This window comes from Oreochromis aureus, linkage group 6 (assembly GCF_013358895.1).
Source record: "Oreochromis aureus strain Israel breed Guangdong linkage group 6, ZZ_aureus, whole genome shotgun sequence".
NCBI classification, from domain to species: Eukaryota; Metazoa; Chordata; class Actinopteri; order Cichliformes; family Cichlidae; genus Oreochromis; species Oreochromis aureus.
Genome location: NC_052947.1, coordinates 11,069,667 through 11,356,846, shown reverse-complemented (window position 1 = coordinate 11,356,846; position 287,180 = coordinate 11,069,667). Strand labels below are relative to the sequence as shown.

The following is a 287,180-nucleotide window of genomic DNA, read 5'->3' as shown; positions in this document are numbered from 1 at the left end:
TGTCACTGCAGTGGTACAGACTTGTATTTGAGGGTACGCCCACAAGTCCTGCACTGATGAGGACATCAGTGGGGATGGAAAAATTAAACAACATAAGATTTGGACATACAGCAGTTCTGTGTTTGATCGTTCAGGTTAGTGACTGAGTGGGTTTCCTCCCACAGTCTAAAGATATGCATGTTAGATTAATTGGCATTTCTCAATTGGCTATAGGCTTAAGTGCATAAAATAAACTGGTGTATGATTGTGGTTTGTAATGTTAAGTGCTTAGAGTGCTTAGAAAGACTAGAAAAGCTCTATCTAAAAAGCAGTCCATTTCATTTGGTGAAAAGACATCCTTTGTGTCCAAATTTGTTTGAAAAGAGTTATTTCTCTTTGTCCTCGATACATCTGGAAACTCTTCAGACAGCAAACAGATGTGGACCCAGCCCTGGAGGTATTAATACCACTGTGCTACTCATAGATGTAAATGTGTTTTATATATATATTTTGTTAATTCAGTAATACTTGTCTGTTTACTTGGAGTACGCAGACAAGTAGGGATATTGATCTGCTCAGTTAAGTAGCCGAGGGGGATGTTAATCAGTTTCAGCTGCTTTGGTGTTAATGAAATTAACAACAGGTGCACTAGAGGGGCAACAATGGGACAACCACCAAAACAGGAATGGTTTTACAGGTGGAGGACCCTGATATGTTTCCCTCCTCATCTTTTAACTGTTCTTTCACTATTTTTGCATTTGGCGAGGGTCAGTGTGACTACTGGTAGCATGAGTCCAACCACCCTACAGAGGTTGCACAGTACTCTAATTCCTCCAGGGTGGCACATAAATACATGTCGTTACTAGAAGGCTTTCTGTGTCTCCAGCACAGTCTTAAGAGGATGGAGGAGATTCCAGAAGACAGGGAGTTACTCTAGGAAATCTGGACAGGGCTGTAGAAGGTCCTCAACTCATCAGCCAGAACAGCATCTGCTTCTTTGTGCAAGCAGGGTGATGGGTGAATGAGCACTGCCAGAACTATAAAATGACCTTCAGCAGGACACTAGTGTGAATTTCACTGCCCAAACAATCACAAACAGACTTCGTAACATGACTTTTGTAAAAAACAAACAAAAAACCCTGCAGCATAATTATTTCCACAGTGATTTTCAGGCTCTCTTTGAATTCAGCCCTCATTCATTTCCATCAAACAATGTGCTCCTTTCGTCACTAACACACTGGGGACACTATATGAGTACACAAAGAGGAATGCTGACCCACATCCACCCATCCACATTAAGGGGACGGCTGTGGAGCGTGTGAGCAGCTTCAAGTTCCTGGGAGTCCACATCTCCGAGGATCTCACCTGGACGACCAACTGCTCCAAGCTGGTCAAGAAGGCTCACCAGCGCCTCTTCTTCTTGAGGACTCTGAGGAAGAACCACCTGTCCTCAGACATCCTGGTGAACTTCTATCGCTGCACCATCGAGAGCATCCTGACCAACTGTATAACAGTCTGGTACGGGAACTGCTCTGCCTCGGACCGAAGGCGTTGCAGAGGGTCGTGAAAACTGCCCAGCGCATCGCCGGAGCACCACTTCCTGCCATAAAGGACATCTACAGGAAGCGGTGTCTGAAAAGGGCTGGGAAAATCATCAGAGACCCCAGTCACCCATCACATAGACTCTTCACCCTCCTGCCCTCTGGGAGGCGCTACAGGAGCCTCCGGACTAAGACCACCAGGTACCGGAACAGCTTCTTCCCCACAGCTGTCAGACTCCTGAACTCTGCCTTCTGACATCTGACCCACGTTAAACTCATGGACTGAACATACACACACCCACAACCACTAGCACTTTACCACTACTGTATAGTTCTGTGTAGATAATCATTCTGTACATACGATAATTTTTAATCCCACAACTGTTTATAACTTACATAGTTCACATTCTGTATAACTGTATATCTCAGATTTCTGTATAGTTTTTATTTCATATTTATATCCTGTTCATAGCCTGTACATAGCTTGTACTCACTACAGCCTGTACATACCTATAGTTATAGAATATTCATAACATACTTCACACTGTGTACATTATAACATACCATAATAGACCCATTTCTGTAATATACTTACACATCTCTATTATTGCTAATTTATATTGTAATATATCTATATCACGACTAAAGCACTTTCTGGATGGATGCAAACTGCATTTCGTTGCCCTGTACCTGTGACATGTGCAATGACAATAAAGTTGAATTCTATTCTATTCTAAAGATGTTTTTATTTATTATTAAGGTCTTGTGTGTTTTCAAAGTGTTCCTTTAATTTTTTGAGCAGTGATTAATGTCAGTAAAGTTAAAATGGTGGCTAGTTGTGAGCTAGATCTCTGCTAAATGTTCTCTCTTGAATCAATTTAATCAGCACTAACATTTTTACCTCTAATCAACAGAAACGTGCTCAGTAGGTAGAATGCCCAGCTGTGATGGCCGAGTGGTTAAGGCGTTGGATTTGAAATCCAATGGGGTTTCCCCGCGCAGGTTCAAATCCTGCTCACAGCGTTAACAACCTCATTGGAGCAACTGTAGCCCACATAGTTTCCTTATGTATTAAAGTATTCTGAACTCAGTCTAAGGAGCTTGTAAAGAAAAGCATCTGGATGCTTTTTTTCCCAAGCTCCTTAGACTACAATGACCTGGATGACTGAGAACCTTCACATACATATTCTGAACTCACCGTTAAAAAGGTTACAATGTTCAGGTCTTTGCAAAAGCCTGAAAAGCAGTTAAAGACTGCACAATTTGTCCACATTTAGACATAGAGGGGTTTCTTTTTAAAGGCCAACCGTGACGGGACGACCACATCTAGCACAGCAAACAATGTCCATGGATGTGTGATGCTCAGTGAGTGTACTTGTTGTTGACCATTTGAATCTGAGGAGCTCCTCTAAGCATTCCCCCCTCTCTCCATCATGTCCATACAGTTTATGTTGACCTCTCAAATGCTGCATAAAGCCAACATGCCCTGCCTGATAGGATTACAGCAGTAAGCACTTGTATTTGTTGCTGTCTATGACTGCCTCTGTGTCCTTCTCTCCCTCCCTTCCTCGCAGAGTGTTTCTAACTGAGCAGCGACCATTGTTGAGTAATAGAAATCTACTTGAACGTGCTGACAGATGGAGAGATGAAAATGAAAGAGGAAGAGAATGATTGTGTACCACTTGCTGCTCTCCAGGTGAAGAGCTCCCAGACCACTTTACGTCGAGCGCCCCAAATAGTTCCGTATTTGATCACGGACCCCTCTTTGATAAGTTTGTGTCCTTACCTCACGTCCATAATGTCAGCAGAGCTGATTGATGGGCTGCTCTTTTCTGACCAGATGGAGCCTGTATGAGAGGCTCTGATGGTCTAGTACAGTTCAGTGTTTTTTTTCAGTGCTTTTCATGAGCAAGCTGTAAAAGACTAAGTGTCATAATGTTGTGTGGATACATACAATGGGGAACATTAACTGTATAACCCAGACAGGCAGAACTATTATTTCTAAAATCAAGTGACAGAAACAACAAAGCGTGGAAATCTGGCTGGCTGATGCCCAGAGACTACAAAACTTTTCTCTGTTGACAAGCTTGTTAACCTCCTGACCTTGCACGCTTCAGTCACTCAGCTCAACTGGAAATTAATGGACTTGTAGTGACTTGTTGGTGGTGATGTTTGCAGCATTAACGTGTGGTCAGGAACCAAATCAGATAAGTATTTGACGTATTTATGCTACAGATTAAGTATTAAGAAGTAGATTAAAGAACTTTCTAAGGGAGTGAAGGTCAAGTACTGCAGGCCTCAGTAGCCATGTAATGGATAATGCCACCACAGTCCACATTGCCATCATGTCATTTTTAAAAAATGTCTTTTTCCTCGATCACATAACTTGGATGCATCTTTGCTTTGTGCTAAAACCGTTCTCAGCAGAACATCGTTTAATACTTTGTTAAAACTACCCATTCTCCTCTTTGAAGGCAGATCAGACTTAATATCAGCTGAGTCGCACAAAGTCTTGAAATCAAAAGCTGCATTTCAAAAACAGCCCCTTAAACAGGCAACAAGACAGATCTTTATGCTGATTTTTATTGCTCAGGGTATTGGTTATGTAATATTAGCACCATCTGTGATGAGATTGGCTTTCTATAAGCGTTCAACCTGTGACCTGTGACTGGTACATGATCTCTATGGAAAATATAGACTTGGCCGTGAAACTCAAACAGGAAGAGGATAGTGCTTGTGTTTCCCTCCGTAGTGCTCGGTGGCAAGTAGTTGAATTGTGGATGCTTGGAACATTAAGAGTAACACCGGAAACCAAGAGTTAAAAGTGGCTTATTAGACAGGCAATGTCACTCAATTGTGAGACCTCTGGGACTTCAAAAGGTTCGAAAACGACATTTAGTTGAAATATTTTCCACTAGATCAGCAAGAACTAAATCTGCCTTCTTGTTAACTTAATTCAATCAGGTGTTTTAAAACAGAAAGGGGTGTAATGCTCCTTTAAATTGCCATTACGCTGAGGTAAATCTACAGTAGTGTTTCCACATCCATCCATCCATCCATCTGTCCATCCGTCCGTCCATCAGTCCTTCTGTCTGTCCATCCGTCCATCCATCCATATGTCCATCCATCCATATGTCCATCCATCCATCTGTCCATCCATCCATCCATCCTGTTGTTCCAGAGCAGCACCAAATTGATCCCAAGCCAGTATGTAATCTATCCAGCAGGTCCTGGGTCTGCCTCCTCCTGGCATGACATTTCTGAAACAGCCTTCCAAGGAAGCGTCCCGGAGGCATCCTTGTCAGATGTCTGAACTACCTGAGTCCTTTTGATATAGTGAAGAATTGGCTCTATTGTTAGCCCCTTCTGAATGACCTCCAGATTCAGTTGTCAGCAAAAAGCACAAACGGAGGTTTGAACACATTGCATGATCAGTTTTTTGTATTTCCATAATACAGCATGGAACTATAACACTATTATTTGACAAAAGAAACATTTAAATACAGTTGTAATACACTGATGTTGGGTCTTGATGGTCTTCAGTTATTAGGTATTGGTTTCAAGTCAGATGTATTGATCTCTGTTCCCAGTCAGTCTTGAATACAGTGCTTGGGAGTGAGAGGTTGCTGACGTAGCTTAGATTTTCATTATGTAAAAAAAACAAAGACGGAAGAGTAATGTGATGCAAAGTTTTCACACTGGGCCTTCACAATTGCCAAGCAACTGTCTGAAGTGGTACAACCAGCGTGACACATACTGCACACATGTACCAATGCAAAAAAGTGCTTTATACTAGACATGATGTGATGGAAAAATGTTGTAGCTGTTACATTCTCTGTGTGTTGCAGAGTAGCCTTAATAATGAGGTTACAGCATCTGGGTTCAGCAAAGTGTCTTCTTTTACTTTCTTCCACTGCTGTAATATTAGTCACACTTAAGGAGTACTTGGCTAACTGCAGTGAAAAGGATCATAGTGGGTTTCTGGTGGAAAGTACACTACTCTAATTGCCTTAAACCCGTTTCTCCCTTCAACCAGTCGATATGCCTGCAGTGTGTGTGTGTGTGTGTAAATGTGTGTGTGTTCCACTGGTCAATAAAGTGTGTGCTAAGAGGCAATTGGTTGTTTTTCCTCAATTTGACACGTTAAATGCAGTCACATTTCAGGTAAACACACACATTTTCAAGCTCGCAAATGCACAGTGCACACACACGCACGCACACACACACATGCTACGATGCTATTGGGTAAACGGTATTGATTCTGTCCTGTTTTCAACTTATTTTCTCTCATAACCCCTCAGAGCTCAATCGCACTCACTAGCTGACGAGAATGGAGAGTCTCTCGAATCTTGCCCACATGCAAACACCAGCATTTATTCATAAGTGCAAACACGCCGACAGAAAGACAAAGCACTGTTGTAAATGCCATTTGTTGACCCAAATGAAAAATAGATGATGGAAAATATCCACTGATCACTTGAATTATTTATTTTTAAAGCAACTCTTCTCGAGTCCGGGTATTGTGTTTTGCCTTCACTCGATTAGCGTTAGTGTCGACTGGGTTTAATTGGTTTAAGTTTGAGCTGCTTGAATCCCACGCACTCCAGTGGTGTTCGTGTCAGTTGACAGAGGTGGTTGTGCAGTATGTGCTGGTGTGGCATTCACAAAAACTCCACCAGTGTTTAGATTACTTTTATTTTAAATTAAAACAAACATAAGAATGTATTTTTAAACCAGGTTTGTTTGTTTGTTTCTGTACAGCCAGAAAAATTTGCACATCATACATCAACTTTACAATGACAAATATTTTTCAGGAGGAACAGAAGCTATCCAGTTTAAAAATTAATTTTTTTGTCTTACTAATTTCATTCCACTTTCTGTACATCATTTTCTTGATTAAGGTTTTCTTGAAAGAGGTTGCATTAGACTTTGTCATCGTCTGTAGTTTTGATAGATCTTGTCAAATAAATCCCGACATATTCAATGGTGTTACCGTTTTAAAGAAACAGTGTGTAAAATCTCACCACTAGATATCAGTAGACTGCAGATTGCAGTCAACTCTGTTTTTACTTCTGTTTTCCAGATTGAAGGGCATAATAATAGCTACCGTGGCCTCTGATGGACAAAACAACTCTGGCCCTGTTCATCTGCGGAGAGTGGAGGTTATCAGTATGTGTTCATGTCTATTTACTCTAGAGGAGGCTGGAAAACTTTGTTAAAGGAGGCCAATATGAGTCGCTGAGTCATGTGTGAAGCTCACTTCTGTCTGAAGACAGCGATACTGAGGTGAGATGTTGGATATTCTGAACATTTCTGTCAACAAGCGCTGCTATTTTTGCCACTGTTAGCTACAGTTAGCCTCTGTTAGCTACTATTAGCCAACATTAGTGCACTGTGGAGCTTCGTTTGACTTGGACACTTATTGAATAAACATCATATGATGTAAGAATTTAATCAAACTGTTCATCAAACAGAAAGTGACATTTTTAGGATACTTGAGCCTAACATTAGCTTGTGTAATGTTAGTTTCATTGAGGGAGGGGAGGGTTGTTGTCTGATCTCTCTTATATCCTCTCCTGTGTATTTTTAATGGATTAATTCTACATTTATGAGAATGTATCAGTTTATTGGAAGATTACACACTAATTATTGTATATTTATGAGTATAATATTGTTTTTTTCTATTAAATAAACTGAAAAAAATGACTGACTGCACCTTTAAAGACAACTTGCAGAGAACTTGCTCAGAAATTAAGAAAGTGTAATCAAATGAATGAACTGGGATGATGCAGAAGAAATACTTTGCTTTATGTTTTTTGCAGGTCAATATATTTGATTTTCTTTCATTTTCAATACCAACCCCACCCCAGTGTGGATTATATCTTATTTTTTGTGTAATCTGAGCTAGATACTGTCCTACCCTAGTTGTATAACTATTTATGGGGGTGTAGCTCATAGTCTGACTTCAATAACCATTCAAAATTTTAACTGTTGAATGAATTTGTATCATTTTTACCCTGTAAAGGTTCCTCACTGCTTTATCCATTTTGTGATGTGAGTATTTGGACCTTGAGGTGGCTATTATGTCGGATCAAACAAATGGATATCCCTGCTATACTTGTACAGTTCTTCAAGACATTTGGCAGGTAGATAGTTCCAAGTAACAGTCACAGATTGACTGGTTTTCTTTTCTGCTCTGAGCACCTGACTTTTCTTTACTATAGTCCACATTCAGACATTTACACACATTCACAGAGCAATTTATTTTATGCCTTTCAGCACTTTGTAGCTATCACCCACTTGTCCTGCTCTGACGGATGCATCGGAAGAAATTTAGAGTACCAATTTCATCTGGGATCCGACCACCAGGTAGTCTCCCAACCCACAACAAACTCCACCTCCTGACCCACAGTCTTCCTTGGATTTCGTTGCTCACTGTGCCTTTTTGGCCTCATGTAATCTCAGAGTGACTCCATGTTTTTGTTCGCAGGGCTCTAGTAGAACTTGTTCTAGATCTCGTTGTTCTTTCTCTCTCTAATGATAGACCTCATCACTCTGTCTCTGTATTTGTCATGTAATGATGCAGAATGAATCACAGATCAGCCACTGTGTGGATTTAAGTCTTATCCAAATGTATCATTCTTGGCTAACTGAGAAAAAGTGCTTTTGTAATTAAAGATGGCGTGTTAGCAGAAATATCTTTACTAATGAAACAACAACTATAAGGAAACAATACTACTGCTAACTGGCAGTAAAGCAGCCGGCACCAAAACAGGGAGGGGAACACTGTTTGAGATGCAGGAGCTTTGACACCCTCACAGCTTCCAAGAATAAATAATTAGTGGAGCTGGCACCACAGAAGACGGGGGACAGAGATGTCATTATTTACGCCAGATTATGGACACACACACACACACACACTGGCTCACACTTTTGTGCATGTACATGTTCACACACATATGCTTGCAATGGGTCATCATCAGCTTTTTATCCAGCATTTGCCTTTAGATGAATATAGATCTGCTTTGCAGAAAACATATGGCCTCATCTCGTGCTGTGCATTTGTATTGAGGCTTATTCCTTACGTTTTATAGTCATCTTTAGCCATCCTACAGTTGAATTTTTTTCCTATAATATTTGTGCCGCCCCACTTTACTTTCACGTCACCGGCAGTTCCACTTGTCTGCATGAGAGTAAAATATCGCAGCAATATTTGATCGATTGCTGTAAAACTTGCTCACCCTATTCATCCATCCTGTTCTCTTTCAGACTTTCAGAATGTTTTTCAAACCCTCGTTTATTTCTCACACTATACCCTTTCATCGCCGTTCTGTCCTCCTGTTCACCCCACCTCACCCCAAAACTGCTCCGCGGCTCCGTCTCTAACTCACGTCAAGTGGACATCCAGACGTTTGCACAGTCACATCTGGAAACAGCGTTAAGCCCGGCTGACTTTCAGGAAGTTTTCACACTTCATGACTCATTAACCTGCAGAATCCTGCAGGCCTCCCAAGCAAGAGAATAGGCAGCAGGGGAAGTGAACGGCAGAGGAGGAGGAGGGGGAGGCGGAATAGGAGAAGGAAGAATCAGCACAGATAGAGAGATGATGGGTTGGATACAGGAAGCTGAAGGAGCGTTTGAAGAATGATCTGAAAGCAAGGAAAATTAAACACAGGAGCACTCGAGCTTGGCTTAAGTGAGAGTTGAATTACTACGTTAGATACCAGTCGGGGCGGGGCCAAAGGGCCTCCCAGTACAACCGGTGATGGAGCTTGTTAAACAGGACGGCATGTTTGTGTCTGTTTGCGTAAGTATTCAGCATGCAGCCTATACAAGCAGACGTGCTTGCATGCAGTAATCCAAAAAGGAAATAAAAAAGTGCTTATGAGTACAGCTAGCTGTGCACAGGTCTAATGGTGATTGGTTGAAAAGTGCGACAACAAAGTTCAGCATGAAGGAGCAAAAAGCATGTATCACTTAAGCTGTTGTTATTTTTGTGTTGGCAGAAGGACTAATAGCAGTTTAAGTAAACGCAGCCCTTTGACACTGCCCCCTGGTGACAGCGAACAGCTACAACATGTAGTTGCTGAGCCGACCTTGTCGTAGTATGTATGTAGCTTACCCATGTACTCATAAATCTGGAGTTACTTATCTTACTTAACTTTATTAAGAAAAAAGGGGGGGGGGGGTCTTTGCGTTAAAGAAGTTAACAATGAAGAATGTGCAGAATATGACAAACAGAAAGAGAAGTCCAGAAAAATAAATCATGAAACAGAGGACGGGATTGAAGGGTGATGAATAGAGAATGGGTTGTGTGCGGTTTGTGTGTGTGTGTGTGTGTGTGTGTGTGTGTGTGTGTGTGTGTGTGTGTGTGTGTGTGTGTGTGTGTGTGTGAGAGTTGTCCAGGGTGTCTGTGTCCAGCCCTCTGTGAGTAATGTGTCTGAGAGAGGAGCTTTCCTAATGAAACACTTTTCTTGGAGTGATAATTACACCAGTAGAAAGCAAGGACACCTCCAGTCAATGTGTGAAACTTAGCTTACTAAAACACAAAGTTTCTCCCTGGCTACTCTCCCTCTCACTCTCTCTGTGTGTGTGTGTGTGTGTGTGTGTGTGTGTGTGTGTGTGTGTGTGTGTGTGTGTGTATACACACTTTCATAGTGTGTAAATGGGAGGCTGACATTATAAGCTTTGCTTAATAATCAGCCCAATAAGTGAGAGTAGACCTTCTCCCAGATGTGTTTGTGTTTTTCTTTGGCGGGGATACACGAGCTGACATTTACATGAGCTGAAGAAGCCGATTTAATGCATTCACTTTCTATAAGCTTACTGTATATCAAGGCAGCTTTCTGTCACGGAAGGGTCAAAAATGAAATTATATTAAGTTTGCCTCCTCCCCCCCTTCATGCCTTTGGTTCCTTCTTCCCTTTTCCCTCTCTGATTTCAATCTTTTTGGCCCAGTTGACTGACAGCCTCTGCTTTCACTGCATGTCACAGTGGTTGAAATCTCACTGAGGGGCTTGATGCAGATAAGCAGTGGAGATGTGGATAAGCAGTGACAGAGCTGGGGCTTAGATAGGGAGAAGAGAGGAAAGGAGAGATAAAACTCGATAAAAATGTATTGGAGATGCACAAATACACAAAAGATACCTGTGTCTGTAATGGATTTTGCAGGAAATCTTGTATCACACTTCAACAGCCAAAGAATTTAGTTAAACAAATCAGACCAGCAGAACAATTCAATTATTCTGCGTGGCTTTAATAAATGTTTGATATGCATTACATGGGAACTTTCTAATTCAAATTTTACGATTTAACAGTTAGGGCTTTTCCCATTAATTCTCGACACACAAAGTTACAATTTGAATTTCGAGCGTTTATTAAATAAATATGAAAAAGTCTAACAGAATTATAGCGGGAGCAGGATAGGGTGGAGATTAGCGCACATGAGTAAAACAAAAGTTTCAACTACCGGTGCGTTTATAATACAAAACTCCTGGCATGTGCGCGCTGGGATCTGGCAGATGAACTATTTAATTCTGCGCTTTAATAGATTTTTCCGGCTTCTTGGAAATGTGGAAATGCCTCTGCTCCTTTAGCGCATGTACACTTTTCCACAAAGTGCAAGTAAATCTCTTTGTTTGTCCTGCTCTCTCTGCTGATGAGATTTTGAGTCGCTCTAATTTCTATACGTGTCCATAAGGCTTTACAGATTTACAAACAGTCGCATCTGGAGGCTCGCCTTTCGCCGCCTGTTCAAAACTCCTCAGAAACTTGAGAATTACTTCCCCTTTGGGACTGACTGTCAGAGAAAGCACTTCTCCTCCAAAAATGTCTTGTGTGTCATACAAAAAGAAGAATTTAATTTTGCTAAACTCATAGCTTAAGCGCAAATACACGAACACATAACGGTCAGATCAAACTTTTCTGTTTTTATTTTTGTCCATTTCTCTTATTCGATTGAATAAGGAACTCATAACTTTCCTTTTTATTTACTGTGGCTTACTTTTACCTTCACATCCAAGAAAAAGACAAACTGTACTAGAAAGCATTTTATAAACGATAACTCGACGTGTGTGCTGAAAATTCTGCCACTCTAAAAATTGGTGTGAATCACTGATATAATTTTGGGTGGGGGATGGTTAACCTGGACATGTCACCAGTCTTTCACATGGTGTGGGTCAATCAGAGACATGAGTAGAGTGTTTATTTACTCAACAACTGTACTGTAGGTATACACCCACCGGTCACTTTATTAGTGACACCTTGGCATTAACAGGTTGCACCGACTTTTACCTTAAGACCTGATTTAATTCTTTGTGGTCCAAATTCAACAACGTGCTGGAAACATTCAAATTCAACTGCGGACAGGCTGCAGACATAGCCGCGCCACTCCAGGGCTGGTTTTTAGCATGGGGAGTCTAGCCAGGACCCTTACTGGATACCAGGTGGGACTCAAACTTGCGACCCCCACTCCAGAGGTGTGTAGTCTTACCAATACACTATGCAGCTGCAAAGACCGTCCCTCCGAGATTCCTCAGAGAGTTTGGTCCATATTGGCATGACAGCATCACACAGCTGCTGCAGATTTGTCGGCTGCACAACCATGACGCAAATCTCCCGTTCCACCCCAAAGGTGCTCTGCTGGATTCAGATCTGATGACTGCGGAGGCTGTTTGAGTTCAGTGAACTCATTGGCTGGTTCAAGTAACCAGTGTGAGATGGTTTGTGAAGATGGGTCTCTCTTGTAAATGAGAGTTTCAATGGATTACTCGTATAAGATAACGGTTAAATCAAATTAAAAAGAGCAACATACTCAGGTAGGCTGCGACATTTTAAGAATATCAAGGAGCCCAAAGTGTGGCAAGAAAATATCCCTCACACCGTTACACCATCACCAGCTTAAATTGTTCATAAAAGTCAGGATGGCTCCATGCTTTCATTTTGTTTAAATCAAACACCCCACCATCTAAAAGTCACAACAGAAACTGAGACCCAAAAGACCCAGTAATTTTTTTTTCTAGGCTTCGATTGACTCATTTTGCTGAGCCTGTGTGAATTTCCTCTTCTTATCTAACAGCTGTGGTCTTCTTCAGAGATGCTCTTCTGCATACCTTATTTGATTTACTGTTACCTTCCTGTCACCTCGAAGCAATCTGGTTATTCTCCTCTGACCTCTGGCATCAGCAAGATGTTTACACCCAGAGAGCTGCTGCTCACCTGACATTTACTCTTTTCCAGACTTACTTTCAGAGATGTCTGCGTGGGGAAATCCCAGAAGATCAGCGTTTTTTTGAAATACTCAGACTAGCCTGTCATGCACCAACAATCATGCCAGGTTCAAAGTCACTTAAATCACATTTTTCCTCATTCTGGTGTTGATGTGAGCTTCAGCAGGTCATTATCACCATCCCTATATGGAAAACTGCAATTAGATGCTGCCGTGTGATTGGCTGATAACTACCTCCTTTAACGAGCAGTTATATAATTGGAACTAGTGTAGTGCTTGAGAGTATATTTTAGATACTTTACAGTACTGTTCTCAATTTGAGAGGAAAATATTTTCCTTTAATTTTCCTGTAACTTTTCACAGAAAAGTTTATAATTATGATTGATGACATTAAAGTGTGCACCCAAAACAGACCATTTGCTGTGAAGAGCAACGAAGGAGCCTTGATCAGAGCTTTAAAATACAGATATGGTCTACAGATGGTGCAAAATGCAGCTGCTCGCATTTTAACAAGAACTGGGAAATTTGAGCACATTGCCCCTGTACTGAGATCTCTTCATTGGCTACCTTGTCAGGTTCGAGCAGATTTTAAGGTCCTGCTGCTCACCTACAAGGCTTTAAATGGATTGGCACCTTCATACCTCTCTGACCTTTTACACCTTTATGTATCATCCCATGGTCTACGATCTCAGGGTACTGGCCTTCTAAAGGTTCCTAGAGCCAGAAAAAAGACAATTGGAGAGCGTGCTTTTTCTTTTCATGCCCCATTCTTGTGGAACAACCTCCCTCAAGATATTAGGCAGGCATGCTCTGTGGAGGTTTTTAAAACTAAGTTGAAGACACATTTGTTCACCCTGTCCTACATGTCTTAATTCTATGCCTTCAGTTTTTAAATTCTTACTGTTTTTAACTTGTATTGTGTTTTTACAATACACTTTGTTTGAAAGCACCTTATAAATAAAGTTATTATTATCATTATTATTATTCTTCAGGTGTGAGTCTTCTGTCTCTACTGACAGTGATTGTTGTCAGTAGATGATTGAGTGAAACCTGAGATGGTTCATTTAATTTAGTCTTGCAGTACGTTTGAGTTATGTTAACTCAAATTATAGTAGTTACACACTGAATGATGCAATTTTTGTTTAGAGCAATCTGTCAGCCTGTCTTTATTCTGTCATATAAAAATGAATCCCAGTTAAAGTAGATTCCTCAGACTCTCACTGCTCGCCTCACTGCACATCCATATTGTTAACCACAGTGATTGTAAATCAGCGTACATCCTGTAAAGTAAACATGATTTTAATAAGGGGGAGCAGGCAGTATCGTATATTTTTGGTTAAACTACCAAACAGCACAAGACTCTGTCAATTTCCTGTAACACTGTAGTATTTTTACTATAAAACCTTTGTTTCCTTTAAATGTAGGACGGTAGCTTTGCTGCCACCCTACGTAAAGCAGTTAAAATGCTTACTACTTCTACCAGTGGGAGGTATATGTTGTTCATTTTAAACTGCAAGAAAGGCAAATGAAAGGCCACATATTATCTTGCCAATTAATTGCATGATGGCTTTCAAGTGTAATTGGCTCATCCACTGTGGTGGAGTGCAGGTTAGACAGCAGCAGCCACTGAATGAAGAGCGATACCATATTTCAAGTCTCCTTTGTATTTGCTTGAAATTCAAATACTTCCTGTGGGTCATGTTACTGTAACTGCGCATATTTTAAATAGTAAAATATTTGCATGAACTTGGAGTTATTTCTACCAGAGAATTTGCATGTACACCCTCATTTTAGTTTTTTAAACAACTGTACTGTGTACACAAATACAGACATCTCTTTTGTTGTTGATTTAAAATATTTATTTTGGCTAAAAGATAAAAGATTTTATTAAAAAAAAAAATGTATTTAAATTGATACTATTTTGATTTACTGGACAAATTTGTGTAAATAACGTACATATTGGTAGATGCCACACAGTCACTCGCTAACGTGCTTACATTTCCTCTTACAATACAAAAAAAAATGTTGAAAAATTTATAATTTATAATGAAATCTTAACTGTGTGATAAAAGTTTTGTACAGCTCTCTTTTTAAACCTACATCATATGTAGGCAAAATATAAGAACATAATATATTTAAGACCTCTTTGGCAACTCTGTCACACAATCTGAATTAAGATATTTGATCACTCTGCTTACATTACCGACGTCTCCGCTGAAGTACAACTCAGCAAATTTAGTTATACATTTATATGCAATTAGATGACTGTTTTGATATTAAATCTGACATCAAACTCAGCTCCATACTCAGAACCTGTAAAGCCCTACAGGGAGAAAATATAACATAAAATATAAAGACAATCTATACAAGAACGGTTGGGCAGCTCCATTATAGAAAACATTGTCACTGCTCTGCACAGTGTGATACTTATACCAGCACATTAAAGTACACCCAGTTACTTCAATGTATTAATAAGATAACACACAGTAACTTTATATATTAAAGACAAATACCTGTGTCTTTGAAAATGACATTTATTGATTTGCAAAGAAGTAGATTTCTGTCTTCTTACAGAAACTCTTGAAAAATCTTGGCACGACATATGTACATATTTGGGGGGGGTTCTGGTGGTATGACTGGAATATTAAATGTTCCACTCCTATAATTGTTGTTTTTTAAAGAAATACAGGAGTCTACATTAGGAGGCCCCCAGGCTCAGAGGAGGAACATGTTTATTAGGTAGTAATTTAAAATTTACTGAAATGTCTGGAGTTTGATTTATCTGATTCTGGAGTAACTGAAAACATTAGTCCAGATTGTCATTTGACATACTGAACAAAAATATTGACTTAATAGTTGAGGAATGATATACTGTTTTTATACAGTCCCATTTTTCTGGCCCTCAAATGTGGCAGGAGAATGCAATCCAACTTTTTTGGCATGAGTGTGGGGCATTTTTGTCATTATTGCTCCTTTTAAGCAGATAAAAGGTCTGGAAACGACTCCAAGCATGGTATTGGCATTTGCTATGGGGCTATGAAGTCACAGTTTGCAGTTAGATGAGATTGTAATGCAAGTGTAAGTTGCCATATTTGCAATACAAAACAAATCCATCAGAGAAATGGTATAAAAATGTTAGTGAAGAAATAAAACTGGTAAATTCAGCAGCAAGCATTGGACGTCAGTGGATGATAGTGGAAGACGTTTGCAGGAACTTCTCCATGTTAAAGAAATAATCCTTCAGAACATCCAGTAAGGAGTCTTCAGAAAGTAGCCATGTAAATATCACAAACAGAGCACTTTAACTGAGCAGATATAGAGGGTTCCCCATTATTCTTTAAACAGATAAGATTAAAACAAACCAAAAGACGCAAGTATTAGAAACGTATAAAGGTTAGAACTGCTCTGTAAGACTCTACATAACCTCTGAAAAAACGATCGAGGCAGCGAAATTCATCTTTATGTGTTTGTTTCCATTGGTGCTGTTATACTTTCAGTCAAATGTAAAGCTGACTGGGTGGCAATTCATAATATAGAGATGCACAATAACTCAAAAGATCCTGAGAAACTGGCTCATTTTTGAATATTCAGCCTCTGGTTTTCCTTGTACTTGACTGTTTGGTTCCCAACACATGAAAATAAGGCACTTTTTACTTGTATATTTTTCTGGCAGCTGTTACCATGCAGATATTTATTTTAATCATAAAACATTAAAAAAGCACTCTGTGGTAAAGCTAAACTTTAAGTTAAGCTAACATATACTGAAGCTGAAGTAGTAGAAACTCCTAACTACCACTTGCAGAAGTTTTTTTCACCTGAATAAATAAAGTAGCTGCGCTGCATTCAGTAAATGGAATGCCACTAAGTAAGAAATATATATACTTCTATTTAATGCCAACCACTAATGCAACTGCCAGTCTTTCAGTCTTGTTTGGCAATCAACTGTTGTTTCAATAACAGCAACTACTTTTCGTGCCTGTATTTGTAAGCCTGTAATTATCCTGCCTACAGTATTAGTAAGTGAAATTATCAAAACAAATCATTTGTCAATTTGTTAATTTGTCATTTAATTTTGGCGTCAGCACCAATTGTTGAACTAAAACAGCCAACTGTTTCTTCACAGAAAAAAAAAAGATTTCTGTTGGGTAAAGTTGATGCTGTCAAAACTCTGCCTCTGGATTTCAGGGAGGTATTTGCCACTGTCACAGGGATCTCACATCTAAGTAATCTCATTTCTTGTTTTCCTCATTTCTTTGGATAAGATCCATTCATCCATCTCTCCATTCTTTTCTGCTTATCCTTATCAGGGATGGATAAGATGAATTAATCAGCTCTTCTCCATTTGTCTTTGGGTGCTCCACAAGGCTCTGCCCTGGGCCCACCTCTGTTTATATTATTTATCAATAATCTTCCATCTGCCTGTCCTTTTGCCAATATCTAATGTATATAATAATTATGTGTATAATATAACAAAAGTCATTAATAAACACAGTTTGGAGGTTAGAAATTGTAACTTGGTATGGTAGAAAAAGCTGTTTTCTATTTAAAGATTAGACATTTTTTGAGTTTATGAACAGAGAAACAATGGCACTTCACGGGAGCTGTAACAGGAGAAGAGTGCATTTTTCCACTCAAAAAACTCACTTTTAGTGAGTCTAAATTGTCTTTTAAAGCTGCACTACAATGGAATTAGTATTTGCTGGGAGCAACCATGCAACTGCACACATATTAACTGTCCTTTAAAGAAAGGGTTAATTAATATTTGTCTGTCAGCAATAAAACTCAGTGGCATATTATTTTGTCAGCACATTTGTGTTCAAGTCATCTGTTCTGTCTTATTGCCACTCTATCATCATATACCTTCATGCTTGTCTATTTTCAGTTTCCTTTTATTGTATTATGTGGATTTATGTATTTTATATACTGTGAATGCTTTTTATGTCTGTGCTTCTGCTTTGCACGTTTTGTTAGTTTACAACAGCAGAGAACAACTGGATCTTATTTTGTCCATATATCTTGTGTGTCTTGTATTCTGAGACTCTTGGATGTTTTATAGTTAGCCTCCTAGCTAACTACAGTGTATTTACAACATGTTTAAATTTGATTGTCCATCCATCAATCCATCTATTTTCTTAACCAGTTATTAGGGTATTGGGGATACTGAAACCTATCCCATTGTCATAGGTTAGATATACAGGGTTTAAACAAACAAAATAATAGATTGCAAACGTTCCGCCCTGCAAAAATAAAATACAATTTATACAATAAATAATATAAACGTTGTTGCAAAGTAAGTACATTTTCTCAAAAGCTGTACTATTTTGTAGGGCTAGTTTTAATGTATTCTACTCGTTACCTTAGGTGTATTTTTTTCCTGGATTTTTGAGGCTTTTAAATACTTTTATTCACAGATATGATTTTCTTGATCTGAATAGCGCAACACCTAAACACTTTTCTGCATTGCTGATCCTTCTACATTTTGTCAGTGACTTACTTAAACATCATTTTTGGTCCCATGTCAACAATGTGACATTGCCACATTTCCTCAAGGATTTAACTACTTCCTCCATCACTGTACACCAGAGCATGTTTAAAGGTTATTGCAGGAAGCTATAGACAAGAAAAATAGTGCTGGCGATCAATATCTGATGAAATTGTTTTATGTGTTTAAATCTTTTGTCAGGACAAGTCTCTGTCACTTCTATGCTTCAGTTAACCCCAATCAGCTGGTGCCAGACTCTTATTGAACCATTTGTCTCTTGGATACTGCAGATAAATAACACACTATCTTTCTGTGTGCATGTGTGGGGGTAACTCTCTGATGCTGAATCAATGCGACACCTCAGGGATGGCACAGTGGAGGGGGGATGTTGGGTGAGGGAGGGAGGGTCGTATGCCAGGCTCGTTCTTCACACTTTTTTTTTTTTTTTTTTTGTAAGGAAGGGTGTGTGCGAAATAATACCCGCTCATTAGGAGCGCGCTGGCTGCTGGTTAATTCATCCTGGACTGTCATGGGCTTGTGTACGACCCCCGGGTAACACATAAATCACACGCAGAACCAACCGGTCGACCGGCAAGCTTCATGCCCCTAACGCCGCTGATTTATCAACCAAATTACTGCGAGTCCTGCTCGGCCTCAACACTTTGCCGAGGAAATCACCGACTAACCCCTGAGCGAACCGATTTATTGAAAAGCTGTCCCCCTCCACTTTCATCTCCCCGCCCTGCCCCGCTTTCTGTGTCACTCCACTCATCTCTCACTGACTTAATTAAAATCTATCCCGTTGGCTCGCTGGCATTTATTACAACCACTGGGCTAATGAAACAAAGAATACGACAAAACCAAAGCTGCTCTGTGCCCATAAACGTTCATTACATCGCAACAAACACCCAGTCCTCCCTGCACCCACTGGCACCTGAAACAAGGTGGGCTTGTTGGGAGTGTGTGCGTCTCAGTCAGCATCCAGATGCTCCAATAAGGGGCGAGCAGAAACTATGGAGCGAAATTCAGCCCTTATATTTATTGACACTGGCTTTGAGTCTTCGTTGTTTGATGTTGCTTATGTTCAATTCAGCATTTCACCTGTTTAGCTTACATTTTAAAAGTAAATGATTCTAAATTTGTAGGCGATTTTTTCTGACATCCACAAAGGCTTGCGCCACTTAAAGACAGTACAGCGCGCTTTATAAAGCTTAGAGACACAGTTAATGAAGTGTGCCATCTCAGCCACACTGTAGAGGCAGAAGGTAAGGCCTCCTGGTTAACTGTTTGAACACTTTAGAGAATTAAAACATTTAGGTCTGTTTAGGATTTGGAGGGGCGTGAAAGGAAAACTTGATCACAAAGCAGCCTTCTGTTAAGAAATATAGAAAAGAAAGAAAGAAGTTCATAACCAGAGAAACACATATTTGGCCACTGAAGAGATTCGACATGTTTTAAGCTGTTTTTATTTGGTTGTAAATTATAATTGGGTTATATCTAAATGATAAAACCAATGTTAAGTGTGTTTTCTCTTTATCCAAAGCCCACAGACAGCATAATGATTACTGAGTGATTTAAGCCCTGAACTCTGCTCCAGGGGCTGCTATTCACAAGTATTCAGTAGAACAATAAAATAAACATAATGATTAACTTAACTAAGATCTCCTTTAATATAAAGGATAGATCATTTATTTGAGAAAGGATTGGTGATTATATTTTTAAAAATGAGTGATTCAAAAATAATAAGTGATGATGATTATGTTAATTTTTTTGATTTTTGATTTTTCCCAAATCTGCCACAGGGGTTACGTCATGATTGAATACGAAAAGTTGATCCTAAACCTGGAAACAGAACTCAAGCCTAGAAATCTCTTTGGTCTACTCTCCATCACATCTCAGTTTCTTTCTTTGTTAATAGTGCATATTCATACAGCAAACTTTCAGTTATCAAGTGCTTAACTTGAGGATGACATGTGGAAAACCGTAAACCACCACACTAGTCTGGAATAACCCAAACCTTTGACATGAAACAGACCTTGAGGCCTATGACTTTTTCTTTCACCATACATCTTCCACACTAAGACTAAACGCTCAGAACTTGCTTGTTTGCTGATATAAACCAGTTTTCTGTTAGATGGGATTCAAACCTATATTGGGCACCACACCAGGTTCTAGTTGGTCACAGATGTTGGCTGTAGGCCCATTTAGAGCGGATCAAAGATGCCCGAAAGCTAATGACAAAAGCTGCTAATATAGTCCGTGCTGGAGCATGGGGAGGTGATGGAGAGACAGAGAAGGGATATGTGGAGAGGGGAGGGGAGTGTAATAGGTTCTTGAAATTACGCACATAATTAATTGCGCAAATTTGTTTCTATTAAATAAAAATAACAAGAATTGAAGAACTCAATTAGTGTTAATTAATCCTGCTCGTAAATTGAACAAGAAAAAAAACGCGTGGATTGGAAGCCCCTCTCTTCTTCTCTCGCAATATTTCTGTGATTCTTTCTAACCTCAGGGTTTTTCTTCACTGGTGGAGGTTATGCAGCCATCGGACTCTCCTCTTTCCTCTCCTTTCCTGGGCGCGCGTGTGTGTGTTTTCTTGCCTCTTGAGAATTGGAAATGGGGGGATGGAGACGGGGAATGTGGAAGGTGCTAAATTAGCTGGCTGATCCGCGCTCATTGCCGCATACACATCCCCCTATTACTGCGCCCCAGCGCCGCTTAATATTCCGGGCATGGCGGGCGCGTCTAGATAGCAGATTTATCAAATGGGAAAATGAATGTATGATGATCAGTTAAATTGAAAATCAGCGCCGGGGTGACAGGCCGCGCTGACACCTCGGTAATTAGAAAGAAAAATGATGGCGTCCGAATGCATAATAGAGCAAAAACAATTTACGCTATCCCCCTACGCCGTAATGATCGCGCGTTCAAATTGAAAATTTCTCCCGGTTGAAATTGAATTCATAAAGTGTGATGCATGAGCGGCACGGACACAGCGGGAGGCCCTGCCCGGTCGAGGCTCGGCTTGATCGATTGGTCGTTTGTGTCGGTGCCACCAAAACATCTCTCTCTCTCCCTCTCTCTGGCTTTCTCTCTTTGGCTCTCTCCCCGTACAGATAGATAGATAGATAGATAGATAGATAGATAGATAGATAGATAGATAGATAGATAGATAGATAGATAGATAGATAGATAGATAGATAGATAGATAGATAGATAGATAGATAGATAGATAGATAGATAGATAGGGCCTTTGCAAACTTTTCACAAAACGCGCTGCCAGAAAACAGTGGGAAATCACGCAAAAATAGACTAATATATGGGAGCTGAATGGAGGTCCATGTCTTGAGCTGATTTCCGCTGTGCCTTGTTACATTGTTACGTCTGCAAATAAAGGTTAAGATCATCACTTCCAAAATGTATTAAGGCCAGGCTATTCGAGACGCTTTGGTTCGTTTATTTGTGGCTCTCAAAGCTGCTCGTGAGGAGGCACGTGTGTTGGCCTGGGTTATTATGGACGCCTGTTTTCTACCCATAGGTTTATAGGTTTAATCTATTTTTCAGTTTATTCCTTTAATTATTTGGGAGGGGGAGAGGGGTCCAATTTTATAGTCTACCAAAGACTCATTTGTGGTTCGTTATGTCTCGCAGCACACTTTCCACACACACAAGGCCCTGCTGAAGGGAGATCAGACCTATATTTTCTAATTAATCGCTCTCTCGAAACTAACCGATTATAATAAAGCGGTTTCACCCGCCAAATAAAAAAAAGAAAAGAAAAGAAAAGAAAGAGAGAGAGAGAGAGAGAGTATAAAAGTCGGAATTTCACACAGCGCACGCGGAATGAACAATTTAATGTGATTGTTTCGGTCGAAGGGGACGTTTCCCGAGGCCTTATGGGAAAATAATGTCCTTATGAATTAAATAATAGGGTTATTACTTTCATTGATTTTAGCTGTCTGGGAATTTAGTGTTCGGCTTCGGTCTTAACCCATCCTCCTCCTCCTCCTCCTCCTCCTGCTGTTTCTTCCACTCTCGCTCCCCTCCTCGTCCTCTTGTCTAATTATTTTCCTGTAAAGCCCCCCCCCCCCCACCACCACCACCACCAGCTTCCTGCCGCGCAAATAGCAGAGTCACCGAGCGAAAATTATGTAAATATTATTAAAGGGACTCAGGCACGGAAATTCATTTTAGGTCGGCGCAGCAAAGTAAAGCTCCGTCCCTCGGATCCCCCTCAATTTATTTGCAAATAAAGGCGAGGTGACCGGGAGGGATCAGGGATATTTAGCCGGGCTGTCAACACAGCTCCTCTGCGCACTGCGCTCTGGAATTGATGGTTTTAATAATTGGGATTTCAGTTTCCAGGGAATTGGTGGCGTTTACACTTCATAAGCTAAACACACTCTTTTCTAAACGGGGCGCACGCCCAGTAAGCGCGAGCGGGCACACACCTGACACATTTTTACGGAGGGGTGGCGTTGGTGGGGTCTTCTAAATATCTTTAATACGCCCATTCTTCACTTTCCTTCACTTTTTCTTTCTGCTCAGACAACAATTGGTCAAAAAAAAAAAAATTATTAATGCAAGCCCCGCACATCACTCGCCTCCCCTCTCTCTCTTCTCTCTCCCCTCTCCTATATCTTTATCTGTCTCCCCTCCAGGGACTCGCGGTCCTATTAGAACAAATGACGAGGGGCCCGGGCGCTTTTGTAAAAAGGAGCAGGCAGGCGGGCGCGCGCCTGTCCTATTATGTGCGACACATGATCAATAGGGCGATAACGCTGCAACATCAATATAAGCGACAGAACAATGAGGGATATCATCGAACATCTATCTTAATATAGCCGACTACAAGGGCCGTCTGACAACCGCGGCAGCTCATGAAAATTCCGCCCCACGAATCTACCACCATCTCCTCCTCCTCCTCCTCCTCGCGCTCAATAGACTATGCGCTCTCACGCACACACGGGCACACGCACGCACACATTTGCGGTGCAGCTGGCGCGGCTATTATTTTCCCATTTCAATTTGACACCCCTGCCTTTCATGCTAATTCTATTATTGTAGGAAGTTTATGTGATTCCGTATCACTAGAAATCGGTAATGTCTAATAACCCTTTGGGCTGAAAGGAGGGGGCGGCGGCGGCGGTGGTGGCGGTGGGGGAAACTGCCTCGAGACCCGCGGCAGCCAGTGGGAAAATAATTACTTTCATATCAAAACTCAGCAGGAGGCGCAGGGTCCTATAGCCCGCGGCCACTAACCTCATTCCAGCTCGGCCTTTCAAATGAATAAATTTGTTAAAGCAATAAATACAAACAGCCAGACGGACTTGAGCCCCAGCTCCGGCTCACTACGCAGAGGGGGGAAAAAGGGGGGATTTATCTGCTGTAACACGACAAAACTCCAGCCGCCATGATCCGAGGTTCTGCCACACAGCAGCACTCCCCTACACCCGAATCTCACCTCCTTCCCCTCCCCTGCTCCTCCCTTTTCAATATGGCCCTGGAAAGACAGTGATTCAATTTAAACAATAACTTTATTTATCAAAATGTTTACATATAAATATCATTTTCTCGTTTTTTTGTTGTTTTTTTTTTACAATATCTGAGGATTTTTGTTGTGTGTAAGATGTTTATTGTAGCCTACTTTTTGTTACAAGTTGTTCACCAAAAAAAAGGAAGAAAACAAAAGAATAAAAGGAGGGCAAAAAGAATGAACCTGCTTCTAAAGGTGTTTGAGGCCTAAAGCCCAAATATAAGGACAGCCACAGCTTTGAGGGGGGCCATCTGGATTGATCACACCTTCTGATTCAAAAATAGATGAGGATTAAGTCTCCTGATTCCTGATATGTTTTAGAGCGTCTCAGCAGAGCTTTGGGAATGTTTGAATAGTCTGAGCAGTGTTCCTGGTCCTTTGTTTATGTTTGCTCCTTGAAAGTGTTAGTCCATATCGACATCCTCTCCATCTGTTCCGGGTGTTTCTTGACAGTCTGTGTTTGCCTTGAGACACTCAGAGAGGTCTGGAGACGCTTGCTCCTCTCTTGCACCCTTCTCTTTTGCACACAGCTCAGCAGATTGGCAGCCATTGGTCGCCGCCTCCAATTGAACTCTGGGACTCCTCTCCTCGCCGCTGTCGCTGGACTGCGTGGAGCTCAGTCTGACCCGAGCTGTCTGAGTTGCACTGTTTGGTGGAGGAGAAACAGGGAATCTTCCATCCCCGCAGTCACCACCACAGTCCTCCACGCTGGCTCCATCCGCTCTGCTGCTAACGTGATTGTGGTGATGCTGCGTGTCATGCTGTATATGATCCGAGTTCAGCGGCTTGGTGACGCTGCCAAAGCTGCAGAGGTCAGAGGGAGCAGGGCTCCCTTCACTTGGCACACACCTCTGTCCCAGGCTGAGCCTGTTAATGCTGTCCTGACATGGTGTGGCCTTCAGGGCCGCTTGGGGCACTAGAAAACCCAAAGGCTGATGGGTAACTGGGTAAAGCAAGAAGTGACCTTTTCCCACCAGTGTCCTCTGATTAGGCAGCGAGGGGAAGTCCAGCTGAGCTTTCCGTCGAGGCATGGTGTCAGAGAGGAGGCTCTCCACGCTGAAAGGGTTTCGTTTCTGCAGGGCGGAGGACCTCGGGCCTCCAGGGCTGGAGCTGTGCGTGCTGCCTGGCGAAACCTGCTCCGAGTCTGCTGTGGTTCTTTGGTTTTGGTGGTTTTGTAGTTGGCTGAAATCGTGCCGCGTTTGGTCACAGCTGGATTCAGTTTGGTGTCCTCCCGTACCCTTCGATGCTGGCAGTTCTATGTGAAGAGTAAGGTTAGAAGACTGCTGCTCGCTGTCAGTGAACTGGGAGACCCCGCTGTCGCTCTCCGAACCTCCGGGTGTGTGGAAGCTGTCACCTGCGAGGAGTTTATTCTGGGATTTGAGCAGCTTCCTCTCCTGTTTCCTCTTCTTCTTCTCCTCCCGCTCGCGCTCCCTTCGTGCAATCTCCTCCGGGTCCATGGGCTCGCCGCTGCAGGTGGTCGGGTGGGAGTTGTGAGCAGGTCGGCCCGGCCCTTTCTTTGTGTTCTCCTTTTTTCTCCATTTAGCGCGTCGGTTTTGGAACCAAACCTATGCACATGTACACACAAATATACACATGAAAATGCATGCACAGGTGGAACACTGGCACACAAGGTGAATTTTGCAGGAGAGTGGTCATTTTTTCACAACAACATATAACAAAAAGGACTTTTAAGCAAATGTCATTTTATACATCATATTGCTTTGGTGAATTTTGACTGAATTAAACTGAATTTTGTTTTAATAGTTTATCAAATATTAAAGTTTTTTTTTTTTTTTTAGGCGAATCTCCCAAAGATGCTGAGAGGATTTGCTCCTTTTCCTTTATAATTTTTTTGACCTGCTGTTGAAAACTCATCCAAGACTCAATTTGCATTTTTATCAATTTGCTAACATATTACAGCCTATCAGAAAATAAATACAATCCATGTATCTGTTAAATAACTGTGTAAATAATTGGTTTGTTCGTAGTGGAATTACAGAATATCTTAAATTAACATGGATATCTCCAATCAAAAATATCTTCTGAATTCAGAAAGATTCCCTTTGTAACAAGCATCAAAAACAAAGAAAAAAAAAGAATAAACTCTGTATTAATTTTTAAGGATTCATATTTTTCTTCTTTTTTTATTATCCCAACCATAAAAACCAATATATGACTTCACTGAGTGGGGCTGCATTAGACAAAAGGTTTTTTAAATAGAGTGTCTGACAGCCTTATGGCAACAGCAGACCTCTCGTCTGCCAGGATAAACTGATAAAGCAGTGTCTGACCAAAAGGTAAGCACAAAACCAAAAACTGCCTGTAAATCCACCCAAATCCCACAAAGCCTCGAAACAAGTGAAATCACTGCTTTCGTTCTCCTTGTTTCTTTGTTTACTGCAGCTTTACACGTGTGCGCAGCACATTAGGTTAATAGGTCACAGCGGTGGAACCTGCAGATGCGCAGATGTGCAGGTGTTAATTATGAACGAGCGTGTGCGATGAGCACCTCCGTCGATTACATTTGACTGCACACTGGCTTAAATCGGCCATATCCCGTCCGCTTCTGTGGGTCGGAAGGACTGTGGCACTTGCACGGCAATCCCTGGCTCTCCTCCCTCCGCAGCGAGCCAAGAAAGAGAGCCTCCCCCGCCCAGGAGCGCTCCACACCCGGCCTCTGGGCGCGCTCGTGCCCGCGTGTTCGGCACTGATAAGGTCTGGAGTGGTAAAAAGATCCGCGAATATTGCATAATAAGGAGGCGAGACCAGCATCGCACGCGACAAAGGCGCTTCTTATGAATTGTTAATGTTGGTTATATCTTTCCCCCGCAAACCTGCTGATAAAGGAGCGTTAAGAAGCTTGAGGGAACAATAATCTGCGGTTTAGGAGCGAAATCCCCAAAACAACATCAACGGAGAGCTGTGCTTCGTTCCCGCTTTCACTCATCCAGCCATGTGAAAGCTATACATGGCAAATATACATGAACAGCCTCTACGGTAAATTATACAGAATATTATTTTAAAACGGCCACACAGCGAATTAATTACAAGCAACAAACTAGATCACGTATTAAGTTATTATTATTTTTGTTGCTGTTATTGTTATTAAGTCAAATTAAACCACCAATTTAACAAGTGATGCTCCAGAGCCTCAAAAAATAAATATTTACCTTAAAGTATTTTTATATTACAGGAATGTTGTTAATAGGGTTTTATTATTATCATTATTATTATTATTATTATTATTATTATTATTATTATTATCAGATATACTGTAAAATTAATCGTTTTATTAATAGCTCACCAGTATTCATTATTGTTGCACTTAATAGTACTACTACTACTAATAATAGCCTAAAAGTTTTAATAAAAATGCAATAACTCAGCTTTTAAATATATATAGTAAAAATAAAATCTAACTGTAAATTGTTTACAAACTGTAATTATTAATTATTTATTATTATTATTATTATTATTATTATTATTATTATTATTATTATTATAGCTTGGGTGTTAAAACAAAAAATGAAAGGTGAAGGAAGAATTCTATTAACTATATCCCCCCTTGGTTTGCTCAGTAAATAGCCATGTTTTTTATTAACCCATAAATCAATAGGTTGCCTACATGCATAATTCAAAGGAGACTCTTTATTGACGCTTTGATAACTGGCAAACAGCTACCTGAATATTGGCCAGGCTAAGTCTCCACGGACCATGACAAAACTATATTGTTGTAGAGAAAATTCAGAGAAGCAGCAAAATCACTCTGGGGTCTGGTGTTGGCTACGTCCATCTCAAGGGGAAAAAAAGAAATAAAAATGCTCCTCAGTGTCCCCACATCTTGTGTCTAGTTTGCTGTGTGTCTTTACCTGAACCCGTGACTCCACGAGGTCAAGCCTGAGCGCGAGCGCCTCCCGCATGAACACATCCGGATAGTGACTCTCGTTGAAAGCCTTCTCGAGCTCCTCCAGCTGCCACCCGGTGAAATTCGTCCTCGTGCGCCTCCGTTTACAACCGGGACTGTCCTTATCCGGGTCCCCAGAATCTGAAGTCGTGTGTGTATGTGTGTGTATGTGTGTGTTTGCGTGTGTAGAAGTGTGTGTATGTGAGCGCACGTGTGAGTGAGGGAGAGAGAGAGAGAGAGAGAGACGTTCATGCTACGAGGTTCACGGCAAAGTTAGCTTGTACATTAAAACCAGTTTGTTGTAAAACTGACAACTATCACTTTTCTTTTTGCTGTTCGACATAAACCACGTCCCGATAAATAAACAAATAATTAATGCATGATTTTATTTGATATAAGAGACAATTTTCTGTTCATTAGGCCTTTAACGTTTAATTTTGGCCGAATGAATTAGCACCCTGCAATGACAAGTTTTTATCTTAGCCTCTTCTTCGCCCTGTACCGCAAAATTACTAAAACTCTGTTTCATCTTCTTCTTCTTTTTGAAAAAAAAAAAAAACAGGTTAAAAACTTTTAAAGACTATGTTTGTTCTGTAGGCTGACTTCCCTGTAAAACCTGGCCCCCAGAATCATACAAAGTGGTTTATTTCCACTAAAAATGCTTCAATGTAGCGAGAAAAGCCGAGGAAACTTTGATTTACCCCACTTCCTAGTACAGTACATTGTTTTCATGCACCTCTGTGTGCCTCATAAGGCGGTAAAATAATAATTAAAAAAACAAAACAAAACAATAGCCCAGCCTACCTGAGAGTTTGAACTGCTGACTGTCGGAGGAGAGCAGCGAGTTAGAGCTGACCACCGAGGCCGAGCAGGAGCCGTTAAGTAATCCGTCTATAGAGAAGGGCACGGCGGCCGCGGACTGCAGCTGGTGTCCGCTCGCCAGCTCGTAGACGTGCTGGTGATGGTGGTGGTGGTGATGGGGGCCGAGCGCGTACGGGAAACCCACCAGCCCGCCCAAGGAGCCTCCGAACTGGGCGTGAGGATGCTCGAGTACACGGCTGTCCATGCTCGCCCGGGCTGCGGCGGGGCCGAAGTGAAGATGCAGAGGGAGGCAGTGTGGCTGAACATGCAGTCAAAACAAAAAGTCGGGGAGAGGAGGAAGAAGCGGCGAAGAGGAACCGGAGGAGGAGATACGAAGGCGGAGGTGGGGAGGGGGGGAGAGAAGGGATCCCAGGCAGACAGCCGTCTCCCACGGCCACGGTGCGGTCTGTAGTGAAACGGCGGAGACCAGGCTAGGGGAGGTATTTCACGTTTACGGTCCAGCCGATATGTCAACCCTGCTCCCTCTCTCCGCGAGCCAGCTCATTAGGACTCCTCCATCTGCTCGCGGGACCAATAAGAAACGTTAATCGCCACGTGACGTCAGAGACGCGGTTAATGGAGTAGGCTAAAGGAAGCAAAGCAAAAAGGGGGGAGAAAGAGAGAGACAGAGAGAGAGAGCGAGCTTTCCCCCCCTTTCAGATCGATCGCTAATTACACCTGGCACGGTCCTTTAATTCAGCCCTGTCAAAACAATGAGGACGAGGCTAAGCTGCCGTGTGGAAATAGCTAAGTGATTGAAAGGCCAACTCCATTAAATCCCCAGGAATAAACCCTGCGTTTTTTTCTAGAAGAAAACATTTTTTTTAATTTTAACTTTTAACGAAATAACCATGCTCCCTCTTTCCCTTCACTCTCACTTCAATTGCGCGATCGTGCATGCGTGCGCGCTCCCGTATGGTGTGTAAGTGTTTTTTACGGGGCATTCGGGTGCAGATTGATCCAATAACAGCGCCTTTATTATCAGCCTCCCCGCCTTTTCCTGAGCTGTCACATTGCATTTTAAAGTACAAGCCTCTCTCCATCTCTGTAACCCCCCCCCCCCACAGACACACACACACACAGACACACAGACACACACACACATCACCGAGCCCTCCATGACCGAGGTGTTGGTCGACTATTCATTATTTCGATTTTTTACCTCACAGCTTACACTCGTGTTTAGCTGTAAAGTGGATTGTAGCCTACACGATGTGATGTTTCCAAGAATCCAATACAGTAAGTAGTCTCCATTCAGCCTTAACTGAGCGTGCTACTGCAGGATAAAATGCTTTTCTGAGTTAGGCCATGAAGCTTTATTAGCTTTTCTGGAGCTTTTTCTTTCTTTCTTTCTTTCTTTTTTAAATGATATCACATGATATTCACCTGATGATAGGTGTTTGTCCAGCTGTGAGACTTAGTCTACAGATGTTCACAAAGGTAATCAATAATCCATGTTGTCTTCAAAGCTAAATTTTAAAGTTTGCTTGTCATTCTTGAAATGGTGACTAGTGAAATTTTACCTCACCATCTAGTTCTGGAGCTTCCTACCATATCATATGGAATTAAGTAAACTTCAACTCTTGGATAATGTGAGATGATCAAAACCCATAAAATTTAAAAGTAATACTTACACCAATATAAAAAAGTAGACCTCTGTGATGTAAGTTAAAGTTACACTGTAGTTTTTTTTAAAGTTAAACTTTATTACACTGTATGAAAGAGTATCTACTGAAGATCTGTCCTGTCTTCCTCCTGTCATCATCAAACATTGATGGCAAATAGCTGCCCCTCCCTGAGCTTGGTTCTGTTGGAAGTTTCTTCCTGTTAAAAGGGAGTTTTCCTTCCCACTGTCGCCAGATGCTTGCTCATAGGGGGTTGCTGGGGTTTTCTCTGTATTACTGTAGGGTCTATACTTTTCAATATAAAGCGCCTTGAGGTAACTGTTATAATTTGGTGCCATATAAATAAAATGTAATTTAATAAACTGTTTTAATACTGGTCAAATATGGAAAAATTCTACATTTTTAAATTCTACCCAGTAAGTATAACTGGAACAGTCACAGAGCTGTAAATACTCAGTGTTTGCTTTCCATCAAGTAAAGCAAAAGGAGGACTGTTTAGCTCCATTTACATTTGCTGTAATTTTTCAACGACTCACAAATATGTTGATTTATTCCACATTTTCATGCTGATTTGAACAGCACCTGTAAAAACAGATCCCCTCTGTACTTACCACAAAAGTTCTCAACATAAAACAACCTGAAGTTGTATTTAACTCTAGGTCAGTTACACCACAACTTAAGATTTCATTTATTATTTTACACTCTGGCTTATTTTAAGTCCTGAGCTGTGTGTACTTTAAAACTTCATGTCTTATATATTCCTAATTTGAGAACAGGCTTACTAATTAAATCAACAATGTTCATGTGGATAGATGTCATGTGTCTATGTTTAAAGGAAATGAACTTCATTGTAGACACAAAAAAGATTTTTTTTTTTTTAAACTAATAATTTTTAAAAACATTTACTTAGAAATCTGATAATCTGGTAGGAAATAGAAAAGACTGCTGCTCTTCCATTCAGTGTGTGCACTCATCTTAAGAAAAATGCTGCCGAAAAGAAAAGTATTGTTTTTTAGTTTTGACAGATACAGCAAACAATTTTAATATCAAAGCATGAAATTTCTCTTTATTTGTTTAAAGGGTTACTGACTTGAACAATCCTAATTTTCAGTCCTTGTTGAATCAGCCCATCATATTGCTTGACACACACTAACCCAAAACCCATCTTATTTATTTATTTATTTATTATTTACATAACTTCCCAGCCCCACGGGATTCCCAAAATGGAAAGTGGAAAAAAAAATAAAACGATTGATAACCCTCCTTTGAAACTGCTTGGGACAAGGCAGCCAGTTTCAAAATACTTGGCAGGTGACTGGCTGAATCCATCTGTCTACTATCATCCATCTCAGGCTAATGATCACAACCAAATGATCTAATCAGTAAAAGTTTCTAATACACACACCCGGCCCCCAACACCCTAAAAGAAATGGAACCAAGCAAAAACGGCAGCATTAAACTAAAGTGTTGTTAGGGACATGAATTGTTGGCCAAAGAGACATTGTTTCAGATGTTCAGATGCTCAAAAGTAACTGGACAAACTAAGATAATTTTAAATGTAAGGATTATTTTTAATATTTGCATGACAATCCTTTTCAGTCAGTGACTGCCTGAAGTTTGGAGCCAACAACCATCACCAAATGCTGTGAGGTGCTCGGCCTTTACTGCAGCCACCTTCAGTTTCTGCTCACTTGTGGGTCTGTCTGCCTTCAATTTTGTATTAAAAAAATTAAAAGCATGATATACTGGGTTGTGGCTAACTTGGCCGTTGAGAGACTGTTCGGTTATTTTTCCAGTATCCTGTTGGTCATTATCCATTTTTACTGTAAAGCACTGTCCAATCAGTTTTGCTGCTTTTAGCAGAATCTGAGCAGACGTATAGCCCTGTACATGTCACAGTTCATCCTGCTACTTCTGTCAGCAGTCACATCATCAATAAACACTAGTGACCTGCTTATACTGGCAGCCATACATGACCATACCATAACATTGCCTCCACCATGTGTGACAGATAATGTGTCCCATCTGGCCTTCGTGTTCTTGAGTAAAAAGGGCAGTTTGTACCTTGTTGTAAACTCTCTGTATTTTCATTTATTAAGGCGTCCCTTTACTGTAAACCTTGACAATGATACGCTCACCCCCTCCTTGACTTGGTTAGATTGCGTTTGTTTTTTGTTGTTTTTGCTAACCATGGAAATAATTCTGTGATCATGCACTCAGTTGTCTTCTGTGATCTTTTGTTGCTGAGCTGGCCAGTGCATTAATTCTTTTTAACAATGGACCAGATTGTTGATTTGACCAACCCTAAAGTTTTTGCTGTCCCTCTGGTAGGTTTATTTGGGGGTTCAGCCTAACCCTCATTTGCACTGACATCTATTTGGACCTTTAAAATTCTAGTGAAAAGATTCAAAATGTAAATGCAACGCGTATCAGTCAACTGTCCAATTGAGCAAATTTTGAGCTCCTGGAAATGCGAAACCGTGTACAAAAATGGCTGTAATACCTAAACAAATTAAAATCTCCTGTGGTAAAGAGGTAAAGCTAACCGAAACATATCTTTATCGAGTAAATGATAGAGCTAACTGTAAATGCCAGAAATGAGAATGTGCTGTTATTTAACACAATTCTAATGATATGTGTTTCATCAGTGGCATATTGGAAAATTGGTAAGGCCAATTTAAATATTCGTACATTATTAAGCTAGATTTTGCAGCTGTTTTCTTCTTTTTTGTATTTTCATTGTACCTTCTCTTTTTTCATTTTGGAAATTGGCGTCTCTTTGCTTTTTGGTCAAAACCACAACAAGAACAAGCGCATAACTTGAAGTGTGGCACAATGAATTCTGAGGTCATTTTGCAAGAATCCAGCATCATTGTGATGCAAGTGATTAAAAATGCTTTGCTGAACAGCAGGAAGTATGCACACGTTTTGAGAACAGACTCTTGGCAGAGTTCAGGAGCATGTTTGTGGTTTCATGCTAACATGTTCAAATGTTTAGCATAGAAAACAGTGCTCCATGCTGGATCATCTTCATTTGGCGTATTAGTAGTACAAAGTAAACCTTAGGATATGGGGAATGGCATTAATTTAGCTGAAATTTGATTAAAAACATTATATATATGTAGCAAAATAATACAAATATGACTGATGGAGAGAACAGTAAGTAAGATGTTCAAAGATGTGAAAATTGACCTGTGGGATGAGATGAATTTCATGGTAATCCACCCATTAATTTTCAAGATGTTTCAAATCATCACAGCTCTAAGCAGGAAAAAAATGTATATATATATATGTATATATATATATATATATATATATATCACATTTCAGATGTTGATATATTTTAATATCTTAGTACCCAACCTGCTCAGCTTTCCAAACTGAAATAAATCTCCAACACCCTTAAATTGACAAAGTGAGGCTCAATCGTTTTCCCACCCAACTTGCATTTTTTGTTCCATTTATTTACTGGAAGCAAGATATGGCCTTTTCCAGTGACCAGCAACACCATTTTAATAGCAACCAAACAGACTGAAGCAGTCTCTGGTGTCTCAGGTTAAGAAAAAAAGAGGCACGATGACTGCAATTAAAATTTCAAGTTATCCCATCAAGTTAAGGGTCTAGCCAAATGCGAGGGGAAATGGTGCTCAAATTGATGTGTGCGTTGGAAAATGGGAAATGAAAGGTGTTGAAATTTACAATCATAGCACAGGCCAGGAGCAACTGGGTGTCCAGGTGGACATCTTCGAGGAAGTGATGGAGGGAGAGGGAGAGAGAGAGAGCAAGATTATACATATAAATTGTAAACGGTGTCGCAGGGGCCAAATTTTGCCCACGGCGGTGACTGCTTCATTTTGTGTTAAATTTCTTGACAGAAAGCCACCCGCGTGCTGGTGAATACTGAATGGTAATCAGAGCTGGTTGAATAAGTGGCTCCCCCTCCCGCTTCCATTACTGTGAATTAATTCGACTTTATTTATCCAATTTCTGGAGCTGACAGAATGTTAATTTGAGTTGAGATTTCTCTCTGCTGTTCTGCCTGTGACCCGTAGCCCTGGGATTGGCGTGTTGTAATAACCTGAATCTTTCACCAGAAGCTCCGATAATTGTTACCTTATTAGCATGTAAATTGTTTAATTAATATTATTATGAAGAACCATATAATCCCTCCGTTACTTGACCCCGAGTCCACACACGAGCAGGCTTTCTGCATTTCAATGTCTAGGTTTTAAATGGACTCTTTAATGTTGGCTGGTCGTCGGGCTCTTATAAACCCCTCTTTCCTCAATCTTAGTGCAACTTTGAACAGCTTGAGAGGCCCTTTTCATGTCCCTCACTTCTCTATCTCTTGCTTTTGCTCTATTTCCTTTTTATTTCTGTGCTGTTCTTTCTGATATGTATTTATTTTCCTGCTGCCATTTTTGAACATCAAAATCCAATGCCTTCTTGTCATTTGCTTATAAAAGGTTTTTTTTCCTGAAAGCTCCCCCCCATCCAAACCCTCCCCTGTTCTTTCCCAGTGGCTGTGCGAGCCAAACACATGCAGTGCTCGATGAAAAGCAGCCCTTGACATGAGGTCCTCAGAGACCGCAGCATTTAAATTCCCTTTTCTTCCCTCCTCCTCCTCTTTTTGCTGGGCACGAGTGACATTGTCAGATGCTAGCTTTAATTAACTTGATAATAAGATGGGCAACTCACATGCAGGCCAGGGTTCGGCTTGCCTTGCCTCCAGCCCTCCTCCCCTCTCTCATCTCTCTTTGCAGGCCACGCCACTAAATCCACACTTACGCAAGGAAAAGCCTATGAAAAAAGTGACAAAAATATTTCTGATTTGATTTCAAAATACACTTCAGCCTTGGGACTGTTCGAGGGAATCCCCCCTCCATCATCATTGTGAGATGATGTCTTGGTGAAATCAGATGTTTTCTGGATAAACTACAATTAAAACCACGACCACGTTACTACTGTCCAACCATCATAACATACAACATCAAGCTGAGTGTATTTATTATGGTACAAGGTACCAGCATTATCAACTTAAGACAAAAATATATTTGCCCTAAAATCCTCAAACAAATGACATTTAATGACATAAAATGAGATCAGTTTTGTGGAAAAAGCACCTCGGGGATGGTTATTTGGTGTAAAAATGTACCAAATCTACCAAACAAATGTGGCGCTACCTGCTGTGGAAACCCCCTTAAAACTAAGGTAGAAGCAGAAAGAAACTGCATTTTAAAGTATAAATATCACCTTAAAACTGATTGGTAGCTTAGTCCTTCAAAAACATAAAATCTATAAATGGATCTTGGATGTTGCTCGAGATAAAATGACCTCAGTTGGTGTTACTTTGGAAAACGCTGCAGATTTTCCAAAATTCACTCAAAAATATCATAGTTTTACAAGTGAGGTTTGGAGAGTGAGCAGAGGTTTATTTATATGTCTGTTTGTACTTGGCTGCTGCAGTTTAGGAACAGCAAACATCGCTGTTTTGATTCCATCTCTAAAGGAGGAAAACTTTGTTTATATGTCTGCGTATGTGATCTGATCTACTACACATTTGGCCGGTGCATAGCTGTGAACCAAAGGAAACACACGATCATTTGGTTGAGTGGTCTGTTTTCTGCTACTTTCACAATGTTTTCAAAGACATCCTTGAACGAGCAGCAGCACGTTCACACAGGATTTCAATATACAAGTGAGCTCTGATCATGAAGTTTCCTTATAGCTGTGTCCAGTATTATATATCTGTGTGTGTGTTAGGTGTTCTTTGGGTGACAGCTGCAAGCAGCTATTATTTGTTCCAGTCACATTTCAAATACAAACGTATTTGTAATCCAGGCTTAGTAACAGCATTCATCAACATACGTCCTGTCCCACTGTGTATAGTCATTGTAATAAGAAAGTACAATCTCTCTCAATTCTAAGGTTTTGCATATCAGGGCATAATAAGAAAAAAAGTAATCAGGTCAATAGTAGATCTCAAAATAATGTAAATACAACCTCAGATGAAAAAAATAACATAACATATTACACCGTGTCATTATTTATTTAACAAAAATTGAGTTAAAATGCAGAGGCAGCATGTCTTTACTACTTCCACAGGAATGAAGAGGTAAGTAGCAGCCAGGCGCTGCTGATCAAATGCACGTGATTAAGTGATCACTGGCAAGTGGAACACTTGTATAAAAGAAAATAAAAGATTTAAAGTGTTGCAATAGCCTAGTCAAAATCCTAACCTCAGCCTGAGAGCTGTGCATAAACAAACATCCCCAAACATCACTGAAAGTTGTCTAAAATTCCTCCACAATGAGGTGAGAGGCTGATAAAGCCATATAGAGTTTAGTTATTGCTACTTAAGGTGGTTCTACAAGTTCTTGAATCATGGGGTGTACTTTTTCACACCCAGTTTTTGGTTTAGTTTTTGTTAATAAATAACGGCACAGTGTATAATATGTGTTGTTATTTATTTGTATTTAACTACATTAAGAACCTGATAAGGACTATATGATTTTTATCGTGTCCTGAAATGCAAAACCTTCAAACTGAAAGGGGTGTACTTTCTTTTTGATGATTCTGTAAATAGGATTCTTTATTGTGCCCATAATTAATAGCCTGCCTTAAATATACCAGTCCTACATGATGGTAAAAGTTGAATACTGAATGTTAAGAAGGGGCACTTTTTGTCTGCCTATTAAGAAAAGCAACTTCTAGCAACAGGTTTGTTGGAGACAGAAAGTCACGCTGTCATTGAGAGCCTCTGGAGATGACTATTTTGATGCATGGAGGTGTCTAAGAGGTAGCACCTTAAGAAAACCCATATAATTTTTCTGGATGTTAATTCGGAGTCTGTGATAGCAAAATTATGTCCACATTTACTGGTCATTTTATCTTATCACTTCACTGAGAATGTTATTGCAGTGAGCATGCAAGAAAACCCTGAAAAATCCTGTAATTGAAATAATTTAGCATGAAGGTGTGTGTGAATGCTCAAAAATACCTAAAAGCAGTCGCATCAAAGGACACATCGGCAAGGTAGTCTGAGTATGTTTCAAAATAAATATCATAATCTAATTAATTGTAACATGAACTCAAAGGACTCCTAAACCTTGTTTCAATACAACTAAAATTGATCCATTTTTGGAACTTGTTGTCCTAATGGGTGATCACAGCTTGTATGTATCACTTATATGTAGTAGTTTGGCAGCTGTGGTGGACTCCGCATATTAAAGAGATATGGGCCGGAAAGCTTCTGGAATGGCAGAATAAATGGGCAATGAAGCAAAAAACCAAAAAGACTTACCTTAAACTCCGTCAGCATAGCTCCATGGGTGCAAATTATATTTCCCATGATAATTTGTGTCTCTAAATTAGCATTTTAAGTAATAACTGGTAAATGACTGATAGCTGGTGAAGTGCTAAGTTATCAACTAACTCTAGTTTGCAAGCTGAATCTACAAAGTGTAAAGACACAGTTTCCTTCACCAGAACTGGAGTATGAAATTCTCACCCCACAGCAGACATATTAGTAAAAATGCTTGAAAAGGTATTCAAACATAATTAAAAGTGAGGCCTAGCAGAGGCAAGCGAAAACCGCCTTAACAAAATCCAAACTGGTAAAAGTTTTATTTTATTTTTAAATCACCAGCTGTACATTAGTTTGGAAGGGGAAGGGTAGCTTTAGAGGAAAAAAACTCTATCTAATTTTTTTACTGGCTATGTCATACTTTTGAGGGCCTACCATCTCATAAACAACTAACTAAGGAAGTAAAACTGAAAGTACAGTCATGGTCAAAATTTTATAGTAAAGCTCTTTGACTCTTATGAAATGATCATGATTGTTCAACACCTTATCGCGAGCACATGTAAACAAAAAATGTATGAAGCACAAAATTAATGCCACCTCTTACAACTTTCAGATAATAATCACTGTCAGTTTCCTCTTGGCTCTATAGTAATCTGAGACACATTCATACACAGCCTGTGAGCACTGAAGCCTCACCTTCCTGTTATCTTCTGTTTGTGAGGGGTGACCAATCAGGAGACAGTTGGCTTAGAAGAAGGTTTCAAGTACTGGATAAACCATGTGTCTACACCACGCCTCTGTGTAAGATTACAGTTAAATCCTGTGAAGCTCGTCCAGTTGAGATCAAGAACAAAAATATGGAGCAGGAAATGGTCATTTAACATCTTATATCGTTCCCATAATCACGTGACCTGTTGTCAACATTCAAATGTAGGTGCCATATCATCGAAAAGAGGAGGCTCCCATAGAGCACCTCCTCCCAGAACATTGTTTTTTGCTTGATATATAAAAAGATGACCCTGTGATCATGCAGGTTTCAAGACACAAGAATAAGAATCTCCTCTGAGCCATAAAACCATCAATATTCCTCTTGAGAGAAAGAATCAAGTCATATTAATTTTTTTAATTAGCAAAGTAAAGGTGAAGCAGTGGAGAGTTAATTACTCAATTACTGCCTGCAAGTTAATTTTTAACTATCTGAAATGAAGTCAGTCATTATTTAGTGATTGGTTGATAATTAAGAGTCTAATCTAAATTAATGGTTGCGAGACGGTTTTTTGATCCTGCTGTGCGCTTGGTGCAGCATTAAACCAGGAAAGTGGATGCCATTCCAATTAGAAGCGAAAGGATTTAATGTATTGATGTTTTGTTTTTTTTCCTCCCACAAATCTTTTCCCTGACACATAATGAAAGCTTTGATAATTTAGAAAAGGGAAAGACCCCATTTCCAGGCGAGTGCGTTTTAGCTCCTTCTCTCCATGCAATTAGGAAACTTTTTCGCCATCTAATTATGAACATAATTGTGCCTGTGACAGAATATTGGGAGGAAATGCAAATTGTGGTTAAAGTTATTTTCTTTAATTCACCTCTGGTTTGATAGATTAAACCTGATGCCTTTAAGATCTGCCTGTGTGTTTAAAATTGAGTGGATTAAATGCCAAACTTCCTCTGGAGCAACAATTCCATTTCAATTAAAACTGACTTATCACCTTTTCCTAAAACGTGCTTAATATGCCAAAAATTTTCCATGCTTGAAAGAGGCCAAAATGCCATTTTAATTGTTATCAGTGAGTCGCATCTCCCCCTCTCTCCCTCTTTTCTCTTTCTTCTGCCCACCCTCTTTTTTTTCCTTGGCTGTCTTGGCACAAGCCGCACGGAAATAGACCTAATTAACCCCCCTACCCCGCAGGGAAATCCGCTATGCAAATTAACATTTTCAAAATATAGTAATTTGAGAAATGGTGACGCCAATTTTTCATGCACGGGCTCGAAATATTTGCATATACATTTAGCAGCCCAATCAATAGAGCTACTTCTCACGTGCACGTTTGTGGAGGGGAGGGGTGAGGCGTTAAAACAAATGCCGGGATCTGATGGGCATACGGGGGAAGAATGGTTGGCCCTATTCGGCCACTGGCTAACTACTGGAGCCCAACAAAACCATCTGCTGGCAGTGAAACGGTGGAAGGGAGGAAAGAGGGAGGAGAAAGCCCCCCCACCCCACCCCAAAGGGCCCAGCTTAAAGCCACTCTGTAAACAAGGAAATATGTTTTAATTAGGAAGCAAGTTCACGCGCATCCCATTTAAATCACTTTAATGAATAGCTCTGTCAGAGTGGCCCCCGTGCGCTGACATGAAATGACTGATGCTGTTTGAAACAAAGGCCTTTTCTTCGGCGTGCTCGGTTCATGTTTTGTTTTCTCAACTCACTGAGCTCCTCATTGTCTGTTAACCCTTACAACTTCACTTTAAAGCATGAACAACTGTAGACTCAGATGCACACTTATTTATTTGACTGGCATGAGCCCAGATTTGACAAAAAGCACATTTAAAGAAATCAAAACACAATATTTACAGAATATTTTAACACAAAAGTGCCATGACACTGACAGGCAGATTCACTTTGTTTGCTAAATATATATAACTGGACAGAAAGGTGCATGGAAGGCGCACGAAGGTCTTTAACCATAGCTGTACAGAAACACAATTACACTGAAGATGTATGTGCTTTATTTACATGATCTCAATGATTTATTTTTATGTGTGCCACTGTTGCTGTGACAACTCTCGTTGATTTGCTCCATGGTAATCAACGAATGGATAATATATTGCTGAGCGACGGTTATTTAGATCTGAATACATGTGCTTTATTTTAATACATGACCCTTATGTTAAATCCCTGAATGTATACAATGTATACCACTTTACTGTTGTTTTGTTTTGAGCATCTTTCTTTGCACAGCTGTAGGTTTCACATCAGTCTATTGTCATCAGTTAAGCCTTACAACTTCTCATGTCTATAAAACAGACATAATTACCTGTGTGATAGAGTCAGTACTGTGGGAAATTAGATGTGGGATTCCTGGTGTGGTATAGGCTGTTTGGTTACATCCTGTGACCCCAGCTCACTGGTTAGCTATTACTGCAAATTTCTGGTTCAACCTTGCAAAATTAGCCCCATGTCTTACTTCAAATTTGTTGACCAGTTACCTCAATTAGCATTCACAGGTCCACATTCAAGCACTGACAGCATACAGCTTCTCTTACAGTGACCACAGCACAGGCACGTTTTGAGCCTTTACATCAATTTCAAACTCAATTTCAAGCGGGCTATTGTTAAACATGGATGGTTTTTGAGAAGTAGGAATGCTCTGAAGGCCAAGCTACAAGGTCCTACAGCTTCATGTACAGTAAGAGACTGGAAGTTATTACATGTGTTCTAAAGAGGCACAGGAAGCAAACTGACCACCACATACATATACAGTTGTGGTAAATAGAAGGTATTTATCTATCAAGTCTACGGTTTCAGGTACCAAGACATAATAAAAATAAAATCTAGCTCTTGCCAGGTCTTAGATGAACAACATGTGACCCTGTTACACTGTGTTACATTATTTAATTAATAAAAACTTAATTTAAAATCTAAGTACACACTATGGTTCAATAATGAATGCACACAAGAATGAAAACAATGCTGTATATACACATCTATATATGTATATATGTATACATATACATATACACATGTATATATGTATTGTTTTTAGAATATTATTTGTTGATTGTTTCGTGTGCCTTTGTGGTCTTTGCCTGATGTAAATTAATTCCATGACAATAATAGTATTATTAAAATAATATTTGCTTGATTCATTGTACTCTGTTTGTTTCTGCACAGTGTTGCTGTTTATAGACAATACAGATGTTAGAGGGAAGATAAAAATATCAAGATGAAACTCAGTGGCATGTTAGTATATAGTTGCTGAAGCTATAAGATCAATATATTATTTATACATAAGTAATATATCAGCTCCTCCTAAAATTAAAGCTGAGCTCTCTTGATTAAAGGGTCACTGATTTTCCTTTTTTCTGTCAGACACGACACTGAGCCTTCAATGGCACTCAGCCAAATTCACAGGACAGTTTAAGCAATTAATGCTCAGAGGTATCAGTCAGCGAGAGCAAATAATTTCACATAAACTGCCAGTGCACCAAGCACAGCCTGATGATACCCTCCGGAGCATCCCATCCTAACATATGCTTAATTGTTTACCACTGCTTGTTACATAAATAGAGATGCTGCAGGGGAGGAGGGGGAGCAGGCGGGGTGTGTGTGGGGGGGGTAGGGTTTAGAGTCAGTACACTATGAGACGGAGCTGGAGAATTAATAACAATTTGTGGCAAATAATTACTTATCAATTAAAGCTGTTATCCTGCCTAATTAGGCAGCGTTCATTAAATTCAGCCAATTTAAACCTTAATCAAAGTTAGCAGGGCCTGACAGCACTGAGTGGCTCAGTGAAGGAGCGCCCTCTGGTGGATAAGATGTATAAAATAAGTGGATTTTTTAAATCTATTCTTTTTAAAAACAAATACTGTTATTCTTATTGTATTTTTTAATAATAGAATATATATTTGCATTTGTATTGAAATGGTAGCAACATCCAAACAGTCCAGCATGAAACAATTCAGTGAAGAACATAAAGAGTAAAATGTAGCTGAAAGTTGAAAAAGGAAAAGTTAGTCATTATAAACACTGCATTTTAATACTACAGGTATTATATATACATATTATGTAAAACGTAATAATTCCTCTCCATTACTGATGTAAGCTTCTATTTTACTCACTGTATATAATGAATTTCCATTGGCAGTTACTTTTAAAATGAGTAAATAAATAAAAAATATAGTACCAGAAGTTTTATTGGGGTCCGAAACCAACTAAATCTAACTTTGTACACTACAATTCTAAAAACTAAATCAAAAAAACGAGGCTAATTACTTATTTTCCACCAATGATGATAATTGATGTAGATTAGTATTTATTATCAACAATAGTAGTAGCAGTAGTAGTACTTGAACTTAAGAGTTAAAATTATTTAGATCATTTACTGAAGTCTAAAACAGTATTTAACATTAAAAAATCTTTGCAGGCATCTTCTTGTATTGCATTGCTTATTTACTTTGCTGTATTCACCACTTTATAGATCCAATCATATCTTTTTTGTGTGAAACATCTTTATCTCCAATAATAATAATAATAATAATGATAATAATAATAATAATAATAATAATAATAATAATAATAATAATAATAATAATAATAATAATAATACAAGATAAATAAAATGAAAAATGTATTGGAAGTGCAGAGTCTAAAATTTAAAAAAAAAAAAAAAAAACATGTGCACATAAGTACACTCAACAAAGTTCATTTAAGAACAAATGCACTTGATTATTTGTCACATTTCAAATTAAAAGCATCTTCACCCTGCGGCCTGTCTCATTTTAAAGCCTTCACTTCCTATGTGGTCATTTGACAACAAAGCACGCGCTTCTCGGGGCGCCTCGCCACGAGGAACGAGTTAATTAATATTGGCTCTTGTTTGGTCTAGTTAATGAATGAGTAAATTATGCACCTCTGGGACACCGCCTCCCCAATCGGTTTAAATTATCCCACAACCCCCTCACACCCCCCTTCTTCCAACATTGTCCTCCAATTTCCCCACTCTGATCCTGCACTGATGGGGTCCCTGTCACTAACCGCACACACACACAAACACACACACACACACACACACACACGGAAACCAAGGCTATACCCCTGCCGTCTCCATCTGTCTTTCTTTGTCCTGCTTCGGTGTGTTTAGTTCATTGTCTTCTGCACAATTATTGATGCTTTTTTTCTCTTCTGTTTTTTTTTTTTTTTAATTCAGCCCTTCTGTTCGACCCCAGATCGTCAGCTCAGGGTAGCAAATAACTTCCATCCCATTAACTCGTTTTAGAGGGAAAGCTAGTCAAACAAAGCTTGGCCGCAATCTGATACACACATACTCCCAAACACACACATGTGCACACGGACACACACACACACAGTCCTGTTGGTGAGAAGATCCACATTATTTGCATTAAAAGCCTCACACCGTGAAATTCATTTATAATTACAAAGTGGGGTGCTGTGTGTGTTATGCAGATCAGACTTGTGTGGTGTGTGGAAGGAATATCACACTTGCATTGGTTATTTTGTGATATGCTAACGCTGAATGTATGGTGACAGATTGCAATTATCTCGTTATTGTAATTGTCAGAGTCAATTCACTGCAGGGCTTGTGCAGGCTGCATGAAGGATTCCAGGAGTTACACGCAAATCTACAAATGTAGCTGGGTTTTTCTGTTGTTGTTTTTTAATAGTCCAAAAAAACACACTGCAATCAGGACCTCACCTTAAACATGTGATCACAATCTGCAAATACATATTAATGTTTGTAATCTTTTATGAACTGAGCGTATGTTCTGGCACAAACAAAGGCTTAAAAGAAGAGTCTGCTGATTTCATTCCACCAAAGTTCATAATGTTGAATAAGTCCGGGCCTCCTGAAATAGGCTGTTTCAGTTTTCGCTGTAATAGTGAGCCATGCTCAGCCTTGTAGATCTCCAGCGCCCTCGTGTAGTGGAAAAGCTGCAGTGCAGCTCCTCATGTGGCTATTTTGTCTCTGTAAAGTTGGCAGCACTCTGTGTTCCTTCTCTCATCAAAGACTATTCAGTCCAAACACCAGAAGGCAGTCACTTCACTGGGGATCAAATATTCATGGTTAAGATCTGTGGATCAGCTGACTGACCTCCACAGCACATGACCTAAAGTATGTTTCAGCAGATTTTTTTTAATACCATTTTTAGGTTTGTGTGCAACCATGTCAGTATAGACCAATTCCTGCTTCATAAATAGTTCCTCTTCTTTTTGGAACTGGAATTCCGAAACCGCTGGAACCAAAGGGAGGAGTTACTGTGACCTCGTCCTGGAACAAATGCGCTAATGGCAAAGTGCAATTTGACAAAAAAAGATTTAAGACTAATTTTGGGGGATTTTACTAGTTTTATAAATAATTTAATTACAGATTAAAGAAAAATAAACTAATAAATGGAGATTACAACAAATAATACAACATCCAACAAATCTCAGTAATTTAATAATTACAGAAGAACATTTAAAAAAAAAAGCTAAAAAGGAATATTAGATAACGTAAAGAACATTAAAAAGAGAGGCATCACAATAGATTAACTACTCATTTTAACATTGAATTTATCATCTCATCCACATCTGCCACATCTGCCTCAAGTGATCATAATATCTTTGCTTTGTTTTAGTCCTACATGACCCAAAATTCACTTTTTGATAAATAAGCCAATTTTAGGAAAACTCATTAAATATAAAGTGATAAATATATAATATATAATAGATTTTACCAGAATTACATGATTTTTAAAAAGCCAAGAGGACAAAATGACTCCATTGGCTTTTCTAGTGCTTAGTTGTATGCGTTGTGTCTGCTAAATCTGTGTTGTTACGCACAGTTTCCTGGAGATTCTGAATTTCCTGGCAGTTTGTTTTTTGTTAGTTCTTTCATCAGTTCCAGTTAGAAACATCCCGTAAAACATCATGTAAAAGCTGAGCTCACTTTTCTTCGTGTTCGCTTTCTTCCTGCACTGGGTAAAGTTAATCCTCATAATACACATTAGAATGAACTAATAAAGGGTACAGCAAGCCTGATAATATCCTGATATTTTAGTAAATGTGGCTTTTTCTTGAGCTGCTCTGTCATCACACTGTTCTTTCAACCTGTTAAGTTGAATCACTAGAAGTAGAGCTTGTGGAAAAACTCCTGCCAGGGTGAAAACTTTTGTTTTTTCTTAGTTTCTGTATTTCTATGTGTGAAAAATCGCAGAATTAAAGGTGTGTGTCTTTAGCCCTTTAGCTTTTTTTTACATAGCCAATATTTCTTCATGTTGAAGTTATATTGCAACCTGTTTCTTTGGCATGCTCTTGACAGACATTAATGCCTTTATTGATCATTTTCATCTGGATTGAGATATTTTTCAAAACAAATTCAGAAAAATCCCAGTTGTAAAAAACAAATAACCCTGTACATGTGGAGCTAGCCTAATTTGCATTCCTTTTTCTCCACTACCAAAAGAGTCTCGGACATGCTGAATGGAGAAGATAATCCAGTAATTAATCCAACATCTAATAGGACAAAGAAATGGAAAGCAAAAGTCAGATTGATTTTTCAATCCAATTCCTGGATTCCAATTTTTCTTTTTTAAATTACATTTTTAAAAGATTTTTAATATTTATTTTTAATTTTGAGTTTGAAAATGTTTTTAAATTAGGTTTTAAACAGGGTTTTAATACTTTGTTTTTATTTTATTTATTTTTATATCCTTTTTGAATTTGAACTCATCACAGAAAAAGCAAGAACATAGGTGAAAAACACCACTGTGTGTGTGTAATGGAGGACTTTTCTGAAAGACTGAAGAAACGCTGGTGATTCCTCCTAATCCAGAGACATTAACTGGAATTGGGTCAAAAAGTGCCAATGTGAATATTAGCCATTAGACATCCTTAAATGTATTTATTTTTTTGTCAGTTCCCCTATGTCTGTCACGGTTTATGTCAGTTACTGTGCTACACTAGCGGTTTAATTTTGATACAATTTTGTCCCTGCATGCTGTGTTCCTCCCCTCTCTCTTTGTGGTGTGTGTCTACACCTGCTAATTCATCCAGGCTGTTCTAATCAGCCTTTGTATTTATATCCTCGATTCTTCCTTTTGTGTTTGTTGTAACATCTGTTATTTCTCCATGGCATTCCTGTTTTCATTTCCAGTTTGTATAAAAAATGTAAATAAATCATCCTTAATAGTTGAGATGCAGATGTCTTTTGGCTCGCTCACTCTATGTGTGTGCACAATTTCATCATAAGTTACTCCAAAATTCCCAAGAAAATAAAGGACAGTTACGCTTAAATTCAACAAGATTAACTGAATGTGATGACTTAATATCAAAAATAAATTAAAAGCCATCCATGATATTTGACATAAAGAAAACACATTCCTCCTCTGTGTCAGAGTTTGCAGAGCTTCATCCCTAATTTCAGAAGAATTCCTGAGAAAATAAAGACAATTGCGTTCTCGTGGTGTTCTGCTCCGTAGTGTCGTGGTTAACACGTTTACGGGCCAAGCAACAGGTTGCTCGGCTGATTACAGCCAGAGACTGGAAAGGGAGCCCAATTCCCTTTGCAGTCACAGCAAAAACCTGATTTCCTCTGTGTTTTAATCCGGACCTAGGGACAACTAGAAGCATTTGGTCCGCAGACCTCAAAGATCTTGCTGGAGTATACCAATTTAGAAGATCAGAAAGATGCAATGTTTTAAAAACAAGTGTCAAGACCTTAAAATAAATTCAAAAACTAACTGGCAGCCAGTGTAGCGAGGCAAGTATAGGGGATATGCGCTCTCGCTTGTGTGTGCAAGTCAGGAACCTTGCCGCAGCATTTTGAACCAGCTGTAGTCGGCCAATTGATGAGGAAGTAACACCAGAGTAGAGGCTGTTGCAGAAGTCAAGGCGAGATGAATTAAAGGCATGGATTGCTTTCTCAAAGTCTCTAAAACAGAGAAATGGCTTCGCCTTTGCAAGTAGGCTTAGGTGAAAGAAGTCAAAAATGTGGAGCTACCTGCTCTGGTGACCCTTTGATCTCAGACCTTTTATTGCTTTGACAAAATATACACTGTTAAAAAAGAAAATTAAAGTCCTGACCAGGACATCGCAGAGCTCCTGGACAGCGCAACCTGGTCATGTGGGATGGACCAATACAGAATGTCCCAGAGCTGTTCTATATTCCTCCTCAGTATCTCTCTTGCCCTACACAGGATTACAAGCAGCAATGTAGTGGTTCAGTACAACAGTACTCACAGACGCCCAAATCCAACTTGTCAGGTCTCTTATTGTGGTTCAGTGTCATACAAGGCACTTTCTATATCGTTGAGACATATTTGAGAAGAAGGGACAGACAAAGGATGTAAAACAGGTCATTATTTAGCATTTTACAAACAATTAAATCCCTGTTCAATTTCAAATACAGTGTGATATCTTACAGCTTAGTTTTTTCCCCACTGAATGTACAGAAGCCCTGTAAGATTTTAACTCCCTAATGCTTAATGATGGTAATACTTAACATTTCCTAATGTTAAGTCATTGGTTTCTGGGAGAAGACCATGTTAGCAGCCAGGCATGCTTTATATGCTTACAATATTTGTGTGTTGAAAGGATTATTTTAACACAATAATTGAAGTTACAGTTATTTGGATTCTATTTTAGGCACATACTTGCCTGTTAACCAACGATGAGGTTCTAATGATTTCAGCTCACTGTGCTGAAAAACAAAGTTACTGTCTTTGATCTGAGGCGGAACCACAAGTTGTTTCCCTTTTTTCTGCAGTGCTGTGGAGAAACAATAGATTTTTGTGGATTTCCAAAAAAAGGAAACATGATTAACTGCTGTGTTTGTTCTTAGCGTGTTGGGTTTTGTTAGTTCTGAGTTGCTTTCGTTTAATTCCTCCCTCAGTCTTCCTTTCTGCTTTATTTAGTTAATTCGTGTTTTCCTGTTTAACTCAATAAGATTGAAAAGTACAATTTTCACAGATGCACAGAAATCTAAAAGAAAGTAAATACATTCACATAAGTGCAGGATGTTGTCTAGAATCACAAATTTATGTAACTGTGGGGAAAATAAACTTAGTTTTTGTGTTTGTTTGTTTTGTTTTGTTTTTGAATGAATTGTAACTTAATGCTTAATTGTTGTAGTAGGATTTCTAATAAATGTAGATAAAAAGCAAAGCAACAGATAAAAGTATCAGTTCATGTAATGTACATGATGGATTTGTAGGACAAAGGGTGAAAGTATACATGACCAACAGGACACTACACTTCTGACAGTTTCTGTATGCAACTTGAGACTGAGTCCAGTTCAAAAGGGACACACTGATCTGTCCTTTCCCTCCATGGTTGATGTCGGATTTGTTGGACGGTCTTGTAGTCTGAAGGGGGAACACAGAAAACAGAAGAGATGCAGCCACATGTATTTCACAGTCAACACACACTCTGCATGTGTCAGCATAGTTTGGGAAAAAATTATTTTAAAGGACCATGGAATAAACGATTTGAGACATTTGAAGACAGGGGAAAAATGCACTTACTGAGTATTGATCTGAAATATACAATATGCAATGATGTGTGTGTCAGCTATAGAAAGGGCTTCACTTCCTGTTAAACAGCAGTGCACAAAACAAGAGGAAGTTCAACATTCAACACCATGACATTTTCACTGAATTTAACAGTCACTGAGTGGTGAGATAAATGTGTGCTAAGCCATAGTCATAGCTAAGGCTTTTTATGCACTTACACAGTGCCTGGGTTCATCTCAGCTAATGCTGAGTTCATGCAGAATCACTATGTGCTCCACTTCAGTCGACACGACTCTGCGTAGCTTTGATTAGCGGAATCAGAAATTTCTGTTTCTTAGAAGTCAATAGTAGATAGAGAATTGGTATGCAAAACATGGATAATGCAAATATATATCTGACATCAAATGGTGCAAAATGTCATGTTACATTCATTAACATGCTGATCAAACCTTAATCAAACATACTCATTTGCTGGTGTAATGGCAGTGGAGTTAAAAGACAGAAATATGAAAACTTGAGCATATAAACAATAAATGTTTCACAGAGTGGCACACTGCTCATTTTATTCTTTTCAAGCTACCTGGAGACAGAGTGCAGCTCAAAAGGGTCATCTGGTCTCAGCGTCTCTGCTGTCTGTCCTCTCTCGGTCACTCTTCTATGTGCAGATTCTCAGCTGCCAGAGAGGTCTAACTTTTTAGAGAGGCCTAAAAAGTCTAATGCAGAAAATGTGCATATGATCAATTGAGGCAGTTCACAGTAAATCAGATAAATGTGTAATGGTCATACAGTGCAAGCATTTCACTACAGAAGATGGAGGAAACCAGTGTTCTTTAACAGGTTTGAGGTCCAGAAATGTGTGTAATTCACATCTTTGCCTCCTAATTTATTGACCCAGCCACTTCTAATGAAGGGTTGCTGAACTGAAGAAAGGACTCTGTTTCCTGTTAAACTGTCGGGCACAAGGGAAGATTTTTTAATAACTATTGTTTATTAACTGTGTTTAATAACTATTAATTGTGAACAGATATTGGGAGTACTTATTAGTGGTACTTTGAGATGTAGCTTCAAACTTTACACCTGCCACATGGCAGGTGTAATTCTGCCACTAGGCTCACCGCCAGCTTGCTGTATGTCATCTGATTGAGGCTCTGCTTCCTGTAAATCACCTGATTTACTGTTAATAACTCTTAATAACTCTTTCAGCAATTTCAGGATCACTTACAGCGTCACAAAGTGTGTCAGTCTCAAACCTGTCAATTCCCCTTAAATTTTCCTTAGCGTAATCATCTCTATCCATCAGAGTCTGAACCTTCATCACTGTCTAACGTTGGGTTGCATAAGTCAGGTGTATTTCTGATTGTGTCTTTGAGTTTAAGCAAAGCCCTCACAAGCTTATTCCATGTCACAGCCTGAAACAGCTGATGCCCTTTGAGAAATGGAGCTCAAGTTATGAGCTGAAGAGACGATTATGCTACAGTCTTGGTAACTTCACTACTTCTTGTACTTCAGAGAGCACACAGACAACATTGCCATGAACAGCTCTTTTGTTGGCCTTTTGGAAAAGGGATTACTTTGGCAAATGCTATGCACTTGGCAATGAGATGCCTCTCTAATATGCACAGTTCATCTGGAATATCTGTAAGCTGTAAATTATTAGGTATTGCTAGGGGAGACGTATTACCATTTTAAGCCATCTTTGGCAAGTGTGACAGATCCACTCTCTCTTTCTGTTATTTGGAAGCATGCACTGTTCTGAATGTTGGCATTTATCATGGCAAACGCGAATAAACTTTCCCATAAGGCAAAAGTTTGTCCGAAGGGTTAGGACTGGTAAGCCCACTTTTTATTTGTGATCGAAACTGTCATTTTGGTGTCTATTTTGCATCTTCCTCTGTATGTACTGTCTATACTTTTGGCTAATGTCTATTGCAGTCTGCATTGTGTTACACATTGTTTGTCTTATTCTTAGCCGTTGTTTAAATGTAAATGCAGCATCCCTTGCATAACGAGTGGTGATATAAGCCTTTTAAGACTCTTTGAACTCAGAGTGCATGGCTATACGTAACCTCTGCTTTTGCTTAAAGCCGATGTCCTGTTGGTATCGATTTGTGATGTATGACGTTTGTTTTTGTTGGAAACTTCTGTCTTGATGTTAATGAGCTTGGTGATATGACTTTTAAACTCTCACAAATCTCACTGCCATATCTCTTTCTCTGTTGTTATTTTTTCTTAGCATATGGTAATTCTCAATTTTGTTTCCAATGTCAAAGCTCTTAAGTTTTTCCTTCATTCCTTAGAAATCTTTGTTTCTGTTTTTTGGTTATTTGGTTATGAGAAGCTACCTCTAGCAGACTGTCATGCTGAAGTTTATCTACACTTAAACCTGAGATGTGTCCCTTTTGACAGGAGAAATACAACCCTGGGCACTGACTGCTTAAGCAGGAGAATCTACATGTGGCATAGTGCTTTGCTTAAGCTCATCTAGATGCTGAAAAAGCACAGGCGTCAGTTCAAAATGAGCATCTGGACTGGTGCCTAACTTTAGGGAAAATTTTGTTAAGCTTTGTTATAAGATCATCCAAATGTGTGAAAAGAAACCCGACAGCTGTACCAGTTAGGGCTGCTCGATTATGGCAAAAATGATAATCACGATTATTTTCACTGAAATTGAGATCTCGATTATTTGACGATATTTATTTAACAATAACAATGTATTGAATAATGGCTTTAAAGATTGTCAAAAAATAATATAAAATAGTGTGCAAATACTGATTACAGTGCAAATGTTTGCAATATAAAAATAAATGAAAATGTAAACATCTATGTTTAGTGAACTTCAAAATACTGCATAATATTTAATCCACGTCTGACTCCGCAAACCCATAATGTTTCCACCAATGTTCCCTCTAATTTTTCATGTGTCTGAGCGAACACACAAACTCCCTGAGCGATCCCTTGGACCACTGTGAGCGACATCAGACGTGTGCACTGTGGTCACGCCAGCATCTAATCCATCCAAGTTACATGGTTTATTAAAATAATCAAATTACAGCATTTACATTTATGTTAGACTACTTTTAATTAACTGCTTTAGCCCACTTACAATGAAAATTTAAAAAATCTTGTTCATGACCTGTGTAGTATGTTAACACTATTGGAAGTAAAAATAACTTGAACTCCAATTTTGAAAACACAACTTTCTTTCTTTCTTTTTTTTCATAAAGCTCTGACTTGTATTATGAGTCTGTGGTCTGGGAGAGTCCTGTAACTCTCTGTCTGCCAAATACAGCATATAATGACCAATGTTGGGCAATTAATTATATAGTTACTACTTCAAAAAAGTAACTCAGTTTGGCAAACAACAAAGTTTTTTGCAGCTATTTTTTTTTTTTAATGCAGCCAAGGCGTTTTTAAATAAACATTTCAAACTATTTACAGAACAATCAGCTGTTCTGCATCAAATTTGATGCCACATAAATTATTTGTGCCACTCCAAAATATAATTTCTGTTCCCTATGAGATAAAGGAGAACAACAGCCTGATACCTGCAGGCCTGACAACAGGAGATGTATCACTGCTGTAACACCTGTAACATTCAGCAGCCGCCTCATTGTTCTGACACACACAACAAAACTATTGACTACACTACACACTAACTACACACTAACTACACAAGATTTGCGCTAAACGTCTCAAATCTCTCACATCTCAGAACACCGCCGTCACTCCTAAAACTTCCCCCCGTTTCTTAACAACTAGATGCCACGTTGCCATATCATTTTTTGATTGGTCGACATGGTACTTTTTTCGACCAATAGGAAAGGGTGGGGGGTTTTTTGGTTTTGTTTTTGCTCACAGGTGGAGAGCGCTTTCGAGCGGTTTCCTTATAAAACGCTGTTTTTACAGTTTCTTCCCGCAGTAAATATAAATAACGATAGTATTCAGGAAGAAAACCAAACATTGCAGATATTTTTATCATAACTCTGGTTTTACGTGGCCTATCAACACAATTTAAAAACTGGTATAAAGTCCACACTTTTTCGTCAATTGTTCCGTCTGTCCTGCTCACATCTCCAATGGTTGTACACGTTGTCATTAATGTGGCTTCACTGCACATCAGCCACGCAGCTTTGCTAGCTAAAACACCGGTGTCGGCACATAAGGACGCTGTCATAGCCTGTCAACCACGTTGATTGGCTGCGTTTATACGAATGTGAATCGCATTATTGGCTGGACTATAGGATAAGGTGGCATCGTTCTAATCCCATACAGGAGCAGCCAGTCACTTACTGACTAACACTGCGAAACAGAATTGTTAAAGTTTTAATTTTAATTTCAATTCAGGTTAGATTTTTTTTGTGCGCAACGCAGATTTTCTGTGCGCAGAGACCGTGCCAGCAGTGCGCAATTGCGCACGTGCGCAGCTTAGAGGTAACATTGTTGACAACAGTATAATAGAACTGGAAATTCTGGAGGCGCCACTGATAGATAAGCAGAAGAAAATGGATGGATACTTAGGATAATACAGAGCCAGTACTTGGCACTCCCAAAGCTTTATAGACGTTTTTCCAGAATCCTATTTCTCTTTCAACACTTTATTTATATTTCCACCTGGTTCTGAGAGAGTTTTATGCGTGATTTTATTTTATTTTATTTTATTTTTTGTCCGATCAATAATCAGAAACGAAAAAGAAGCACCATCTTTAAAGAAATAAACCTCGTTTTAAACAAACGGGATTGGTTGCCAAGGTAACTCAGCCGGGCACGTGCGCGCACACCTGCCGCAGTTTGAGTTTAATTAAACTCTCCTTGCCCCCCTCCTCAGTTCAAACCAAACCACTGACTCCGGTGCGCTGTCGCTGGGATGGCTGAACCCCGGAGAGTTCAGCTGTTTACTGTCAGCAGTGATGCGCCCTCTTCTAACTCGCCTTCGACCCAGAGGTGTCTGTCAGGGGTTCCGCAGATGGAAGAAACCCCCTCAGACCGACCTGCTGACACCGAAACAGTCCGGCTCGTCCTCACATTATTTGAGCCCGACGAGCGGAGCTTCCCGGAGTTCAGCTACACGCAGCTTGTTGATGACAAGGTGGGATTAAGTCACGACGTCCACCCTCCTAACCTGTAACCAGTTAAGATACAAACAGACCCGTGACTGTACTTAGTCTAGGTTAAGTAGGCTAAATATTGTTAGGCTTTTGGCTATCCACATGAATTTGTAAACCATTTAAGGTATTACACACATAAAAAGCAGTTCAGTTTTAATTCAGTTTGGACTGCATTGCTAATTCAGTAGCAGCCTTTACTCAGTTTCAACAATGGTTTAAAAAAACTAACTTTTTAAAGCCAGAGCTGGGTTTAAAAGTTAGATAATAGTCAAAATGGGACAAATATCTGCTTTAGTAACACTCACTGTGGGAGTAAATTGCTATTCTGAATGACTTGATTTGTTGACCTCATGAAAAACTAATAAACATGCTGGTTGCATTGGAGCCAGACGTGTTCAGTTTCCTGTAAAACAATGGTTGGCATGGCTTTTGATGGGTTTCAGATAAGTCAGTCAAAAGTTGAAGGACCACTGAGCAGACTAGAGGAGGAAGAAAAGAGGGAGAACGATGAAGTCGCTGCCATTGCAAGGAAGTTGGAAGAAAAATATGTGAGTAGCCTTTTACTCATGTAAATAGATTTTGTTTGTTTTTTGGTGTTTTTTTTATGAGGGTTGATGGGTACTTGTCTACGGCTGGGTGGCCCAGCAGTCGGCCTGGACATGATAACCTGAGAATCTCTTTTGATCAAGTTTTCTGAAACTCTTGTGAACACAAAGTGTGTTTAAATAGGCGCATGACAAATAACAGGCAATAATGACTGTTTGGTCATCTATACTTCATGAAAATGCAGGTAACAATCAATGTTCCCTCTAATTTTTCACGTGTCTGAGCGAACACACAAACTCCCTGAGCGATCCCTTGGACCACTGTGAGTGACATCAGACGTGTGCACTGTGGTCACGCCAGCATCTAATCCATCCAAGTTACATGGTTTATTAAAATAATCAAATTACAGCATTTACATTTATGTTAGACTACTTTTAATTAACTGCTTTAGCCCACTTACAATGAAAATTTAAAAAATCTAGTCATTGACCTGTGTAGTATGTTAACACTATTGGAAGTAAAAATAACTTGAACTCCAATTTTGAAAACACAACTTTCTTTCTTTTTTTTTCATAAAGCTCTGACTTGTATTATGAATATGAGTCTGTGGTCTGGGAGAGTCCTGTAACTCTCTGTCTGCAAAATATAGTATATAATGACCAATGCTGGGCAATTAATTATATAGTTACTACTTCAAAAAAGTAACTCAGTTTGGCAAACAACAAAGATTTTTGCAGCTATTTTTTTTTAATGCAGCCAAGGCGTTTTTAAATAAACATTTCAAACTATTTACAGAACAATCAGCTGTTCTGCATCAAATCTGATGCCACACAAATTATTTGTGCCACTCCAAAAAATAATTTCTGTCCCCTATGAGATAAAAGAGAACAACAGCCTGATACCTGCAGGCCTGACAACAGGAGATGTATCACTGCTGTAACACCTGTAACATTCAGCAGCCGCCTCATTGTTCTGACACACACAGCAAAACTACACTACACACTAACTACACAAGATTTGTGCTAAACGTCTCAAATCTCTCACATCTCAGAACACCGCCGTCACTCCTAAAACTTCCCCCCCGTTTCTTAACAACTAAATGCCACGTTGCCATATCATTTTTTGATTGGTCGACATGGTACTTTTTTGGACGAATAGGAAAGGGAGAGGGGGGTGGAGTTTGTTTTTGCTCACAGGCGGAGAGCGCTTTCGAGCCTTTTTTCATATAAAACGCCGTTTTTACCGTTTCTTCCCGCAGTAAATATAAACTATGATAGTATTCAGGAAGAAAACCAAACATTGCATATTTTTTTATCACAACTCTGGTTTTACGTGGCCTATCAACACAATTTAAAAACTGGTATAAAGTCCACACTTTTTCCGTCAATTGTTCCGTCTGTCCTGCTCACATCTCCAATGGTTGTACACGTTGTCATTAACGTGGCTTCACTGCACATCAGCCACGCCGCTTTGCTAGCTAAAACACCGGTGTCGGCACATAAGGACGCTGTCATAGCCTGTCAACCACGTTGATTAGCTGCGTATATACGAATGTAAATCGCATTATTGGCTGGACTATGGGATAAGGTGGCATCGTTCTAATCCCATACAAGAGCAGCCAGTCACTTACAGACTAACACTGCAAAACAGAATTATTAAAGTTTTAATTTTAATTGCAATTCAGGTTAATTTTTTTTGTGCGCAACACAGATTTTCTATGCGCAGAGACCGTGCCAGCAGTGCGCAATTGCGCACGTGCGCAGCTTAGAGGGAACATTGGTAACAATACATTGTGATAAAGAGAACGTTCATATATTAAGGCTTAATAAATTATGTTCGCTTGTGGTGACACAGGTTGTGCCTCCAAAAGCAGCCCCTTACTCCTTTTGTTTTTTAAAAAACAATTACCTTATTAACCTATAAGATTAAACTGATGTGTAAACAAAAGATGGTGATCACTATAATAAACATTAGTAAATGGTGCAGTAATGTTATGCTTCCTCTCAATACAGGGTGCCAAACCTAAGAAAAAAAAGGACCGCATCCAGGACTTGATCGACATCGGATATGGTTATGATGAAGAGGATTCTTTCATTGACAACTCTGAGGCTGTGAGTCGGTGTTAGAACACCTTTTGAATTCTCTCACAGCTGGTATAAACTCGTCTTTACCTGCTGTGCTACACAAAAAGACGGTTTGATTTATAGATTATGACACTGACCTCACTCACCACTGAATAAATGTTCTTTCTGCTTAAGCATTAGCTCACTGCTGCACGTGAAAGCTCTCAACAGACATCATGTGTACTGCTTGTGCTTATAGAGTCCCTCAGTAGTTTTTGTAATTGTATTACATACTGCTTTTAGTATGACGAGTTCGTGCCATGCTCCATCACCACCAAATTTGGTGGGTTCTATGTGAATTCGGGCGTGCTGCAGTTCCGTCAGGCCTCTGACAACGAAGACGATGACCTCACAGCCGAAGAGGGAACGCTTGAGATGACAAAAGTAAGCAGTAAGAGTACAAGACCGGCTGCGCTGGATATTTTGGCAAATCTGCTGAATAGATTTTAAAAGGACATTTTCTTTTATTATTTTTTTTGTCATCAACAATTTTTATTTCATTTTAAACTTTGATAACAGAACTGAAAAATAAATACATAAATAAATAATTTAAATAAAAAACAAACAAACAAAAAACACAAAGACAAAGAGAGGTTATCCTATTCTTTCTTCGCACACCAATCCCCACACCACCACTCTCTCATTACTCCTCTGTTCTTCAAGTTACAGAAAGCCAGCTTGTAAAGGGGGACCAATTACAATCATATTGATGCAATTTAACTAATAAACCATAAGTCACTTTTTCATAAGACGCCAACTTAGCCATCGTCATTAGCCACTCTTCATAGGGGGGTTCATTGGCGGGGTCTTTTTCCGCCAGTGTCTTAGCAGGACCCGTTTGGCCGTAGTAAGAGCCAGAATAATCCATCTTTTTGTATAACTGGAAAAGTCGCCATCAGAAAGTTCTGTGGTTACACCAAGTATGGACAGTTTTGGTGAGATACCAAATCTCCTTTTCAAAACACTGAAAATTACCTCCATTATGTTTTCCCACCAACCCCGAAGTGCCGAACAGTTCCATAAGAGATGTCAAATCCAAGCGTTTTGACCATCACATCTCCAACAATCGTCCGTGGGGGCCAAGTTCCATTTATACAGTTGTTGCGGTGTTCGATGCCACCTATGGATTATCTTAAGTTGGATAAGTCTACTGCCTGTTTCTTTATACATAGTGTTAACATTATGAAAACATGAATCCCATTCAACTGAAGATATGTCCAATGCCATGTCCTGGGCCCAATAGTCCTTAACTTTAAGGAGAGGGTCAGCTGACCGTTCCTGCAATAAATGATAACTCTTAGAAGTGATACCTTAAAAGGACATTTTTGATGGTCCTTGCACCCAAACTAATTTTTTTTTGCACCAATATTTTGGTTCTTTATAAAGTTTCTGAGTTGTTTAACATACCTTTGAACAATTTCTCAGAAACGTAAACTGAATGATGATCAGGAGAAGCCAGGGAAGAAGCTGTGCAGAGCAGATGGAGAGATAAAAAGCAACATGGATCATAAGTTAAGGTGAGGCTGACCAAAGTCAGACACTGATGCTGTAAAGCTGACTTAACAACACTAAACTATTCCTTTGTAAATTTCTTGTCTTGTAGCTCTTTGTCTGAAATTGGGCAGACTGATGAGATGAAGATCAAAAAGAAGAAAAAGGCCGTTAGGACTCTGAGTGTCACCAGCATGCTGAAAAAGTTTCAAAAAGAAAAGGCGAGAGAGCGACAGAAGAAAGCGAGGGACAAGGCAGCTGCAAATCTGGGTGCAACAGCAACCCCTCTGTTTCCTGCAGATGCAGGTGGGGGTGGAGGCATGGGGCTAACTGACCCTCTTCTCAGTTTAATTGGCTCAACCAATGACCACGCTCTTATCCAAGCAGCCAGCACAGTAGATTTTGATATTGATCTGGACTCTCTGTTAGAAGTCAGTGAAGAGATCTCATCCCCTAAATCACTTCCTCAACCAGCATTAGAGATGCAGCTGATCCAAAGCAAAACGGATGATCCCGTGCAACTCGACACCTTTACTGATCCCAAAACCCGAACTTCAAATTCCAAGACTAATTTTCTGGAGAAATGTGAACCAGAGCAAACCCAGCTTGTGTCAGATTCAAGTTCTACATCACAGAGCGCCCCGCTGCCAGAGGGACTTCCCCCAGCGCTGAAAGACAGCATTAGAAAACTCACAGTGGTGAGATTTTATGCATTTCTGCTGAAGGGAAAATGCCTGTGCACACTGTATAGGACGACAAACTGATTGCAATTTAATGAAGATTGTTTACACTGATTTTTAGGCTGCCAAGACATCAGAAGGAGAGTCAAAACTCAGGTTCTTCAGTCCAGATATCAACTCAATCCTGCTAGAGTGAGTTTTCCCAAGTGAACACATTTAAATGTAAAACCATTAACAGTGAACAGAACATTTTTCTCTTTGCAAGTTTTTATTAATATTATTTTAAGGAATGATGCTGAATTTAAGGGCAAAAAATAAACAACAAAAAGAAATGAGGAATAAAACTCTTGTCATGGAAATAGTGCGTTTATATAAGGCCAGGCTGAGTCTGTGTATGTATGTAGATATCTATAGATTGATAGATATACCTCAATGGCTTGTTCTTTCAGACACTACTAGTGAAGTGGTATTTATTTATATTAGGCGATCACATTTTGTGGAACTTGCATTCTCGTGTAAGAAAAAGTTGGACAGTGCCTGCTTCAAGTTTAAGTATTGATCTGTATACCTGCAAACCTTGAGGTTGACCTTAAATTTGCTACACGAGTAATTATCTGGTCAAAAATCTTGTTATACCTATGCTCATGCCTAAGATTTCAAATAATCTCCTTTGCAAATTGTAGCCGGTTTACACACTAAACTAATATGGTGAACACACAGATTAGCATGGCACACAAAGATGGTAGCTATGTAGCTGCAGCGTCACACAGCCGCTTTTATGGCTGCATGCTCAAAGGTATACAAAGCACTATATAACTCACTAACCCTCTAACTAAATGTGTACCTGTTCCACCTGAGGTATTGAGTGAGGTGTTTAAATACATGTTTCCGCTCTTGGTGTTTCGGCACAGCATTGAGTTACAGTGTCGGGAGCAGAGTGGGTCACTGCGCTCCAAGGTGTACACACACCTGTCATCTTTCCTGCCCTGTAGCAGAGATACGCTTCTCAAACGTGTAAAGAAACTGCTAATCGCACAAGTGGTGAGTGTGCTCATGTGTTCAGCTGCATTTCTGTTACAGAGTTGTAAATTATTTATACTTGTGTGACCTGCTTCTTATATGTGTTCTTGATAAGGGGGAGCCCAGTGGGGTGGAAGATCCCATGCAGAAACTTAAAGATGCCATTGGAAGATCTATGCCTGAGCAGATTTCATGTTTCAATGAAGAATGTCAGGCATATGAACAAGTCAAGACTTCAAAGTAAGTTCATTTATTCTTGGAAAATGGGGGTGAGACTATCAGCTACTAGTGTCTATAATTTTATTTAACAAAATAAAATCTACTTTCCTACTTTACCACCTTGTCTCATCTCCCATTCTTTGCCACAGTTGTGCCTGTATTTAAATATTACAACCTTTTCTTTAACTTTGAACTTGTTACCCCTCTGCTGTAAAAGGCTGATGGCTGACACAACCAAATTGTACAATTTCAAAAAGGCAGATGCGACATGAACATTACTCTAAAGCATGTACATTTACATGCTGTAGAGCAGGGGTAGGCAACTACAGGCCTGAAGGCCAGTGTACTGCAGGTTTTAGATATCACCCTGGGTCAACACACCTGAATCAAAGTTCATTACCAGGCCTCTGGAGAACTTCAACGCATGTTGAGGAGGGAATTAATTTAGCAATTTGAATCAGCTGTGTTGTATAAAGGACACATCTAAAACCTGCACAACACCGGCCTTGAGGCCTGGAGTTGCCCACCCCTGCTTTACAGCATGTCCATGCAGTTTGGTTTGCCCTCAACAAGGATGTGAATCAAAAAAAATATTTATCAAAGACCTTACATTCATGCAAATTAATTGAATGCTGTGTGGTCAAATGTTTATGCATGTTTAAGGCATTTCCCCTCTTTGTGATCAGTGTTGGGGTCATTGCTCAAAAAAGTAGTTACACACAGTACTTTTAGTGTGTGTGTGTGTGTGTGTGTGTGTGTGTGTAATGACCTGAAAATGCATCATTATCACCATTTAATAATATAAACCTATAGGGCTTACAGTCCCACACACCAAGGCAAATCTCTGTCCTAGTGAGGACACACATGATCTCTCTTAGTATTTAGGTATGAAAGACAAAGCCAACAGCACAAAGTCACTTTAAAGTGATCACCACAGTTCTGCTTTAGAAACAGGCTACAGCCTGACTGCTCATCAGTTTACCTGTTGAAGTTCAGGCTCTGGCTGCTGGGCTGGGATCAGCATTCACTCAGCTTTACCAACACTGGCTTCTAGGCTAGCTTAGTATTAGCATGTTGTCTGTGCAGGTGCTACTGGGAACCATCCCTAGCCCTCTGTGACAATGGCATTTTCTTTTTATCTAAAGGGCAACAGAGGACAATGATGAGGAGAAAACTGGGAGAAAAGCAGGTCCTAAGAAAGTGTTCAAGTGGAATGAGGAGCTCAGGTAAGCTGTAAAGATCAATAATGTGTTAACATGTTTTATTTCAGTAAGATCTTTAAAAACTGTGATTTAGTCCATGAAAACTGACACTGTGACCTGTTCTGTCATTTAGAGAGTGTTTGGGCCAAGTGTTGAAAGCAAAAGCAGACCATTATAAAAAGGAAAGGAAGGGGGAACAGGAGGTTGAAGAGCATCTCAAGATCTTTCTTGACAATGAGGTCAAACCGCTTTGGCCAAAAGGGTGGATGCAATCTAGGTAAACTATAATGGTGCAGTTTCAGTCCTGAAACTTAACTTTCATACTTTTAACTATACACATGTTACCACTTAAATGTCTTTTTTTTCTCTCTCAGGGTTCTGATGAAGGAGAGCAGGAAATTGTTAGATCTCTTTTCATTACTGTGAGTGCAGTGATGGGCGGAATTAAATGTTGTTACTTGTATGAATTTCTACATAAAATGTTTAAAATTATTTACCAAAAATGCAAGCATTGTTTCACATGTTTAGAGCAAAGAAGGCCAAGTGTGAGAAGAAGCAGTCATGCACATTCTCAGATGGTTGTAATGACGATCGAGGAAATCCACCACTGACAGAAATGTCCAGAGGAGCAGGTTCAGTCTTCACTGAAGGCTCCGATATCCTCGGTTCTGTTCACGAGGGTGCTGCCATGAAGAAGGGCGAGGTCAAAAAAGTGGAACTGGATGTCAGAGCCACCTCAAATTCAGAAACCAGAGAACCAGAGAAATCTCAGGTTGATGAGACACCCACTCCTGCTCATTCCCTCCTGGATCTCCTTGCTGAACAAGCCCTGGCTCAGGAGCAACACCTCCCAGGGCTCCAGGAGCTCCTAGCAGAAGCTGTAAAAACAAAGTGTTTTGTTCAGCACTGGAGCTTCGCAGAGACACAGAGTCCTCCCTTACTCCCTCCTCCTCCTCAGTCCAGCCCAGATGGTTTCCCAGCACAGAGTACATGTGGTGACATTTGGCCTCCGATGCTTCAGGTTGGAAGCACCAAACATGCAGATGCTGTTCAGGTGCAGAGCGTCTCTGAAGATGGTGGTGCTACAAAATGACAACCTTCAAAAAAGACATGCAGTAAGTTGTATATTTTCTTTTTGTTCTAACATTACAACGACTCTGAATTTAGAGTAGTGATTCCCATGTTCAGTTTTCTTTCTGTCTTAATAAAAGGGGACAAAAAGGGCAAACTCCAATTAAGGTGACAAAAACCAACAACCAAAGGGACATGTTTGTACCGGAAACAAAATTAATTTAAAATTCAAAAATCAAATCTCATATTTAGACACAATAAAAGATGGCTGTAGCTCCAAGGTTCAAAATTGGCTTCAAAATCCTAAAACCTGCATTCTGTCGTCGAGTGAGAGGATTATCCAGGATGTGTGTTAGCTAATGGTTTCTAAACGACGATGGCAGTAAAAACGCTGACTTCATTGTGGGACCAAACCAGTGTGTGACATCATGGTTTAGTAATCTACATTTTTATCAAACGCAACACATCAATTGCTGCAAAATGCTTTATTTATTCCAATAAGTTTCAATGTCAAAATAAAAGCTTTATAATCCACATTTTGTCAAGTGGATAAAGTGTTTTTCTTTTTAGATGGAGCAGAATCCTGAAGATGAACTGGGCACATGAGGTTCGAATGGAGTAGTTCTTATACTAGAATCAACGAAGTTTAATGTCTTAAACTATATACTTTCACTTAATACATAATAAAGAGAGCATGTCATAGGTGTTTATTTGGTGCTTTATTTTCTTAACATTTTGTACAGCAAATGAAGGTTTTAGTAGTGATTCATGTTACCGACTTGACTGAGGCTATTAACAAATGACTCAAAACAACCGAAGGTTCAACTGCCTAGTCAGCTTATTTAAGCTGAAATTTATTGTGCAATGAAAGTATTGCAAGGAGTAATGCAGGAGTGGTGAATAAGGATGTAAAAATAAAATGTCTCAACAAGCCTAAAGGGACGATGAGGAAGTCTAAAGTTACCCAACTAAAGAGCAGGCTGTTAGACAGTTAGCCTCTTGTACCATTTGGGTGCAGCCTTTTCTTTGACAGCTAACCCAGACAGTTTCCAAAAGGGGGTGGAGCAGGACACTTGGACAGTGAGTTGACACATTATGCCCAAGGATTTATTTTTTTTTTTTTTACCCCCACCCACCTCAACACATTGATCCAGTTTTCCAAATCCAAAGAGAATCCTTCCAAAAACTCTTGGATTCTTAACATGGCAGGATGGGGGCGTAACTCAGCATTTCTTCAGATATCAAATAGTAATGAAACACCATTGTGATGTTCAAAAGAAAATAAGACAACCAGATATCTTTCTGGATACCTTTGCTAGACTGCCTTGCCTTATTTCCACTTTCAGCTCTTTAAAAGTAAATTGTTTTTAACTAAATCATACTGCTTTCACATACCCATGAATACTGAGTGACTAAGGACTAAAATGTGAATTTCTTTCTAGAGAACGTTTCAGTCTGGAAGATGTGAACTTTGCCTTTTGGGCCGATTACAAAGACAGCTTAGTTACATAAGAACATGTACCTGGACAGAAGTTCAGCAACAAAACGATTTAAAAAAAACAACTAGAGCATCATCTGCTTTTAGTGAGACTCCACTTTCTTTGAAATGCACACAAAGACATTCAGATTCAAAGCTGAGCCTTGAGGGCACGAGAAATGACACAGCAATGAACATTTCTCTGCATTTTCTACAGCAGGAGCACTTTTATCCAAGTAACATGGAAAGCGGAACTTTTAAGGTTTTACACGTGAGTTATCATCTGGGTAAGAAGAACAAGCAGCAAGAAATGTCCACAACAGCTGTTTGCAGTTCCTGGAAAGCAGAAGAAACCATTTTCAGTACAAGATGACTCCAAACCTTCCGTTTAGGATTCCTCTCATGAATTTACATGATCATATATCAGAACAAAGCATTTCTCAAACTCCAGGAAGGATGATTTGGAACAATGAAAGTAGAAATGTTAACAGGGGCCATTAAGTGTATTCAGTAGTAATGCAGACAAACCTACCTGTGGCAGGAAGGATTTTTACTTCCACTGTGAAGTTTTTTGGAAATAATCCTTTAGCTTGGATTGTGTAATTTCCAGCATCCTTTTTATTTAAATGAGAGGGCGGGGCAACTATCTGCCCATTTTTGAACCAGGTCACTGATGGCTGAGGGTTTCCTGTCACCTCACATGGGAATCTCTTGCCCTCTGTCACCTTAAGTTCTACAGGACAGCTGAGCTGTGGTGCAACTGAAACGAGAAGAAAATCAGTGGAAAAAAAGACACTTAATACATTTGATCTAACGAAGGAAGCTCTGCTTCTTCACTCTTCTAGTAAGAAGAAAAAATATGGTTTAAGCAGTTCTATGTAACACTTTACAGTTGGCAGGTATATCGCTGGAGAACAAAGAGTGCAGTTTCATTTAAAGTAGTTTGAATATGTGATTTTTAAAATTGCATAAAGAAACATTACACATAACAGCTTTATATTGCCTCAGTAAAGTGCCTTTGGAGTGACAAACTGGTGCGTAGAGCAGAAAGTCTTCAGTCATGTATGTCATGAACAGTGCATATATTGTGACTATGGCAGAAGCTCTGGTGGTCATTTCCCACAGTCGATAAGTAAATATTAGGATTATCCACACCTGAACTGTGTTGATATGTTCTTTGCTGTATTTTCTACACGGTTGTCACTCCCATGTAAAAAGCAATTTTGGAAATGCTGTTGTGGCTTTACCATAATATTGCAACCCACGCACTGAGCAGAGCAGGTTACACTTATGGAGCTGTCATGCTGTTTTAAGCTTTGATAACCATATGCACATTAAACGTAGCCTGGGTAAGTAGTTGTTCAGTGATGTGCCTGTTTTGAATGGATGCTGCAGTGTTTGAAGCAAATACAGTTAAGCCCATAATTATTCATACCCCTGCCGAATTTTGACTTAAAGTTACTTTTGTTCAACAAGGAAGTTCTTTTTTGAGCAGAAATGACACAGGTGTCTCCCCAAAGATAATAAGACGATGTACAAGAGGCATCATTGTGGAAAAAAATATTTCTCAGGTTTTATTTATATTTTAGCAAAAAGTATCATGTCCAGAATTATTCATACCCTTCTCAATAGTCAATAGAAAAAAGCCTTTATTGGCTATTACAGCAATCAAACACTTCCTATAATTGCAGACCAGCTTTTTGCATGTCTCCACAGGCATTTTTGCCCATTCATCTTTAGCAATGAGTTCCAAATCTTTCAGGTTGGACGGTCTTCTTGCCATCACCCTGATCTTTAGCTCCCTCCACAGATTCTCAATTGGATTCAAGTCAGGACTCTGGCTAGGCCACTGCAAAACGTTAATGTTGTTGTCTGCTAACCATTTCTTCACCACGTTTGCTGTATGTTTTGGGTTATTGTCGTGCTAAAATGTCCACTGGTTCCCAAGGCCAAGTTTTTCTGCAGACTGCCTGATGTTGTTGTTGAGAATCTTCATGTATTGCTCTTTTTCATGGTGCTGTTTACTGTGATTAGGTTCCCTGGTCCATTGGCTAAAAAACACCCCCAAAGCATTAGGTTCCCACCACCATGTTTGACAGTGGGGATGGTGTTCTTTGGGTTGAAGGCTTCTCCATTTTTATGCCAAATGATCACAATGATGCCAACATCATTGTGACCAAATAATTCAATTTTTGTTTCATCTGACCATAACACTGAAGACCAGAAACCTTCTTCTTTGTCCAGATGAGCATTTGCAAAGGCCAAATGAGCTTTTGCATGCCTTAGAAGTGCCTGGAGAAGTGGCGTTTTCCTTGGTCTGCATCCGTGGAACCCAGCAGTGTCCGCTGGACTGTCTGCCTTGAGACATTGCCACCAGCAGAGCCCAGATTCACCAGAATGGCCTTGGTGGTGATCCTTGGATTCTTTTTCACCTCTCTCACTATTCTCCTGGCCAGCACAGGTTTCACTTTTGGCTTCCGACAATGTCCTCTGAGATTTTCCACAGTGCGGAACATCTTGTATTTTTTAATAATACTTTGCACTGTGGCCACTGGAACTTGAAAACATTTGGATATGGCCTTGTAGCCCATTCCTCACTTGTGAGCAGCCACAATGCACAGCTGCAGGTCCTCACTGAGTTCCTTTGTCTTAGCCATGAATGTCCACAGACCACCTGCAGAGAGCTGCTGTTTTTCACCTGTTGAGTTGATCAAAACAGCTATTTCCAATTAATCAGGGTAATTAGGATGCTTTAGAACAGCTTTGACTATTTGGATTGGTATGGAACTTTGGATTTTCCCAGAGACTGTGACAGTTTGTAAAGGGTATGAATAATTCTGGACATGATACTTTTTGCTCAAATGTAAATAAAAGCTGAGAAATATTTTTTTTCCACAATGATGCGTCTTGTACATCATCTTATTATCTTTTGTGAGACGCCTGTGTCATTTCCAGTCAAAAAATAACTTGCTAGTTGAATAAAAGTAACTTTAAGTCAAAATTTGCCAGGGGTATGAATAATTTTGGGCTTAACTGTAGCTTGCATGATGTAGCTTACAGAAAAAGTGAAGAGGGATCCTAAAGATGTGGAGAGGGGGGAAAAAGAACTAAAGGTGAAATTAAAAAACAGAATCCACATAAATTTCAAAAATCCGTAGCACAGATCACTGGTTTCACTTACAGAGTCTTTGTGATGCCATCACTGGAAGGTGCTGTGGTCCTTCAGGTCCCAGCTCAAGCTTGGCTTCACACCAATACTGAGCTTCAGTGTCTTCTTTACTGAATACGATGTTCAGAGTGAAGCTCTGAGTCACTGGTTTCTTCTCGCTGGATGTATTCAAGTGCATCTGAGCCAGCATTTTCTCCCCTCTGTAGAAGGTCACAAGGACGTTTTCAGCAGGCGCAACCTCTGTAACGTGGCACTGTAGAGTACCCTCAAACAGTGACTCACTGTGATTTAGAAATGTAATGGATACTCTGTCTGGAGGCTCTGTGGAGAGAGGTTGGCATATCAGCCATGTAAAGTGCTTCATGCATGTCAGAAGGATAATGCTGTTGACTTACTGTAGACTATTAGGGTGAGATTACTGTAACACGGTCCTCCCTGTTCAGATAGGGCAAAACACACAGGCTTGATGGTCCAGTCAGTCATCTTCTCAACACTCCAGACCACAAAACCTTGCCATGTAAAGTTAGGAGGGTTCTGGAGTTGCAAAGGGTAACAAACACAAAGCTATTCAGATTTTTTTTTTTTTTTTTTTTTTTTTCCCTCAAGTGAAGGCAATGAACAATAAACACAATGGATAGTACCATCTTTGTTGGAATACATCAGGTACAGAGATGTGAAAATGTTTTTGCCCCCTTCCGTGTGTGTGTGTGTGTGTGTGTGTGTGTGTGTGTGTGTGTGTGTCAGTCACACTCAAATGTTTTAGCCCATTAAACTAATCTCAATATTAACAAGTAAACAAAATGCCGTTTCTAAATGGTGTTTATTATTAAGGGGAAATTAACTGTAGTGTATCACGTCTTTGAAAAGCTGAGTTCAAGTTCTCTAGCCACACACAGGTCTGATTACTGCCACACCTGTCCTCAATCAAATCTCTTAAACAGGACCTGCTTGACAAAGTAGAGTAGACCAAAAGGTCCTCAAAACCTAGAAATCATGCTGCGATCGAAGGAAATTCAGGTACAAATGAGAAACAATGTAACAGATCTCAGTCTGGATAAGGTTATAAAGCCATTTGTAAAGCTATGGAACTCCAGCGAGCCACAGTGAGAGACATTATCCACAAATGGCAAAAACATGGAACAGTGGTGAACTTTCACTTGAATGCCTGGCCGAACAAAGTTACCCCAGGACCTCAGCAACGACTCATCCAAGAGGTCACAAAACACCCCAGAACAAAGAACAATAGGCCTCTCTTGCTTCCGTTAAGGTCAGTGTTCATGACTCCACCATAAAGTAGAGACGGGGCAAAAATGACCCAAAATGGTTCCAAGATGAAAACCACTGCTGAGCAAAAGGAACATAAAGGCTTATTTCAGTTTTGCCAGAAAACATCGTGATGATCCCCAAGCCTTGAAAAATACTCAGTAGACTGGGGTGTGTCCCATTACTTGTGGCATAAAAGCAACACAGCGTTTCAGAAAAGGAACGACATACCAACAGTAAAACGTGGCAGTAGTGTGATGGTCCAGTGCTGTTTTGTTGCCTGGGCATCTGGGAGACTTGCTCTGCTAAATGGAACCATGAATCTACCAAAACATCTTGAAGGAGAATATCCAGCCATCTGTTTGTGCCCTCAAGCTGAAGAGCACTTGGTTTTTGCAGAAGGACAATGATCCAAAACATGCCAGCAAGTCCACCTCTGACTTAAGAATAAGAGAAGGACTACTTTGGAGTGGCCTAGTCAAAGTCCTGACCTGAATCGGATTGAGATGCTGTGGCATGACCTTAAAAAAGTAATTCATGCTTGAAAACCATTGATTTTGGCTGAATTACAACAATTCTGCAAAGACAAGTGGGCCAAAATTCCTCCACAGTGCTGTAAAAGACTCATTGCCAGGGATCACAAATGTTTGATTGCAGTTGTTGCTGCTTAGGGTTGCCCAACCAGTTATTAGGTTTAGGTTTAGTCATTAGGCAATCACTTTTTCACACAGAGCAATGTAAGTTCCCCCTCTACATGGACCCCCAAAACTAGTGGTTTTGGAACTTGTGGTTCCTAGAGTATTAAAAAGTAGAATGGGACACAGTCTCCAGCTTTCGGGCTCCTCTTTGGTAGAACCAGTTCCTAGGAGTGAATTTAGGAGACAGATTCCCTCTTTACTTTTAAGTTTACTCTTAAGACTTTCCTTATTGACAATTATGCTGAAATCATGCTTCAACAGCTTCAACAATCCTTTCCCATAACTTTGTGGTTTCGCTCATCAACTTTATCCTTCTGTAGTTAAAATAGCTCTTCATGTTAAGTACAGTGAACTCACTGTCATGTGGTACCAATAACCATGCCTCATCAAAGTCACTTTAATCTCCTTTCTTCCCCACTGTGATGCTCAGTTTGGACTTCAGCAGTTGAAAAGGCGTACCTAACATAGTTGCTAGTAAGTGTATTTGCCAATACATTTCACACTTAGCATAACTCTCTTTACACTGGTTATGAAGTTGAATGAAGCCTGTGTGTGATGAAAATATACAGCTCCCTTATATAAAACTACAAAGTGAGGATATAAGCCTTATATTTAGTTTAGTTAGTGGGTGTTGTTTGGTTCTCCACATATAAAACACTGTGTATAATCAAACACTGATTAACCTACCAGTGGGACTTCCCAACCAATCCCAAAATACCCCATTCTTTGTATGGAGCAGTTAGCTTTGACTGGATCTCCAAACCTGTAAAAGGAGATACACAATTAATTGCCTCAGACACGCAGATGATTCTGTTAATTTGGTGACTGTTTCTTGATGTTGCCTCTTACATCTCAAAGTACCTGGTCAGTAAAAGTCATGACAGCAACTGAAATATTTAATAGTTGGAAATTGATCCAAGATAAAAATCAGAGTGCTGATCTTTGCACCATAGATTTCAGAAGCTCAACATAACAGGACTGCGAGGCCAAAACCTTGTGAACCTTTCTGAACAATGAAATACCACAAGGTCACCATGACTGAGTGACACCAAGCTGTCATTTTGCTGTCCAAAAAGGCTTTAAATTGCACAGATGAGTGAACAGCAAGTTAGTGCACACAGACTCTTATCACTGACCACCAACGTCATCCTGAAATAATCACTCCTTCTTTTTGCCATACCTGACTACCACAGTGGAGGGTGATATCTTTAGAGGGCAGAGGACACTTTGTGTTGATTCTCCAGGTGTGATGGGAGAAGGGACAAGGCTGACATTTGGAAAGGGAAGTGCGATTTTTGGTGGAAGAGATGGTATCTTAGTGAAAACAGGGGATGAAGTACCTGAGGTTAAGGGAGTGCGAGAAAGAGCAAGACATAAGTCATAGAAGTAAACACTGTGTAAATGTACTGTATCTTTAAGGTCTGTGCAAAATCATTTTGCACTTTTTATCAAAAATCCACAGAACAGGTTTTAACTAAGAAATTAAAAAGATCTAATTTTCCTCACTTTACTATAATAATCCAAGTCTTTAATTGCTAAAACTTTCCTTACGAATGTCAGCTTATGCAACTTTAGACTGCATGTTGTACCTTTCTGTCTAAGTTCAATATTTGGGGCAGCAATATTGTAAAACCTTGTGCTACATGTGCTTTTTTTTTTTTTAATAAACTGGAAGAAAACCTCAAAATACCATAAAATGTTTTATGCATGCTCAATCATCCAGGTCATCATCATCCATCCAAAATGCTGATTCTGTTCATCTGGATGTAGTTTTTAGTAGGAGAAACACTAGTGACTTCTTCAGTTGAGACTGAAACAAACATTTCTCCCACTGAAAACGCTACATCCAGATGAACAGAATCAACTTTTTGGGGTTCATTTATGCTGTGAAGCACTGTCTTATAAAATTTGGCTGAACTTGGGCAGAGAGCCCTGTACGCTTCAGAATTCATCCTGCTGCTTTTATCCGCAATCAATTAATAAAGACTAGTGAACTCCTTATACTGGATCCATATCGTGTTATAACAGTAAACGGCTTATGAAATGAAGCACATCACATCATCTCTAAAACATGGTGGAGACAATGCCATAAGATGGAAAAACAGAACATTAAGGAGGATACTGTACATGCAGACCTAACACACTGAGTACCTGTGATGTTAAACCCCATACTATAAATAAAAACATGAATAAAAGGATGGGTCTCCTCCTATGTTTGTCCTGGCACTGTAACCCACATGATCTCATGAGTATTTTTTTTTGCCATCTCATGAAATAATACTCATTTTAGCTGATCTATTGTGAACTATTGTTTCGTAGCATGCTGAATACACCCAGTGTGTTCCTCTGAGGAAGGAAGGACACCCTGCCCAAATCGTAAGAGATCGCTGCTCTTTTCAATTGACCATTGTTCCATCGAGTCCTGGGGTTGTTCTCCTGCCTATCAGATGATCTCACTGGCAGTAGGCGTGCCGGCTGTCAAAATTTATAGTTGTGTTTCCCATGTGCCACTCTGCAACGTGAACAATGCAGTACAACTGCCAGCTGGGTCAGCTTACAGACAGCGTAGTCTCCTGACCAAAGCAGGATCACAAGTCTCAAAACCTGAAGAATCAATGACGTCTTTTTTTTTCCTGATTTGCAGATCTTTGGGGATGGAAGCATCCATTAGGTTTAAGGAAATCTTTAAGGAAAAGTCTGCGTTCAAAATGTGAGTGGGAAGTACTGTCAGCTAAGTCTGCCTAAGAATCACAAATTCAAAGTTCTTCTGATGCAGAATGGAGCTTTACATGTGTAGATAATGTTTTGTGTTATGTTTTCAAATGTCTTATTATTGATGTGTTCATGTGTAACCACTTTGAATCCTCTCTAACAGCATATTACTTTTTTTTGTTTGTTTGTTTTTTATTTAATAGTTTCCTACAATTTTGGAAAAACCTGAGCTGAAACACTTGGATTAGATTAGCGGAGTAAAAAAAGGTAACTTTACCCTCAGAAAAGTGATCACATGTAATTTTGAACTGCAAATCAATTTGCCTCAGGGGTTCTTACAAGCGCAGCCACCACACTCTGCCCACTCATCTTCAGTCCCAGTTATCTCTGTGGATTGTCACACTCTTTAACCTTACTTTTTAACCTTATCTGCTTCTATCGCCCAATCGGCTTCTACACTGAACAGGTTCTTCTCATCAGAGCTGCCCACTGCACCCACTCAGCCATCAGTTCACTCACCTGAGTGGAAGAGCTGAAACAGCATGAGCGCGACAGCCCATCCAGGAGAAGCCATCCTTCTTCTGTCAGGTTAACAGCTGATCGATGCTGACGGTTCCACAGCCTGAGACTTATGAGGTAGCAGTGGGTTCTTTTAGTTTATGTGGAACTGTGGGGTGTGTGTGTGTTTGTGTGTGTGAGTGAGTGCGCATGTGGGTGTGGGGGGTGTGTATTTGATTTGCTTCTGTGTGTCTGAAGTTGATGACGAGGGAGTTCCTTTGCCCTGGCCTGTGAAACCCACCATGGGCGTTCTCTGTTGGTATATGAAGAGAGGAAGGAAGGGAGGGTCAAGAAAAATGCAATGTAGTGTTGCAGCGTGGAGGGCAAGAATAAGTTTGTGTGTGTGTGTGTGTGTGTGTGTGTGTGTCTATGAGAGAGAAAGAGAGAGTAGTTACATAGCAATACACTGATACAGGGCTTTTGAGAATAAAAATAATCATCCCATTGATGTGTTACATTGAAAAAAAGCACTAAAAAATCAGCTTCAATCAGCTAACGACATCTGATTGTTTTTTTTCCCTTTTTCTCTTCCACCATATAATCTATATATATGACTCCCATTTATGTTTTAATGTCAATAATAGCGCCTCTCTTTCACTCATAAGCACAGCTTTTATGCTGAAGCATATCGTTAGTATAGGAAATTCCACAAAACTTGTCACTGACTCAACAGTTTTTTGTTTTGGGGTCTTTGAGCTTGTTGTTTTTGTTTTTACAGTCTGCATTACAGTCTTCATTGTCTCGGTTCCACTGACTCAGTCACTGACCAGAATTATGCATGGCTCTAAACATGCAGGGTGAAACCGGGACAGAGCCAATTATGCACTCCTTCTGATAACATTTCCCCCACTGATTACAGCTAAACCAACGCAAGATTATCAAAACCGCATCAGTCGCAAAACAAAGCATTCTTTCACAGCGTTAAATTTAGTATAATTTGCAGGAAATTGCATGCCGGTAAATCAAGTTTGTGTGATTCATTTAAATATACTCCTCCCAGTCTGGACTTCAACTCAAAGAAGTCCAGACGCTTTTCTTTGCAAACTCCTTTGACTCCTCCCAGGAGCGTGTTTGAGAGAGAAACCATGGGGTTGACCGGGGTTGGGTATCACACTTTTTACTCCTTCATGAACTGCTGTTCATTGAAGCATCTTATAATAAGCATTCCTTTGTTAAATCAGTGCTTAAGGTTCTGGCTCAGAATGGGTATTCTTTTCATTTTTTGCAATTAATCTTAACACAAAGAAGTTAACCATCTATGATTCTGAAACTTTGACCCCACAGCTGGGTTAGCTGTCAACAGGTATGGGGTTGATTGTCCCTATAGCTAACAATGGAGTTTTAGTAGAAAACAGTGATTTTAAAGTGGGGGATAGATTAATTGGAAACATTAAATTGCCCATAGGTGTGAATGTATGAGTGAATGTGAGTGTGATTAGTTGTCTCTGTCTGTGTTAGCCCTGTGACAGACTGGCGACCTGTCCAAGGTGTACCCTGCCTCTCACCCTAAGACAGCTGGGATAGGCTCCAGCGCCCCCCGCGACCCTGAAAAGGAGAAGCGGAAGCGAATGGATGGATGGATGGATGGACAGTGATTTTAAAAAAGTATAACATTTAATTTTTTTCAAGATAAAGACACCAACATGTTTACAAATGAACACCACCTGATCCTCTTTGCATTTAAACCCTGAATTTGAACCAGTGAACTACGAACAAAGTAATTAAGAAATTTACAGCACTCTCAGAATTTAGCCTTTATTTATTAAAGCCACAAAAACAACTGAGAACATTTCCACATTCCATGGCTGTGATCAGACGTTCCCTACATCTTTTAAAAGACAAACACGCCCTTTGTGCAAGATTTTCCAACAGGTAACCTGGGCAACAGTAAGCAAGTCAGTGTAAACATGTGATAACAGAAACGAACTCCATTAATATTGAACTGACTCTGAACTGCTCTCCATTTTAAGTCTTATTGCATTCTGGATCATCTGGGTACAGGGCTGGACTGACACAGGCATATTTTGGTAATGGCGGCCCACTGTGTTTATTTATAAGATATGTGAAAGCGCATGACATACCACAGGATATATGTTCATGTGGTGTTATTTCAAAAATTAAAATAAAACACAGCAACCTACAAGGAAGAGAGTAACATGTTAAACAACTGATATGCTCTTTCACTACTCAGGGATTCATCCTGGGAGAGATGGCAACAGTATCACAAAAAGAGCTCCTCATCAAAGTGGCACCTTAAACTATGAAAAACAGAGAGAGAATGAGAGATGAAGAGGAAAGAAAGAGAAGGGATCAGTTAAGGTATAGTTTAAATGTATAGGTGAACAGGGAGATGACAGCTTATTTTGTACTTATATTTGCTCAGATGAAAGGCTGCAACGGACCTTGATGCTCTGAGGGAGGCAGAAAGCAGATCTGAGGTCAGATATGCTGGATTTATCTGATACTGTCTCTTCTAGAACTAAAACAAGCGCTATTCCGTAAACTCACAATGAAAGAGAAAGAACATAAACTCCATATCAGGGAAAGGTAAAGCTTCACTCCAAATATACTGTGAGGGGAGAGAAGGAAAGGCTAGGTGGGTCAAGAAAACAGTAAGACTGTTTCATAAAAAATGTACCTTGACAGCACTGGGGTCTTTAAAATAATGCAGTAATGAAAGGTTGCATTTGTTACATACAGTCACTCTGTAGAGGTAGTAGTAGGCTTTATGATCATCCAGGTGGACGTCAGCAACAACACAAAACAACAGTAAACTTACAAATGTGAAGAATACCTGTTAAATCCACACCAATGAAAGGCACAACCGTGGAACATCACTGGGGGAACGGGCACCTTAGAGAGAGAGTCTGGCAGACACACCACTTGTATTACAACAGATTTAATGACTAAAATAAAGAAATAGAGCTGTAGTTTTGTACACGAATAACACATAACTCTATAGGCTAATATTATTATGCATGTTTTAAGTCTGACTGAAGAAAAAAAGTCTTGTGATAATTTCCTATGTGGAGTATTTGAATACTTTGGCCCAGATACTATGTAGTGAAGATGTGTCTCTAATCATATTTTGTCATTCTTTTATATTTTCTGTTTTAATTCATTACTATCATTATTATTATTAGTATAGTAGTAATAGTATTATTATTATTATTATTATTATTGTGAGATTATTATTGTTGTGTGATCTTTTTATGCAACAACAACACACCCCGATCCATGAAAATGATAAAATACTTTGTGGGTGTTCCACAAACTGACCACTGCAAATCGACTGTCCGGTCACATGTGTGGCATCGACTGTATTCCACACATGTAACCTGCCCTCCGTGGCAGTGACAGACAGTGTGCCAATCAACCCCTCAGTCGCTCAGGCACATCTGTACAGCAGCTGTTTAATGGCAGAATAGGCCCGTGCAGAGCGCCAATCACAAGGAGGGCAAAATGTTCCGTTTATGTGACTATAGGCATAAGACGTATAAACACAACGGGCTTATATATAAACTAGTTGCATCTTGACCAAGTACGGCTGTGCACACATTAATGCATCACTGACAATACGTTCACTACGTGTTGACTAGTCACTCCTGACGTAGTCCTTTAGGTTTCACATAACTTTCCCGGTAGAGGGTTTGAAGCCGAAAGCACTCGTTTGCGCCATTTTCTTTACATCCTTTGCTTGGTGCTATATCGGCGGGTCACTGACGAGGTGAGTTCTTTGATTCATAAAGTTCCCCAAAGTTAAAATGCACATCTTTGGTGGTTTAATGACGTCTGTACGCTGCGAAACAAAAGGAAACAGGAGTTAGAAAAGATGACGGAGACGTGAACTTCACTTTGCTGTTGTTTACTTTCGGTCTGTCTGTGCAGCTGTACATCGGATGTAGTTTTAGATATATTTGGTTTATGTGAGTGTTAAAGGGGCACAGACAGATAAGAAGTAATCCTGTAAGTGAGACTTCAGCGGACTCGATGTTTTCATCCCCCTTTTTATTGCAGAGTCCGTCTATCTACATCCATAAGAAACTGCGGCGTGTAAATAAAATGTAAATGTGAACGAAAGCAGACATTGAGAGCATATTTGTGACCGATGTAAGATCCAGATGTGGCTCATTAGCAGGTTTTAGAAGTTGTATTAGCACTGCTATTGATTCATTGATGTGGTGACGCTGATTTACTTCCTCATTGTCTGCGATCCCACTAAACACAGTGACGAAAAATGAAACAACTGCACGACTAGCTTCAGTGTTTTCAACCCAGCCCTTCAACAGATTTATTATATTTTTTTGAGGAGGGGGGGATCCATGATGGTTGCCCCCCTCCCCGCCCATGCTCAAGGAAGGGAAGTCACCTGATGCAACTGGTTGGCGGGAGGAAGAGAGGACCGGAGAGACACTGGAAGAGAGTCAGAGGGTTTGGGGTTAGCATATAGCATACATATAAAAACGTGATTACACTGTTGAGTACAAATTTGGTTCCTCATAGACTTTTTCGGAACATCTTTTGTATAAAAAAAATTATAAATAACCTTTTCATTTTCATGATTATTCCATGCTCACATCAGATTTGCAAAGGATTTTCTTGGTGGACTTAATGTAGTAGTCTCACCACCTAGTCTCACACCAGAAAAGTTACACTCACATGTTTTTTCTTTATAATATTTAAAAGTTCAATATTCTGAGCTAAGCAAGCATTAACCAAGGAGTTAACTGCACCACACTTTTAAGTAGGGCTGCTCAATTAATCGAATTTTAATCTCGATTACGATCTGGGTTTTCAACGATCATTAAAAATGACTGAGCCGATTATTAGCACCTCCCTCGTGCTTTACTCTCGCGCTGCTCCGTGTGGCAAATCGAGCGCATCTCTCTTCGTTTCGAACACGCGTCACAACAATTAAGAGGACCCGAGGGAAGCTCGGAAAGCTCGGAAAGCTAAGCAGAAGTTATTTGGAGAGGAGAGGATAATGGCTGCTGAAGAAAGAATGCCGTTGGTTGAAAAGAGAGTTAAAGCGACTTCAGTGGTGTGGAAACCAATGTTCCTCTAAGCTGCGCCGTGCGCAAATTGCGCACTGCTGGCACGGTCTCTGCGACAGAAAATCTGCGTTGCGCACAAAAAAAATCTAACCTGAATTGAAATTAAAATTAAAACTTTAACAATTCTGTTTTGCAGTGTTAGTAAGTGACTGGCTGCTCCCGTATGGGATTAGAACGATGCCACCTTATCCTGTAGTCCAGCCAATAATGCGATTCACATTCGTATATACGCAGCCAATCAACGTTGTTGACAGGCTATGACAGCGTCCTTATGTGCCGACACGGAGTTTTAGCTAGCAAAGCGGCGTGGCTGATGTGCAGTGAAGCCACATTAATGACAACGTGTACAACCATTGGAGATGTGAGCAGGACAGACGGAACAATTGACGAAAAAGTGTGGACTTTATACCAGTTTTTAAATTGTGTTGATAGGCCACGTAAAACCAGAGTTATGATAAAAATATATGCAATGTTTGGTTTTCTTCCTGAATACTATCGTAGTTTATATTTACTGCGGGGAAGAAAGCGGTAAAACGCAGCGTTTTATAAGGAAAACGCTCGAAAGCACTCTCCGCCTGTGAGCAAAAACAAAACCAAACCCCTCCCCACCCTTTCCTATTGGTCGAAAAAAAGTACCGTGTTGACCAATCAAAAATGATATGGCAACGTGGCATCTAGTTGTTAAGAAACGGGGGGAAGTTTTAGGAGTGACGGCGGTGTTCTGAGATGTGAGAGATTTGAGACGTTTAGCGCAAATCTTGTGTAGTTAGTGTGTAGTTAGTGTGTAGTGTAGTCAATAGTTTTGTTGTGTGTGTCAGAACAATGAGGCGACTGCTGAATGTTACAGGTGTTACAGGAGTGATACATCTCCTGTTGTCAGGCCTGCAGGTATCAGGCTGTTGTTCTCCTTTATCTCATAGTGGACAGAAATTATTTTTTGGAGTGGCACAAATAATTTGTGTGGCATCAGATTTGATGCAGAACAGCTGATTGTTCTGTAAATAGTTTGAAATGTTTATTCAAAAACGCCTTGGCTGCATTAAAAATAAATAAATAGCTGCAAAGAACTTTGTTGTTTGCCAAACTGAGTTACTTTTTTGAAGTTGTAACTATATAATTAATTGCCCAACATTGGTCATTATATGCTGTATTTGGCAGACAGAGAGTTACAGGACTCTCCCAGACCACAGACCACAGACTCATATTCATAATACAAGTCAGAGCTTTATGAAAAAAAAAGAAAAGAAAGAAAGTTGTGTTTTCAAAATTGGAGTTCAAGTTATTTTTACTTCCAATAGTGTTAACATACTACACAGGTCATGAACAGGATTTTTTAAATTTTCATTGTAAGTGGGCTAAAGCAGTTAATTAAAAGTAGTCTAACATAAATGTAAATGCTGTAATTTGATTATTTTAATAAACCATGTAACTGGGGATGGATTAGATGCTGGCGTGACCACAGTGCACACGTCTGATGTCACTCACAGTGGTCCAAGGGATCGCTCAGGGAGTTTGTGTGTTCGCTCAGACACATGAAATATTTGAGGGAACATTGGTGGAAACATTATGGGTTTGCGGAGTCAGACGTGGATTAAATATTATGCAGTATTTTGAAGTTCACTAAACATAGATGTTTACATTTTTCATTTATTTTTTATATTGCAAACATTTGCACTGTAATCAGTATTTGCACACTATTTTATATTATTTTTTTGACAATCTTTAAAGCCATTATTCAATACATTGTTATTGTTAAATAAATATCGTCAAATAATCGAGATCTCAATTTCAGTAAAAATAATCGTGATTATCATTTTTGCCATAATCGAGCAGCCCTACTTTTAAGTATTCCTATTATTTATGATAATGGGGCAGTGACACTTAAATGTCTTGTTATTATTGTTCTATCTCCAAAAGTTGATTCTGTTCATCTGGACGTAGCGTTTTGTGGGAGAAACGTTTCGTCACTCATCCAAGTGACTTCTTCAGTCTCAGCTGACTGCAGGTTTCCCCAGTCTTATAAACAGCCATTCCCCCAACTCTCTGTGAATGGTACTCATGGCCATTGATCAGTGGGCTTTGATCAGTGGGTTTTGGTGAGTGGTTATTGATCAATGGTCATGAGAATTTGCATAATTAAGATTATGGACTGACCTCACAGCCCATTGTTCCTTCAGTGGGCTGGTTTCAGTCATTATACAAATGTACTGTTTATAAGATTGGGGAAACCTGCAGTCAGCTGAGACTGAAGAAGTCACTTGGATGAGTGACGAAACGTTTCTCCCACAAAACGCTACGTCCAGATGAACAGAATCAACTTTTGGAGATTTACTTTCCTGGACGATTGAACACGCATCAAGACATTGTTCTATAGATCATCTTGAATAAACTGAATGTGGTTTAATATACTTTAAAATAGACAGATAGTTACAGACATGAATTTTCTGATCAACTAAGCCCATAAAGAAATGGAAGAAGTATTTATTTAAAAGAAACAGAGAGCTAATTTTCTCTCTCTCCCATCTGTTCAGTGAGCAGACATGCAGGTCCCAGAGCTGCTCTTAGAAAAACTGCAAGACCTGACTAATGATGACTATAAAACATTTAAGTGGTACCTCACCATGAAGATCGTGGACAGCTGCAAACCATTTCCCAGGAGCAAACTCGAGGGCCAAGACCGTATGGACACTGTGAGTTGTATGATAGACAGCTACGGTGAAACGATGGCTGTGAAAGTCTCGGTTGCGATCCTGAGGAAAATGAATGTCAACAACATCGCAGACGACTTACAGGGCAAGTTTGAAGGTGCGGCGAATGCAGAGTTTCTTAAACTCACCTGTAACTGACAATCTGCTTGTGGTCAGCATCTGTGCAGACATTACCACTGATTCTCTGCTTCTTTGTCCTTTCAGCCGTAGAGGGCAGAACAGCTGGATCCTCTGGATCCTCTACTTTAAATCCTACCGCTGGAGCCACGATGTCGGCTCACCAGGGAGGAATGGTTATCGCCCCCACGTTCACCGGTAGCAGCACCGGACCTGTGAATATAACCATCCACCAAAAATAATCTCAATGGCGATTAGAGCGGAGGGCACAATATACGTAGTTTGTAATTATTTCTTTCCTTTACATGAAATGAAATTAATGTTAACTGGTGATTCTGAACAGGGCCGAGGTATGAGCTGTGTCGGCCCTGTGATGGATGGGATCTTTTCACACAGTCCATCTGGTGGATGTTTCCATGTAGCTTACACAGTGCAATCACATGTTCCTTTTAACACAGGAATGCCCGGCATATGTAACGTCTTTTAATGATGCCAGTAATTATTGCAGCTACATATAATGCCATGTAAAGAATATACTCTGGAATATACTCCGGAAGAGTGTACTCTGTTTACAATTTGCAGTTTTTAAAGTCTGATAAACAACCAAAAAAAAGTCAATCCTGGGAGGGAGTAGCAAAGAGAGACACTTACATGTACGGGCATATTCATCATTCAGTCGACTGTATAACAAACACACACATCAGGGTCATTTAGGGTTCTTTATCTTCCCTTATCATGAAACAGCATGGATTATATCCCAGAATCCTGAAAATAAAGCCTGTAAGTGGAATTAAGCAGCTATTCATTTTAATCTTTATTCCTTTGATTTATCTGTTGTAACATGTACAAATGTCCACCTGTGCTTTGCTGTTTCAACAGACTCTGTGAAATGTTCAAATTAAAGCAGGCCTCTTAAGCTGTGTATGTAAACGTATCAGGAGTTGCTCGTACTTTCACCTGAGGTCAGCAGGAGCTGTGTTTTTAATGTTTCTGTGTCATCCACTTCTTGATATTGTACTCATAAACATACATAGTGATTACATGTTCCAACAAACTGATGCAGTCACATAAACTTACAATCAGTCTATTAAAAATACATAAGAGTGGGTGCCGGTTTGTGGAAGCTGCCATATTTTCTCACCATATTTGTATATGGTGGCCAAGAGGGACATCTTCCTTCTGACTAGTTGGATTTCATCTGTAGCTGAAGACCGGCCACATATGTTGTAAACCAAAGGTGGAGAAGAAGAGAAGTCATGCCATTTAAATTCATGTCTGTGCCATTGGACTCAAGATATGAAGGATTATACCTTTGTTTTATTGTCAGAGGAGGAGTTCCGAAATAAAAAGCGACAACACCACCGCCGTCATAATTAAATATCATCTTCTTCCTCCTTACCTCAAACCTCGGTTGCCATGGGTTACCGTCTAAATGTAATGTTTTTAATTACTCTTGGCTGACTAAAACATGTTTTGTCCTATGTAGTCACTGAGGCTACAATTAGGTACTTGAATTGCAAATAAATCTCAGTTGACCACAGTCTCCAATCTACTGACATCTAGTGGTAAAGATTTAAAATGTCAGAATCAATAGAAAATTTCATGCTTGTGGGAAGTTTCACACTGTGGTCAGCACATGTGCTTTATCATAATTTTGTGTATATTCATAAGTGGGATTATTACAGAAATAGAAATACCAAATATTACCCTTACTTCTCCCAGAGGAACTAAGACAATGTGATAATCAGCAAGTCTCTATTGAGCATCTCTATAAATTTTGATATCTCCTGTTCACACATCACCACCCAGGAAGTGGTTTTCTTTCTCTTTGGCCTCCACACACTTCATCAAGCTGTCTGACTGCAGCAAACCTCTCACCACAGACTGCTGACTGGTGTGTGTGCACATGCTGTTGTGTGCAGAGCAGCACTTGGATCATATATAAGCACGTTTCTGCTCGTTTCGACAGTAAAACAGTGGATCAAGAAAAACTGGTGTAAGTGGCTGTAAAAAATTTATTTATTTTTTATTTAGTCAGTCAAATTATACTAAAAGATAATCAAATGACAATGTAAAAATAATTTAATGACATGCAATAAGTTATCTATATTACTGAACCATTGCACCTGCTCAGCCCCAAGCACCAGAATGACACGCGTAGCAAACAGCTGATGAGCACTGAGCCGCTAAAGACCCAGATGTTTACCTCAGGAGTTGGTGTAGACCAGGGGTGGGGAACTCCAGGCCTCAAGGCCCAGTGTCCTGCAGGTTTTAGATATCACCCTGGGTCAACACACCTGAATCAAATGATTAGTTCATTACCAAGCCTCTGGAGAACTTCAAGATATGTTGAGGAGGTAATTTAGCCATTTAAATCAGCTGTGATGGATCAAGGACACATCTAAAACCTGCAGGACACCGGCCCTCGAGGCTTGAGGTTCCCCACCCCTGATGCAGACCAATATCAGTCAAACAACAGCAACAACTAAAAGCAGGAGTCCAATACAAGTTCAACTATAATGGTGATAATACATCAGTTGTTTAGTCAGTTGTTGTAGATTTACCGTTGTGTGAAAAAGAAATTACACCCTCATTCATTTTCACAATTTTAAATATCAGGATATATTAAAAAAATATCTTAGCAGCCTCTATCCATCAATCTATAAAGGGTTATTAGTTATTTCCAAATAATTTGAAACTCATCATATTTCAGTGAGAAAGTTTATTCCCAAGTGAAAAAAATATTCAAGACAGCTGCCAAGCTTTTCATGACTGGAAGTCCCAGAAAATCCCCCAACAGTCAGACTGAGGAATGTTGAGGAAAACTGCAAAAAAAACAAAACAAAAAAAACCCCCAAGAGCTCTAACATTTAACATGCTAACTCAGTTCATGACTGAACAAGTATGGCTCATTTGTAAGGGTTGCCAGGAAAAATTCTCCTGTGTCTAAAAAGAAGCGGACAAATGTGCATCTCAATAAAACCACAAGATTTCTGGTACAGTGTCCTTTGAGCAGATGAGACCAAAGATGTTGGCCATAATGCTCAAGGTCAGGACCAATCATTTTTTATTTTGTCCTGATATCCAAAACCTTGGAACTGACAGAGGGTATACTTTCTTTCCACAATGACTCTACACAGTGGCTATGCTGGGCTTGGAGGCCTTCCCAGCAATAGATTAATTACACTTTTATTTGGTTGTGCAAGTGCTTCACTAATATTGGTTAGTTAGCTATTTGGTTTGAGGCAGTGATTCAAGCTCCGTTCTTGATATCCCTCCGTACATATCAAATGACGCCCATAAGGAATTAAACTGTATGCCATTATGAGATGAAAACAAAACTAGATTAGCTGATGCTGACTGCTCACATGTGGTGTTAGAAGACGCACCTTAATTTAGGCCTACAAAAAATGATCTTGTTTGAACAATAATCGCGATTTGTGGACAAGACAAGTAACGTGTACAGAGAATATAGAGCATTTGTTGAGTGAGACAACAAAACGTAAAATCGTAATTTGAAAGTCTGAAACAATAAAAGCTCCACGTGTCAAAAGTTCCTCTCCGCAACGCAACAACACAGAGAGACTGTATCCGATGTGGAGGGTCATTCTAATCACGTGAACTCCTTTTAGCCGGAAGCTTAGTGTCAGGGCTGAACCATGCGATCAAAATCTAGGACAACTCATACAAGGTGTAGTCAGATCCTTGAACGACAAGACAGTTTATCGTTTATCTGACACAAAAATAGTACAGAAAAGCGGGTTGTATAAAAGTTTTATAACCCACATTGCTCCGGTTGCTTGCGCAGAGTGTTGTCTATATCGCGGCTGTGGCACTGTAGCGGGTGTTAGTCCGCAGCAGCTGACGCTCTTGTCCGCACCTTAGTCAACGTTTTGTTCTTGACACCAGACCAGGAAGTCAGATCTTGACGAAGCTAGCTGTTTAAGCCAGTGGTTCCCAAACTTTTTTTGCCAGGCCCCCCTTTTTTACAAGAAAAATGTTCGCGCCCCCCCACCACCTAACCCCCCCCCGCACAAACACATCTTCCAGACACACACACCCATATTTTGTTTACAAACTCCATTGCGGTTTATTTCACACCTCAAACATTTAGTAAACAATTAAGCAAATACAAGTAAACGGCAATAAATTACAGGTAGTAATAAAATATACTACTAACTCTTTTACGCTACGTCCACACCTACACGGGTATTTTTGAAAACGCAGCTGTTTCTATGCGTGTGGGCTTTTCGTCCACACGTAAACGGCGTTGCGATTCACCGAAAACGCAGATTATTTAAAACTCCTTTTTTGCGTTTACGTGTGGACGAGGAATACAGAGTTCGTCACGCAACGTCAAAGGTATGTGCCTCTTTTCACGTCACGCTGTGCGCCACGTTATTGTTTACATGAGATGAATTGCAGAATGGCAGATAGAGACAAAATACTGTTAATCTGACTATCTTCAGGTTTTACACGCTTACATACACACGCAGTTACTGTCCCTCCATTTAGAAAGGCAGAGGCGTCACGGTGTAATTATTTTACGTGTAGTTGTTTTTTTCCCTGTGTAATAATGTTCAACATTGCTATCAATACATTTTTCAAAAAATGTCTGTCTGTGCAAAATGGGTTTAAACACATAAACAGCTGTGGGATACTGTTTGTCCGTGATTTGAAGAGCCCAGCGCTGCTCCCGACGCAGGGAAACTAATTTTGCAGGGGAGACCTACCTTAGCACTTGTGCAGGTGAAGCCAAAGGGAAGATATGCTTCACCATATTTTCCTGTCTTTGGCTTGGAAGGAAGTTGATTTGGAAACATATTTGGCGATGCTTCATCTCCTGCTTTGCGTTTATGTGCGAGCCCCGTCAAAAACCTGTCCACAGTGTCCAAGCGCTCTTTTTTTTCTTTTTTCTTTTCATACCGCGCCCCCCCTGCAATGGCTCTGCGCCCCCCCCCCCCCAGGGGGCGGGCCCCACACTTTGGGAACCTCTGCCTTAAGCGATGACAGCAGAAAAGAATTCGAAAACAAGATACATGGTTGTAGTTTGATAGTAAACGACGCCGTTTAAGAGCCGGAAAGCTAAGCTGAAAGATTCAAACTCTCGCATTTGACCTGGTTTACATTCAAGTCTGCTATCTAGCTTGTTATTTAGCCATCTGGAAGGATTGACGCTCCATAGTATTAGCAGCTAGTTACCGCTAGCGAGTCGGTGATGGCGGTGGCGCACAGAGCCTGCTTTGTGGCTGGATTTTTATTCATATTACTTCTGCCTGGGTGCGAAGCAAGAATACACAAGCTTACATTGAAGGTAAGGCGACAAATTATGACAGCGCTAGCTCGGGAGCTAACGGTGTGTTGTTTTCCTCTACTCCCGTCGAGCTTCTTACTAGCCAACTCGTATGTTGTAATTAACTCTAATGACAGAGGACGGTCCAAACATCATATCGCGTTGGGTTTTGTTATGGGCGCACGACAAAAGCTACCGAAGCTTCTTAAATCTGAGTCTTAGGAGACATGTTTACTGACTGAACCACAACAGCTGAGCTCTACTTGTTTGTTCCTACAACCAGAATGAAACTCGCCACACCATCGACCTCAACAACTTTGGCTTCTACGCCAACGGAACTCTGGATGTCCACCTGCATTCACTGCGAGTCCCGGAAACTCTAGTGGACTACAGCAAGTCCCCAGTAAGTCGTGTGTGTGTTTGGTTATATGCGGTGGTTCACTTACCTTTCTTTTCAACAGATGGCATTGTGTTCTTCAAAACGATAGGTTGTATATGAATTAGAGGGAAAAGAAAGAAAGAAAGAAAGAAAGAAAGAAACTAATAATACTACTACTACTACTACTACTACTAATAATAATAATAATAATAATAAACAGGAACAAATTCAAGCTAGAGGTAATGTTGTACCAGGCAGTGCCGTTAGATGTACGGCTTTATATATTAATATGAAATGGCACATCTATTACAAATGGGTCATTCCATTTCGAGTCATCATTTATTTGCATAAAACCTTTAAATCTGAGGCCACATTTGAATACAACTATGTCGAAATGTTCTCCAGCCTCTCCATAAATGTAAATCCACATCTGTAATTCGGGACAGGTGCATCGACAGTTGTTTGACTTTGAATATGAAAAAAATAATAAAAACAACTAGCAGTCCTGTAAAGACCCATTAAACCTATCATATGTGCTCAAACTAAAATGAAAGTTGAATGAAAAGAACATTTTCTTCATCTTTGTCACTAAGAATTTCACGTTAAAAAGTATTCCACGTGTTTTGTTTTGCATTATTGTAAAATACAACTATATATCATTGAGAAATGAGGACTAGTTGTCTGTTGCAATGTGATTTTATTTTTTTTAATTGCGTGTCTCAAATATGGCTCTCTACTTGACCAATGCAATGTTGTTGTTGTTTTCATATTTAACTAGCAATACAGAGTGGTTGTTGTTGTTGTTGTTTTTATTTATCTATCCTAAATTACAGATCGTGGTTAATTTTCATGATAAAAATTACCAGTGACTATCTCAAGCTTTTATCTTTAATAGTTTTTGTCATATTCATGTTCAAACATTAGACTGTATACCTGTACAATGGCCACTTATTTTTCTTGAGCACAAATTCACTAAGGTTGGTGTAACTTGCTCAATTTCTTACTGACACTTAATCCAAGCAGAAGACCCAAATAAAGAACAAATTCACTGGTTTTCACTCAAAATATGCCTTTTGGACAGAGACTCAAAATTAATGCATGATTGGAAATGAAGGCTCTGAGTTACTTTACCTGTGGAATTTTTCAGTTTTTGTTAATAATTGTACAGCCTCTTGGATTTTAATAAACGGGTTCACTGTAGCAGATCCATAATCAAACCCACAGTCGCTGTCCATTTGGTGTAAATGGACAGCAAATTATAATCATCAACAGATTTTTATTGTTTTTTTTAACACTGAGGCTTTGAAGGAAAAAAAAATGTAACTATATGTTTGTTAACTGCTTTTTAAAGAATTAATATCCTGACTGGATTAGGCTGCAGACAGAGTTAATGAAGTATTTTGGCCCAGCTAACATATTTGTGTTGTTAGAGTTTGTGGTTTCTCTATGTAATGTGGCAATATCTTCTTCTATTTCTGTATATTTTATACAGTGTGTAAAGTGTTTGTTAGGTTTACCCAAAAGGGTAATCTGGATGTAGTGTTTTCACTGGGAGAACTGTTTCGTCACTCATCCAAGTGACTTCTTCAGTGTCAGCTGACTCCAGGTTTCCCAACTTTATAAACAGTACATTTGCACAATGACTGAAACTAGCACCACTGATGAAGGTCAAAGATCAGTGGTTATGATAATTTGCATATTAATTATCATGAAACTGACCTCACAGCCCAGAAAATCTTTTTAGCAAAGATTTTTATTTTTCTTGGTACAGAAGCAAAAATAATGAATAGAAACAAAATAAACAGACAACAAAATTGGTCTCAGAATCAGTTATCATTTAAAACAAAAGGATTCAATCTGACCTTTTTTCAAATTTTATTTATTTATTTTGCAAGTGGCACATTCTCAGGAAAATCTGCAGATTTTACCTAATAGTTTGAACAAGGATGATGAAACTGATGCAGCACTACGGAATTCCGCAGAAGCTCATCAACATCATCCAACAGCTTTATGAAGACTCGTCCTGCCAGATCATCCACAATGGAAAACTGACCAACCCCTTTGCAGTGAAAACCGGAGTGAGGCAAGGCTGCATGCTGTCACCGACAATCTTCCTGATCGTCATGGACTGGATCATGAGAAGAACCACAGAGGGCAGCAACACCGGTATCCAGTGGACCCTCACCAAATAGCTGGAGGACCTGGATTTTGCAGACGACATCAGCCTTCTGTCCCATAAGCAGCAACTTGCACAGTCCAAGCTTACCCGGCTCGCTGAGGAGGCAGAAAAGATCAGCCTGAAGATCAACGTCAGAAAAACGAAGGTGATGCGGTTGAACAACCGACAAGAACATCCACTGCAGCTACAGGGAGAAGACTTGGTGGAAACCAACCGCTTCGTCTACCTAGGAAGCATAGTCAACAGTGATGGTGGCGCAGATGAAGACGTTAGGAGCCGGATCAACAAAGCAAGGCTTGAATTCAACACCCTGCGACCCATCTGGAACTCCAAAGCCTTATCTCAGCGCAGCAAGATCTGCACCTTCAACAGCAATGTGAAAGCAGTCCTTCTGTATGGGTCCGAGACGTGGCGGGTGACCAAGACCACTACCAGCAAGATACAGATTTTCATCAACAAGTGCTTGCGACACATCCTCAACATCAGATGGCCTGAGAAGATCTCAAACACACACTGGAAGAGAACCAGCCAGAACCCGGTCGGTCAAGACATCAAGAAGAGAAAATGGGGCTGGATAGGCCACACACTTCGAAAACCACTCGACAACGTCGCAAGGCAAGCACTGGACTGGAACCCACAAGGGAAAAGGAAAGTGGGGAGACCCAAACAGACGTGGAGAAGATCTGTCGAGAGCGAAGTGAAGGCCGCTGGAATGACGTGGACCCAGCTGAAGAGAGCAGCCCAGAACAGAGTCCGTTGGCGTGGTGTTGTTGCGGACCTATGCTCCCCCAGGAGTCAACAGGAAAATTGATTTTTGAACAAGGATGGGTAAGTAGTGTTGTAACTGTTTGTATACATGCTCATACTGGCTAATGGAGATCAGGGGTTTTTTTGTTTGTTTGTTTGTTTGCTTTTTTTTTTTTTTTTTTTTTTTTTTTTTTTCTTTCTTCCCCAATAATTCATCTGACTAAAGGACTGATGAGCTAAAACAAAAATGAATGAATCCATCCAGTTATTCACATTTCATTAGAATGGCAACTTCTCCTACAGTATTGATCAGGATTTAATCAAACCATCACGCAACGATCATCTAATGGGTCTTCACCTAAATTACTCAACTGCAAGGTCTCAACAAAATGTGCTGTTTTGTGGCGAACAGCCTGTTAATTGTGACTATTCATGGGTCAGATGAGCTACTACGTCACTGACATGGTTTTTTGTTGTTGTTGTTTTGTTTTGTTTTTTTAACTACAGGGGGAAAAACAACACACATCAACATTACCTTTAATAAGCCTCTGTTTCATAGACAGTTGTTGTTAAACATTCGAGTGCACTGTAAGCAGTGTGACCACTGAGGTAATGTAGTGGAGTGCTTGAAACAACAGTGAGTCAGGCTAACCTGACACAAAAGTCATGAAGCAGCAGCAGTGAGCTCATCAACCTTTGGTCTTGTGCTTGCGATGGTGTCAAGTGTCATGTTTTAAGAGCTGATTTGACAGTAAAAACTTGCAGATCGAGTTGGCGTGATAAAATATATGTGTTATAAAATAAATGGAGGTTTGAATCAGCTGCTTTTAACCCTACTGATTAATCTAATCCCACTTTCTTAAGGTTGGGTTCAGCCTGTCCAGATCGCGTGTTAATGGAGTCTTGTCCTACACAGTAAGTACATCATCATAAATATTTCTGTCAACATTGTACATCATTATTTTCAGACCTTTTAAAATCAGTTGTGCAATCATTCTTACAAGGACAGCCTTTTGTTGAAATGCACTTATGAAACTTTTGTTATTATGAATACAGGTGTTGAGTGTGTGTGTTTGTGTGACGTTTCCCCCTCCAGGCAGAGGAGTCGGAGACATGTCCGCTCACTCTTATAAAGTCGACCGATGATGAGCCTCTCATTCTTTTTCTCATTGATATCAAGAAACAAAGGTGTGGATGTTTCAGCACCAGTATTCAGAAATGTTTGTTATAATGCCGTTGGCAGCTCAATATGTGAAGGCTAACTGTGTAATTTGTGTTTGTGTAGCGTCAATGTGACTGCTATGGGTAAACAAGACAACATACTGATGGCGAAGGAAAAGGTTGAAGCAGATAAAGGTTAGTGTTGGCCACACAAATACCAAAATTTGGATTTTGCTTCCTTCAGTGGTATCATTTATACAAACTAAACTTTGAATTTCTATCCCCCCCCAAAAAATTCTATAATTCTATTTAAAGTGTTCTATTGAAGACTTGTCTTATTGTTTTTGATCAAGAGAAGAGTAACTCAGATGTATTCATTAAGGTTCTTCTGTTTTTGTGATAAAGGAGCAGGTCTTAATAAGTGTTTGTTTATAGTATTTACATAATATGTCAAATGTAAGATAATTTCATATAGTCTCTCATATATTTTACACAGAGTGTAAGGATTTTCATGAATGGTACTTGTAGCTCTTTTCCACTAGTACTTACTCTGCTCGACTCGACTCTGTTTTGGTCATTTTCCATTACAGTCGAGTGTCACTCAATGTGAGTGGGATTTTCATAACAACGTGGCTGAAAGTGCTGTTACGCCATTTATATGTGGCACGAACGCCACAACAATGGCGGGCGTCGAAGCGATTGTGTAGCTACTGTTCAGCGTGTGGCTTTTTGTCAGAGTCTGGGACCACAGTGTTGTTTTTTGTGTAGCTATTTCCCTCATTACTTGGTTTCAAAAATGGCAGTTTTGATTTTTGTGAACAAGACGCTCTCATGACTCAAACACTGGCATCACTGACTGACCAGTCGGTGTTATTCAGTCTGTTAACATCATATTTTCGGATCGCCTCTGATTGCGTGGAACCCCGGCTGAGTAGGCACTAAAAAAAAAGTACCTGGTACCAGGTACTACAAGCCTAAGCTGAGTCAAGTAGGTACTAGTGGAAAGGGGCTTTGCTATTATACTGTCCATTGTTTTCATTAGACTTTGCCTTTGTTTTTGTTTTCTTGATATGAAAGCATCCACCTGTGTATAGTATGCTCGGAATAAACTAAATTTCTATCTTTGTGCCTGGTGCCTGCACTTGTGCTCTGTAGGTCAGAAGAAAGTCAAACGTGCATCAGGAGAACAATCAAAAAATCCGGATAAGCCAACGGTGCTCCCGAAACAAGCGGAAAAACGGAGCGATGACAAGAAATCAGAGCAGATTGCGCAGAACCCAAAAGCTGAAGCCGTTAACGTGCCAGGGACATTCAATGTACGTTTTTCTTGTTTTGTTATTTTGGTCTATTTTTAGTGTGATTTAATCCCCAAATTAATTTCTACTCTGTATTTCATTTTAGCTGAGCAGTCGCAACCAGCTGACTTTAGATTTAGGGGAAATCCACGGCACCTACAACTTCAGTGTAAGAAAATCCTCCTTAGCCAGTATGTTCAGGCATGTTTAAGGGTGGGATTGTCTGTGACAGGAAGTGTTTTCTCTTTCTCTCAACAGTTCCGCATGGTGTTTGGCTCAGAGGCCGAGGGCCTGTACAGCTTGAAGTTCCACTACTGCCAAAACAGGGAGCCGGGAATCGACAGGGCCTACTCATTTGCAGTGAGTTGAGTATTTTTGAGTTTATAAAATGCACACTCAAGTGCGTGTGTCTGCTTACCATGTTGCGTGCATCACAGGTGGAAGTGACAGAGAAGAATCCTGATGGCTACCTCTCTGCAGCGGAAATCCCTCTGTCTCGCCTTTACCTTTATATGGCTGGAGTTTTCTTCACTGCTGCTCTGGTTTGGGTGTACAATCTCATGAAGCACAGGTACACGGGCACAATGAAAAAATAGTGAACCACACTGTTTTGCAGGATCCGGAAAAAAAAAAAAAATTCACTTGCACAGTTTGTGGCAGGGCTACTTGCATAATCTGGGAAGCTCTTGCTACAAAGTGTATGATGTAAGACTACGGTTAGGGCCACTGGCTCATATGACTCCATACTAAAGTGAACACAATTTGTAGTGTTTATTGTTATAATCACTCTAACATCAAGCATGATAATATTTGCTAATTGGCACTAATTAGATCATTAAGCATAGGATCCTGTTGTTCACACCTCAGTGGAAGACTGTGACTCAGTCACTGTTTTACAGTGGTTGTTAAGTAACTTCAAGTATTTCACACTCACTACAAGGACGTTTTAGTTTATAAAGTTAAAAAAACGACTTTGGCTTCTTTGACACATCATACTTTACAACGCAGCCCAAATAGATTTTTTTTAAGAAGATATCTGAAGTATTTGCTCCAATCATGACAGTGAAAGAGCACTAGCTACCACTGGCCTTCCTCTAGATCCCACTAGTGCCCCACAGGACTCTACAGACATGCCCATAGATGCTGCAGCCTTCCCACTAAAGGAACATAAAGCAGGTTTACAGTGAGTGATTTACTAAAACGTGTTGTCCTTTAGCCAACTTGGCAGCTATAGCTCTGACACAGTGTTCTGCTGTGGCTTACTATTGCTCTGGAAGTGTTCATAGCCCAGAAAATACAGAAGAAAGAAAGAAAATTGAGTTACAGAATAAAAAAAATGCGATCCCGTGAACTGCTGGATTTATTAAAGATGGCTGAAATGCGTTCTGTGCTGACATGGCTCGAGCTTAGCTAACAGTTTTGCATTCCAAAAAAACAAACAAAGACGGACTAACAAAACTGAGCTGCTGAGGTCACACAGTATCCTGCCCCAAAGTATTTGCCCAACGTTTTCAATTGCTTGACTAAAATATACATCATAACTAATTATTTGGATGAACCCTAAGCAGTAAGAATAAATGGATTTCCTGCAGCAGTGGTCAACATTCAGTTATATGCAATGTTTAAACATCTCTCTTCTGTGTTTGTTTGCAGTTACAGTGTGTTCAAGATCCACTGGCTGATGGCAGCGCTAGCTTTCACAAAGTCCACGTCACTGGTTTTCCACAGTGTAAGTGCATCACCACCACAGCACAGTCTCAGTTTGAATCCTCTCATAAAAAGAGACTCACTGAATTCTGCCTCTGTCCCCGTCTCTCTCAGATCAACTATTACTTCATCAACACTGAGGGGCATCCTATTGAGGGCTGGGCCGTCATGTATTATATAACACACCTGTAAGCAGAACCTCAGCAGAATCGGCTTCTTAGGTTCCTAGGTTATTTGATTTGTATTACACAAAAAAATATGTTTGTATCCTTCCCAGGCTAAAGGGGGCGCTCCTGTTCATCACACTGGCGCTGATTGGTACCGGCTGGGCTTTCGTGAAATACACCCTGTCCGACAAGGAGAAGAAGATCTTCATGATCGTCATTCCTCTGCAGGTACTGTCTCTCATTCCTCTGCAGGTGAGCACCAAATCAAATGGTGTTTGGGTGATTTTTATGTGTATTTTCTTTGATGGCTCGCCGGTCGTGCTGCAGGTCCTGGCTAACGTCGCCTACATCATCATTGAGTCTACAGAGGAGGGCTCCAGCAAGTACTACGTGTGGAAGGAGATCCTCTTTCTGGTGGACCTTATCTGCTGTGGAGCCATCCTTTTCCCTGTTGTGTGGTCAGTGCGGTATCTGTTGTTGAATTACATTTTAGTCCCAAATTAGTTTTGGTGGCTATTGTTTAAAGTTACTAAGATTTCTGAGATAAGAGGATCAGTATGGGAAAGTGGAGCATGTTTGATAGAGTAGAACGCCCAGAATAATTCAACTTCATGAAAAAAATGGGACGGGACCAAAAGCGTTGCCGTCCAGCCCTGCCTACTCGATGAAACGGTCATGAAAATTTTCAGTTTGAAGTTATAAAACAAGAGACAAGTAGTTTCTTGTAATTAGAAATGAGCTTTGTATTACATGGTGTATGCATGCAAGTTTTCCCCAAATAACAGATTCATTGTGTAACACGTGTCTGTCTTTAAAGGTCAATCCGTCACCTACAAGAGGCTTCAAGCACCAATGGCAATGGTGAGTCCTGCTGCAACTACAGGGCTTTATTAGGTGGAGAGTTTTTGTTCTGTTTAACTTGGTGCATGTTTCTTTCAGATGCCATGTATTTGGAGAAGCTCAAGCTCTTCCGCCATTATTATGTGATGGTAAGAAGGCCAGTATTTTGCTGTTGTTCTGTGACCCTTTATTCACCTGAACAATTGGACCAGTAATAGATTTACCAGTTACACTGAAAACTTGCCTCTGACAATGCTTTTTAGCAAAGCAAAATTAATCCTGAGGAAAAGGAAGATTTCAGTGTGATTGATATTTTTTTTGTTTTTCATGTTTAGCCGTGCAAATTTAAAGTCTGAGTTCTTACTGGAATGTTTTCTGTCATTTTAGATCGTGTGTTACATCTACTTTACAAGGATCATAGCCATTCTGCTCAAGATCACTATGCCTTTCCGGTGGCAGTGGTGCTATGAGGTAAGACGATGACGGTGCAGCTACAGCAGTTGTTTGTCAAACGGCGAGGACGGTCTGTGCTCTCTGAATCAACAATGACTGGCAATACTTGCCTGATGTGAGCTGGTATAAATCTGCCAGCACATTACTTATTTAAAGCCCTTTATTACTTCATTACAGTTGATAAAGAGCACTGTACTCCCCCCTGAGGCCTGATGGGATATTAGTGTAGCTTGAAGAATGTGAAACAGCACATATGTTTAAAAGGCCCTGTGCTACTTATTTGTTTGCAAAGAAATTTTCCGGATGTTGTGGACAGTGTTAAGACACTTTCTCCTGTCTGTTATTAAACGCACTGTTTCTTCTTCAGTTTCTGGTGGAGGTGTCGACTCTCCTCTTCTTTGTGTTGACGGGCTATAAGTTTCGCCCAGCATCCAATAACCCCTACCTCCAGCTTCCCCAGGATAAGGACGACGTCGAGAATGATGAAGTGTAAGCGTGACACATCTGTATGAACCCTCACCTGGCATTTAAATAACTTATCCTGTTACTGAGTTCTTACTCTACCTGATTACTTTATACTTGGAGAAGTTATAGAAAGTAGCACATCTTCAAAGTATGGTTGAAGTAGCCAAATTTCCTTATGAGTCTTTTATTCAGATTTTTTTTTGGTTAACACAAAGTGAAAACACTATGATATAGCATAGCATGTGTGCGGTGTGATCATAAATGAATATTAAAGGAAATTGGTAGAAGAAAACATTACTTTATGAGTAATAGTAGTTGATTTGTTGAGCTGAAACTATTCTAGTGGTGCTGACTGTCTATTTAGTCCCATCACATAAGGAGGAGGCTCGTGTGGGTATTGTGTAGCTAAGCGTTTGTTTTTCTGTGATTTCCATAAGATTTAATAATTACGACTGAACTAAGATGAAGGTTGAGAAAGTGTTTGCCATTAAAAGTGCTGCTGCTCTTCTGTTTGTGTCCAGAGTGACTGAGTCAGGCGCACTCGAGGGTATTTCCAAAGTCAAGAAGACGTCCAACGGACGCGAGCGCCAGAAAGAGTCCACCTTGTGAGCAGGAAGCTGCATCTTTGGGAGTGGCCAACTAAACATCCCCAGGCCAGCTGACAGAAAGGGGTACACACACACACACACACGGACCAAGGCTCCCCACTTCCAGTGACAGCGCTCCTATTGAAACTCTTTACGTGGTTGCAGTGGTTGTGCCCACTGTCTGGCTATGCAAAAAAAAAAACGGACTACCTTATTGGACGCTCTCTGTTTCCCTTAAATGCTCCACCTAAAAACTGAGGGGTTTTTGGGGAGCTACAACCACATGGACGGGTGGAGATATGGAAAGGAGCTCTGATGTTCTGTATGTTTCATTTCTCTCTCTCTCTCTCTCTCCCTCCAAAGATAATTTTTTTTAGACACTTGCTTTTGAGTGTGTTTATAGCAGCTATTTAAAACGGTACTTCTGCGAGCCTCTTAGCTGTAACTATTCCTGTGCTGTGTGTGTGTGTGTGTGTGTGTGTGTGTGTGTGTGTGTGTGAGTGTGTGTGTGAGTGAAAGTGAGACGACACAGGATTTGGCTACCCCCGCCTCCCCACCCCAGTGACAATAGCCCATACTCAGGTAAAAGGCTAATCGGTATATTTCAAATTTAAGCATCCATCTCGTGTTTCCATTGTTCACGGGTCAGAAAAATCCCACTTTATCACCACACAGTACCGTATGTTTTTGTTTTTTTTTCTTTTCCTCTTACATGTATGATTTGTATATTGAAATATATGGTTAACAAGAGGTGTTATATTTCAATATAGATTGACTTATTACTAGAGATGGCACGATACCACTTTTTAATGTCCGATACCGATATCATAAATATGGATATCTGCCGATACTGATATGAATCTGATATAGCCTATTTTGTAATCAATAAAACTGTTTTTTATAAATATCTTGCTGCATTTTGTATAAGTTCAAACTCAAGTTTTAAAAAACAAGAGACTGAAGCTATTCTGTTATACACCCCACCCAGAACATTTCATAGTTCAGCAACACAGATCAATCTAATAAATTTAAACCTACACCATCCTCCCTATTCTGGTATTTTAAAGAGTACTTAGTGGAAATATTAAGCAACCTAACTAATAGGGTTGCAAACTCCCAGCAAAAATATTACACCCCCCGCCCTTAATCGATGTAATCAACTTTAATTTAATGCAAGTGTAAAACAAATGCACAGAAATCAATTGTTTTTCTACAATATTTAAATAGATTCAACATCTTTCTTCAACAGAATTGCAGACTGCACAGATGGTACCTTCCCGAAGGAAAAAGTACTATAGCTTACTAGGGTGTATATTAGACTTTTTAGTTACTATATACAATAATAGATTTCTATACATTTAATCAGATGACCACTTTTGTTGTAAGATTCAGATAATTATTTATTCAAAGTTTTTAAATGACATAACAAAGAAAAATATTTCTTTGTGCCCCCCTTTCCCTGTTAATGCCCTACCTGGCCCCCGACAAAACTTTGCTAGACCCGCCCCTGTACAGTTACCAGCTGTCAGCTACATAGAAAAGGATCCTGGTGTTATTTGTCTCTCAGAAACAGTTCATAACTTCCCTTCAACTCATCCATGTTACCTAAAAGGTAAACCTGTTTCTCCATCACCTGTTCAGCTCTGATGATTCAGTAAGGACATCTCTTGGTTTCATCTACATGTTTCCCTCTCACCACATATCCAAACCGACATCATGACCAGCAGCTTTACAGCTGTGGCTCCAGCAAACATCAGCTGATACTAGAAAGTAATATTAAATACATTCTAACAACAGCTGATCACGCTTAAACGTGCTGCTGTTGTTTATCCGCTGGTTTCCTCTTTGTAGCGTAAAGTGGGCGATAAACAGATAAGAAAGACAGGACTTGCGGCAGAAAAGCCGATCAGCTGATCATTGATCAGTTTCATGTTTGAAGTAATAGTAGGAGAGGAAGGGGGAGTGAATGAGAGAAGTAGATGCAACTGCGCAGAATAACTCCAGCTTTGTGTCTATTTTTACTTACTTACTTACTATTTTTTAATTCTAGCTGAAGTACGGGACAAATCGCTTCCTTTTCACCTCAATATGGAACTCCGATGGCCAGTCAAGCTGTGGCTCAATATATCAGTTGTTAAGCTTAACGTGGAAATACTATGCAAACATTCAGGGATGAACTTACACATTTGCTTTACTTCTCTGGGATAGTTTTCGCCGAGATGAAATGCTGCAGTTAGGAAGCATGTAGCGAGGCTCCAAATGCTCCAACAGACCACCGGCAGGTCTCGCAGACAACAGCCGCTCTATCACGTGACACATACTGCTCCGATGCACTGAGCTGGGTTACGCCAAGTAGTGCGCTTTGTGAGGTGATTTTGTGATACTTCGGATCGGATTACATTTTTTTTATTTCTCTCCGATATCCGATCCAATAATTTAGGTCAGTATCGGACCGATACCGATATCGGATCGGTCCAGAATCAGAATCAGAAAGGGTTTTATTGCCAAATGTTGAGCAGGTTTACAACATTAGGAAATTGCTGCGGTACTTAGTGCGAACATACTGTCATATAATGCTTAAATAGACATAAAAATAAGAATTAAAAGTGCTAAGTAGTTAGATATATACATGAGTGCAGGTGGTGATCAGGTCCAAACATGGAATGATGCAGTGAACACAGTGTAGGGTCACGTGTTAGTGGTGGGAACAGTCATGTGGTTATTGTTCATGAGTCCAACAGCAGAGGGGAAGAAACTGTTCTTATGGCGAGAGGGTCCATGTCTACTTATTACATATTGAAATGTTATATTTCAGTATTATTGTTGATGTTGGAGACTTAAGCGTTCCTCCCAGCCCGTCACTCGGACTGCTGCTGTAATTTAGTGCTTTAGTGGTTTGAGGACAACTCCCATACACCTCTGTGAATACAGCCAATATGGTGACATGTGAAAATGTAGGCAGATGAACAGTTTTTTTTCTCTAAAATAGGCAGAGAAGTTTGGCCTCTGCATTTTCAATGACGACCTTGTTCTTTAACAACCCCTCCCCCCATCTCTCGTTTGGCATTGCTGTGCCAACTGGACAGAGAAGTGACCTAACAGATCATTTTTGAATTTGCCTGCTTTTGGTTTTACCTTTTTGCTCTTGATGTGAAGCTTATTTTATGAATTATTGGTTTGACATTAGGTTTTGAAAAGATCAGCAATGTGTGTGCAGCCAGACCGGGTGGATGGCCATTTGTAAATAAGACTGCTGACACAAAAGGAGGCACATAACACTTTGCTGAGCAGTGCAGAGAGGCTTTGTGGAGGGCTTTAGACAGTTCAGGTTCAATCAGATTTTTTTTTTCCTTTTTTTGGATAGACAAACAGGTGTGGCGATGAGGAAAGACTACTGAGATTTTACTACAATCACTCCAGTGCAGGGATGACCCCAGTACTCTGGAGGGAAGGATTTAGCAGTGGGCGAAGTTCACTTTAGTTTCAGTGAAAACCTTTTTTTTAAATGTTACAGAAGGCTGTTTGGTGTCTGTATCAGCTGTCACAATAAAGTTCTGCAAAGTTCTCAGATTACACTGTTATGTATATGTCATTTTTGTGGTTTTATTAAACTGCATAGCTTGCACTAAAATAATCAAAATGGGAAAAGAATTGTGCTCCAGGCATGAAGAAAAGTGGGGAACCTGCAGAAAAAGGAGTCACATTTGCCCCGAGCTTTGGCTCCTCCTGTGCCTGGTGAAGGGGCACCGACTTCTCAGACTCGACAGAGCTCCTTCAGAGGCCCACGCATTCAGCTGCTGTCTGCACACACACAGCAGTACTCTGCATGAGTCAGCTGTTTGTGATGCTTACAACATGTTGAGGGTCTGACCTGCTGTTTCTTCATTTACATGACATGTAAAGCAACTACTGAGCAGGTTTTGCATGACAGCCGCCAAACCTTTCCTGCCCAAGTTAGGAATACCTTCTTTTTCTTAACTTAGTAACATTTTTGCACTTTAGAGCAAAATTAGATACAACTAAACACTTGTTAAACACCAGACCCTGCTCTCTGACATTCTCCTGAGGTTCGTTCGAAGAATTCCTGCAGTGGGAAGTTACCTAAGTTAAGCAGATTTCTTGGGCAAAGTTGCAAAAATGAACCCATCCATGTAAAACAAACTAGTTTACATTTAGATTATTAACTAGTACGCTATTGTATATCACAAGGAGGGCAAAATGTTCCGTTTATGTGACTATAGGCATAAGACGTATAAACACAACGGGCTTATATATAAACTAGTTGTATCTTGACCAAGTACGGCTGTGCACACATTAATGCATAACTCATAATACGTTCACTACGTGTTGACTAGTCACTCCTGACGTAGTCCTTTAGGTTTCACATAACTTTCCCGGTAGAGGGTTTCAAGCCGAAAGCACTCGTTTGCGCCATTTTCTTTACATCCTTTGCTTGGTGCTATATCGGCGGGTCACTGACGAGGTGAGTTCTTTGATTCATGAAGTTCCCCAAAGTTAAAATGCACATCTTTAGTGGTTTAATGATGTCTGTACGCTGCGAAACAAAAGGAAACAGGAGAAGTTAGAAAAGATGGCGGAGACGTGAACTTGACTTTGCTGTTGTTTACTTTCGGTCTGTCTGTGCAGCTGTACATCGGATGTAGTTTTAGATATATTTGATTTCTGTGAGTGTTAAAGGGGCACAGACAGATAAGAAGTAATCCTGTAAGTGAGACTTCAGCGGACTCGATGTTTTCATCCCCCCTTTTTTATTGCAGAGTCCGTCTATCTACATCCATAAGAAACTGCGGCGTGTAAATAAAATGTAAATGTGAATGAAAGCAGACATTGAGAGCATATTTGTGACCGATGTAAGATCCAGATGTGGTTCATTAGCAGGTTTTAGAAGTTGTATTAGCACTGCTATTAATTCATTGATGTGGTGACGCTGATTTACTTCCTCATTGTCTGCGATCCCACTAAACACAGTGACGAAAAATGAAACAACGACTAGCTTCAGTGTTTTAAACTAGTCCTTCAGGTTTATTACATTCATTTGAACCTATGTTCAGGGAGGGGAAGTCACCTGATGCAACTGGTTGGCAGGAGGAAGAGAGGACCGAAGAGACACTGGAAGAGATCAGTGTTGCCAACTTGTTCTTTGTCGCTATACACTGTAAAATCTAATTAGTTCACAGAACTCAAAAAAACTATGTAAACTCGTTGCCTCAAAAAAATTGAGTAAAGTTTTACTTAAGATGATTAAGCTAGGGCAACTTACCCATTTTGAGTACACTGTACAGCCTCATTAGTTCCCAGAACTCAAAAAAAAAATGAGTAAAGTTTACTTAAGATGACTAAGTTAAGGCAACTTATTCACTTTGAGTATAGAGTAAAAACCTATGTAGTTTCCAGAACTCAAAACAAATATGCAAACTCGTTGCCTCAAAAAAACTAAGTAAAGCTTACTTAAGATGACTGTTAGGACAACTTATTAATTGCAAGTATGCAGTATTAATAACTTGATATTTCTGACTGTACAATACTAATTGTTTACCTACTGACAAACATTTTAAGTTCAACTAAATGAAAAAACAGTTTGTGGTAACCTGAATATGATTAAAAATAATTAACAACACTTTTTGTAATGATGTTAAAATGAGCCCAACTTTTATTTTCAAATGCAAAAAAGTATAACAGCCAACATACTGGACATGTTCTGCTGAACAACAAACAATTATAATCTTACAATGAAACAAAGTCTCAGATGTAATTATTCTGAAAATAAGTTTAGGCCTACCACAAGTTTGTTTTGTACTTACATTACTTATATAATCAAAATGAAATGTATTTATTGTTCTGTCACAAGTGCAGTCTCTAATTTAAACAACACATTTGTTTTCCATTTTAACACAGGAGCTGGAATGTTGTATTATTTTAAGGATGCTTGTTTCCAGTCCAGGCATTACTGCCTGAATGACTGTCATGGATCGAGGTGATCCAAATGTAGGTGCAGAAGAAAGTCTTTAACTTCCCTTAAGTACAGTGGCAGTGGATGTGGGTTGGAGATGCAATGAGCTTGAACCTGCAGGCGACCATCTTCCCTGACGACACCATCTGTGACGGAGGACTCATCTCTCCTGGTGTCCTGCAAGCAAACAATCATATTTTTTGGAACATGAACTTAATTGCTTTCTTAAAACATTTTTTTCTGCATTTGGTATAAAACAGACTCCAATTTAGACGATCTCAGGCTCCCTCCCCACCGGAGAGGTGACATTCAATGTCCCAAATTGTCAGTCTAGATAGCCCTGACCACCATGCAACACACAATAATGTCATGAAAGCATCATTTTAAAAAAGGGCTATGCAAACATGGCCAATAACTTTCATTCTAATGATGTGCAAAATGATTTGGGCACAAAACAAATTTTGCTGTTAGAAAACTTGCAGACTTCACTATATACAGTGTAGATCCTCTAAACTAAGTTTGGGGGATGTGATCTTTCAACAAATGCAGACCAAACTGTTATTTGTTTACTTACACAGCATATCTTGTAGAATTAACTGTGGTCACCAGCAACAGCATAGTGCAGTCATATCTCAAGTCTAATAACAGAAGACAGGAAAAGATCAGTAAAGAAACAACTTCCCCAAACCAAAGCACAAATAAAACAACAAGTAAAACAGGCTGATCTAAAGTATGATTAAAGTTCAGCCTGATTAATATAAATGTCACTGACAGTTGCTAATGTATTGGAAAACCAAAATACTTACCACTGAGTTGATGTCTTTCTGTCCAACAGCAGGAGTGCTGGTCCCGAGCCTCAAAGACAGTAAGAAGCCAGCAGAGGGAGAAAAAACAGAACATTTTTCAGAAACTGATTTGATCCTTAATGACTGTGCAATCATTGTAACTTACAACACAGAAGGTCAATGTAGAACCCCATACAACCAAATTAGACTAACACATATAGTATTAAAAACACCATCTACTACTGTGTGTGAATGTGTGGTATTGGCACTGTCAGTTTAAGCCTAAAGAGATATGTGTTTGAAAAAAGACCACCTAATTTAAATATAATCATTACATGCTTGTTAAAAGTTAACTTCCAATATATAAAGTTTCTAATAAGCAAAATGACCAGATCTAACATATGGCAGAGTTTATATGTAACATAATGTTTCTTATGATTCAACTGTGGAATTTAACTTAATTCTTTAGAAGGACAAGCTATATTACTTTATTCTCAAGTATAAAGCCAATCTAGACTTTAACCATTTAACAGGCCACAAATCTGGATTATAGTTTTCACAACAAAACTTGTTTTTAAACACATTTTTTAACAAAATAAATATTATTGTTATTATTATTTAAAATGTAATAAAACAGAAAAGTCGGTTAAATATAAAAGCAGTTTGCTTATGTTGTTAAAGAAAGGCTAGATTTGACATTAATAGATGCCACAGATGTTCAAAAGCTGACACAAAGCATGAAAAAAATAGACGTCTCCGAAAACGTCGGAGCATTTTTGCAAATATGTGATGTGACAACCAAATCTCACGTGTTGACTTTTTTTCAAATTGGTCGACATAGTACATTTTTCCAACGATAGGAAAGAGGTGGCTTTTTTTCCCCTTTCTTTACTGTTTTCGCACTGTCCTTAGAAAACGCTTACAACACACACACACACACACACACGTGACGACAGTATTTAGAAAAAAGCATGGCGCTTATACAGGGGCGATTTTAGCCCATTTTTGGGGGCTGCTTCAGCACCCCCAAAATGAATCAAAGCACCCCCAAAGATTTCTTACTTTTTTTGACAATATTTGTTGTTTGTGTGACACACTGCTAAAAATATAAAAAGCATACAGTACTTAATTGAGACGGAACATTTTAACAACAAAAGTATAGATAACCCCTGCCCCCTCCCAAAATGGTTTGTTCCAGCTCGCCTCTCCCCTGCTCTGGCTCTAGCGCTCTTGCTGCCAGAGCGATGGTGGCTGAGACGCAGCGGAGCGAAGGTGTGAGTGCCTGGCTTAAAACAGGACATATTAGCTGCATTTAACCTTCAGTTACTCTTTATATAGTTCGGTAGGAGTCAGGCCATGTTTCTTTTTAGCTGAAAAACATTACACCCAGGTAACCTGCAGTGTTGAAAACGTGTTTTCCGACGATGTTTGCTACCCTACAATCCGTCCTGCTCTGTAGTAAAATCAGTGACATTTGACCGTCCTGTTGCTCCCATTGAAATGTATACAGCCTATTTAAAATCTAAAACTTAACATTGTCCGTAGCCTATTGTTGTTACCACTGTCCTGTTTGAAATGGAATGAGAGAAACTGGTTATTTTGTCGTCTGTACATGTGCTGATATTGAACCCAAGGTACTAACTAGCTAACTGACTGGATGCCCATTAACCTTATAACTCCTGTTGTGTGTGTGTGTGTGTGTGTGTGTGTGTGTGTGTGTGTGTACAGAGAGACAGCCAGGTTCATAATGGATATTTTTTTCAAAAAAAGGAGCCACATTTACGTAAAAATGTAAGATCAAATGATCCATCAATAAAGGATAATGTTGGATCAGTGTTTCAATATTTATATCTTTTATTAGATGTTCATGTGGTTTGGTTATTTGCCTTTTGGTTGAAAGTACACTGAGAGAGGACTTTTTTATTAGTGCTTCTAATAGTATTTGTATTCAATTAGATTAAAAAAATCTATTTGTGTATGATTGTCAGTCCAAAGAGGGAGAGAGGAAAGAGGGGAACATGAGGAGTACAAGAGTACTATCAAGTACAAGATCAGGAAGAACCAGGTAAGAAAACAGACAGGGAACAGTGACAGCAAAACAGAAACTGTTAAACTGGCAAAGAAAAAAAACAACAACTAATTTTACTCATAAAATTAGTAAGTTGTGTTCTCCCTATATTAAAGCTGCTATACAGAATCTGCAAAACAAACTGGGTTGTCAGCCCTGGCACTGCATTACCATATTGAACTTCAGTCAGAGGAAGTCACGGTTGCCAAAAACTTTTTGAAGCTCAAGAGTGAGGCTGGTGCCATTCCAGATATGTTAACATTGTACAATCTTCTGGATAATCAAATCTTCCCCACACTGAAAACTGTTATTCAGGTTGCCCTAACAAACCCAGTTAGCAGCTGTAGCTGTGAAAGGTCTCTTAGTGTCTTGCGTCAGCTCCATACCTGGCTGAGAAGGACCATGGGTCAAAGCAGACTCCAGCACCTGGCTGTGATGTCAGTTGAGAAAGAGATGCTTCAGAGACTTGACCACCAAAATGTGATAGACAGATTTGCCAACCTCAAGGTGAGGCGACATAGGTTAAAAGAAAAGAAAAAATCTGCAGAGCCATAGTAGTATCTAAAGATCTTTTCATACACTGTATACATTGTACCATAGGCCAAGGTGTCTCCATTTTTCTAATTTTTTTATTAATATTTTGTACATATCAAGGACTCTTCTATTTTTGGAGTGTATTTTTATGTATCTGTATTATATTATACATACACATTAAAAGTGAATCTCTGTCCAAAAAATGCACTGTTTACTTTTTACTCACTATGAGCATCATTCATTATTCTCCCCCAGTAATTAAGGTTAGGATATGTATTTTTTTTTATTCCAATCCATTCTTCTTTTGCAGCATTTAAATAACCTTTATCAGATTAGATGTTTTTGTTGCAGACTTTTCAAAAAAGTGTTTTGCTTTTCTTTCACAAATGTGGGGATTAAATTGTGTTAAAATGTACAAAACAGTGATGTCATGTTTTGTGATGAGGACCCAGGCACAGAGAGACTTGATGAATTTAAGAATCTTATGATTTAATAAAGAAATTTGCAGACTTGCACAGAGATGGTAAAATTATGATGACTGATAATGGAGATGAAGACAACAGACGATGAGGACAGGGAGGAACAGGGGTTTAAATGCACCAAGGAGACAGTCAGAGGGAACTCGGGACAACTGGAGACATTTAAGGATGCAGAGACTGACAGAGACAGGGAAGAAGTCTCATCGTGACAAGTAAAGTTTACCTTGCCTGGATGGGCAGCTCTCTGGGTGCTCAGCACCCCCAAAGCTCTGATCCTAGAATCGCCCCTGCTTATATGTATTATCATAACTCTGGATTTACTGGCCTGTAATTAAAATTTAAAAACTTTGAAGTTCGAACTTTCAATGTGGGCTGAGCATAGTCATGTGATTTGGAGGTGCAGCGTGTCCGTGGACCACAGAGGGTTAATAACACTCACCTTCCTTCCATTTCCGGAGTGTAACATCCAACCACCTGTGTAAAATCCGAAATTCCCATGGTGTTGTTCAAAATGTGCTCTGGCACAATCATAAGCATCGCTTGCTACTGAAAACAAGAAAAAAGCCGGTCCTGCTATGGGCTGAACCATTTGTTAATGGTGGAGGGAGGGGGGGACACTATGCAATATATTCAGTTTTAGCATTTATATTCACTGTTGACTGTAACTACACTCAAACTGTTAATGCTATCTTATTTTAATATACAACACTGTCATATGCAAAACTGGGGTGGCAAGGGATCATTTTAGGGTGACACTTGCCACCCCTTGCCACCCTTCTAGATCCGCCCCTGACCATGTCATAAGAGGGGCTCCGTACATATCAAATGACGCCCATAAAGAATTAAACTGTATGCCATTATGAGATGAAAACAAAACTAGATTAGCTGTTGCTGACTGCTCACATGTGGTGTTAGAAGACGCACCTTAATTTAGGCCTATAAAAATGATCTTGTTTGAACAATAATCGCGATTTGTGGACAATACAAATAACGTGTACAGAGAATATAGAGCATTTGTTGAGTGAGACAACAAAACGTAAAATCGTAATTTGAAAGTCTGAAACAATAAAAGCTCCACGTGTCAAAAGTTCCTCTCCGCAACGCAACAACACAGAGAGACTGTATCCGACGTGGAGGGTCATTCTAATCACGTGAACTCCTTTTAGCCGGAAGCTTAGTGTCAGGGCTGAACCACGTGATCAAAATCTAGGACAACTCATACAAGGTGTAGTCAGATTCTTGAACGACAAGACAATTTATCGTTTATCTGACACAAAATTAGTACAGAAAAGCGGGTTGTACGGGTGGGCAATTTTAAAGCCCACATTGCTCCGGTTGCTTGCGCAGAGTGTTGTCTATATCGCGGCTGTGGCACTGTAGCGGGTGTTAGCCCGCAGCAGCTGACGCTCTTGTCCGCACCTTAGTCAACGTTTTGTTCTTGACACCAGACCAGGAAGTCAGCTCTTGACGCCTACAAGCTAGCTGTTACCTTAAGCGATGACAGCAGAAAAGAATTCGAAAACAAGATACATGGTTGTAGTTTGATAGTAAACGACGCCGTTTAAGAGCCGGAAAGCTAAGCTGAAAGATTCAAACTCTCGCATTTGACCTGGTTTACATTCAAGTCTGCTATCTAGCTTGTTATTTAGCCATCTGGAAGGATTGACGCTCCATAGTATTAGCAGCTAGTTACCGCTAGCGAGTCGGTGATGGCGGTGGCGCACAGAGCCTGCTTTGTGGCTGGATTTTTATTCATATTACTTCTGCCTGGGTGCGAAGCAAGAATACACAAGCTTACATTGAAGGTAAGGCGACAAATTATGACAGCGCTAGCTCGGGAGCTAACGGTGTGTTGTTTTCCTCTGCTCCCGTCGAGCTTCTTACTAGCCAACTCGTATGTTGTAATTAACTCTAATGACAGAGGACGGTCCAAACATAATGTCGCGTTGGGTTTTGTTATGGGCGCACGACAAAAGCTACCGAAGCTTCTTAAATCTGAGTCTTAGGAGACATGTTTACTGACTGAACCACAACAGCTGAGCTCTACTTGTTTGTTCCTACAACCAGAATGAAACTCGCCACACCATCGACCTCAACAACTTTGGCTTCTACGCTGACGGAACTCTGGATGTCCACCTGCATTCACTGCGAGTCCCGGAAACTCTAGTGGACTACAGCAAGTCCCCAGTAAGTCGTGTGTGTGTTTGGTTATATGCGGTGGTTCACTTACCTTTCTTTTCAACAGGTGGCATTGTGTTCTTCAAAACGATAGGTTGTAAATGAATTAGAGAAAAAAAGAAAGAAAGAAACTAATAATAATAATAATAAAAAACAGGAACAAATTCAAGCTAGAGGTAATGTTGTACCAGGCAGTGCCGTTAGATGTACGGTTTTATATATTAATATGAAATGGCACATCTATTACAGATGGGTCATTCCATTTCAATTCATCATTTATTTGCATAAAACCTTTAACCTCCTAAGACCCGAACTCTTCCACAGCATGCAATTTTAATTTCTCTCTGATATTTGGGGCCTGATGGGGCCTGATGAATGTAAAAACAAAGAATTACCAGATTTTTTTTTGATTTTTTTTTTTACCTTATTTTTGTTTTTAAGAAAAATAAGAGCCACATATGAGGATATTCATTTAAAATTTTGATCGAACAGTAGCAGTATAATGTCCCCGTAAGTGGGTATCAGGCCCTTGTAAAGCAAAATTCAGTATTTTGGTCTAAATAACCCAAAATGTGATGTTCACATATGTGGACGCCAGGTCCTAGGAGGTTGAATCTGAGGCCACATTTGAATACAACTATGTCGAAATCTTCTCCAGCCTCTCCATAAATGTAAATCCACATCTGTAATTCAGGTACATCAACAGTTGTTTCACTTTGAATATGAAAAAAATAATTAAAACAACTAGCAGTCCTGTAAAGACCATTAAACCTATCATATGTGCTCAAACTAAAATGAAAGTTGAATGAAAAGAACATTTTCTTCATCTTTGTCACTAAGAATTTCACGTTAAAAATAGTCCTCATTTCATTGAGAAATGTTTTTGTCTCAAATATGGCTCTCTACTTGACCAATGCTATGTTGTTGTTTTCATATTTAACTAGCCTATACAGAGTGGTGTTGGTGGTTGTTGTTGTTAGGGTTTTTTTTATGTTTCTATTTAAATTGCAGACCCTGGTTAATTTTCATGATCAGAATTACCAGTGACAATCTCAAGCTTTTATCTTTAATAGTTTTTGCCATATTCATGTTCAAACATTAGACTGTATACCTGTACAGTGGCCACTTATTTTTCTTGAGCACAAATTCACTAACGTTGGTGTGACTTGCTCAGTTTCTTACTGGCACTTAATCCAAGCAGAAGACCCAAATAAAGGACAAATTCACTGGTTTTCACTCAAAATATGCCTTTTGGACAGAGACTCAAAATTAATGCGTGGTTGGAAATGAAGGCTCTGAGTCTGTGTTACTTTACCTGTGGAATTTTTCAGTTTTTGTTAATAATTGTACAGCCTCTTGGATTTTAATAAACGGGTTCACTGTAGCAGATCTATAATCAAACGCACAGTCGCTGTCCATTTGGTGTAAATGGACAGCAAATTATAATCATCAACAGATTTTTATTTTTTTTTAACACTGAGGCTTTGAAGAAAAAAAAAATGTAACTATATGTTTGTTAACTGCTTTTTAAAGAATTAATATCCTGACTGGATTAGGCTGCAGACAGAGTTAATGAAGTATTTTGGCCCAGCTAACATATTTGTGTTGTTAGAGTTTGTGGTTTCTCTATGTAATGTGGCAATATCTTCTTCTATTTCTGTATATTTTATACAGTGTGTAAAGTGTTTGTTAGGTTTACCCAAAAGGGTAATCTGGATGTAGCGTTTTCACTGGGAGAACTGTTTCGTCACTCATCCAAGTGACTTCTTCAGTGTCAGCTGACTCCAGGTTTCCCAACTCTATAAACAGTACATTTGCACAATGACTGAAACTAGCACCACTGATGAAGGTCAAAGATCAGTGGTTGTTGATCAGTGGTTATGATAATTTGCATATTAATTATCATGAAACTGACCTCACAGCCCACAAAATCTTTTTAGCAAAGATTTTTATTTTTCTTGGTACAGAAGCAAAAATAATGAATAGAAACAAAATAAACAGACAACAAAATTGGTCTCAGAATCAGTTATCAGGCTAATAGTTCATTTAAAACAAAAGGATTCAATCTGACCTTTTTTCAAATTTTATTTATTTATTTTGCAAGTGGCACATTCTCAGGAAAATCTGCAGATTTTACCTAATAGTTTGAACAAGGATGGGTAAGTAGTGTTGTAACTGTTTGCGTAAATGCTCATGCTGGCTCATGGCGTTTAGTTTTTTGTTTGTTTGTTTGCTTTTTTTTTAGTTTTCTTTCTTCCCCAATAATTCATCTGACTAAAGGACTGATGAGCTAAAACAAAAATGAATGAATCCATCCAGTTATTCACATTTCATTAGAATGGCAACTTCTCCTACAGTATTGATCAGGATTTAATCAAACCATCACGCAACGATCATCTAATGGGTCTTCACCTAAATTACTCAACTGCAAGGTCTCAACAAAATGTGCTGTTTTGTGGCGAACAGCCTGTTAATTGTGACTATTCATGGGTCAGATGAGCTACTACGTCACTGACATGTTTTTTTGTTGTTGTTGTTTTGTTTTTTTTAACTACAGGGGGAAAAACAACACACATCAACATTACCTTTAATAAGCCTCTGTTTCATAGACAGTTGTTGTTAAACATTCGAGTGCACTGTAAGCAGTGTGACCACTGAGGTAATGTAGTGGAGTGCTTGAAACAACAGTGAGTTGGGCTAACCTGACACAAAAGTCATGAAGCAGCAGCAGTGAGCTCATCAACCTTTGGTCTTGTGCTTGCGATGGTGTCAAGTGTCATGTTTTAAGAGCTGATTTGACAGTAAAAACTTGCAGATCGAGTTGGTGTGATAAAATATATGTGTTATAAAATAAATGGAGATTTGAATCAGCTGCTTTTAACCCTACTGATTAATCTAATCCCACTTTCTTAAGGTTGGGTTCAGCCTGTCCAGATCGCGTGTTAATGGAGTCTTGTCCTACACAGTAAGTACATCATCATAAATATTTCTGTCAACATTGTACATCATTATTTTCAGACCTTTTAAAATCAGTTGTGCAATCATTCTTACAAGGACAGCCTTTTGTTGAAATGCACTTATGAAACTTTTGTTATTATGAATACAGGTGTTGAGTGTGTGTGTTTGTGTGACGTTTCCCCCTCCAGGCAGAGGAGTCGGAGACATGTCCGCTCACTCTTAAAAAGTCGACCAATGATGAGCCTCTCATTCTTTTTCTCATTGATATCAAGAAACAAAGGTGTGGATGTTTCAGCACCAGTATTCAGAAATGTTTGTTATAATGCCGTTGGCAGCTCAATATGTGAAGGCTAACTGTGTAATTTGTGTTTGTGTAGCGTCAATGTGACTGCTATGGGTAAACAAGACAACATACTGATAGCGAAGGAAAAGGTTGAAGCAGATAAAGGTTAGTGTTGGCCACACAAATACCAAAATTTGGATTTTGCTTCCTTCAGTGGTATCATTTATACAAACTAAACTTTGAATTTCTATCCCCCCAAAAAATTCTATAATTCTATTTAAAGTGTTCTATTGAAGACTTGTCTTATTGTTTTTGATCAAGAGAAGAGTAACTCAGATGTATTCATTAAGGTTCTTCTGTTTTTGTGATAAAGGAGCAGGTCTTAATAAGTGTTTGTTTATAGTATTTACATAATATGTCAAATGTAAGATAATTTCATATAGTCTCTCATATATTTTACACAGAGTGTAAGGATTTTCATGAATGGTACTTGTAGCTCTTTTCCACTAGTACTTACTCTGCTCGACTCGACTCTGTTTAGGTCATTTTCCATTACAGTCGAGTGTCACTCAATGTGCGTGGGATTTCCATAACAACGTGGCTGAAAGTGCTGTTACGCCATTTATATGTGGCACGAACGCCATAACAATGGCAGTGTTGTTTTTTGTGTAGCTATTTCCCTCATTACTTGGTTTCAAAAATGGCAGTTTTGATTTTTGTGAACAAGACGCTCTCATGACTCAAACACTGACATCACTGACTAACCAGTCGGTGTTATTCAGTCTGTTAACATCATATTTTCGGATCGCCTCTGATTGCGTGGAACCCCGGCTGAGTAGGCACTAAAAAAAAGTACCTGGTACCAGGTACTACAAGCCTAAGCCGAGTCAAGTAGGTACTAGTGGAAAGGGGCTTTGCTATTATACTGTCCATTGTTTTCATTAGACTTTGCCTTTGTTTTTGTTTTCTTGATATGAAAGCATCCACCTGTGTATAGTATGCTCGGAATAAACTAAATTTCTATCTTTGTGCCTGGTGCCTGCACTTGTGCTCTGTAGGTCAGAAGAAAGTCAAACGTGCATCAGGAGAACAATCAAAAAATCCGGATAAGCCAACGGTGCTCCCGAAACAAGCGGAAAAACGGAGCGATGACAAGAAATCAGAGCAGATTGCGCAGAACCCAAAAGCTGAAGCCGTTAACGTGCCAGGGACATTCAATGTACGTTTTTCTTGTTTTGTTTTGTTATTTTGGTCTATTTTTAGTGTGATTTAATCCCAAAATTAATTTCTACTCTGTATTTCATTTTAGCTGAGCAGTCGCAACCAGCTGACTTTAGATTTAGGGGAAATCCACGGCACCTACAACTTCAGTGTAAGAAAATCCTCCTTAGCCAGTATGTTCAGGCATGTTTAAGGGTGGGATTGTCTGTGACAGGAAGTGTTTTCTCTTTCTCTCAACAGTTCCGCATGGTGTTTGGCTCAGAGGCCGAGGGCCTGTACAGCTTGAAGTTCCACTACTGCCAAAACAGGGAGCCGGGAATCGACAGGGCCTACTCATTTGCAGTGAGTTGAGTATTTTTGAGTTTATAAAATGCACACTCAAGTGCGTGTGTCTGCTTACCATGTTGCGTGCATCACAGGTGGAAGTGACGGAGAAGAATCCTGATGGCTACCTCTCTGCAGCGGAAATCCCTCTGTCTCGCCTTTACCTTTATATGGCTGGAGTTTTCTTCACTGCTGCTCTGGTCTGGGTGTACAATCTCATGAAGCACAGGTACACGGGCACAATGAAGAAATAGTGAACCACACTGTTTTGCAGGATCCGGAAAAAAAAAAAAAATTCACTTGCACAGTTTGTGGCAGGGCTACTTGCATAATCTGGGAAGCTCTTGCTACAAAGTGTATGATGTAAGACTACGGTTAGGTTAAGTTAAGTGAACACAATTTGTAGTGTTTATTGTTATAATCACTCTAACATCAAGCATGATAATATTTGCTAATTGACACTAATTAGATCATTAAGCATAGGATCCTGTTGTTCACACCTCAGTGGAAGACTGTGACTCAGTCACTGTTTTACAGTGGTTGTTAAGTAACTTCAAGTATTTCACACTCACTACAAGGACGTTTTAGTTTATAAAGTTAAAAAAACGACTTTGGCTTCTTTGACACATCATACTTTACAACGCAGCCCAAATAGATTTTTTTTAAGAAGATATCTGAAGTATTTGCTCCAATCATGACAGTGAAAGAGCACTAGCTACCACTGGCCTTCCTCTAGATCCCACTAGTGCCCCACAGGACTCTACAGACATGCCCATAGATGCTGCAGCCTTCCCACTAAAGGAACATAAAGCAGGTTTACAGTGAGTGATTTACTAAAACGTGTTGTCCTTTAGCCAACTTGGCAGCTATAGCTCTGACACAGTGTTCTGCTGTGGCTTACTATTGCTCTGGAAGTGTTCATAGCCCAGAAAATACAGAAGAAAGAAAGAAAAATTGAGTTACAGAATAAAAAAATGCGATCCCATGAACTGCTGGATTTATTAAAGATGGCTGAAATGCGTTCTGTGCTGACATGGCTCGAGCTTAGCTAACAGTTTTGCATTCCAAAAAAACAAACAAAGACGGACTAACAAAACTGAGCTGCTGAGGTCACACAGTATCCTGCCCCAAAGCATTTGCCCAACGTTTTCAATTGCTTGACTAAAATATACATCATAACTAATTATTTGGATGAACCCTAAGCAGTAAGAATAAATGGATTTCCTGCAGCAGTGGTCAACATTCAGTTATATGCAATGTTTAAACATCTCTCTTCTGTGTTTGTTTGCAGTTACAGTGTGTTCAAGATCCACTGGCTGATGGCAGCGCTAGCTTTCACAAAGTCCACGTCACTGGTTTTCCACAGTGTAAGTGCATCACCACCACAGCACAGTCTCAGTTTGAATCCTCTCATAAAAAGAGACTCACTGAATTCTGCCTCTGTCCCCGTCTCTCTCAGATCAACTATTACTTCATCAACACTGAGGGGCATCCTATTGAGGGCTGGGCCGTCATGTATTATATAACACACCTGTAAGCAGAACCTCAGCAGAATCGGCTTCTTAGGTTCCTAGGTTATTTGATTTGTATTACACAAAAAAATATTTTTGTATCCTTCCCAGGCTAAAGGGGGCGCTCCTGTTCATCACACTGGCGCTGATTGGTACCGGCTGGGCTTTCGTGAAATACATCCTGTCCGACAAGGAGAAGAAGATCTTCATGATCGTCATTCCTCTGCAGGTACTGTCTCTCATTCCTCTGCAGGTGAGCAGCAAATCAAATTGGGTGATTTTTATGTGTATTTTCTTTGATGGCTCGCCGGTCGTGCTGCAGGTCCTGGCTAACGTCGCCTACATCATCATTGAGTCTACAGAGGAGGGCTCCAGCGAGTACTACGTGTGGAAGGAGATCCTCTTTCTGGTGGACCTTATCTGCTGTGGAGCCATCCTTTTCCCTGTTGTGTGGTCAGTGCGGTATCTGTTGTTGAATTACATTTTAGTCCCAAATTAGTTTTGGTGGCTAGTGTTTAAAGTTACTAAGATTTCTGAGATAAGAGGATCAGTATGGGAAAGTGGAGCATGTTTGATAGAGTAGAACGCCCAGAATAATTCAACTTCATGAAAAAAATGGGACGGGACCAAAAGCGTTGCCGTCCAGCCCTGCCTACTCGATGAAACGGTCATGAAAATTTTCAGTTTGAAGTTATAAAACAAGAGACAAGGTGTTTCTTGTAATTAGAAATGAACTTTGTGTTACATGGTGTGCAAGTTTTCCCCAAATAACAGATTCATTGTATAACACGTCTCTGTCTTTAAAGGTCAATCCGTCACCTACAAGAGGCTTCTAGCACCGATGGTAAAGGTGAATCCTGCTGCAACTACAGGGCTTTATTAGGTGGAGAGTTTTTGTTCTGTGTTTAACTTGGTGCATGTTTCTTTCAGCTGCCATGAATTTGGAGAAGCTCAAGCTCTTCCGCCATTATTATGTGATGGTAAGAAGGCCAGTATTTTGCTGTTGTTCTGTGACCCTTTATTCACCTGAACGATTGGACCATTTTTCAGTTACACTGAAAACTTGTCTCTGACAGTCTCATCAAACATGTTTTTTAGCAAAGCAAAATTAATCCTGAGGAAAAGGAAGATTTTAGTGTGTTTTTATTTATTTTATTTTATTTTATTTTTTGGTAACCGTACAATTTTAAAGTCTGAGTTCTTACTGGAATGTTTTCTGTCATTTTAGATCGTGTGTTACATCTACTTTACAAGGATCATAGCCATTCTGCTCAAGATCACTATGCCTTTCCGGTGGCAGTGGTGCTATGAGGTAAGACGATGACGGTGCAGCTACAGCAGTTGTTTGTCAAACGGCGAGGACGGTCTGTGGTCTCTGAATCAACAATGACTGGCAATACTTGCCTGATGTGAGCTGGTATAAATCTGCCAGCACATTACTTATTTAAAGCCCTTTATTACTTCATTACAGTTGATAAAGAGCACTGTACTCCCCCCTGAGGCCTGATGGGATATTAGCATAGCTTGAAGAATGTGAAACAGCACATATGTTTAAAAGGCCCTGTGCTACTTATTTGTTTGCAAAGAAATTTTCCGGATGTTGTGGACAGTGTTAAGACACTTTCTCCTGTCTGTTATTAAACGCACTGTTTCTTCTTCAGTTTCTGGTGGAGGTGTCGACTCTCATCTTCTTTGTGTTGACGGGCTACAAGTTTCGCCCAGCATCCAATAACCCCTACCTCCAGCTTCCCCAGGACGAGGACGACGTCGAGAATGATGAAGTGTAAGCGTGACACATCTGTATGAACCCTCACCTGGCATTTAAATAACTTATCCTGTTACTGAGTTCTTACTCTACCTGATTACTTTATACTTGGAGAAGTTATAGAAAGTAGCACATCTTCAAAGTATGGTTGAAGTAGCCAAATTTCCTTATGAGTCTTTTATTCAGATTATTTTTTGGTTAACACAAAGTGAAAACACTATGATATAGCATAGCATGTGTGCGGTGTGATCATAAATGAATATTAAAGGAAATTGGTAGAAGAAAACATTACTTTATGAGTAATAGTAGTTGATTTGTTGAGCTGAAACTATTCTAGTGGTGCTGACTGTCTATTTAGTCCCATCACATAAGGAGGAGGCTCGTGTGGGTATTGTGTAGCTAAGCGTTTGTTTTTCTGTGATTTCCATAAGATTTAATAATTACGACTGAACTAAGATGAAGGTTGAGAAAGTGTTTGCCATTAAAAGTGCTGCTGCTCTTCTGTTTGTGTCCAGAGTGACTGAGTCAGGCGCACTCGAGGGTATTTCCAAAGTCAAGAAGACGTCCAACGGACGCGAGCGCCAGAAAGAGTCCACCTTGTGAGCAGGAAGCTGCATCTTTGGGAGTGGCCAACTAAACATCCCCAGGCCAGCTGACAGAAAGGGGTACACACACACACACACGGACCAAGGCTCCCCACTTCCAGTGACAGCTCTGCTATTGAAACTCTTTACGTGGTTGCAGTGGTTGTGCCCACTCTCTGGCTATGCAAAAAAAAAAAAAAGTAAAGAAAAAAAAAAGGACTAACTTATTGGACGCTCTCTGTTTCCCTTAAATGCTCCACCTAAAAACTGAGGGGTTTTGGGGAGCTACAACCACATGGATGGGTGGAGATATGGAAAGGAGCTCTGATGTTCTGTATGTTTCATTTCTCTCTCTCTCTCCCTCCAAAGATAATTTTTTTTAGACACTTGCTTTTGAGTGTGTTTATAGCAGCTATTTAAAACGGTACTTCTGCGAGCCTCTTAGCTGTAACTATTCCTGTGTGTGTGTGTGTGTGTGTGTGTGTGAGTGTGTGAGTGTGTGAGTGAGTGAGTGAGTGAGTGAAAGTGAGACGACACAGGATTTGGCTACCCCCGCCTCCCCACCCCAGTGACAATAGCCCATACTCAGGTAAAAGGCTAATCGGTATATTTCAAATTTAAGCATCCATCTCGTGTTTCCATTGTTCACGGGTCAGAAAAATCCCACTTTATCACCACACAGTACCGTATGTTTGTTTTTTTTCTTTTCCTCCTACATGTATGATTTGTATATTGAAATATATGGTTAACAAGAAGTTGTATATTTCAATATAGATTTACTTATTACATATTGAAATGTTATATTTCAGTATTATTGTTGATGTTGGAGACTTAAGCGTTCCTCCCAGCCCGTCACTCGGACTGCTGCTGTAATTTAGTGCTTTAGTGGTTTGAGGACAACTCCCATACACCTCTGTGAATACAGCCAATATGGTGACATGTGAAGATGTAGGCAGATGAACAGGGTTTTTTTTTTTTCTCTAAAATAGGCAGAGAAGTTTGGCCTTGTTCTTTAACCCCCCCCCACCCCACCCCAAATCTCGTTTGGCATTGCTGTGCCAACTGGACAGAGAAGTGACCTAACTGATCATCTTTGAATTTGCCTGCTTTTGGTTTTACCTTTTTGCTCTTGATGTGAAGCTTATTTTATGAATTATTGGTTTGACATTAGGTTTTGAAAAGATCAGCAATGTGTGTGCAGCCAGACCGGGTGGATGGCCATTTGTAAATAAGACTGCTGACACAAAAGGAGGCACATAACACTTTGCTGAGCAGTGCAGAGAGGCTTTGTGGAGGGCTTTAGACAGTTCAGGTTCAATCAGATTTTTTTTCTTTTTCTGGATAGACAAACAGGTGTGGCGATGAGGAAAGACTACTGAGATTTTACTACAATCACTCCGGTGCAGGGATGACCCCAGTACTCTGGAGGGAAGGATTTAGCAGTGGGCGAAGTTCACTTTAGTTTCAGTGAAAACGTTTTTTTTTTTTTTGTTGTTGTTGTTGTTGTTTTGTTTTTTTAATTGTTACAGAAGGCTGTTTGGTGTCTGTATCAGCTGTCACAATAAAGTTCTGCAAAGTTCTCAGATTACACTGTTATGTATATGTCATTTTTGTGGTTTTATTAAACTGCATAGCTTGCACTAAAATAATCAAGATGAGAAAAGAATTGTGCTCCAGGCATGAAGAAAAGTGGGGAACCTGCAGAAGAAGGAGTCACATTTGCCCCGAGCTTTGGCTCCTCCTGTGCCTGGTGAAGGGGCACCGACTTCTCAGACTCGACAGAGCTCCTTCAGAGGCCCACGCATTCAGCTGCTGTCTGCACACACACAGCAGTACTCTGCATGAGTCAGCTGTTTGTGATGCTTACAACATGTTGAGGGTCTGACCTGCTGTTTCTTCATTTACATGATATGTAAAGCAACTACTGAGCAGGTTTTGCATGACAGCCGCCAAACCTTTCCTGCCCAAGTGTTATTTAAATTACTTCTGCCACAACTTTAAAGGTGATTTATGGTACTCTTGTGCTTCACATCATGTAGTTCTTTGAGTACAGTGACTTCATGTTCAAGAAAAAAGTTTGAGATGATCTGAGCTTTGTGACATTTTGTATTATCCTGCTGGAAACGGCTATCAGAAGATGCATACCATGTGGTCAGAAAGGTATTGACCTGGTCAGCAACAGTACTCAGGTAGGCTGCGGTGTTTAACTGGTGCTCAGTTGCCACCAAGGGGTCCAAAGAGTTCAATGCTTTGTTCGACTTTCAGCAGGTCATCTTGACGATGCTTTCATGCCTAAATACACCTAAATGCTCGAAAATGTAACACATTAGATCCTATTGGAGAGGAAAAATCAATGCAAGTTAGTCAAAATTAGACAGATAATGAGTAGGAATACCTTTTTCTTAACTTAGTAACATTTTTGCCCTTTAGAGCAAAATTAGATACAACTAAACTTGTTAAACACCAGACCCTGCTCTCTGACATTCTCCTGAGGTTCGTTCGAAGCGTTCCTGCAGTGGGAAGTTACCTAAGTTAAGCAGATTTCTTGGGCAAAGTTGCAAAAATGAACCCATCCATGTAAAACAAACTAGTTAATCTAAATGTAAACTAGTACGCTATTGTATAAATGAAGCAACCCCAGGAATTATCACCTTCACCTTAGTATGTACACGCAATTACATTTTTTAGCAGCAACATTTTGTACAACAAGAATGGCAGTCATTTAATGTGGAGCACACTCTGGGAGCAGTGGGCCGGACCAGTCAAACGCCCTTTCTGTCAGTGTAAAGACATCCTTTTTATGTTTTTGTTACTGTGGGCCTAATGTTTAAAAAAAAAAAAAAAATATATATATATATATATATATATATATATATATATATATATATATATATATATATATATATATATATATATATATATATATATATATATATATATATATATATATATATATATATATATATATATATAATATATATATATATATATATATATATATATATATATATATATATATATATATATATATCTCTAATGTAAATTGAAAGAAACACTATGTGCACTATGTTTCCTGTCATTGTCAATGGGGATGTGTTCATCTGTAGGTAAAGCTAATGTGAATAAAGTTAAAAGTACAAAATCTAGCATGCCAGTATATATTTTCCAAAAGCCGAGTGGGCCGGATTGGAGTTTTTGCCGGAAGATTCTGGGCCCCGGGCCTTAAGTTTGCCACCCTTGCTGTAGAGCAGCATGTGGGACCGCCATCCTCACTTTAACCCTTGCTTGCACAGCAGGCAGTGATTCATTACTAATGGAAAATTTCGAAGCGATTGGATTGGATACAGTTAGAAGTCTCGAGGCTGCTCCGCCCCTCCGTCCTGCAAGCTGCAGGCAGACGCCGGTGCTCACTGCAGTCACTCCGCAGTGCATCCAGCAGCAGACTGCAATCTCCTCACACCGCTCCTCCCTGCGCTCCCCTGGCAGGTGGAAAGGACACGCATAGAAACACGCGGGGTCGCGAACATGTAAGTATCACCTCGAGTATCTTATAGTTTAAGAAACCGTCCGGTATTAGGTGATGGTGATGTTTGTGATAGTAGTTGACTGTTATTTTGCGGGAGTTTTTGCGGCGTTGCGCACAGGTAAAGTTGATTTGTTTGCGTCATCGTTTATCGGCTGCAGTAAAATGCATTTTCAAGCTGCTCTAATACATCAGTGTTAATAATGATGATGATGATGATGATGATGATGATAAACAATGAAGATCACCGATGAGCTTATTTGGACACAGTCCGCCCCGTTACTACATCACCTGTATCTGTGAAACGCCCTTCCTCATTAACGCCTTTTTTGTAAAGTTGGAATAAAATAAGGATTTGAACAGGTTGTGATCACAGTGGGATGCGATAAGCCGCCGATCTCGGTTGTTCCTTGACCTCGAAATGCCTTTGGATTGATTTAGAAAAGACCCAGCCTGATGATGCAGCAGATTCCCTCGCTCTCTCCCTGTTTGCGTCGCACTGAGGCAGGAAAACGTGTCCTGTTTCATCTCCGCAGTGCAAACACGCCGGGATGCAGCACAGCAGGCACGCTTCAGAGCCATCACTCTGAAAACTCAGATTTCTGCAGTCTAGCACCTTTTTAAAAATATATATATATATATATTTATTTGTCGTTATCATTGTCTTTCATTTTAGAATAGCAGTACTTTGGTTATTTAAAGAAACTGTACAGTTATTCTACCCACACAACATCCTTATGCTACAAAATCATTGATGCTGTTTGTCTTTCCTCATCACTCCTTTAACTTGTACACAGACAATTCTCTTAGTTTTTTTCCCATTAAATGATTCTTTGATACTCATGAGACTTTTTCGTCTTTGTTTCTTAAATCATTTGCAAACATCATTGCCTTGTGTGTCCTCCCACAGGGCTTTCATCTCAATCTTTGCTATTCTGGCCCTTGTGGTCTCAGCTGAAGGCAGTGTTGGGTAAGTGGAACGCTTCATGCAGATGGCTTTACAAACTTATGATGGCACTGAAATGTTCCAGTTCCAGCTACACGCTATGGTTTTCAAACATGGCTTTAAAGTGGAGGTTTGTGTCCTCTCGAGGAGTCTCGTGTTCTGGCTCTTCCAAGGTCAAAGCCAAATGCAAAGGTGGTTCTACTTTTTACTGCATCTTTAAAACATAAAAATGAAGCTCTGTCTGGTTTTGTTTGTTCTTTGATTTCTCGATTTATCCAGACTTTAATTCACTACATTGAATGCTTATGGAGCTTCATAGTAGGCATTTCTATGGCTCCTGTAAGTGTAACGTGTAGTTTGTCCATATAGTGCAATCTTAATGATTACTGCTATTATTGCCATCGAATTAGTTTATCGGTCTTCTTGTTGCAGACCCAGTACCAACAGCAGCTACTGCACAGAGTCAAAGGAATGTCTGGAATATGACCTGATCTGCAAAACGGATGAGTATGAAGTGAGTGAAAGCTCTCAGCAGCCAGCAGTGCAACATGCGTTCCCGACTCGTCGAGCTCATATTTCTCACGTACTGTGTGCTTGTGTGCGTTCGTGTCCAGGTGCGGCACTACAGCCCCACTCGCTGGGTGTCAACAGATGCCGAAGCCTATTTCATGGGAGTGGGTGCGGCCATGGCTTTCAGGAGACTCTTCCAGTATATCACCGGAAGCAATGAAGGAGGTAAGAAGTCGATATACAGGAGGTCAAATTGAGCTTTGATGGAGTGCATCAGTGTTTGGAATGATGGTGATGGTGGTCATTCAGGTGTCCAGATGGAGATGACCGCTCCTGTCCTGGTCAAGATCCCAGAGAAGACCAAGATGTGGGAGCCTGCTATCTACACGCTCAACTTCCCACTGCCTTCAGCCTATCAGGACAACCCTCCAGCACCCACTAATGACAAGGTGAGCCCTCGAATTGCCCTTGCCTCTACTGAGGTCAAACGCTGTTTATCCTGCCAGTAACTGTGTAATTCAATCAGTGATTTTCAGCTTTCAGATCAATAGAGATCATTGCGGCTGGCCCTGCTGTTGCTCTCACTCAGCAGAATAGAAATGCATAGTGCTGAGTCAGCAAGGCGCCAGTGCTCCTGGCCTCTGTGTTTTCTGATTCTTAACAGACGAATCGGCCAATCACATGGCAGGAACTCGTGCGTAAGCATGTAGAGATGGCATCCGAATTTAAGTGAGCCAGACTACTTCAAGCTGATAGGAAGGGAACATTAACTTAAATAACCACTCGTTACAACCAAGGTTTTCAGAAGAGCATCTCTGGATGTACGTAACACTGAATCTTGAAGCAGCTATAGCAACACAAGACCACACCTGAAGTGCCATTCCTGTCAGCTAACAAACGCACACTGATCTGCTCTCTGATCTGATGAGTCTCGATTTCTCCTGTAACATTCAGATGTTTGTTGTAAAAACACATGAACGCATGGATCCATCGCCCCCTGTGTCAGTGGTTTAGGGTGGTGGTGTAAGTGTGGGAGATATTTCTCTGCCAGAAAGAATTGGGGCGTTCTTGAAATCAAACTGAAGCTATGCCAGTATAAGAAAGGTGTACCTACTGAAGCTTCTAGTTAGTGTGTATAACGTTACAATGATCAACACACTTGTTTCAAGCAGTTTATTTTTAAACTATTGACTCTGTGTGCTGTCAGTGACAGCAGATGGTCATCTCAGTTATACAGCTCTTGAGGACACGGGAGGCTTTATAAGGCCCAGTGTAACAATTATTTTGAACAGTGTATCATGCAAAATTTCTCTAGTTGATCACACAAATAAAATCAGTACAATCAAATTGTACATAAGCGTAAGAGTTTCTATTACTCTAAAGCTTCTCTGCTGCCCTTCCACTTTGTTTTCCTCATGTATTTCACTGTACTGGATTCTTCTCTGCATCCATCGCACAGCTGTATTTCACTGAGATGCCAGAGATGGACGTGTACGTGAGGAGTTACGGAGGCTGGATGCTGTCGGTCACCTCCAGGCTTCACGCCCACCTGCTGACCAAAGAGCTAACCAGAGTTCAAGCTTCCTACAACCACAGCTATCACTACGGAGTTGGCTACGACAGGTGCAATGCATGTCTAATTTCTAATTTTCTTTGAGGGAATCACTCATGACTGTATCATCAAGTGGTTCTTTTTGCTCTGGTCCATGTTGTGCACTCATTAAACAGTATTATCTGGACTTAACACTTGTAGTGTTGCACAAGGCGTGGTCGCCTACTTCTAACTCTTATGTTCATCTCTCTTGTTTGTTTCTTGTACGTAGCCCCTTAAAGCTGTTGAACAGGCACAACGAGGTGTGGTACGTGGCCGAGGGCGAGCCAGTTTGCTCAGATCCACACGAGCCGACACCTGCGCACACACCCCGTCTGACTCCCACCGACTCGCCCACAGACTTCCCCTTCGAGCCTCTCCCAGACAGCCTCTCTGATTCCCCCTCACTCACTCCCTCCAACCTGTCCTCAAATGCCACGTCCAACTCCACCTCACAGATGCCCTCTGACACACCCACTCTGTCCCCATCAAACACTCCACCCAGTTCTCCATCTGATCTGCCTGCTCAAGCTGCATTCAGCAATCCCCAAACGTCCAGCCAGATCCTGCTGGAACCAACATCCAACTCCTCCGATCCCACCTCTGTGAGCCCGTCGCTGGAGCCCCAGTCTGGCACCACTCTGTCGAACAGCGTGGCTACCAGCCCCGAGGAGACACTGGCAGACACTGAGCCTGTGGTCGAGCCAAACGATGCTCATTAGCAGCAGTCAGATGTGATTCGAGCAGCTTTTCCAGATATATTTCTATGTAATCTAAACAGAAGGCAAACAGTGGAGGTGTGACAGAAAGTTGAATGTGTGAGTCTGGGTGTGATAGACGGACCTGCTGTTTCTCTTCCTCCTTTTCTCACTGTACCCCTACTTATGGCACTGAGTGTTTAACTGTGTGTTCTATTGCAGCTTTGCATCTGCAGCTTCTCGTATCACTGAACACGTTCCACTTTGTCATTCCGATGTTATCTCACCGCTCCAGCGTAGATTTAAGTGAAATCTATGTATTAGTCAGAAGGTTAGTAATCCGAGTTATTGTGCTGGTTGATAGATGAAATGCTGGAACGAAGAACAATCGGCCAGACTTAATTATCTTAATGCAGAGTTTCACACTGAAGTTCTTTATATTTACTGCCTGGGTGCAACTTTCTAAAAGTTCATGCGTTCAACTTCTTCAGTCACTTTCATGATGTGTGTGGCAACATATTCATTTTGCATTTTCATTGGGATCTTTCTTGCAATCTTAGACACTAACTAATAATACAAACAGTTCCCAGATTATGACTTTGTATTTCACTTTTCTTTCCAGTATGTTGGCCCAGAAGAACCCCCAAAACTGCAGCCATATGATTTGTCAGCTCCAAACTTAGATATGTGCAATTAAATATTTACCAAAAAAACATTTAACCTGTATGTTATGGGAATTAATACAGTCATCAAATTGCAGCATTCATACCAGAACAGTATGATTGTTGAAAGTAAAACTGGACTCCTGGAGTACCTGCTCTGGCCTTTAGTTTTTTGATTAATGTTTCAAAACCTTTAAAATTACTTTCCCTGCTAAACTTGACCAAAAATAAGAAATGTTTTGTATGTTCTGTTACTTTAAAGTCGTCAAAGTGTTTCTCACCACTAGGGGGTTGCTGTAGAGCAGTGCTACGTCTCAAACTCTCTGAGCAATCTTGGTTCTGACAAGGTGGAACTACTGAAGTGGCCAGTTAGTGTATTTCTGGTAATCTCTATACATGTCTATATAGTACATGGTACTGTAAACAAGGGTGATACAACAGGAGTGGTAACGGCTAATAATAATATGCCACATCTTTATCATTAAAGAAGAAAGTCACTATCATTATGTTAACGTAAGCAGCTATTTAGCTTTGTGGGTGTTTTAGGGAGTAGGAGATCAGTGTTTCAGCCATCAAGGATGTAAACGTCTTGGTAAGAAATACTGAAAGTTAAAACTGTGTTCATCTGTAAAGGAAATTGTTATATTTAATGTAATTTAGCACTGTGTAGAAATTTAGAAGTTCAGTCTGCCCTCGTGTAAAATCTTGATTAGTCATATTTTCCCTAGAAAATCACTCCACAACCACGTTGCCGTAGCCGTGTCTGTGTGGGTTCTCTCCGGGTAGCTTTTAGCCCAGCAATGGTACTGCTTTGCAAACCGTCTACTTAAGTGCGACCTACAGTTTCAACCAACTGCAGTAAGACTGCTCCAAAGATCTCAAAGAATCCCAGTTGATTAAACCAATGCAATAAGATTTACATGTTAATGAATTACATCCTCTATTGATGCATCTCTGAGCTACATGCTGTATATATACACATTATATATACATTCTGTTCTGATGAAGATGCAATAAAATAAACATTAACTCATGTTGGACTCATTTTGTTGCTGATGGTCTGGACTTCACTGACTAAAAATTTCAATTTTCCTTTTATTAATTTGTCAGTGAACACAACTGAAGGGGAATCGACCCAAATGTCTCCCAGCTGTATTCTGGTTCTAAGAGAGAAATGTGAAGGGCATCTTCCTTGCAACCAGGAGAAATAGGTCAAAACCTATATAAAAGCAAGGCTGGAGCGCACCTGCAGCCCTGTAGCAACTTTGTCAGTATTTGTGGAGGAAAATAAGCAGTGAATGAGAATTTTATGAATGAATGAGAATAGTAGTATATCGTCAGCAATGTATTGTGATAATATCATATCATGGGGTGTTTGGCGATTCCCATGTCAAAGCCTAGCACTGAGGTTGGCAGCCTGCGGCTCACGAGCCACTGTACTGTAACCATAAGCCTATTTATACATGTTATATTGTATCATTAATACATGTACATACATTAATCTATCCTGTCCTAATACATGTAACATCCCCCTGTTACCTGCATTTGCTGCTCTTTTTTTCCTGTCATTTGGAAGGAACTAAAACAGCGCTTTTGAAGTTGAAGGTTGCTAATGCCTGGCCTAGCCAATAGCGAGGCTCTAAAAGAGCCAATAAGAGACTTTAGGCCAGTTATATAAAATTATCTTGTCTTCTCAATAAGATGAGGTCACATGCTGTAAGTGTGAGAAACGACAACAATGAAAAGTTTGTTCAGTGGAGTTTAATCCAGTTTGTTATTTCATACATGTATGCTGGTTTGAAAGAGACCAGTTTCACTGTGTGCACTCAACCAAGAGCAGAGAACCGTTTCAGTAACATTCAGTCCAATCTGACTTCACCTTAAATGCTTTTGAATCCCTAATGAATCTTTTTAGGTGGTTTGGTGCTTAAACACACTGCCCTGTAACATTCATCAACTGTATAGAGATTTTCCATTTTTGCTGCAATGGGAATTTTCTACTGCAGAAGGTGTGTCATTATAATAAATGACTGCTGGCCATCTTTGAATATGACAGACCACATGTGGTGTAAAACCAGCAAGAGGTCATAAAACAAGACACGAGTTCCTTCTTTAATATTATGAACAGCAGGTAAATATTTAAAGCAACGGTGTCATCTTGCAAATAGTGCGTTTCACTGTTGTTTCTTTGCTATGTAGCAAAATTGGTCTGCTATGTTCATTCTCGCAGCGTTCAGTCGTTTCCCTGAGTCAGTGACCGAGTTTCTACCTTCTAATGTCCATGTCATTGTGTTAACTATGGAGGGACAAGGAAAATGAAGGGTGGTGTGGTCTGGCCACTGGCCTTACAGTATTGTTTTTAATTAGTGATTTATTTGTAACTCCCCATATACAATATCTGTACATGTATATAGACCCGGTTTTTCCAAAAAAGTTGGAACGTTCCATGCAATGATCCAAATTAAAATCATTTAAATCTCATATTTTATTAAACATCAAATATTTAAAGAGGGATTTTTAAAAAAAAAATTAATTGATACTAGGAACACATTTTTTAAAAAAGAAAGAAATGGGACGGATCTGTGTAGGCCCCATTAAAGCTGAATGATATATACAGACTTTTTCCCCATTTTCAAGAAAGACCTTAAAGATTAGAGTCAAAGAACGGTCTGATTGCATTAATAAAGCATGGCTCCATGGTAGAAGGTTGCTAAGCTGGCCTGCCTGCAGTCCAGACCTGCCACATTATGAAACAAAAAAATAAAGAAATAGTATTGGTTATGAACTGTTGAACTACATCTACCTAGAAAATATTTTGCTTCCAGCACAGTTCAAAGAGCATAATTTAAAAATGAGCTGATGCAATGCAACCCACGATTTCTAAGCCATTCCATTTTTTGTTTTTATTTAGACTTTATGCATTTCCAAGTCCCACCTTTTTTGGAAGTGGGTGGTGTGTTGGGTGTGAGAAGTCTTGGTGTGGGAGCTGATGTGATCTAATTGCAAAATGGTCTCCAGTTTGTTAGTTTCACAAATGTGAAAGACTTTCTTTTTTTAATGAAAGATTCATTAGGGAATACAAAGATGGCAACGCTTGGAACTCCAGTCTGTACCAACCTCTACCCAAGAGCACAACAATTCAGGTACTTCTAGATGTAAGCTTGTTTATGACACGTCATTCTCAATATTCAATAAGTCCAAGTATACAAAAGTTGTTTAAATTGGCATCTAATGCTCACATACCATCAATATAGTTTCATCAAAACCACAAGTTTCCACTGTGATCTTATTTTGAAATAAGCTTATACCACATACAGTAAATAACCATTCATGCTGTGGTAATCATCTCTGAGAACCACTACACATTTACAGATGTCCAAAAGAAAAAGCTCGCCTCTGCTATATGTATCACATGGTTATGGCTATCTTTCATCTTGCAAAACAAATGTGCTTTATCCACCTACTAAGAATTACTGGTAGAATTAACATCGTAGACAACAAAAGTCCCGTCAGACACTCTGACGTGAAGGCATTTTCTCTGTCGTTTGGCTTTGTGTATAAAACTGGGGTTTTCCTTAAGGGGAGGACTGGCTAGCAATCGGTAATTTCATGAATGTTTTTCAAGAAACAACTATCTTCTTTCAAAAGAAAAAAAACATGTTTGTATTTTCAAACAATGAAAGTGTGCGTAAGGAGACTTTTTAAAAGTAACTAATCCTTGAGTAATTACAAAACCTTCCTCTGTGTCAGTGTGCTGCGCCTGTCTCAAAGTTGTGCTGTTGACACTTTCGTGCACATGAAGGGGAGTACGAATCGCTCCAATTTCTTTTTTTCAACTTCTTGTAAAATCTGAGGCCAACAGAGGTAAGGTGTTTTTTCTGCACACGCATGTCTACAGGCCTGTCAGTGTGCACATATGTTTTTCATGTTTCACTACAGTTTGACTGTAATTACAGTGTATTTAGAGTGTTTTCTTCATCCATGTGCCACTGTGTGTACTGGATCTCACTTGGAAGTGACAGCCTTCTTAGTAACACTTGCTCTCCTGCTTCCTCCTCCTCCTGCTCCTCCTCCTCCTTGCCAGAGATGGCTGGGGATGGTGAAGGCATCCACGCTCATGCCCACCGTTTTAGAGGGGATGGCACTAAACTGCTTCCTGTCTGAGCTGTATTTGTAGATGGACTCCACCTGAGTGGAGCTAACCGTCCGTGGGCCCACCCCAGCCAATCGCACAAGCTCCTGGGTGTCAGGGTTCATGGTGTAAACGCCTCTAAACTGGCAGCTGGAATCGCGGAAGAGGATGAGGAAGTGGTTGGCAGGACTCTTCTCCATTTCCTGAAGTTGGAAAAAAAATGAATAAAAGATGCAATAAGCACATGTTGCATCTGTGAGTATGGTCTACATTCTGACCTGGGGGGCTGATCACGGACTTCGGTCCTACCTTTAAAATGCATTATTTATGGCCTGCCACCACAAACAGAATTAATAAAGTGTCATTTCTCCTCACCTCATGGTAGTCACGTTTAAAATGAACCTGAGATACTGATATTCAGCTTCAGCAGATAATTATGTTATTTTACTCTCCATATGTGAATGAAAAGCAGATTTATTTTGTTAAGGCTTGAAAATCTGATCATCATAATGAAAATTTTTGTGTTAGTAAAGTAAAATGTGAAAAACAGCATAATGTTTATGCTTCAAAATAGACGAGAAGGATTGTTGGCCCCTTGGTATTTTCCATTAATAAATATGGCAATAAATATGGGACCTATAGTTACAGAAATAGCAGCATTTACAACGAGGTTGATTAAAAGTGGAGTAAAATGAGTCCTCTACCTCAACAATCTTGTTTTTTTGAGACTCGTTGACCTTCCCGGCGAGGCAGCAGCGAGAGAGCGCGTTGTGAATGATGAATTTATTGGACTTGAAACTTGGTTCCTTGAAGAGTTTTGGACCTGAAATGATAAAAAAAAACAGACACGCTGGTTTTTGCAGAGCAACTACAGCCAAAAGCACTTGGGTATTGCCTACAAGTACAAAGGAACCGAGTGATCGCGTTGGACCTGCTTAACGTTGTACCTGTGTATTCTAGGGCAGGTGAAGTTCCATTTGAACCACTCTCCAAGTCCTCTCCATTTGTCAGTCTGCTTGGTGTCACACAACCTGAAGGTGAATCAGGGCGGGTGCTGCAGAGAAACCAAGAGTGCCCTGGTCGCATTATGACATCATAATAGACAGCAGAGGCAGATTGATCCAAATATCGTTAGTATCAATACGAATGCTATTTAAAATCCCGCTGTGTTGACAAACTACCCTATAAGACGCTCGTGAAAAAACAACAAAATGTTGCATAACTGATGTCAACAGATTTGCGAACATCAGGAAGTACAGGTACTATATTTTCTAGCATGCCCACTACTTTCTGATGAATTGGAGCAATGTACTGAACACAGAGGATAGAAACAAACTAAATTATCGAAAAACTATAAATAAATCTGCAATCCATAACCAGAATTTTCTTTTCTCAAAATTTTGAGTTAGTAAGTTAAAATTTTGAAAAAATAACTCAAAATCTTGAGTTAGGTATCAATATTTCAAGTTGATAAGAACCAAAACAAATCCTATTTTTTATGCCTTTTCAAACGTTACCACTGGAATGTCTGATATTTCACTCGGATGCAAACACCTGGCCAACTAACCAATGCTCCCATTTCTTAAGCTATGCTTGTGCTGCTGCGACCTGACAATGCAGCAGTGTACCTGCGGAGTCTCTTTGTGGGGTCACCACCATTGTTTCCTGGTTCGTCTGTGGCTGCCAGGTTGAGTGAGGAGTGAGAATAGATTCTGGCCAACTTAGTACCTGGGGAAACAACTGGTAGAACATAAAAATAGTGCAGTCATTCAAATAATGTAGAAATATTTTTGCGAAACTATTTTGGCTTTACCAGTCGCTCCCTTGGCGGGACTCAGAGATAGCTGCGTTTCCTCTCTGGTCATGCTGCGAGGCCGGGAGCGGGTTTTCTTAGTGGAAGTTCGTCCTTGGTTACTCGATTTTTGCTTAAGAACTTTGTCCAGGTCCTCCATGAGTCTGAGTTGTTGCCGCCATGCGTACTCCCCGCGTGTAAAATCTCCACGGCGAGCTGGAGTAGCTGGAGGTGTAGGGGAAGGTGAGGTTGTGGCTGCAGGAGGTGTGCTGGAAGGTGATGCCACTCTTTTTTCTGAGGATGCTAGTCTAAACCAACCAAACAAACAAATATAGGTTAGTGTAGTTAACTTTGTATAGTTGCTTTCACAAATGTATAGAAATATTACCCGATTTCCCTTTCTTGCTCATTCCACTGTCTCCTCTTCTTTAGTTCCTCCGTTCTCTTTTGCTGTCTTTCTAACAGTACCGCTCTACGTTGAGCCATCTCCCCTTCACTGTGAACCTCCTCCTACAAACAAAGAAGCATGTAATGCTTCACCAAATTCATGCGCATCCAAAACACACTCTTTCTTCTCTATTCTCTTTTGCAAGAACTCACCTTGAAAAAAAATCCAATTCCTCCTTTGGCTCCCACTTCGTTCTGCTCTTCACCTGGTTCTAACATCTCTGCCTCTCTTGCATGTCCGCCTTTTGATCCAATCTGTTCTTCTGGCACATCGCTGTCTTCTATTGCCAAACTTAGTCGCTCTATTGGATCCAAAGGTTCAGTAGGGAGTTGTTCTGCAGGTTCCACAGCGGATTCTGTGTGGTCGCTCATGGAATCAGAGGAGAACTCCTGCCCCTCATCAGTTGGTTCATCGCTTCCCCCCCCTGGTCCCCCAAGAGATGATAATGACACTTCAATCAGGCTGCATTGCTTTCCTGCACCTGCAGCTCTTCCTCCTTCACCTCCTGTGCTGTACGCAGCAGACATGGACAAAGTCTCACTTTCAAATGAGCACTCAGAAGGAGCACCAGAGCTGCTCCCTCCAGCAGCCCTTAGACGATCTTGCTTGGGTTGCGGCAACCCTCCAATGACCTCTGTGTCCTCCTGCTCCAACTCCAGGCTAAACTGGGTGGGTGTTTCACTCGAGCCTGTGTCCGAGGTGCTCTCGGCGGCCTGTGGCTGTTGGGTAGACTGGGGAGACTCCTGAGGAGTCTGGGGTCCACCGATACGGAAGGAAGAAGAGGTCTGTACCTGACACTTGCTGGGTGACACACGCCGCAGGTGTGGGAGTGTGTCCACAGTTTGGGTCGGTGTCAAGATGCGATTGAGCGGAGGGAACTTAAGTTCGGAAGGCCGTGGGTGGGGCTGGTGTTGGATACGTGGATGGTGTTTTGGGCTACGGGGAGTGGACTGACTCTTAGTGCGAGAAGCTGGGCAGGAGGAAGAAATAATAGTTTTTGGTGATGTGGAAGAGGAAAGAAGATGAGACCGGCGTGATGGGGAAGAAGCAGATGGTGCATTGGGACCAGCAGGAATCATCCAAGCTTTACTCGTAGTCCTGGTTGGGGTTTTTGTCGGAGTTCTTGGTGGTGTTTTTGTTGGAGTGTGAGGAGGGGTTTTGGGTGGTGTTTTGGTATTACTTCTAGTTGTTGATTTTGGAGTTGTTCTGAGCATATTTTTGGGTCTTTGGTTGCTCATGAGTTGCTGTTGCTGCTCGGTAAGTTTCTGCATGTCCTTCTGTAGCGACTGCAGAGCCTCACTGAGTTTCTGCACCACCTCGTTGTATTCCACTATAACGGCTTCCCCCACTTTCTCTGTTCCTTTTTCTTTCTCTGATCCCTTCTTACTTTCAATAGAGAATGTGACCTGCTTCTCTAACCGCGGAGGATTGGAAACAGATGGCTTCTCTTTCTCCTCCACAGCATCTTTCTTTTCTTTCTCCTCCTCCTGTTTCAGTTGTTCCTCCATGCGAGTGAGACGCTCATCAAGGGTCAGATTATCATCCGCTGCCTCGCCCCCTCCTTCTCCTTGCTCTCTTTTCAGTTGAAGGAAAGCGGTTTTTCCAAGCCGCTGCCTGTGCTTGGCAAAAATAGCTTCGATACGTCTTTTTTGAGCCTCGATGCTTTTGCGTTTTTCCTCGAGACGAACTCCCAGCTCCCAGGCCTCAGAGCCAGGTTCTGGACCTCTGGGACCTGGGCTGTCCTGGCGCCCTACTGCACCTGCTGGGGTGGAGGGTGTGTTTGGAGTTGCTGGGGTTGTTGGAGTCTGAGCAAAAGCCGACTCTTCCCCAGGAGCAGCAGAGTGTCTTCTTCGGTTGTCTCGTCGCTCAGCAAAGCTCGTCATGCGTGGACTGTTGCTGGTGCTGTGGTTTCCCTGACGACCGTTACTGGGTCGTATGTTACCCGGGGCGTTTCTAGGCATATCGTCCGATGCTTCCGAGGAGTCGACGCTGCCATCTCGCAGTACAGAGTCGTCATCACGTGACATATCAGAACGTCCTGACCTCTCCCGGCTTTCTCTCCTTCCTTGCCTTTCATTGCCGCCCACTTCTCCTCCAATTGGCCGGTAGAGGATTCCAGAGCGACACGGAGCAGAGCTGCTGAGCTGGGGATTATCCTCGTCAGGCGAGTGCAGAAAGAAACCTGCTGGAGCTCCTTCAGGACGTAACCTGGGCTCCGGCCTGTCTGCCAAAGCTCCTTTCCCACCTTTCTCAGGTACCCTTCCCTTCTTCTGGTCTTTGCTGCCCGGTCTGTGGACGACCTGCATCGCCTCCTCAATGGTCGGCAGCTCTCCCATTTGTGCGGTGTGTGCATACGGGCCCCAGGAAGAGCGCTGCGATGGGGCTGAAGCGCTGACCAGGTGGCTGAGATCCTCTGGAGGGCTGTACGGGACACGAGTCATCCCTGCTGATGTCACCGGTGAGGTCATTGCCGGGATGGCGGTGGCGAGGCTGTCAGTGCTGACGGAGCGAAAGACAGAATCTATTGGGTTTCCCATGACAATGTCAACATCACTGTCCAGGCCAAATGGGATGCTGAAAGTCACTGCTGACAGAGGACGACTGCAGAGAGGTGGGTGACAACGGAATGATGGATAAATGGATGAGTTGCACCAACGAGTATGGAAAAGCAGAGTCCACAGAAGCCAAAGTAAGAAGATTAAAAAAATTAAGATAAAATATGAGAGCAACACAACACTTACGATAGAAACCACATAAAGGGTTTAAGGGTATCTACCTGATTTGTTTCTTTGTCCAGCTTTTGTTTTCTGCAAAGAAAATAACTCTACATGAGTCTCACACAACGGCTAATTGCACGCAAATGCAGAATAGCAATAGGCATAAAAGATGCGTGCCCAGTAACTTTTACCTGGTGAAACTGGAGAGGAGATGGGTACAAATGGTTGTTTAAAGATGAAAGAAGGAGAACCGCTGAAAAGGGACAACAGTGTTACACAACACAGCCAGTTTCTGTCTGTGGCCCATCTGTTTGACTCAACTGCTGTGCGTATGTTGATTTTTAGTTCTCTAAAAAACTTCCCCTTGGCTTGACTAGGTCCTGTTTGACAGTATTCAGGTTTATTTAAGTTGAGTGTTATTTCCTATCCTGTACTAATTTGGGTTTAGTGACTGGTCATTTTTTTTGTAATATTTCTAACCGCTTTTTGTGTATGTACTTGTATGTGTGGCATGCTGGTACCTGTTGCTGTTACCACTGACAGGACTAATACAGTCAGTTAACCCTGAGACATCTGAAAGGTACAGAATCCAGTGTTACAGTCAGTGAACAAATGTGCACAAAGCCAGTAAAGCAAAGAAGTTCTTGTTAACGTGGTGAAGTCACAAACCTGTGAGGTCAATGGGTTGTACGGGCTGGACAAAATCAGGTTTCTTGATCTCAAACCACTCCAGCAGCTCTGCTATGAAGCTCATGATGTTAAGCTGAGGAAAAGAGTGTGTTAGCGTAATATACGGACATTATGAAGACAGCATCAGCACTGAATACATTACTTTAATGTCACGCCTCAGACTCAAGATAACTATATTACTATAACTACAGGGAGTGCAGAATTATTAGGAAAGTTGTATTTTTGAGGAATAATTTTATTATTGAACAACAACCATGTTCTCAATGAACCCAAAAAACTCATTAATATCAAAGCTGAATGTTTTTGGAAGTAGTTTTTAGTTTGTTTTTAGTTTTAGCTATTTTAGGGGGATATCTGTGCGTGCAGGTGACTATTACTGTGCATAATTATTAGGCAACTTAACAAAAAACAAATATATATCCATTTCAATGATTTATTTTTACCAGTGAAACCAATATAACATCTCCACATTCACAAATATACATTTCTGACAGTCAAAAACAAAACAAAAACAAATCACCGACCAATATAGCCACCTTTCTTTGCAAGGACACTCAAAAGCCTGCCATCCATGGATTCTGTCAGTGTTTTGATCTGTTCACCATCAACATTGCGTGCAGCAGCAACCACAGCCTCCCAGACACTGTTCAGAGAGGTGTACTGTTTTCCCTCCTTGTAAATCTCACATTTGATGATGGACCACAGGTTCTCAATGGGGTTCAGATCAGGTGAACAAGGAGGCCATGTCATTAGTTTTTCCTTCTTTTATACCCTTTCTTGCCAGCCATGCTGTGGAGTACTTGGACGTGTGTGATGGAGCATTGTCCTGCATGAAAATCATGTTTTTCTTGAAGGATGCAGACTTCTTCCTGTACCACTGCTTGAAGAAGGTGTCTTCCAGAAACTGGCAGTAGGACTGGGAGTTGAGCTTGACTCCATCCTCAACCCGAAAAAGGCCCCACAAGCTCATCTTTGATGATACCAGCCCAAACCACTACTCCACCTCCACCTTGCTGGCGTCTGAGTCGGACTGGAGCTCTCTGCCCTTTACCAATCCAGCCACGGGCCCATCCATCTGGCCCATCAAGACTCACTCTCATTTCATCAGTCCATAAAACCTTAGAAAAATCAGTCTTGAGATATTTCTTGGCCCAGTCTTGACGTTTCAGCTTGTGTGTCTTGTTCAGTGGTGGTCGTCTTTCAGCCTTTCTTACCTTGGCCATGTCTCTGAGTATTGCACACCTTGTGCTTTTGGGCACTCCAGTGATGTTGCAGCTCTGAAATATGGCCAAACTGGTGGCAAGTGGCATCTTGGCAGCTGCACGCTTGACTTTTCTCAGTTCATGGGCAGTTATTTTGCGCCTTGGTTTTTCCACACGCTTCTTGCGACCCTGTTGACTATTTTGAATGAAACGCTTGATTGTTCGATGATCACGCTTCAGAAGCTTTGCAATTTTAAGACTGCTGCATCCCTCTGCAAGATATCTCACTATTTTTGACTTTTCTGAGCCTGTCAAGTCCTTCTTTTGACCCATTTTGCCAAAGGAAAGGAAGTTGCCTAATAATTATGCACACCTGATATAGGGTGTTGATGTCATTAGACCACACCCCTTCTCATTTCAGAGATGCACATCACCTAATATGCTTAATTGGTAGTAGGCTTTCGAGCCTATACAGCTTGGAGTAAGACAACATGCATGAAGAGGATGATGTGGACAAAATACTCATTTGCCTAATAATTCTGCACTCCCTGTATAAGATAGACCTTTCAGACATAACATTATGACCACCTGCCCAGTATGGTGTTGTTCTCCTTTTGCTGTCAAAACAGTCCTGACCTGTTGAGGCATGGACTCTACTAGGCCCCTGAAGCTGTGGTATCTGCACCAAGATGTTAGCAACAGATCCTTTGACTCATGTAAGTTGCAATGTGCCTCCATGGATCAGACTTGTTTGTCCAGCACATCCCACAGGAGCTCGATTGGACTGAGATCTGGGGAATTTGGAGGCCAAGTCAACACCTCAAACTCACTGCTGTGTGCCTCCAACCATTCCTGAATCATTTTTGGCAGGGCACATTAAGTGGCCATAGCCATCAGGGAATGTCATGCTGCAATGCTTAGGTAGCTGGTAAGTGTCAAAGTAACATCCACATGGATGTCAGGACCCAAGGTTACATTGCTCAAAGCATCACATTGCCTCTGCCGGCTTAGCTTCTTCCCATAGTGCATCACTCACACACCGCCATCCACTTGATATAAAAGAAAACGTGATTCATCAGACCAAGCCATCTTCTCCCATTGCTCCATGGTCCAGTTCTTATGTTCATGTGTTCATTGTTGGTGCTCTCAGTGGTGGACAGCAACCCTGACTGGTCTGCAGCTATGCAGCCCCATACACAACAAACTGTGATTAACTCTGTACTCTGACACCTTTCTATCAGAACCAGCAGGAACTTATTTGGCAATTTGGTAATGGACTGGTTCTCATATAGCACTTTTCTACTCTGAGCACTCAAAGCGCTTTATACAACTTGTTCATTTACTCCCAATCACACCAGCACTTTTCTAAGTTTACAGTGCTATCTAACTAACATTCTTACACATTCACACTTCGATGGATGCATCGGAGAGCAACCTGGGGTTAGTATCTTGCCCAAGGATATTTGGCATGCAGACTGGAGCAGATCGAACCAGCAACCTTCCGGTTAGTAGGTGATCCACTCTACCACCTGAGCTGTTGAATCAGACCACACAGACCAGCCTTCACTCTTCACATGCATCAGTGAGCCTTGGCCACCCATGACCTGTTGCTGGTTCACCACTTTTCCTCCCTTGGACTACATTTTGACAGATACTGACCACTGCACACTGGGAACACCCAACATGAGTTTAGATGCTTTTTAAACCCTTCTTAAAGTTTAGCAGATGCTATGGCCCAATCGTGCAGCCATCACAATTTGGCCCTTCGCTCAAATCCGTACCCTTGCCCATTTTTCTCTTTCTAACCCATTAACTTTGAAGCCAAAGTCTTTACTTCCTCTCTAGTATATCCCACCAACTCACGCCCTGATGAAGAGACGATCAGTTTAATTCTCTTCACCTGTCAGTGGTCATATTGTTATACCTTTTCGCTCTAAAAGCTGGCTTCTGTTGCCATCTAGTGGTTTAAATTGAAACCAACTTAAACCATTCAGACCACAAACATTTTTCAGCCTATAGAAAGGATTAAGTTAAGAGTAAACACCCGTACAAAGTTACTCGGTTAACTAACAACAGTGTAATGTCAGAGACCGTGACGCTTACATGCAGAGTCAGTGGCGCGTAGAGCATATCCTCCACAGCAAGGGGGCAGCAGCTCTGCAAGCTGCTCTCACAGAACTCTTTGATCAGCTGCAGGTTGTAGAGAGAGTCAGCTACTGACATGGTATCCTTCAGACACACATCTGGAAGATGTAAACAATGAAAAACAATGGAACAATGCTGCTTCCAGATGTTTGTCAAAGAGAACATATTAAATATATTTGCTTCACATCAAGCTAAAAGATGCTTTTTAACCCCTTTTTAAAAGCAAAATATAAATAGAGAACATGAGAGGCACTATTGTGTTTTGTGACTATACTGATGTACTAAAAGTTCCACGAAATGCATTAACACGCAATGTTTACAGGAAATTGTATTTTCAATTACGGGCCTATCACTTAAGCTGTTGAGTATTTTCAAGCGCACATTGACTAAATATAAATATTTCATCACCCTATCTGTACATCTATGCACATCTATGCATGTGTGTTAGTGTCTGAGTTCACGTGTACCCTCTAGAGGCAGCAAGCTGGGGCAGTAATAGTGCAGCACAGCAGCTATTGCACAGCCATTAGACAGATCTTTGACCGCAGAAACCAGAGGGAAAGTGGGAGTCAACTTAGACTGCACTTTGTCCTTCCTATAGCGGATCTGGATAAGAAAAAAGAGGGAAGGAGAAGGAAATTGACATAGGGGGGAAAAAGAAAGTTTTGCAAGAAGAAAAAATAAGTGAGACTAAGAGCAGACAGGCAGGGAAACAAGTTGTTTTTATGGGGATTCAGAGAGAGACTCAGAAGTAGCAAAGGAAATATAAAATCAGCCAGCGTTGTGTTTCCGTCAGACAAGAAACAAAAGCATTGACTTAAAGTGTGCAGCCAGCCAAACGCCAGGAAAAACTGCAAAGAGAAGAAAAGCCCATAGAAACAAAGCACAAGACCAATGATGCCTCAAGTTTGTACACATATAGACACAGCAACCAGAAGGTGCAGTGCAACAGTTAAAAAGGGACATTGCAAAAAAAAGAAAAGGAGGATGTGAAAAGGAGGATGTTTGTTTTCCGGTGTCCATGCAGCGGTAATGGGCACTGATGACACTGTGAGCCTTTGCTTCTAATCGGCATTAATTAAATGAAAAAAGGAAAAAAAGAAAAGGTGACTCTCGCAGCTCAGACGCCGCATCCACATGAGATAAAACACACCCAAAAACAAGGCATCTGTAACGTAAGCTGACTGTTCCACAGCCTTGTTGGAGGAGGACAAAGAAAGCGCGTTCAGCTTCAAAGGGTAGCACACAGTGGCGCCGTGCCTCCTCTAACAAGGCTCTGTAACACACAACGATAACTATGGAGAAATTGTGTTAAAGGCTAATGAGTTTTAAAGTGATCCATCCAGCCTCGGGGTTGGAGTGGTGGTTAGCTCGCAGTCAGTCGTACGGTCAGTCACTGGTCGACAGCTCGGTGGGTAAGGTGTGGCGATTGGTCGGTTTGTCGGTCAGTCGAGTGCGATGGTACGGGAGGCAGGGGTGGGGGGAGAGGGTGAGAGAAGAGCGAGGTGTTATACGTTACCACTGGCGGCTTATTCCCCGACTCCTTCAAACAAAAAGCGATAGCATGCTGGATGGGGGATGGCAGAGAGAGGGAAACAAGCATAAATGACAAGGGGGCCGCTCATCATGGGAACCGCCACACCAAAAAAAGTCTGCTCGGGGGGAGAGGACAGAGCGATGGAGGAGGAGGAGGAGAGGAAGGGGACACACAAAGGGAGCACAGATGTCTTTTAATAACCACTTAATAAAGCTCACTTCACCTCTGTCGCCTCCTCCTTCTCCAACAACTCCTCCTCCACCTCGCCTCTAAAAATCTGGCTCATTTTGAGATGAAACTGATGACTGAATGTAACAACGTCAGAAACACCCAGAGTGTCCAAAACAACATCAGTTGACAATAATAAGGAGTTTCAGGACATAATGGGGCATCAGATCGGTCAGCAGGTGTTAAGATAAGTCTAACGGACACTTTTCATGAGGAGACAGGTAAAAGGTATGTGTGGGCATTTCCAGCAGGCACAATAATGTCAGCCATAGCAGATGGACAGACAAAGAGGACAACAGAGAAGAGAAGAGTACACTTACGGGGACTAGTTTCCAGTACCAGCGGGTGGACTGACACTGCCAGAGATCAAGGAGTGACAGAGACAAACCGAGGGGAGAAAACAGATGCAGGGCAAGGTCAGTGTTTGAAGCTGCGGCAACGTAGCAATGAGGCACAGATGCTTTATTACAAGCCATCAAGCATGTGAGTATTTATGTGTTTTTTGGCGGTATTTTACCGAGTCCTGAACAGGCTGCAAGTCTGTGCAATTCTGTGACTTAGGGGGCTCTTCTTCTTCTGTAGTTTCTCTTAGCTTCTGGTTTAACTGCAAATGTAAGACAAAGACTATTACAGTAGAACTCACATGCTTTCAAAGTTACAATGTTTTATTACAAGAAATAAAAAAGCTTCTTAGCTAAGGCTAGCTAACGTGCTAGCATTAGCTGATAATGAAATTATAATGCTAATTTCTTTAGCTTAATTAGCATGTTTCACCATCCTAGCTGTCATGGAGTGAAAGATGGGGTACATCACCGACTGTAAACATAAACATAAACAAGTCTGCCCATTTTACAAGATTTGTTCATTCCACCCCAGAAATAACAATTATCCAAGATACGTTCATTGGCTAATAACTTGTGATTGACATGTTCTTATCCAATAAATGTATGGTTTCACAGTCAGATCCTCCCCTCTCTTGTCATGCCAAGAATGAAAATACCATTTCATGACTATGGATATACTGAGGCTTCAAATGGTCTTGTGATTTTGAATAACTTTGAATCTTAATACAATTTGATCTAGTGAGGTTTTTTTATGTCTTCTTTTCTACAAAGAGCAAGGCTTTTTTCTATCAGGTTGTAAACATGTTTATTTTTGTTGTAAAGTTGGACATTTTAACAGTCTCTGTGGATTGATTTGCTTCTGGACGTAACCTCAAGTTGCCACTGGAGGCACTGCAGTCTGTGGTATTTCAGCGTTCAGATTCTCATGACTAGTCCTGTCAGTGATGTTGTGTTATGTGTGATAACTTAATCTAAGGCTTTAAACCAATAAAAATCATGAACTGGGACAGGAGCTGAATCTGCTGAACCAGCAGAAATCACCAATGTTGTGTTCTCACCCTGTTGACCCAGAAGAGCAGTCCGTTCTCCCATGGTGCTCCGACACCCATCTGCTCCGCCTCCACCGCCATTTTTACCTGGCCCACCGTCTCTTTGGCAGCCAGTGACATCAGCGAGTCAATAAGGGCCAGGTGGGCTTTCTGCACCAATCAGGGAGAAGAACCATTTAAGCACCTGAGTAGCTGGTATGACTGAGACTGAAATGTTAGCACAGTTGGAAAGGCCAGTCTGAAGATCATGGTAAAGCATTTCTATTTTTGGCATTTCTGTAATGTTTTGGTTTCGGTAGAAACAGTAAACTATCCCTTAATATGAGCTTTCTTTATATTTGCTTCTCTCCTCCTCCTATCCTTCCTTCTTTTGTTTCCTACTGCCCTCCCTGGCTATTGTCTGGCCTTCCTCTTTTCCTTCCTGTAAATTACCCACTCTTACATTGGAAACCTATAAAAAACTGTTTGTAAATTGTATTTAAGTGATTATTCAGATGCTACCTGAGATGCTGAAAGCATGTTTACCACTTTCAGGCTGAATTAAAAATAGAAAATACGCCATAATACAAATACACAACACACACACACACCGTCTTAACAGGGCTACTGGTAAGGTCCTCCTCTGTGACATCGACATCCTGGACCTTTGGAGCGAAACCTTTCTTAATGAGGAACTGCAGGAGGGCAGAGTTATCAGCTGGAGACCCCTGTGATGCTGGCTGAGAGACCCCGTGTGCCTGGGCAAGCAGTGCCTGAGCTCTGCAGTAGATCTCCGGGGAGAGAAGCAGCTTGGAGACAGCCGGCTTGAGGTGCTCTTGTTCATACTGGTCCTTATAGAGCGGATCGCGCAACTCCACCGGAACGTTCTCTGAAAAGAAAAGGGCCTTCTTACTTTGGTTTTTGGAAGAAGAGTCCATATTGGCAAATATTAGCAAATTATCATTATGATGTCTTCTGTTGGCTGCTCTCTTTAGGGGTCACCACAGTGGATCACCTGCCTCCATCTCATTCACATGGTGGTCAGAGTTCACTTCACAGGCCAGATTTACTAACACACTGCTCCATTGCAAACTGAGTTTTTGTTGGAATTTACTAAGAGAGCACAGTGACAAGATTGTGAGGTGTGAATGTAGAGCTTTTCGCAACTGACACTGTCGCATTTGTGATTCTGGAAGTTCCCCTTTCAAGGCGTAAAATATAAGGAGGGGAATATTTAAATCAAGCAGATTATTGTTAATTGTGCAGATATTTAACACTGAATCACACTAATTACGAGGTGGCTGTAGCTAAGGAGGTAGAGCAGGTCATCTGCTGATTGGAAGGTTGGTGGTTCGATACCTGGCTCCTCTCAGTCTGCATGCCAAATATCCTTGGGCAAGATACTAACCCGAAGTTCTTTGCTGATACATCCACTGGAGTATGAAAGTTAGTTAAAAAGCATAAAATAAAACTTATTTAAGATTTGACTTCCACGCTATTTTGACCCATTTAGTAAATCTGGACTTAAATCTTCTTAGAATTATCATATTAGCTCAATGAATGTTGCTAGCATGCAAAGGCAAAGAGACAAATTCTTTATGAAATATTTTTAATTGTCAGTTTGACCAGCAGCAGCTTTTGAAAAAGAAGTTTGAGACTAAAGCACCAACTTCTAGCTCCTCTTTACACATCGATCAGGGATTACATCATGACCACGTGTCCAGTACCGTTTCCATGAAAGGGTGTACCTGATCTGCAACAATGCTTATGCTTAAAGAAACGATGCTAGATGCAAAAGATACAACTGTGTTTAGAAATTCAAAGGACGGTCACTGAATGGTGCAAGCTGTGCACTCATCTATTATCTCCAAGCCGAGATCATTGAGAATAAGAACTTGTCCACTTTATACAAGAGCTACATCTCTGAGGTGCATGTGAGCAGAGGAGAAAACACTGAGCTTTCCCGTGCTGTGCTGTGGGAAAGGTAAAAACTGCCAGCTGGAATTCTGATGCAGAGAAAGGCTTTATGAAAACGCTGTCCTACGTAGAAAAGGCTGCAGCAGTCACACAGGCTGTTTGCAGCCAGCCTTGTCACATAAACTGTGGAGAAATATAAATAACTTGTGGAACACACTGAAGACGTATTCCCACAATGGAAATCTGTGACGGAAAGCTACAGAATCTGACTGCAGGAGGCAATAATGTCATCATCTTCATGTACAGCTCAGCTAGGTTACCCAGACAAGAGAGTGTGTGTTTGTGAACATGTCCAGTCCGCTAGGAGTGGGTAGGTTCATAGACACGTACACACTGTGACCACAAAAACACACAATTCCCTGACTGACCCATATTCCAACTTGGCATGATCCGGAAGACTAGAGTAGATTTGAAGGAACTCTCAGAGCTCGCATGCCTTCCATTCACTCTGCAGTCAGTCCCTGATCTCTTTAAGTCTCTGCCATTATTTTCTACCCCCTCACTTCTCGATCTGTCCACACACATTTTCAGAGTGACCCGCAATGAGAGCTACGACTACTCCACACTGTCGTAAGGCTTACTTATGTAACTGAAACTCCTCCTTCCTATGCTGTGGCCCATTTCTCTGAGGAGAGGAGACAAAAGATTTGACGAGCAAATCGATTACACTGAGCACACACTGCAGTGCAGTGTGACACATGCACACTGTTTTTGGGGTTGAACCCCTTTTCCTTTCAGACTCTGTAGAGAGAGCTGGGAGGAAATAGGACTGCGGTCACTATGGGAACGGTGAAAATGGAAAGTGGCCATTTGTCCCAATCACAGCTGAGGCGATGAGACTGGACTGCAGAGTAGGAATCAGCTAAAGCATGTAACATTACACAAAGTGTATCTGGGAACATAACAAACAGGACTGTGGAGCTATCCATTTAAATCTTTCTACCACCGTGCAAACACATGTTTAGGGAAGCAGAAATGGATTATTTTCTCCATGGATTGACTTGCTAATCATTCTGGAAACAATGAACAATGTCCAGGATAGATTTCCAGAGCCAATCTCAGACTCTTCAGATTGTTTCCTTGTGCAACCATTATCCCAGAACATGAAAAACATCCTGCTCCATGAAAGAAAAGCAGAATATTCCACGTGTGAAAATGGGAATTTGTAACATATAAGCTTGAAAACTGAGACAAGTTACTAATCGGCTGGAATTCAAATGGTTCCTCTATTTAGACGAATTTAAATTCATGTTGAGTTAAAGTCCACTCATCATTTCAGGGTTACATGCGATGAAATTGATGATTTCCTTACTACCAGGGAAACCTATGAATGCCAGCTCTATTTAAGTCAACATTATTTTGGGTTGCATCTGAAAAAGTTGAATGGTTGCTAAATCCCCAGCACTCACAGAAGGTGGTTCATTTCTAGTTGGTGAAGACCGAAAACAGAGCTAAAATTGATGTGAACACGTACACATTTGGTGACTCTCGGTTTATCACTTCTCGTGAGTTAGAAATATTTTATTGATGAGGCGTGACCCCTGCTCAGACAGGACATTTCTGCCAAAGAGATCTTAACTCACAGTGAGGCCATTTCCTGGCTAAATAAAGGTCACGGAGTCTTACTAGAAGACTATTACCTAACTTGACTTGGAAACCACATGACACCAAGAAAAAAAATACAATTGGTTTCATAATGTCTCTGTTTTAAAGTGACACAATCATTAGATAACAGCTTTCTGCAGTGCTGTCCACTGTTTGGGTGGAATAATAAACCTCGTCAGTGTGAGGACTTTGACCGGCGCATGAATCTCATGTGCGGCTTTATTCATGCCATTTTCTTCTGGGCTTCCATTAAAAATTCGACAAGACACCCCAGTGGACATTTTCCAGTGGATGGATAACAATGAAGCCTCCCTGCTGAGAGGCTTACAGCTCATCTCTCCTCCTCTCTGCTGTCCTGCACTGACGGGGAGGCCAGACACAAATGTGATATGAAATTCCGTCTAAAGCCATTACTGCAGCAGATAAACTGGATTATTAAACATGCAAGTTTACTACTGCTTAGTTAGCCTGCTGTGTGACATCACTGTGTTAGTCAGCACAGTCTGAACCTTCCCACATGTACATTATGTGAGATTGGGTCATGTCACATTTGTCATGCCAAAAGGAGGCCGGAGGTAGCCACAACACTAACCAGAGCAATAGCAGTTAGCAGGATGCTGTACTGCTGCAAAATCAAATAAGGTTGTGTTTTGGACGGTGGGTCAGATGAAATTACAAAACTGCTGATTGCAGACCCAGCCACGCAGCATGATGTCACCCGATACAGAGCAGGCATAAAGTGCACAAAGACCAAAGCTGACCTAACATTTCTTCCACAGTGTGACCAAAATCTAAACACCGTGGTCTTGATGAGAGGTGGTTTAACGCAGGAGGATGCTGCACCTACACCTGCTTACAGCACTCAGAAACCCTTCGCGTTCTTTGGCCTGTTAATGCAGGGAGGAGGTGGCACTTGTGCCGGGTTTATTCAGAACTTCTTCAGGGAATGAATCCGTGTGGTGCAAGAAAGCCATCCATTGTTTTAGCAGCCCCACTGTGTCACCTTCACCACACCGTGCGTGCGTAACACTGACACAAATATTATGCGGTCTTGACCCATTTAGAGCAGGCCCACGCATGAGCTATACATGCACACATTTTCCAAATCCACAAAAAAGCATAAACAAATAAATTTGCTCTTCGTTACAAATCTCTCCACAGGCCTGAGCCCGGCTCTGACAAAGGCTTTGTTGTCCGGTTCCTCCACGCATCACGCACCACTGAGGAGATTCCTTCTGACAAGCCTCATGCTCACGTCAAATAATTGGCTAATATGATAAACTGCACGCGCTGTGGAAACTGCACACCCAATAGAGGGGGGGAGACGCTGGCGCAGGTTAACCACGAGCATCATCGGGGCAGAGGATGATAATGATGGATGACGCAGAGAAGGAAGCTGGGGCTTTCCCTTGAAGGCAGATAGCGGGGTTAGACTGACTCGGCGCTGCATACGGAGCGGGATACAGCGGGATAAATTATTAAGCGCCCCACCCAAGATGCGCCTCAGCTGTGGGTAGAGGCTGGAGGGTACCTGCAGAGCCGTAGGATTTCGACAGCAGCCACCGAACACTGGCGCAGATCTTGGCTCGATTGAAGTCGTACTGGTCCAGCGGTTTGATCTCCGGCACCGAGAAGGTCTTCTTCATCGCGCTGGGAGAGTCCACCATGGCTGCGGTGTACTGCACCGAGGACGCGGAGGCAGCAGCAGCAGCAGGAGCAGCACCGGGGAAATGTGAGGAGGAGGGATGGAGAAGGAGGCGGGGGAGGAGGGGAAACGGAGGAGGGCTCTGTGATGTAGACTGAAGACAAATAAATGAATGATGATAAATCAGTTATCACAAACAGAGGGTTGACAATAGAAACGTGTGGTCTGCTGAAAGATTTGTTTCTTTTAAAGAATAAATGTCACACAGGTGCCACCAAGCCGGCTCCACGCCCCCCTAAACGTCACAAATCAGCCAATGAGGATGTTCCTCAGATCGACGAGGCTCTCCGCAGCAGCACAAACAGCACTAACAAACCTCCGCTCCCGTTCACAAGAGTATATTGATGGAATTACCTGACGCCACTTTTCAGCCTGTAGACTCGGCATAAACGCGAGTAACAGCCTCCTTCCTCCATACGGCGGCGCCCTTGAGCAAGGCATCAACTCGATCACTCACACGATCACTCACTGCATCTGGAAAGTACTCAGAGCGCTTCGTTTGTTCCACATTATGTCGTGTTACAGTCTTATTCGCATTCATTTTCACACCGTATTCTAACGCAGTAACTTCAATGAGAAAGTGAAAAAAGTCTGCGTTAAATTCTTGCAAATTTTGCCCAAGCTTTACTGTAGCCTACCGAAACAAACTACAGAAACAAACAAAAGATTTTATGATAAAAGCAAACTGAAGCACTCTGAAAAAAACTCCCAAAAGGTCTCATATTGCTGATACTAGTATAGCCATCCATAGTAGTACTAATAGAGTTCTAGCGTCATCTCGCCCACATCCTGCCTTTTAATCAGTTTAAATATAGTTGTGAATGAATTCTCTGCCACTTATGAAGAGGTGATGTGTGAACCTCTGAACCGAGGGGCTAGACCTGACATAAGCTCTGTCTGAAGAGATCCGTTTTAGCTGGAAACGCTCTTGGCCACTGATTCCTAAATATTGATTCTGTAGTTTTCAAGTTTGCCAAACCACAAAGAATTTCACTGAAAAACATTACATTTCTATTAGATTCGTCTCCCTGAGACCCTTACAGAGTCTTGTTATTGATAGGTTTTTTTTCCATGTGGTAGTTAACCGCTAGGGTTAATGTAAAAGCCACAGTCTGACGCTCTTATCTGGTTGGGCCCTTGAAGGTTGAAGGTTTGCATGACCACAAATTATGAAACAGCTGCCTGCAGACAGAAGAACAGTGTTGAAATTCATTCAGTGCTGAAACTGCACTAAATGAATTTGGACAACCAAAGCATGCTAGTGAATATAACCAGTGATACATGTTACAAACTCAGGAAACAGGAAACCACCCTGACAATCAAAACATCAGCAACGTGCTGCTAAAAAGCCAAGCTGCAGCACATCTTAAGTCTTAACACACAAAACCCCCAAAGAATCTTCATTTCATGGAAGCATTTCTCTTGCGGCATTCAGGAAACGAAAGAAAACAGGTTAAGCTCGAATGTTTTAGAAAACTTTTGCACTGTGTAAGAAACTGCAGGAACTGGATCTCGTGTGAGCAAACATCATGCCCAGAAACCTGCAAACTGCATCAGAAATCTTGTTAAAATGAAACTGAGTGACTCTGAGATTTCTGAGCAGAGAGGATAAAGACGGAGCCGAACAAGAGAGAGTGAGAATGTGAGTGATTTATCTTCTGGATCAGCGAGCTTCAGTTTCATTTCAGTTCAAACCTTCTGTGACAAATGACTGTGGGTGAGGCGGTGCTTGACACTGTGCTCAGTTGTTGTTGAAGTTAATGCAAAAAGAAAAAAACCCAAACAGAAATTCACAAAGTTCAACAGTGATCCAGAGGGCACTCTGGTTAAATGTTTTGTTTCAGTTCTTATAAATGGACCAACTGTGTACCAACAGTGCAAAACTGTAATCAGCAAAAATACACGTCATAAGTGTCCATTATGGCTTTTTAAGAGGCAGACATGCCTCTTTGACACAGCAGAAACACAAACAGAGTCAGCACTGGAGAATGTCACAGAACAGGTTGGTTCTTCCAGGTTTTTCTGTCTGTGTTTGCTGCATGATCACATGGAAAAAAGCCGAGTCTTTGCCACAGAGTCAGGAGGACAGTGGTGTTATCTGATGTGGATTCTTAAGAGACTTTCCATAAGGGTATGTGTTGTGTAAATGTTCATTATTAGCAGTCTCGGGTTTAAGCTCGGCACAGACGACACGGAACGTCAACCGAAACATTTGCTCAGTCTGACTGTGGAGAGCACTCGCGGTACGTAGACTTCATTACGCTGGCTTTCTGCTTGGAGGTTTTAGCATCAGATAAAATAGTATGAACAGGAACTTGTTTTTGTTATACTTCTTTTACCTTTTGAAATATAAGAGTTGTCAGATTTGATCACTTTTGGTATTGTACTTATACTATCAAAGCTACTTATCATATATTACAGTTATTGTTGCAAATAGTAGAGACTGAGCTGATAGTCCAGAGTGACATGCTCATCACTTAAAAATATTAGTTTGAATTATTTTGAATAGTAATACTATTGCAAATGAAGTCTAAATGCATTTTGAGTGAAACCTTAAACTAAGTAAATGTTACAGGAAAGAGTTAGCACCACATCTTCACTGTGTGGTTTCTGGTGTGACCATTACACTGCATCTATTTTTGCCCAGATAATTGTGTGTATATATATATATACATTCATGTGAATCACCAAACTAGAAATTTAAAACGCACTATATTTCTGTATGTCTACACACACATAAATAAATACCTATCTATATTTACACTGCTCAAAAAATTAAAGGAACACTTTTAAAACACATTAAATCTCCATTGTTTTTTGGGGTTTTTAAAAAAAAAAAAAAAAAAAAGCTTCAGGATATCTATACTGATATGGACATGTGTTATGAATGAAAAGAACCTACAGAGGGCTGAATTTAAAGATACTGAAAATCAAAGTGAAAAAATGATGCAGGCTCAGAAATTTGTTTGGCCCTCACATGCTTGTGCGCATGTTCCCAATGAGAAAACAGATGCTCCCACAGCTCGACCAGGGCATCACTCAGCTCCTGGACAGTCTGAGGTTCAACCTGGCAGTGTCGGATGGACTCAAACATAATGTCCCAGAGGTGTTCTATTGGATTTAGGTCAGGCAAGTATATCGACTGAGGCGATTCCTTCATCCTCAAAGAAATGTCCACATACTCTCACCACATGAGGTCAGGTAGCCTACTGTCATGCACCAGGAGGAACCCAGAACCCACCGTACCAGTGTAAGGTTTGACAGTGTGTCCAAGAATTTCATCCTGATACCTAATGGCAGTCAGGTGTTGTTGTGTAACATTCACCACGACTTCTCCAGATTCTTTCACGTCAGTCGCATGCGTTCAGATTGAACTGCTCTCATCTGTGAAACGTAGTGCTGGGCAGTGAGCACGGGGTCCACTACAGGATGTTGAGCCTTGTTGGGGATCTTTACCTTAGATCATTATTAATTCATTTGCTCCTTGACTGAGAACTAAACTCATTAATATAATTAAATTAACCAGATGAGTAGTTAAAATATAACATTTTTCTAAGACCTAGCACTGAAATACATTTAACGACCATCAGCTTGGATTTACATGATCTCAGTTTATTTCTCCTCATGGCCCTGTTGACATTTTCAGTTTTCAAATTTTGCTCATCTAAAAACTCCAAATATAGTTACACATTCTTACCTGGATGATTGAGCATGCATCAAGACATAGTTACACATTAGGAGTTTTTATTTAAACAATCTTAAAATCTAGCTTTCAATTATTATTTTTTTTTTTTTAAAAGGTATGATGTATGAGGTATAACTGTGTTAAACTTGTGTTTGTGCTGATCACATTTTACTTCTTCCTGCAGGTCAGCAATGGGTGGCTCCACCTCAAAGAGAGCCCTTTTTTGGCCAAAGAAGAAGAAATCTCCTCTGAAAAAGACCTGGAGTCAACTGAAGAGGGTGCTGCCTCATAAGAAACGCAAGAAGAACGCTCTGTCGCTGGAAAAACTGAGTGTGAAAAAGTCGAGGAAGGACAAGCATTCCAAGAAGAAACCGTCACTGATAGCAAACAAGAAAGTGCCGACATTGCTGAAAAGACTCTCTGTGGATAACACAAAAAAAGAGACGAGTCAAACTGATTCACCGGGAAGGAAGGAGAAGGACAAAGGGGGGCTGGAAAGAGTAGGAGAGCAAATAAAAAAGAAATTTTCCAAGGATGAGAAGAAAGACATTATCAGTCAGACAGACACTGTTCCTCTTGCTGAGGAAAATAAGGCAAATGACCCAACAAGCGACACAAAGGTGCCTAAAAAGAAACTCAGTGTGATCATAAGATCCATTCATCCAGCTGCAAACAGATAACAACCACCTCGAATCTGACAGGAAGATGTGACAACTCTGCAAACAGGCCACAGGACAGTCAGGAAGATACACGTTTTTAATGACGTCACTCAGAGAGCAGATTATAACGGCAACAGTGTTACAGCCATGAACGCTTCTTCTTTTAAACATGTCAGCTTCCCCCAATGTCAATATTAATCCGCTGCAATATTTTACTCAAAAGCTTTATTCACACTTTACTCAGCAATAAAAACGTGTGTGGATTATCATCCTACTGACAAATGTTGAGCTTCATTTCCCCCTCCCTCCTCCAAATTGCTACTAACTGCAGTTTTACTGAATACTGTTACAATATCAACCATTACAATGTCATTGCAAGTTTAAGTTGTATATTTCTATGACAAACATTGTACAAGTGAACATTGTTTCCACTGAGCAGAGACAATATACATTATGCAAACACAGGCAGCAATTAAAAACAACAACAACTTATATCTCATTCTCATATCACACTGGCTGTACGTTAAAAAGAAAAGCAGCATTTGTAACCACATTTTTCACTGGCCACAGATTTGCAAGCCACTGTCCTCATTTTGACGAGTAAAAGAAAAAGAAAATTGTGCGTCATAACAGACATGCTACCTTGAGGGATTTAAAAACAAAATAATCTGTAACACATTTGTGACACGTACACCATCCACAAATGTGAAAAGAGATGCTGCTGATTGGACGAAAAGTGTAAGAAACCCCCTAAAATCATTTGAACTAGTTTAAAATGTCAAACCTGATTAATCTATAACTTTAAAGTTAATAAATCACTTATTAATGCCCTTAGAGCAGCCAATGGGCCTCTGTCTGAAACTATATCTGAATACACATAAGCTGACTCTTTACTCAAAGTAACACAGTCCAATAAAACAGCCAATAAAATCCATCCTTTAAGACTTTACTGTTTACCTTTTATCAATCCACACTATAAAAGTGGGGTGTTTCTCTTATTTTATTCACCACGCACACACACACACACACACACACACACACACACACGCACACACACAGGTGTGGCCAGGCTACATATCACAAAAACCTTTTGGGTCATGCAATTACTGCACTAGTGGTAACAACTTGGATCAGATTAAGCTCAGAGCATATTCTTTATGACTGCACATTTTCACTCATTTGTTCCACGGATCTGCTGTGCAGCTTTTTTAGGCGTTGCTCGTCCATCAGCGTAGTCACTGGGGGGGGGGGGGAAGAGAAAAAAAAACCAAAAAAAAACCCAAAAAAAACCCCAAAAAAACCCCCACACACAACATTGGTCAGTCACTCGTGTCTCAACAGGAAACTCTCACGTGTCTCCCATGTTGTCCAAGTGACCCCAACAATGCGTACGCGTCTGTGTGCAGCAGGAGGTGTTGATGGCGGGCTTGTCTTTAAATGAGAAGATCAAGCTGCTGTTATGCAGCTTTCAGCCAAAGATAGTATCACTTCTCCCAGTAGCTGCAGACCCAGTAAACCAGTGTCCACTCACAGCAGAGGTAAAATCCTTAAAGAGTCTATATAATCCTTGAAGAACCAGCTCAAGGCTCATTTTTGTGTACATGTAAAGATCCGTTCACTTGTCAGCTGTATGTGTACGTGCCTTGAAATTTCTAAGCTGGTCTCAGTTAATTGGACCTTTCTGGGATGTCCTCTGAGCTGGCATGGATGAGAGGCGTCCCGTTGCTCCTCTCTATCGCCTTGGGGATACGAGACTTACCGTTCTAGAGACAAAGGTGGAGAAACAAGAGTGTGAGACAAGAATCATAAATGAGCTAGAAGAACCAGGAGGGTGAAAGGTTTAAAAATAAACAACATAATAATGATGACGATGATAAGGGATAAGGATTAGGTGCAACAGGGACAATGTGAAAAAGAGAGGGGGGAGGTGGGTGGGTTAGTCATATGCAAACTAGCAAAAAAACATTAACAACAAGCGGTTAGAAAAATGGATGAATTTCATGTTCATACCCGAAGGAGCGTTTCCACACGACCTGCCGTGACTCTAAATTGCAAATTTCAGCAGTTACCGCAAAGCAGCAGACACACGACCAAACAAGTTGCAGATGTACACAGATGGTGCATTTATTCTTATTAGTCGTAGCAATGTACAAAATTTAAAGAATGAAACAAAAGCCCCCCAAAAAAAAAAAAAAAAATCACGTAAAAATGTCCTGAATCGCTAGAACAATACCAAAAAGTACACCTATAATATAACAATCGGTGTTAACACTTTGATTTAATTAAAATCTAAATGACAAGAGGTATAACTGGGAGATAGATAGATAGATAGATAGATAGATAGATAGATATCTCTATCTATATAGATATCTCTATCTATATGTATATACAGACACAATGCTGTGCTCTTTGAGAGTTTCTTGTAATAATCAGCAATGCTTACAGGTAATGTTCTCCATAAATGATGCAACTTCCTTTCAGTTGCCTAAATGCCTCTTTGATCTTTATGACCCCGCAACAACAAAAAAGAAAAAAGAAAAAGAAACAATGTTTCTGTGCATCATTGCTCACTGTGCACACTAACAAGATAACACTCTTTGCAGCACTTCCTCTGTACCGAGAACGTATTCTTTGAACATACATGCCAGAGTAACAAGTCAGAGGAAATGTGGCAAGAAGCATGACCCGCTAACCACCAGCACACATCTGGAGTGGTTTAAACACTGCACAACATGAGTGTACACAGCCTACAAATTAGCATGGATTAATGAAGTGCACACAGGACACAGAAATGTGACGGTCAGCATAAACTAGAGTAATAGTTGCATCAGGCAACAGGATAATTCCAGGCATTTGGGTAATTTCCAAATCTGTTTATAGCACAAGGCAGTGAGGCCATAAAGACCTAGGTGAATGGGATTTTGAAGAGCTCTGTGAAGGTCGCTCCTTGATCTTCTGTTAAGAAGTCTGACGCCTTAGCTGGATAAAAGGCGCATATGCATGGAATTAAATTTGTGGCCTTTATTCTGCATGAATGATGGGACACAGTGAACACAGATGTTTTGCACATCCATATTTTGTAGCTTCCACACCTAGCGCTACTTGCAACCAAATTTTGAACAGGTTAAGACAGACTGAAGGTTCAAACTGTAATTTTAAGCCAAATTATAGATACAGAGCTTAAACAATAACGATGGCAAATCAGCAATCTGAATGAGAGGAGTTGTGCTGGCGGATTTAGATTATTCCATAAAAATGCTTAAACAAATAGCATGACTTGCTGTGCAGTTAATGCACCAATAGCCTGAAAGTCGGTCTAAAATCATCTTAACTTAAAATCTATCAGAATACATGTTTGCGTCTTTTATTTTTCTTTATTTTTTTCCAATTTAGTTTCTATGTTTAACAGATGTTGAGTCAGAATTTCAGCACGATCAGCATTTATTAACATAGTTTTAGGCGCTCCTATAAGACATCCAGTCAAAGACCCTTATTTTAGCACTACTGACCCACGAGAAAGCATATACAGTCACTGGTGGCAGTTAATTAGCACACAAACTGAGACTGACTGAGAATATCTACTACACCGATATTTAGGTAATACTTTAAGTGTCAATCTGCGAATTATGTTTGAAATGTTTGTATTTTTTTGTTTACACAGAAAAACTACCTACAGCACCGTGCAGTTATTTAGGTAAATCTTTAGTTTTTACAACATTTTGGAGCGTAAACTGAACAGTGAACAAACTGATACAGTAACTGGCAACATAACATTTTTGCAGCCCTGTTGTTTCTGTCTTTAGCTCAGATTCCAACACTTTCATCGCTCTTTGGCCGTGTGCCTCTTTCTTCCCAGCTTCCACCCACTCGTCAACTCTTGACCACCTCCACCAATAGCAGCCGGCAAAGCAGTGTGCACTTTCCCGCATGTGCAGTGCACATTCAAGCATGGGTTTAGATGTTTTCAGATTGCTAAGCTTTGGTATTAAATCTGAAAACATGCTTAAAAAGTCAGCTTGCATTTGACATGGTGAAACTAAAAGTTAATGCAAAGTTTAGTCTGATTTGGCTAGGTGCAGTACCCACACACAAAAAAAGTAGGTGATACATTTCTGAATGATGGTGACGAGTCTGCAGCTGTGAGCTGAACAGAAACTAAGGTTAAACAGAAGTCCATTTGCCTTACCAGTTCCCACATTAATGACTGACACCACAGTGTGGCACAAATCCATACAGAGAATTTAGCGACAGGATTAAAGTGTGAGAAAGAAGAACTGAAAGAAGGAAGCACACAACCAAGAGATCATAGTTTAAAAACAAAACAAAGAAAGGAAAAAAAAACCCAAAAGAAAAAAAAAAAAAAAAAAACCACCACTGTATAATATCAAAGTTCAAGTTATGGGTCATTTCACACAGTCACTGTGTTGAATGAGTTCTGTGTTTTGGACCTCTGTTGGAGGTTTTCTCTGCATGTGTTTTTTCACACATCCTTATTAAAGAAATTCTACTTAACAATTTTCAGCAAGCGCAGTGTTTGTTTATGCTTCAATAAATGCTGTGACATCCCCAATCGCCATGAACTAAACCATCTCTTGGACCAGTCAACACAGTGATACTGCAGCGCAAAAGAAAAGCAAAAAGCACATTTTTTTTTTTTTTTTTTTTCCCCCAAACAAGACTAATACAATTTTCAAATAATACAACCACAGACGAGCTCTCAGCTGAATAAAAAAAAAAAAAAAAAAAGAAGCACAAAGGCTTTGACTGGGGAAGTGAGTATTACAGTGAAGATGCGTGTTTTTTCCAAAAAAAAATATGCATCCAAAAAATAAAAATAAATGAAAAAGTAAGCCACAAAACCAACAACAATAATAACAATAATAAAAAAAAATTCTCTCTCCGCAAGCCAAGTTCTCAATATACCTGAGTGGAGACAGTAATGTGTGAATCTGCATTTTGAAAGCGCTTTACAGACTGTCCCTGGGCGCTCCGAGGAAATTTTAATGCGGCTCGCTCTGATGAAACTGCTTTTCACCTGTTGTTCAATTTAACTTGGGGACATGCTGAGAGGTTCTGCAACATGTAACTTATAATTCAGGACTCTTTTCAGGTCTTTGCAGTAAGAAAAATTGAAATGTTAAAATGATAACAAGAATAAAAACGAACAAAAACATCAGACACCTAACTCTTTGCCTGTGCAAAGACTAGCTGCGTCTGCGTGCCCTGATTTTGCCAGGTCTCACTGACAGATGGATGGAAACTGGATGCAGTGTGTAAACTGTGTGTATACAGACTGAAAATCTGGGACAAATTGGACTGTTTGCAGGTATGACATTCAGACAATTAAACAACAAATATATCTATCTCTGTCTCTATATCTATATATATGGATATGTAGATAAATATATAGAGAGAGATTAAAAACAAAAATAAAAACAAAACAAAACAAAACAACCCCACAACAAGCCACATTCAGCTATGCTGCTGTCGCACATATCTCTCAAAATATTTAGATGGACAGATCATCTGACTACAGTCAGCGTGATACCAAGTGGTTTAAAATCATAAACAGTCCTTAGAGCATGTGCTTGTTTTGATTGTGATTGCTGTCATCGATTCCATTGCTCTCGGACAGTACCTCTTGCTCCACGGTGTGAAATTTAACTTCAGAGAAGCCTCTGTTCTTGTGGCTCTGAGACCAGTTGCAGCACAGGATCTCCTTGAAGGTCCTCCTCATGTCTTGGTCCCTGAAGCAGTAGATGATGGGGTTGACGAAGGAGTTGCACTCTGCCAGCACCAAGCAGTATTTCTCGAGGCCTAGCACCAAACTCTTGTCATAGTTCAGACCATCGAGCAGCAGCACGACCAGTGCGGGCGTCCAGCAGACCACAAAGCAGCCTACAGAGTCAGGGGAGAGGAAAGGGAGGGTCAATGGAAAAATAATAATATGGGAAATCAACAAAGTAACAGATTAAAGAGAAATTACTAAAAGAAAAAAAAATGAACAGTTGTAAATAATTTAAAGGTGTAGGGGGAAGAAGATCAGGGAAAGGGAAATTCTTTTGTAGACAATGCACTCCACAACACACACACGGATTTGGTTTCATCAAATTCCATTATCGGGTTATTGATTAGGCAGCGCAGCAATTCACCATTTGCACAATTTTGTAGCCTGTTCAGCACTAATATATGGAAAACTACCAGCTGTCAGAGCAGACACTCGGGTTCAAAGTGCTCTATGCTTCTCTCAGAACCATAGCCCTAACTTTGACTCACCTGAATACTAGCCCTCACATTGTAATCGCAGGACGTAAAAATGAGGAAGTGTCCTCACTGTCATGATCATGTTGCTCGCAGGTACAGGGGTTTCAAGTTCATACTGTCAGCAGTGACATGCAGGCAGAAATGAAACAGTTTTCTGTCATGGTAACGAAACTATGCAGCTCCCTGTCAGGACATGCTCAAGGTTTTCTTCAACTTCCTTACATGCCAGAGCAGCTGAAACCTGGCTGCTGAGCGACAGGAGAAACATTTGTGTTTTTTGGGGGGTTTAAATTTTGAGGAATTTAATCGAAAGTTCAAAATCACTCTCTCGAATGAGAGAGTGATCTAGAAAGAGACAGAGGAGCAAAACTAGTTTAGAAAACAAGAGGAATCAGTGGGAGGAAGAGAGCAGAGTTAATGTGTGTGTAAAGCCCATTTTAATGAGAACAAACAAGCAAAGAGACGAGCCTGCACGGGCCGAGGAGGCTGGCTGTGTGAGAAGATCAAGATAAACGTTTTCTCTGGAAGCCCTATCCTCTGCACAGAAAGAAGCAGAAGTAAACTTTCAGTAGATCGCAGTGGTTTGCATTGCAATCATTTATTGGGACCACTCCTGGTGGGCATTGGTGTAACTGACAGAACTGCCCTTCGTCATCGATTGTGTTCATTATTTTTACGGATAGAATTTCCAAGCACAGCCAATGTTAGAGGCTTGTCTCAGGATCTCATCGGTGCTCTTCACAGATGATGTGGTTCTGTTGGAGTCATTAGGTGGTGACCTCCAGCTTGCACTGTGATAGTTTGCAGCTGATTGTGAAGTGATCAGCGTGAGAACCGACGCCTGAGGATGAGGCCGAGGTTCAAGTCCAGAAAAGATTGGAGCGCTCCCTCCAAGTTGCTACTTCAAGTATCTGTGTTGAGTGTTGACAGTTGAGCGTGAAAGCGAACTGAACTCATGTACAGTTCATTGGTTTTCAGCCTCGTCCCTTGCACACAGAGATTTATAATACGCAGGATTTGAATTAACATCGTTTGCAAAGTTCTTAGCATATTCAACCAGAGTCCTTCACAACCAAAGTTTGGGACACACACACACAAACAGTAATATGTTACATGTTATTTTCTCACAAGTAATTCAATTAAAATGTATTTATATAGCGCCAAATCTCAACAACAGTCACCTTCATTTCATATTGTGTGGTGTGTGTGTGTGTGTGTGTGTGTATATATTTTTTTTTTACGGTAATTGCTTGCCAGAGAAAGTAGTCTATAACAATACTTGTTACATTATTTTCTTGTTAGTCCATAACGCACTGTCTCATAAATGCCCGTTAACAATATAAACCTTAGGCTGCAGTCCAACATGCTAACACAGATCCCTGTCCTAGTGAGGACACATGTAAGATCTTTCTTTTAGAGTTTACACAAAATTAGTAAGACAATGAAAAACTGAAAACCAGTTCAAAGATATTCCAAAGTGATCTCCACGGTGATTCTACTGTAGAAACATGAACAGGTAGAAATGGAGGATGCAGCCCGACTGCTCATCACTGCTTTTGTTACCTGTTCAAAAGCAGTGAACAGGTCATTGGAATTCACTGAGCTTTATCATCACTTTGGGTTCTTGAAAAGCTTCATGTTAGCATGCTGTCTGTGCAGATGCTAATTAAAGAGCCAAAATTGTGTTGGCAGTTTAATTCGGTTGTTTGTGTGCTGGATGCAGTTCAGGACACAAAGCAATTCACTAACTTTCACCATACATACATGCATGCGTGCAGAATAGCAGAAAGCTTGCATACAAAAAGCTGCTGTGTCTTAATAACATTGCTTAAAGCTTCCCCACAATCAATACTAGCAATATTCTGTTTTAAACATAACTATTTGACTTGATATGTATTGTGTGCACTCCCTTACCCAGGATCATGGAGACGGTCTTCATCAAGTTCATCATGGTTTCTCTCTGTCTCGTCGTTGAGGTGTGCTGTGACATCTGCCTGCCCTTGTGCCTCACATAGAGAAAGATCCGGGTGTATACGGCCAACATGATGGAGAAGGTTATTAAGTTAAGAACCGCCCAGAATATCAGGAAGCTGCGGTGGTACAGCGGTGCCATGGTGGAGCATTCGCTCAGATGGCATGTGCAGTTCCAACCCATTTGAGGAACCAGGCCCATGATTATTGCCACCAGCCAAATTAACAGCACGATTATGAAAACACGCCGGGTGCTCATGCTGCTGTGGAGCTGGACGTTGAAGATAGTCTGGTGGCGCTCCACAGCCACGAAGAGGAGGTTGAGGACTGAGGCTGTCAGGCTGGTATTTATCAACCCCTGACGAGTAAACCACTGGCTCAGCGATAGCTTTATAGTCCAGGGACCAGTATGTAACATCATGTGGAGATAAGCAAAACCTAGGAGGAGGAAAGTGAAGAGAGCTTTTAAACAGAGGTAAAGTGTTTACACTGTTACATTCTGTGCTGAGTCTATCGTTGTTACCCAGACCACGGCAACCTTTGGAATGTCTTTACATGAAATATGAGGATCTCAGAGACACTGGCCAGTTTCACCACAGTAAACTTGCATTTCAAAGCTGTGGTCTTGTTAGATGTTAGGTTTTCTAGTATAACCACCCTCCTTGTATCCATGATAGCCCATAGTTGCACATAAAAACTTCTACCACATAAGACACTGAATTTTTGATAAAAACAACCGAAAAATGACCTGAGAGGATGTCTTCACTTTGTACTACTTTCACTTTGTGAAGGGTTTTCTGGGCACTTAAAAGTTATTTCATAAAGTTACAAAAATAATTAAAAAAAAAAAAGAAAGAAAAGAAAAAAGAATTGTTACCTGCAAAGAGGTCTGCCAAAGCCATATTACCCAACAAGTAGTAGATGGGAAAGTGAAACCGTCTGTTTTTGAAAATGGCCGCTATGACCAAAAAGTTGGAAAAAATAACAATGAAGCAAACGATCATGCCCAGGGTTACAATCACATAGTCACGCTTGTTCCATTCTGTCTTGATGGGCTTTCCACTGTTGTTGTAGAAAAAATAGATTCCCTCATTGTCGTGGCATGTGTCGGTTATGTTACCCATCCTGAGGCGTGAGCAGGGTGCGGGATCAGAGAAACATTGACGATCACAAAGAGCAGGGTGGTGTTGCAGACGCAGAGCAAAACAGAAGGACTAGGGCACCACTGAGACTCGCCACATTTGGTGGTTTGGAGATCGGCATGCCATTAGCTGAGCAGGTGAGGACTGGAGTTATCCAGAAGTCTGAAAGCCTGGGCACTGGATTCACATCTACATTCTGGAGAAAAAAGTATGTTTGAGCAAACATTAAATTATGCATAACAGTTCAAAATCAGTGATGAGGGTTAATTAACAAACTATAGAAACTGTTGATAATGAAATAATGATATCTAACCTAGATATATAATAGCAAATCTTAACTTTTAAAATGTTCAATATTTAGAGAGTAAACATTTAAAATAATGTAGTTTGACAAGATTAAGGTAAAAAGGAAGTACACCCATATTCAGATGACATAAAATAACCAAGTCTTCACCAGGTCTTAAGATTAGTTAAATACCGCCTGAGTTAAACATGCAATCTCAAAATTAACAAAAATGCAGAAGCAGTGTGTGAAAAACCAAGTAGAACTTATAACTTGAAGTAATCATTTGCTATTTTACTTCATCAGTCTCTCACATCACGGTGTAGGAATTTCTTTACATTCCGTTCATTGCAGTTTGCTGGCAGTCATTTATGCTCTCTTAAAGTCCCCGTCAGGTTGACGTCGGAACACCTTGATTTTTTTTTTTCCTTTTCCAACCAAAGTTACCGGCTGTGCTTGGGATCATTGCGCTGTTGCATCACTCGGTTTAGGTCAAGTGGTGGGGGTCATATGGCCTCGCATTTGACTCTAGAATACTTTGGTACACAGATGAGAACATGATCAACTCAGGAACTGCAAGGTGCCCACATCCTTTGGTAAAAATTAACACGACTCCACCACCATGGTTTGAGCTAATATGCATTTGGTTTTTGCTGTAGATTATGGGCAAACAGCTTTACTTTGGTCTCATCTGCCCAAAGGACATCATTCTACATACGTTTTGGTTCATTCACTTTACCAAAGTTAAACTGTGCTGCTAACCATTCCAGACAGGCCATACCTGCATACCTTCATGAACTGTAACATTTAACATCCTAAACTGAGGCTTGTAGGGTCTCAGATGTAACGCTTGGTTTTGTTTGTTTTCTTCATAATTTCTGAGTATTGCTGTCGGATCTTGGGATAATTTTGCTAAACCAGATTCTTTTAATTTTGTCCTAATGCATTACGTCTTAGACTTAAACAGGCGTGTTTTTACCATGACTAGAAATTTGGACTATTGCTGGAACATAGTGACAAAAATAAAGAATCTTTATCATGCAAAAATTTTCCCCCTAGGTGTGTGTGTGTGGGGGGGGGGGGGGATTACCAGAAAAGCTTTTTGTATATAGTGGGCAAACAAAATGGATACCTAATATGGAATGGAAATTATAAGGTATCAATAAATAATTCATTAAAATGAACTAAATAAACTAAACACCCCTGCTAAGCCTGAGTGTGAGAAAAGAAAACATCCTGCTTTGTACCATATTCAAATATATTCTTTCACAGTAAAAAGGTAGGGCAGCAAGATCAAGCTGACTTTGCACCAACAGGAATTACCACTTTATTAACGCCACTAACATCTAACCTTCATAAAATCCATGTACTGAAGGCAGTATCTACACACATGTCCTGATGTTATGGCTTTCAATACTATCAAAAATACAGGGGCCCTTCTTCCTGTTAAACTAATGCAGAAATGCCGACATGGTTTACTGCAATGCACTACAAAGCATGCACACCCAGAGGGCAGTTTCTCCAGCTTGAACACGCAGCTGAGCTCATTTACTAATCCTAGAAAGATGCTCCTGTTTGGAAACAGTGTTTAGCTGCGATAATAAAGTTGGCCCAGCCAACACAGATAATGCAGTATGCATCATTTGCCCCCAAGTAAGTTATGGGTAAACAGGGTACCAACCGCACCTCTCCTGTCAGTCCTCTAGTGTTTCAGTGTCCTGCTGCAAAAACAACTGTGAACTGAAATCACTTTACAATATTATTGAAGTAAGTGCTGAAAGCAAAAGGTGTCTTTGTTTTAGTGGTTCAGAACATCTCAGACTACATGTACATTTAACCATCCATCCATCCATCCATTCGCTTCCGCTTATCCTTTTCAGGGTCGCGGGGGGCGCTGGAGCCTATCCCAGCTGTCATAGGGCGAGAGGCGGGGTACACCCTGGACAGGTCGCCAGTCTGTCGCAGGGCCAACACACAAGGACAGACAACCACTCGCACACACATTCGCTCGCACATTCACACCTAGTGGCAATTTGGATTATCCAATTAACCTAACCCCACAAGTTGCATGTCTTTGGACGGTGGGAGGAAGCCGGAGTACCCGGAGAGAACCCACGCAAACACGGGGAGAACATGCAAACTCCACACAGAAAGACCCCGGCCTGATGTTGGAATTGAACTCAGGACCTTCTTGCTGTGCGGCAACAGTGCTAACCACCGTGCCACCCGTACATTTAACCAGCATTGTTGAAATACGTGTAGAGTGGCATTTTTTGCATTAACTATCTGATTAATCAACTTATCCAAGGCATTTATATCTACTGAGCCATCTCCAGCAGCTCAGCTTTAAGATTAAGGTATGAAGCCCAAATAAAAAGTTAGGGTTTTTTTTTTTTTTTTAGCAGAAAACAGAAATATGGATCTACATTTTCAAGAGAATTTACATCGTGGGTAACTGTGCCCCGTACAAGCCAGAAAACCCTGATTTGTAACAAAGACAACACTATTCATATACTACGAATGAGTAACTCCTATCTTTACAGTCTGACATGTCACAACAGGAACAGGAAAGGCTTTAAATGACTAACTGAAAATGACCTCAGTTCAGATCAAAAGTCGACAATTGCTTCAAGACACGCACTCAAAACGCAGCCAACGACTGACTTTAATCCTCTATTTAGGGTAAACCTGCACATGCTGCACAGCGCGCTCTTATTGCTGAGTCTGCAACACAACCTCTCACATAGTCTCCACTCTCCTGTGAAAAGCAGCACTGCACGACAACACCGCAGTGCCGTCAGTTCCACCTCTCCCAACAATGGAAACAGCAGAGCTGCTCCCTACAGAAGAGACACACCTCACAATTACACAATCCAGCTATGTAACTCAATCTTAATCCAAACATGCACCACACACACACACACACACACACACACACACACACACACACACACACACACACACACACACACACACACACACACACACACACACACACACACACAGGGAGGGAACCTTAGTGACCCATTCTCCTACCAAGGATGTGTGGAAAGAAATGCCAAATCAAAAACGCGAGAAATGCAGCGGGAGTACAAACTTCACAGGGTTGGAAATGAAGTGATGGATGAGACCACTGCAGGAAAGAGGGTTTGAATTTTGATCGAGGCAACAAAGTAAAACAGATGAGGAAGTTAAAAAAAAAAAAATAAATAAAGGAAAAAAAACAACAACAACAAAAAAAACAAAAAACAAAAAAACTGTGGTGATAGACTGTGGCAGGATCCAAATGGTTAAAAGTAGTGCTGTGTGAAAGTGAAACAGTGGTGTGCATGGACAATGTGTGTCTGAATCTCACCGAACAACATCAAATTATTTTTGGCAAGCAAGAGGAAGGTGTGAAGGATGCTATTCTGTTATTCCTCTTAAGAATGCAATACTATATTGCTACCATAAAGCCACCAGCTGTGGCTTTAAAAAAAAAAGGTTCTCCTAGTTGGATCTGTGTTTTAAAGTCATACTTTCATTTTACCCATTGTACTAAGTGGATGAGTCCACTCCTTATTTTAAATGCATAATCACATGGGGGAGCTCTGTTCGTATAAGGCCAACATAAGACTGCAATTCACATCTAAACGTTTACATCTGCATTAAGCCAAAAATGTAAATAAGAAAGATGAGCTCTTAAGTCATAATTCGGTGCCCAACTGCATACCTTAATTTCAGAAGGCACCTTCAGGACTGTGCAGTGCTGACAGTCATGTATATTTGAAACTGTATTTTCCATATCAAAGGGCAAAAACCACAAATCATAAATGCAAAATGCATCTTGAGCTCCTCAGAGCAGCTGTTGTCACAGGATGTGTCACAGCTGAAGTGCTCGTCGCATCTTCTGCACCGTTTTAGCCACAACACAAACGCTGCTATGTGGCCAGCATCATACAGGAGACAAACAAAGCACATGACTAGTCAGTGAGAAGTTACTGAGTAGAGCCTGCCTCACATTGGCAAGAGTAAATATCGGATTCATGAAGACAAAAATATAGAGCTTTTTTTTTTGTTAAAGCTGCTTAAAAGGAAACGTTCAGCACTTTGGGAAATGGGTAGCTGTTAAGAAAAATACCACTAAGTTGATATAACTTATGTACTGTAAAAGTGAAGCTAAAGGCACATCGCTAATGTTCACCAACGAAGTTTGTTCTCTCATTTGACATAAAGTGTAAAAATAAGCTTTAACCCTTTCTTGGTATGTGGGACACTTTAATGACCAGACTTTTTGTTTCATTTCCCAAAATATCAAACTAATGCGCTAATAAGAGCTTGCTACACAAATAGAGAAATAATAGTAAATCTGTTGCAGCAACTCTGATTTAGGTTGTAGACAGGTACACAATGAAGTTAGTTCAACACAGTGTTAGCCGTCTCAGCAAAGTCTAAAAGCCTGGTTGGAGATAACATGTAACAGCGGATATCAACTTCATCTGATAAGCTGGGCTTTCCTCTTCAGACTGTCTGCCTGCTCAAATTTTTTTTTTTAAAGTTACCACATGATGATGAGAAAATTATGATAATAGAAATGGTGAAATATAATGGAAAATGCAACACTGTCATATCTTGTAAGACAGGAAATTAATGCTGCAAAACATTACTCACAGTTGTTAAAAATATAAACATTTTAAAAAAGGTATTTTTACTGTAGTGTGCATGTTCAGTGCTGCTTTTTGTGTCAAAAGGTGCCGACTGCACATTAGAGCACTGAAACATAATACAGGATACATTTAAACAGTAAGTGTTACTATCCCGCAATCTAATAACGGACATGTGATAATGGCTTTAGCGCAGTCGGCTGTTCAAAGTGAAATTAATTTATTCATTCAACACATATTCCTGGTGTTTTCTTTGGTTGAATAGCTACAATTCCAGCAGCATTAGACAGACTTGGCAGCAGAGTCAAGAACAAAAACTTTTAGACACTTTTTGCATCACCAGCCAATCCCATTGACCACACGATGCACAGTTTCCACTTTTGGAACTTTACAGCTGGGCTTAATTTGTGATGTTAACGGCTTAACACCACACACATATAAAACGTATTCCACCAGCAGAGAATCTATATTTAAACTATAAAATAAGGAGTGAATGCGCGGCGCTTCCAGTCAATTTAAACTGAAACTCTGAACATAACCTGTTCAGGAGTATGCATTACCATGCTGATTTAGGCAGATAAAGAGTGTCACTTTCATGACACAAACCTGACCTTAAGGTTCAACATAGCTGACTAACTCAAACTCGCTTGATAGCATACCTCTCTGATCCTCCACAAGTGGGAAGGATGTTATTCTATAAAAGGCTCCTCCAGTCGCCAAAGTGTCCTCAACAGGATAAAGAAGGCAAAATTATGCTTCCCTTACCGGCCTGAAACCAACAAGGGGAAACTTTTACCTTGAAGGTGAACAGTCTAGTTTCTGTTTTGTCCCACACCCACTCACTAAAGGTGAACACTGCAATCAGCTAATGATCAAAGCAATCACAAGAAGGTTCTTGTCCCTAGTGTTAGCCAGCAACCTCTAGCAACTACTTGGCAACCGGTCAGGGAATACGCAAGAGGTTTTTTTTAATATTTTAAATTATATACTCAGAAATGGTACTCATTCACACATGACTACTTTTGTCCTTTTATGTCAAACTTCTGGCCAAGTGTTCAAGAATGTAAAAATATAAAAATGATAAACACTACAAAAATAAAGTATTATTACAGGCTAAATAAAGACCTAAAGTGAAACTTTTGGTCAGCTTAAGTCGAGCTTAAGCTATAACAGCAGCTACAGTTCTGAACACAGACTGGAAATCTAAATCACACCGAAGCTCGTTAGGCACAGAATAGACTTATACGTGCATATGCTAAACAAATACTTGACATGTGAAAAAAAGAAAGAAGCTCATGTTAGGAAGTTGTGGGTTACAGTCTCATACCTTCCCCTCCCCCTCCATTCACACATACATACATAAAGTTTTCCCTCCCCACATTTTCTGTTGTCTTAGTGGGTTTACAACTGACACTTGTGACCTGAACACACAAGTTCATGACAACAAACCAGCTTGCATCAGAACAAAGATAACTCAACTGTCACCACCAGCTAACATTCAATTACAGCATTTCCTGCACGACTAATTAAAACTTTTGCGCATTCCTCTAAACTTGACCCTTTTTTGTGTGTGTGCGTGCACACTTCCAGCCTGTGTGGCTCTACCAGACTGCATGCATGTACGCACCCTGTGAGTTTTCATGCATCGTGTGTCTGTGTTTGTGCGTGAAAGGACTCGACGGGATCAGTAAACACCGGTTTGAATGGAAACTGGTCATTACCAGGGGAGCCACACCCAAGGCCTTTTCTTCCTCCTCCCCTCAGTGTTGCTCTCCTTCTCCCTAAAGGAAAAGTCTTAGCATATTGACTTTAGCCAGCCTTTCTTTAGAATAGGAAACAGTACTAGGAAATGCATGCACCCACACACACATAATAGCTGAAACCAATACGGCGGTGTAGGCAGACACAGTCGATTGTGTTTGTGACCTCTGATTCCAGGTAAAAACTGTACTCTCTACAAGACCCTATCTCAATCTCTTCTACTGTGAAGTATTGACATCGCTCACCATGTGTCACCTGTATGAAGATTACCTTTAGGCCTTTGATCGCCCAGACACATGAACAGACAGCTGCTTGCTTCTACCGATACGACTGATCCAGTCATTTTGTTTCGCTTTTAAAACTTAAAAAAATAACAAAACTTAACCCCCCAACAAACCCTTGTTTTTCCTTTAATCTTCATTCCCATAATTAGCATTTCCTGTAATCTTTTTTTTGTTTGTTTTTAAAGCCCAAGTAATAAAAGCTGAGGACATGCACTGCTGATATGCATAAATAGTGAAATGAGGGACCCTGGAGACTGGGTCAGGAATGTAATTTAAAACGTATATATAAGTTTGAGGCGTTGTGTGTTTACTGCAGGGGTTTTTAAAAAAAAACTTTTGAGACTTTAAGTCAAACATGCTCCAGTTTCACTTTTGATGCAGTGATCATTAGCATTTCATGTCAATTCACACCTCAGCTGACAGGCCAGGTCTGATAAAGCACTTGGAGTGCTCCAGCAGAGTAGAAAAGCACTATAGACTATGGACAATAACCAGTCCATTTACCATTCACAAATTAGGGTTTGTCCTGTTACATCTTTGACATGAACGCTGACACAGCTGCTCGAACTCAGTAAAAAAAAAAAAAAAAAAAAAGCAAATCAGTGCTTTTTCTATAGCTCTGAATTGAATAATCTGAACAGCCCTCCCTCCAAAATAACTTAAAGTCAAACTAAACAGGCAAAATAAAAGAGGTTTAATGCTTTCTGGCACCTTGTTAGAGAGTACGACTGAGCAATGGATACGATCAGACAATAAGCAGATCAGAGATGTTAACTTTATGGTGGTTTATGAAGAAGAGGCACAGACACAATTTTACTTTGTCTCAATACTCTGGTCCTAAAGTGAACTACACTGAGCTAAAGAAAATGCGTGGAAGCAACAATAAGACTTGTCACAAGTGGCATTAGGCTACTTATTTTTTTTTTCCCGTACAAAAAATCTGCATGTTCAAGCTTTTCATATGCAGATTTGCTGCTTTCGCTTTTTACAACGTGCCGTAAACTCAACTTTTAATTCTGTGACAGACTGCTGATTGAAGAAAATAGTCCGTTGCTTGTGGTTCTTAGACTGAATGATTAATAACTTTTGTTTTTAATCCTGTGAATTTAAGTAGAAGAGAACTGGAAAAGCTCCTCATTAACTGCATTTAAACAAAATGTACACAGAGTTAAGTGAACACGCTGTAACACTTTGTCCACAGACCTGGAGCAGTTTATTGCAGGGCTGTTTTCCTGTAGGCGACACCTGTGCTGTAAATGTGCGTGTAAGATGAGTGGCGGGTTTTTTTTCCCCCTTTTCTATTTGCATATATTCAGTGTGCTGTGCAGACATCCGGGAAAAAGAAGGCAGAGGGGGAAAAGGGTGTCTTACTCTGGAAGAAAGTTAACACTGCCATCGTCGTAAGCGTGGCAAAACTGCTTAGCTGCATTAAAAAGAAAAAAAAAAAAAAGAAAGAAAAGAAAAAGGAATGGCTGCTTCTCTGTAAGGTAATGAGCTCCAGACTCCTTCCGCTCGGATGCCTCCGCACGCTCACGGGAGTCGCGACCTCCGCACGGAGGAAACAATGAAGCAAACCGTACGAACATTTCGTCTCCCCGGGCGCGCATTTCAAACTCGTCGCCCTCCGCTGACAGAAGTAGGGGCAGAAATGTGAATGTGGAGCGGGAGACGAGTTTGAACTCACCTTTAGTCGTCTGTGAACGCCTCCAGCAGGTATAGTTATCCAGGTTAAATCTCTGCTTGTTTTCGCACCTGAGAACTCCTCCCCGGACTTGTAAGGCTCACAAGCAAAAGTGAGAAAACAAAAGGAAAACCCCACAACAACAGAGGGCCGAAAAAAAGAAACTATTATATTTTTTTCTGTTTCTATCGAGGCTCCAGTCCACCCTTTACTTTTGAGTCCCACAAAGTTAAATGCGCTCGGTCTTCTCCGTCACCTTTACTCGAACTTTTGTCTCGCTTCCGGTGGGTTTAGCAGTTGTTACCTGTGCGCAGTAACTCGTTTTAGGAGGCGTACACAGGGCGCGGCAGCCGCTCCCTCTCTTGCTCCAGCTCGTTCTTACTAAAGCAGCAGCTTGGAGCTCTTTGGTCATTCCTTCTGCCAACCTGCGCGTTTTTGGTATCCACCCCGGCTCCCCTGTTTGGCTGGCGGTGGGGCATGTCAGCCAATGAGAGCGGAGCGTCAAAGTGATTGACAGAGTGGGCAAGGACACTACTCGGGCGGCTGATAAAAACCAAGGATGTCGTGCTAATTTTACATCATAATACCCGAGATATCTTCATATAAGAAAAACAACTGCAGTGTGTAAAATTACACAAGTTCTGGTAGCTCTTTGCCCAGACTATTAGTATTCATAATAATGTTCATATTTTTTTTTCTATAGTAGAGCATTTTCAGAAACTTTTCTGGCATTATTTATCAATAGAAAACCCCCTGAAACGTACGACAGAAACAGTTAAGAGTTCAAATTCTATGCCCTCTTTCACATTAATAATAATAATGATAATAATAAAAGCTTTTCAGTGGACCACATTCAATTCAGTTCAATTCAATTTTATTTATATAGCACCAAATCACAACAACAGTCGCCTCAAGGCGCTTAGTCTCTGCTCTTGTAGTCTCTGCTGAGCTGATTCTGGCACCTGTGCCTTATGTTTGACACCCCTGATATAAACTAAAGTAGCAGGTGAACTGTAAATGATCACATGGAGTGGAGTGAGCTTTAGGGTGGACATGTCTGTCACATCTGATGTATTGTAGTAATAAATGCTCAAAGTAATTAAAGCTGTGTAAACCTCAATCAGTCTTTGCCCTAGGTAACCAAGATAGCTTGAGTTCCTCTGATTTTCTTTCTTCTTTGGGGGTTAGTTTATTATTTTTGATCATCCTCAATTACTTTGTTGATCAGTTTCCATTCAGTTTTATTTCATTTGTTCCAACAGGACAAAATGCACACTGTGAAAGAGAGCCAGAGATTAATAATAACCAATGATTACACGCAAAGTGGTGTATAAACACAGAGAGAGTGAAAAGAGGTGAGTGAAACACTCAGTGGTTAGCAGCCTAGCCCTGTTGCTGCATAACTAGGGTGGAGGGTTCAGGGTCACACAATCCAGATAAAGTGTAAACTTTATCAAAAATAAAGTTTTAAGCCTACTCTAAAAATTAGAGAGGTTATCTGACTCCCAAATTCAAACTGGCCCCTGGTTCCAATTTTTCAGTTCAGTTCAATTCAGCTTTATTATATAGCACCAAATCACAACAGCAGTAACCTCAAGGTTCCACAGAAGAAGGACCCGAACGCTGAAGGCTCTCATTCTACTTTCATATCACCTGTAAATATTTGAGGGTTTTTTTAATGAAGATTTTAGTTTAAGAGTATGTAGAATTTAGTCCACTTTAGTGTCCCACTTTTAAGGGTTTAATCAGTTTGAGCAGTTACTGCTGAGGTGTCAGCACAAATCACCCGAGAAGTGCAATATACATTCAGTGGTGATAGTGTGGTGATAGTGGTGATAGCAAAGGCAGTGTGTTCAGTGTCTGACAGTTTAATTTGATCATGATTATTTGAAGAAGTGGGCTCTGGGTCCGAGCTGTACCACAGAAAAATTATTTTTGTATTCATATCAGTATGTCAGGTTTAAGTGGAAACTAGCAGTGAACTAAAGATAGTGATAGGCAGAGAAAAAAAATGTTCCCCGAACTGACAATGTGAGCCACGTGGGTGTTAAGACTTCCTCTGATAAAGAGACGATTATTTCACTGTAACTTACAAATAAGGGTCCAAGCTCAAAATGTTATTTACTGTTTGACTTATAATCAACTAGTTTAACACCATGTGTACTGTACTATGCTTGAGAGAAACTGAAACAGACATTTTTCTCAAGAAAATGTGGCGTGTGTGTAGGCTGCGGTTTATTAGCATTAGCATTAGTATTATTAGGTATTATTATTTTTTCTCATTATTAAACCCCCACAGGTACTGATGTCAGTTAAGTTTCATATTAAAAAGTCATAGATTATCAGCAAGCAGGGGAAATCCTCACTTAACACTAGATTACAGTAGTAGCTGTAATAACAATTAAAAGCGGGAGGAAAAGAAAAATACTGGAAAAAGTCAAGTTCACTAGAAAAGAAAAACAAGCGAAGATCCATGCAGTTCTAGCAAAATATCTTAGGGAGAAACAAAATTGCCACCAAAGCCACAGAGGAGGGGATCTTTAGCAGTCTTTAGCAGGTACAGTGGAACCCCGGCTTACAAAGACCCCATTTAACGAAAAAATTCAAGTTACGAAAGCACTTAACGGCAATATTTCTGCCCTTGGTACGACAAAATGCCTGCGTAACCAAATCCGCTGGCTCTGATTGGCTGAGCCCAGAATGCCTTCCGAATCATGTGATAACCCCTTGGCTTTCGTACTTGCGTTTCGCTGTTCGACGTGAAACACGTATTGTTGTTGCAGTTAGCAATTAGCCTATCGTTCATTCATAATGGGGCCGAAAAAACTTTCTGCAAGTGATTCGAGTGATGCTCGTATGCTTTCTTCAGCCTCCACCACCTCCTCCTCCACCAAGAACTTCGTCTTCAGCCACCATCGCCTCACTCAAAAGGTGATGGAAATAGGTGCTTCGACTTACGAAAATTTTGACTTACAAAAGACCCTCTGGAACGAATTAATTTCGTAAGTCGGGGTTCCACTGTAATATCAGTGGGTCATTAAAGAGGCGTGCTGTTTCCAGGAACATGTTGACGAGTTCCTTGAAGTGACTATTGTTGAGATTTGGAGCTATATAAATAAAACTGAATAGATTTGCACTAATACGAGTCTTGTTTCCCTTAAATCAGAGGTTGTTTGCAACGAGTCTTTAAGATGTAGTCTACAAATTTCAATCACACATCTCTGTCCTCTAGGTTTTTGATCTGTTTGAAGGTTTTTGTTTTTCACTTGGCAACAAATTATCTTCATTATAGCATCAGCACCAACATCTCAGGTTGGCTTCAGAATTTTAGGTGTTTTTTTCAGTCTTCTCTTATAGGAAAAAGTTGACACGCAATCTTTCCTTATCAGTTATGAAATTACTAACAAGCAAACAAGCAGCTTCCTGTAAGGGGAGAAAAAACACTACACATGTATAACAATCTGGCAGTCATGATGTATAGTAGCAGCACTAGAGTTTACTTCTCTTTCAAATATAATAGTGCAGATGGTTTAAAATACTTAGCTGGGATACTTTAAGGACAGGAAGAAAACAAACAAAAGAGAGGTAAGTCATATGCATGTTGTTGTATATTTACTCAGTCTCAAATCTATAACTGCAAATTAGGCCAAAGTGGAAGTGGCAAAAAACTGCAGTTCCTCTGATGACCACTTGAGGCTGGCTCCAAAAGAACACCCCAAAAATGCCGCCAAAGTATTTGGTGCTAATTTTTATTTCTTAAAACCATACAGGATGGGATTTTTTTTAAAAGCTCACCTTTTTAATGCTTATCAAGGCTTAACATTAGCGTGCTGGCCACTTTGACTGATTACTTTGACGAGTAGTGTCTGCTAGGCCTCACCTTTAGAATTGAGCTACTGAGCGGGAACTCTCGCTTGTGTTTGTCATGTTATCATGTCCAGGAAGTTGGTGCTTTAGTTTTGATGAGTGAAATTCCAGGAATTGCTGTTAGTTAACACTAATTAGCAGGTGTGTGTTACAGTGTGTGTGTCACACCCATACAATATATGGATGTAGCCTGCTAAACAAAACTGCTAGTGTTAGCTAAAATCTTAGCACTCGAGCTCTTTGAAAGTCTAAGTTTTGAAATTTTTGGTTTTGAAACACTGACACTGAGGCTTCAAAATATGGAGTACAAAACCACTGGATGATGTCACAGGGTCTACATTGATATTTCATATCTGTAAAACCATGAGGCCTCAAAACGAGGCCTTCAGTAGTGCTTTTTTATACAGTCTGTGGATTAGCATCCCACCTTAAACTTTGCATAAGCACATTAGGCGCAGATCATACTCCCTTTCACCTTATTTCCTTTGACCTCTCAGTTCATCTACTAAAATAAAGTATTCAAGTAAAAAATTGGTACCTTGGATTACCTCAAGCCCCTGTTTTGTACAGTTATAATGAGCACAGAAACCTCCACATACACTAGTGGGCTAACAGGTTGAGTGTATGTTTCTGGCAGTGACTAAAGAGTGTCAGAATGTCATCCGCTGTTTAGGAGTAGACTATAGGAGGCGAATGTATATCTGAAGATCAATTGTTTGCACTTAGGATTACTGCATTAATTTTTTATGGAGCTCCAGATGGACTATCAAAAGTACAAACAGTCTTATAATGAAAATAAGATGAGAATAAAGAAGGGAAAAGATAAGGAGGAAATAAAAGAAAGATTGCACAATAGACAGAGACCATGAAGACACATGGTGAGGAAATTGAATACCCCTTCCTGTTCACACCAGTGACCCACTTTGTGGTTGGTTAGGATGTGAGAAATGGTACAGACATGTTTCCTCAGCATGTTCAATCTGCTTTCCTTATTAGGCGGGTTGCATTTCACAATGTGTGGCCAGTGTGTGGTTCTTCCAGCACTCACAGTGTCCAGTTAGCTGTATTGGGCTCCTCCATTTCCTTATTTCCTCCCAGTGTCAGAGGCAGCTGGCCGGAGGCTGGGTATGCCGTAGTCATAGAGAAAAGGATGCCGATTGCCGTCTGTTTCTTCCGCACCTGTTTGACAGTGTGCAAACTCTAACAAATCTCTAATATTAGGGTGTAACACAGAGCAGGCCAAGGTTACCAGCAGGCCAGAGCAGTATGATATTAAATTTAATGGTTGAAATTTTGTGTTATTGCACTATGAGTTATGTTTTACAGCAGATTTCCTGGTAAGTGAACATTAAACAGTGGCAAGAAAACAGGGCTTGTCTCACAAATTCAGCAATAAGATTCATTCACAGCTGATTGAAATTGTGGGAAAACGTGATTATCACACATATCCTGTAAGATCTTATGGCTCTGCGGCTCTGCAGTGATAATAGCAATTCTGTGCCGGTAACCAATAAAAAGCAACCAATCTCAGAGTGGTAAACTTTTAGGATATGGAGAGCTGGGGAATCCAGAGGGAGGGCGAGCTGATTGGATGTTTTGTGCTTTTCATACAGTTTTCTGATGAGGTATAAACTGTTTTGCAGATAAATTGTGGATTTCAGCCACAGTATTGTGTTTAATATAGTTTCAACCGGGGCTGTCTAACTAATTTTGTATTTTGGGGCCGTAACAGTGAAACTCCCCTTTCAGACAGTGTAAAGAAATGTAACCATGCATGTAACCCCTATAATATCTTAACATAAGAAAAAGAGGTTTCAACAGTATGTTTTTATACATGACAACAAGAAATGCTGCTGTAGTTAATAAAAGAAATCTGTCAGTGTGACTCTTTGGACTTAAAACAGGAAGTTTTTGTGAATTCACAGAAAATTTCCTGTGGAAATTTCATACTGTGGACACATTGGAGAAAAAAAGAGAACTTTCTATAGAGGATAGAGAAAAAAATATTACTTATGTACTTTAATTGTTTAGAGATTACTTTAATGTAGTATGAATGCTCATGGGGGAAGTCTTTATCTGGAGGTTCACCATTGGCATCCTGTGCTTTTCACAGACGAAGGAAGGGTCACCCTGTGCACCTGTGAAAGAGTCTGAAGACACCATGGAGAACATTTTATTGCCTGTAACATCATTCAGCACAACCAGTTTGATGTAGTTGATTGTCTGGGGAGACATATCCATGGAGGGAGACCTCTATAGGCTAAGCAACAGCACTCCTGCCATTATGTATCGGGATGAAACCCTTGGACCCACTCTCAGACTCTACACTGGTGCAGTAGGTCCTGGGTTCTTCCCGAACTCCTGTGGTGAGAGAGTGCAGGCAGTTCCTGCAGGATGAAGGAATTGATACCATTGACTGCCCCTCCCCACATTTGCCTGACCTAAATCCAATAGACCATCTCTGGGACATTATGTTTTGTTTCATTCGAGGCACCTCAGACTGTCCTTGAGCTTAGTGGTGCTCTGATCCAGATCTGGGCGGAGATCCCCCAGGACACCATCCGTTGTCTAATTAGGAACATGCGCTGATGTGGTTCAGCCTTCTGTAACTTGATCATTTTCATTTCCATCAAACAACGCAACATCCTTTTGTGCCTAACACATTACCTAGCCCATATCAATATAGATATCCTGGTATCCATTAAAAACGATATGCATAACCATGTTTCTGGTGGTAACGCGGCACTGAACTAATTCACCAAATATTCTAAAACTTTCAACAGGACAGCATGAAAGAAGACTTCATGTGAAATCAACAGTGGTTGTCAGTTGTTCAACTTTTGATTTAGTGCATTGAAATCAACGTTGACTCATGCTCTTGTCACAAGCTGGTCATGTGCACTTTACAGAAAGGGGAAATTTTTAATCTCAGTGGGCTACATGTGAATAAAGTTGTTTGAGACATTAGACCAACCCTTGTTTATGTTTACAAGGCAAGTAGCAGAACTAGTACAATGTTTTATCTTCCACCACCCATAGATTTTTACTAGATTATGGGAACTTTATACAATTTGGGAGTGATAACATGAACACATCAGGGCACCGGTTTAGCTAAGCGTATTTAGTGGGTGCCCACATGCGGCATGCAGCAAAGGGCCCGGGTTCAAGTCGCATGTCTTCCCCCTTCTCTCTCTGCCTGCACTTTCCCGTCATTTCTTCACTTAATCTATCAAATAAAAGCTGAAAAAGTCAAAAAAAGAGAACACATCAGTAAATAAAGTCATTCACCCATCCCTCCAGTAGGTTAGAAAGTAATCCTTTCCCAAGTATAAATATCACTTACTATTTAAATCCACTCTTCAGTTGTGTGGGGCCTCAGGAAGGAACCCTGCACAACAGATACACACAGATATCAGAATACTAAATATATATTAATTTGGTCATCTTGTCTGAAAATCTACATTTCCTAAGAAAAGAGTGGAAAACTGAGGGCAGAGCAGTATTAAGACTCTCATCACTGGACATCCCCAAAATATTCCATATTCCAGCGGTTAGCCTCCTGATCCCCACATTGCCTCCAACATTTAGACTCTCCTCCTGAAAAATAGGCTTTGTGTTTCTGTGTAATGAAGGAAGAAATTCAAACATTTCTATCAAAATCTTTGCTATATTTGAGAGTGTGTACATTTCCATTGGAATTGACATACATCCAGCAAGTTCCAACTACTGTTTATTGCTCGTAACTGCTTTGTTTCCCCTCCTTTAAACATTTTTCATTGGTTTTCTAGCCCTGGCACTGGTGTTCAGGGTATCATGGTGTGGTTTCGATTGGTGATATTTGTAAAATGAATGATCCTAAATCTTTTGTGCAGATGTTTAGTGCTGCCTCATTCTCTGTTGTGTCCTTTTTTGTATGGAAAACTCCAAGCTGTAATTACTTTTTCAAAGACAAGGCTAGAGAAATATGAAATATGAACTTTGGTTTGGCTTTTCTGGGCTACATGCTATGTGTCAGTGCCATTTAGGTATCAACAGGTAATGCAAAAGCAAAGCCAACAGGTTACTTGAAAACAAGCCCTGTGTTGCTAAAAATGTCCAAGCAGGAAAAAAAAGAAAAAGAAAAGAGGAGCTCTATTTAGAACAGGATGGAGGAAGAGGCGGAAAAAGGAAAGGTTGTGTCGATCCCAAGACAACAACCTGGCAACGACAGCAGACGTGCTTGAGAGAGATTTATCGAGGAGGGTGTAGACCTTTTCAGCCGGTGTGTGTGTGTGTGTGGTGTGCTGAAACAGCAGATCACCTCCCACAAGCAAACCATGTGCAACGCAAAGCAGAGCACGAGAACTAGTTGCGTGTAAGCAGGAGAATGCATTAGCGAGTGTGTCTGAGTGTTTTTGTCAGAACTATGTGGGGTCTTGTGCAATGTGTTCAGGTCTGGATCGTGGCTGGGTGTTTGCGTGTCCATAAATCTCATATGGACTTGTTTATTGTCATCTGGCGTCAATTTTGGTAGACCCTTGATGTCCCAATGACTTCCCTTGTAATTGATTTCCAAGCCTGAGCTCTTTTAATGTCATTAACGGGAAGACCGAGGCAGTTCTTACTCAATATGGGTGTGGGGGAGGAAACCATACATGTGGGGTAGAAGTTGTGTGCTGAATATTTGTAAATCCCCACCCCCGCGCTAGATCACACATGCCCCTTACATGCAAATGTAGCATATTTCCTCTAAAAACATGACAGGTGTTTTGTGAAATACAACTTTGCGATTAAAGTACAGACTTTGAACAGTTTTGATCAATCAACAGCTTTGACACAAGTATTACATGAATTGTTTAGGAATTACAGGCCCCAAACTAATCGGATAAACTGAAGTCATTAAAAATGGGGAAATCTGGAAACCCCAAACTTCACCAGAAGTCTCCCTCGTTGTCTTACCAGGGCTTTACTGTGGCTGTGTTCAGTAGACAGTTGTTTGTGGGTCTCTGGTTTTACTTTTTCTTCTTCATGTGAAAGCACGGTTAGCTGGACTGAGGTCAGGTCAAGGAAATTAACCCGTCTGTTTTGCAGCACGGGATTGAATCGAAGCTGTACACTCTTCTGAATTCATGCTGCTGCTTCTATCTGTGCCACATCGTTAGTAACCACCGCAGACTCAGTTCTACCGTCAGTCATCACGCTATCGCGCTTCTTCCACCATATTTGGGAAAGGATGTGGTGTGCTTTAGATAGTCATCTCCTCTTTTGCATCTTAACACTTTTTTTCCCTTCATCGTTCTAAATATGAGGTCTGACCTGAACTTGGTGTTCTCAAGTTTCAACTTTGGTCTGAACTTTAGGAACACCCTGTGTGTTTAAATCAAGTGTTTTGTTGTAGGCTTTGTTCCTGGCTTTGTGTTCCTGACTTTGCTAGATGTCGTGAAGTGCTTTTTCCTTGCAAAGGAAACAATTCTGTGATCATCAGCTTTAGTCATCAAACATCAAAGGTTTGATGTTGAGTTCACGCTCTATTGTTCGCTGTTTTCAGTGAATGACGGCTCTCTGGGTGAAAATGCCTTGTTGATTTCAGACAGAAAATTTTGGTAAGAGCAGCACGGTGGAGCAGTGGTTAGCACGGTTGCCTCACAGCAAGAAGAAGGTCAATTTCACCATCAGACCAAGGCCAACGTCTCTCTGTAAAGAGTTTGCATGTTCTTTGCATGTGCCCTGTCTCTCACCCTACAGGAAACAGGAAACTGAGGGCACAATTCATATAAGCTCACCAAAACTGGACATGGAAGACTGTAAAAAGGTTTCCTGGTCTGATGAGTCTCAGTTTCTGAAATATGAAACATGGATGGTGTGGGGGATATTTTCTTGGCACACTTTGGGCCCAATAGTATCAACTGAGCATCATTTAAATGCTGACCATTTCCCTCGCTTAATGACCACAAACTAGGCATCTTCTTAATGGCTGCTCACAGCTGGATAATGCACCGTGTCACAAAGCTCAGATCATCTAAACTGCTTTCTTGAAAATTAGTTTACTGTAGTCACATGGCCTCCATATATGCCAGATCTCAATCTCATAGAGCACCTTTGGAATGTGGTGGAACGAGAGATTAGCATCATGGATGTACAGCCAACAAGTCTGCAGCAGATGTGTGATAGTATTGTCTCAATATGGACCAAACCTCTGTGGAATCTTTTCCAGCACATTGTTGAATCTGTGCCATGAAAAATTTATTGTTTTGAAGGCAGAACCACCGACCTTCCAATTGGTAGATGACCCACTCTACCACCCGAGCCACAGTCGGTGAGTGTACATATAATCAGTTACAAGTGCTTGACAGTACAAAGGGCCCTGTTTCACTGGGCCAAGGGAAAGTCTGGGGAAACACTTCTTTCAAGATGCCTTAAGAATATCGTGCAAAGGTTTTGCAAAACAGCACTAAATCAAATGTAAAAGTAAACTTGTGCCTAAACATGGTGAGTAAACGTGTTTCATCTTTTGCAGACAACATAAAAATGTGCACTTGAGCAGAAGAGACAAAAATGCAAAGGGCTGTGGTTCTCTGGTTCATGAGTGGATCACATGACTTGTCTGTGACAACATGCAGCTTGCCTGACTGACTCAGGTTCTTAGAATGTGTTGCCACATGTAGTAGAAAAGAGCTCTTGCCATTCCACTTTCATTTATATATTTACTAACACTCCAAGACTGTCTTTTCAAGATCCTCACTTTCACTCCTGCTTATCTGGAGGTGCACACAGTTTGTCCTGAGCATCCCTTATTTTTATGCTAGCCTCTTGTCATCCTCTCACAGGTAATTCAAGGATCAACTTGTCAGTTTTCCTGCATTTACACTCACTGCCCTCTCTTCCAAGTAGAGTATTTGGAAATGCGTTGGTTTCTGTCCCACCCTGAATTTAATTCAAACCATTTAAAAGCTATGCAAAACAATGATTTGAAAGTCAAATATGCAGAGGACAGGAAAAGCCTTCTCCCTGCTCAGTATGATAAAGAAACAAAGCAGATCCTTGCAGCAGCAGGTTTATCAGCTGCTCAAGGCCACGGGAGACTAGATTTAGGATACAGTTTAAATAAAACTGTCTACATTATTTTATCCACACAAAGTCTTCAGATGTGTGGTATTGGAGGGCCGGGGCTTGATTTAAACTGTAGAGCAGAAGTGTTTGAACGCTGGCTCTGTCGTAGACATAGCTGTAACCTTTAAGAGGTGTAAATCACAAGTTGTTGTGCTATAAAAACTAATTTAGACTCATTTAACACCTTCTTAAACACACTAAAACCATCTCCCTGTGTGTATTCAGTTTATAGTTTTGTTGTCATGCCATAGAGTAGTAGTTAAAGGACAAACTAAATTAAGTTGTGTCAGGAAGTGCAGCTACCTGCTGCAATGACCCCTTGTTCCAAGGAAACAACTAAAAGTAGCACAGTTTGCATCTGCGGTCTACACTGCGAATGGCCATTCTTCCAGATGTGCATTTGTGAGGTCAGACAGTGATGCTGGATGAGAAGGCCTGGCTTGCAGTCTCTGCTGTAATTCATCCCAAAGGTGTTCTACAGGTTAAGGTCAAGACTCTGTGCTGGCCAGTCAAGTTCTTCCACACCAACCTTGCTCATCCATGTCTTTGTGCACCGGTGTGCAGTCGTGTTGCAACATGGATCTTCTGTGGAGGTCATCAAGAGCACCAAATTCCTTGGTGTTCTGGCGGAGAACCTTACCTGAACCCTCAACGCCAGCTCCATAAGTAAGAAAGCCCAACAGCGTCTCTACTTCCCACGGGACCTGAGTAAAGCCCATCTCCCAACATTCTCACCACCGAGCAGCTGCATCACTGTCTGGTATGGTAACTGCACCATACTGGATCACAATACCCTACAACGGATAGTGAGAACAGCTGAGAAGATCATTGGAGCCCGTCTTCCCTCCATCACAGACACCTATCGCACCTGCTGCATCCACAAAGCCACCAGCATTGTGGAGGACCCCATGCACTCACACACACTCTTCACCCTGCTGCCTTCTGCCAAGAGGTACCAGATCATTCGGGCCCTGACTGCGAAACAGTTTCTTCTCCCAAGCCGTCAGACTCCTGAACACTCAGTGACTGGACTGACACACATGCATACCTTCATACACATCACTACCTCAAGCACTTATCTGCACAATCTCATACACACACATGCACATCTTCATACATGAAGTACACTGTTGTGTCTGCATCGTTCTGTTCTGTCTGGTGTTTTTGTTTTTTGCACACTTGCACTTTGTGTAGGCCTGTGTTGATTGTCCCTTATATGTAGCACCATGGTCTTGGAGGAGCGTTGTCTTGTGTACTGTACCACTGCACATGGTTGAAATGAGTTGGGGGCATGAAATTCTTTGTATCCTGAAGAACGAAGAGTTCCTTTCACTGGTACTAAGGGGCAGAGCCAAACTCCGCTTGCCCATAGAAACCCATTTCATGAAGCTCTCTACGCACGGTTTGAAAATCTTTAGTGATGTGTGCAACCTCTGTGTACTATGTCTCTGACTTTTTGTAACCTATCACTTCCATATTGTTAAAATACCACTGACAGTTGACTGTGGAATATTTAGTAGTGAAGAAATTTCATGACTGGACTTGCTGCGATCCTATCACGGTACCATGCTGCAATTCACTGAGCTCCTCAGAGCGACCCATTCTTTCACAAATGTTTGCAGAAGCAGTCTGCATGCCTAGGTGATTCTATACATATACTTGATTTATACACCTGTGATCATCAAAGAGATTGGAAGATGTGAATTCAGTGATTTGGATTGGTGAGTAAATACTTTTACTTGGCAATAAAGTTTCTCTGGCTTTCACATTCACAGAACTAAAACAGCAAAAATGTATTATTGCTTGATTTTTAAACAGTTGAGACAGGATGGCTGCTAAGGTTTTCACTTGTGTTTCTGTGCATTTGTGCAAGTGATCATAAGAAAATGTGTTGTTGTCACCTTGCATGACAGCAACCTCGACAAATGCATTTTTGAGTACTTGACAGGTTTTAACATGTATGTGGAAAGACTTTACCAGTTTTGTTGAGTCACGTGTGCTGTTGAAATAAAATTGAAGGCCAACTTCTACACCAGGGGTCCCCAATCTCAGTCCACGAGTGTCCCTGCAGGTTTTAGATGTGTCCTTGATCCATCACAGCTGATTTAAATGGATAAATTACCTCCTCAACATGTCTTGAAGTTCTCCAGAGGCCTGGTAATGAGCTAATCATGTTATTCAGGTGTGTTGACCCAGGGGGAGATCTAAAACCTGCAGGGACACCGGCCCTCGTGGACCGAGATTGGGGACCCCTGTTCTACACAATGGTTGTGGTCTGAACCATGAGTGCTGAAGAAGAGGTGACAGTAGTTGGCAGAAATTAGCCACAGTCATTCTTTTTGTTTGTATATAAGTGTGACTGTGCCTGCTTTAAGGTTCTGGTCTGTTTATTATTTAAATTTCACTATGCAATTTTCAACAACTGAAATAAGTAGGACAGACACTCCAGCATTAGGCTAATATAAACATTCAGTTTTAGACAGTTCTGCTTCAAACCCTCCTTTCAGTGTCTCACTGTTGGGAACACTGTTGTTAACGCTGTACTAAGCATCTGCAGGTTGATCACTACACTGGTTTGAGCCTCAAGTGGAGTCTTTCATTATGAAATACAAATGCATTTATATTTTGCTATTATAAATGGATTTATAATAGCAAAAAAAAAAAAAAATGCAGCATCACTCACATTCCTCTCTCCTGAATGGTAATGCAAGTGTTCTCTTAGCAGTTTAGCAGTGCAAGCTAACAGCTTGGACATCAGACGCTAGCATGGCCCGTGTCTGCACTGCTTAGTCTCTACTGAATATTCAGGTTGAGCAAGCTCAAGACAAACCTCGCCTTTTTGCAATAGTAAAGAAAATAGCTCTGCCCTGACACAAGCATCACAGCTGCCAGTCATCACAGCTGAGTCTCGTAACAGGTGTTATGTTTATCATCATCAGACAATACCTGATTAGCATGACAAAAAAAGTTCCCATATTTTTAAAAGAATAAGAATTTTAGAACTGCTACAGGTTGGTGTGAACAAAACAGTCTATCTGCGTTGGCTTTGCGACCTGTCCAGAGGGGAACCTTTCCCTCACCCCACCCAGATAAGAGGTCAAACAGACGTCTGGAATGCGGTAACTAGGCCAAAGCATGAAGTCTGCATACTTCAGGACATTAAAGCACATGTAAAGTACCATCCAGGACGTGCACAGAGTGCAGCTGTACTGTAACAATGACTCTTCAGTGAGCAAAATGATGGAACAGCCCCCCCCCTTGGCAGACAGTGGATAACTGAAGTTCACTTGTTGTTTGTAGACTCAACCCATAAGACCAATGAACAGCCAAATATTTTTTTTAAATATTATTTTAATACTTTTCTTAAAAAAAAAACAAACAAACAAAAAAAGATGTTGTACTCCATAATCTGAACAAGATGAATCTATTGACCTCAATGCCTCACTCACCAACATACCAACACATTGTTCTGGGTAAAAGAAAAAAAAATAGCAAAGGGAAAAGAAACTTAAAAACAGTTAAATATGAAAACGGAAAGGAAGTAGAACATTAAAAAAAAAAAAAAAAAAGGAGAAGAAGAAGAAGACGACGTGATTATAGAGTCAGAAACACTCACGGATCAGTGGGCCAACCTACAGACAGTTGGGGGGAGGGAAAAAAAAAAAAAAAGAAGAAGCTCAGTTTCCAAACACAATGGCACACAACATCCCAAAACTGTTACCGTGGACGATAAAAACATCTCAAAAATAAGAGCTAAAAACGACAGAATCAGAACCTATTATACAGACTGCAGAAGCTGGGAACGAGATAGTGGGAGATGAGACGGCAAAGAGACTAAAAACATGAACATGATGAAAAAAAATAACAAATCCATAAAAGAACGCAAGTAATCAATGAGTCAAGAGCGGATTTATCGAACAACTGGAGCATGATGGGAGGGGGCTACTAAAGTAGTCACATAAGATGATTGGTGGAACCGCTTCAAACTAGTACAGAGCAAACTACTGCATGGTTTAAAAAAAAAAAAGGGGGGGGGGACAGGAAAATTAAATAGCAGTAAAAACAAAACCTTTCATATAAAGTGAAAAGAAGTACACGTTAAAAAAAAAAAAAAAAAAAAAAAAGAAAGAAAGTGAATGACGTTTCAGCACTCGATAGATTGGTTTTGGCATAGAGTTGAGAAAGAAAAACAAAACCAGAGGAGAGAGAGAAAAAAGGTGTGTGTGAGAGAGAATAAAGAGAGGAAAACAATCTTTTCAATAGAATCATAAAAAAGTTTTTCTTCTTCTTTACAGTAATTTCTACAAAATCAAAACCAGAGCTCAGAGATGAACACCGAGACGAGCTTTGCTCCCCGCAATCCAAATCCTTCTCATCTTCCTCTTTCCTGTTGACTTTTCATCGTATAGAATATATATATTTATATATCTATATTTATACGTATTTGTTTCTATTTATATATATAATATGTATAATTTGTGGGGTGCAATCATTAGTTTACAGGCCGGAGCACTAAGGCGAAGGACACGTTGAAATTTTGTTTAAATGTTGTGACTGGCTCTTTCCTTGCTGCTCTCTTCAACCTCTTCTGTTGGTAACTGGAGAGAGAGAAGCTGAAGGACGTAAAGGTCTTAGAAAAAGTGTTTGAATGGAGCCATGGCGGGGGGTTTTCCCCCGTCCCCACTGTGCCTTAAGAAGAAACAACAGATGACCGCTCAACCTGGCAAACGTGAGCACCCCGGCCCAACCCTCCCTGTTTAAAAAAAAAAAAAAAAAAAAAAAAAAAAAATCCAAAATAAAATAAGAGACAAGATTCAGAGAGAAAAATAAAAGCATTATTATTCATTCATCTGTGTGTGTTTTTTAACCCCATCTTTTCATACATGCTTTTTACTGTTTTTTTTTCTTTAAATACAGACGCTCAGTTCCCTCCTTTTCATCATATCCTCATATGGGGTGGGGGGGCAACCATTTGGACCTGTTGGCCATGGTGATCAAGAACCTACAACCAGAAACACCAAGGCGGGGAAGGGGGGGGACAAACAAAAACAAAAACAAAAAAAAAAAACAAACAAAAGGGGGGCTTGTTATTTTAATTTCACTTCCCCTCATCTCTCATTCACGACACAAACCAGCTGTTTCAACTGCTGAGAGAAAGGGACAGTTAGTACTGAGTCTGTGTATGCAGATGTGTGCATTTGTGTAAGCAGCGACCATGTGCGTCACAGCACGGGTGTTTGGAAGCGATCTGCAAATCTGCTTCTTGTGAGTCTATGGGGTCCTGCTCTCGTGCCTCTTCTTCCTCTCAGAACAGATTCTCTTCAAAAATTGCCATCAGGTCGCTCTGGAAATTGATGTCAATGGTGTCTGCCATCTGCGGAGGAACCAGAGGACGAGAAGCAGCATTAAAGGTCGATTCTAAAAAGAAATTCATAAAATAAACCCCCCCCCCCCCCTTTTCTCTCCCATACCGCCTCTCTCCTGCGCCTCTCCTGCGCCTCGCGCCGTGCTGTCGCCCTGTCCTGGTTGAGCGTGTTCTGTGAAGCGGAGGTGGGTGGGGGGGCTTGTGATTGTGTAGGTGGGGCCTGCGGAGAGTGAGTGGGAGGAGTCGAAGCTGGAGGAACTGGAGCATGCGGCGACTGCTGATTTGGGCGACGGCGGTCGTCATCTGGCACTCGCCGAAACGGCTCCGCCGTGTCCTTGTCATCACGGCTGCGACAACAAGCAAACAAAAAGTGAGACAGCTGGCAGTCAGCACTGCATGATGTCCATAAATGATTCCCATCAAGGTCACACTCAAATACAACCTAACCAACAGCAGATTCTTTAGTCCAGTTGTACGTAAACCTCGTTTTGCATCGAGGGTCACATACAACCCACTTTGATGTTAAGTGAGTGAAACTCGACTTTCTGTCAGTTTAACTACACGTTCAATCCCTGCAATGTCTTAAGACAAGATAAAGCAGTGCAATGTACACTGTCCCATATTTATAAAACTAGTTTTTATTGATTTTGATTAAAATTAGACTTTCTTCCTTGTACCTTTCGTGCAGCTCATGCTTTGTAGTCGTTTCAGTATTCTGGGAAAACCGACCCAAAACATAGCAGCTGATTCACAACCGGAGCTACCCACTTTCAAGGTTTCACATCAAAGTGTGAGAGTTCACACTTACTCACAGTTGACTTGTAAGTTTGGCGGAAATGTCTGACATTTACATCAGCCGGCAGGATACTAAGGCTACGTTCACACTGCAGGCGAAAGCGCATCAAATCCGATTTTTTTGACCCTATGCGACCCATATCCGATCATGGTAAGACTGTGTGAACGGCACAAATCCGATATTTTCAAATCCAATCTGGGTCACTTTCGTATGTGGTACTGAATCCGATGTTTTAGAAAGTGACTGCTGTTTGAACGGTCATGTCGCATTAAATCCGTCTTTTACGTCACTGACACAAGACAGACGCCAATTATCAGCGCCGGAGAAGACATCGCAAACGCTTCCTGGCCATCCAGTGTAGATGTCAGTGAAACTGTTGGGAAGACAACGTGGACATTTTATTTGTACTGTATAATCTGCAAATTCTATCCTTTGAAGCACTGCTCCTCTAAAACAGCAATAAGGATAATTATTAGGTTATTTACATTATTATGTAAATAACAAAATAACTTAAAGCAAAAATTGGGAAACGTACAGTCCGAAGTCTTTATATTAAGGGCCATCAGTCAAACAATATTGTTTGCTCTGGGTCTAAACAGAGCGCGTTGTGTGTGACGTCTTCTTTTGCGCATGCGGTCTGCTTTGAGCGTTCACACTAGAGCGTGTTTGCTGTCGCATTTTATTTGTAGTGTGAACAAGCAGACAAAAAAAAAAAATCGGATTTGATCAAAAAAATCGGAATTGAGCATTAAGACCTGCAGTGTGAACGTAGCCTAAGCTGTGTGATAGAGCTGGGCCATATCATACCGTTCGCGGTAATACCGGTATAATGTTAGGCAATGATAAGAAAATGAAATATCGCGATAGAATATGGGTAAAACGCGCATGCACAATCAAACACCGCTTGATTGGATTGTCGGAGAATTACGGCTATCATAGGCAGGAGCCTCGCGGAGTGATACGTACTGTGCTTCAACATAATATTACCGTATTGTGTGTGTATAACCTCTTTTTAAGTTTTGTGGATATTATACATGGTTATGCTGAGGATATGTCGGCCAATTTCCACTGGAAATGCCTTTTGGTTAAACTGTCAGCAAGGAATTTGCATTTGCACTGTTAAATTTTTATATAACTTTAATGCACATAAAAAACAGCTACTTGTTTTAAGTTAAAATACATTGATGGGGTTTTTTTTTTCCACTGATAAAGTTGTGGAGTTGTAAAGTATTTTGTCTAGTGTCAATTATATCGTCAGTTATATCGTCAGTTATATCGTTATCACAAATTTTCAAATGTATATCGTGATAAATATTTTTGGTCATATCACCCTGCTCTACTGTATGATACTAAACCATCAAATGAGCAAAAGCAATAAAGTGGTGATGAGTGCGATATTTATGACTGTTTAAGTCAAGCTAAATTATAATAGGATTACAGCTTCTGACGCATTTCCCTTGTTACACATTACCTGCTAACCTCCCACTCACCGTAGCTTCTCTTGCTCCCTCCTAGCCTGTTCAGCCTGTGCTTTCAGCTGTCTCTCTCTCTCCTCCTTCTCTCTCGCGACCTGCTTGTATCTTTCAAAGCTGTCGCTTGAAGAGCGCACTGAGAACGCCGGTGTGGACTGGGACTTTTGAGCCAGGCTGGCCCAAGAGCCCATGTTCTTTATCTTGACGTCCTATAAAAAGAAAAGAAACAAGCAGAAAGACCAGGTCAAGTTTAAAAAAAGGCCAAAATGAAGGACAGAAAAAAGAAACCAGGAAGGACAGTCTGGTTTAATGTGGCTTATGAAATTATTTTCTCATCTCAGGCTTCTACACACCTGTGCCTTCTTGGGAGCGATGGGAGTTTTGGGTTCCTGCTTGATTTTGTTGTCCTGCTGGGAGCAGGGTGGTGCAGGCGAGTCTGCCAAATGCGAAATGGGACGAGAACCATCCATCGGCTTTATATCTAACCCTGTGAGAGACAAAGAAAGATTAACTCTATATACTATACACTTTAAGCCACATCGACACTAATTTCCATTTTTGAAATCCAACAACATTTGCGAGTTTTAGCTGGGAAACTTGTCATTTGGAATCTCCAGGATTAGATTGTGGTTTTGGTGGGAAAATTGAAGATTTTGGAAATGACAGAAACCCACCTTTGTCTGACTGTTCACGTCTCGAACAAATGACAGGCGTTGCTGACCATGTAATGTTATCATAATGCTACTACCTCCATGTGCATGTTGCACACGCTGAATAGTCGTATTATTTACTGATGTGTTCGTTTGGACAGATATTAGTCCTGAACAGCTGTTAAAATATTTTGCAATGAAAACAACACTTGACTTAATAATGCTTCCATAAGCTGGCTATAGGGAACTGTGGGAGAATGCATACAAAAGCCTTCTGGATTCAATATATACAGCGGTCCCTCGCTATAATACAGTTCACCTTTCGTGGCCTCGCTGTTTGCGCATTTATTTTTTTGGTGTGTGTGCAATTTTGCATGCTTTTTTTTTTAAACAGTGCATTGTAGACCATTGTCAATCAATCTCGTGCCGTGTCTCCTGTCCAGTACTGACTGTGTTAACCTTGTCAAATTTACATAAATCTTCGATGACTAGCAGTGTGACACTGAAGTGCTGTACTGTGTTTGTAGGTTTTCTCCCCAACAAACACAACAATGTTGACGAAACGTTTTGCAGCGTCAAAGGCACCTGCAGTAGCACCCAAAAGGCAGAGGAAGATGCTAACCATCGCACAAAAAGAAGGACTTCTGGTAGAAGTTACCGTATGTTTCGGACCATAAGGGACACTGGTATATAAGGCGCATTAAGGAAAACAAAACAGTCAGATAAGTCAAACTTTACTCAACTCATTCTTCTTGCTTCCTCTACCTCCGTACCATTGATAATATTCATTAATATTGAATTCTCTCGCATCAAACAGGGTTTGATCTTTGGTTTCATTCTATAATACTGGACTTGTATTTCTACGAAAGTTTAAACTTTGAGAGTGTTTAACCAAGAGAGAAAAGTGTGAAAATGTTCATGCCTGTCTGAGAAAAGTGTATAAAGTGTGTAGTGAGGGGTTTTACAGCCTTAACACATCTATAATAACTGCAAAAAATAAAGCTGGCTACTTCGCGGATTTCACCTATCGCAAGTTATTTTTAGAATGTAACTCAATAAACGAGGGACCACTGCAACAAGAGGTTTGAGCACAACAAAAAAATGGAAAAAGTTACCTGCAGGTAAATGTATGATTCTTTTTATTCACATACGACTGGATTGTAAAACAGACACAAACACACTTTTGCACTCACTGTGTTTGTTGTCTGGTTTGTGTACATCCTGACGAACGCCTGGGCTGAAGGGCGAGGGGGGCAGCACTGGTGACTGGGAAAGCTTCTCTTCATTGATCCCCATGTTTGACCTCTGCTCCTACACAGGATGAACAACCACTTTTGTCAAATTGCTTCTTTTTAACATTTAAACTGATAATTGCACTTGTTTGTACTCACTCGTTCAAAATACACATTTAAACATAAGATGAGGAGAGGCATTAGCTTACAGTCCAATCCAGACAGACAACCAGTACAAAGTCAATGCTAAATCCCTTACATGCTTCTTGGTCTGTGGAGGCGACTGTTGTCCCATTGAATGGAACGCAGGCATCGGAGGAGAGTGCATCATCAGCGGAGAGGGGCAACCTGCAAAAACGAGAGTGATCAGTGTCCCATCATTTAATTAAATGCCTCATTTAGTGTGTGCCTACAGTGATTATGTCTAATCACTACCAAGCATTAGGGTCAACATTACACAATGTGCAGTGATTTGTAACTTTTACTTTTAAGTATTGTTTTACTGTGTTGTTATGCAACAGGAGCAGCCTCATGTTCTGTTCTCCCAAAGAGAAGCTTTTTCAGCTGTGACCACAGGTCACATGACAGACGCCTTGCAACATGTAGCAATGTTTTAAAAGACAGAGATTTTGCTCCACACTATGGCCAAGTGCAGGTATGACACAATATGCTGGGATAAGTTTTACATGGTACAGTTCACTGACAAAGACTGCGAATGGGCTGCCCTCATGAAAGCTGACCAACATAAATGAACTGTGGTAATATCTATGGTCTAGGTCTGTTTGTCATCTGCTCAGTCTGTCGACAGCAGTGGAGGGAACTTGATTGGAAAGAAGCAGCTGTCAGCGGTGCAGCTATATGAATGTGTGTGACCATGAGGCATTAAGACACCTTACCTGTTGTGAAAGGCTCCACTTTGCTTTGTGGCGATGGCTGCTGTTGGTGCTGTTGCAGCTGCTGTACCTTCTGCTGCAGGACCCCGCCCTTCTGCTGCTGCTGCGGCGTTGACGTGTGCGTATGCGGGAACGACTGCTGCATGTGCGCTTGGCCTGAGCTGTGTCTCTGCGTCAGAACGGGGGCGGCTGTTGTCATGACCTGCGCGTGCAGTGGCGGCCCCAGCTGCACGGGAGAATGTGTGTGCAGCGTTTGCGTGGTGGCTCTGGGCTGAAGTGACTGCAGGAGGCTGTGGACCTGGCTGAGCGGTGGGGTCTCAGAGCTGGTGGGCGTTGGCTCCTCGTCGTCCTCCAGCAGGGCTTGGGGAGGCTGCGCCGAGAGGGTGCCCAGGATGCCGTGGGATGGCGGTGATGGGACGCGAGGGCGGGGGACAGGCTGCGGGGGGAGGGTGAGAGGAAGCGAGGGCTGAAGCTGAGGTGAGGAAGCTGGAGGCATTGAAGGGAGGGAGGATGGAGGAGGCTGTGCAGGTTTGGGTGGAAGTGGCGCTGCACGGTTGCTAGGTCTTGATGGTTGCTGGGGAAGAGCATTATGGATTGCTGTAAACATAGGAGAGAAGAATGGGAAAGGTATGAATGTAAAGAACACAGGAAACAGGAGGATGTGTATATCATGAGCACTCCAGCTCTTTAAGCTTCACCTCTCATTAGACTGAAATATTTCACCATTTCTCTACATACAGATTACAGACATATTAAAAAAACAACACACAACAACCTTGCAAATGTAATTATCTGCTCTTCCTTCCTTGCCTTACTCAAACACTTTAAACTACTAGACACTACGCAATGGCAGCATGTCACTTTGGAATAATTCAGCCATTTATCGTTGAAACAGAAGCGATACTGGAGGAGAAGTTAGAGAAGAGGAAACTGCATTAAACAGAGCTGCTGCTGAAAGAGCAGAACTCCAAGAGGAACAAGAAGAAAGTCCAGACTAGTAAGCGCTGATGTGTGTTTTGTGTAGCTGACATGAGACTCCAGCTTGAAAACATTTACAGTTAATAGTGTTGCTCATTACAGATAAAACCTAGCTCCTGCCTTCCAGCCAGATCAAAAATACTGCTGCCCCCACTCCTTATTCTCCTAGTAGATGCACCTATGGTGTAAATTTAAAAATCCATGGTGATTTTCAGAAAAGTGGACCTCGTTGACCTTGAGGTCGAGGTCACTGAGGTTCGAACTTGTCTAAGATTTTTAGTAGCTGTACCTATGGTATCAATTTGAAAATCGTACATCACTATGAAGAAGAAAAACACTATGGACAGTTTCAGAAGTTTAGAATCTAAATTTTTATAGCAGTGATTTTACTTATTTTGACTGCTTAACCAGACGAAGCAAGCAGTCTGAACAATTAACAATGAACTGTTAAGTTGTAACAGAAGACGGCAGCTGTGTTCTGAATAAATGGAACAGTCATTTTTTGGTGATAAACATATAATTATGTCCCGCTATTAAAAGATGTACTGTCACAATAAAGGAGACCTATTATGCACACTTCAAGCTGATACCTAAAGAATAACTGGTATAAAATGATCCTCATTTATCTGGCTGAGTCCATCCTCTGAAACATCCCAATATAATTCCCTTTGCTCTCCCGTTAAGGAAGCTTTGCTCCGATTGGCTGCCCACTGATAACACAAAGAGTAGTTGGGTGTGACCTCTTGCTCCACTCTCAGTAACATCAGAGCTAAGAGTATGGGAGAAAAAAGTGCCTTGAACAGATTATTTGAACAGCATGACAGTCTGAAGCTTTTAACACGCATGTAGTTCTTGGACAGACACTGAACTCATTACTCCAGAGTTGTGTTTGAGGATGCATCAGTGTAACAGTACATAGATGGCCAAAATACGGGAAAGCATAAAAATCCACCTTTTATTGGCTCTTGATGAAGTGAATACAGAGTTGTTAGCAGAGTCCTGTTCTGGTGGACGTACCTGGAGAAGGGATGATGGGATGTTGGTTTAGGAAAGGGTGCGTCTCAGAAGGCGTCTGGTTGGTGGGCGCGTTGGTATTGAGGAGGCCAGAGGCAACAGGAGCACTGGCAGTAGTAATGGTTGCATTAGGCTCTGTGTTGGACTGCGTCAGGTGAGAATTCATGAAGTGGGCCAGAGGGTCAAATCCTGAGGCCAATAGCTGGGAGGAATCCAGAGAGGGGACAGGGACAGGGAGGGAAATAGCTGGAGGGGGGATATATGGTGGTTTGGACTGGACCACCTGAGGCTGTGTCTGAGGTTGAAGCTGAGGTTGAAGCTGAAGCTGAAGCTGAGGCTGAAGCTGAAGCTGTGACTGAAGCTGTGACTGAAACTGTGACTGAGGCTGAGAAGTGACTGGGCCCACTCCACTACCGGTGGACTGGTGCTGCGGTCTCTTGGTGTCCTTGTTAGTTGAAGTCTTCTTCGGTTGCTTGGGAACCAGCCCTGTACAGACAGCACAATATGAAATGAAGAAATATAACATGTTAAAGACAAAACCTAGGACTCTGCTGGTGCAGACTGCCGAGTGTATGTTACCACTGTCAGAGTCTTCACTATCTGAGGATTCACTGCTGCCTGAAGATGAGGATCCCGTCTTCATCTTTGTCACATTTGGAATTTCCAGAGGCTTCTCTGCTGCGAAAAGGAGCCACAGCGTTCAGAGATTAAACAGAATATTGTTCACATAATCCAATAATAACAGAAGCAGTGACACTTCTTCTAAAAAAAACTGTCAATATGTGAAAGTAAGACTGTACCCAGATAACGTTAAATGGAAAGCATGGGGAACAAAGACTTAAAAACAAGAGCTCACATGAGAATCTTTGGAATTACGAACCTTATGTGAAAGTGTTTTAAAAAAGGTATTAAATGTGCAAAAAGCCTACCTGATGGTTTTTTCTTCTTCCTGAGGCAGCTTGAGACATACTTCTCTAGCTCTCTCAGCGTGGAGGGCTTCAGCGTCTCAAAGTCAATCTCAATCTCATCTGGATTGGAGTTTTTCAGCGACGGCTCACGGGTTTGGATTATGTGCACGACACGGCCCAGCTTGTCTCCGGGCAACTTATTGATATCCAGGCTCAGCTGGCGCTTCTCCTCATACGACATTGGCTTGCACCTGTCAGCAGACATGTCTGGAGGAGGACGCATTACAATAGGTTTACAATAGTCCCAGGCATGCATATCAACAAAACTCAATCATCCATCCATCCATCCTTTCACTTCCGCTTATCCTTTTCAGGGTCGCGGGGGGCGCTGGAGCCTATCCCAGCTGTCATAGGGCGAGAGGCGGGGTACACCCTGGACAGGTCGCCAGTCTGTCGCAGGGCCAACACACAGGGACAGACAACCATTCACACTCACATTCACTCGCACATTCACACCTAGTGACAATTTCGATTATCCAATTAACCTATCCCCACAAGCTGCATGTCTTTGGACGGTGGGAGGAAGCCGGAGTACCCGGAGGGAACCCACGCAAACACGGGGAGAACATGCAAACTCCACACAGAAAGACCCCAGCCTGATGGTGGAATTGAACTCAGGACCTTCTTGCTGTGCGGCAACAGTGCTAACCACCGTGCCGCCCCAAAAAACTCAATCATATGTTCTTTAATTAACGTACCAATGTCAACATCTTCAAGAGAGGCCGAAGGGACGAGAGGGGTCGGCCCAGGCTGAGGAGGCACAGCAGGCCGGGGATTTTTAACTCCTTCTTTTTTACTGTGAATGAGAAGTTCTTAGATGAGCTCCAGGCAGTGCAGGTACAATAACCTGTCTTAAGAGTTTTACTTCTGGAAAACCTACCTGGGCTTTTTCCTGTCTTTCTTTGCACTGATAGGTTCTTTACTACTTTTGCTTTTCTTAGATGCCTGAAGCATTGCAAGTGGGAGAGTCTCCACAGGTTCCTCTGCTCCCACTTTTTTCTTGTGCTTTTCTTTCTTCTTTTCCTTCTTCTCCCTCTCTTTCTTCTTGGGCTTGCTGACCTGCGGCTGGGAGAGCGCTGCCAGCTGCTCATGGACAGCTTTAAGCTGAAACACACACACATTTGTGTGTTAAAGAGATGATAAGTCACTGCACATTTGATTCTCCAGCATTCAGCCGTGTTTCAATCAGACCATTCTACAAGGCCCACCCAACTCTTGTGTCTAATTAGCCAACCTCCCCTTAACTTTCCCTCATCTAACCTGTTCCTGTAACTCAGCTAATCGCTGCTTCCTTTCTTGTTCCGAGTCTCCTCCTGAGGACTCCGATTCTGAGGAGCTCGAGCTCTCATCTTCCGAGGCAGCAGAAGGAGGTGGAACTTGTCGAGTGGAGGGGGCAGGGTGGAGAGCTGATGACGGGGTGGGAACAGGGACTGGCTCCTCTGGGTCATCGGGCATTTTGGCGAAACGCATCTCAAACACGTCCTGTAAGATTGAAGGACAGCAAGAGAAGCTGTCAGCTCGAGGAAATTGTCCACATCCACACACTGCAAAGCATGTCACCTAACAATCAAACCTTTGTACAATAAGATCAAAATTGTGTGGGCACAGAAGGTTATGCACAGGGGTGCACATAAGTGGTCTGCAGGTGCGCATTCGCTGTCAAAATAAAAGATGCGCACCAGAGAAGAAGTTGCAATGTGCATTTGCGTACATAAGATTTTCTGGAGAAGGACAGACATTTGTTTAGAACTCTTAAAGATGTCTGATAGGTTTGTAGCTTAAACCTATTCGCTGGAATGTTCAAGACAATTTAATTACACAGCAAAAGCAAGACACGAGTAGGCAAAGTTCGTTATGTTTCTCGTGCACGGGAGAGAACTGGACAACGCCGTTCCTTCGCTTGACCCCAGTTTCTCTCATCCGCTCCCCCGTAACACTGCTCTTTTATTGAGGTTACATGAATATACATAGGTTCATTAACATATGACGTCTACCTACACACAAAGAGTACCTTGCCTGTGTGTTGTGTAAGTGTGTGTGTGTGGGATCAGAGTGTGACCCGATAAACGACTTCCCTAAACCTGCTGGTCTGGAAGTCTAGCAGTTCATCTAAACAAAAGGCACTTAGAGTAAAACAGATACAGATATGTTTATCCTACTACAAAACAATAAGAGAAGGTATGACCTCTCCCATGCTCCCAGGATGTGGGTGTGAATGCCAGAACACTCTGGAATGCACACAAAATCTCTGCAGACTACTAAGGATCAACCCTCCTATCACTACACAATCGATTATACACCTCTAAGTAGGGCAGGGCGATATGGCCAAAAATATTTATCACGATATATATTTGAAAATTTGCGATAACGATATAACTGACGATATAATTGATGCGAGACAAAATACAACTCCACAACTTTACTAGCGCAAAAAAACACCATCCATTTATTTTCACTTAAACAAGCAGCTGTTTTTTTATGTGCATTAAAGCTATATAAAAACTTAACAGTGCAAATGCAAATTCCTTGCTGAAAGTTTAACCAAAAGGCATTTCCAGTAGAAATGGGCTGACATATCCTGAGCATGACCATGTATAATATCCACTTAAGTTAAAAAGAGTTGCTTTGCAACATTAAACTGCAGTGTGCCAAATAAAAAAGTCAAATACATATTTTTCGGACCATAAGGTGCAGTCAGATAAATCAAACTTTATTCAACTCATTCTTCTTGCTTCCTCCATTTCTGTACCATTGATTCATTAATGCTGTATTCTATCACAGCTTCTCTATTCCCATGTTGTTGCAGTATGTTAATGACTAACCTTCTATTGTAGATGGATTATCTCAGTTGTTCTCCTGACTAAAGTTTGGTCCGTTTACAGCATCCTGCTATGCGATTGCATTTGTCTCTAACCATCAGGAAACTTCACGTTAACTTTTATTGAGTGGAAAAGTGTTAGCGTTCATCCTCCAGCTTCACTGTTTATGTTATGCTAACATAGCTGTGTCGCTAGCGATCACGTAGCACATCATTATATACCAGCTAGCCCAACTTCAGTAACCTTACAAACGTCACTGCTGTGTAGCTTCCTGTCTTCATTTATGTTGGAAGTGATAGCAGAGCTGTACGTTTGAATTTTTTCAGAAATCTCTCAGTCAGAACATGCTATATCATGCTTAGGTAACTAGCGAAACTAGCGAGCTAACTTCCGCTAGCTTCCTGCTAACTTCTAACTCCGTTAAATGTAATAAATTCTGTTTTCATGGGTGCCTGGATCTTAAACTTCATAGTTACACCTGGTAAAGCAGCAATGCTGATCATTTTATTAAAGATGAAAGAATTTAGACCGTTTTTAACTCTTAGTGATGCTGCAGTGTTTGTTTGACTTTGGGACCTGAAGAGAGGGAGTTTAGGACCCAGATTCCTCCCAGATTTACGAGCACCTTAGTCCGACAAATACGGCAATAACGACGGCCACTTGAATGTTCTACAAAAAAAATGTGCTTTGTTGTGTATCTGACGGACAAACACCAAACCAGTTCCACATCACTGAAGTGGCACCATTTTTACAAACCAATTCTGGTTCATCTGTTTCACTCAACAATCGGCCATGTGCGTATGAAAACAAAGGCATTGCGCATGCGCTTTTGACCCATATTCTATCGCGATATTTCATTTTCCTATCGTTGCCTAACATTATACCGGTATTACCGTGAACGGTATAATATGGCCCAGCCCTACCTCTAAGCATATATGGTTAAATATTTCTAAGCATAAATGACAATCAACAATATAAACCTGACAATGTCGAAGAAGCAAGCTCCTATAAGCAATTACTTTGGTGTTCCTCCACCTCCAAAGAAATGTCAGAGGGAGTCCGAATCGCAAAAGAAGCGCGTATTCTCGGAAAAGTGGTTGCAGGAGGTGAGCTGGCTTCAAATAAATGATGAACGCACAGAGATGTGGTGCAGAATATGCCGTGAAAATCCCACTCTAGCAGACAAAAACAGTGCCTTTTATATGTACGCAAACATGCGTTGCAACTTCTTATCTGGTGCGCGTCTTTTATTTTGACAGCGAATGCGCACCTGCTGGCCACTTATGTGCACCCCTGGTTATGCACTTTATGTGACTGTTCAAAACTTTTCTATGAGATTTTGTTGAGTGCTTTTTTTTTTTTTTTCTTCAAATTTAGAGGCCGGTCCAAAGACTTTTGCACATATAGGTTATATAATGTTGGTTACGTTTTGCAAGATAGTGTGTGAAATGTGTGGTTTACCTGTAATTTGCGCGCCATGGCGACCACATCGTGGTCTGGAGGGTTGTATTTGTAACAGTTTGAGAACATCAACCTGACGTCTGCTGCAAATTCTTGAGCATCTCTGTACTGTCTGTTGTCCAGCTTTTTCTGGAGGGGATTAAAACAAAAAAAAACAAAACAGTACAGATCAAAATTCTGCAAATTTAGAGACACACGAGACATGCACATTGGCAATTTGAAAGGTGACTTATTAAGCTGATGCTTAACTATTTATTTGGTTGTTACCTAGTTTACATCCTCTTGATTATTATTTACTGTCTGACTTTTGTATGGCTCATCAGTTGTTTAAAAGTTTGTGGCAAAAAGAATAAAAGCAAACTAAACAAAAAATCCAGCAAAATGTCAAAAAACTTTAGTATCAAGAGCAAATTTTATCACAGGCAGACTGAGGCTGAAACCTTCCTAACTATAAAAACAGGTTTGTACATATTGTAATAAAATCACCTTGATGGTGCTGAGATCCATGGGGTGCTTGATGATTTCATGGTAGTCGTGGAGACCGAGAGCTTTTGCATCAACAGGTTTGTAAAAAGGCCAGGCATAGGCCACGTGTTTCTTAGACAGCATCTCTCTGACGAGGCGCGCGCACCAACGTAACTGCTCCTGGCGCTTCGGTGTTCCTGACTCTCCCATCTCCAAGCCTCCTCCAAGGTGATGCTGAGAGTCTGGCTGTGATGCTTCTCTTTTAGGCTGCTTTGACGGGCGGCTGCTGTCTCTGCGTGGCCGGGTCTCGGCAGAAACAGGAGACGATTCACTGAGCTGATCGTTGGCGGTGGGTGTCGTGGTATCAGCTTTCCTCTTCTGGCTCTTCTTCTGCTGTTGGAAAAGAAGAGTTTAGAGGTCACAGTCTGAAAAAAAAAAAAAAATCAGCAGGTGTCTTTGTAACAACAGGTGCCGTCTTACCTTGATGAGAGCAGGGGAACTTTGCAGTATGGGGGCAGTAGGATGGAGGCCTGGGTGAGTCACAGTCGGAGGGGGAACTGAAGTCATTCCCTGGGCCAGGACGTCTGAAGCGGAGAGGGAGAATGGAGGCCCCAGATGGGGCGCATGGTTTGTGGGTGTAGGAGGCACACGGGGAAGCTGAGGTTGGGCTAGAGTCTGGGCCAGAGTCTGGACCAGAGGCTGGGCCAGAGTCTGGACCAGAGGCTGAGCCAGGGGCTGGACCAGAGGTTGGACCAGAGGTTGGACCAGAGGCTGGACCAGAGGCTGGACCAGAGGTTGGACCAGAGGCTGGACCAGCCCCTGGTCCAGCCTCAGGGGTAAGGCAGGAGAACCTTGGGGGGCAGGTGCAGCACGGGTATGTGGAGTGGTTGAAGGGGACGAAAAGCCTCGTGTATGCGGGGTGGTGGAGGGGGATGATGAGTCATGTCCTGAATCTGATTTTGAAATCAGACCTAGAAGGAAGAACACGAGAGCAGCACAAAGATGAAACTTTAGCATAGCTAAACATTAGGTCAACAGGTTTAAAGCAGATCACCAACAGGCATGACATAACCAAAACCCGATTTCCCAATAAAAGTTCCATATGAGGTGTGGCTGATTAAGTGGGTGGAGGAGAACAGACAACAACGAAACCAAACATACAAGCTGAGCTGGCTAGATTAGCAGCATTTGCATATCACTGCTGGTGACGCATGGAAACTCTTCCATGAATTCTTAAGTGTACACCAGGAAGTAGAATCACATCCTCTGGCATGAAGTTACAGTACCTCTCCTACTGAGGGAAAGCAGCAAGAAGAACGCTTCTGCTTCACAGAAAAATAAATGAAAGATGCTAAAATAATACCTGTGTCCTGCCTGCCTCCTCTGCGTCCCTTTGTAACCACAGCAATCTCAGTCTCCTCCTGCGGCATCTCCGTAATCTTCTGGAGAAAGAGCTTTTCCAAGGCTTCTGCCATTAGGACAATATCATCCCCGGGCTAAACACACAAACAGATGAAAACCGGAGAGCACATTAGCCACAATGCATGTCTCTTAATGTCGCTGAGCAGGACAGTGCCTTCACGGATGTGAAGGCACTCAGTGCCCATGTGTGCAGAACTTCTAATGTGGCCGACCTTGTTGTAGATGTAGCAGTTTGTGAACATGGTGTTGAAGTCTTGGATACACTCCTGGGCATTCCAGTAGTAGTTGTTCTCCAGGCGTTTTTTAATCGTGCCCATGTCCATAGGACTCTTTATGATCTTATAATAGTCCTTAAAGAAGAGCAGGGAAACACGAGTATTAGTATTTTAGCCAGACAGAAGAATAACTAAGAGAGTTGAAAGAAAACATTAAAATTAAGATTAAAGCTCATCCAGTTCCTCAAGGGAATGACATTCATAAGAAAACTGGCTATTCCCTGCACAAATTTAAATACTATGCTAATAGGATCCTAAAGAATTATATTTACCATGTAAAGTAATTCAGGAAAGCTGCTCAGGATTATAGATTGAACTCAGTTTATGGGTTACTGAATACTTACTGTGAAGTATCACAATGAAACAAAATAACCCAGACTGATGGGTGCTTTTAGGTATGTGGCACAGTAACAGTGTCTTAATTAAGAAATCAGAGGCTCAAGATTTTGAGGTAAATAAAGTTTTGTGGTCTTCTGCACATGGCACGGGTCAGCTGTTACTCACAGATTTCACGTTTATTGTGAAATAGTTCATAATGAGATGGAGGCTTGATCCAGCTCTCCTCTGGATAAATCCTGTACTCCACCCGAGTTTCAGTCCTAAGAATGTCACACAGTCCTGACAGTTTCTATCAGTTACCCTTACATCAAAAACAGAACGATCCTCCTTCGGCTGCCTGTCATTGATCTGAACTGCTGAACAGATCTGTGCTTACCCTGTAATATGCTTCACGGTGTCTCTAATTTGTGCTTTTCTTGACAGAATTTTGGTTGCTATTGAAATGAACTGGCTGCTTCTTTGTATCTAAATCACTGCACTGTTAGTATATCACCCTGCAATCACAGCACATAATTTAACAACAACAAAAAAATAGCAGTTGCAGCCCTAGATGCATCCTTAACATTCTCCCTCTGAAAAGCCAACACCTGCAGCAAAAAGTCAGTGCCAGGACTAAAGGTACTACCATGTGTGTCTCCTTGGTAACCATAACTAGAAGACCACAGAAGATCGCAGCAGAGTTTTTTCCCCTACTTAACTTAAATACTCAATGTGACTTGTCACAAAGTGTCAAAAGAGGAAATGCAGAAAAGAAAAATAAACAAACACACACACTTTCTGAAAAGCAGAAAAGGCAACGACATGTTTTACTGCAGGGTGCCACCGTCACCGGGTCCTACTGTGTGAAACTTTGCATATTAAATTCATTTACTAGTTGTTACAGTGCTGTCTTTGTGCACCACTCTGATTGCACACACACTGAAACACACACACACACACGACTCACAGGCAAATTGAGTTTGATGGCATCTACAGGAGCCTGGAAGGGCCATGCAAAATTGTGTTTCCATAATGTCTTCAATACCACTTTTTGCAAGTACTGAAAAAGAGCAAAAACAAACAAACAAAAAATTATACACACATTAAATAAGTGAAACTGACATTTTACCAGCAGAGATGGTTCACAAAGCAAAGTCCTACCTGCAGCTGGTTGGTCTGTCGTTTGGGTCTGGAGGGGTTCCATGTTTCGGGGGGTGGAGGGTTGAAGGGGATAGGCGGTGGGGCGGAGGGAGGGTTATGGCTGCTGCCTGCCTCCAGTCCGTCCCCCATCGCAGAGGTGGGCTGAAGTGGCTGAGCAGACACTTTAGGCAGATTGGACCTGGCAGGGGCAGGTGGGACCGGGGGGAACCCCTTCAGGCCATTCCACTCCTCACGTGACTCTCTGAAAGAACCACAGAGGAAAACATTATCTCTGCAGCCGTTATGAGAATTTTGACATGACTTTCTCAGAAGGTATCTCACATTCAGCATTACTGCCACATGTCGAATCTGACACCAAACTCCTATCACCCCACTATCTAGATCAAAACACTTTTTACACGTTCTGTCTCAATTATCTGTCTCACGACCACAACCCAGTGTGAGCATTTTCTTCTACAGTACATCGCCAAAGGTCTCTGTGTGAGAAAGACAGGCAACTTGGCAAAAGGTCGTTTTCACCCCGCTCAAGAAAACAATAAAGATCTCATCTTTGACACGTTCGCTGCTCTTTAAGCTGTGACTCAAACTCAGTATCTGATTTTGTCATCACGTGCTAGAAAGTACTTCGCTAAAACTGGGATCAGGCACTGAGGACTCAACATGTGTTTATGTGCACAAACAAAAAGCATGCATTCCATATCAACATCAAACTCTTAGTTTCCAGCATCTGAGAATAAACATTGAATCATTGCTTAAGATCAAATACCGTTATGACTGTTAACCTGCAAAGTTTCTGATCCATCAAATGGAAGCAGAAAGTGTAAGCACATTACATGCCACACCAGCTATAAAATATCCACAAACAATGCAGGGCATTTACTTGTCCTAAAAGCACAAAGACTACAAAACAAATCCATAGCTCTGAGTATTTTTTTTTTTTTTTATCTTCAATCATGCATTTGTAATTTAGGCAAAACAACAAAAATGCACTAATATTTACAGAAGGAATTGACTGAACAGCTCAACAGGATGAGGCAGAACTTCAAATGCATACCTTATCTAAGACTCAGCTTTTGCTAGTAATATCAGAAATTTTGTAATATTAATAATAACTAAACACAAGGCCCAGTTTTATAAACTGGGCTAGACACAAGATAAAACTGGGGGTCAGGTTAAAGAATGCCTTGGTAAAGTCTGATTTTTTTTTTTTTAAATTACACTGGGAGGATTGATGGAAAAGTTATGTGATAATGGCAACTTTTTAAAAGCTGAAAATACAATTTAAGTGTATTTACTTTCTAATCCCAAACTGTGGTAATTATCTTGCAGGAAAAACTCATTAAACTCTCTCAACTGCTTTCACAAAGGCCAATTATTTTTGGTGGACTTACATGTTTGTAGCTGTGCAGCTGTGGTCTAAACCAGTTGTGTGATCATATCTCAGTTGGGGAGGTGGCAACTTCCCAGGGTGATGTGGGATGTTTGTTAGTGACACGCTGCGGCAGCACAAAAATCACAACACACAGAGAGTCGAGTGTCACACCTGTGAGAGACCGAGATAACAAATTGAATTAGAGTCAATTTATGTAGTTTGTTGGATTTTGTTCATGCAAACTGCCCTTTTTTAAAATTGAAACTGTCACAATAGAAAACAACACTTCCACATCACAAAACACAGAATTGAAAGCCCAAGACAGCTGCATCATCTGGATGATACAGGCACATTACTCTTCTTTATCCCAGTCAACATCTAGTGCATGGAGCGGTTCGCAACAACAAGTTAATTCTCAGGATTTTGGGGAGGGGTGCCCTATATATGCATGTTTTCATAGGTCTTTTGTGCTACTGTTTATGTACAGCAAACTTAGAACAAATGGGGTGACAGGAGCTAATATGGTACTCTTTTGCATTAAAACTGAACTCTGCCTGACCTACAACCTTGGCATGGTTCAGATGACCTTTGGTACCGCCTGAGATCAAAGGTCAAAGGAATTTCTCAGCGAGACAAAATGAATGAATCAGAGACAACAGCTAACATTTAGTTTGTTATCAACCTGACAAGTTTCTTCTACTAAAGACCAAAAGCTTTATTTACATCTCTTTCTATGCCTGTTACTCGTTACAGATCCATATTCCAGCTACAGATCCGTGATTAGTTAAAAAAAAAAAAACAAACAAACAAACATTAAATAAGTGAATAACTGTTCCCTACATTTACCAGTTAAGTGGATTGCATGTTGATAACTACCTTATTAATGAATATAGACGTGTAATATATGCATAATAATTCTAACTGGCCAGCAGTTAGCACTGCAGCGAGTGCTTGAGACAAAATAAATAAATGTTGCGGGAAAATACACGAAAGACCAAGTCATTCTCCAAACTACATAACTGCATACAACTACACACAACATACACAGCACGTTAAGAACGCAGCAGTGTCGCAGCTAATCTGATCAATAACAGATCAAATATTCTATCGATAAAGCCACTAGACGTAACGAGACTGCGAAAGGTATCACATACTGCTACTACTTAGTATCTACCGGGTCATAAACATGTCATAAAAACGACCCAATTTGTTGCAAAACAACTTTACTCCACAGCTTTTCCTTTGCTAACCTTCCATGTCGGCGCATCGCCATTTCCACTATGCTCAAGTGACAGCTGCGCACGTAAACTGCGTTTCAGAATACAACTTGGACGGGATTGATATTCTCGAAATGACGTACGTCAAATTTCACATGAGCTTCTGCGCCATAGCGCCTTTACTACGCTACCAAGAGAACGTAACTTGTGTCACGAATACGGCCTACGGGGCTACAAACAAACAGCCTAGCAGCTAACTCGCTAGCATGTTAGCGACATGTAGCTAACGTGCACACTGACAACACGCAGCGCCCGCTGCTACAAAAACGACCTTCACGCGAGCGTTAAAAGGAGAAAGACACAACGCAGAATATGTACAACAACACCAAGTCGCTCGCGCCTAAAAGCTAAAAAAATGAGCTATATCGCGTGCCCGAACCGGTGCAAGGCCTTGCGAAGACAGCTCATGCTCCGCTTCCCGAAGCGCTCACTGAGCGCGCGGGAAATACGCCACCGATGCCCGCTGTAAGCGTTTTATCTGATCCCCGGGGTCTTAAGCTTTCGTTTGATGTACGAACGTAAGCCACGCTAAGACGAAAAATGATATTTTTACCTTCTTCAGTCGGTTGTCAGCGTTCACAGACCTTCCTCGCCCCAAATCCAGAACAAACAGTCCCGTTTCACGTCAATGACGTCAGACGCACGGGGGGCTGGCCAACAAATGTCACCTACAACTCCTCCCCTCTCTCCCGGGTTAACATCACGCAATAGCTTGTAATCATTTCAGTCAGGAGACATGTCGGTGTTCACCTTACTAAACGAGTGGGTTTAAATATATAACCGAGGAAAAAGTGAGCGTACACTAAAACGTGTTTTTATTTAGTAGACAAGAAGCTGACAGCTTAAATGTGCACGGCACGGACGGCACGTAGGCCACCCAGCTGCCATCTGTTTCCTCTGTAAATACGTTTTCTACAAACTATAGAGAACACAACGAAAGTTAAAAGCATTTCTGAAACTTGACAATTAGTTATACGGCTTATCGACCTACTGCAAATTACCTTTTATGGCCTGATTTGATCTCAGACCCGTGTGAGCATGGTTTTTGTGCGTAATTACATGTTTAGATCTTGATGGGAGCGGTGTCTTCCAGATGTAATGCTGTGTGAGTGGCATGAGGGCTCATTCTACTGTTTGGTAAGTGTGAAAGTCATGAAGATGTCAATCCAGCTGAATACTGATGGAGATAATGGCGGTAAATTGTGCTTTTCTGCCTTTTCCTCTGTCCTAGAAGATATTATACCACTCATTTTATGAGTTTATGAAAACTGTTATCAGTGCTTGGGAAGGAGGGAGTAGGTACACCACCTAGTGGTTGGGATGGTGTTAAATTAAAGCACAGTATCAAAACGACCTCTGCCACAGGTTATCAGAATTGTGTGGTGAACAGTCTGCATCAAAATATGCAAAATTAGCAGTGAATATGTACACATCACAAATGAGATAAGTCTGGTAGATTTGCTTTTGATACCCTGCTCAGTTTACATTAAAGGTCTGCACATGCAGTCCTTCTCCCATTCAAACTTACTGGCCACTTCATTAAGTACGTTTGTTCATCAACTTGTTAACACAAATATCTCATCAACTAACCATACGACAATATCTCAGTGCATTTGGGCATGTAGACATGGCCAAGACGACCTGCTGAAATCCAAACTTAAGGCGACTTGAGTGACTTTGAACGTGGAATGGTTGTTGATGCTAGACAGGCTGGTCTGAGCTTTGCTGATGGTCTGGATTTTCCCGCACAGCCATCTCAAGTGTTTACAAAGGATGCTCTGAAACAGAAAATATCCAGCTCTCTGTGAGAAACTGCCTTGTTGAGGTTAGATGTTATAACCAGCATGTGCAGAAGAGCATCTCTGAATGTGTAACATGTTAAATGCTGAACTACACTAGCAGCACTAACTTGTACATATGTTTCTTGTGTAAATGTAAATGCCTGTATTATTGTGTATTACACACAATGGAGAGATCACAAACTGTGTTTCATTGTTCTTGTAATAAAGGCATGTTAATAAAGAGCTATTCTATTATATTCCAAAGACTACACCAGATGCAACTCCTGTCAACTAAGCCAGGAAACTGAGGTCACAATTTGCACAGGATAAATCAGCAAGAAGACTGGAAAAATATTGTTGGTCTGATGAACGGATTGCTGCTGTGATAGTTCGACAGGCTTGGAGTTTGGTGTAAACCACATGAAAGCACAGAGCCATCCTGCCTTCTATCAATGCTTCAGGAGGCTGGTGGCATTATAGTGTCAGGGTAATTTTTTGGAACACTTTAGGTCACTTAGTTTCTTGAACATAATGAGCTCTCTGTACTCAAATCACCTCAACAGTCACCATATCTCAATCCAATAGAGCACCTTTGGGCTGTGATGTAACAGGAGATGCAGCTGTGTGATGCCATCATCTCATTGTGAAGCAAAATCCATGAGCAGCGTTTCCAGCACCTTGTTGAATCGATGCCACAAAGTAGTAAGGCACTTTTTAAGCAGCCACTGAGTTAATTTCACTTGTATTTGGGAAATAACACAAAGAAACTGATTTAGTCAACGAGTTTATTTCTTTCCCAGACCGAGACAAAACTAAAATGACTGAAAATATTCCGAATGATATTCAAAATGTTGCACGCTTATCCTACAAACAGTCCCCTCAATCATCTCAGGCAGCCCCACCTGCAGAGTTAAAAAGCCCTCCTTATAGATTTATCCAAAAGTTTGGAAAATGGTCATTCATCAATACTGGGAAAGGCCAGAAAGCCATGACATTGTGTAAACTCTCGAACACCCCCCCCCCCCAAAAAAAGTACACAATATATCTCAATGTTACAATAGCCGCAATTTCTTAATTCTAAACAACTTACATTTTAACAAAAAGGCACAACAACAACAAAAAAAAAAAATTACTTTGACGTTTTCATAAATATGCTCATGTGTCTTCTTGCCAAAGTTGAAATGAGAAGTCCAACAATGCCTCTGTCTGCACCGAGTACAAAGCTATTCCTGGGAACAGACCAGTTCAGCGTTGAGACTGAGGAAGGGTAAACCACACGTCCGGTCTACTCTGATATTTAAAAAGTCGTCTACCCATAACTTCGTTGAGACTTTGTATGCATGCAGAAGACAAGAGTTACTATTTTTGACATTTGCTTTCATGTAAATCTCTGCAGGAAAGTGAAGAAGAGCAGTAGACAAAATGTGCAACTGCTTTTACCAAACTCAAATAACAAGCTCAGACTGACAGTGAAACATGACTGGAGCAGGTATATGTAATCCACAATACACGTGGCAGTCAAACTGGACAGTAGAGGTCATAGACTGGTCCAAACAGATGTTCAGGTGGAAAGGTTACACTCTCTCTCTCTCTCTCTCTCTCTCACTCACACAGAGCGGAAATCATTCATGATCATTGGCATCTTCCTCTTCGAGCACTGCTGCCTCCAATCCTTCATCTCCCAAGTCACCGTGTAATCCCTCTTCACCAATCTCATCATGAACCACATATCCCTCATCCTCTTCCTCCTCCTCCCCAACTTCAAAACCTTCCTCCTCATCCTGGTTCTCCTCATCCTGGTTCGCCTGCTGCTCCTCCTCATCCTGGTTCGCCTGCTGCTCCTCCTCATCCTGGTTCGCCTGCTGCTCCTCCTCATCCTGGTTCGCCTGCTGCTCCTCCTCCTCATCCTGGTTCGCCTGCTGCTCCTCCTCCTCATCCTGGTTCGCCTGCTGCTCCTCCTCATCCTGGTTCGCCTGCTGCTCCTCCATCTTTTCCTCCTCCTCCGTGCCTGCTGCTGCTTCTTCTGATGCTGCTGCTTCAGCAGTCTCTCCTGCTTCTCCTTCGACCCCCTCTTTGCTAATCTCCCCCTCAGGAGCAGGCTCATCTTTGGCAGGTTCTCCTTCCGCCTGGCTCTCTGCCGCTTCGCCTGTGACCTCCAACTCTGATACGTCCATTGCCATGCTGTCTTCTGGATCCTGTTCATCTTGGTTACCAGTGAACGGGTTTTCACCCTGACGAAACAAAAGAATTGAGAAAAATTACATTTTGACCCACTGCACTCATGGGAAGTTATGTATGTTTGCATCAGACAGTTTCTGCACACTAAAACCCATACTGCTGATACAAACCTCCAAGTGCAATATTATTAATCAGATTTTTTCCAAGTATTAGTTCCCTTTTTTCTTAACAGTGCATTTACTGACACGGCTGGTCTTCTGTTCTTTGTGTTTACAAAAAATAAATAAAAAATAAATACATACATACAAGTAGTTGGTGCACATTTATAATCACATTTATTTCTGATGCAAGCCCAAACAGGACTCTGTGCATACCTTGAGGTAGCTCTCCAGCTTCTTGCCAATGAGTTTGTGGTTAAGGATGCTTCGAGCAACTGACAGACTGGCCCGCTTGGACTGCTCCATCATACCCTTCAAATAAACAACATTTCCATGTCAGAACAAAACATCGTAAACAATAGCCTCAGCTCTGTGGCACCATTTGTGACATCAGTGCAGGGCTTTGCAGAGTTACTGCATTTTAAAAATGGCACTGCACAAACAGGGAGTGGATGGGGTAACCGTTTATCCCATCCTCTGACAGTCTAAAGTTCTAAATGTTTTCTGATAAGGCAGAATCAATGTTAGCCAACCTCTGGCCTTCAGTGCTTGAATGAAAAAGTCAGCAGCAACGTCTCTACAGAAATCATGACCCAGTCTCACGCAGCCTACAAACCTTGCTGTGTAAGCAGCTTCCTATACAAATCATTTTCTTCTACTGTCTACATCTGCCAACTAAATGAAACACATTCTGCAGAATGACAGGACGGTGTAGTTGGAAGAAAACAGTTACTACATGAAACTGGTCACAACAACATTTGTGGACTTTCTCAATGATACTGAAATTATTATTTTTTTGGATGCACTGGGTGCTATTTAGATCCATTTATACAGCTGATATCTCCAGAACCAGACAAGCCACACCAAAATAATAACGATGATCATCTAAACAATTACCCGAAGGACGGAGATAAAAATAAAAGTGCACTGATTTGAATGTAGCATTGTCCTTTTAAACATATAGGCTTGTGCGACAGTCCATTTGCAGAAGACCTGCTGTACCTTGCGGTTGTAGTTGTGGTCAGGAGACTTGATGTGTTTCTGTATCAGGTGGGGCTGCATGGGAATGAAGAGGTCACATGCTGCACAGTGAGCAGCTTCCACCTTCCTCATAAAGTGCTCCATTCCAAGCTCTGTACAAGCGTGAGAGAAATATCTGTAGTGAGCAATTCATGCGCATCTTCAGTTTTTTAGACTACACAACACACAGTGGGAGTTTCTGCTTACCCCTGGTGAGGTCCTGCTCTTTGTACACCTGGCAGATTGCAGCACTGTGGTTCTCCAGCTGGCTCACCCTCTCCTCTGTCTTCTTAAACTTATTCTGCAAATACTCCTACAAAGGAAAGTTTTTTGTTTTTTTTCCACGAAACTTTTACCTCACCCAATATCTTTACTCTTGCATACATGTATAAATCACGCGTCGGCTCTGGAAAATCACTGCATAAATATTTCAGCACATTCAACCAGAAATGTTTTTCCATTTAACCACACTCCAAACTGTTTTAGTATATTTACAACAAGCACTTCCCTGAAATTTGGCTAAGAAATGTAACATTTCTAAAAGCCTATGATTGGCCAGTTACTTCATCTTCATTAATCATAAATATGACTTCCAATAAATTTGAGTTACCTGCAAAAAGTCTGTAGTGGGCTTGGACAACTGGCTGGAAAGGAACTTAAAGTGGTCCTTGTGGAAGCGACTCTCAAGATGAGCTTCCATTTCTTCCTTGTAGAACGAACGGAACTTGCACACAGAACATGCAAACATCACCCTGAAAAAATATTTAAAGTCTTAGTCAAAAAAGCCCATCGGAAAGAGCCACAGGTGAGATTGAAAACAAAAACAGCAAATGAGAGTTGAAAGAACTTTCTAGGAGTTTGTAAATTCACCTTTCCAGGAATCCTCGTCTCTTCCTCATTTTTGGGTGCCTGTCCTGACCCTGGGGCGGTGTCTGTTTGCCCTGTGGCTTTTTCTTCTCTTCCAGTTTGGATGCAGCTAATAAGAAGCAAAAGTGCAGAAGACACGTATATGAACAACCCCAATACAAAAAACAAAACAAAACCCCCAAAACAAACAAAAACAGGGAAAGTGTAAATTTTAAATAAATTATTTAAGTGTATATAAATAATAAAAAAAATAATGAAACACAATATCGAAAGATTCAGAGAATCTGGAGAAATCTTTCCACAATCTTCAGTTAACCCAAAATTAAAAAAAGAATGTCAGTGAGGAGTCACTGGAGTTAAGATTACCTTTATCACCTTCTTCAGCAGGTTTTGTCTCCTGCAAAGAAAAATATTTCATTACTCAAAGAACAAAAAAACAAAAACAAAAAAAAAAAACAAAGTCAAAAATGGCTCCATCATCTGAATCTTAGCACAGATGTTTACTGCTGGATGTAGTCATGCTATCATAAATATTTGCAACACATATTCAACTCAAATCTGTGACACTGGTTGATCATGAAGAAAAAAAGAACATCGCGTTTAGCCTTTTTGTCTGTTTTGTAAAACCACATTCTCATCCTCATTTGCATTTACATTTAAATTATTATTTCCATCTGAAACTGTACACCGATTGCTTAAAGCAAGTTCCAGGGACAAGTTAATTAGATCCTAAAGTAATACAATAAACCTTTAAACCTTTGAAATGCCACTGTTGACAAAAGACTGAGCTGTCAAAGGCTGATCCACTCACCGCAGCAGCTGTTGTCTTTGCCTCACCACCATCGCCGTTTTTCTCTGGTTGCTCTAAAAACACGGAGCACACGCATAAGACCAAAAAAGACACCAAAATATCTGCCAAGTAATGAGGTCCTTTGAGAATACCACACAGTCGACAAAAAAAAAAAAAAAAAAAGTACCTTGCGTAGCCTCTGACTCGGCACTGTCCGTCTTGTTCATCTTCGACTCTGGCTCGTCACCTGATGTCGGGGTCTGCTTTCTTTTCTTCTGAATATCCCGCTGTGGCTTCACCTGCTACAGTACACAGAAATCAGTTTGCACACAAATGCATTTAGTGATAATAAAAATAAATACAAACCTGGACAATACACCTTCAATTAAACACTAATAGATACTAGAATTAATGTTTGCAATGTTCATATTCTCCTCGTGGCATTTCCACATCAATAGTGTTAGCCTCATCTTAAGACAAGCCAGAATTGGGGCAAAGGAAAGAAAAAGGAAAAATCTATCTAAGCTACTTAATGCAAAAAAAAAAAAAAAAAAAAAAAAAAAAAAAAAAAAAAAAAAATCAACATCCGGACAGTTATCAGGGCAATGAATTGTGTGGGGAGATGTGGGATTTGTCTTTACTGTAGATACAGGGCAGTTAATTTCTTCTGGAACTAGAAGGGCAAGTGATACTGCAAATATGTGTTGGGCACTATCTGTGACAAACTGCTTTAGGTAGCAAATAACAGGCACTGTCAGTTTAGCAAGACTTGCCAGTTGACTGAGAATACAAAAGGAGGGAATTAGAAAGGGCTTAACTTTTTCCAGGTATCTGAGGAGGTCTTATTTGGCTGGAGGTACTTACTTTGTTAAGGGGTCTCTTGCGGCCTCGCTGCCGGCCAGCCCGTGGGCCCCCTCCAAAATGCCTCCCAGGAAAGTCGTGAGGCCCTTGAGTAGAACCCTGGAAGCCCCCACTCTCAGGGTACATGCGGTTGGACAGGAGGGAAGGGAGCTTTCCTCTACCACCTCCTGGAGAGTGGCCGCGGTGGGACTGGCCACCGCTACCACTTCCCCGCAAACCTCCGCTTAATGGAGTGGGGTCTGACCTGCGGCTTCCAAACCCTCCAGTAGCTCCTCGACCCCCGGCGCTTCCACCCCTTCTGGGGGAACGTCGGCCTGCTCCAGCCCATCCTCCACCTCCAGAACCTCCTCCTTGGGGACTGGTGAAGGACTCCCTCATATTCTGTCGCATTTTAGCGACTCCATAGGAAGAGGAGGGGCTATCAAAGCCTCCTCCTCCTCCTAGCCCAAGTCCCCCTCCGAAGCCCTGGCCTCCTCGCTGACTCAACAGCATGCTGTCCTCCCGGCCATCACCAAAACCATAGCTACCGCCGCCAGATCTGTAGAGATCTCGGGAGGAGGCAAAAGCGGAGGAGCGCGAGTCGAATGACTCGTACTGGTCAAACCTGCAGGAGGGAGGAAGAGGGTTGGTAGAGAAGAGCAGAGAGCAAGGGAGGCAGAGAGGGCAGCCAGGTTTGGATTTCTCCACCTGCTATTCCTTCTCCTCTGTGGTCTCGCTTTCTCCATGTTTTCTTGTCACTCCCAGCTTCATTTCAGAAAACAATTTAGATCAAAAATTAATGATCCACAACAACTTAAAACACTGTGCTTGTGGTACATTGTAAAGTTATTTCTTTTGTTTTTAAAATCTCATGTCTACAGAAATTACTGCAGATTAGGGAAATGCAGTTTGTTTTTTAAGCCTCTCTCCTTTTTAAAGGATGGGCTGTAAAACCTTGTACAGACATGAACATGGTCCATCAGAACCAATGACGACTCTTACAAGAAGTAAAGTGTCCTGGGAACTGACTCAATTACAATAAACACTAATGAAAAGGGGTTTATATTAAAAAAAACATATACTGGGCATTTTTTCAAGGGGAGATTGTGTTTCTGTAAATACATTGAGCATCCTTCAATAAACATTTCAGCTTGAGAAGGCATTATCAGGGCACCTGTAAACCCATCTCTCTTCAGTAACCTAAAGCCAGAAGACAGGGTTAGGTCACATGGAGGGTGAGAGAAACAACGTGTGTAAACACAAACACAAAGCCGGGACAAAAGCAATGCTCAGAGTTTTAAATAAAGATGGATTGGCTTTATATGCAACAATGTCAGTTTGTAACAAATGGAAAAGCTGGTCTGTAACTGCACCTCCAACAGGGGACCATGCATTTCACAGCGTCTTTGGTTTAAAGGATCACATCATCATTTTCTTCTCAATAAATGAGGGAAACTGCAGCATAGCAAATGGGAGCAAACAATGCATCCTCAGATGCTGAGGCATTCAAATGCAGCCTGGACGATACGATCTTCTCATCTCAAGCAGGAATTGAGGCAACATGTTTCCAACAAGGATTGAGTGCAAACAGTAATGCCGTAACAAAGACTAAAACAGCACAATTTACTGGTGCAACCTCACAATTTCCAAACGATATCAACTCTCCAAGTCTCTGCAAACAGTGGTATACCCTTTGTTTTTTTCCCCCCCCCAACCCAACCACTGTGAATAACTGCTCTTCAGAACCAGTGGAAAATCGCAAGCTAGGAGGGTAGCCAGGTGTGGATTGGTCCTAATGATGGACTTTAAAATTAGAACGGCTATTAGAAGGCCTAAGCATTTACTGAGACAACTGTAAAACAAAGTGGTGACTTGACATCAGCCAGACATGACGTGACACTAATAGACGATGCTCTCAAGCAACCAGAGGGCCAAATTTGTAATGCAAGATGATTTTTCTAACAGTACAGACACCAGTGGCAAATATGACACATTCAGGTGCATGGATGTGTGGGAATGGTACCCTACTAAGAAAGATGGTATGAAGCATAAAAAGGAAAGTACTGTTACCTGTCACTTCGACCCCCTTTAAACCCCCCCTCCAACTGAGTGAGCATGTCCAAGCGCTGGTTAATCTTAGCAATGACTGCATCTGCATGGGTGCCCGTGGATGAGAGCAGAGATGTTCCCGAGAGCCCTCTTTTCATGTGGCCACTGCCACCTCCATAGCCTCCGAGTCCAGACATGGAATCCTTGTAACCTCCCCCGTGCATATCGAAACCACCTGAACCTAGTAAAGGGGGTGGGGCAAACAAATTAACACACTCCCTGTGAAGAAACAAATTAAGTAAACAGAATAAACATGCACTACTTACTTGCTTCATAAATAGCAGTAATTCAGGGCTGAGTGTACCAACTTACCTCTGCTTCCAGAGCCTCCACCTCCCCAACTGGAGTAACCTACAAAAGGAGAGAATATGGACTGATAACATAAAAGCACTGGGAATTTTATACCAACAGATCCACAAGCATGTGCGGATTTATTACAGGGAGCTGTTCAATAGCGCAAATCGTTAAAAAGCATAGGAAGGGGGAATCCACTGCACTTGGAGTAAAATTTAACAAAAACTGGCCGTATATTTATTTATTTATTTAAACTTTACCATTTGACAATCAATTTGCAAGCTTTCTCTCTTAATAGATATTCAGCTAGCGAGTTGTGCAGTTCAGAAAGGAACAGCAATTAAATCCAAAGACTTAAAGGCATCTTGTCAGAGGCGGCCATTTTATCAGCTAGCCTTTAAACTATTCCGACATTGACTCCATTTTAAAAGAATAAGCTAACGAACTTTGGCAGAGCACCTGACACGTCTTACAACAAACCGCCAAAGGCCCATAAAGTCGTCTGTGTTAGCATCGCTAGCAAACAATCTGCCCGATAGCGAGATGGGCCGCGTAGCTAGCAGTGGTTCATTAATGTTGGCTGATGGGCCTAGCGTAACGCTGACGATTATTTTTAATTTTCGCTAAAACAAACCTACCTACTGGTATTTGGCAGATTTTGTAATAACTGGTAAGAATATACAACACGACTACTGTTTAGCTAGGTCTTTGTTTCAGGCTGCAGCCGGCTAAAGGCTGGCTCTTATGCTGGGGAGCTTTTTTTTTTTTTTTTTTTTTTTTTAAGAAAACGGCATTAGCTTAGCTAGCGGCTAACAAACTGGTCAGGGGAACAAAGCATGTGGCTAACTGGGTAACTATCAATATCTATAGCCAAATGTGAAACAAAAGCTAAGCAGATTATATTTACCAGAGCCGTAACCCCTGCCTTCCATGATATTTTGTGCGCCGTTTGGACGAAACTAGCAACACGAGCGGCTACAGATCCAAGAAAAGAGTAGCTGCTTGTAGCAAAATGTATCGAGCCAAGTCCGACACGTCAAAACCACGTGACCGACAAGGCCTCGTTACGTCACTGGTATGCCTATAATTGAATCTGAACGTGAATATATATTTATTATAAAATTGTTTCAGATATCAATAATAGATTTAATGAAGGCAAGAAGAATGTATCCTGATCTTGACCAAAGGCTACAGATGTGTAACGCCCATAAATGTAGAGATTAATATTGAATAATCAATCAATCAACCAATCAATCAATCAAAGACTCAGTGTACTATATACAGAGGTATACAGTATGCCCTGAATTGAAACATCTTAACTATGTACACACACAAAACACGTTAAACAGAGTATTTGCTTCTGTAAATATAAATATTGCCAGTAAATCTTCATGAGCTGTCATTTGAGTTGCACAATAAAATATCTAATATATGTATATGTGTATATCTTCCGACAAAAGAAAACATTGTTATCACACATTTTATAATTAGGAAATCTTAAATATTTCATCTCTTTGATTCCACATATCATCACAGCACTTTAAAAGGCATTCTATTGAGAACTTTGTTTCATTTTAATCTTACACAGAAGGGGAGATCATGTCATCATAAAGTATTTCTCATCTCATCACATCATCATCGTCATGATTTTTGTTGCAGTTCGGGCTGTATCTGCTATCAGATTGTGCGTTTTGCCATGAGTAGTGAATTGCAAATTAAAATTTGCCCTCTAGGAGAAGGCAAGAAAGCTGTCATTAAAACCTGTATCTGAAGTCTATTAATAAATAAATAAATAAATAATAATAAATAATACATCTCCAGAAATAATAATAAAAAACTTTTTGATTTTTATTATTTGCACAAGAATCCTTTAAAAACAGTCAAGTTAAGATGCCATACAGAAGCCATACAGAGGCTGGGACACAGTCCTAATTAAAGATGGTCAAAATCAAGTCAAAACAAACTAATAAACTAAAAATGATAATCATGGCAATTAAAATATGAAAAATGAAACCTGAAAAGGATTTAAGCACAACATGCAAAACTGGCTATTTATTTTCTAACAGCATCACTAATATGTGAAAGTTCACAGGAAAAGCAGGATTTATCATCTTTAATGAAAAGTAGGCCTTCAAATAGAGATCGAAGATAATTACACTAAATTCACCACCACCACTGCATGATATAAAGCAGGAAGATGATAATACAAAGTTATCTGTCATTTTTGTGACCTACTGGGCTCTTTAATACAAAACAAGCTCAACATATGTTGCACATGTTAGGGTTAACATGTGTGTGTTCACATGAACGGGGTGGTGTTGGCAGCATTTCACCAGTCACGATTATGGATCAAGTGTACGGACAGCAGAACATCTGATTTCATACAACAACATTAAACTACATTATGGGAAAAATACAAAGAGGTTAAATACAAATTACAGACTGAAAGTAACACAGCTGTTGCAGAGCAATACGAGTGGACAAAATCAGCTATATTAATACAGTTTAGCTCAGTTGAAACCAAGAAAGCTGACAAAGATACAGATTGTCAGTATCACAGCTCTGTTATTAAGACACGAGGGAACTTATTATCAAGTATTTAATTAAATTATTATTTAAAGAACCATTTTAGTCTTTATTCAATCATCTGCAGCCACAGTGGTGCTTAACTCTCCGAGAGCACGTAAAGAACGACTATAAAAACTCTATTCAAATGTAGGATTAGTCTACTTGCAAATTTGATATATCAGGAAGTACAAACAGGTGTTCCTTATTAGGATCGCATATTCATGCTTATAGAACAGTAAAATAGTTGTAAACGTGTTTGGAGTCGACAGGAAAAAGTAACGAATAATGCTGTGGCCAAGAACTATATTTATTACTGGAGCTCACTGGGGAAACACAAAGATATTAGACAGTGTTGAGAAACTGCCCAGGGGTACCAGGGATCTTTTAGGAATGGCGATGCTATTGTGATATAATACCTACGGGTTTCTAAGTTATCACGGCAATGTACCCCAATAAAAAGCTAACATTGGTACAGAAAAGCAAAGGTCAAAGCTAAAGATGCCCTGGATAAGAAGAAATCCTGCTTTGCAGTACAGGCCTCAAGTTTGACACACTCTAAGTTTGCAGGCCTGTTTGTCTTTTTACACATGCAAGATCATATTTTGCCAGCATGAATCTAAATGAATAAGATCGATTGTATTCAGATTATGCTCTGCACACGAGAGGAAGAGGAAGTCTACAAGCTACCCAACCAGATGTTGCACAGTGTCTTCCTGCTTCTCTGCTGGTTTTCACTGTGCAGCAGGCTTCAGTTCAACACACTCATACAGCTGATCCCTCTGAAAGGAGGAAATGCAGATGACTGTGGGCACACTTTCATAAACAGTAATTTTAGAGTTTGACATGTCTCATTACCTGTCCAGGTTGTTCCCTGTCACTTTGTTCAGCAGTAGCAGTCACAGTTTTCTTCTTCCTACATTTGTAATATATCAAACCCAAAATTTTCATATATGAAAGAAAAGAGTTTTGAGGACAGTCAGAAGATATGACACAAAATCTGAAATGAAGTAGTTTACCTTGTTTTCATGTAGAGTAGAAATACAACTGCAGGGATCAGCGAGAAAAGAGTAATTTTCAATATGTTCAGCCCTGCTACTTTTTTTTCTAGAGCTGTAGAGATTGATGTAAGATGTAAGTAAACATTGTAGTAAAGTATTTCAGAACAATATAAAAGTAACTGCCAGACTGCTGTTTTGTTGGTTTGGTCCAGAAAAAATAATAGTCGATATCCTTATTGAAGTTTCTGCCTGCTGCTTTCACTTAGCCTGCATTTCTCCTTTTACCAAATCTTTAACATTAACAGTCCTTCTCACCTTTGACGGTGAGAGCCTTCTCAGCTGAGCTAATGTTCTGAGGACTATTCACAGCACAGGAATAGTTCCCTTCATTCTCCCTGCTGACTGGATCCAGGATCAGATGCTTAGTTTGGTGGCCGACTGGTCGACTGTTCAAGTACCAAATGTAGTTTGTGTTGTCAGTCAGAGGACAGCTGGTACTGCAGGTCAGTGTGACTCTCTGACCCTCTGTCACCACTGCAGAAGGACTCACGGTCACTTTCACACCTCAAAGATAGTTAGATTGGATAGAAAAAAACAAAACAAAAAAACAGAAGAGTTATTGTGCCTTTTGACAAAACTGACGTGTGATTATCATTATATCTGACATACAGTTAGGGCCATAAATATTTGAACGAGACAGTTTTTTTTTTCTAATTTTGGTTCTGTACATTACTACAACAAAATTTAAATGAAACAACTCAGATACAGTTGAAATGAAGACTTTCAGCTTTAATTCCGTGTGTGGAACAAAGCATGTTTTAACACAATCCCTTCCTTTCAGGGGCATTTCAGTAACTGAACAAATTAAATAACTGAAAATAAAATGTTTATTTCTAATACTTGGTTGAAAACCCTTTGCAGGCAATGACAGCTTGTAGACATCACCAGATGATGAGTCAAATGTCCCATTACTTTTGGTCTCTTAAAAAAAAGAGGGTGGCCCATGATAAGAAGCTGAAACTCCTAAACCTTTCATCCAGTTTGATTGTGGATACCCTCAAATGAAAGCTGAGAGTCTACACATTACGTCCATTTCCATGATGTAACTATAATTGGAATATGTTTCAGTAAACAGGTAAAAAAAACAAAACTTGTGTCAGTGTCCAAATATAGATGGATCTAACTCAAATGAACACGGGCCTTCTGCTCAACTGTCTCCAATTTGCATAAAAATTTTATGGTACAAATTCTGAACATCCACAGTGATTGCTTTTAAATTTTAGCTTCATATATGAAATAATAATGATAAAGGTATCAGATAATTTGCAAATACCTGTTGTGTTTGTGAAACACATTTTTGTGGACCATCAATATGATATAAAAACATGCACTTCACTAAACACTGCAGGTGATTCTGTATTAAATCTATTAAACTTACCTGTGACAACTAACATCACTCCAGGTAAATTACAGTGATCAATATAGTTTGCAAGTCTGAATGAGTATTCAGCCGAGTCATTCCTCTTCACATCATTAATTCTCAGTGTATGCTCGTTTTTCATGCTGTCATAATACTTCACACGGCCTGTAGCTTCTTCAAAGACCTCACAGTCATCCTCCTCACCACCAAGCTTTACTTTATACCACGATTTATACTTATAGACGGAATGGCTCAAGTATTGACTTGTAATGTTCACAGAGGAACCTTCCAGGGCACAGATTCTTCTGCTGACGTAATTCACAGCCATGCAGTTTGCATTGTTGATGCCTAAAACAGAGTTAAAACACATAAAACTTTACTTCTGCTTCAACCTGCCTGTTGTTTGTTTCATACGTATGTTTGGCTCTTACGCGTACTCACAGGATTCATGAGAGAGCACATCTTCATTGCTTTTTACAGCGCAGGAGAAGAAGTCTGCTTTGGGTTTGATTATTGTAATGTCTTGACGCTCGCAGTCACTGTATAACTTTCTGTTCCAGTACCACTTATATGCAGTGTGAGCATCACCCACAGGGCAGCCGGTGTTACAGGTCAGAATGACAAAGTTCCTGACAAAAGTCATTTGAACCTGCAAATCTGTTGGGAGGAAATAAATAGTTTTTTGCTACGACCTGTGATATATTTTGGGGAGAATGGTTTGTTTGCATGTGGAAACCTGTTGGATATGTGATGGAGCAGAACTGGTCCTTTGATTTCAGCTTCTGAGAACACATGCTGCTTTCAGTGTAAGTTACACTGAAACAGGTTTTAGTTACAGAATCTGCACAAAAAGACATAAAAATGAGTATTTTAATTGTAGAGTGTGTTAATGGCTTGCCAGGATTTTGCAGCTTTTAACACTTTGGGGTTGTTTTTGGAATGCCACTCACCCACGGAGACTTCAGGGGCTCTGAGATCCTCGTAGCCTTTGACAGCACAGGAGTATGTGACTGCTTCCTCACTGCTGAGCAGCTCTCTGTACCAGGGAGACCAGTCCTCATAGAGAAACTCTCTGTTCTTGTACCAGATGTAGGCTGCAGGCTTTTCAGTCAGAGGACAGCTGCTGCTGCACATCAGTGTTACTGTCTGTCCCTCTGTGCCAGGAATCACCTTTACCTGCAGCTCTGAGAGGATGATGGGTAAAATAAGTACGCAAAAACTGAAATGAGCAGTAATTTATGAATGGCAGCAGCTCTACCTGAAACATGGAGCTCAGTTTGGTTGTTCAAGCAGGATTGTGGGTTCTCTGTACTTTCTTTGCAGCAGTAAGACTTTGCATCTCTTTCTCTCAAAACTTTGATTGTCAGAGTAAAGTTATTGTCTTTCGCCATGCCGTATGTTCCATTGTTTCCATCCGCAGAGAGCTCTGTCAGGACATTCTCGGAGCCTTTTGTGTGTACAGTGTACCAGCTTATGTTTGAGGTGGCATGTTGAGCGGAGCACGGCAGATCCACTGATGAACCTTTTAAAGCACAGATTCTGCTTTGTAGCCCTATAACCGCTTTAACAGAAGCAGAAGGACTTCATTTGAATACTGGATGTCAGATAACCTGTGTGGGTATGCAAGGTTTTGCTCTACCATTAAATCAGCGTATTTATGATTTTGATTTCTACACCATTTTGACTACACAGATAAGCAAAGGTGTTCAAAGTTGTTCAGCTCATTACTGCAAATATCTCATTAGCCAGTCACATGGTAGCAGCTCATTGCATTTAGGCACGTACACATGGTCAAGACAACCTGTGGAGGAAAAGTTATTTAAGTCACTGATGATTGTTGGTGCCACATTGCTTGTTTAGTGGGATTTTCGCACACAACTTTCTTAGAGAAAGTATGCCCGACAACGAGAAAGTATCCAGCACTCAGAGAGAAAATGCCACGGTAATGATAGAGATCACAGTTGAGATGTGTTGAGATGACTGGAAGGCAACAGTAACTCATATCTATAGAAAAGGTTCTGAAGAAAAAAGAGGCGCAACAAGGTGTAGCTAACAAAGTCTACATCAATGCTCTGTGTCTAATCAGAAGATAATCCTCATTAATGTTGTCGGTAACACCAATCTTACTAACAACATCGCTCCTATTTCATGTGAAATATCTAGCTCTATTAGAGTTTATAGACACAGATCTTTAATTAATAATAATAATACCTGTTATGTGCAGGAGGAAACACATCAATGTCCACTGAGTCTGTGCAAACAGCATGACTGCAGGAATGCTTTGGTTTCTATATTAATAAGAAAAATGATAAAATAACACAACTTGTATCAGTTTTCTTTTAGATCTCCTACTTTATATTCATAAAAAACATAAAATTTAACTCACATGTTGAAATTAAGAGCAGCGTCTCAGCAAAGGCAAGTTTTCATCTTGTCGGGGAGGATAAATGAATCACACGCAGCTCTGAGATCTAGCTGTAGCTTCCTTCCTCTTGAAATGTTTAATCAAAACAATCTTGTTTAATATTTTTAGTGCCGTGCAAAAGTCCTCCACCATGTTTTACAGAGAGTTTCTTTACATTTTATAAGTGACAGGAATAAGTCATAGGTGGCTTCAGAAATAATAATAAAAAAACAACAACACTCTTCTGAAAATGGTCAGGTTCAAGGACTGGAGTGAAAATGAGTGCAAAAGCAGCCAGTGACCCAAAAAAACTTTGACAGACCTTCAGAAAGCCTGAACTGTTGTATATAACTGCATACAGAACACTTTGACATATGACAAGAATGTCTGGGCTGGAAACCGAATACATAACTCAAGACTTTTATTATTAGCTGGTCTAGTTTAATACACTGTAAACGCAAATGCTCAAAGTACTTAAATAAATGAAGTAATGTAATCTTAATTTTTAAAAAACATAATAAATAGCGTAAGTTCATCTAAAATTTTGTTCCACTTCAGTTCGTTCGGCTTATTATTTTTGATCATCTTCATCTATTTTGCATATTAAGTACCTACTACTTAAAAAAAATGTACCAATTTATCTAAATTATATGGCAGAGATCTTTGCAAGGTTTTAATTCCTGGGATTAATTTCACCCCAAACATTAAATATATTAGTCTTTAGTCTGATACAACAGCTGGATTGATTTAGATTCTGAGAAAAGACAATAGAGTAAAAGTAAAATGTCCTTGTCTTTTGTTAGTTGCTCACAGGTTCTTGCATTAACATTATGCACCAAGTTTAAAGAATTGGTTTTGGTTGCTTTATTTCTTTTTGAAACGTTAAACAATAAACATTTAAAACATTAAAAAAAAGACAATGTATGGCTTTACTGCAGTGTATTTATTGGGGCATTTAAACATCTGCATCAACTGCAAGCTTTAAAAACAGCCAACCGACCTTTTTGTTTAGATTTTTTTTTTTTTTTTTTACATATTTTGCTTTTTTTCATTTCTGTCTTTTTAGCTCAGTCTTCAACATCTTTTGAAGCTTCAACACATTAAAGTATCATGAAATTTTGCAGAAACCTCTGTTTTACAACTAGTGTAAACACCTTTCTGATGGAGATGAGGATGAAGACGACAAATTGGAGAGGTGATTTGTCATAAAATCATCTTGTAATTAGCGGATTTGTTTGTGATCACTCTCTCTCATTAATTTAGGACGAGTCTGTTAAAGCAGATGTGAGATGATGCAGATTAAGGCAACAGGTTGCCTTAAGTTTTATTTTTTTAAGTTCTGCTACTGTTTTAGGGTTTACAATGTTTACAGTGTACACTAAAAATTCCTTTTGGTTTGTAACCATAACTACTATCTGCAGCTTATATTGCTACTGATGGCAAATAACAAATCTCACTTCCGTGCAAAGAGTTGCAAGGAAGTGAGATATGTTCATGTCTTCTTAGAATTTTATCTGGAACACAGTAAATATTAAGTTTGCTTATCTGGCTTTAGCGTACTTACTTTTTACATTAAAACATTTTTGTCTTTAATTTTTTTTTTCTTTTTTGCCTGTGCCATTTGGTTCTTTAGCCATCAGAATTATTGTCTGAAGGCCTAGAAAGATGCCAAACGGATTTACTTTACCAAGTGGATCATCATGGCCTTGCCATATTGGTCCATTTGACTGACCTTTGCTATTATTATTATTATTATTTTTTTATTTTATTTTCAGTTGTTACAGACAGAACAGACATGACTGGGGGATAGGACCTTTCTTTTTTTTCCCCCCAGTCATGTCTGTCGTGAAAGAAAGAAAGAGAGGGAGGGAAAGAAAAACAGAGGGGAATAGGGAAAGTGAGAAAGGGCACTTAAAAAAATCACCTGTTGAGAGAAGAAAAAAAGAGAAAACAAGCAAAAGAGAGAGCAACATAATAAATACAAACACCACTGCAATAATCTAGCTAAGTGTAAATGATAGTAAATACTAAATATTGAATGTTATTTTGCAGCACGCAAGACCAACAGCGCATAATGTGCTTTGAGGTTGCAGCCAAAAAAGACGTAGTTTGTCTCTATGAATAGTGAACACCTGTGTGGATGATTGCGCTTATATTCAAAAGGTTTCTCCATGTAACAATCTGCTAGGGCAGGGGTCTGCAACCTTTAACACTCAAAGAGCCAATTGGACCCGGTTTTCCACGCAAAAGAAAACACTGGGAGCCGCAAATACTTTTTTGAAATCTAAAATGAAGATAACACTGTATATATTGTTTTTTACCTTTGTGCATTGTGTGAACAACTAAAGTAAATAAGTAAAGTTTATTTATTAAGCGCTTTTCACAGACAGGCAGTCACAAAGCGCTGTACACAAATATTAAAATAAACAATACAATCAATAGACATTATACACAATGTAAAAGATCAAATGTAAATAGTGTAAAGAATATAAAATACGTAGATCAACAAAAGGCTTGTTTGAACAGAAAAGTTTTTAACTGCTTTTTAAAAGAATCCACAGAGCAACTAAGGTGTGTTCCTTATGAAATCCATGAAGTGCTACGGAGAAAATTACATTTTATTCATGCAATTAACGCATTTTGAACTCTTAAAGAAATATAACAAAAGCAAAGACACCCAGCTGAACTAAAATGATCCATGTAGCAAACAAAAACTGTTGTGAGCCGCCACCCTTATATCGCCTTTGGGCTTTTGGAGCCTTGACCTGACTTTTAAAAAATAATTGGAAAAAAGCACTATGCTGCTAAAAGATGAAAAATAGATATTTGCAAAATTCTGCCTAAATATGTATTTTACCACGTTAATGTGTGTGGCGGGGCGTGGTCTGCAGTGCCGCTGCAGGGGAGGCGGACGCACCTGAGCGGCACCTGCAATCACGCCTCGCCGCCTTAAAGTCTGTGTTCTCTCTGCTGTTGTGTTGTCCTGCTGTGAGCTGAAAAGCTACAGCCGGCTGTATGCGTACAGCAACCGTATGTGAAAAGCGGTCAATAAAGAGATGCTGAAATGCCGTGATAGGTTTACAATAAGACTTATGGTCCCGAACTTTTGCGCACAGCGTCTGCAAATCGGGGCATTCATCTTCATGCAGGACTGTAAGCTGTCATCTGTGAGGCGTGAGCAGTGTTTGTCTTTAACATAGTTCACGGTGGAGAACAGCTGCCGACATAATGTGGATCCGAAGATCCATAATTGGCCTACCTGGGGTTGAAAGTCTCGATAAATGCACCGCGTTTCGGCGGGTACACCGGCCGAAACCGGCCAGTGTGACTCTTATTTTGAGCGATGAAAAAAAATAATAGAATTTAATTTTATTTTTATATTTCAAAATCACAATAATCTTCCAATTTAGAACTACAAGTTAAAAAAAGAACTAAACACAAATAAAATACACCTCAGCGAAATACTTCTAATTTATTTTCCCAAACCACCCGGAGCCGCAAAATAAGGACTAAAGAGCCGCATGCGGCTCCAGAGCCGCGGGTTGCCGACCCCTGTGCTAGGGGGTGTGGAGAGCCATAGGAGAGCCCAGGGCATGAAGCAGGCATGGAGGAGATCCAGGCCCCAGACATCCAGAGACCCCCAGAGCACAAGAGTCCAAGGAAGACCAACGGAGGGTCACCCCTCCCGGAAAGAGCCCCAGATGAGGGGTCACCCAGCAACCACAGAGCAGAAGCCACAGGAGGCTGCAGTGATGTGCTGAGGCCAGAGGCCCAAGGGTCCCCCACCCTCCAGAAGGGGCCTGACCGAGCCACAGGCGCTAGGCCCCGTCAAGCAGCCACCGGGAGTGAGCTGGTACATACCTGAACGCCCAGCCCCAGACACCAAGAACCACCAACGCACCGACGTCTGAGGGCATCAGCCACCGGCAGGGAGTGTGGTGGGGGGAGATAGGTCTCCATACTTTGGAGGGCCTGAGATGTTCCCAGAGGGGTGGAGTCTAAGGCAGAGTTGAGGCTGAATACACAGATCGTCCTCTGGAAGCCATATAACGTGCCCACCCCCAAGGCGCTATATGCCTGTGTTATGAGAGTGTGAGTAATGTGGATGGCTAGGTTGTGGAATAAAATTGAGGCACAGGCGGCCAGAGGGGACAGAGGGGGAATACCTTTTTGTCTTTATTTTTAACTTTTTTAAATTTCTATTTCTCCAAATGTATTTGAATTAATATACTGAAGTAACTGAAGTAATTTTTTGGCCTTATTACTTATTGCTTATCAGTGATGTCACATCCACAGTTACTTCCTGTTTAAAACTTTCAATGTTAGAATTCCTCCAGTCCCATTGCATCATAGTGTAATATATATATATATATATATATATATATATATATATATATATATATATATATATATATATATATATATATATATATATATATATATATAGATATACATATAGCCGCTTGAGGAGGTACACCAGAGAGATAGAAGGCAGGAGAATAAACCAGCTGTTCTCCACAGAACCAGCAAAGGTGTACTCTCAGTGGCAAGGAACAATAACAGAACAGCACCACCAAGGCTGGAGACGGAGCAATACTGGAAGAGCATATGGGAGAAGGACGCAACCCATAACGGCAATGCTCAGTGGCTAGTGGATCTGAGGGCAGACCACAGCAACCTCCTGAACAGGGTCCTGTAACCATCACAGTGGCAGATATCCAAGAAAGGGTCTCCAGTATGAAGAGTTGGACAGCACCAGGGCCCGACATGGTTCACGCCTACTGGCTGAAGAAGCTGACTGCACTCCACGAGCGCCTGGCAGCACAAATGAACCAGCTGCTAGTTAACGAGAGACACCGGAATGGCTAACTGAAGGTCGGACGGTCCTGATCCCCAAGGACCCCAAGAAGGGACCGGTCCCATCCAACTACCGACCAATAACCTGCCTCAGTACTACATGGAAGCTCCTGTCAGGCATCATATCGGCTAAGATGAACGGGCACATGGGTCAATACATGAGCGGGGCACAGAAAGGGATTGGCAAGAATACCAGAGCGCAAAACACCAGCTACTGGTAGACAGAACAGTCAGCCGAGACTGCAAGACCAGACTGACCAACCTGTCCACTGCCTGGATTGATTACAAGAAGGCCTATGACTCAATGCCCCACAGCTGGATACTGGAATGCCTAGAATTGTACAAGATCAACAGGGCCCTAAGAGCCTTCATCAGGAACTCAATGGGGATGTGGCGCACAACACTAGAGGCCAACTCCAAGCCCATAGCACAAGTCACCATCAAGTGCGGGATCTACCAAGGAGATGCTCTGTCCCCACTGCTGTTCTGCATAGGCCTGAACCCCTCAGTGAGATCATTAACAAGACTGGCTACGGATACCGACTACGAAACGGAGCGGTTGTCAGCCACCTCCTGTACATGGATGACATCAAGCTGTATGCCAAGAGTGAACGAGACATCGATTCACTGATCCACACTACCAGGCTATACAGCAATGACATCGGGATGTCATTCGGGCTGGAGAAGTGTAGTCGGATGGTAACAAAGAGAGGAAAGGTAGTCAGAACTGAGGGGATCGAACTACCAGAAGGCAACATTGCAGACATAGAGGACAGTTACAAGTACCTGGGGATCCCGCAGGCGAATGGGAACCATGAAGAGGCCGCTAGAAAAGCTGCAACCACCAAGTACCTGCAGAGGGTCAGGCAAGTCCTGAGGAGTCAGCTGAACGGTAAGAACAAGATCCGGGCCATCAACACCTCGCCCTGCCCGTGATCAGGTACCCTGCTGGGGTAATAGGCTGGCCAAAGGAGGAGATAGAAGCCACTGACATAAAGACAAGAAAGCTCCTGACCATGCATGGAGGGTTTCACCCCAAGTCCAGCACCCTGAGGCTGTACGCTAAGCGGAAGGAAGGGGGCCGAGGACTGGTGAGTGTCAGCACCACAGTCCAGGATGAGACAACGAACATCCAAGAATACATTGGGAAGATGGCCCCAACTGACCGAGTGCTCAGTGAATACCTCAGGCAGCAGAAACCCAAGAAAGAGGAGGGAGACGAGGAACCATCATGGAAGGACAGGCCCCTGCACGGTACCACCGGCAGAAAGAGGAGGTGGCTGATATCCAGAAATCCTACCAGTGGCTGGACAAAGCTGGACTGAAAGACAGCACAGAGGCACTAATCATGGCAGCACAAGAACAAGCTCTGAGTACAAGATCCATAGAGGCTGGGGTCTATCACACCAGGCAAGACCCCAGGTGCAGGCTGTGTAAAGATGCCCCTGAGACAATCCAGCACATAACAGCAGGGTGCAAGATGCTAGCAGGCAAGGCATACATGGAACGCCATAACCAAGTGGCCGGCATAGTGTACAGGAACATCTGTGCCGAGTATAACCTGGAAGTCCCGAGGTCAAAATGGGAGATGCCCCAAGGGTGATGGAGAATGACCGAGCTAAGATCCTGTGGGACTTCCAGATACAGACGGACAAAATGGTGGTGGCTAACCAACCGGACATAGTGGTGGTAGACAAACAGGAGAAGACGGCCGTAGTGATCGATGTAGCGGTTCCGAATGACAGCAATATCAGGAAGAAGGAACACGAGAAGCTGGAGAAATACCAAGGGCTCAGAGAAGAGCTCGAGAGGATGTGGAGGGTGAAGGTAACGGTGGTCCCGTGGTAATCGGAGCACTAGGTGCGGTGACTCCCAAGCTAGGCGAGTGGCTCCAGCAGATCCCAGGAACAACATCGGAGATCTCTGTCCAGAAGAGCACAGTCCTGGGAACAGCTAAGATACTGCGCAGGACCCTCAAGCTCCCTGGCCTCTGGTAGAGAACCCGAGCTTGAAGGATAAACCGCCCGTAGGGGCGTGCTGGGTGTTTTTATATATATATATATATATATATGTATATATATATATATATATATATATATATATATATATATATATATATATATATATATATATATATATATATATATATATATATATATATATATATATATATATATATATATATAGATAGATAGATAGATATATATATATATATATATATATATATATATATATATATATATATATTATAATATATACAGTATTAGTAATTATAATAATATATAATGATCCTTTTGTCCAAATTAAACTAAACTATGTCTTTTAGGTGTTCTAGTTTTTGATGTGTGAATAATCCAAAGGCATTACACCAACACCAGTTATCATTATTAGTTACTAATGATGAATTTACCAGGGTTGAAACTATCATACAGATTTATTGTTTCATATAACTAGAGATGACAACAATATTTGTCTTCCTAATACACAGATTCCTCATTTGGTCCATAAAGTACATTTTATTTATTTTTTTATTTCCAAAAATCTTACTTTTAAAGTGGTTTAGTGTGTTTTATAATCTTGAATTCTTCCACACAGTCATTACATGATAATATAAGAGAAATAGTGACTATTTTCACCCAACTTGATAACTGTAAATCTGATTAAACAGGATTAATTTATTGCAAATCATTTATCAGGATTGAAAATATCACAAAGAATTATTTTTTCATGGAGGTCTGGCGGTGAGCACATTACAAGACAGAGAGAGACAATTATAACACAACAAACATGACATCAGTGAGTTTGTATTTTGTATTTTAAAAACTACAAATCACTTCACTTCTGTGCTATTTCCTCAATTCTCTGACCAAATGAATCAAATTTGTCTAAGGTAATGGTTTTTGCCTTGGAGAAAAAGAAAAAGAAAATATAAAGTGCTGTAAGAAATATCAAAAATGGACATCTTAGAATATTTTAAGATGCTTACATTTTGTTTGTTATTAATATGTAAGTATCATGCTGTCAATAGCATGTAGAAACACTTCAGCACAGCTTTTGATCACTAAAAAGGCTGATGTGAGGAAAAAATGACCCTGCGGGATGCAATGTTTTGCTGAATCTCTGTAAGAGGTTTTTCATATAGTTTTGCTTGAGTCTAAGAAGCATCCCTGCTAATATTCAGACAGGATCTCCTCACATCTATGGATAACTATAACTATAAAAGATGTGTAATTTACAGTGGATTGACAGAACAACCTTTTAAGGTGTTTACAGATTTCTTTTATTCTTAGTCTTAATTTCAGAAATGATCACACTTATTTTTTTGAATAAAGTATGATGAATGTGTGATTGGTCCACTTGGATTTTTTCTATTTCCTGTTTTTTTTTTAAATATATATTTTGCAATGACCCTGATGAAGGCCACAAACTGAAACATGCTGGTCACATAATAAAGTTGTTCCCTAATACTTTAAGTGTCCCTGCAGTCTTCATGTCATCATACTTCAAAATCCAAACAAGGACATTTTTGAAAACTGACATTTAATAATAATAGTAATAATAATAATGATAATGATAATGTCTAACAGGTTTGTGCAACTGATAAGTGACTGTCATCATCCTTGTAATAAGCAAAGGAAATGGTTTAGTTTAGTTTAGTTTAGTTTAGTTTGCTAAAATCCCCATTAGCTCCTGCAGTAGCAGTAGCTACTCTTCCTGGGCTCTGACAAACCTTTTAACAACATTTTTTTTCATAAATAAAACATGTTCTACATGGAAGACAAGAAAAGGCTAATAAACAACAGAACAACACAATTAAAAACAACAGCTCTAGATTAAACATAGATTAATTGTTACGGTGCAACATTTAAAAATATTACACCAATAATTACACAGATAAGATTATTAAGATTATAAGATTATTACCTATCTGTTCCAAAAAATACTTTTCAAGGTAAATTTAAAGAATGGAGTATTTACATTTCCTGCCCTAAGCAGTGTGGCTTGAACAGCAGGTAGGAAGCAGGATACTACAGGTTTACAAAAACTGATTCACAAAGGGACTTTACTTTATGCTTTGCATACATTCAAATATATACATTTTTTTTGCACAGTTAAATAATTATAGTTCTTTATATCACAAAAAGATAAATCATACTTTAAATTTTTTTTTTAAGTGGACTTGTACAATGCAATATAAAGAAATTCACAGTAACTGCGAAACATCTGCTTACACCACAAGAGGGAGACAATGAACACAAACAGCAGAGGTACTGATTCCATCAGCGCTACCTTCATGTTTATAGAATAAAAGATCAATAGAAGTCCAACATGATACAGTACAGATGGTTTATTCAAATGTAGTCCCTGGCTTTTGCCTACTTGACTAGCTCAGTAATATACAGCAAACTGATAGAAGTAGGCATTATGACTCAAATACAATAATTTGAAACAGATGGCCTTCATGGAGAAACTCTAGAGATGGACATGTCCATTCAGTTTTGTTGGTTGCTTTGCTCTGAAGTGTGCTGTAAATAGTTGTTGTTCTCAGAAAAAAGCAGCCAGTGATTGTACTGTGATCCCCTGATTATACTTTGGTGGTGGTTTCAACCTTGGCCCCACCAAGGGGCCCTTGATTAAACATTAAAAAAGCCATCCAAAATAAATTCAAATTTTATTTAATGGACTGGTAATGACATGGCACTTTGCAGCACTTTTTCCATATCCAAGGGCGTTTAACCTGTTATTCACATACTCTGATAAGACTGATGCGCCAGGGGAAGTCAGGGTTCAGTTTGTTGCTGAAGGATTCCTCAGCACAGAGGAGGAGCTGGGATCAGACCACCAACCTTCCAACGGGTAGATGTGCCACTCTACCTCTCTACCTCCACCCCTCGTGGTGGAATGAACTGAAAAAAATTAGAGAGTTGTATATTCATCTCTATATTATTTTCCTGGAGACTTGCCACGGCCCTTACTCTTATCCTTAAAGTGTTTACATTATAAAGTGATGAATTAGACTGCAGAGACCTTCTTCCTCAAAAAAAGAGCCAGGTCACGACAATATAACTGTTTTAGGAGATTTATGTCTCTGAAAGAGGAGTGATAAAAACATGCAGCCAATTTGTAGTTGTCAGATTCAGCACACACGTAGCCCGCCTGCACAGGGAGGAAGGTCAAAGTATTCCTCTTATTTTTATGTGCAAATTAGCAAACAAAAGCCAGTTCAATACAAGAAATAACAGTTAATCAAAAAATGTTTTTTTTTTTATCTGCAGTTCCCAAGCAGTCAGCTTTGCTTCCCTTATTTTCCCTGGTTTTGAGCTACAGAGAAATGTTTGGGAGAATTGTGTTATGAATTTGAAAAGTGTTTAAAAAAGTATAGGATAATATTGTAAAGCTCTAATGTCAGTGCAGTCCTTAAGACTGATATTGCATGTCTCACTATCTGAGCATGAAAAAGCTGCAGTGAAATCTACTCACAGGTAACTGGTGCATATTCATGGTGCAACAATGAAATCTAAAACTTATCTGTGAGTGAAAGTGGAAGTAAAAAAGAAGTGAAAAGTAAATGCAAAACAAAGCTGCAAAATGCAAAGTGCAAATGTCTCAATGGCGACGGGTCGCAGCCTCCTGGAAGTTTTCAGCCAAATGAACTCAGCTTCTACTGAAACAATAGAATGATCTTAAAATTTGACAGATATTCTTTGAAAACAACTGAACAGCAAAATAAATACATAAATAAATTAATAAATAAATTAATAAATTAATAAAGTGGAACAATTGCTTCAAGGTCACCTAAGGCTGGCTCCAAATACCCAATATTAATTCCCCTAAATATAAATATAAAGCTCATTATTACATAATTACATTATGGATTTGATTGACAGGTGTGCCAATACCGGCTGCTGTGGATGATTGCTGTTTGCTGAGCATCACCTTCAATTTCAGCCTCTTCTGGGCCTCACCACAGTGGCTTTGCTGTTTGTGTCTTTTGGTACATTTGTAATAGAATTATATGAAAAATTATATGACCTGCTGTATGGTGCAGGTCACCCAAGAAGATTATGATTTCATTTTCATGAGGGGTCAGCTGTGGCTCTCAACCCTCTGGTCTAACTGATCTCTTCAAGCTCAAAGAAAGGAAGAAAGAAAGAATAACACAAAGGCAAATGTCAAAGCCTTAAAACGGGACCACAAATAAATGTCCATCTTTTTTTACAAGGACAAATACATGAGGCTCACACAACCAATTGTGGGTGTGTGTGTTTAATTTAAAATCAACATCTAGAAATTCAAGGTTTGTAGCATAATTACCGTTTTTGATTCCCTTGAATTCCCAGTAATTGCAAAAATATTGAAAATCACGCACACTGTTACACCCTACTTTTAAAGCAGCATGAGGCAACCGGTAATGAAATGGATGGATGATATAGAGCAACAATTTGGATCTGGAAATTATGACAAAATAAAAATGAAGAAGCGCTGCAATGAAAACGTCCATATTCAACAGCTGGAGGAGGAAGGCTCCCTCGGATGTCAGACTCTCTCTCTCTCTCTCTCTCTCTCTCTCCCTCTCTGTCTCATGCTGTCACAGTGTCTCTCCACGCCCCCCTCTCCCTTTCTCCCTCCCACCCAGACAGCTTCTTCCCTCCTCTCCGCCGCTGGAAGCTCAGTTGACCAGCGTCGCAACTGAGCGATGCACCTCTCGGAGAGCCTGATTTTACGCCAGATTTGACATTCACGCCGCAGAGTATCCTGCATTCTTATATTTGAATGACACATAATAATTTTTTTGAAAATCCCTATTCATTTTAAAAATTTTACATAATAGTCATTTTGAAAAAATATATTCCCAGGACAAGGTTTTCCAATACATATGTGAAAACTGACCACTAGCAATAGATATTTTACCTTCCGAACGATCCCCTGAGGGGAGGATTTGCTTTTCAACAGCACAGATTTCTTTGATTTTGAAAGCCGACAGTGAAAACTGATAACTTTGATGAAGATGATACAGGACACGTCGGACAAACTCGCTTGATTTTGATGAATTTCTGAGCTCACAGTGCGACGATTGAAGAAGCATCTTCAGGCAAACTACAGGGAGAAGATCTTTTATAAGGTAAATCTCATCTTTGTCCGTGTATCTAGAAATCTAAGAGTCCATTGATGTTTCCCTAATATTGGTTTAAAATATGTGCTGGCCACATGTGTCGCGGCAGAATTTAACTACTTATGTATAAATATACGAGCAATGTAATAATCCAGTATTAAAAAACAAACATTTACAGTATTAATGCATTTTGACATCGGTTGTCTTTAGGGGTTTTGATGGATCTAATCAATAAGAATACTAGACATTTTAAGCATTTTTGTTTTTCTTTGTCTATCATATATCTGGATATATTTTGTTTTTTCTGGCCTTTTTTGATAGAAGGTATTCAAAGATATCACCTTGAGTTTTAGAAATGACATTTTATGATTTTTCCTAAAATGATTAATTTAATATTAATGACAATAATCTTTACAGCCACATATGATCTTCTTACTCTTGGTAATCTCAGGAGCTCCTCAGGGGTTTCGTTTGGGACCTCTGACTTTCTTCTGAAATGTACTTTGCTTGGAGAAAAAAAGTTAAAGAAATAATCAGTCACCAAAACTTTGTGGACTTGATGAAATGCTGTTTTAGTTTGAAATTTAAACAAATGAAACACTGATGTGAGTGACAGTGGTCCTAGCTAGGAAAACAACAGCGTGATTTCCTTGTTTGCATTGAAGAATGCAAATGAATTGGTTAGTAACAAATTGGTAAGTTGGTAGCGGGACTAGCATTGCACATCGATGTACCATCGACATAATTTGGCCTGTGTTACAGTTATTGCCATCATCCTGTAACCAGTTTTTTCTGTTTCCACTGTGTTTGTGTGATACGAGCATGCCCAAATGAAAAGGTGGGGTAAAGTGCTTTGAAGGTGGGGCTTGAAGTTTAAAGTGGGGTTGTAACAACATGTCAGCCAAATATTGGCATTGATCCTATTGACTTTTTATTGGCATATCTAAAAATTAGATGGCATTTACCTGTGTCAGTGGGCTGTGTTCATCTCCTGTGTCCCTCTCTTGCCTGTATCAGATGTGGTCTGACTAAATGTCGAAAGATTGTTTGATTAAGAGCTCAAAGACTCTTTACGCGATTACCAAGTATTACTGTTGGTATTGCCCAAACTGGTATTTTAAACACTGATTTTGGCTGGAATTTCCTAATGTAGCATCTTCACTCTGGAAACAGTTGAACCAAATTAGCAGAAAGCCCATTTTTAGCTTCATGCATTGTAAGAGTGGCGTTATTATCATTTTTGCGGTGATCCACAGTTGTATTTGTATGTAATTGCGTACCGTAAGACCTTTTCTGTCCACAAACTACCAACTTGTGCTAGACTGAAATGCTTAAATTTAAAACCGCAACACTGCCATATTTAGGGACACAAATACTCCCATATACACCAACTCTACACACCCATAAGTGTGGCAAGGTGGACACAAAGCCCACACAAAACTTCCACTCTCCTCACACCAAGCATGGCTTCTCTGTGCTGCGCTGCACACGTTTGTATTAGGAAAAAACTTCCAAACTTCATCCTTGCACTTAGACTTCAGTTCTCCAGGGTCTGAAATCCTGGTTTAGGGTTTGGGGAGTGGCCACTGGTGCATAAGACCCACAAAAATCCCTTACTGATGTTACATGGTGGTCGGAGTGAAAGTTTTTGCTGATTTTGTGGTTTTCATGTCATGCAGTGCTGTGTGCGTTACAGGCTTGTTGCATCATGCTGCTCTCCAAAGGTTGGACAGACGCACATGGATGGATTTTAGAAAAGACTTTGAGCCAAGAAAACTCCTTTCCTGTTGTTGTTGGGTGCATCTGTCTTACAGGCCCCTTCCACCCACACAGTCTGCTACAGGGTGGGAACACTGCTCATGCATATGGAAACCTGCAGGATTGTGTGTACAAGTTTTAAGTAAATTGTTAAAAGAGGGAGGAAAGAAATAAATAAATAGAAAAGGGAGATAAGAGTTAGGAAGGAATGATAAAAGGAGGAAGAAAGACCAGAAAGTAGAAACAAACTTAGTGAAAAAAACAACAACAAAGGATCGCAGTTCACAACACTAACCAGTTATAAGAAAATACACAAAATGACTAAACTGTATGGCAAAAATGAAAGTTTCAGGGCAAACAGAGCCACGGGGAGGAAAAGGATGGCAGAAGATGAAATGGAAGAAGTGAATAAAGTGAAAAGTAAATAATCTGATGTGGACTAACAAAGGCGGAAATCAACGCAAGAATGAAAGGATGGCAGGGAAAACAAGGGAAACAAAGACGATGGAAAGTGAACGTAAAACAATGGGAACAGATGTGAAAGGAAGGCAGTTAGGAAGAAAAGAAAAGGAATAAAAAATAAGAAAGGGAGTGTGGAATAAAAAGTAAGTGTAGCCCCCCCCAAAAAAGACAAAAGGAATGAAGGAAGAAAGCAATTTGGCAAAAAAAGAGACTGACTGAATGAGTTATTTAATAAGTGGAGTAGTCCAGTAATGAGCCAAAAAAAAAAAAAAACAGTTTGGGAAAGGAAGCAATCCAGGGCCAGAAAGACGGGATAAAAAAGAAAGACGAAAGAAATGTTACAAAATGAAGGGAACAAAAATAAAGGCAAACAGGAATGAAATCCAGAAAATGGAGCAGACATGCGGTAGGAATAACCAAAGAATGAAGATGAGGGGGGAGGAAAGAAGAAAGAAAACAAGGAAAAGAGACGGAAAAGTAGTGAAAGAAAGAACAGAAGGACGAAGATGAATAAAAGAAGCAACAAGTAAAACAAAGAACGACCAAAACTGTTGACGTATCACTGAAAAGGGACTCGAGGGAGATTTGGAGGGATTCTCCTCTTACTCCTCCATCCCTCTCTTCCTTGGACCTCGAGCCCTCCTGTGGTCCTCAACCTGAAACCATCTGAAGCCTCCTGTGTGGTTGCTGGCCTCAGGTCTCTGTTGTCTCCATACTTTCCCTGCTGTTTGTACATGATGGGTTCAGTCGGTTCAGTCCAGCTATAAAAGCACCACTCCCCTTCTTTCTCCCCTGCGGCACAGGCAGGAGTTAGCAGGCCTCATATGGGAAGAGGAGGAAGAGGAGGCCTCACTGGTTCTCTTCATATCCTTAGCCTTTTTCCCCTTCTCCTCTTCTCTGCTCCGGTCTCCTTTCCTCTCCCACTTGGCTTGTTGGTTGGTTTGTGGTAACGTTTTCAGGCCTAGCCCTGGACGAGACGTTCATTTTTCTCCTCTTAGTTTCGAACCACTAACTAACCACTGGCTCCCTGCATTCCCCCCCTCCCCCCCACTCCTCTGCATCTAAGGAATGTCTTATTCACCTCCTCTCTACGTCTCTCTTCTCTGAATCGTACAAACTAAAGCACACATGCGTTTGTGTCAACATCTGCAAAGATACACGCCAGTATGCCCACACATGCTTTCAGCACACATGGCGTTACTTTTGCCAGCAGGCGGACACAATTCGGCAACCCCACGTGAACGCACACACACACATTTTGACACACAAAAGCCCCCCCCCCGACCCGTCAGTATGTGCGACCACCTGTGAGGGTACACACACATCCATAAACCTCCCTTTCTTCTCTCCCTCTTTTCCATTATCCTCCTGAGAGCCCAGCGCTGGGGCCTTCGCTTCCAATCCAAACATAGACCAAATTCCGAAAACCTCGACTCAACACCCCCCCCTCCGTCTCTCTCTCTCATTTTCTCCTCTCCCCCCCTCTTTCTTTCTTTTGGGTTTGTGTTTGGAGGAAAGAGGCAAACGAAATGCTGGCCTCAGTGAAAAAGCTCTGGCAGAGCGAGTGAGTGAGCTGTGAGGTAGAGAAAGAGAGGAAAACAGCCTTGTCTCCTCAAGGTTGGGAATTATGATTGTAAAGGGGGCTCAAGTGCCGTGGCAGATGGGCGTAGGATCTTGTTCTGTGTTCAAGTGGCCTTAGATGTGGACAACAATGGGATGACTGTTTTTTTTTCTTGTGGCTACTTTGATGATGTTAAATTTTGCGTTGGTGTCAGTCTCAACAAGTCTTTAGGTCTGCTAGATATGCAGTCATAAAAGGAAGCCTACATGGAAATTGTTGGCTTAATGGCTGCCCCTCCCTGAGCCTGGTTCTGTCGGAGGTTTCATCCTGTTAAAAGGGAGTTTTTTCTTCCCACTGTTGCCAAGTATTCACTCATCGAGAGTGGTCTAATTGTTGGGGTTTTCTCTCTATTGTTTATCTCTCTGTTATACTTCACTATATAAAACATCTTGCGCCCACTGTTGTTGTGACTTGAACTGAACTGAATTTGACAAATGTGGACAAGCAAAGATTCAACACTCTTTAAAACAGTTTCCCTTTTAAAAAGTCAAACTAATGACAGAGTAACATTTTGTAGTAGTTTTCAAATCAAAAACTGTTGAACTCTTTTGGTGGACCACTACTTTTATTGCACTTTCAAAACCATTAAAAAGTAGATCCAGAGGTTCTAGATTCAGAATCAGAATACTTTAATAATCCCTAAGGAAATTATGTCATGTTCATGTCTAGGATTTTCTTGTTGCTTGATGCAAAGAATCCATCTGATATCCAGGATCTTTGCTATTAAACTGCGTGACACCATCTTGTAAAGCGCAAGTGCCTTCAGAAGAAAACCTTTGTGTAAGATAATGAGTCTGGCAAGGGATTTAAAGAGCACTCCAAACCTTTTTAATAAGTTATTCCTCTGAAAGAAAAATCAAGTGGAATTGATTTCAAAAGATCAAGACCAAAATGCTCCAAAAGTCTTCAACAAAGCCAGAAACCTAACTTCAGGATTTGAAAGTACTTCATGCTGTCACAATGCATGCGCCTATAATCAGATTGCACATTTGCACTGCTTGTTGCGTGCCAGGAGATAAAAAGCTCCTTGCTTTTAAAAAACAAAATTAAAGCAAACAATTTTTGCTTATTATACATGAGTGAAAGCTAAAGTAATTTGACTGAGTGGATCTCATTCGATTGGGTATAGTGTGTTACAGTTCAGTGTGCCTTTTCTAAATCTGGGACTTTAGTTTAGCTTGTTGATTTGACTCAAGCATGAATTCTCATATAAAGAAACTGAAGATGAAGTGAAGTGAGCAAATCCACCAATAAAGTAAAAAAAAAAAAAAAAACAAGATAGAGATGGCGAGCGTGCATTTATTTGCACTAAATAAATGAGTGGAAAAGCCATTTTTTCATACATGATATTGTTCCATCATCTGTTGCCATTGAGCGAAAATAATTCCATCTGAAAAGCTTGCTTCATGATTATGCACTAATCTGATGGATATTTCTTCATACAAAAAAACAGAAAATCGTGAATAACAGAACATTGCTGTTATTGTGTCGTCAGTAGACTTGGCTTCAGAAGCAAGTATCATTTATGTTAGTTGGGAAAAAAAAAATCTTGATTGGTTGCTGACATTTTTGGTCTCATTTCATTGCAAATTCCTTAAGTTGCAAGATTTCACAGGTTGTGTCACACATTTTGCCCAGTGAGTGCACACCTGTGACCCTGAAACGAGTGTATAGGAAAATGTAGGAATGGAAAACCCTTGTTGGAATCATCTTTTGTAATTGTCCCGTTTGATGTGTTTTCATTGCCTCTTGTTGGTTTGTATACTCGCATGTCAGCAACAGAAGACAAAAACCAGCCAGCCAAATTTCATGAAATTAGCGGAGAGGTGAGGAACAGGCAAAGGTGGTGCTGACCCAGATCAGCGACATTAAAGTTGAGATGAGAGAGACGAGATGAGAGAGTTTTTATTGTTTCAGCACTAATCTCCACTTCTTAATGGACAACTTGCAGAGCTTAAATTGTTACATTGTAAATCTGTATAACAGATTTGCTTTAATCTTGAAACAATGACAGCAATAAAGAGCTTACAAAACACTGAAAGTGCGTGACAATCTCTTGAATCAGTTGCAATCCCTGCCATATCGGAAAGTCAGTATCTCCGCCTTAGATGCACAGAAAAGTAGGACAGTGTCACCACTGTGAGTAGTAACAGAAAGAAAAGGACCCCAACTGCTATTGACAGAAGATTGTCTGGACTTAGTGAAAGGCTCCTCCACATCGAGCTGGTGTCACCTCCTAGGTGAAGTAGTTTTGGAAATGCCCAACTGGGAGGGAACACTGGGGAAGTCCCAGGATGTGCTGGAGAGTTTATAATTGCCAGGCTCTGGAACATATCCACCCAGAAGAACTGGAGGTGATAGCGAGGGATAGGGAAGTCTGGACATTGCTGCTTACACTGCTAGGCCTATGATGTGAAGCTGTGGCTAAACATTTTTATCTTTAATTACTTCCCTGTTTTTATTTGTTCTATGTAATTATTGTTTTTATCTTTAGAGAAAGACATTATACATAGTGCAATGAATTTGCACCATGTGTATGACAACAAGGACCATGCATAAGCAGTAGAAAATGCACAGATGGATGGGTGGATGCAGCAATATTAGCCATGCAGCTCAGTTTCTTCTATGAAGGATTCAGCTGATTGCAGAAAAGCCTTGAAATTATATTGGTCAAAATGTTTCTGTTTTCTTTACAGGTCCTTACAACAACAACAACAACAACAACAACAATAACAACACAACAACGACAAATCTGTATTCCTTTAATCAGTCAATCTTCACACTTTTCCTCAATATCTTCCTTGCCTTTCTTCATGTGGACTGTCCTGTCTACTTCCCTGTCTAATCTCCTTGGATTTAGTCACTTTCTTTTTTTAAGGTAGCACAAAAAATCTTCCCTGTTTTGGTTTCAGATTTGGTTCGCGTCATATTCAACTGTTTTTCACAAATCCAGAGAGAAAACTGGATGAAAATGTCAGTCTGGTTGTTTCCCACAGTGTGAGAAAGCCAACTTAGTAATGGATTGTTTTGTGGAATCTGGAAGGAATCTGTTGCAGTGATTTACCTATAGCTGCTTCCTCTCGGTGGAAAACCTTAAAGGTAGCCTAACCTTGAATCTCAATTGAAATGTGTACAAATGGACAGTTTTTCTAAGGTGGCATCTGGCCCAACTCCTATACTGACTGGCACTCCTACAGGACTCATAATGTCTGCTAGCATTAAAACATAATTAATTCTTCCTGCTCAACTCTCAGCTGACTTTTTTCCAGCTCATTACTCTGCTATTTGATGGAGCCTTTTTCCTTTCCCTCCCTCTTTGTTTCCCCAGCTAGAATGAGAGGAACGGTCCAGAGTACAGCTGGGATTGGTTATTATTTACTGGCTTGGCACATACACAAGCACACGCATACGAAAGCACGTTATGCAGAAAGACACACACACACACACACACACACACACACACACACACACACACACACACACACACACACACACACACACACACACACACACACACACACACACTCAGTGGAAACAAATTGGGTGAATCTGCTCTGCACGCAGGAATGTGAGGCACATGTGTTTGTGTGTTTTACGTCTGGATGACAGAGCTGAGGGAATGAAAGAGGGAGGCTGAGAAAGAAAGAGGAAAGAAGGACAAAGAAAAAACAAAAACTGAGGGAAAGGGAAAAAAGAGAGACGGATTTCTGGGATGCAGACTGTGCTTGGCCTCGCCTGTCTCGCCTGACAAGGTTAAAAACATTTTTCTCCCTTTTCTTTGTCTTTCATTTCCCAACGTCCCTTCCCTTTTTTTTCATCCTCCACTCATTCTTTTCCATCATCCTCCTCTCTCTTTTTTCGTCCTCTTCTCCATCCATGGTCTTTCTCTTTGAGGGTGGCAGTGGATGAAACGGTCAAGAGGGAGGGGCCCGTGGGTGGGTGTGGGGGTTCTGTTGCACCATTGACGGCAAGGAATTGCAGAGAGGCAGAGGGACGAGGTGAAGTCTCTGTTGATCTTGTCCTGCTGCCAAATGGTGGGATGGTGGTAGCGGGGGTGTTGCAAGGCATTATGGGTGGGGGTTCTGAACGAGGTGAAGAGACAGATGTAAGAGACGAAACTAAAATATAACGAGACTGAAAAGTAAAAAGTAAATTATTTCAGATTGAATTGAAGGCTGCTGCTCATAGTGTTCGATCGCAGGCTCAGAATCTGCTGGTGTTCCCGCGTACGAGACTGAAGCGGGACAGAGCGTTTCAGTCTGTGGCTCCACGACTTTGGAACAGTCTCCCACTGTAATTATGTTTAGCTGACTCTGTGGACTCAGTTAAAAACCTTTTTGTCTTACCAGGCTTTTTGGTGATACCTTTAGTTTTTTCTTTATCTTGTTTTTTGTGTTGTTTTTACACCATTTCATTGTTCAATTTGAAAGGTATTTGACATTGTGATCCCTTACATGTCAAAATGTGACTGAATTGTTTTTAAACTTTAGGCAATGCCCAAATATACGCGGGTATTTTAGCAGCAAAGATTTTCTGCTAAAAAAATGATGTCACTTGATGTCAAGAGAATTCCTAAGCAACAGGTGGCAACATAATCTATTGCTGATCAACCTTAAGCTACAAAAAAAAAGAATATAAATTTACATGTGGACATGGACATGGTGGGCATGGACTTTGTGAAAATCTTCACCTGGAAGTTTTTTTCCGTTTTCAGTCACTTAAAATGCAGTTTATGTGTGGACGAGTGGCCAAAATGCATTAAAAAGGCTACCAAAATACCAAAACAGGATAGGTCATAAATAAGATGATTGGAATAAACACATTCGCTGTTACATTAGAATATGCTATTCTTAGAACGATGAAAAGAATTGCCCGACACACCCTTTAACAGAGTAGTGAACCCCCTGGAAGTGTTTTAGTGCTTCCATGGCTGTGAGTATTCATCATCAGAGAGTGCGTGTGAACATCGATGCAGAAGTTCACATGCCAGTTTTTGTGCCTGTGCAGACTCAGAAAACAGAGTACAGCATACCAGCTATGCATTGACCCTTTAGCTGGACTTCAGGGAAGTGTAACAAGAATGCCCCTTTGTGGCATTTGTGTTCATGTATAAAACAAAGTATAATTAAACCAAAACCACCGTGAGATCAACTACCACATATCTTTTGAAAAGATGTTGCTGCCATAAAAAATTTGACTAGCATCTATTTGTCATAAAGTGCATGCTTGGGGTGTTGTGTCTGTGCTAATTACTAAGTAATTAATTACAAATAATTATGAATTCTTTTTTACAACATAAGGCATGGGGTCAGACAGGTAGATACAAACAATGATTTAATAAGTGAAACATGCTCACTTTGCCCTCATGTGGTTTAATTACTGGCAGTGATGAGCATGTTCTGAGTTAACTAAGCCATTCATCTCCCCCAATGTTTTAGATTCTTTTAGACCATGCAAATGTTTTAACATGCAGTGTGAATGAGTGCTCTGTCTGTATGATTTTCTATATGTGGGGGCAATGATCATTTTGATAAGTTGTATTACTGCTATGATGTTATGTTCATGTGTATTCTGTTGTGTTCAGAGTGTATGTACAGAAGAATAGAAAATTTTATATTCTGATTTAAACCATATGGGGACGAAACCCTCAGCTTTTTGTCAACAGGCCAATAGTTTGTCCGTACATTAACCACTGACATAAACTTTTCATAAAGACAGAGAGTACATAAACCATGGCCATCTATTGTAGCGATTCACTTTTCTAAACTAATACACAAAGCATATTAAACTCTGCATCAGTGCAACTGCTGCACATTTCAGATAACCAATGAAACAGATGTAAAAAGTAAGTAAACAGTGAGCGATTTCTGTTTTTTATACTTGCAATGAGCAAAACAATTTCAAAACACAAAACAGACGTACTATCCCAGTGTGGGCCTACTTTATAAAACCGAGCAACACAGGTTATTCTTTAAGCTGTAGGTAGAGGTGAAGTGTCTGTTAACTCATTCATTTAAATCCAATATTCATTCTTCTGGATGTTTTTCCTCAGAGTAATGGCCCAAGGAGCTTGGAAAGAAAACCGTCTGGACTTCTTTAGGTTGCTTGAAGACGTTTCACCTCTCATCCGAGAAGCTTCTTCAGTTCTAGGGTAAAATGGTGGAGAGTCCCAGATTTAAACCCCGTGGGAGTATCCCCCCCAAAGAGGGTCCTTTTGTCCCTCTTCTCGGATGAGAGGTGAAACATCTTCAAGCAACCTAAAGAAGTCCAGATGCTTTTCTTTCCAAGCTCCTTAGACTACGATGACCTGGATGACTGAGAACCTTCACAGACATACCTCAGAGTAATGGTTCTTTCAGAGCTAATTGGTTGATTAAATGTTCATCAGTTAGCTACTTACTTTGTCTACTTGCTGTTTGGTATTAAGCAAAGAATGAACCGTTGGTTTAATAAACCATTTGGTTGGTCAGGGAGGAGTACGAGTGTACCAAGGGAGTGAAAAGCTCTGTAGTGATTTGGTTTGATATGGTTAAAGTGAAATCAAATTACAACTTTTACTTGCATTCATTTGACCCATTTCATTAATGTAAACACAAAGGAGTGGTTTCAGAGTGTTTCTTGAAAAGAGTTAGCTTTTACAAAATGAGAAAATTCTTAAACTGAAGAATTAGAAAAGAGAAACAGACCCTCTATAACTAAGGAGTAAGAACCGTACAGTTGGTACAAACATGCTCTTAACTTCCACCAGCATAAAGTTTACTATACATGGTTATGTTCATCTTTGAGTTACGAAGGGATAAACTGTAACGAGGGGGGTTTATCTTTTATTACAGCTCTGGTATATCTCACTCTTCCTCAGCTGATCTTTCCATTCATAAAGCTCCTATCTGAGTAACCCCCCCCACCCCATGTGTGCTGTATGTGGGGGAGTCTTAAATAACTCTCCAGCATTTTCCTCCCGGTGCCTAGCTTCCAAAATGTTCAGCAATTGTTTATATATGATAAATAGCAGGTATCCCATATTTTTGCAATAAACACACATATTTCACTGCCTAATGTCCCTAAATGTGATTTTCAGCATTCTGGATGCTGTTTAACAACCCTTGGATTGAGCTTGTTCCACTTTGTTTATTTCAAAGCAAATGTGACTCTTTGGTCATAGCTGCACTGGAGTCTGTTTGGGATTTAAACATAAAAAAGCAAAAACTAGTGTGTATCTGTCATCTGACACAAATGAATAATTAACTTGCTATCGAATAAAAAATGCTTCCATTAGTGTTAGCTACACCACTATTGTACTTTCTATAAAAGATGCGTGTCGTGTACTTTAGGGTCAGAAAAGTACATGTCAGTGAAGAAGTGCCTTGAACCGGCACACTTTCTAATGGTTAGCTGGCTTTTGGTTCTCTAGAAGTCTATGACAAAATGACCCTCTGCTCCCTTGATCTTTAAACAAAGTAAACACTTTGTTTAAAGATCACGTCCTTTCATCCTTTCATCTACTTTGAAAGGATGATAAAGCAGGGTTTGGTTCATTCATTGTTATGCTACCTAGTATATAACAGAGGTTTTTTTTAAAGGACATTGTTGACAACCATATGGTTCATTTTAACACAATACATATAGTGAAGAATTATGTTAAAAATCTGTGAATTTAGTAGACATGGAAGATGTTTTTGTAACACCCTTAGTTGTGACACCTGAGGTCACAACTAAGGGTGTTTTCACACCTATAAATTGTTTAGTCTGGTCCGTATAAGTTGATTAGTTTGTAACTGTAACAAACCCACAGCTGACCCGGGTGCACGTTCATGCTTTGCAGCATCTCTTTATTAATGGTTGCTTGTTCACACAATGTTGGCTGCAGCTCTCCCTTGCTGCCAGCCACACACACTGACAAGAACCCCCATACTGCAGGACGCAGTACCATGTTTAAGTCGGCGGGGCACGATTGCAGATGCCGTGCAGGTGCATCCGCCTTCCCTGCACGGCACCGCAAGCCACGCCCGCCACAGTAACCTTGTAGCTTTTTTGTTTTGCAGATTTGATTTCTTTTCACACAGAGAAAAATCAAAATGAACTCCAAGCAAAACAGAATGCATCACTACAAACCACGTAAAAATGTTCACCTCGCTTATTGTCCAGATGTGCCTGGGGTGGGAGCAACAAAAGTAAACCACTGCACATTAATTGTACCTTGGCACATCCCAGAATACCAATCATAGGTGGCCACGGGACGGTTTTAAGTTCAAACTAGTAATGTACACCTGGTAGTTGGTTCAGATCGTGGTCAGCTCACGTTCACACCATAAATGAACCACTCTGGAGTTAATTTGGAACTGCACCTTGCTTTCGCTCCACACCTGAGTGTGATTACTGTGTTCACACCTGCACAAATGAACTGCACTGAGGGAGGAAACAAGCCCGAGTTTGATTTAAGGGGACTAAACACCAGCAGGTGTGAAAACACCCTAAGGAAGAGATTTCTAAATACAATTTGTATTAGCAATAACAATTTACTAGAAGCACTGGAGAATCATTACTGGTGGCATTTCAGACAATCTCAAGTATGCAACACTGCAGCTTCCCATGAAGTTGACTCTCTGATTGATGAAGTTCTTGAATGTCAAATAAACCCTAGGCCCTAATCATATAGGCCTACAGACTGGTCAGCAAGCTCGCCTGGAAATCTTTGGTTGGTTGGAGAAAAATATGCATTCCCCATTCATTGGTGAGTAGTTGTAGGTGTTACACCAAAAATCCTCCTTGGGACCACTGATGTTGCAAGCGCTCGCTAACCAAGCAGTCAAAAGGATGTTTGTTTTCAATGGCTACCAACCATTTTCACCTACCAATGACCAGCATCCTCCAGCACCCACTTGCCAACCTGTTGGGGAATACCCAGTTTTCCGTAATAACCTGTGTTTGCCAGGGGGACTTGGACTAGTCTCTAGGGCTGCGTCACTGGGGCTTTAGCTATCAAGTTCACCTATTGTCAGTCACAAACCTCTAGCAACCCCTCACCATCGGGTTGGAGAATATATTTTCCTCTAGCAGCTGGCAGTTGCCATGGCATTTCTAATCTGTCTCTTGGGCTGACTGGGGCTTTAATTCAAGGAATTAATAGGAAAAGTATTGTTTGAGCGAATGAGAGCTTGAATAAACAGCACTGTTCAACTCTCTAGAATTTTCTAATGTGCACTTCTTGTCATGACACTTAGCTGCTGAGCCCCTTTTGGAACAAATTTGTTGGTAAAGTGAGCGGCTACTTCATCCCTTTCAAAAGTCTCTCTATAGACAGCAAGAGTCAGAAGTAAGCTTATTGACGTACAGAGATGTGAGATTTGTGGTATGTTTCAAGTGAAAAAAAGACAGTCGCTGATTCCAGAGGTTACAGCCGCCCACCTCCCGCTCCTCCTCCCCCTGACAGTCGCCACCACTCCCTTCATAAGTGGTGTAGACGCCAGTGTCAGTATGAGAGACACTGCAGGCTCTACTGGTGGCTATTGCAGACTTGCTCGGTAGAGTTGCATCACTTTGTGCTGCCGAGATGCAAGAGAGAGAGAGGGAACGCAGGCGGGTAATGCCGAGACAAATAATGGGAAAAGTGTGAGGGGAGGAAAGGGTGGGAGCCCATGTCTGACTCCCACAGTTTCTGTTTTCTCCTTGCCATTTTTCATCGCCCACTCGCTCTCAGTCTCCCCGCACTGTTGCCATTTTTCTCTCTCCTGAGGGAAGTTCACCCTCGTGAATGCTGGCATAGAGCGCGCGCTGTGAATCACAGTTGACATCATATAAAACAACAGCGCAACTCATTCTCAAGTTGTGAACACTGACAGTAAATTTCCTTTTTGCTGCCGTGGCGGTGAAAAAAAAACAAAAACCCGCTTGATTGCAGTGGAGGTGGTTTTGTTTTTGTGACTGGAGTTTGAAATGTGATATAGTCATTAGTGTTTTGGATGATCTGCGCAGTCTCTCTGGCCCTCGAAAAACATATTGTGCAACACTTGGACTTCAATGAGAAAAGAAGAACTCGTGTTTGTCCTCTTTCTTTAAAAGGAAAACAAACTTGTCTCCAAGAACTTGTTTACCTCCATCTCACCACAGAGTGTGTGGTAAGAGGATCCCCCCGCTGCTTCCTCCATGCTTCTCAACAACCTTTCTACGTCCTTAGAAACCCTTTTTTTCTCCCTAATGCAAACCAGTCGTTTTGTTTTTTTGTCCACTGCTGTTCAAACAGGTGTCCAATTTCATTTCTCACGAGGGCACCTCGGCTTTTTCGGCCTCTTTTCTTTTTGTCTCTGTATGCCTCCACGTCACAAAAACAAAGCCTCCTGTCATCCTCACTGCTGCGGCGGTCTTGCATAATACCTTATAAGGACACTGAGTGGAAGATCAAAGAATATATAAACCCTAAAAATCAGGCCTGAAGTTGTTCCTGGAGTGATGGACTGGCTTAAATCTCTATCTCTGTCTGCTGCCTTGTGGAAACTGATTCCTCCTCATCCTGACTTTTACAGCTAGTTTTCCACACATGGATCAAACATAGGTCTAGAGTAAAACATTAAAAATACAATCATTGAATACCTACACTGAAAAAGGTTTTTACTTCAAGACTCAGTGCGATCCATTTCTGATCTTGCTGAGAATTTCCAAAGCTTTACAGTCTGTCTTCTCAGTTATTAACACTGTCTTTTCATGTCATCGTATCTTGTTCGATTTGGAACGACAGAATGGGAATAAAAACAAGTCGTGAAACTGGGGAGAAATAAAAGAACGGAGCTCAAAAATGCACTGGAGAAGAAAAAAGTAGGAGAGAAGAAAAAGGAGTGGGAGGTACAGAGAACAGGAGAGGTATGCTCCGCTGGAGGACTGGGAGAGGAAAACCGCAGGAAGGAGTGAGAGGGAGGGAAGTAAAGCGAGCGAGCGAGAGAGAGAGACAGGGCAGGAAAAAGAAAAAAATAAGAGAGAGGGAGAGGCCACATCGGGGCACCGTGGAAGCAAATGTTTCCTGTGAGAGGAGGACAAACTCTCATGTGTGGGTGTGTTACACCTGAGGGGAGGGGATAAACTGTGTGAGCATATGTGTGTGTGTCTGCTTTGCTTCATATATAATAGCTTCAAAAATCAAACTGTCAAAGTGGGATTTGGATGAGTCTAATAACGATTTCTCGTGCTGAGAAAACACACAGCATCAGCAATCTGGTCTGACTGTAAACCAGTATGTATTTGCATGCAAAAAATGTGTAAGCACATGCACTTTGTGTGTGTGTGTGTTTGTTAGCTTGCCTCCCTTGTAAGAATTATAGGGTTCTGACAGCAATATCTAACCACTGTGTGAGGACACTCTTGACTTATGAGGTGTTTTGGATTTCAAACTAGAAGAAAAATGGGTTCAATGAAGGTTGGTTTTAAGCATAGCTTTGTTGGTTGAAGGTTTGAGGTAGAGTGGTGCCATCTCTCAGTGAGGGACAGTATGGAAAGACCATCTATGAGTGAAAAATGCTGCTCCTTTCATGTGTTTACAGTATGTACTATACTGTATAGGAGAGTGAGTGCATGCACTAGTGCACAAGTATGTACATATGCTTTACTGTAAGTCTGCAAATAGTCAAACTATGTGTTTTTGTAGGCAGTAGAGGATCCATAAGTGGATCTGGGCGTGCTGCCCAAACACAGGTCACTGAGGGGAAAAAAGGGGGTGGACCTGTTGGGAGGTTGGGGGCTCATGCGTGGTTATGAGCCTTACACATGTCTACTGGTGTGACCCTATTCTGCATGCGTGCCTGGATACATATGGTCCTGAGTGTGCGTGCCGTTACAGTACCTCCAAATAGCTGCGTGCGTGTGAGAGAGAGAAGTCAACGAGGTTGCTGTGGAATGTGAAACTTAGTGTGGTGAGGTAGCTGGCAAGCCGACAGGAGGACCTAAACACTGACTTCATTGTGGTTTAGCCTCTGCCTTATATTATGTCGGGGGATTGTGTCGGTGATTGTGGAAGAATTTGCGGCGACAGCAAGTTTAGAAGTTAAGGAGGTGTACATGTAGCTGGAAAGTTGCCGGTTTTAATCCAGCCGGTGAAAGTAAATTAAGAATGCTCTTGCTGCCAGCTATCATTAAGGAGTCATATGGTGAGACACACCATGGAGCTTTTGCAGTTGTGTCACAAAATGCACTTACAACCCACGTCTGGCGCCAGTTAGGAGTTCCACTGGAGGCAAACACTGACTAAATGCAGTTTAAATACCTTTGTCTTTGAAACGGATACCTGCAAGCATTTCTGCACTGTGGGTGTAAGATTTTAAGTGAACTCTGCAAAGTAGAAATGTTTTCAAACCGTCTTTTTTGTAGGATGGGGAAATATTTTTATTTTACCATTGTCTTGTCTATATGCTACGGTTGCAATCAAACGCAAGGGCTAGCAGTTAAGCCTGGTTCTGTCTTTGTTTTTTTTTAAGTAAACCTACAATTAACAAGATGTATATCATAGTTTTGAATGGGGAAACACCTGGCAACTTGATGCACTATGGAAAGAAGGCAAGCTGGTGGAGGCAGTGTGTTACTACAAGCAATGTTCTGCTGGTAAACCTTGGGTCCAACCATCCATGTAGATGTTATGTTGACACGTACCACCTACTTAAGCATTGCAGACCATGTACAGCCTTTCATGGAAATGGTATTTCCTGATGGCTGTGGCCTCTTTCAGCAGGATAATGCTGGAGCAAAGATAGTTCAGGAATGATTTTAGGAGCGCAACAATGAGTCTAAGGTTTTGACTTGGTCTCCAAATTCCCCAGATCTCAATTAAATCAAGCATCTGTGGGATATGCTGGACGAACAAGACTGAGCCATGGAGGCCCCACCTTGCAATTTACAGGACTTAAAGTATATGTTGCTAACATCTTGGTGTCAGATACCACAGCACACCTTCAGAGGTCTAGTGGAGTCCATGACTCGGTGGGTCAGGGCTGTTTTTGGAGCAGAAGGAGACCAACGCAATATTAGGCAGGTGGTCATAATGCTGTGACTGTTTAGTGTATATCTATGTTATAGTTATGTATGTATAACATAGAGTAGATATCTTGCCTTAAACCTCTGACTGGATTTTTGATGTCTGTAATGTCTGACTGGCAAATAAATGCCAAACGACCTGCTCCAGCTTCCTTTGAATATAAAAGAAATCTGTCACTGCAGATAAATTATATAATACCAAATGCAATTCAACATTAGATGAGCTTTTTTGACATCCTGTAGACACCCCCACTGACAGGGAGTGAATAACAGCTTTGGAATTCTCAGGTGCAAAAATGTCAGTGTATTGCGTTGACTTTCCCGGCAGCTGTCAAGCATTTCACTGCGGGTTTGGTCCAAGAGTTTCCCCTCTTTGGGTTTCTGCTGGGATATTTTTTTTTTCTTTGCAGCACATATCTGGGTCTTGAGTCATTTAGTCTAACAAGAACCCATGAGTTTAGTCACTGGCTGGGATAACTTTTGTCGCATGCTTCACCCAGAGTATCATACCATCAGAAGTGGAAAACTACTGAAAAGTCTAGTTTAGGCCCTCGAGTGTTCACCACAGAAATGCAGAGGATCAAAGTAACAGCCCCACATCATTATGAATTTCAGAAATTTTCCCCCGGGAACTGAGCTACAACTAAAATTGACAACGAAGGACTAAACCCTGCTATTTTCAAATTGCCTTATTACAGAATACATGGCCTAGAACAACTAGCATTTGTAGGTAGTATGTTAATTGTTACGTTCCCCTGAGGGGTCTAGGCGGTGAGGGGAAGTAACAAAAAGTGTCCGGGTCAGAAAAAGGAGACAAGAAGGCAAAATGGTTAAAGTAAATAGCTTTATTAAAGTTTGTATTAAAACTAACTAAAAGAGATGGACAAGCCGCTATCACCATTTAAAGAAACAAACAAAACTCAAGCGTTGGTCAATAAAGTACAAAGTAAGTCAAAAAGAGAGCAGCTCACCAGCTGCAAACACAGACACGCAGCTCACTAGCTGCAAACCGCAAACCACAAACCACAAAGCACAGCTCACAAGCCACAAACACACTAATGGCACTCTGGCCCAGAGCTCACCTTTCCCTGTGCTTAAATACTCTTAATTACTGACGAGAGTCAGCTGCACAAAACAAAGAAGGTGGCACCTCAGGCAGATGGGAGATTGTAGGACACACCCACACAGGCACCTTCAGGATGAGGCCCTGCTAGGGCCGTAACATAATTAACAAGTATTCACAATTAAGCGAAGTGTCATCTAGACTAACTATTACTATTGCTTCAGTTTGTGGGATTTTAAGTAGTTTTTTGCAACAGTTTCGTGATTATCATTTTAGAATTTATTTGGGGTTATTGAGAATTATTCCTCATTGCATCTTGAAGTCTAAATGTGGATGTTTTACTATCTTCTTGTGTTTGTGTTGAAAAAGAGGAGAGGAATATTATTATCCAAATTCTAAGTGGGGAATGATAGCTGATGATATACCAGCGGATATCCCATGAAGAAAGATGTGTAACTCTGTACTACTTGTGTGAATGTTGAATCTCGAGAGCCTAAGAAAGTGGATCAAGAAAACCTGAAGATTTTAGTCATACAGCTCACTTTATTGAGTGAATTAACTGAATTAATGGGATCTTTTAATTCCTCTGTAGCTGTAAGATGTGCCAAAATGTTTTTTTGTAGTTTAATAACCTGTTATAGATGTACATGAAGTCATCCGTTAGCACGGTGTTGTGAAAGTAATGTCTCACTGTGTGTAAATGAGATTGTTTTGATTTGTGGGTCGCAGGTATTTCTTTTGACAGATGAGTCAGAGTCATTTCATAGTGTGGAGAGCTGTGGTTAACACCCACAACAGACTCAGTATCACTGAGTGTGAGACAGAGAGAAAAGGGAAAAGAAATGTACCTTTTACTGTACAGATTTATTCAAGGAGGTTATTAAAAAAACCGAATTAGTAAGTGAGTCCTATGAATAAATTTGTTTTCATTGCTCTTTGAAATTGAAATAAAGACACTTTGTTTGTTAACTTGTTTGTCTGTGGCTAGGTGGGCAACAATAATCAGCGGCCATGTTGTCTGTGGATGAGCCACTGGACTTGAAGCTTCCCTCAGGTCGCACAGACGGTCCAGGCATACTGGGAAAGAGGAGTTACCCGTCCTCTATTTGTGCCCACATCAGCACCAAACGACTGCGGCTACAGTGCGCAACTTTTCCATCGCCTCCCTCTTCCCCAGGTACGAGTTAACCTGGTAAACATCTAGCAGTTTTAGCATCACTGAAATAAATTCTCCATCATTTCTACTCTCTTAAATGCACACATGACATGACTTTGATATTGTCATGGCGCAGTGATTAAGTTTATCACTGGTAATGCAATAGCGTAATAGGTTGATTCTCTGTCCTCACTTTCCTGGTAACCTATTATTGCAAACCCAGTGAACAGTAGCTCATTTGTGTCCTCGAGAAGATTGTCCCCATTTTTGTCAGTGCAGCTCATAACAAGAGGAGTGTGACACTGATATGAAGTGACCTAAAAAATACAGCACCTCTGTGACATTCACAAACACAATGGACTTTGTATCTTCATTCTTGTGTTAGCTTTTGTGCTCAGCATTACTGCATTGTGTGCTTCCTTCTGTGTTCGACACAGAAACACTGCTGTTGCTATTGATTAAAGGACCCATGGGCAGAAAATAGAAACTGAGATTACAACAAATTCAGTAGGTTGATTTGCAAATATAGTCTCAGAAAGGTTTCTGGAGAGTTAGGCAGGTAGGACGGGCTGAGAGTAGAGGGTGCAGACAGAGGGCTGAACCTGGGACAGAGAGAAGAGATTTTGAGCTTCACACAAGGAAAAACTTAAGTCCCCTCACCATATAAAGAGGACCTAATTCATCATTCACAATGGATGGCGTGACAACTGAACCAATGAACGACGCCAGGGTCATCCCTTCCATGTTTATGGTAGATCTTGTTATTAAAAGTCACACGTCCATACCTAAGTGCCTTGTCTAACATTTGCACATACACTGAAGGACTCTGAAGACTCTGAAGGATGGATTGGGGGCAACTTGAGTTTCAGTATCCTGCCCAGCGATGATTTCACATGCAGTCTGGGGTAGCCTGGGAATTGATCCACCACCCTTCAAACTGATAAACGGCTTGCTTTAACTACTGATGACAAACCAAGGGCCAGTAGCTATTTTGTGTCCAGTATGGATGAAGCACCATGCACTTACATTAATGAGTTCTGTGTGATTGTTTCAGATAGCTGCGATAATAACAAAATGAAATGGCCTGGGAGTCGCTTTGTGCAATTTTTTTATGCGATTTTCTTCTTGTTTTGAAAAGTGCCTCATAATTTATTTATTACTTTTATTGTGATTGTTATAAAATCTAAGAAGAAGAAAGAACAAAATAAGTCAGAGGATTGTAGAAATGTTCTACATGCCTCAATGAAATTGAAAAGGTATAGATATATTTAAAATATTTTTAAAAATATTTAAAAAACAATGTGAGCAGGGGTGTTGCTAAGACTGTGGCATTACCTGCAAACAATAATGTGTTGGTAAAATTACAGGGAGATTTTGTGAAATGAACCTCAGTAAAGCAAGAAATCAATGAATCATGATACTGTGATGGATGTAATAAGGATCCTGCTTTATCTCTAATCTCTAATCTAGATTCCCTGTCTTCCTCTCAAGAACGACCTGGGTCCTGCTTCACCCCTCCAGCCATGGACCTCAGCCTGTCCCCCTCCTTGCGCCATGCCTCTTCTCTCTCCCCATCCCCTTCCTCGCCATCCTCCCTCTCTCCATCCTCTCCCATGGAGTCCCCTCAGAACAGCAGCAGCCCTCAGCCACACCTCTTCTCTCGGGTGAGTCCATGTGTTTGCTGGAGTACACTAATGCTACCACTCCTTTCGTTGATGCACTTCGCAATTAGTGTGCACACACGAAAGTTGTGCTTTGCTTGTTTCATCAGTTGAGATGGTAATGACTTCAATCTCTTTTGACGTTTCAGAGAGGATATGGGAATTAAAAAGATTTGAATTGAGTGGCTGGGTGCAGTATACTTAGCATGCAAAGCATCAGACCAAATCAATACCTTGTATTAAGATTGCATCTGGCCCATTTTTATAACAGCAATTTGTGAGCAGTGTATCAAGCTTGAAAAATGATTGTTGTCAAAAACTAGTCTAGTCTAGATGGCTCTTCCAAGGATTGTGTGGATAGCATTTTAGCTGGTGTAAAAATTAATAGGAGAAAAAAATTACATCTCATATTATAAATCACCGATTCCATGTTGCAGATTTGTATTGTCAAACCTCTGCTTCAAATTTTGTTGACCTTGTTGATCTTGATTTGAGATATAGAAAATCCTGCTCCTCACATAGAAGGTCTTGAGGTGAGGTGACGCAAAAATTTCCCCGTCGTGGGATCAATAAAGTCTTATCTTATTTTATCTTATCTTATCTTAAATAATCAGGCCCCATCTTATCTTAATGACCTTGTAGTACCATATCACCCTATTAGAGCACTTTGCTCTCGCACTGCAGGCCTACTTGTTGTTCCTAGAGTATTTAAAAGTAGAATGGGAGGCAGAGCCTTCAGTTTTCAGGCCCCTCTTCTGTGGAACCAGCTTCCTGTTTGGATTTGGGAGACAGACACTATCTCTACTTTTAAGATTAAGCTTAAAACTTTCCTTAGCATATAGTTATGGCTGGATCAGGTGACCCTGAATCCTCCCTTAGTTATGCTGCAATAGGTGTAGACTGCTGGGGGATTCGCATGATGCACTGAGTATTCTTCTTCAGCCAACTTTCTCACTCACTATGTTAACAGACCTCTCTGCATTGAATCACACTTGTTATTAATCTCTGGCTCCCTTTCACAGCATGTCTTTTGTCCTGTGTTCCTTTGCTCACCCCAACCAGTCGCAGCAGATGGCCGCTCCTCCCTGACCCTGGTTCTGCTGAAGGTTTCTTCCTGTTAAAAGGGAGTTTTTCCTTCCCACTGTCCAAAACGCTTGCTCATAGAGGGTCATGTGATTGTTTCAGATCTCAGATAAGCAGAAGTGAGGTCTAGGAAATGGTAACAATTTCCCTGTGTCAGCACACCAGTCAGATTAAAATGCACATGCCCCTGAATTTATGTCTTAAAAGTATCAAAAAGGATGAGTTATAAAAAAAGATCACCACCTGTGAAGCTGTTGTGAATGTGAATATAATTTTTTTTGTACAGAGATGTAGTTACAGCTGCATTTTGACATTTTAAAAGCGAGCGGAACCCAAGAGGACATTATTAGAACAGCGGTTTTTGGGACTACTGGCACCTGTACAGCTCACAAATGAATATTTTACAAGCTAACTGGCTGCTGGCTGTAGTGTTACCTTTACAGTACACATGTGAGTCACATCTGTCTCTCAGCATGAACATATATGAACATGTTTCTAAAAATGTCAAACAGTTCCTTTAATGTTTGTCCAGCTTTTGAAATACCCAGGAATGTTACATTCCCCTAAGCTGATGGGGGTTTCATTACAAACACATGGCCGGTGTGTGCTGCACTCATTTTAAGGAGGATTCAAAGAATAAAAAAATATTCTGTTTTACAAGCACACACTCCAGGGAAAACCTTTCCGGGTACGTGTATGTATTCGTGTAATCACTTAATCTTGTGAACAGGCATGACCACAATCTTAGAATTCTCGAACCGGTGACCGATCGTGGCTGAATGCGCTCCATTTTTCTTCAGCAGGACTGAATTGAAAAGTGATCCAGGGAGTGAATCTAATTTGCCAGTGCAGCATCTGCACACAGCACACAGCCACGCAGTGATTCTGTCTAAATCAAATTTGAGCTGTGCTTTAATGGTGAAAACATCAAACACACAGCTCCTTTACTTACGGCACAAAACCTTCCTTCTTGGACCAAATTAATCATTTAGCAGAGAAAGTCCTCATTTTTACATTATCAAAGCATTTTTCATTGTCATCATTGGATTTGCTGAAGTGTATTCTAATTATAAATAATAATTATAATAAAATTAATATAAATATAATTATAAAAAAAAAACGCAGACCTTCAATCCCCAGTTAATAAACCTACATGTCATGGATGCAAAAGCTCTTAAATGACAATTTAACAACCACAATTCAAAGTAAACACGACCAGAAGGAGTCCAGTCCACAGCAGGAATTATCCATGATTATTTCACGACCTTCCTCCATTTCCTCTGATAGTTGTATCTTTCTATTAATCAAGGTCAAAGCTGCAGGCTTTAATATTAGGTCTGCTTCTTTCTTCATTGTTACCGGTGAAGTAAATTATTATTTTTTTCTTTTCTTGTGAATAGCTAATGAACATCTTGCCTTTGTTGCCACAAAATTCTTTTGCTCTGACCTCTCTCTATCCTGCTCTGCATTAGGAATCACCTTTTCACCGAGGTGTGGAACCCGGTGCTTCACCACAGGGCTATCCATTTTATCTCCCAGTTAGAAGTCCACCAAGAAGCTACAGCTTTCCCTCTTCCATGTTCATCAGTCAGACTAGAGAGAAGCCGGTTTCTCCAGAACCCTCCGTGGATGCTCAGTTGGCCTGCCGTTGGATGAAGGTACGTGTAATTAAATATTATAGGTTAAGTTATAGTTATTTATATGTTTATTGCATGCATTTTAACAGAAGCTTGATTCATATTATTTTGGCAGATAATATTGTTAATCATGTGTCGCACTTCAAACCCTACACCTAATAGCAGGCACAAGCAATTTCTTTAATGAGGGTGAAAAAGAGCCTGCAAACATTACTCTGACCACTAAGTGGCGCTGCAAACACAATATATAAAGCTGAGAGTTACAGAAAAAGAGGTCAGTGAGCATAAATGCTATCAGAGGTTACAATATAAAAAATGAGTGTGGTGTGCGGTGTGATCTAGCAATAACAAATTAACCAGTTTGGTGTGAAAAGTAACTATTTAGTTTTTCATCTGTTTATATAATTTTAAATAGATAAACTTTGTGTTTTTAAAAAAAATATATAGTTGGTTGTATTAAAAGGTCAGAATCAACCATTTCCTATATTATATTCTGGTATTTTAAGAACTAAATGATTAATAATTATGTTTGAGCATTATAAAAAATGAATGAAAAACAATGAAATACCTTGATTAGCTAAACTGTACAAAACTTAACTCTATATCAGAACAACAGATCCTATGATTAATGGACATGCTCTTCAGTAGGTCACACTTAAAATTATTGCACACGGTAACTACAGATGATCACGTCAGGCTAATAATAGCCAGAATCTCCCTTTTTGCTACCAGCAGCAGTGTTTCTCAGAGTGTTTTCACCTCATGAGCTCCTATGAGTGCGTTATTCTGGCATAATGTTCCCTGGAAATCCACAAAATTGGATGATCTACATTTTTATAGCTCTCTTACACTCCAAGCCACATTTACCCATTAATACTCACATTCATACCGCACACAGAGCCATCAAAGTCAGAACAACTTGCACACTTTAAGCTTGTGTCACACATTCACAGGTGTTGTGACTGTTGTGAATCCACAGGAAAAAAACTTTTAAAGATTTACAGTTACCGATCTATAACAGGATATTTTTATGATGGCTTTATCTGAGCTATGAAATGATCTTCTTATACTTACACATACTTATTACTTCATTTAAACTGCAGTTGACTCCGCTAAGGAGTTTATGTTGACCTCACCTTAAATTTCACATCTGCCTTTCCTTCAAGTAGACCCCAGAAAGTGTTATATTTCTTGATATAACCTCAAGCAAAAGAGAACGAGCTGCCTATTTAGTTAGAAATATACTCTCGTATAATATTATATAATAAGCTCAAGTTTATGTCCAGTTATTTACAAATCAATACCTATTATCCACAACCTACTCCTACATAATATTAATTTAATCAGAGAAAACATCTGTCATGCTGCCCTTATCTGATTTTTAGTGCACTATAAACTTTTTAAAAAATATGTTTAAAATAAACAAATTTATAGAAAATACTATTGCTGTGAAGAAGGACCACAAGTAGACACTGTTCGGGTTTATTTTCCCTTTTATTGCCATCACACACACTACTGACAGTCTCTTTGTCTTTTCTTCCTGGCACCCACGTGTGCAGCTTCCAGCCACACTCTGACACACCTCCCCACTCTCTGCTCCGGCTTCACTAAAAATCACACAGGAAAAAAGAGAGAGCTCATTAATTATAACACCACACATGTGTCCCACCAACCTCCCTGGCACTGCCCCTTGAGCTCACTGCACCACCCCTTCCCAGCAGCTGAGCCAAGGACCACATCTCCGCCACAATCGCCTATTGGTTAGTTTTGTCTAGGATGATTCTGCTTTTTGATTTTATTTTTTAATTTACATTGAATTTACAGATCTAAAATCCATATCCTGGGACAATCCTGAAAATGCTAGAAACAGAGATTTATTTTCTCTTTAATCCTTTGAATCAGAATCAGAATGCTTTATTAATCCCTAAGGAAATTGTGTGGGTTACAGTTGCTCCAAGACAGTAACAGTAAAAGACTAAACGATTTAAATAATACAACATGTTACAGAGTTTACAAATTTAGGAAATAGCACTAACTGTACTGAGCTGTGGAATTGTAGATACTTTGACAAAAGTTGCTTTTAATGGTATACTTTAATGGTATACTGTTCAAACATTTTCAATAAAAAAAACAAAAAACAGTGACATAAAAAGAAAAAGACATCAAGTGTTTGTGTGAAATTTTCCTAAAAAGGTCACAATCAGGTTCCTTATCAGCCATCAGCTTCATTCCCTCTTCTGTCCTCCAGTGCCACCTGCTGTTCGATACGCTGCAGGACCTGGTGGATCACATCAACGACTTCCATGTCAAGCCTGAAAAGGATTCTGGATACTGCTGCCAATGGGAAGGCTGTGCTCGAAATGGGAGGGGCTTCAATGCCAGGTATTCTGTAGCTTCATTCCATTGTCGTGAGGGCGACACAAAGCATATTTCTCATAAAAATTATACTGGTCTCTAGGCAACAGGTGTGAAAAGCAATGTCATTTCCTAGGTAATGCCTTAAGACAGCGGTCCCCAACCTCCGGTTCATGGACTGGTACCGGTCTGTGAGTCGTTTGGTACCGGGCTGCGAGAGTTGAGGCTTGGGTGTGAAATTTATGGTTTTCAGGGTTTTTATCGGTTTTTAGCATTATTTTTATTTTTATCGTAACTCTGTTTCCCTGGGTCTTTTCCCGCGTGTTATGAATAAATCTTCTTTTTTTGGTACCGGTACTGGTTTTATTTTGTTGTATTTATCCGCGACACCTTAAAGGCCAGTCCGTGAAAATATTGTTGGACATAAACCGGTCTGTGGTGCAAAAAAGGTTGGGGACTGCTGCATTAAGAAACAAAGAAGCAAAAACATGCCAGCAATAGTAACTTTGAATCCAGTGTGACAAGTCATGATCTTTTCAATATAATGTAAGCATCATATGTCAGGCTTCCAAGACAGACACATTTGAATATCAGCAGCCACATCCTAGGTAAAAATACTGAAAACAATAAAAACGGCACATCTTGATTAAAAATGTGTGTTTGATTTGTTATGATTTCTAGGTATAAAATGCTGATTCATATCCGCACACACACCAATGAGAAGCCACACCATTGTCCCACCTGCAACAAGAGCTTCTCACGTCTGGAGAACCTGAAGATACACACTCGCTCGCACACAGGTGAGTTTAGCCCATTCAAAACCAACAATGACTTGAACCAGTCATTCTCAAACTGTGGTATGTGTACCACTGGTGGTATGTGGGCTCCCTCTAGTGGTACATGGAAAGTCTCCAAAAATATTTTAAGATTAAATAATATACCATGTTCTGACTGAGTGATTTCTGAAAAATTAAAACGTACAACTCTGCTATCACTTCCGACATAAATGAAGACAGAAAACTAAACAGAAGTGATGTTTGTAGAGTTACTGAAGTTGGACTAGCTGGTATGTAATGATGTGCTATGTGGTGGCTAGCTACACAGCTATAGTTAGCATAATATATACACAGTGAAACTGGAGGATGAATGCTAACTTTTTTCCACTTGATAAAAGTTAACGCAAGGGTTCCCGACGGTTAGGGACAAATGCAATCGTATGGCAGGATGCTGTAAACGGACCAAACTTCAGTCAGGAGAATAACTGCAATATGAGGTTAGTCATTAATATACTGCTGCATGGGCTGGGCTGTAGTTACAGCGTAAGTTTCTAAAAACTGAATTTTAAAATGAACAGTGGTAATAAAAACCGAGAGAGGCCGACAGTGATCACTGACTGTTTTAATGAGCTTGTTCAGATTAAATAGAACAAGATAGAAAGCATTAAAACATGTTAAAAACACAACAGCCTTAATAAACGCAGAGTAGTTTGGTCCCAGAAGCAGGGTTCATATGTCATCACTTAAAGACCGGATATCCCACCTACGGTGAATGTTTAATGCAGTACAGTTGTTATTATTATCACTTGTCACATCCTGTTTATGACAGTTAAAATAAATAACATTCATATAAGAAATAAAATTGTGTCATGTGAACTGTATGTGGTGTTAAATAGGCCTATACTACTGTACTTTAATGTCGGTCATAAGGGTGGTACTTTAAGAGCCATATATTTTATGAGGTGGTAGTCACTGTGAAAAGTTTGAGAACCACTGCAAGCTGAGCTTTTAGCTTCACTTCACTTTTAGCTTTTTTTTCTGGTCTCTTCCACCACAGGCTGAAAATGTCTGTAACTGAGTTAGCTATTTGCTGCCGAGCATAGAAAGCTTTATGGATTTTGGAAACTGTCTTTCACATTCTTAGACATCACGTTATAAAAACACTTCTTTCAACTATCAGCCATCTTCTCCATGGACATGCTTTCCAGAGACCTTTCAAGTACGTGCTTTGAAATTACATCAACTGTTTCAATAGATTTCCGAAATTTGTTAAATTTTAGCCACAATATCCAACCACAAAACAAGTGCATTTTCCTTGTAGCTCAGACCTGTTTTACCTGTTGTAGTTTTAGTCAGTGCCAGGAAAAACGTTTTCTTGTAATAACCTTCTTATTAGGAAATATAAGTGGTTGCTGACTGCTTTCCTTCAGTTCTTTTTTTTTTAGTAGAGGTGAGCTCTCAAACTCAAGGCGATTATACATGGCTCCAATACTGTTGGTGTGCCATGATCTCCAACCACTGTTTTGTAACTGCAGTATAAGGGACAGAGTTGTCTGTCCAGCCAAAAGCCCAAGTCTGATTTTTAATTAAATAGAGGTCAGTTCAAGACTGTGACCAATTCACATGGGAAACAAAATTTGTTCCCATTTAAAAATATTGTGAAAAAACAAGATGTCTGTGCAGGTTTTCATCATCCAGGTCATAGTAGTCTTAAGACCTTGACTGATGGTATCATAACCTACCACCTTTAGTGGTAGGTTATGATAACCTTAGTGATGGTCATTCAAAATACAATTTCATTGTTCATGCACGATATGGGCAGCAATTGCTGTTCTATTCTAATCTATGTAGATGGACTCTTTAAACCCTTCCATAATTTCCTTGGGGATTAATAAAGTATTGTTAGTCTGATTCTCTTCAAACCATTTAAAACTCCTAAACAGGAACTATAATGCACACACACTTGGCCTCAAGTGACCTCAGTAGTTCACATGAAGGGTGTGGCAAGGTCTCATAGTGGATTCACCCTTAAATGACCCACAGCTTTTTTCACACCTTGGCTCATGTGGTCACTCACATGATCAGCAGTGGTTCAACTCCTATCAGGATCAACTCCAAAGGAGACAACCCCCACCGCGGTTTAAATATCTGGGATTTGCCACCTTGTATTTTTAGAACTGAAAAAGTCTCTTTAAACTTATTGTTACATTCTTTTTTTCAAGCTTTTAAGACTTTTAAGACTGAAGAATGACCCCGCCCCCCAAAAAAGCCAAAACAAAAACAGATCTGAACAATAGATCGTGCATGCTTTTTACTACCCACAGGTTGTCAAAGTGATCATTCAGACGGTCGTACAAAGTTTCACATTATTACGTTAATGCAATGTTGATGTTGTTGTCCATTGTTCTGTTTGGTTTATTTTCATCCCATTGATTTAACAGTAAGCATCTGTTTAATTTTTCATACATCACGATCTTCATCAGCAATCAGCGTTTGTAAGAGAACTGTTCAAAATGTTCATGTTGCTGAAAACATGAGAAGTGGCTCTCTTCAACAAACATCCTACTGCTACCTCTATTGGCTGGGTACATACTTGCAAAAGAGATTGCAAATTTACACTATTTAGCTTGCTTAAATAAAAGCTACAACACACACAAACACACACACCTCCACCTCTCAAAATACTACTCTAATAATGTAAAGAAGGAGCAAATTAAACCTTTTGAGAAAAAAAGAAAAAAGAAAAAAGTCCCAGTGAGGCTCTTACAAAAGGTGGCATCATGGGATTTGACCATTAAAAATAAAGTATTTTATATCTTTTGGTCTTAAGCAGTATTTTATTTTGTTCTTTTCAAAAGTGTCACACCAGAATAACACTTTCTTCTTTGTTCCTTCCCTGTAAAACAATGACACACAATGACTCTTAAGAGAAACAAAACTGACAACATCATTCTCTGGCATTGTTTTCAAATCAAATCATTTCTGTTCCCTCCATTTCTCCTTTCCTTCGTCCTTCTGTCTCGGACTCATATTTATTTGTTTCTCTTTTCTTCCAGGGGAAAAGCCCTACATCTGCCCCTATGAAGGCTGCAGCAAGCGCTACTCCAACTCTAGTGACCGCTTCAAGCACACTCGCACCCACTATGTGGACAAGCCCTACTACTGCAAGATGGCAGGCTGCCTGAAGCGCTACACAGACCCCAGCTCCCTACGCAAGCACATCAAGGCTCACGGGCACTTTGTTGCCCAGGAGCCTGGGAGTTCAAGCAGATCAGGGACAGGGCTGAGCCTTCCTACCCACCAGAGTGCCACTGAACAGCCCTCTGTAGGAGGGGCTCCTGTCATCATCCCTGGGGCTGCTGCAGCCCTTCTTGGGGGCCTTGGGACCTCCTTGCCACTCTCTGCTTTTTGCCATGCCAGAGCTCTAGGCCACCACGGGGCACCGCTCTTTTCCATGGGTGGAGGAAGAGGAAGCATGGGATCGCTCAGCCTTTCAGACTCCCCACTGTTGCGCTTTGGACTTTCAGCTGCGTCTATGTTTGGGTTGGGGGCTTTGGGAGGTCTGGGGCAGGTGGCAAGAAGGGAGCCAGAGGACGGGGAGGAATCAGAGGAAGGAGAGGACGGGGAAGTGCTGAACCTCTCTGCAGGGGTTGGGGCGAGACGAAGTGACACTTTGTCCTGGGTGGTGGTTCCATCAAGGGCGCTACTCCTCAAACCAGCTGTTGTTAGTTAAGATGAACTGTCAGCAACTCAGAGAACCAGAGAGTTTGACTTTGTGTTTTTCCAGCCTACCATCATCATTATCACCGTGTCTAATACTAACATTTTATCAGAAATCATTGGCATCTCACAGGGATACGTGCAAGATGTCCTTTGGTATTGGCGCTAAAGTGTAGTAGTGTAATAGTTTTAAAAAGGTACATAACATGTGAGACTTGCTCTGGATACCTTGGTGCCACATTAAGATACACTGAAGTGTCTTTATGTTTGAAAATCATGGAAAGTCCTTCAGTGTATGCCTCCATCACTTCCCTTTGTTCATATATATTGTTGCTCTTTAAAACAGGACCTTTACTTCGTCATTTGTGTTGTATTAAGGGTTTAAACCAAAGGTTTAGATCTCTGTAAAGCCAGTGGCTCCTGACAAAACACTAGTATTTAATGCCCTGGGATGAAAACGTATTTGTTTTACTAACATAATGCAGTGCATATGACTGTGGAAAGCTTTTGGGGGTGTATAAGGTTATAAAAATCACATCCACATTTAGAGCCATGCAAAAGTTCAGCCATTCCAACCAATAATAACTAAAGACAGACTTGAGTACAGGGGTCTTGTAATGAGCAAAACTCCAGCAGGGCCTTTTTGTACTGTATTACAGTTAGTTTTTACAGCATACATGGTTTAGCTGTCTTAACTTTGAAAAGGTCAGTTCACCGATATTGCAAAGAAAAGAAAAAAAGGTCAGATCCTTAATCGTAGCATGCAGATACACTTTGTATTTTCTGACATTGACCTGAGATACCTACTATCTCTACAGCTCTAGTTGTTATCTGGGTAATGTTAAATAATCACTGTAAAAAGTTTCTCCTGTTGAAATACTTTGTCATTAGACTCCTAAGGATAGCAATGTTGTTTGGATAATTTCCTCAACTACTACAGCTGGCTTGATAAAAAGTCTAAGGCATTTTGAGTTTGTTTGCTTTAACTGGTCTCTGGTTTTAAAAACCCAGATGATGAGTAAGAGAAGCAAAGGTCAAAAAGTACGTCCATATAGTAGTGACTCATACAGTAATGACAAGGGAAACATTGTGGTTGCCCGGCCATCAAGTATACCCACCTTCATAGTCTGTTTTACTCTAAATCAAACTGCAGTTTACCAAGTTAATATCATGGTGAGACTTGAAACTGAGGCCTGAGATCATAAACCCACTAGGAAATGTTTACTCCAAAGAGAAACAAAACCACATCGCTGGTAAATAAGGGAATATATGTAATCTGGGTGAACTGAGCCTTCATAAACCCATCTTTTTATTTTCATCTACATCTTGATTTACAGAAGTATTTTTCAGCAGGCAAGATCATGGATTAAATTTACCAAACCTGCTAAGGAAAAACAGCTGGCACCTTGACATTGTGTAGTTTTTAAGCTCGACAACCCCCACAGAGAACTTCCACTGACTCATATTGTTTCCTCAACAATAAAGCTGTGAAGAAACAAGGATGTGGGGAGCAATAGGAAGTACAGTCCACACACAAACAGACACAATTGTGTAATATTTAAACAGACAATGTAGAACTACCTTGTTACATGTGATTTTATTTGAGCAAAGCTGTTTACACAATATTTATGCATATGAAAAGGTAATTATATGTTTTTGGAAAAGATTTTGCACAGCAGTTTCCTTATAGATTGTACTTAAGTCAGTTTGAAATCTAAAGCTTTAACTCAGTCTGATCATGTAAAGGTTTCTATGGTTTCAGTTTGGTACACCAGTTGCTATGTGCAATATGTCCTCCTGGTATATCCCCTCACCTGCTTAATTTCCAAGCCAAAAGCAAACAGAATAATTGTCTTGCCTCCAACCCCCCAAAATATTGATTTAAAAATGCAAAATCACAAGAGGTCTCACGCTACACAGGACAATGTCAGCAATTATCTCACTAATTTGCACATAAGTGCTCAGTGTTGCTCTCATCTCCACTGCTGTTTATTTTAGCTAACAGTAAAACCTTGCCTCAGACTTAGAACACAATGATGTGTGACAGAATTTATTCAACACAAAGTTATATGGTTGACCATGTGATTTTTTATAATCACAAGAAGAACGAACAAAGAAAAAAACAAAAAACAAACATATTGACACAAGTGAAGGTCAGAGATCCTTTACTCGCAGATTATATTAGCTTAGTGTTTGTTGTACTAATCGCTCCAAGACAATGGTCTAAACAGGATCAGCCCTGCCTGAAGGAATCCTTCTTATGGGTAGACAAAGGTGTGTATACAGCAATAATGACTACACATTTGCTTTGAACAAACGTTGAGACGTGGCATAAGAAGGAACAGGAAAAAAATGAGTTAAAGAAGTCTGTCCAGCAGTCAAGGGGAAGTGTTTGACGATGGCCACACATGGCCAGTATCTGTGTTGATCTTGTATTCCTGTTTGCACATCCTGATCAGTATTTCAAAGGTGCCCCAGTAAGTGCCTTGTGTTTCAGCTAAAATATATCACTCAGTATATGGAACATATGTACTCAGATGTAAAGTGCATATATATGCTTTTTTTAAAAATTACATTTTAGGAAACGTTAAACTTTTTAAAGGCTCGACAACAGATGTGATTTGTACATCAGGGCGACTGCAACACCTTTTAAACACTCCAACAGTGTTTATGACTATGGCAATGACTCAGTGTCAATAAATGCATTAAAGGAGAGAGTGTGACACCATTGTGTATTTTTTGTGTTGTGATGTTTTTTGTTTTGTTACTTTAGAAGTTGGAATAGAAGAACACATGCCCACATAGCAAAATTGTTATGGCCCCGATCTGGCCCACACAATGTGCTTACACATGGCCCACATACCGCAAAGAATGACGACCCTTTGGCGGCCCAGATCTGGTTTGCCAGAGGTGACCCACACATAGGCCAGCACAAGGCCAGTTGCAGACGCACTGCTAGCACGCCTAGCGGCTCTTCGTTAGAAAGCACCCGGGCTTGGCTTACAGTGAGGCGGCTGACACTCGTTTCACCACCCGATCGCTCGCCAAGAGTCTGTGTCTCAGCTGAACTTATTTTTCGTTTATATGGGCCGATGATTCATTTATTCATTTTAGTAACGATATAAACAGTGAAAGGTGGTTGTCCAGATGCTGGTCGATGTGGGAAAAATAACTGAGTTGTTTGGTGGTGGCTAACGCGGAGCTCCAACAAAGGGCAGCTAGCCACCGGTGTTTGACAGAAAGGACATGCGGAGAAAGAGACATGCGAGGCGGCAGCCGATCGGTGGTGGCTAACGCGGAGCTCAAACAGAGTAGAAGCGATTGCCGGTCGGAGCGTCAGGTTAACTGAATGTCAGGTAAGAACTTATGAACTGCACTCTATTTGGGTCAGATATAAACCGAGTTTAGGTGTAGTTTATTTTCGTTGTGCTGACTTTTTAAAATCAGTTACAATAACTCGTACTGTGTGCTAGCTAGCACGACGGAGTTTCTATACAGCTGGGTGCGCGCTAAGTTACTGATGTTGGACTTTATGACAGCCTCCCCTGTCATTCTCTCGCCTGTTGAAACTTCAGTCATGAAACTGATCAATGATCGGCTTTTCTCTCTTGTTTGTTTATCGCGCTAAACAACAGCAGCACGTTTAAGCTTGATCAGCTGTTGTTAGAATTCATTTGATTTTAATTTCTAGTATCAGCTGATGTTTGCTGGAGCCACAGCTGAAAAAAGGGCTGGTCCAAACCAGGAGATGTCCTTACTGAATCATCAGAGCTGAACTGGTGATGGAGAAACAGCTTTACCCTTTAGGTGACATGAATGAGTTGAAGGGAAGTTATGAACTGTTTCTGAGAGACAAATAAAGACCAAGCTCCTTTTTTGTGTAGCTGACAGCTGGTAACTGTGCAGGGGCGGATCTAGCAAAGCTTTTGCCAGGGGCCAGGTAGGGCATTAACAGGAAAGGGGACACAAAGATATACTTTTCTTTCTTACTCTCATATAAAATATTTAGCTTTTATTAAATAGTTATCTGAATCTTACAACCAAAGTTTGTATAACAATACACAAGATCGGCTGTAGACCATTGTTAATCTTTCAGAACACTGTGTAAAAATAACAAAAAACAAAAAGTGAATGCAAAAGTGCATAAATATTTATTTTACGTGTTTGATGTGTGTGACGGAGCGTGGTCTGCAGTGCCGCTGCAGGGGAGGTGGACCCACGGGTGTAAAGTCTGTGCTCTCTCGGCTGTTTTTTGGGTGTGTGTTGGGCTGTGAGTTGAAAAGCTACAGCTGGCTGTGTGGGTACACCAACCATGTGTCAAAAGTGGTCCATAACGTAATGCTTCAAAGCGTGTTCATGCAAACATTGTCGGGTCTGCCGTGGTACAATAGGACTTCTGCTCATGAACCTGTGTGCATAGCGTCTGCAAATCGGGGCTGTACGAAGTCACCTCATCTTTACCCAAAACTGTAAGCTGTCATCTGTGAGGCGCGAGCGGTGTTTGTTTTTACCATAGTTCATGGTGGAGAATGGCTGCTCTGCTGAGTTTTGCTCTCTGTAGCCATATGAATGGCAAACTACACTGATTAGCAGAGGCATAGGCACACTTAAAATTTCTTCCGAAATTTTCGCTTTCTAGTCTATTTATAAAATTACTTGCGGGCCAATAAAAATGGACCACGGGCCAACTGCGGCCCATGGGCCAACTGCGGCCCGCGGGCCGGAGTTTGGACACCCCTGCCATACACTTAGACAAATGCTGGTTTATCCCAAAGACAATACTCCCATATACAAACTTAACAATGTAGTATATACTGTGCAGTGCAGCGAGGAATGCTCAGACCACTACACTGGAGAAACAAAAAAACCCACTTCAGAAATACATGGTAAAATACATATGAGCCACCTTAATAGGACAAGACTCAGCCACATCTAAAGGACAAAGGTCACTCTTTCGAGAATGCCAGTGTTCACGTTTTGGACAGAGAAGACAGATGGTTTGAAAGAGGAGTGAAAGAAGCCATGTAAGTCCACGGTTAACAACCATCTTTGAATAGAGGGGGTGGCCTACAACACCAACTGTGTCCATCTATCTGTCTTCGCTGGGGGTTCCAAGGAGTTGTTCCAGGAGCTCGAGTCTGCTGACAGTTCTGGTGAGTCCGCTGAACCACCACCTGCAGGTTTCACACCGTCGCCTGCAGCGGCGTCTGGTCCTGCGCCGTCTGGCCCTGCGCCCGAGACTTGTCACTTACAACCACGTCTAGCATGGCCGGCTCTTCCATACGCGCCACCCCAACACCGCCAGCAACCTTTGAGGCCACTGGCTGGACATCATTGCTGTCGTGGAGGTCCTTGTGAACTCCGTCGCCGCCACCGCTGCCTTCCGTGCGGCAGGTCTCCGGACCCATTTCACCTGCTTCGCTGCCGCTGCCTTCAGTACGGCCAGCCTCCAGACCTCTTTCGCCTGCGTCGCCGCCGCTGCCTTCCACACAGTTGGCCTCCGGACCTGTTTCAGGAGGAGGAGATTCATCTTCTTCATTTAAAAGTTTCTCTTAAGGCTTCAATTCATGATGCAAGGGCTGCTTATTTTTCAAACCTAGTCTCTAGGAGCAGAGGTAACCCTAAGGTTTTGTTTGATACTATTAGGGATATTGTTGCTCTGGTTTCTGCTGCCGTCCCAATCTCTTCGAATGAAGACTGTGAAAACTTTCTTTCTTTGTTGAAAAGGTTAGCAATGTAAGGAGCAACATCTCTCCCTCTATGTACCATTTGTCTGCTCCGATTGTACTTAAGCCTGTCATATTAGAAAAATTTTTAACAGTGTCCTTACCTGAGTTGTTGAAGCTGGTTACTTCAATGAAATCATCCTCTTGCCCCCTTGATATTTTATTAGGGTCTTTGTTTCAAAATGTTTTTGAGTCAATTGGTCCTAGTGTTCTTACAATTATTAATGCATTTCTGCTCTCTGGTCAGGTCCCTGTTTACTGTAGAAGTGTTTTCATTCACCCACTTTTAAGAAACCCCCAAACTTGATGCTTCTTTGCTTTCCAGGTACAGACTCATCTCAAAATTGCCTTTTATTGCCAAGATTTTAGAAAAGGTTGTGGCCAAGCAACTTACGGTCATTCTCAATGAACATAACATTCTTGATAAATTTCAATCTGGCTTTTGTAAGGCTCATTCTACCGAAACTGCACTTCTTAGAGTGTCTAATGATAGATATATTGATGAACTATGATGGTAAATGGCCTGTATTTATATAGCGCTTTACTAGTGACCACCACACGGGTGAAGTGTCTTGCCCAAGGACACAACGACCGAGACTGTCCAAGCTGGGGCTCGAACCGGCAACCTTCCGATTACAAGGTGAACTCCCAACTCTTGAGCCACGATCGCCCCGTGTACTATTTGTCTGCTCCGATTGTACTTATGCTGGAGAGTGCACTGTTTTGATGTTCTGGTATATCGGGTACCGCATTGGAATGGTTTAAATCCTATTTGTTTGAACGATCTTTCTCTGTGGCTACCTCTAAGTTCAGATCCTCCGTCACCTCTCTCGCCTATGGGGTGCCACATGGTTCTGTCTTGGGACCGTTACTGTTTCTGTTGTATTTCTGTATGTACTTCTGACAAAGTATCCCAAATACTCCCATGCCACTGCCCTGCTGATTCAACTGCATTGGCTCCCTGTCAAGTTCAGGGTCCATTTTAAGATTATAATCATGACCTATAGGGCCCTGCATGCTGTACCTCCAACTTACATCAGTGATATTCTTCTTCCTTATCGCTCCAGCAGGTCCCTGAGGTCTTGTGACCAGGGCTTGCTGGTTGTCCAGCATACAAGGTTAAAAACAAAAGGTGACAGAGTGTTTGTATCAGTGGCCCCAGACTCTGGAACTCGCTCCCTTTGAGTTTGAGATCTGTGGACTCAGTCATTTCTTTTAAAAAGCAGTTAAAAACGTATCTGTTTGAACTTGCTTTTTAGTGATGGGAATTCCGGCTCTTTTTAGAGAACCTTTCGACTCAGGTCACTAAAAAGAGCCAACTCTTTCGGCTCCCAACCGGCTCCCAACCGGCTCTTCAGGTTGTTTTGTTGCTTTAATTAATTTATTGTCAACAACAATATAAAATTATGCACAAAAGGAATTACTAATGTAAAAAAAGTGGTTTTATTCATATATGTTTATATATAAATATATACGGTGGCTCCTAGAGACAAAACACGTACAAACTTCAAAAAGCATGTACAAACTCCAAAGCACGTACAAACTCCAAAACACATTCCTAGCGTTAACTGAACTTCCAAAACAGAGCTACCTAGATCACTTAAATTAAACAATTGAAAGCATATGTGTATTGTTTGTGTATTTGTGAGGGCACATATATATAACTTGTGGAAAACTGCCATGTAGGGCATTCAGTGGCCCGTCTGAACCAGCCAGGAAGAAGTGACATATTGAGGCGAGCTCTCGCGCGTGCGTGAACGAAGAGGTGAGCTGTTGGGAGCGAATGTGGGGTGCGGTGCCTAGCTCGCGCATGTCATTGCGGCCCGAGACACCAACAAAGCCCTGCGGTGAGAACGAGCCCGAAAAGAAGTAACCAGGAGGTTAGTGAGACAACGGACGGGATCGCAGTGAGTCTAGGTGGAGTTCCCCTCCGTGTGCGGAATCCGGCTCCGGTTACTGTGGACCTACGGGAGCGGTGCTGTGGTGTAGTGTCAACGTAGATACCGTGGGAGAGAGGAGCTAAGTGAGAGCTAAGGCTAGCTACCCTTCCTTTTCTAACTCACCTCCGTTCCTGTCGCTCGAGGCTGAGTTTGACAGCGGAGCTTGCATTGAAAGTGAGGCAGCACGGCCGGCTGCCCGGCAAAGAGCTAGCGTGTTTCCAGGAGGGGAGTTGGGCAACTTCACTTCGCGTTGCACGTGGACTGCCGGAGCTTCGATACATTCCTCAGACCCGACGTTTAGGACCTCAGGAGTCGGCGGCGTTTGGATTACCCTGCCACTCAGACGATGTTCTGGTCGTTCACCCTGCTCCAGCTGGCTGTATGTGAGAACATCGCTCTTTCCTAACCCGGTGATTCTTCACACCGCGTTTCTCTAGAGGCAAAGGTACAGTTTCAGTGTTTTTGTTTTTTGTGGGCCCGGGACTGGATGGTCTGCTCCGGCTGCGGAACCTCTGGGCAGCCTAACAGACTGGAACTCTGGGTCACGACGGCAACACCTAAAACTGTTTATGGTTTCACATTCCAGAGATCGCTGGATTGGATTTTAAAGACTGAAACTATTTTTTTTGTTTGGACATTTCGAATTATGTGATGAAGCTGTGTTAACCATCCTAAATAAGAGAGAGTTTCTGTGTTAACCTTTCATTGGGTTGCTGTGTTGTGATGGTTGGGCTCTTTTCCTGTAGCTAGAGTGGTTCGGGAGGGGTTGAGAACTCACAACCTTGGGGAGTAACAGCCTGTTTTATTTGTTTCATTGGGGTTTCTTTATTTTTTGAGTGTTTTGGGGTTTTTCTCGCTGTTACTTGTGTTCTCCAGGGCCCCGTTAACATTGGTGGACGGTCTACGTTCACGAGGGCCAGTTGAACAAATAAAAGGGTTACACGTGATTTAAAAGTGACTGTAGTATGTTTCTGTCAAACCAGGTTGCTTTGGAATAGGGGCACCCGGGTTTTCTGGTTGGGTACAGGTATGTGGGGCTAGGCTGAGTTAATGTTGGACAGCATAGTGCACTCCGGGCAGCCGTTGTTCGCAGGTTTGAGCCCTGGAGCCCTCCCCTTCTGCACCAGCAACAGCCAGACAGCTAAAACCATTCTTACAGTATTAAGTATCCGGGTCAACTGTACTAGGGGAGGTCACGGACCCAGATCCCACTGCCCCCTGGTTGTTCAAGGCAGCCTGTGCGCTTCTATACCCCTACATAACAGGGCTAGTAGCCCCTTACATATTTATACACAAGCAATCATATATATTCAAATAATTAAAAAAAAAAGTTCATTTACCTGTTACAGGCTAGGCTTGCAGAGACCAAATCTGGTCGTTGGTACTTCCTGGCTTGTGTAGCCACTAGGTAACAAAAGCTCAACACTGCCCCTAGCATACCGGAGCACTTCTGTTGTGTTTGAGTTGGTGCTTGTGGGGGGGAGGTGGCAGATAGTACCAGGAGAGAATGCTTGAAGTGCATGTGATTATGCATAGCAGATGTTGACAGATGTTTGATATATTTGCCTCTGCTGATTTGACTTTTGCACACCTTACATATCACTTTGGTTTCATCTGCAGCACTGACTGTAAAATGCTTCCACACAGCAACACTCTTTTCTATTTGATATCCCAAATCCATGTGGGGAGTTTCAGCTAAGTTAATAAGTGACGGGAGGCTATGCTAAAGTTAATAAGTCTATAGCCTACATCTTGCTGTCTGCAAAACTAACTTAAACTAACTTAAACGTACCATATAATCCCCACAAGTGCACAAAATTTGACACAACTACACAAGCATCGTTTTAACCTTTTAAACTGAACGTTAACGTTACTGTGTCAACAGCCTATTTGTAAATTACCGAGCTAACAGAGCTACGTAAACAGAGTGAACATGAGAGCACCCAACTGCAGTCGTCAGTAACGCTGCGTAATGGAATAATCTCCCGATCTTCGCGAAAGTTATAAACTGCCTCCGGAACCCAGTTATGGTTCAAAAAAATATATTCAACAAAAATAGCGATGCAGTTCAGCCTTTTTTCGCTCAGCCGAGCTTTTTCTGTTGCTTTGTGGAGCAGCCCGTGTCAGTCACCTCTTTTACAGGTCACTCACTCAGCCAGTCATGCACAGCGGTCTCATAAGGAAACTCAGCTTTTTGATATAAAGTTTTTCTTGTTCCCGAATACAAATATTTTTTAAAGTATTTGTTCGAAATAAGTTTTCGTAAAAAACACGTTATTTGTGCCTTTCCGAATACCGTATTCGGGTTCGGCTCCACCCCTAGCGCATATGATGTTTTTTAAAAATTTCATTTTATATTTTATTATTAGCCTTTTTTGACAGAGCAGTGAAGAGTGTCGGGAAAACATCCCACAGGTCAGAGTTCAACCCAGGCCAGATGATCTCTGCCATGTATGATGTGGTCGCCTGCTCATCCGAGTGAGCCAAACCAGAGCAAATGACATAGTTCTAGGGGTACTGAAAAAGACCTTTGTTCACCTTGTGTCTGAGGGCAGTTCTACCAAGATGTTATTGAATCTATGCAAGGGAAAATGAAGCACTGCAGAATAAACCATGGATTCTGGTATGGGTGTTTTCCTCCAACCTTTAAATGACAAATGAAAGATCAGTTGGCATTGTGTGATGAGCCATCTTCTTTTGAGGATTTTGTTTTCCCCTCCCTCCAAATTAACAACCACCTGAGGAAAAGGGAAGTGAAGAGGATCTACAACTTAAGTTGTTGCTCATTCCCTTGCAGCCCCCTATTTTAGTCAACGCTCTAAACAATCCATATTTTGCACAGGTCACTCATCAAACATAACCCATTCTATTAGTCACTTCTGGCAATCACCGTGAAACCATGTGTTTCTTTGCCTTCTTTTTCCAGGATACCCCCTTGATCCTACGATACCAGTGGCTGAGGAAACATAATCCCAAGATCGTCAGAGTACATTCTGTTTAGACAACTGTCGTCAGTCTGCACTACCCCCTGGGTCCTTGGACATCGCTGCTGCCACCATTTCCACCCTTGATTTGTCTTTGTTAACTATGGATACCACAATCTGAAAGAGGTGTTCAATGAAACAAAAGCTTTGACATTAACCCCCCCCCTGGGCCCTACGATTGCGCCATAGACCTGCATCCTGGAGCTTCCTTGCCCTCTTGCCGCCTGTATAATTTCTCCAGTCTGGAGAGAGAAGCCATGGAGAACTACATTTGTGAGTCATTGGTACTGGGCGTCATCAGACCCTCCTGTTCTCTGGTAGGTGCAGGCTTTTCTTTGTGGGCAAGAAGGATGGGACTCTCCATCCCTGTATTGACTTTCCAGGGCTAAAGTTCATAACAGTAAAGAATAAGTACCTGCTCTAATCAACTCAGCTTTTGACTCCATACAGGGAGCCACTATTTTCACCAAACTTGACCTCAGAAATGCTTACCACCTCATTCGCATCAGGAAGGACGACATGCGAAGGACTGCATTTAACACACTTTTGGGACATTTTTGTTTTCCAGGCCCTGGTAAATAGCTTTTTTAAGGACTTCTTTGTTCTCTTGATGATATTTTGATTTTTTTTTTAAAGATCCCTAGAGGAGCATCGGGTCCACTGTGCAAAGGGTGCTGCAGTCACTACTTGAGAACAGCCTTTATGTTAAGGCTGAGAAGTGAGATTTTCACTCCCCCTCCATCACATTTCTGGGCTACATATTGGCAGGGAGACAGGTAAAGATGGAGTGGTCAAGGAATGGCCCAATCCTGCATTACGGAAGGACCTCGGCTTTGCGAACTTCTACAGAAGACTAATCAGGGGCTACAGCTAGGTAGCCAAATCATTAACATGCCTCAGGTCCACACAAGTCCAGTTTTTCTGGTCCTCAAAAGTTCAAGTTGCATTCACCAAGCTGAAACAGTTCTTCACCACTATTACCAAATAATTCATCATGGAGATAAACACCTAAGATGCAGGAGTGGGAACCATTCTTTCCCAGCGGACCAGACCGCAGGGTAAGTACAACAACGTTATCATGTTGTTGTTATATTGTTTAAGATACTGAAATCTTATATGAAAAAAAATAACTTAAGATTTGGATTGTATTAAATTAAATATTACATATTAAAACATGTTAGGTACTGTGACAATCAAACATTGATTCTATCCCTCTCTGTAACTCATTCAGGGCAGAGTCTTTTAATCATCTTTTATTTTATAGTATGCGTCATCAGAGTGTGCATGATTTATTTATAATTTGCTATGAACATGGAAAAGAGGTGCAGCTATTTACTGAACAAACATACGTGTGCAAACAAACACAATATAGACAGAAAAGACAATTTGTGCAATTCAAACAAGGTTGAAAGTCAATATTTATTTACATGTTTGATATGACTTTTATATGACGTTTATTCTACCGTTCATCTTCAACACAGTTTGAGCTCTTTTTGGGAAAGTTTTCCAGTAATTTCTTTAAGTAGTGTTAAAGAAATGACAGAAAGTAGTTCTCCAGGCTTCTTGGTGGCTGTGCAGTCACTCCATAAGACCTGTTACACTGACTTTCAGCAGAGCACTTTTGTAATTTAGAATACAAAAGCCTTTTACCCCCCTCCTGTTTCCCTTCCATAAGAATGACTTGTTGACAGACACAATTGCAAATTACACCTGATACATATCCAATAACATGTGTTGTCCCTGTTAAATAAAAGAAAGAAAGCCTCTCGCTCTACGGATATTCATCAGCATGTTTTTTTTGTTTTGTTTTAAAAAAGCATAAGAGACACAAGCTCATTGTTTTCCTTGTTATATGGGATGTGGAGTTGGAAAGCTCTCTTTGGGTCCAAATCGATGCTAAGAAGAAAAGGCGCTACACTATGGATTAAAGCACTGAGCCACACTCGTTCATTTTTGAATTCAAGTGTTTTCAGTCACAGGTTTATAAAATCAAGCACTTGTCTTTAAAAACATCTATGGAAGAATTGGTCGCTCAGAGCTCACTGCTCTCAAAGTACACAGGAAACCTCAGTTTTGGTTTCCTGAAAAGGAAAAGTCATCCTTCCTTCAATAGTTGCTATTCTTTATTCATATTTGTTTCCATTTTTTTGTGATGAATTTTCTCTTCTAGAATACTGGATACAAGCATCAAGCATTTTTTCCTTAAAAAAGAAAAGTTAAGACCTGAATCGTGTAACATTTAAATTTACAGATGAAAACAATGTTTGACATCCCTCCTTTTTACTGACATTCAGAACATTTATTGTTATTTTATAGTATGCATGGTAAGAGCAGCCATGATTTAGTTATAGTTTGCTATGAACATGGGAAAGAGGTGCAGCCATTTATTACACAAACATTAATGTGCAAACATAACTACAACATAAACTTAAAAGACAGCTTGTGCAATTCAAACAAGCTTGAAAATCAATGTTTGATATGACTACTTCTTATTCTTCAACACGGCCATTTTCAGGTGAGATTTCTTATAAATTCTTTAAGTAGTGTTAAAGAAATGACAAAAAAGCTGTTCTTCAGGCTTCTTGAAGGACATCCAAGTTCTTCTATGAATGTTGGCTGACTTTGCATCTGATATTGTCACATCGGTGTGTGGAGAGAGCGAGAAGAGAGGACCCAAATGCAGACATGATGAACAGAACATAAGAGACAGACTGACTAAATGGCTGAACTTGTCACGGTTCTGGGTCCGTCGGACCCAGTATTTTGAGTTTATTATGTTTTGGTTTACTTTTGCATCATGGATTATTCTTTATGTTTCTCTGGTACTTTGTGTTTCAGTTATCTTGGTGTTTTGGATTGTTTTCTCATTCTCTTGTGGTGGTGATGATGATGGTTATTATTAGAGTTCATGTTTCTGTTTATTCCGTGCTTTAGGATTTGTGGTTTCATGTATTGTTTGAGTTCCATGTGGTATTTTCTGTCTCTCAGTGTTAAGTCTGCGTGCTTGTTCAGTAATTCATGTTTCCCGTTTTATTGTGAAAGTCTTTGTCTTATGTTAGTGTGTGCAGCAGCTTGTTCCCCGTCTCGTTAGCCCTGATCTCTCCCAGCTGTGTCTCCCTTCCGTTGCCCATTCCCTCATTACTACCCTGTGTATTTAAGCCCTGTGTTTTCCTCAACCCGGTGTCGCGTCGTACCATCAGACTATGCCTGTGTGTTTCCATGTTAGTGTTCAGTATTCGCTACCATTGCTCAGTTTATGTTTAGTTTTCGTGCCAGCAATAAAGCTGAGGTTTAAGTTACAATTCAGTGTCTGAGTCCTGCGATTGGATCCACCTCTCCATCCGCCTGCACACAGAGCCCTGACAGAACTGAACTAAACTGGAAACACAAATGCAGAATCGATGATGATAAAACAAGGAACTGAGGGAAACTTAGGACTTAAGTACACAAGGTAATGACGATGATTAACAAGTAAACAGTGAAACTAAATCTAACTAATGATACATAGCAAGTAGAACATAATGTAATGCACAGACACAGATGACTAAGACAATAAAACATGAAACACGGAAAATAAAGACTGACAAAGTAGAAACACTTGAGCACCAATGTAGGCTGTGACAACACCATTCGGGAGAGAGAGAAAAAATGGCCTTGGTGAAATGAAAGAAAGTGGAGAACTGGCAGACTTCTGTGCCTCCAGTGAATTCACCTTTGGAGGCACACTCTTCCCACACTGATGCTTCCATAAAGTAACTTGGTTCTCACCAGATCTTCAGAAGAAGAACCGGACTGACCATGTCAAAATATGCCAACGCTAGAGGAGCTCGCTGCAGGATGTGAGGGCCAAATGGGGACAAGACATTGGTTCTGATCACCAGTTGGTAATCGTAAAACTGAAATTGAAGCTGTCGACAAAGGCAAGACAGCAGAACCCAAGAGTCTGATTCAACATTACCATGAAGGCGATAAAGGAAGCTTTCCAGATTGCACTACTAAACTGATTTCAGATTAATGAGACAGGTGAGGTGCTCATCTCAGTGAGACACTTTCAGGAAATGTTAAACAGTTTAGTACTGCAGAACTCTCTTGATCTGAAGCCTGGGGACCTGCTGGCTATCAACACCAATCAAATCTCACAGCATGAAATCCAACCTGATATCACGGCAGAGCGTGCAATAGACAGGCTGGCCCACTGTGTCCATTTCATCCTTTGGAGAGACAAAGGATGAAATGGACACACATGCAGAAGTTGCAGTAAGCTGCAGTATCAGGAGAGAGAGAGATTTTATTTCAAGACAACATAAACATAATCGTAAGAAACGTTTAAGCTGAGATTATTAACACATTTACATTTAAATAGCTTATACACTATCCAGTGGCACTGTTTAGACTGTCTTGTGTCTTTACACTAGACGGTATAACGCTGGAATTAAGCAAATGTCTGCTTAAATCAGCTTAAATGCAAATTCAGCTCTGCTACACTTGCTCTGTGCACCAATCCAGCACAGTGCTTTACTGTGAATTCACCACATTAATGCAAATGAACCCATTTATCCTGGACAAAACTATCCAGTATTTTCATGCAACATCTGAATAACACAAAGTTAGTACAGCTTAGTTTGTTTTGCAGGACATTCACAAAAATAATATACATGTATCACAACACGTGATTGAAAATGATGATATGTAAGCTTTAAATTTGCAGTTTAATTAAGTTTGCCCTTACCTTTAAATATAACCTCTCTTCTTCCTCTGCTGTTCTCTCTGTCTTCCTACATCTTTCTCCATCTCTGAGTGAAGTTAGTGCTCTCTCTTTTCTCTCCCTGGAAATACAGCAGCTAGATCTTTAGCTAGAAACACACTGTGTGACAAAATGCAGACAAACAGTTTGTGTGATTGCTGATGTTTGTTTAGCTGATAGAAAGATTACATTTCAAATTACCCAACACTTAAAAAATGCCACTCTTTTCATGCTTCCTCCCCTTTTGTAGAACTAGATTCTGATGTATCACAAACACAACATACTTAGACTTACACTCCTTTCCCCCACTTTAACTCTCAAAGTAACAAGTCTGTTAGAAAATGTAAGAAGTGGAAAGTATAGATATTTATGTAAAAATGTAGGGAGTAAAGCAAAAAGTTGTCAGAAATTAAAATGCTCAACTAAAGTACAGAATCCTGAAAATTCTACTTAAATAGAATAATATAGGTACTTTTTACTTTGTTACTTCCCACCTCTGGTCACCATTAGATGTCACAAAGTGTGGAGTGCAGAGATGAGAACTCAAATGCAAAATTCACAAAACACATTTAATTTAACAACAATATGAAGTCCAACAGGTAATAAAAAGTTCAAAAGCACAGAGAGAAAACCTCAGAAAATTTCACACAAGGCATTGGTGACAGAAAATAATCTACACAGGAATTCATGACTCATGTTCAGTGCTATAGTTACAAAAAAATGAAAAAAATCTTTATAGACCCTTTGATATAACCTGTGCAAGCGATTGTTTTCCAACGAAGGGCAAAGTGACTTCTTATGTTTCCATGTGGTTTTTTTTTATGTCCAATATATTTAGACATAAAAAGATATGCCTGAAATCTGTTTAGTACAGGTAAATAGCCTGTAGTAAACGCAAATTACAAAGGGGTTATGTGTATAACAAAGAAATGACCTGTTTTTTAAGTATTGTCATGACTGTATTATCTCCCTCCAGGAATTTGTTGCCATTTGTGAGTCCTTATATTGATGCTATCAATATTGTTCCTTATACTGAGGCAATAGTTGTTATTCTTTCACTGACAAATTCAAAAACTGCAGCAAAAAAGTAGCTGGAAACATACAACAGAAATTGGCAGTACTAAAGAGGCCGATCACAATAGCTGTGGGCTGTGTTCACCTGGCTTGTAGTTACATCATTAAGGAGGTGCACATCAAGTTGCTCCATAGGTTATGGCGCAGGGTTTCAGAGGAGTGTTGATATAGTGCAGAATTCCCACTGAAGCATACATCTTCAGTATCAGTGAGCTCTAATTCAAATGTTGTGAAGCTGTGCACTTGGTTAACAATGGTATAGAAAGGTTTTCTAACTCACCACTTTTATCTTTGTCTTTCTTGTCTTTTTTTTAGGGAGCTTGTCCAGAGCATCTTTCCACAGAAAAAGACCTTATTTCATTCCTGGTTTCAGCTCCTGGTTCTGTTTTGTGTTTTGGCCTTAGGCTTGTGTTACACCCTGTCCAGCAGCTCACTGTCATTATGGCAGAACTTCCCACTGCAGGAACACTACCAGTGGTTTTTAAACCAAAGCAGTAGGGTTAATGCACCTGCTTATCACATTCATCCCAAACACAAAGTTATATTAAACAAAACCACTGAACCTTCGACTGTGCGATCTACCTCCCTTCAGTACCATCAAGCCTATCCACGCAACTACCATTTTCTTATGGATAACACAGAGGTTTGCAAGAACAAGATCCCATTCCTGGTCCTCATGGTTCCAGTGGCACCAAAAAATGTGGCAGCTCGGGACGCGATCCGGCAGACATGGGGCAAAGAAAACACAGTTCAGGGTGAGCTGGTACTCACTTTATTTATGTTGGGTGTCTCTAGAGAAGATGATGTTGAGAAGCTCAAACAGGAAAATTTGCAGCACCATGACCTGATCCAGAGTGACTTCATAGACAGTTATCTAAACCTAACAATCAAAACCATGGTGATCATGGACTGGCTAACTACACACTGTCCTGCAGCAGCCTATGCCATGAAGATTGACTCTGACATGTTTCTGAATGCTGACAATCTAGTAATCATGCTAAAACAGCCGGGCATCCCCAAGACAAACTACCTGACAGGGATGCTTATGTGGAACAGACCAGTCATTCGTTCCAAGAACTCCAAGTGGTATGTGCCTGAGGAAATGTATCCAGAGTCTGAATACCCGACCTACACGCTGGTTATGGGATATGTCTTTTCCAATGATCTTCCAGAGAAATTTGTGGAGATCTCAAAATCAATCAAACCCTTTAACATTGAGGATGCTTATATTGGGATGTGCATGAAAAAGCTTGGACTTGCCCCCACGGCACCACCAAAAGCCTCGCAGTTCAAGGACTATAACTCTGCATATAATCGCTGTGAATTCTCCCAGGTCATCACATACATTCTTCGTTCTCCTAAACAGCTCCTGGATTATTGGACAGACCTGAAAAAGCCTGGGCCACCTTGTCCTTAACAACTGAACTTTATGTTAGAGTTTTAATGTATTTATAGATTGTTATACACTACTGAAATTATTTCATCTTTTGAAGTGTGATTTGGGGTTACTCATTTACAAAGGTGAAGGTGAACTACTGCATTACATTTAAGGCTTTATCAAGAGCAGGGAATTTACATTTGCATTGACCACTCCTCAGTTTACTGTGGGACATTTTAACACTTGAAAAATTAAACTTCTTGAAGGTAACCCAGGCAAGGGTTATTAAAAAACTCTACAACTAATGTTTGTGTTTCAGTGATTTGGGCAGGCTTAATGGGGTGGAGTTATATGAATGTAATGTTGATGTTGTTGTCCATTGTTCTGTTTAGTTTATTTTCATCCCATTGATTTAACAGTAAGCATCTGTTTAATTTTTCATACATTACGATTTTAATCAGCAATCAGCGTTTGTAAGAGAACTGTTCAAAATGTTCATGTTGCTGAAAACATGAGAAGTGACTCCCTTCACAAAACATCCTACTGCTACCTCTATTGGCTGGGTACATACTTGCAAAAGAGATTGCAAATTTACACTATTTAATTTGCTTAAATAAAAGCTACAACACACACACACACACACAAAGAGGTGAGAGGGCAACAAAAAGGCAAACAAAAAACACTACAACTACTGATGCATTAGCAAAAGAAACTATGCTGGGGTTACTTAAATCTGTTCACAAATAATACAGCTGGGGTTAAACTTTAAATTGACTGCTAGTGAAAGGTGTAAATATTTTAAAAGATTATAAGGTTCATTTTACATATTAAAGTTTATTTAAATTTAATGGACTGTTCTTATTAATTTGAATGTAATTAATATGTTTTTCCAAAACCTCAACCTTTCAGTGTTCTCTTGAAGGTTGTGAGAAGTGTCATTCACATACTTGAGTCTATGATAATACCACAGTAGAGCACTGTCCTGTTTTGTTTTCTATCACTGGGAAATCTTGGATCCCTAAAAGCCCTTAGAAGACAGTTTCTGACATACAAAAAGTTACTAGTTACAGAATTTTCTCTATATTGCCTCAGAACAATACAATCTGCTAAGCACTTTCAATGCTTTTAGACTATTCCTTTTTTCAACTGTATTCATGTCTCACTGCATACATCTATGTGAAATTTGTTTCTAATGTACTTACAATGTAACTTCTTTTTTATTACTGTTTCACTTTTTACAAAAATAATGGCTTTGACATAAAAGTTACCTTACACTCTATAATTGTCTTTGGTATTAAACCACAAAATAGTTCTTTTAACCACAAAATTAACCAGAAAAATGGATGGATTAAAAGTTGTTTCACAGACTGCATAATACATTAATGGCTCAGAGTTCAGCAGTCTCTCAGTGGTTTAGGTTAGCTAGCACACACACACACACACACACACACACACTATTCCACATTAGCCAAGACCGCCAGCATTAGCATCATTTAACCTGCAGCCTTAACCCGAGCTTTACAGAGCTGTGCAAATGACCAAATAAACAACATCCTCTACTTATAAGGTGTGCACTGTACATTCCTCTTTGGCTCTCGGAGGAGGCGGACGCACTTTTTCTCCTCTCCCTTATCTTCCCTGCTTATGTCCTTGTCTAGTCTCGTGTTTTTCTTTGTATTTTCCCTGGAACATTTTCTCACAGTCTGTTCTCTAAAACCTAAAAGAGAATTATGGATTGGATCAACTGGTCCCTAAATGCAATTGACACCCCTTTCTCATCGAGAAGTTTGGGCTTGGGTGAGCCTGAGTGGTGAAGATATCTACCTATTCGGAACCATGGTAACAGGGTTCTGGCTGATCGGAGCTGGCTTGGCCCTGACTTATCAAAGAATTAAGAAAGCGGAACCGGCTGTTCAAACCCCCACAAGGCTGCCCGCTGGGATTGGAACGATGGGAGAGGCGTGAGTTTCTCAAAATGGGCTCATTGAGTCAGCACGGATAAGATCTTGGAGAGGCTACAGCTGCTGTGAATACTCAGAATAAGATCTCTGACTGCAGACTGGATACATCTTGGAAGGGCTAGCCCGGAATAACATCTCTGGGCGCAAAATTGGATGACATCTCGGGGAGGCACACTGCCGTGAGTTCTCAGACATTGGCTCCTTGAGCACAAGAAGTGACATCATCACAGAACGCAAGTATGGCGAAGCTCGCGGCTCTCCAACGGGAGATTGAGAGACCAGTGTTGGACTGTAGAACTGCTTTGAAATTCATATGAGCTGTTTGCACTAAAGTAAAAAAATAACATCACTTATGCGGATACCCCTTTGGCGCCAGCTGCAAGGCTGGAGCTGAACAAAACACCCTGATAACGACTGTGTTTAGTCTGTTCCTTCCCATTCCATACAAGGCCACCTGGGTTGGCTGGAAGACTGTTTACTTAGCCTGGCAGGGCGAAGGACACTGTCTCAGCTGAACTCTGGACACTCACACACATACATATACTGATACTGATAAGCACTCACCGACGCATCACCCTCCCTACCCCGGATCCAACGCCACCTCCAACGCTTACCTCCCCTCTGATGTGGACATCAGGTCAGTTGGAGGCGCAGTCGAAGATTGCAGCGGTCCCAGATCAGATGTACACACTGGAACTCTTTCCCATGTTGCTTGTCTGTGTTTATTGTGCTATGGTGTGTTGATATCTGTGCATTCCTGTATTATCCTTTTGTGTTACACATTTCGATGTTTTTTTCCTCGCTACCTAGCCTGACCTGTCTCCCCAATGTGATGTTTGTGTATTGTATGTACGGTCGGCAAGGTCTGTCATCTCGGTTGCGGGCAAAAGACCTGTAACTGACAAATAAAGGCTATCTCATCATCTCATCTCATCTCATTTATTTTAATGCATATTTACTAACCTGTGGTAAAGAATAGAAAAGGCACACACGTTGAGCTGGTGTCACTTTCAAAACAGAAAGGTTTATTCTTCCTCTGTGCCCCAAAACACTACTCGATACCACCAGCAACCAAAACCAAAGTTCAAACATTCAAGTAGGTGATGAAACTCGCGCTCAAACCTCAAGCCTGACATGATAAAAAACGTAATGACCAGGAGGGGAGAACCAGGAGAAGCAACATTAGAATATATAATGTCCAAGAAAATGAAAATGGGGACACGACGATACGTTTTGTGGAGAAACTGCTTAGAGAAAGCTTGGACATTCCACCCACCACTGAGCTGCACAATGAAAGGGCACACAGAGTACTCGCCCCGAAGCCTGACTTCTACTGAGAGACCCAGATCGATAATGATCAAATTTCACCACTACAAAACAAAGGAGGATATTCTATTCAAAGCATGAATAAAGACAGGCATAATTGTGAATAATCGGAGGATTTATTTTGATCATGACTATCCCACTATCCAGTGGAATATTCAACTATATCAAACACTTCATGATATCATCAAATTGTAAAAAGAGAAGGCAGATATAATACATTTACAAGAGACACATTAATAGAACATTAAAACTGCAAAAGATGGGTTTCACTAGCATGTTCTGCTCCTCATATAAATCAAAACATAAGGGGGAGGGTCGTAATTTTGATTTCAATTTCTCTTTTGAGAAAATGTATGAAGAAAGAAACGAGGAGGGTAGATACATCTTGGTCAGGGTAAAGATAGAAGGATCTGAATGATTAGCCAGTCTAAAGGATTCTTAGTTTGTGGAGGTAATCCAAACATACATTTAAAAGCAAATCTTGATATATCAAAACAAACAGGCTCCAACAAAACAATTTCTAAAAAGTGAAAGAGCTGATGAAGGATATGGGACTGACTGATATATGGAGGGAAATGTTCCCTAAAGTAAGAAGATATACCCATTATTCCTCACATTAGTCATCATATACAAGAATAGATTATATCATTATCTCTGGCAGGGACAGATCAAGAATTATTGAGTCAGACATTGGAACAATAGACTGGAGAGACCATGCCCCAATACATATTGTAGTTGACTTAGAGGAAAAGAGAATAAATTAAATACTTGGGGTAAAGGTAAATGACTCGGAATAAAATACAAAACACTAAAACTGCCCAAAGAGAATGGTGGCTTGGGCCTACCATGTTTAAAAAAGTACTATATTTCAGCAATGAGTAGAGCGGTGCTGCACTGGTGTGATCCATCATATGTAGCAGCATATTATGGAAGGAAGGAGCATATCATCAGTTAAGAAACTTCTATACCCAAAACATTTAAAATCAAACAACAACTACAGCAAGGCCATTTATCCAACTCTTTATAAATGCTTATAAGTGGAGATCAGGGGCGGTACCTCTGGTTTGGGAGACCGGCTGGTGTTTTCCATCTTTAAGAAAGGAGCCCGGAGGGTGTTGCAAAGTGTGTTCCAACTATAGGGGATCACACTCCTCAGCCTCCCTGGGAAAGTCTATGCCAGGGTGCTGGAAAGAAGAGTCTGCCCGTTAGTCGAACCTCGGATACAGGAGGAACAATACGGTTTTCGTCCTGGTCGTGGAACATTGGACCAGCTCTTTATCCTCTCAATGATACTTGAAGGGTGCATGGGACTTTGCCCAACCAGTCTACATGTGTTTTGTGGACTTGGAGAAGGCATTCAACTGTGTCCCTTGGAGTGTCCTGTGGGAGGTGCTCTGGAAGTATGTGGTGTTTGGTTCATTGCTACGCGCCATTCGATCCTTGTATAACCATTGCAAGAGCTTGGTCCACATAGTCAGCAATAAGTCGTACTCGTTCTCGGTAGGTGATGGACTCGTCCAGGGCTGCCCTTTTATCACCGATTCTGCTTGTAATTTTTATGGACAGAGTTTCTAGGCATAGACAAGTGGTGAAAGGCTTTCATTTAGGTGGTCTCAGAATCTCATCTCTGCTTATCGTGGATGATGTGGTTCTGTTGGCTTCATTGGGTGGTGGCTTCTAGCTCACAATGGAACAGTTTGCAGCTGAGTGTGAAGCGGTGGGAATGAGAAACAGCATCTCTAAATCTGAGGCCATGGTCCTCAGCCCGAAAAGGGTGGAGTGCCCACTCCGGGTCTGGGATGAGTTCCTGCCCCAAATGGAGGAGTTTAAGTATCTCTCGGTCTTGTTCACAAGTGAAGGCAGAAGAGAGCATGAGATTGCTGTACTGGTCCATCCGGTGAAGAGAGAGCTGAGTGTATAAGCAAAGCTCTCAATTTACTGGTCAATCTATGTCCCTATCCTCACCTATGGTCACTAGCTGTGGGTAGTGACCGAAAGAACGAGATCACGGATACAAGCGGCAGAAATGAGCATCCTCCGAAGGGTGCCTGGCCTCTCTCTTAGAGATAAGGTGAAAAGTTTAGCAATCTGGGAGGGGCTCAGAGTAGAGTCGCTGCTCCTCCACATCAAAAGCAGCAAATTGAGGTGGTTCAGGCATTTGACAAGGATGCCTCCTGGGTGAGGTGTTCTGGGCATGTCCCACCGGAAAGAGTCCCTGGGGCAGTCCCAGGACACTCTGGAGAGATTATATCTCTCGGCTGGTCTGGGAAGGCCTTGGTGTTTTCCCCAACAAACTGGATGAGGTGGCTGCTGAACCAAGCTTTGGTGGACCAGGGTGTGCTTGCATGTGGCCTTTGGCTGCTGCAGCAGGCCAAAGACCACACCTCCACCACACTTACGAAAAAAAAAAATATTCACGCAAATTTTGGTAGGGGACTTGGATAGGTAAATGAGAGGATGTCCTCATTGGAGAGCAATGGAAACAACTTCTTTCAGACAGTAGATTAATAGGCTGGGCACACTGAGATCTATTACGAAGTAATATGGCCACTTGGAATGTCATCCTACAGACGTGGTAAAATAAGAAGCTGGTTCTGGGTCTGCAGGTAGAGACTGTTTAAGTCTAAACATAGTAGTCTAAACTATGGTGCATATATATTTAATGTGCTGCTTTAAATTCATGATGTAAGCTTCCTTCAAAACACAAATAAAATACTTATATTAAATTATTTTTAATAATTTTTAAATAATTTTTTATCTATTTTATATCTATTTAAAACAGATTGAAGTTTTTCATCTTTTGTCAAAAATATTGCATGAATTAATTGTACTATCTACAAACCCTACACTTACTAGCAGGCACGAGCAGTTTCTTCAATGAGGGTGAAAAAGAGCCTGCACATTACTCTGACTACAAAATGTCATTAGCTGTGGCTGTAGAGGAGGTAGAGCATGTCGCCTACTGATCGGAAGGTTGGTGGTTCGAGCCCTGGCTCCTCCAATCTGCATGCTAAGTATCCTTGGGCAAGATACTAACCCCTAGTTGCTCTCTGATGCATCCATCGGAGTGTGAATGTGTGCTAATGTCGTTAGAAAAGCACTCAGTTTAGAGTCAGTGCTTGTGAGAATGGGTATTTAAGAATCAGTTCATAGCTCGCCCACTTTAAGCTTGTGTCACACATAATGCTTTTGTTTCCTTTGTTGAATAAGTTTGTTCTAAGATGGGTGTAGTCCAAGAAGTCACGAGTGTTGTAACTGTTGTGAATCTGCAGGAAAAAAACGTATAAAGATTTAGATTAGGGTTACCGATCTATAAAAGGGGGCTTTATCCGAGCTGTGAAATGACCTCCGAGTATGATCTTTTGTGTCATCCTAGACAGTTCACTATCCTATAAATCTCACATCAATAATCTCACCCCTTCTGCTTATTTCCATCTACACAACATTAACAGATTGCGTCCTTCTCTTTCCACCCAGTCTACGTCCATTCTTGTCCACAGTCTCGTTACCTCTCGTATTCACTATTGTAATTCTCTCTTGCATGGTCTCCCCCAAAAATCCCTCCATAAGCTTCAACTGGTTCAAAACTCTGCTGCCTGCATAATTACCAGAAACCCGTCCTACCAGCACATCACCTGTGTTCTACAGGAACTTCACTGGCTCCCTGTGAATTTGGGGATAGTGTACAAACTTCTTCTGCTCACCTTCATAACCTTGCTCCTCCCTACCTTTCTGACCTGTTAAGCACTATCT

The 287,180-nt window shown here is 40.8% G+C and overlaps 14 protein-coding genes, 4 long non-coding RNA genes and 1 other non-coding gene across 29 annotated transcripts in view; 11 read left to right on the top strand and 8 right to left on the bottom strand.

Moving 5' to 3' along the window:
- The first annotated feature begins 2,461 nt into the window (after positions 1-2,461).
- On the top strand, positions 2,462-2,543 carry trnas-uga. The gene has a single exon. It is a non-coding gene; the product is annotated as a tRNA-Ser (tRNA).
- A 4,119-nt stretch (positions 2,544-6,662) lies between these two features.
- LOC120440573 lies at positions 6,663-8,047 on the top strand. The gene is made up of 3 exons (XR_005613350.1): positions 6,663-6,806; positions 7,546-7,666; positions 7,800-8,047. It is a non-coding gene; the product is annotated as an uncharacterized LOC120440573 (long non-coding RNA).
- A 15,703-nt stretch (positions 8,048-23,750) lies between these two features.
- Positions 23,751-29,019, bottom strand: LOC116327584 (homeobox protein unc-4 homolog). The gene is made up of 3 exons (XM_031749195.2): positions 28,477-29,019; positions 27,638-27,813; positions 23,751-25,333 (listed from the first exon to the last, which is right to left on the bottom strand). Exons 1-3 carry the CDS (start codon positions 28,736-28,738, stop codon positions 24,173-24,175), a joined length of 1,599 nt encoding a protein of 532 aa, XP_031605055.1. The 5' UTR covers positions 28,739-29,019; the 3' UTR covers positions 23,751-24,172.
- Positions 29,020-53,524: 24,505 nt separating this feature from the next.
- LOC116327582 (ubinuclein-1-like) lies at positions 53,525-62,858 on the top strand. Its single transcript, XM_031749193.2, has 14 exons — positions 53,525-53,785; positions 54,248-54,352; positions 56,363-56,461; positions 56,717-56,857; positions 57,899-57,990; positions 58,077-58,662; positions 58,766-58,836; positions 59,556-59,685; positions 59,780-59,904; positions 61,029-61,109; positions 61,219-61,362; positions 61,460-61,507; positions 61,614-62,200; positions 62,727-62,858. Exons 1-13 carry the CDS (start codon positions 53,564-53,566, stop codon positions 62,176-62,178), a joined length of 2,409 nt encoding a protein of 802 aa, XP_031605053.1. The 5' UTR covers positions 53,525-53,563; the 3' UTR covers positions 62,179-62,200; positions 62,727-62,858.
- LOC116327583 (intercellular adhesion molecule 1-like) lies at positions 62,857-72,128 on the bottom strand. Of its 2 annotated transcripts, XM_031749194.2 has the most exons (7): positions 71,995-72,128; positions 69,944-70,103; positions 69,451-69,526; positions 67,198-67,336; positions 66,815-67,123; positions 64,166-64,393; positions 62,857-63,969 (listed from the first exon to the last, which is right to left on the bottom strand). In XM_031749194.2, exons 1-7 carry the CDS (start codon positions 72,047-72,049, stop codon positions 63,899-63,901), a joined length of 1,038 nt encoding a protein of 345 aa, XP_031605054.1. In that variant the 5' UTR covers positions 72,050-72,128; the 3' UTR covers positions 62,857-63,898. The 2 variants fall into 2 exon arrangements, with proteins under 2 accessions (XP_031605054.1, XP_039469319.1); XM_039613385.1 differs by lacking the exon at positions 69,944-70,103 and having other exon boundaries at positions 71,995-72,124.
- Positions 72,129-73,774: 1,646 nt separating this feature from the next.
- Positions 73,775-79,837, bottom strand: LOC120440611. The gene is made up of 3 exons (XR_005613390.1): positions 79,708-79,837; positions 76,403-76,446; positions 73,775-75,832 (listed from the first exon to the last, which is right to left on the bottom strand). It is a non-coding gene; the product is annotated as an uncharacterized LOC120440611 (long non-coding RNA).
- On the top strand, positions 75,634-80,846 carry LOC120440610. Its single transcript, XR_005613389.1, has 3 exons — positions 75,634-75,760; positions 79,619-79,892; positions 80,000-80,846. It is a non-coding gene; the product is annotated as an uncharacterized LOC120440610 (long non-coding RNA).
- A 4,036-nt stretch (positions 80,847-84,882) lies between these two features.
- On the top strand, positions 84,883-96,090 carry LOC116327566 (protein GPR108). Of its 2 annotated transcripts, none has more exons than XM_039613731.1 (18): positions 84,883-85,226; positions 85,489-85,608; positions 89,375-89,425; positions 89,607-89,698; positions 89,796-89,866; positions 90,827-90,987; positions 91,073-91,135; positions 91,225-91,326; positions 91,404-91,537; positions 92,620-92,695; positions 92,788-92,861; positions 92,951-93,068; positions 93,168-93,298; positions 93,658-93,701; positions 93,780-93,829; positions 94,068-94,151; positions 94,501-94,622; positions 95,120-96,090. In XM_039613731.1, the coding sequence occupies exons 1-18, from the start codon at positions 85,131-85,133 to the stop codon at positions 95,205-95,207; spliced, it is 1,677 nt and encodes a 558-aa protein (XP_039469665.1). In that variant the 5' UTR covers positions 84,883-85,130; the 3' UTR covers positions 95,208-96,090. The 2 variants fall into 2 exon arrangements, with proteins under 2 accessions (XP_039469665.1, XP_039469664.1); XM_039613730.1 differs by lacking the exon at positions 84,883-85,226 and adding an exon at positions 87,480-88,591.
- Positions 96,091-106,213: 10,123 nt separating this feature from the next.
- LOC116336143 (protein GPR108-like) lies at positions 106,214-117,434 on the top strand. 2 transcript variants are annotated; one of them, XM_039613733.1, is made up of 18 exons: positions 106,214-106,827; positions 107,090-107,209; positions 110,115-110,165; positions 110,347-110,438; positions 110,536-110,606; positions 111,500-111,660; positions 111,751-111,813; positions 111,903-112,004; positions 112,082-112,215; positions 113,278-113,353; positions 113,446-113,519; positions 113,609-113,726; positions 113,820-113,950; positions 114,304-114,341; positions 114,428-114,477; positions 114,726-114,809; positions 115,159-115,280; positions 115,778-117,434. In XM_039613733.1, exons 1-18 carry the CDS (start codon positions 106,732-106,734, stop codon positions 115,863-115,865), a joined length of 1,671 nt encoding a protein of 556 aa, XP_039469667.1. In that variant the 5' UTR covers positions 106,214-106,731; the 3' UTR covers positions 115,866-117,434. The 2 variants fall into 2 exon arrangements, with proteins under 2 accessions (XP_039469667.1, XP_039469666.1); XM_039613732.1 differs by having other exon boundaries at positions 114,304-114,347.
- A 1,446-nt stretch (positions 117,435-118,880) lies between these two features.
- On the top strand, positions 118,881-124,809 carry soul5l (heme-binding protein soul5, like). 2 transcript variants are annotated; one of them, XR_005613262.1, is made up of 8 exons: positions 118,881-119,373; positions 120,280-120,339; positions 120,748-120,829; positions 120,930-121,050; positions 121,135-121,274; positions 122,285-122,448; positions 122,649-123,445; positions 123,737-124,809. XR_005613262.1 is itself a non-coding variant. In XM_031749196.2 (7 exons), coding segments are annotated over exons 1-7 (1,059 nt in total). In that variant the 5' UTR covers positions 118,881-119,371; the 3' UTR covers positions 123,139-124,809. The 2 variants fall into 2 exon arrangements, 1 of the variants encoding a protein (XP_031605056.1); XM_031749196.2 differs by having other exon boundaries at positions 122,649-124,809.
- A 713-nt stretch (positions 124,810-125,522) lies between these two features.
- Positions 125,523-145,294, bottom strand: LOC116327567 (calmodulin-regulated spectrin-associated protein 3-like). Its single transcript, XM_039613270.1, has 18 exons — positions 145,153-145,294; positions 140,651-140,928; positions 140,070-140,210; positions 139,185-139,271; positions 138,988-139,023; positions 137,370-137,508; positions 136,861-137,000; positions 133,535-133,628; positions 133,387-133,438; positions 133,057-133,118; positions 132,925-132,955; positions 130,301-132,749; positions 130,089-130,210; positions 129,722-130,008; positions 129,537-129,636; positions 128,856-128,962; positions 128,613-128,731; positions 125,523-128,111 (listed from the first exon to the last, which is right to left on the bottom strand). The coding sequence occupies exons 1-18, from the start codon at positions 145,286-145,288 to the stop codon at positions 127,782-127,784; spliced, it is 4,710 nt and encodes a 1,569-aa protein (XP_039469204.1). The 5' UTR covers positions 145,289-145,294; the 3' UTR covers positions 125,523-127,781.
- Positions 145,295-147,262: 1,968 nt separating this feature from the next.
- On the top strand, positions 147,263-149,944 carry LOC120440575. The gene is made up of 2 exons (XR_005613352.1): positions 147,263-147,569; positions 149,196-149,944. It is a non-coding gene; the product is annotated as an uncharacterized LOC120440575 (long non-coding RNA).
- LOC116327565 (lysophosphatidic acid receptor 2-like) lies at positions 149,754-168,093 on the bottom strand. The gene is made up of 5 exons (XM_031749178.2): positions 167,703-168,093; positions 158,783-159,243; positions 157,849-158,343; positions 155,309-155,568; positions 149,754-151,433 (listed from the first exon to the last, which is right to left on the bottom strand). Exons 2-5 carry the CDS (start codon positions 159,027-159,029, stop codon positions 151,338-151,340), a joined length of 1,098 nt encoding a protein of 365 aa, XP_031605038.1. The 5' UTR covers positions 159,030-159,243; positions 167,703-168,093; the 3' UTR covers positions 149,754-151,337.
- A 13,895-nt stretch (positions 168,094-181,988) lies between these two features.
- LOC116327578 (bromodomain-containing protein 4-like) lies at positions 181,989-203,216 on the bottom strand. 4 transcript variants are annotated; one of them, XM_039613823.1, is made up of 22 exons: positions 203,147-203,216; positions 201,336-201,487; positions 199,945-200,185; positions 199,751-199,843; positions 198,403-198,540; positions 198,132-198,264; positions 197,249-197,739; positions 196,790-197,161; positions 196,304-196,432; positions 193,284-193,505; positions 192,904-193,127; positions 192,722-192,819; positions 191,985-192,230; positions 191,635-191,733; positions 191,059-191,541; positions 189,067-189,660; positions 188,430-188,518; positions 188,132-188,249; positions 186,642-186,775; positions 186,307-186,497; positions 184,127-184,367; positions 181,989-184,029 (listed from the first exon to the last, which is right to left on the bottom strand). In XM_039613823.1, the coding sequence occupies exons 3-22, from the start codon at positions 200,071-200,073 to the stop codon at positions 183,961-183,963; spliced, it is 4,293 nt and encodes a 1,430-aa protein (XP_039469757.1). In that variant the 5' UTR covers positions 200,074-200,185; positions 201,336-201,487; positions 203,147-203,216; the 3' UTR covers positions 181,989-183,960. The 4 variants fall into 4 exon arrangements, with proteins under 4 accessions (XP_039469757.1, XP_039469758.1, XP_031605048.2 ...); XM_039613824.1 differs by having other exon boundaries at positions 191,635-191,730; XM_031749188.2 differs by having other exon boundaries at positions 196,790-197,158.
- A 1,926-nt stretch (positions 203,217-205,142) lies between these two features.
- akap8l (A kinase (PRKA) anchor protein 8-like) lies at positions 205,143-213,690 on the bottom strand. Of its 2 annotated transcripts, XM_039613584.1 has the most exons (14): positions 213,538-213,690; positions 212,649-212,687; positions 212,298-212,517; positions 210,252-210,852; positions 209,575-209,689; positions 209,409-209,461; positions 208,964-208,994; positions 208,601-208,706; positions 208,341-208,482; positions 207,938-208,043; positions 207,713-207,843; positions 206,927-207,022; positions 206,360-206,605; positions 205,143-206,191 (listed from the first exon to the last, which is right to left on the bottom strand). In XM_039613584.1, the coding sequence occupies exons 1-14, from the start codon at positions 213,560-213,562 to the stop codon at positions 205,997-205,999; spliced, it is 2,106 nt and encodes a 701-aa protein (XP_039469518.1). In that variant the 5' UTR covers positions 213,563-213,690; the 3' UTR covers positions 205,143-205,996. The 2 variants fall into 2 exon arrangements, with proteins under 2 accessions (XP_039469518.1, XP_039469517.1); XM_039613583.1 differs by having other exon boundaries at positions 205,143-206,605.
- Positions 213,691-214,496: 806 nt separating this feature from the next.
- On the bottom strand, positions 214,497-220,092 carry LOC116327571. 2 transcript variants are annotated; one of them, XM_039613137.1, is made up of 11 exons: positions 220,003-220,092; positions 219,828-219,904; positions 218,875-219,177; positions 218,567-218,800; positions 218,353-218,457; positions 218,058-218,273; positions 217,635-217,964; positions 216,512-216,760; positions 216,215-216,308; positions 216,054-216,111; positions 214,497-215,977 (listed from the first exon to the last, which is right to left on the bottom strand). In XM_039613137.1, the coding sequence occupies exons 2-11, from the start codon at positions 219,880-219,882 to the stop codon at positions 215,930-215,932; spliced, it is 1,692 nt and encodes a 563-aa protein (XP_039469071.1). In that variant the 5' UTR covers positions 219,883-219,904; positions 220,003-220,092; the 3' UTR covers positions 214,497-215,929. The 2 variants fall into 2 exon arrangements, with proteins under 2 accessions (XP_039469071.1, XP_039469072.1); XM_039613138.1 differs by having other exon boundaries at positions 216,215-216,242.
- Positions 220,093-231,558: 11,466 nt separating this feature from the next.
- LOC116327573 (zinc finger protein GLIS2-like) lies at positions 231,559-265,029 on the top strand. 2 transcript variants are annotated; one of them, XM_031749185.2, is made up of 7 exons: positions 231,559-232,000; positions 250,895-251,083; positions 252,554-252,726; positions 255,279-255,464; positions 257,692-257,825; positions 258,480-258,598; positions 261,631-265,029. In XM_031749185.2, the coding sequence occupies exons 2-7, from the start codon at positions 250,918-250,920 to the stop codon at positions 262,305-262,307; spliced, it is 1,455 nt and encodes a 484-aa protein (XP_031605045.2). In that variant the 5' UTR covers positions 231,559-232,000; positions 250,895-250,917; the 3' UTR covers positions 262,308-265,029. The 2 variants fall into 2 exon arrangements, with proteins under 2 accessions (XP_031605045.2, XP_039469735.1); XM_039613801.1 differs by having other exon boundaries at positions 252,533-252,726.
- An 8,928-nt stretch (positions 265,030-273,957) lies between these two features.
- Positions 273,958-280,242, top strand: LOC116327568 (beta-1,3-galactosyltransferase 2-like). The gene is made up of 2 exons (XM_031749182.2): positions 273,958-274,002; positions 279,355-280,242. The coding sequence occupies exons 1-2, from the start codon at positions 273,958-273,960 to the stop codon at positions 280,177-280,179; spliced, it is 870 nt and encodes a 289-aa protein (XP_031605042.2). The 3' UTR covers positions 280,180-280,242.
- A 6,137-nt stretch (positions 280,243-286,379) lies between these two features.
- Positions 286,380-287,180, top strand: part of LOC120440542 (zinc finger protein GLIS2-like) — a 12,274-nt gene continuing 11,473 nt past the window's right edge. Inside the window, exon 1 of the mRNA XM_039613222.1 lies at positions 286,380-286,400. Within this exon, the coding sequence (XP_039469156.1) occupies positions 286,380-286,400 (21 nt within the window). The remainder of the gene's footprint in view (positions 286,401-287,180) is intronic.

Bases quoted from the DNA above. Each gene is read 5' to 3' on its own strand.
- LOC116336143 (XM_039613732.1), top strand. From the start codon at position 106,732: ATGGCGGTGGCGCACAGAGCCTGCTTTGTGGCTGGATTTTTATTCATA. The intron at 112,005-112,081 runs GTGAGTTGAGTA...CGTGCATCACAG, and splicing joins ACAGGGCCTACTCATTTGCA to GTGGAAGTGACGGAGAAGAA. The intron at 113,354-113,445 runs GTAAGTGCATCA...CGTCTCTCTCAG, and splicing joins CGTCACTGGTTTTCCACAGT to ATCAACTATTACTTCATCAA.
- LOC116327583 (XM_031749194.2), bottom strand. From the start codon at position 72,049: ATGGCTTCTCCTGGATGGGCTGTCGCGCTCATGCTGTTTCAGCTCTTC. The intron at 70,104-71,994 runs GTGAGTGAACTG...CCTTAACCTCAG, and splicing joins GTTTCAGCTCTTCCACTCAG to GTACTTCATCCCCTGTTTTC. The intron at 64,394-66,814 runs GTAAGTGAAACC...TTCTCGTTTCAG, and splicing joins GATGGCATCACAAAGACTCT to TTGCACCACAGCTCAGCTGT.
- LOC116327566 (XM_039613730.1), top strand. From the start codon at position 88,328: ATGGGGCTGGATAGGCCACACACTTCGAAAACCACTCGACAACGTCGC. The intron at 88,592-89,374 runs GTAAGTAGTGTT...CACTTTCTTAAG, and splicing joins TGATTTTTGAACAAGGATGG to GTTGGGTTCAGCCTGTCCAG. The intron at 93,702-93,779 runs GTGAGTCCTGCT...TGTTTCTTTCAG, and splicing joins TTCAAGCACCAATGGCAATG to ATGCCATGTATTTGGAGAAG.
- LOC116327571 (XM_039613137.1), bottom strand. From the start codon at position 219,882: ATGCTGTTTGCACAGACTCAGTGGACATTGATGTGTTTCCTCCTGCAC. The intron at 218,458-218,566 runs GTGAGTGGCATT...CTTTTTGTGCAG, and splicing joins AGCCCCTGAAGTCTCCGTGG to ATTCTGTAACTAAAACCTGT. The intron at 216,761-217,634 runs GTAAGTTTAATA...ACTATCTTTGAG, and splicing joins AGTGATGTTAGTTGTCACAG to GTGTGAAAGTGACCGTGAGT.
- akap8l (XM_039613583.1), bottom strand. From the start codon at position 213,562: ATGGAAGGCAGGGGTTACGGCTCTG. The intron at 209,690-210,251 runs GTAAGTACCTCC...TGTGTACTGTAG, and splicing joins GCAAGAGACCCCTTAACAAA to CAGGTGAAGCCACAGCGGGA. The intron at 208,044-208,340 runs GTAACTCAAATT...TTTCCTTTGTAG, and splicing joins CCACTACAGACTTTTTGCAG to GAGTATTTGCAGAATAAGTT.
- soul5l (XM_031749196.2), top strand. The intron at 120,340-120,747 runs GTAAGTGGAACG...TTCTTGTTGCAG, and splicing joins TCAGCTGAAGGCAGTGTTGG to ACCCAGTACCAACAGCAGCT. The intron at 121,051-121,134 runs GTAAGAAGTCGA...GTGGTCATTCAG, and splicing joins CACCGGAAGCAATGAAGGAG to GTGTCCAGATGGAGATGACC.
- LOC116327567 (XM_039613270.1), bottom strand. From the start codon at position 145,288: ATGGTGGACTCTCCCAGCGCGATGAAGAAGACCTTCTCGGTGCCGGAG. The intron at 140,929-145,152 runs GTACCCTCCAGC...TTTTCTTTTCAG, and splicing joins GAAATCCTACGGCTCTGCAG to AGAACGTTCCGGTGGAGTTG. The intron at 132,750-132,924 runs GTAGATACCCTT...ACCTCTCTGCAG, and splicing joins TGGACAAAGAAACAAATCAG to TCGTCCTCTGTCAGCAGTGA.
- LOC116327584 (XM_031749195.2), bottom strand. From the start codon at position 28,738: ATGGACAGCCGTGTACTCGAGCATCCTCACGCCCAGTTCGGAGGCTCC. The intron at 27,814-28,476 runs GTAGGCTGGGCT...ACACGACTTCAG, and splicing joins TCAGCAGTTCAAACTCTCAG to ATTCTGGGGACCCGGATAAG. The intron at 25,334-27,637 runs GTAAAGACACAC...ACATGTGCATAG, and splicing joins TCGTGGAGTCACGGGTTCAG to GTTTGGTTCCAAAACCGACG.
- LOC116327578 (XM_039613823.1), bottom strand. From the start codon at position 200,073: ATGGGGGACGGACTGGAGGCAGGCAGCAGCCATAACCCTCCCTCCGCC. The intron at 193,128-193,283 runs GTTAGATGAGGG...TGTGTGTTTCAG, and splicing joins TAGCTGAGTTACAGGAACAG to CTTAAAGCTGTCCATGAGCA. The intron at 184,368-186,306 runs GTGAGTGGGAGG...TTGTTGTCGCAG, and splicing joins AGGGAGCAAGAGAAGCTACG to CCGTGATGACAAGGACACGG.
- LOC116327573 (XM_039613801.1), top strand. From the start codon at position 250,918: ATGTTGTCTGTGGATGAGCCACTGGACTTGAAGCTTCCCTCAGGTCGC. The intron at 251,084-252,532 runs GTACGAGTTAAC...TCTCTAATCTAG, and splicing joins ATCGCCTCCCTCTTCCCCAG to ATTCCCTGTCTTCCTCTCAA. The intron at 257,826-258,479 runs GTATTCTGTAGC...TATGATTTCTAG, and splicing joins GGGAGGGGCTTCAATGCCAG to GTATAAAATGCTGATTCATA.
- LOC116327565 (XM_031749178.2), bottom strand. From the start codon at position 159,029: ATGGGTAACATAACCGACACATGCCACGACAATGAGGGAATCTATTTT. The intron at 158,344-158,782 runs GTAACAATTCTT...TCCTCCTCCTAG, and splicing joins TTTGGCAGACCTCTTTGCAG to GTTTTGCTTATCTCCACATG. The intron at 151,434-155,308 runs GTACTGTCCGAG...CTTTGTCTCTAG, and splicing joins TTCACACCGTGGAGCAAGAG to AACGGTAAGTCTCGTATCCC.
- LOC116327568 (XM_031749182.2), top strand. From the start codon at position 273,958: ATGCAGGAGTGGGAACCATTCTTTCCCAGCGGACCAGACCGCAGG. The intron at 274,003-279,354 runs GTAAGTACAACA...ACCTCCCTTCAG, and splicing joins CCAGCGGACCAGACCGCAGG to TACCATCAAGCCTATCCACG.
- LOC116327582 (XM_031749193.2), top strand. From the start codon at position 53,564: ATGGCTGAACCCCGGAGAGTTCAGCTGTTTACTGTCAGCAGTGATGCG. The intron at 54,353-56,362 runs GTGAGTAGCCTT...CTCTCAATACAG, and splicing joins GGAAGTTGGAAGAAAAATAT to GGTGCCAAACCTAAGAAAAA. The intron at 59,905-61,028 runs GTAAGTTCATTT...TTTTATCTAAAG, and splicing joins GAACAAGTCAAGACTTCAAA to GGCAACAGAGGACAATGATG.